Source organism: Acanthopagrus latus, chromosome 13 (assembly GCF_904848185.1).
Source record: "Acanthopagrus latus isolate v.2019 chromosome 13, fAcaLat1.1, whole genome shotgun sequence".
In the NCBI taxonomy this organism is placed as follows: domain Eukaryota; kingdom Metazoa; phylum Chordata; class Actinopteri; order Spariformes; family Sparidae; genus Acanthopagrus; species Acanthopagrus latus.
The window spans coordinates 4,414,022-4,702,379 of record NC_051051.1 but is presented as its reverse complement, the minus strand read 5'-3'; the positions used below and the strand labels follow the sequence as shown (position 1 = coordinate 4,702,379).

The 288,358-nt window shown below is 42.7% G+C and overlaps 10 protein-coding genes and 2 long non-coding RNA genes across 24 annotated transcripts; 5 read left to right on the top strand and 7 right to left on the bottom strand.

Moving 5' to 3' along the window:
• Nucleotides 1-13,129: 13,129 nt before the first annotated feature.
• On the top strand, nt 13,130-76,107 carry nlgn2b (neuroligin 2b). Of its 4 annotated transcripts, none has more exons than XM_037120609.1 (9): nt 13,130-14,398; nt 39,891-40,632; nt 47,699-47,752; nt 53,528-53,677; nt 65,760-65,945; nt 68,468-68,733; nt 68,880-69,033; nt 70,146-70,506; nt 71,088-76,107. In XM_037120609.1, exons 2-9 carry the CDS (start codon nt 40,116-40,118, stop codon nt 71,998-72,000), a joined length of 2,601 nt encoding a protein of 866 aa, XP_036976504.1. In that variant the 5' UTR covers nt 13,130-14,398; nt 39,891-40,115; the 3' UTR covers nt 72,001-76,107. The 4 variants fall into 4 exon arrangements, with proteins under 4 accessions (XP_036976504.1, XP_036976503.1, XP_036976506.1 ...); XM_037120608.1 differs by having other exon boundaries at nt 70,140-70,506; XM_037120611.1 differs by lacking the exons at nt 13,130-14,398; nt 39,891-40,632 and adding an exon at nt 45,314-45,332 and having other exon boundaries at nt 70,140-70,506.
• Nucleotides 22,510-24,776, bottom strand: LOC119031854. Its single transcript, XR_005078720.1, has 4 exons — nt 24,534-24,776; nt 24,179-24,342; nt 22,827-22,931; nt 22,510-22,748 (listed from the first exon to the last, which is right to left on the bottom strand). It is a non-coding gene; the product is annotated as an uncharacterized LOC119031854 (long non-coding RNA).
• A 5,075-nt stretch (nt 76,108-81,182) lies between the features above and the next one.
• LOC119031564 (endonuclease domain-containing 1 protein) lies at nt 81,183-111,283 on the bottom strand. Its single transcript, XM_037120126.1, has 5 exons — nt 111,132-111,283; nt 93,938-94,021; nt 84,506-84,576; nt 83,112-83,335; nt 81,183-82,034 (listed from the first exon to the last, which is right to left on the bottom strand). The coding sequence occupies exons 1-5, from the start codon at nt 111,281-111,283 to the stop codon at nt 81,426-81,428; spliced, it is 1,140 nt and encodes a 379-aa protein (XP_036976021.1). The 3' UTR covers nt 81,183-81,425.
• kdm6bb (lysine (K)-specific demethylase 6B, b) lies at nt 88,640-110,371 on the top strand. Of its 4 annotated transcripts, XM_037120399.1 has the most exons (23): nt 88,640-88,912; nt 91,314-91,452; nt 94,505-94,561; nt 95,447-95,570; nt 97,047-97,103; nt 97,432-97,651; nt 97,767-98,012; nt 98,115-98,270; nt 98,364-98,645; nt 99,321-101,616; nt 101,725-101,935; nt 102,076-102,202; nt 102,537-102,642; nt 103,137-103,342; nt 104,083-104,213; nt 104,295-104,363; nt 104,450-104,598; nt 104,695-104,809; nt 104,899-105,086; nt 105,547-105,688; nt 105,776-105,902; nt 105,982-106,152; nt 107,273-110,371. In XM_037120399.1, exons 4-23 carry the CDS (start codon nt 95,452-95,454, stop codon nt 107,294-107,296), a joined length of 5,142 nt encoding a protein of 1,713 aa, XP_036976294.1. In that variant the 5' UTR covers nt 88,640-88,912; nt 91,314-91,452; nt 94,505-94,561; nt 95,447-95,451; the 3' UTR covers nt 107,297-110,371. The 4 variants fall into 4 exon arrangements, 3 of the variants coding, with proteins under 3 accessions (XP_036976294.1, XP_036976293.1, XP_036976295.1); XM_037120398.1 differs by having other exon boundaries at nt 99,321-101,935; XR_005078684.1 differs by lacking the exons at nt 104,899-105,086; nt 105,547-105,688; nt 105,776-105,902; nt 105,982-106,152; nt 107,273-110,371 and having other exon boundaries at nt 99,321-101,935; nt 104,072-104,213; nt 104,695-104,808.
• A 2,567-nt stretch (nt 111,284-113,850) lies between the features above and the next one.
• tmem88a (transmembrane protein 88 a) lies at nt 113,851-117,418 on the top strand. Its single transcript, XM_037118438.1, has 3 exons — nt 113,851-114,347; nt 115,553-115,863; nt 116,262-117,418. Exons 2-3 carry the CDS (start codon nt 115,570-115,572, stop codon nt 116,547-116,549), a joined length of 582 nt encoding a protein of 193 aa, XP_036974333.1. The 5' UTR covers nt 113,851-114,347; nt 115,553-115,569; the 3' UTR covers nt 116,550-117,418.
• Nucleotides 117,419-118,577: 1,159 nt separating this feature from the next.
• pcolcea (procollagen C-endopeptidase enhancer a) lies at nt 118,578-124,159 on the bottom strand. Of its 2 annotated transcripts, none has more exons than XM_037120737.1 (9): nt 123,992-124,159; nt 122,216-122,324; nt 121,855-122,113; nt 120,131-120,255; nt 119,885-120,021; nt 119,478-119,779; nt 119,313-119,390; nt 119,054-119,224; nt 118,578-118,941 (listed from the first exon to the last, which is right to left on the bottom strand). In XM_037120737.1, exons 1-9 carry the CDS (start codon nt 124,078-124,080, stop codon nt 118,811-118,813), a joined length of 1,401 nt encoding a protein of 466 aa, XP_036976632.1. In that variant the 5' UTR covers nt 124,081-124,159; the 3' UTR covers nt 118,578-118,810. The 2 variants fall into 2 exon arrangements, with proteins under 2 accessions (XP_036976632.1, XP_036976633.1); XM_037120738.1 differs by lacking the exon at nt 123,992-124,159 and adding an exon at nt 123,104-123,148 and having other exon boundaries at nt 122,216-122,371.
• A 5,654-nt stretch (nt 124,160-129,813) lies between these two features.
• vamp2 (vesicle-associated membrane protein 2) lies at nt 129,814-140,654 on the bottom strand. Its single transcript, XM_037120525.1, has 5 exons — nt 140,209-140,654; nt 136,098-136,197; nt 135,773-135,931; nt 135,349-135,400; nt 129,814-135,094 (listed from the first exon to the last, which is right to left on the bottom strand). Coding segments are annotated over exons 1-5 (330 nt in total). The 5' UTR covers nt 140,211-140,654; the 3' UTR covers nt 129,814-135,077.
• A 3,024-nt stretch (nt 140,655-143,678) lies between these two features.
• mpp1 (membrane protein, palmitoylated 1) lies at nt 143,679-154,496 on the bottom strand. The gene is made up of 12 exons (XM_037118949.1): nt 154,233-154,496; nt 149,622-149,750; nt 149,424-149,502; nt 148,466-148,551; nt 148,282-148,350; nt 145,927-146,123; nt 145,678-145,781; nt 145,504-145,584; nt 145,269-145,349; nt 144,978-145,180; nt 144,634-144,708; nt 143,679-144,523 (listed from the first exon to the last, which is right to left on the bottom strand). The coding sequence occupies exons 1-12, from the start codon at nt 154,353-154,355 to the stop codon at nt 144,347-144,349; spliced, it is 1,404 nt and encodes a 467-aa protein (XP_036974844.1). The 5' UTR covers nt 154,356-154,496; the 3' UTR covers nt 143,679-144,346.
• A 176-nt stretch (nt 154,497-154,672) lies between these two features.
• tmlhe (trimethyllysine hydroxylase, epsilon) lies at nt 154,673-188,531 on the top strand. Of its 5 annotated transcripts, XR_005078477.1 has the most exons (11): nt 157,647-158,178; nt 158,268-158,392; nt 158,533-158,709; nt 161,406-161,685; nt 161,830-161,949; nt 162,077-162,313; nt 162,785-162,923; nt 163,118-163,263; nt 167,224-167,408; nt 183,096-183,157; nt 188,288-188,531. XR_005078477.1 is itself a non-coding variant. In XM_037118951.1 (9 exons), exons 1-8 carry the CDS (start codon nt 158,018-158,020, stop codon nt 163,247-163,249), a joined length of 1,371 nt encoding a protein of 456 aa, XP_036974846.1. In that variant the 5' UTR covers nt 157,647-158,017; the 3' UTR covers nt 163,250-163,263; nt 163,611-163,979. The 5 variants fall into 5 exon arrangements, 3 of the variants coding, with proteins under 3 accessions (XP_036974847.1, XP_036974846.1, XP_036974845.1); XR_005078476.1 differs by having other exon boundaries at nt 183,096-188,531; XM_037118951.1 differs by lacking the exons at nt 167,224-167,408; nt 183,096-183,157; nt 188,288-188,531 and adding an exon at nt 163,611-163,979.
• LOC119030954 (V-set and immunoglobulin domain-containing protein 1-like) lies at nt 164,142-173,570 on the bottom strand. The gene is made up of 7 exons (XM_037118953.1): nt 171,175-173,570; nt 170,905-171,065; nt 169,915-170,122; nt 167,214-167,369; nt 166,553-166,669; nt 166,011-166,155; nt 164,142-165,912 (listed from the first exon to the last, which is right to left on the bottom strand). The coding sequence occupies exons 1-7, from the start codon at nt 171,215-171,217 to the stop codon at nt 165,816-165,818; spliced, it is 927 nt and encodes a 308-aa protein (XP_036974848.1). The 5' UTR covers nt 171,218-173,570; the 3' UTR covers nt 164,142-165,815.
• Nucleotides 188,532-189,772: 1,241 nt separating the features above from the next.
• On the bottom strand, nt 189,773-239,793 carry gabrb4 (gamma-aminobutyric acid type A receptor subunit beta4). 2 transcript variants are annotated; one of them, XM_037118408.1, is made up of 10 exons: nt 238,418-239,793; nt 236,413-236,507; nt 207,949-208,016; nt 206,203-206,423; nt 197,286-197,368; nt 194,977-195,114; nt 193,180-193,332; nt 192,046-192,302; nt 191,311-191,400; nt 189,773-191,026 (listed from the first exon to the last, which is right to left on the bottom strand). In XM_037118408.1, exons 1-10 carry the CDS (start codon nt 238,495-238,497, stop codon nt 190,673-190,675), a joined length of 1,539 nt encoding a protein of 512 aa, XP_036974303.1. In that variant the 5' UTR covers nt 238,498-239,793; the 3' UTR covers nt 189,773-190,672. The 2 variants fall into 2 exon arrangements, with proteins under 2 accessions (XP_036974303.1, XP_036974304.1); XM_037118409.1 differs by lacking the exon at nt 191,311-191,400.
• A 17,749-nt stretch (nt 239,794-257,542) lies between these two features.
• LOC119031634 lies at nt 257,543-258,949 on the top strand. The gene is made up of 3 exons (XR_005078659.1): nt 257,543-258,055; nt 258,494-258,563; nt 258,768-258,949. It is a non-coding gene; the product is annotated as an uncharacterized LOC119031634 (long non-coding RNA).
• The last annotated feature ends 29,409 nt before the right edge of the window (nt 258,950-288,358 follow it).

Here is a 288,358-nt window from a genome sequence, read left to right as displayed (position 1 = left end):
GTCTACTCCTGCTGGTGCACTTTAGTTAATAATGTAGCGGGGCAGAAAATGTTGTACCATAGGCTGTGATGGGCTCCTGCTAGAGCTGCTCAAATAGCAATAATTCAGAAAAAAGGGAGCGGAAAAGTGGGAAGGATTGGTGAAGAAGCTAGGGCAGGGGGAAGAGAGATGACGCAAGCGGAGAGGAGAGTGGAAGTCTAACAAGAAGCTGGAGAGAGTGAAAGTTGATAGAGAAAGAAAAACTGATTACTTATTAGCCCCTTGACTCGTAATCCACCGGCTAAATCAACTTCTGAAGCAAGAGATGGGCCAGACGTTGGTAGCAGAGGATACTGTTTTACTTTTATCAGGAGCGACGGCGTGTGAATCTGCAGATGCATGCAGGTCGCTAAATGAGGCATTAAAATGGTAATTGGTTCATTTGTCCGTCCATCACATTATCATTTAGTTTTTATTCATTGGCGTTAAATTGAATATATTTGGTCCCGGTTATCAAAAGGTTACTCTGGATTTCAGTTTTAGTCTCATTTTCGTCGTGAATAATAGGTCTGCCATGAATATTCTTCGTTAACGTTTTCCGCCGATGAAATGAACACCTCTTTAATAGAAAGTAATTTGATGAATAAATAAATCTGTGGTCTTTGTGTGTCTTTGTCCACCACCAATATGCACATATGAGTATGGTTGGGCACTGGTTCTTATTTTGATATCGTTGTCTAGTGGTTACTTGGCGGAGTTATGACACGGCAGACTAGTGAAATACCAGCATTAACAACTTCACTTCTGCAAGCTTTCTGGTAGCTTACAGATACGGACCGATGAAGCAGTACCTCCGGTAGATGTGAGGGGCAGTGTGGCAGTGTAGCCGAAGTTTAAGAAATGGCGAAGAGGACAAACAGTTACTACGGAAGCAGCTGGAAGGAAACTTAGAGGTCCATGCAACCTTGGATACTTGGAAATATGTGAGCAGTGACCGCTATATCGTTTGAAATGGACGTGTTTAATTTTGCGTGGAGGCATAAATTAACCTTCAGACTTTAACAGCTTGTAAAACTTGTAATCGTGCACTTGGTGCGACATTATTGTTGTGCAATCTAACTTATGCATGACATCTACGTCCTCACTCTTCAGATTTCAGCGGTCACATGGGGTGTGAAACAGCCGTGATTACGTTAGTCTACTCAATACTCAATGAATGATGAAAAAAAGTACTCAAAGTTATTGAAAGAGCCAGAATCGTATCCGTAGCATTAACTTCTCATATGGGGCAAAGAGCAAAGTCTTTCCGAGCAGGCATCTGGAGAACGGAGACTCAGAGTGTCAGATTAATGATAAAGAGATGGCAAAGTTTTCAATTTAGGTGGTGAAATTTTAATAATAGACATTTCGGATTCATCTCTTGGTGCAAAGTGGGGCGCAGATTCTGGAGATTAGTTTTATAACATCTTAGTTTAGATGGATAGGAACAAATAATTGTTGGTCCTCCCTTCATTCGTCGATGTAGGATCAAAGAGCCGAGCCTAATACGTAATATATTTAGAACAAGGCAGGAGAAGGACAATCACAGTAAGACAAAATGTAAATCGGCCGTTCATTGACCACGGCAGCTCCTTTTCTTTTCATTTCCTCCCCAGAAACTATTAATTCTCTCACCGAGGTAATGGAGACGAATGGGTACGGGTGACAAACAGACGTGGCAGAGCAAAAGATTAACCGTTGCGAGTGCTGGTGGAATGGGGGTGCGGCGTGCTGCGAGTGGGTAGTAACAAGGACGTACCGAAAGATGGATAGATTTCATTAGGTGGAGAAAAAGGAAAACACCAAGTTCTGATGTGGAAAAAACACCTTTGTACGTGAACGCGAGGGCCGTCTCTCTGTAGAGCAAGGTGTTCTCCAAATAATTATTTACTGTCCCTTCTCGCTGTTAGAGGGTGATGGTCAGCGCCGTGCTCAAGAGAATTACAAAAAAGTCTCTTTTATTAGAGACAAAGAACAGAAGTAGCCAAAGGGTGAATCATTTCCTGGTATTGCATTGTTCACCGTTAACAAAAGCTGCTTGTTTGAGGCTGTTAAAGCGTCTCGGCGGTGTCAAATTGCTAAGATGCAACATGAGGCTAACTGACTGACAAACAGGCTCTCCTGCAGGCTGGGCGACGTCAGGCCGGTGAGGCAGCAGCGTTTGAGTGATGGGGGCCCGGAATGGTGTGCTCAGTGGGCAGCTTTGGGGACACAAGGCTTATATAACTGGAGCTGTGGAGGATCGGGGCATCCAAGCCTGAGTCCACACACACACAGACAAACCACAGATGAGACAGAGAGAGAGAGACAGACAGTGTTTTGGTGGGGGGGGGGGGATGGGCGGGAGTAGATGAGGGGGTACAGCGTAGAACATTCCAGGAAAACTCAGAGGCATAATCTTCTTATCCATGGCAGATTGGTTCAATGTGTGATGTGCGGCACGTGCACGTGCGCGTCCACGCGTGCAACTGTATGTTTGTGCATGAGAGGTTTGTTTGTCCTCCTTCAAATCACTCCTATGTCCTTCACTCCTTCACGCCCTTCCCTTTTTTTCTTTTTCTTTCCCCGTGTTTGACCCTAACCTTCCCCACACACACATACACGCTCTCTCCATTTCACCACGCACACCCAATCGAGATCCGCTCATCTGCTTTTCGTCCTCATTAGTGCCTCTTTTCCTCTGTGTCGGTTTGTTCTTTCCCCGCGATCAGAAGATGAAAGTGACCCCAACCGACGTACGAGGCTAGAACGAAAGGGAGGTTTCTTACTGAGAGTGCTGGTGTTCCTCTGCCCCTGGCCATGGTGGTGATTCGTGTGAGAAGCGGAGAGGAGGGAGGGTGAGGGAGGGGAGGGGGTGAGGGGAGGCGAGGGTGGCGGAAGGGCAAGAGGGGAGGGGTGCGGGGCGCTGTGGACCAGATTCTGCTGATTGCGGGAAATTATATCCTCTAATTTCACCTGCAACTCCAGGAGACAAAGGCCTTAGGGAGAGAATAGGATAAGGAAGTATTTCACAGGGTGATAAGGAGAAAACAGAGAGAGACAGAGGGGATGAAAGAGAGGAGGGGAGAATGGACGGAGGGGGCATGAGAGAGGATGTAACAGTAGAACGAGGTTTGGTCCGGAGCCAGTCAGGGGAAGACGGGGGAAAGAGGACAGAAAGAAGAGAGGCAGCCACTCAGAAGAAAAAAGTGGTTCTGCTAAACCAAACCATGTCCTCAAGGATCACTCATCCAGCTTGAGCACATCAGCACACTCATACACACACACACACACACACACACACAGCTCTCTCCCCCCCACTTTCCATCTTAACACCTTACTAAAGCACCATTTGCCTTGCCGGTGCCTGTGTATCCTCCCATCTTCCTCTTCGATCCCTGGTTTCCCCTCTCCTCCTTGATAGTCTTACTCACAGACCGTGACTATCTCCCACTGACAGAGCCGCTTCAGGATTAGAGGAGGGCGAGGAGAGCCGAGCGCAGTCAGCCAGCACCTCCTGCTGTACATCGCACGCAACTGACTTGCAGGTCTGCCGCATCCTTGAAAAACACAGCAAGGGCATTTCTCGATTCAGTTCGACCGTGGCTGTCGATCCAGCTCGTGCAGGCTTCAGACTGAGTCGCAGGAAAGGAGAAACACATCTTCATCGCCGTCCTATTTGGAGATATTCACTGTGCTTGACAAACAGTGTCGCTACTTATCATCTCATCTCTCTTATCGTGACAAACCCCAATAGGATTCTGTATCAGGAAGAGTTGACATCTGATTGTGGCCCCTGCAGGGGACACAAGCTCTGAACCGTCATCTTGATATCATATAAAGGTTATTTCTCATGTGATCATTTTCCAAGGCCAGCGACATCATTTTCTGAAGAATGTAACATCTCAAAGCTGCAGAGCAAAGTGTGTAATGAGATGTAGAGCTGACACGATTAGACAATTAGCTTATCACCACTACTGTTTTCCTAATGGAGTCACTGTTTGAGTCATTTTTCGAGCAAGAAAATGCCAAAACATGAAGAGCCTCCTCTTGCACCTCTTGAATCTTAGGATTTGCTTCTTTTTCTTTGTTCCATGTTCAGGTTTTTGGCTGCGGCTCACACAAATTGAGCTTCACGGGCTCCATGAAATGACAAATCAATAGTAATCGTTAGTTGCAGCTCAGAGACAAATAAAGGACAACCAGTGACCTAAACACAACTCCACTTATCTCCCTTTAACTGATGGAAGGAAAGCAAAACATTTCATTCAAAATATGCTATCTACTTTCCCCCCAAAAAATTAATGACTGACCCACATGCCCATCTGTTTTTTGTTTTTTTTTTACTTATACAACTATTAAACATAACACATTGCTCCGCTCAGAAACATCATATTGTAATGTGATTTCAGCATCCGCATTTTTAATCCAGCCAGAATGGATTTTCGGCTGATTTAAAAGGTCTTTGGCAAATTTGGATACAATGGAGGGGAAAAACTGGGACACAGCGGTACACACAGTACCCTCCATGTTTCACAATTCACATTCCAACAGCAGCCTCAAGTCGAGCTCCTCGAAACTAGACAGGCTGTTTTATTTTTTTTCCTTCCTTTATTTTTATCATCCAAAGACCGAGGCAGCAGAGGCTTCTCTGCTATATTTGATGCTCTCTGAGATCCTACAAGTGATCCAGCCACCAATCTCTCTCGCCCCATTGAACTTTTCCTTGTGCTGTACATCAAGTGTCGACGCAGACTAACACAGAGCAGTCAAACATTTACTGTCGCTCCTTCTACTTAGTGCAGTGTCCTTGTCGGACCCTCTGTTATTAGTCGGGAGTCTGTGGGAGTGAACAGTATGAGCGAGTGCTAAGTAATTCAGAGAGAGGAGAGTGGGGTTATTTTGTTGGGGGGGGGAGACAGAGAATGAGGGAGCTGAACGACAAGAGAGTGAGCTTGGCAGAGCTACAGCGTTTCACTGCAGAGGTTTTTAAATCCTTTAACATGATTTCCCTCATCCTATTAAAGACATAGCTATGGATAGGGAGACTGTAAAGTGTTACATACAGGAGGGAGGGGGATCGAGTGAGAGGGAGAGAAAGGAAAAGTGAGAGGGAGAGAGATTAAATGGGTGTTAAATATAGGGAACAAATCATCATCCCAGCCCCATTTCTATCTGCAATCAGCCTGCTAAATGTTCCCTCATCATCTCTTTGTAGATTTGGATGGATGACCTTTTGTTATATGCTCTCCCCAAATATCATTTCTTATATTTTCACATTCCCCCTTTTTGGTAAGGGTTTAGACATAAACATAAATTTGTATCTGTAGCACATTTTTGAAAAGCACCAGCGGGGTATTTCTTCACTAATGGGACGAGCAAGGTCACGAGCGAGACGGCTCTGCAGCGATCTATATTAGCACGTGTGTGTGGATGACAACATTTTGCTGTCAGTGCAGTAGCACAAAATAGTAGACGTGTCGAAGTGTTCGGAGGAGTTTGTTAAAATAAATGTCACTTTTTGGTGCCACCTGTTTGCATGTATCAAGAATATTCAGGCGTATTTATCATCGCATTTTCAGTGTGATATTTGCGTTTCACGAGTTGAAGAGACTTGTGGATAACTGCATATTAACAATGTACCCAATGACAAAAAATCATGCTACCATACAATACTGTCAGAGATTATTAGGAGTTGGTTCATCCTGATAAGCACCAATCCTCCAGTAAGAATAACAGCCTTGCAGAATAAGAGGTCGCAACAACAAATTGTAATTAAAAAAACACCATTTGAACCTAAAATGGTGAAAACAATGTAGGAAAACACAATGAAAATATGACGTGGTATGTGGAAGGTTACTCAAGAGACTCCTTAAACATGCTGCTATTTATTTTTTTATGTTCGTTCAGTGGAGCAGAAGCTTCAGTTGAAGCAGAAACAGCTGATCAGTCATGTGCGTTAAATGTTTGCTACATCAGAACTCATTCAGTAAAACAGTTTCCAAGTGCTTTAACTCTTTTCAGAAAAGCAAAAAACACACATAGAGTTTTTTTGGTTATTGGCAACATGGCTGATGTGTTAGTCGCTGCTTGTTGTGATGAACCGACAGAGAATTATCACCTGAACCTGCAGCTTCTGCTTTATGGGGATTTACAGTGAGTTATATCTCTCACACTGTCATCTTCATTGATAAAGAAAGCTCTAAAAACCCACTGTCCACTGCTTGCCCAGTCACCGAATGGCAGTCAGTCACAGTTAATGACTAGCTGCTGAACGTAGTGGAGCATTTAGCAGCTGATGAGCCAGATATTTCTCTCGGGAGCAGGTGGAGGAGACCAAAAACAGAGCTCCAAGAGGCTGGATACTGGACTTGAAGTCATCGGGTCTTCACTGGATGGGCAAATTAAAGCTACTCTTTGCTAACACCATGGTATCAACTTAAACGATATGTCAATCTTGTGTTCGCAGTTTGTTTCCACTGCCCCCAAGAGGTTAAAATTATTAGTCACTGCACGTGAAGTTGTAGAAATGATGGAGATGTCATGGTGGATGTCTGCATATGAAATAATGAGTTGAAAGTCTGAAGCATAAAGTTGCTTTTCCCAGGCCAGAAGCTGGCATCCTCACAACTGATGTAGAAGAAGTGTAAATAAATTGGCAAATGTAAATCGTACCTCGTAACATCTCTACAGAGCAGGACAGCGCAGCTAACTTTACCCTATTCTACTTTTTGGAACACCTTGTCGCGCACTACTGCCTGCCTAAACTACAAGTTATCTTTGTGTTTATTTGTGTACATTATATTTACAATCGAGACTAACATTCATGTTTATCTTTACACTATGACAGTGTGGCATATGGATTAATCACTTATTAATTGTTTGCTACAGGAATCAAATACTAAAGAGAAAAAAAGGAGATGGCATTCATACTCAAAATTAGATTCATTAAGGCACAGAAATGGTTGGGATTTAGGCAGAAAAAATAGCTTCAACTTTCCCTCTGTCACCACATTGTTATTCAGCAACATAAAGCTCTCAAGTCGTCCTCTGACCCGTCTGACTCAGACACAGCTAACAGTTTATATTTTTCTCAGGATGAGGTTCCTGCTTTATGGTGTCTTTCCCGAGGCTCTGCAGCTGTTAAGTTAATGGGCGTGGGCTCTAAGAATTAAAGAACTCATTAAATCTGTATTTTGCATTATGCAGTTTTAACAGTCCTTCAACTGCTTGTTGCTTCTTGATTTGTGACCTGATGATTTTATTATATATATCTTTTTTTTTTTACAACTTTTCCTGAGTTTTATAAACCGTATCTAGACCACTTCTGGAGTCTCACTGTCATCTTTCTCCTACTGATTATAGGCATTTAAAAAAAAAACTAAACTGCCCAGGGCGGCATGCAAGCTAGGACTGCCTCAGTCCCACATTTAGTGCAACTCCTCAGCTTGCTGCTGTAGATGGTACTCTCTCATATTTTTTAATCTATCTGGAAATCCTGTGTACCCCAGAGACCACCAGACTAAACATTGCTTGCAGGAGCAAGTGTGGCCTGTTAAACAGACTAGATTGGCTATAATCTGTCAAATATAACCACAAGGAGTGAAATCAAGTGAGTATGATGCAGACACAACCTTTCAGTCACAATTTATGAGCTCCAATCACTTTTTGGCTGGTGAAATACAGCCTTTTATGAGTTGTATTGGCCCTATAAAGGTATTTCAACAGGTAAAAATGAGTGAGGGGGTTATAATCTGTCAAATATGACCACCAAGAGTGAGATCAAGTCATTTTGATGCAAAAACAACCTTTCAGAGAGCATTTGAAATAACAACAACAAAATAAGCCCTGATTGTTCTATTTCTGATCAATACTACTAAATTACAATGACAAGTGCATCATGCTGAGTCATTGTAGTAATTCAATAACAATAACAATACAATAACAAACAATATTCCTCACATGGCAGTAGAAAGAGTTACCAGGTAAACATCACCCGGTGCAACATTTTTGTTATGCTGCCTTTCTGAAGCATGAGTAACATTATTTCTCTGAACCAATTCAACCACTTCAGAGCGTCCTGAACACAAACTAACGTTATTATAACTGCTCGGTCACTTGAAAGACACTTTTGTTAACCAGGAGCCATGAAGACAAAGCTAAACACCAGAGTTAGCATACAAGCTAACAAGCTAGATTTACCAACAAGCCACGTGGCTCGACTGCAACATAGAAGGGCTATATGTGCTATTGAGTATTATGTAACTGCTGCCATCTTAGCCTTGTAGTTAAAACATAGAATTAAACATATCATGCAGGAGTCCTTACCTGTCCAGCAGAAAAGCCGCTAACTCTGTGTCACTCGTTGAGTCCTTAAAAATCCCGCAGCTCCTCCACCTGTGACACTCTGGCTCGGTCCAGTTCTTCCTTTTTACACTGCTTTTCTTGGTCAGTCTTCTTATTTCTACTCTTTGACCTCTCCGCCATTGTTTAAAGTTTAAGTTTGGGCTTGAATGTCTCTGACCAGGTAAGGGCAGGTACTGCACCTGTGTGGGGGAGGGGCACTGTGGCACAGCAGAGCATGAGTGACACTTCTCAGATACGCCCCTTGACTCTGATTGGTTGTGTTGGTCCTGGAGCGGTGTAGGGGTGGAGCCACAGACAGCTGACCTGTAGTTTATTCTACTGGCAAATTGTAATTACAATTTTAAGCAAATATAACAAAAAATAGTTACAGACAACAACTTTGAGAAAGCATTTTAAATATTTTCAGTGACCTAAGCCCAGTTTTCATGTAGACAAGAAGCTGAAACACACAGGTCATTTTGCTAAAAAAAAAAAAAAAATCTTTTGGGCCCTCTAATGTACACTTTACAGGCCAATAAGATAAAAACATCCTATCATATTGTGCTTAGAATTACACTCAATGCTGTATTGTATTCAGTTATTCAAAGGTGATACTAATTAAAACTGTAAAAGCTGACTTGAACTGTGCCCTCTTTTAATACTTAGCAGGGAATCCACACAAACTCAAACACAAATGAACTGTGTTGCTTTGAATGCCCAGAAATGCAATATCAACGTGTCTCCAGCAGAGTGAGCTGTTCTCCAACAACTGAGCAGTGGAAATGCGTCATCTCTTCATGAACGCAGTCCAGCTCGGTCTCTCGTCTGTCACCCTGATGCACAGATTTGTTACAGCAGCGAGCTCGTCTCTCGGCTGTTTGTCATGTCTGTAGCTGTGCTGATGTGTGGGGGTGGGAGCCTGAGGTATACGGCACATGTCAACTCTTAGATTTCCGTGGCCTTCAGCTCTCCGCCTCCATTGTGTCTCCATGTCAGAGGCAGATTCAGATAGCTCAACTATAGGTATGATTAGAATTCCAGTTCAGATAAGTTGGTTGAATGATAATGCTCCCGTTTCAGGATGAATGGTTAAGGTTAATTACATTTCCCCCTCCACTATTTTCCTGGCCGGTCTGGTAAGAGTAGCAGCTGATCATCGGTATAAAGTCGACTTTTGATGTAGTTTAATTTAATGCATATCTAAAAAGCATTCAGCCGGTCCATGTCCATTCATCCAGCCACACACCACCTCCGCTGCATTTCAACTGTTACCATCCAAGGGCACGGGAGCAGCACGCTCAACCTTGATTTAGGAAACGAGGAGCTTACAGAATATCCTCCCACCCCCCCCCCTCCTCCCGCTGAATGTAAGCCAAAGCAGACAACAATTTAATTCAGCAGTGCAAACTTTCACTGCTCTCCCATCAAGTTGGATGGTGATGAAAAAGCTCAGTCTTGTGATGCAATAAAGAAACAAAACCTCAAAAAAAAAAACCTCCCACTCACACTCTCCTCTGATTCTACTTTTTTGCTGTTTTGTCAGTGAATAATATTACAGTAAGCAGATGATTCTCCTGCAGCTGTTGGCTCTTTAATCTCCTCCCTAACCTGTGATAAGTGGGCAGAGCCCCGAGGGGACATCAGCACCTACAGTATCCCCCCCCCCCCACTCTCATTTTAACATGATGATGGAGATTTGCCCTCGTCACAGGGACGACTGCTGTCCTCCATACTGACCCGTAATGAGAGGGTGTCTGAATTCTGGCTTTCTCTGTGTAACAACAAGGCTTTTCTGATCTTTTCAGATCCTGTCTGTTACTTTCCAAGTCCACACTTTGACTTGTAGCTTGTCTTTTTGAAATTAAAGAACATTTTGGACGGAATATTCTATATATCTCCAAACTTCTTACTCACATAGTTTTCTGAGAGTAAAGACTTTTTTTTCCAAAATGTTGGTTTAAAAATGTCTTCTGTCAAACAAACAGTTGTTCAATCTTCAATCAGTGCTCACTGATGAAGTCATTGCCCTGTCACGTTTAAATGCTTGATTGAAACAGATGGGAATTAACAGGAGTGACTAACAGGGTTGACGAAACAGAGGCAATTTATGATAATTAACATTTAAAGGGGTGTAAATCGCATGTTCACAAGATGGCGCTCATGGAGTAATTGAAGCTAAAATCGGAAGGGTCTGGGGGCTACGTGTGTGTGTGTGTGTGTGTGTGTGTGTGTGTTTAAGTATGTGTGGACATTTTAAAGCTACTCGACACTTTACGGGGGTAAAATAAACCTTTCTGAACATCATTACATCAAATAAAAAACTCTTAAAGCATTCAATCCAGAGGCAGTTTACGGTTCTGTTACATTAAACAGTTAAACACATAATAGTTATTTGAGGATTTTGTGTTCAGTTCTGAAATCTAAAGAATGTTTTGAACCCACGTGAGACTCAAATACATAATGAATATGTCTGCAAGCTAAATCAGATGAGTATGTATTTGCTCAGCTACTTTATTTTGACAGCTATTACAGGTTTTTACTTCCACTTCACTTGATGCAACATGCATCCTCACTGTACATTACATCGACTGCGTGATAATGCAAATATTATACAAATCTCAACGTGGCGAAGTGCGACTGAAGAAGCTGCATTTGCTCAGTAAAGGTGGAATATTATAATGAGATGCCTTGACCTACAGATGTCGTTCTCCAGATGTAAGAAATGTTTGGAACAGATTCCAACTGATGTCACATCATCACGAGTTTAACAGGTTTTCAAATGTACTGTTGTGTTTTTGTGAACGCAGAAACGATTGTTCCCACAGATCGTGAGTCATTTCACAATCTAGTACACATCGAAAAAATTAAATTTTGATTTGTGAGCATATTTGTGTATTTGAGACAATGCATGAGAAATTAGTTTTTAGTGTAGATGCTTTGTAGATCCAATCAGACTAACGGCGATGATAATCAAACCACACTCTGGTATCTATCCATTCATTTTTATTTGCTGCATAATGTGTTTTTTTTTTTTTTGTGGGAAGCTGGCAACGTAGTGCGGACATCCTCCTCTCTAAAGCATCATTCTCCACCTCCTGGGACAATCCCGAGGCACCCGCAGGCCAAATGGGATATTTCATCCCTCCTGTGTGTTTTGGGTCTTCCCCCGGATCACCTCCCAGCTGGACATCCTCCGGGTGGTGTACCGGAGGGCAGCCACATCAGATTGGCTGAACCATCTCAACTGGCTCAGCATACAGCAACATTGGTTTTGAGCTCTTCCCGCACATCCATGTGAGTCAGTCACCGAGCAAATGGAGGCCATTTGGGCCACTCGTGTCCTTTCAATCTCATCGTCTCACTCACAACAGTAGGTGAGAGTTGTGATGTAGGAACGTCGATCGATGACTGTTAAAGTGAGATTTGCACCATCACACTCGGCTCCCCCTTCACCTTCAGTAACACCCGTCTCACCACGGACGTCATCACACTGGTGTGGTATGTGGATCCCCCCACCCCCACCCCCACCCCCACCACCACCACCACCACGCTGTCCTCCCCGGTGAACGAGACACACAAGATGTGAAGGACATTTTCTGGGAAAAGACCTGATGGAATCCAAGATTGCATCTCCGGACAAGACCCTGCCCTCCCTGTAGAAAGCAACTAGTTAACTACTGTAATAATCCTTCAGATATTTTCACAGCATTGTAGCATCTTTCAGCCCATTGTTTTGGTTTTAGTGTCTTCATATACCTGGACTGTTGTACAGCATTTAACAGCTAAGTGCAAGATATTTCCCTCAGGAGCTTGTGAAGAGCAAAACAGAGCTAAAAACAGGATGAATATTGGACTGGACTGTTCGCCGGACATGACTCCAAATTATGCTAATGCTATTTTGCGTATGGTAGCACTCAGCCCTTATTTGGAAACGGTGCCTTTAAACAAGCAGTCAGGACTTCCTTGGCTGGGATAATAATAATAATAATAATAATAATAATAATAATAATAATGACAACATCAGTGCTCTCAGCCACACTCCCAGCATGCCCCTGGTTGCCAAAACACAGGCAGAGCTGCCAGAGGATAATGCCTGCTCGGGCCTGTCAGAGACGACCAATCAGAACACATTGTTGTTTTTTTTTCAGGAGGCGGGCTTTAAGGAGACAGGTAATCAAATGGAGGGTGAATAGAGGTGCTGCAGTGATGGACATGAATGGATTTTTAGCCATTGACGCATGTAACTGAATAAACAAGCTGAAATCCGAGAGGTGAGATGGGTGGCAGGGTCCGCCAAACATAAACATAAGTCCAACAGTATGACGCCGTGTTGTCCCTTAAGGTCAGTTTGATTCTCTAGCTTATTGAAAGCATAGTGAAGTTGTTTATTTGGTCCTTTTAGGCCAACTATAGTGTGGGAATAATATGTCGGTGTTGTGCTTACAGCTTGTTTTTGCTGCCCCCAGGTGGCCACATCAAATGATGCACGTTTAAGTGGAAGTGTCTTCTGTCCTGGAACTTAATTAAAGATCAGATAAAAATGTAATATCAGACACTTTAAGGGGAGATAAAAGAGCCTGGACCTGTAAAATAAAGTGTCACTTGATATAAACAGGTACAACACATAGACATGTTGAAGCAGCCTCTTCTTCTCTGCTTGTAGTAACTATTGGTCCTGTTTATATTCTGACGTTGCCTGGCGCCAAAAAGAAGAAGATGAAGAAGAATTCTGACGTCAGCCTGGTGCAGATCCTCATCAAAAAACAATCAAAGCAAATCCCTGCTCTGTGTCTTCACGTTTATTCTCTCTTTTTTTCTCTCTCTCTCTCCCCCTTCATCCTTCTCACATGACGATTTCAGCGCAGCAGCAGGCGCCTGGTCATTGAATTACGCGTCTCACCTCCTCGTCATGACAACTAGCTGCGAGATTGAAATATCGCATGTGGTGTCCTATAAGAGAGAGGGGGAGAGAGAGAGAGAGAGAGAGAGAGAGAGAGAGAGAGAGAGAGAGGCTGTAGAGGCTCGGGCAGTGGGATCCTCTTCAGTGCAGGCTGCGCCGCCTCCACACAGCACCGCCGCGTCCCGCGCATTTGAACGCATCTGCGGTTCCCTTCCACATGAAAAACCAAAAAAACCCTTAAAAGAAAAAGCATGAAGGCTAAACGGAAGATCCCCGCGCCGTTCCTCAGTCTGAGCCTCCACTTTCCGCTGAGAGCATCAGACGCCGAGTGAAGCCCAGAGGAGGAGAGGAGCACCACGCAAGCGCGCAAAGAAGAGATTTTTTTTTTCCCTTTTTTTTTTTTGGGACACCTGATTTTGTGTGTGTGTGTGTGTGTGTGTGTGTGTGTGTGTGCGGGGTGTCTTTCAGAGCTGACTGTTATAGAGTCAAACAGTCGGTGGTTGTTGTGTTTATTATTATTATTATTTTTTCCTTTTTTTGGTTTTCTTCATTTGAAGCTCCCCTCAGCGGGCACACACACACGCACACACACACCGTGGATTATTACCGGCATGGACAAATGGGGGAAAGAGGACAGATCACTGCGTTGACTTTTTTCGAAGCAGCGCGCAGAGTCTTGACGCTATAGCGTTACGCATTTATTTTACTGTGAGTGCTCCCCCCCCCCTCCACCAACCAACCAACCAACCAGCCCTCCTCCTCTACCTCCCCTTCTCCTGTTTGAATCATACTCCGCCGCTGCATCTCAACATTATTAAAGTCAAATATCTGTGGATAAGGAAAAGAGAGCAGAGGGTGTTGTCAGAAGAGAGGGATGAGAAGAGGAGGAGGAGGAGGGGGCAGTATGAGGTGTGCTTTTTTTGGAAAAGCCGGAGAAAGACAGACGCCGAGAAGGTGCACCGATGTGCGAGAGCCTGCGACGCGCTGCCCTCCTGAGAAATAATCGCGATCAAGGGGGAAGAAATGGCCTAGTTAGAACCTCATCGACACACCGACCAGGCAGAGGACGGAACCAGAAGAATCGTGTTCAGATGGACGGGCCATCATCATCGTCATCAACATAATTCCGGCTGCTCGCACCGAGTCTTTTTTTAGGTAAGCCATATGTCCGCCACCACCTCCCAAACGTGACTGGAGGTTTTCTCTCTCTCTCTCTCTCTCTCTCTCTCTCTCTCTCTCTCTCTCACTGTCTGTCTATCGTGGCTATTTATTTATTTTTTTAAATGTGTGTGCGCAATCTGTCCGCTTTGGTGACTTCGCACATTGCGCACGTTATCCATCTTGACGCACTGTCACAATTGGGGGGGTGGTTGTGGTGGTGGTGGGGAGACGAGATTTTTTTTTTTTTTTTCAATGTAAATCCTCGTGCCACTTTGTTGCTATAGCACATATTTCCTTCCCCCTCCGTTTTCCAAGTGGGGAAGCCTTTCGATTGGCCTCCTTGCCTGTTGATAAGCTGTCACATCTTGACGCGATCGGTCCCGGCCAGCATCAGTATTCTGTCGTTTCGAAGCGCGCCCGCTAACGAGATGATATACATGTGATTTAATTTGGGAATCAAACTCATCCTGTGGACTTGTCAAGAGAACTGGGGGCTGCAAGTGGTGTCCCCTTGGCTGTGAGGACTAATTTTATTTATTTATTTATTTATTTTTACTAATGCTTTTAATATTACACGTATTGATGGCTGTATTAGCGCTTAATTAGACACACATGCTGCTGTACTGCAATATAACTAATCTCAACCAGAGTGTGTGACAGGCCTTGAACTCCAAAGATGTCCTCTCTAATGAACAAACCCCCCCACACACACACAACAGCTCAGAGACACACACACACACACACACACAGGCAGAGCCAGTGCCCTAGAAGATGCAGATAGGATTGTGAATTAAATGCACACACTCTGATGAATCCAGGGGAAAGGCTCCATTAATATTCAGCGGTGGTTGGGCAGCGCTTCGGTTAATGGCAGACAACAGGACCTCTGTTCTGACAGGTCACGCGTGAGAAATGGTATATTTTCATTTTTAAGGGTTCGTTTTTTTTTTTTTCTCCTCTCCTCCACCACCATCACCACCATCACCACCACACACACACAGACAAACGTGGCGTCTGTAGCTAAGGAGTGAGGGAGGGGGGTGACATTTAAAATCCATCAGAAAACCAATAAAGTCATTTTTTTGGAGACTTTTGTAGGAATTCGGTATTGCTCCTGTCCGTTGTTCTGTCGGGATGGCTGTGATTGCTTTTTTTCTCAAGGCCGGCATCATGTCAAACCTGGTTACTGGCATTTTGGACACTTGCTTGGATAAAAAACAGAAAATGGCAGAGAGACTTGGAGGAGCCTCACATATATGTCATGCGTTTGACTGACTCGGTGCTATTTGAATCCAAATGTTGTCGTTATGTACAAGAGAAGAGCTCAGTGGAGACCTAGTTGGCAGAAGTGTGTCCAAAGCTTTAACTTTAGACGTCTTGTTTCAAGCTAATACGTTGACTGCCAATTCATGAAATCAATCAGTTTTGCCTCTGTTGCTCGTCAGCTGATGGGCCTGTTAGATTTGTTGGTACACTTCATGAAAGGACGAGCGAAGGATGAAGCACAGTGACATCACACCACACTGGAATCGAACGAACGACACTAAACACACGCGCTTTAAAACTTTCGAAAAACAGACGTCATTTGCTGTTTTCATCCCCGAGAAGAGGATTCCAACAAAGCTAATATTATGGTGAGCACACTGCTGTTCAGTTCCCAGAGAGAAAATAGAAAAAGATAAACGGAATAAAAAGAGGATGAAAAAAAAAAAGTCAGCTTAATGGATCGGATAACAACACAGAATGGAGACTTACAATCCAGAGCAAAGCGTTTTTTTTTTTTTTTTTTTAGTCTTAATGTTTAATGAAGTATGTTTGGGTGATTTGAGGACGAGCGAGGTGAGGTAGCATATTCCTTCTCGTCTGAGGCAGAGCTGTGTGAACAGGGTTGACGTCCAGCTGCGGAAGCTACATCGCTTTGGCTCAGTTTTTTTGGTTCAAGCTCAGTTTTGAATCGATTACCTCATCTTAAAGTCCAACACCTTCGATATGTGACATGCCAATTTCCATTTGCATCATTTTAGCTGACACAAGACAAAGCTCAGTGGATGGATGTGGGCCGAAGTGCTCAGTGTGCACATGTGTTAATATGTAGAACAGGAATTTGGCTTTTGGTGAAACGGCCCCTCTGGTCTTCTCTTTGATGCTGCAGTGCTGTATGTATGAATTTAACCATTTAAGAAGAAATGCTGTTCCACTGAGTCAACAAGCTTTTGTTATTAGAGAGAGCTAATAAAACCTACTGTATGTTAGCTGCCTGCCCCGCGGGCTGCTGCTGCTGCTGCTGTGTGCAGCTGGTTGCTTGCACTAAACCACCACAGTCATGGGACGTGCTTTCTAACACTGAGGCAGTGAGTGATGGTAAACTGAAGTCTCATTAGTTACTTCATTTACTTGTGGCAGTCATCAATCGATCAGTCGGTCAGTCCAAACATGTGAATTTGCAGTGATTTATCGGAGGCAGCTACATCTTCACTACCAGATGGTTACAACATGTTTTACTTGTTTACGTCTCCACTTACCTTAAAAAACCTTTGAAACTAGTTTAATTTTGCCAAAATGCCGGGTAGTGGATATGCTATCAGACGCACTAGCAGACAAGCTTTCATCCTGGCAGCAGTGTAATGTGAGGGATTCTCCACAAGGTGCATGTAAATGTCACCGAAGTCGGGTTCTGGCAGGGATCTGGTGTTTTTTTAACGTTTGAAATACCGCAACAGGTGCTGTATATGTCTGTCCATATTGTTCCTTTTCTGCTGTTGACAGTGATCTAAATAACTGTGTGAGAGGAAATTTACCAGTTTTTGTTGTGTCTCTATGGAAAGTCAGGTATGAGCCGCCAGCTCAGTCTACTGTTTTGCCCTCCAGGTCAGCACTGGGGGGAAGTGAGTGGTCAGGTTTTTGGTGCTGTCCATTTTGAAGGTTTGGTCATCGTACTGCAGATATCTGCCTCTCAGTCGTTGCTAATTATGAGCTACCAGATTTCTGCTGTAAAACAGGCTGTGTTCCAAGTATATGTTAAAAGTTCTCATACTTACAGCATTTCAAGCTTCATATTTTATTTAAGGTGTTAAAAGGATAGTTCATGTTTTTTTGAAGCGGGGTTATATAAAGTACATATCTATAGTCGGTCTGTTCCCTACCGTAATTGCAGATGAGCGCAGCCTCAGTTTGGAGAAGCAGAGCCGCTTGTGAGAGCCGGTGTGAATTTTCTCTGTACAACATACACTTGAACTGATATAGATTTTTTGTAGGTGAGCCTTGTTTTAGGTGGATAAAATTCGCTTTGCATCTGGACCCCGTTCACTGCAGTACAAAGCTGAGCGTCTGGGCTGGAGCGGCTCTCTGCTTCTCCAAACTGAGGCTGCGTTGATTGACAATTACAGTAGAGAACAGACCAACTATAGTTATGTACTTTATATGACCCCACTTCAAAACACTCAAACTATCCCTTTAAACATTTACAAACCCATATTGTTCTCAACTTGTCCATCACTGCAATGCCTTGGAGGAGGTGCTCGTCCTCTGTCTGAATGCTCCATTTCAGTGCCTGTCTCTTTAAGGCCCCCCCTCACCAAAAATAGCATAGTCTGCTCTGATTGGTCAGCTCTCACAGGCCTGTGCAGGCCCCACCTACCACATTCCCACATATGCTCTGCTGGTGTTTTTGCAACCTCATCCATGCTGGAGACATCATGGAGGACTTTGACTGTATCATTGTGACATCACAACTTACGGAAGCCCTGACGGCTCATTTTAAGCCACATTTTCATCAGTACTGTCCACATCGCTCTGTGGATTGAGCGTTTCAGTTGACTAATGACACAGATAGCATCTTTATAATACAAAATGTGACCTTTAGTAAACGAGTGGTCTCTTACAAATGTTCCATTTTCATTTCGAAATACTAATTTCTCCCATACTACATGTTCTAATACAATACAGTTTCAGTCAAAGAGCCTCTTTACACATTATTTTAATGTAAGAACGGCAGATCAAGGCCGTGCTCCAAAGAAGAAGTCAGAGAGAAAGTCAGTCTAGTATGTTAAGCCAGTATATGTTTGAATATACACTTACATGACATGAATACAAGAGAGTGCAATTGGAAATTTAAAGGATGAAGTGCGGGATAGCAGTCCATTACATCACAATATTAAGAAATGATTGTGCGCTGGTTGGAAGATAGTAATCCTGTTGTATTACAATGTAATCGTGTCTCCTTGCCAGCACCCTCCATGATTCGTGTCTTTGTTCTTTCTTTCTTTTTCTTTTTTTTTTCCTGAGGTTTCTGTGTCATTCCTGTTTTTCCCGTTATAACACAATGAATTGTGTGTCAGTCCCTTAAGGAGAGTCTGCAGGATTGTGCACTTACAAAAAGAGTGTTTCAAGGACTCAAAATTTCCACAGGAGTGCCCTTGTGCGCTTGCCAATTTTTGATTTATTTATTTATTCATGTTAGTGTTGGACTTTCCTGAGAGCATTCCACAAAATCTGAAAAATCCCTGTTGAGGTAAGAGGTCGAACTTTGAACTTTGGGACTGGATGTAACCTGTAGAGTCACGGTTGTCTTCTTTTCCAGAGAAGATGCACATTTATAGTACAAAGACGGACACGAACATGAGATCTTTGAGCCCTGCCATGTTGTCTCTTTTGAGTTTGTACAAGCTCGGCCTGGTATTTGAGCAGTTTGGCGTTTTGGCAGCTGTGGCGAGAGGCGCGAGCGTCTTTTGGCCATCAGCATCTAAAGCATCTTTAGATAAAAACATTCACTATATTCTGGGCTGATGCTGTGATTGCTGAAATGGAGGATTGGAGTTTGTTTTGTTTAAATTACTGAGTGAAGATGTCAAGTCAGTGGGAGGTTAAAAAGGGAGGTTAAAATGACCCAGCACTGAGCCACGTCATGACCGGGGAGGAGGAGGGAAAAAAACAAAAAAAAAAAAAACCAGGAGAATAGCTCGACCTGCCCCATTATCAGTGAGCAGAGTAAAGCTGGAGAGACGCCTTGTGCAAATGCCATGGTAACCATCTTGTGTAACCTCCTTTTGAGCAATATCACATAACAGTCATCCATGAGATAAGCCAGGATAAGTGTCGTCCTGTCTTGTGAAAGTCTGGGGGAAGAGTATCACACCGAACCCCATTAGAATATCTGGCAACTTAATGTGTCTTTTATTAGCGGCACGGACGCGAGCCCATTAAAAAAATGGGACACGTGACCTTTTCCTGAAAGTTCCACCCTTCCGTTTCATCAGACATGATCTATTAAGCAGCCGTGACATTTAATTCTCTGAGATGTTTTTGGACAGTGATACACAAGCAGGGAGCTGCCATATAAATATGTATTCTTTAAAGATAAAAAAAAAGAGTGTATCGTGGAAATACGCTGATCATAATTCACCTTGGTTGTGACACAGCACATGCATTAGGCAGCTGGTGCTCTTTAGAAAAGGTGTGGGCAGTGTTGATGTGAATTGCAAAAAATATGCATTATGAAATGTGGCCTATGTGATGAATTGGGACGGCGGCCCATTTATTATCAGATAAATGTCATAGTTTCTACCTTTTCAAACGGGAACGTGATGTCATGTTGCAGTATGACGTTAGCTATACTTTGTCGATCGTGAGAAAATTAATCACCGACTGTTTTGATAACCAATAAATCATTTCGGGCAAATTGTGTGCAACGTGAGCTGGTACTGGCTTCTTAAATGTAAAGACGGATTTACCGTCAGGATAGTAAATAAAGTGTCTCTTGGTTTTGGACTGTTGGTTCGACAAAAGAAGCTATTTGAAGACGTCTTTAGCAACCTGAAAAATCGATAATGAAAATAATTGTTAGTTGCCGCCCTATTTGGGATACAGATAGAAACTAATATGTTATTTGGTGCTGAAGGAAAACTGTTAAAGAAGACATATTATGCTCATTTTCAGGTCCATATTTTTATTTTGGGTTGCTCCTTGAATAGCTTTACGTGCCTTAATGCTGACAAAAAGACAATTCTTCTCATGCTGACCAGTGCTGCAGCTCTGTGTTCCCCCTCTGTCTTTGAGCTCCTGTCTCTTTAAGCCCCCACTTCCTGAATACCCAGTCTCCTCTGATTGGTCAGCTCACACACGCCTGACCTTCTTAGATCATTAACATGCAGAAGAATCCCTTTAATAGTAAACGTGTAACATTGGAGCGATAATAAGGAACCAAAGAAACTGAGCCAAGGTTGACGTGCATTGACCGAAAACACAAAAGACAGGGTGCGTGTAATGCAGTCACAGGCTGTGTGAGTTGTCTGAATCATTATCAAGACAAACAGAAAGGCACCGCGGCTGGAAGTTAGATGTTAGACAACGTAATCCGTAGACATTTGAAGACATAGCTATGATCTTAGGCAAAACACTGACAGGCACTGAAATGAGAAATACTCTGAATAATACCAGGGCCTGAAAAGGCTTTTCAAACGCTACCTGACATAAAAAATGCTGGGCATTTTGTCTTCAATGAACATTTAAAAAAAAAAAAAAAAAAAAAAGTTTGACATTATAGAATGATGGAAATGCACACTGTCATCCAAAGTAGAGAAATCCAGTGCAGACCCACAGCCAGCTCTTCATAGAACAGTTTTTTAGTGAAGGCTGTTCACCGGGAGGTCATTTGTTTTAATACCATAAACGTGATAATCGGCCTGTTCAAACATCGCTGAGGGGACCTGGGGTGGTTGTGGATAATCAGACACTGCAAATGGCAAACACCAGTAACCTTGAATTGAAAATTATAACCTCGATTTCTTTAAAAAAAAAAAAAAAAATCAAAATGTTTGGCATTCCAGAACTTGACCTTTAATTAACTTAACATTAAAATAACTGTTTGGATGAATCCTGCAGGGCTCGCCAGATTTTTTTTTTTCTTTTAATTGAAATACAAGATATATGACGTAAATGTTATGCAGCAGACATTTTACACATGTTGTCTACTGTTGGGACACTGCAGTGTGTTATATGACATCAGCTGGTTTTTAACTGTATGATTTCTCTTGATCCAGCTTTGGTTATTCTCACACACGCTGTGGATTCTGAGCAGCTGATTGGCAAGGTACACCACTTTTAGAAACACGTGCTTGTAAAAATGTCGGGAACGCTGTCAAAAGGTTGACCTGCAAGTTTCACACAGGGGTGCAGAATCAGTGGGCTGGTGCGAGTGGATGGGAAAAAGTGGAGCTAAATAAAATGTAGCCCAGCAGCACCATCACAGATTTAAATTGATTTACCAGACAAATATCTGGTTCCATAACATCTTTAAAACAAAGACATGATCCTCCCACACTAACCAGTCGGATTCAGAGCCGGCCAGTTTGGTAAAACCCGAGCAATGCTCGTGAAATTTGGACACCATGTCAATCATCATTGAGTCATTCAGGACATCGTTAGAGTTTACCCCAAACTATCTATTAGTCCGGCGGTTGTCCGATAAATTGGACCACTGTGTTTAATCTATCAGTAGTTACTGTAGGGGGCAAAGCTCTTCAAGCTGCGGCGCTTGCTTTCCCACTGCCACTGAACAAGCTAGCTCAGTTGCTAACAAGAAAATGTGGTCACAAAGTTCATCCAGAAAAAAAAAAACAAAACATTTGTTCCATTGGCTTCTGTCTCATAACTGTCTGCAAATAATTCCTCTGTGAGCAGTTTCTTCACTAAAATATGTGGTTAAATAAAAGCTAATTAGGTGTGATAGCTTCTTCCACTTTGGACTCACTAAGCTCTCTGTTCCCTCATGAAAAATTTGCCAAGATTGATGCCGACCTGGCGAGTGAATCCACCAGTTGTGGGGGATTCCTTTTGGAATGATCTTTGCTGTTTTAAACGCTGCTGTCACTCGGCCCGGGGAGCGTTCCTGTCTCATAAATAATAGCCGTTTGCTCGCTTGAATACAATTTGAAATCTTGATTGGATGTTTGTTGTGCCTGCTGTATATGTAAATTGTATAGCAGTAACTCAGTGCCCAGTGTAAATAAAAGCTCCATAGTGTTGTCAAGGATTTGGATTACAGCCAGCAAACCGTCAAATCACTTGAACTTGGCAAACATCAAGGTCATTTGTTGTGAAGTCTTTTATTACACAAAGCTGATTTGTAAGCGTGCTCGTATGAGCTCAGCCGAGGGTTGTATTTTGGACCGCTAAGATCACCACGCTTTGCACGCTTTGTCAGGCGGTCCAGTCAGACACTTACATCAAAAGGATTCAACACGATCATCGCGGATAGATGTCCAGATGCACTCTTTAGAAAAAGAAAAAAAAATGCTCTGCATTCGAAGGCACTCCAGGCAGAACGGGGGAATCTGTGCGCGCGACCCTGTAACACAAGCAGCGACATGAATAATCATGAGAGTGAAAGTGTTAGCTCGACAGATTATCAAGACCACCTAATTACCTTGTTTAAATCTGATAGGTGATAGTAGGAGCCGGCCGATACTGATCAGCTAACGACGTGCTGGAGCCCGGCGTCGTACCCGAGCCGACACGACGGTCCTCTTCACTAGATAAAAACAGGAATTTGTGTTTAAAGCCCCCTGAACACACAGTGTGGCAATTAACAGTCTGTCAATTTATTAACAATCCCTCTTTTTTGCCATTGTGATTTGGACTCCTTTTATATTCAGCTGTCAGGTGAAATGAGGCTGCACAATGTCTAATTTCTGTATCAAGATTTAAGCGTCAGTCAGCGCTGATAAAATATTGCTGTCTACGTAAGTTTTTTTATTGAGATATTTTACACAACATGTCATATTCGCCCCGTCAAATAGACCGATTTAAGGATAATTTAGTTAAAGACTGGAATTAAGGTGATGAACTACAACACAAACACTGCGTAGGAGAAATCCTGAATCTAATAAAAAATTCAGCGAGCTACAAGGCGTTGTATGTTTTGTAAGCTATGTCTATTTTGAATGATTTATCAGTTTTAAAAGTCAGTACTGCTCGCAGTGAAACCCACATTACACTCGACATCTTTTCTGCAGCTGACCTCAGAGCAGTACCTTCGGCGAACAGGAGACCTCGTAACAGTTTTGGACGTACGAATCGTTTCGGCAGAATACATCACACACACACGGCGCAGAGTCTCAGCGCTCCACTTAAGCTAACTTACACATCAACAATCGAGCCGGTCCATCTGTCAAGGTACACTCTCCGCTGAACGTGACAGTCCTCTTAAGGCAACATTTAAATTTCAGCAGCAGTTTTGTGTTGCGGCAGCTTGAATAGCAAATGGCAAAGTAAACAGTAAAAGTGTTTACTCAAATCAACGATGATCCCGAGTCAGAATCCCCCCCCCCAGCCGCCTCCTCCTCCTCCTCCCCAAGTGTGAGACAATAAAGCGAGGCTTATGTTCCAGGAGGTGTTGCTGAACTCTTCTGGCTCGAAAGTGAAGCCAGCCTGAGCAGATGATCAGTGTGTAGCTGTAGGAGAAGCTGCATGTATTAGCCATTGTTTTGTTTGTGTGTGGTCAAACACGGTGCACCTGCTATCTCCCACACATACGTGATTTTTCTAGTTCTATTTTTGATTTTATCCTGTACGTTCCCCTGTAGTGGTACGTTGAGATTCCTGAATAACAACGACCGTTTCCTTCCTTATTCCCGTACGTACAAATTCACATTGTATATCAGGTAAAAATGATCTTTTATTATGGCTGCAGACAAACTGTTATAGGACGGCTGTAGCTCAGCAGGTAGAGCAGGTCGGCTAGTGATCGGAAGGTCGCTGGTTCAAATCACGGCTCACCTGGGCTGAACTAGACTGCATGCTGAGGTGTCCTTGAGCAAGATACTGAACCCCAAATTGCTCCTGATGCCCAGGTGCCATCAGTAAAGTGTTCTGCGATGAGCTGGCGACTTGTCCAGGGTGTACCAGCTGGGATTGGCTCCAACAACAACCCCCGCGACCCCCTTGAAAAAGGGATAAAGTGGTTACAGACGATGACATGATGACAAACTGTTATAAAATGGATTTACCCTGTGTGTTCAATTATTTATACTCAAATGTAATAACACATGATCTACTGCTTCTCAAACACTATTACAGATTCCTCTGCCTGTTTTGCTGGCATATTTTCATAAATTATAGATGTTAAACATACCTTTTTTTTCCTGAAGATGTAGGAAAGCACATGGCAAACATGCACCAATCTGAATTTTTTCCTCTTACTAATTACACATTCATAGGGTGGTAAAGTCAATGCTGGACGATTATGCAAACCCCTCGATTACCTTTGACGATTTATTTTTGCTTGCCAGCGTTTTTCAACAAATCTTGTTTCCTACATGGAAACTACGCTGCGGTTAAGAACGAGGCGAGATAGTAATTAAGGCAGATAAACTGTGGTTACGGTGCAGCTAGGGTTAAGCAACTGAAACGTTGTTTTTCTTTAGATTTCATTGATTCATTTGGCAACACCTGTGGTTACCATGGTAACAGCAGGTGCAGTTTAATAATAGAGCAACACTCGCTTTGAAAAACAAGAGAAACTCAGTGCAAGAGGGAGCAGTTATCGTTTCAGACCGTATTCAGATGAAGGCCACACGCTCGTGGTGGGAAGCTCAAATGTTGTACTGCAGCGTTTCTCAGTGGGGGGGGTGCGACACCCACCCACATAGCAGTATGTTTGAAAGAGGGGGTGTCAACTTGTTCTTCGGGGGGCTTTCACCAGTTTTAACACCAGAAATTCACAACAAGACTAATTGAAAACTTGCACCTACTCGCAAGAACGTGTTTACACTGATACCACCAGATGAGACGGGACGCATCATTCTCTAGCTCTTTACTTCGGTGCGTCTTTCAGCTTCCCGCGGCACGGCTTCACGCCGCCTTCACGGGAAACGGGACGTCAGAGAAATCATTTAGAGAATTTCACTAACACTGTCAACTCTTCCTTGGAGGAAACTTTCCCCGCAGCAGATACACTGCGAGCGCTGTGTTTTCGCCTCGATTACACAGTTTGTTTTTTTTTTTACCTTTTGTTTCTGTTGGAACAATTTAATAAGGATGCTTCTTGCTCGGCGCTTTGGTTCGGCTGCTGTTTGTGGAAGCTAATTGAGGCTCTTGATGTTACATTTCTGCAACTTTTATATGCAGCGCAGCAGCGAGACTTGTAGAATCACAATACATAACGAATCGACATCTAAAGCGTTGTAGGTATCGAACAGTGGGGGAGCCGTACTAAATCGTCAATCCTCAATTTCTCGTTTTTTTCTGAAGGGTATCGAAATGTCAGGTGTGTTTTTTTTGTTTTGCCTGACCTGGCATTCACACTAAAGTGCAACAAGCCCAACAGCAAGAAAAGAGAAAACAACCACACAACAAAAACTTTGTTTGCTTTTCCCCTGTCGATACTGCAAGAAGTAACTGCATTTACACGTATAGAGCTCCTCTGGTTTTATACTCAGAGAAAAGGGGGCAAAAACACTATGCAGGTTATCCCAGCCTCTCAGAAAAACATCTCAATTATTCATTTGTTTGGATTAGTGACGAACTACAGCGCATCGCCACAGCAGTGAGGGAATCGGATGGCTGCCAGATACCTTTAAGAAAGGATATGCATTAAATCACAAAAGGGGGGGGGACTTTAACATGTCGGTGTAATCGTATCAGAAATAGCTACAAGCGCTGCAGTCCAGAGGCTAAAATTAAACACATTCAACTTTCCACATCCCCTCACGATTCTTTCAACCCAGTGGAGCTCGGTCGTTGTTCCTCTCAGCGCTCTCATGCATGATATCTTTTCTGTTGGACAATTAAACATTTAATTCATATTTTAAAAAAAATGCAGACTTTTGCATCGAGGGAGTTAATAGTCTGAGCTATTTTCGTGACGTGCTTCAATTTTCTTGGTGTGGACCAACGTCGCCGTTTCCAGACAGATGCGTCAGAAGATGAAACCTGGGGAGGTGATAGAAGTGTCACGTACTCTCAGATGGCCCCGCAAATCTTATTTTGAGAACCTTCAACTTTGAACAAAGTTGAGTCTACATGGGGAAGTCGCTTTATGAACATTAAATACATGAAGGCGACATGCATAAGTCACCTGGATATACGACGGAAATCATCCCGATGCGGATGTAATAATGTAATTTCATTCCTCCTCGTGCTGCTTGTGACTTTACATTTGGCTCGTAGTCACTCACCTTTGATTCTATATTCATAAACCGTATTATATATAAAACACGCTGCCTCCCACAGGGCTGTTCATCATCTGCACATTGCATTACGAGCATGATCCGTGATGCAAACGTCTTATTATTCGTCGCAATGTGAATTGAAGCACTTTATAGCGTAAACCTGCCTTGAATTATGAATGTCTTGTTGATAATAGGTCTGAGTAGGGGAAGCGCTCCTAGGAGAAGGTTCTCAGAGGAACCAGCGAGCTTGTTCCTGTTTCAAATTTGTACCTCTGTCAGTGAGGTCATAGTTTTCGCTCATGCCCATGTATTTAGTTTGTTTGTGGTGTGTGGGTTTGTCTGCAGGATTACACAGAACTTGCTGAGTGGATTTCAAGTGAACTTGGATGGAGGACAGGCCTTGGCTCATAATAGACCTCATTGTGATGTGAATCCAAGGGACAGATTTTCTTTTCTTTATTTAACATTGAGAGACAGACAGAACAATGTTTCCACTTTTTTATTTTTTTGGCTAATTTCTCATTTTAATAATCATCAAAAATCATCAGTATTAACAATTGATGGGTGATGAGGAAAAGCTCAGGGCTTTTTAGGTGTCTAGTATCCATGAATGATTATAATTTGATGAGGATCCTCGATCATTTGGAACCAACTTGGAATTCTGGCCATATCCCAAAAATTAAACCTTTGAGAATTAAAGATCGGCACTGTCAGTGTTGCCTTTACCAGCGCAAGGATTCTTTTCATATTAAACCTCCACTGGTCAACTGAATTTACACTTAAAAGAAGTTGGGATGTGTCTGAGAAAAGTTCCTGTCTTTAGTTTAGCTCCGTAGCTACACAGAAGCAGTTTCTTGAGCAGCTAATCGGTGGTTCTGTTGAATTTGCTAGTTTGGCATTAGCTTTTTGGATAACTGTCTCTCTCCACCTTTCGGATACAATTCACATCACTTGATCTTAAATCTCACGGCGCTTCTCCAGCACAGCCTTTATCTACCCACACCGGTGCAACATCCAGACTGCAGCTGCTCTTCCCCCCCCACACGATCCACCCCGCTGACTGCACACTTCTGCAGCAATGAGTGTCACCGTGTTAACGGGGCTGTGTGGTGTCAAACCATGTGCGCTCGTTCCTGCCTCGTATTTCTTTGTACTCACATGATCTTACGTAAGAGCGAGGCAGGTGTGGCTGACATGTGTCTCTCAGCCGCTCGTTCTCCTTGAAGCATATTGCACCTTCCGCTGGGGATCGGGAGGGAATAACAGGTAACAAAACACCGAGCTGCAACACGCTTTGACAGCATCCAAATGTAAGTGGATGCCAATGATTTATTTATGCAAGGAGATGAAAACAAAAAAAAACGAAAAATCACATTTTGGGATGGAATTTAACAGAACATTACAGGCCGGACTTGTTTTGATTACATGATGGGAACAATACATGGGTATGCCTGTTACTGTGACAACAGAGATTGCAGTAACAGTTCAATTAAACATACGCGCAGTTCAAATTAAAGTGATTTCGCCCAGCAGGGGTGCGTTTGATTGGACTGAGGGTCGTTTGCATCGAGTAGAATCTGGCAAGAGGAACGGAACTCTGAAATGCCGCTCGCTTTTTTAATGTACTTTTTTTTGTCGTCGTTTTTCTTTCGACTTCATCTGAACGTGTTGATAGAAGTGTCTTTATTAACAGTGTCAGCTGGAGGCATTCAAGCCAAACACGTGGACACATGTTGTGGTACCTTTTTGTCATCCTCAAACACAACCGCTGCAAATCTCTCAAGAACATGTGTAACAACAGAATATTATGAGCTGAAATCTGGTTATTGTCATGTTACTCCTGTTGACATGACAACTGCAACAGCTATTTTAATGTCTTCATTAGTATAGAGGCTATTAGTGCAGACATAAATATACATGCTAACCTGCAGGCCTGTCAATAGCTTAATTACGTAACACAACGCTGGCAGAAGACGGGATGGGATGAAATGGGTTTTATCATTTTTTCTACTGTAGTTTGATATTGATTTTGTTGCCTGGTAACTTAACAAACTAGTTCTCCTGACATCCCTCCAAGACATAGGTTGCTTATTAAATCCAATAACGTCCTGCAGTGAATTAGACAATATTAGAGTTATAACAAAAAGCAGGATAGAATACCGCACTTGTTCAGAGAAAGTCAGGATTATTGCTCCCTCGAAACAGATAATTTCTTTTTTTCTACAGTGGCTTATAAAAAAAAACCACAGTCAACAGCCAAGTTGCGTCTCTCTTTTTTTGCCGCTGCTGAAATTGAATTGGTTCGAAATGAGAATCGAGGGCAACGTGATTGCAGGAAGGCTGTTTACTTTGGGAAAAATGTACGGCACAGTCACAAATGATTGGGACAGAGATGCGCTTTGATTCCACAAAATGTGAAATGAAACAATGGCTGTGAGTTAAAGTGCTGACGTTCAGCTTCGGGGATGGGGGGGTTTTCCCGTCGCCTCCAATTGTAAAAAAAAAAAAAAAAAAAACAATGCAGCAGGACATTGATCCTAAACAGGGAGAAAAAGGAAACAGAGTGTTTTTCGGCCTAATAATCGGTGGCTCCAGAGTCCGACTGAGCACCTGCTTAATACCAGACTGAAGGTGAAAGACCCTGAAAAAAGGATGATGTGAAGGTGCTTCTGAAAGTGCCATTTTGTCAGAGAGATCTCAGAGAATTACAGTCTCATGCCATTGTTCCCACACAGTCGTACTGTGGAGGAGGTCACTAATGGAAAAGTCCTAAATATGTCTTTTTAACGGTACCATGTGTTTGAACACTTGCATGTACAGTCAGAAAACAGTTTAAACAAGCATTTAGTTTAACATAACCGAACCCGCTTTGGTCTACATACTGTGTGTAATAGATTTTATTGGATTTCACAGCAGGTTTCATCTTCAGCTGCCAGGTTATCTTCACAGATCAGTGTGGCGGAGCTTTAAGAAAGGATTACAGGATGAACTTGACTTTCAGCAGACCACTTAACCACACACGTCACCTCTGCTACCTGCACCTGCCCCTGACGCAGCCACGCCAGGCTTTCCCGCCACTGGTCTGTGCAGCTCCTCTCGTCCTTCCTCATTTTGACCTCACACTCTTTTCATAAAGAGTTAGCAGCTGTACACTTTGCCCTTTTGTGATTACAATTATCTTTTGTTTGAATAAAAAATATATTTTTCTGCTGGAAAGAACTTTTGATTTAGTGGGCAGTACTTTTCTTTCACCTGTGTCCATTTTTTTAATTTTCGTTTGTTGGCTGGTTGGTTGGTTGGTTAGTTGGTTGTCAGAGGGATTACACAAAAACTATTGAATGGATTTCCACAAAATTTCAATGGGTGATGAGCTTCAGTTGGCTTTTTGGTTTGTTGGCTGGCTGGTTGGGTTCCATTTATGTGACATAATAATGTTGTCTTGCACAATAGTAATTGTAAGTTTGTACGTTTTTTTCAAATTCGAACCGTTTTGAATTTAACCAAACCACAAATGGACACACAAAATGAGCATCACATTACTGACCCCTTATTTAATTATAAGTGAGTTGTATATAAACCTTCCCTCCCCCCCGTGGCTTTTATCCCACTGTTCTATCTTGACGTCCTCCAAATTAAGGGAGAGGGGTTTGCTTGTCACTTGGATGCGGGCTGTCACAGCCGGTGATGAATTAGTCATTCGTGCACATTGCCAGTGAAATATTCACAACGCATCCACATCAACAACACGAGACGTACATTGACAGAATATTAGTTGGGCGTCCTTGGGCGATTGGGTTACTTTTGGAACGAGCACTGAGCTGGGTATAGTTGTTCACCAATGCACCAGTGTTTCTCCTTCGTACTGGAGGCTACAGTATGATGTAAACTCGTGCGATATTGTGCAGCTCTGGCTTGGTGTCATCACTTTTCAATGCGCACATTTAAAAAGTAGGCTGCAGCAGCGTCTGGCCCGTGGCTACGTTCAGACTTTTGGAGTTTCCTGTCAGCTTTCGATCCTCTGGCTCTTTTGGCTCTTTCTCAGTCTACAGTCAAGAATAAAGCTGATTGCAGTTTGGCTGGAGGGAGCTTAGCGTTGAACGTGCCCGCCTGAGGAACGTACGTTCGTTAATTCAATGTTATCCTGTAAATCTCATTTTAGATTGCACCCCTCTAGACATGCTTTCATGTATTGTCTTCATCTTTGCAACCACCTTCTCTGCTTCCTCCATTTTAGTTTTTTTCTGGAATGTAGATTTGAAAAGGATTATAGTCAGCGTCATGATTATTGTATGATTTTATGAATTCGTTTGTTTTGTTTTTGTTGCATTTAACAGTGCATCAGTGAGACTGGGCAAATCATGTCAACATGGCTGAGCCGCCTCCTCTATTTAACTTAGTGGGCCATTTTATTCTTAAATTAGCTTAAAGCTCGAGGCAAAGCAGCTGTCAGACTGCTCCCTCAAACTGTGTGTATCGCCCACAGACACCTATACGCAGGCTCACACAGCTAGCGTTTCACCTAGATCATCGCTAATTAGTGTGTCACCAGATTGCGCACACTACTTGGCTTCATTATGACGCATTCCCCTACTCATAACTACCAAACACAGTTCAGCACGCAGCTAAAGGAGAAGTAACATCCCCCCTAGAGGCAGCGATGTTCATCTGTACCAAATTCTCAGTGTCCGGCCAGTAGCTGTCAAGATATCTCACTCTGTTTGTGTGCCGGTAAAGGAGAGTCCTAAGATAAAAAAAAGGGTTTCCCATGTGATCTACAGGTGTAAAGGAACAAGAACAGTGGCGACCAACAGCAACATATTGATTTTCTGGTCCGGCGGTGACAGAGGGCCTTTTCTGTCTAACATCTCCCGATCGGCTCCTGCTGCCTGCTGTTTTATGATCCCTGCTGCCGCCGCTGCTGCTTTAATAACCTGCATTGATGCCTCATTAAGGCCCCCTTTAATTGACTTCTACTTGATAATTTGTGAACTTTCTCTAATCCCAACTTGTGTTTTCGTGTTGTTAATTATGGGGGTGAATGCAGCGTAGTGAAGAAATATAATGACAATTAATTTGTTTTGACCTGTGTTTTGAATTGCGCTCAAGGCCCTCCGCCGCTGTCAGGATCTGCCCAGCGAGCCGTTATCCCTTTTCATTAAGATGTTTGGCAGTAATTTCTTGGGTTAATTGCAATTATGAGAAGTGTGTTAGCTTAAGTGACATTTTCTTTTGGGAAAAGTACCAAAAGTCTCTGTTTTTTTCTGGCTGTTGTGCGATGAGGATGGGGAAGCAGCATCGCATCTGATCGAGCTGCTCTTTGTGTTGGAGAGCTTGTGGTAAATAGAATAAATTGCGGGGATGAAGCTCGTGTCCTACGTCAGCAATAACAGCACAGTTTTCCTCTGCAATTATGGGGTCCCCATGACCTCAACCCTGTGACGAGTACTTACAACCTGAAATGTTTATTTCCACAGACAATTTAAAGGTAGGAGTGGGCGGTATGATGAAAAATTTCATCGCAGTTGTGACGGTATATCACAATATCACAAAAACTGATGGGATACTCCACTTGAAACATGATTCCACTCTCTTTACTCTAATAGCAATGTCATAAATGTATTTTTTCAGCCAAAAAAAAAAAAAATACATAAATGACAGCTCGCTACATAAGCCAGCATGTGAACAGAACAATTTATCATAACATGTGTCTTTGCTCTGGCTATCACATCGTGAATGGGTTGTTTTTGTTGGGTTGTTACACTGATCTACTCGTTTCTGTTGTGTTTGATGCAACCGTGGTTCTGATGCAACCTGCCGGGTCGCTAACGCTAGCTAGCCAGCTGTCTGACGAGTTCATAAATGTGAATGTCCTCGTTCTGTGTCTTACCAAATGAATAACATATGAATAACATAGAAACATGTTTGCATGGCGTCTCTACCCTCCCTGACTGCATTACCAATGAGTTGGGCTAAAGTTCCTTATCAACCTGCCTGATTAATATGTTACAGACATTCTTATCAGCTTTAATGACACTGTCATTAAATCACTGGAGTCAGCAGTGATTTTTCATCTTAACCACGACTTAAAAGAATCTATTGCAAGGAAAAAATGTAGGGTGTAAGGTTCAACAGTGATCCTATTACAATAATCCTAATATGGTTTAAAGCTCGATTGACATAAAGTCTGCCGAATCTCTGCCTATTACCCCCTGCAGCCCTCCCCTTGTCTTCAGGGGCTTCGCCCTTCATTTTATGACATGCCACATGGTTAACATGTCATATTACTTTTTTTTCTCTAATTAAAATACACTCTTTCAGTCAGTTGAAGAAGTTAGTGATGTAGTATTCACCAAAAATTGTGAAATGAACTGATGACTGCACACAATGGCTTTTATTCGTATTGACTAGTCAGGTTCTGTAGGATTCGGGTGTTTCCCCTCCGCCGGGTCGCCTCAGCATCCTCAATGCATCAAATAGTTGTTGCACATCACAAAGAAGTGGAGCTGAATTTTCTAGTGGTGGTGCTTTTGAATTCTGATATCATGTTGCACTCTCCTGGAGTGGCAGCCATTTCTTCCCTCATCTCCTATTCGCGTATCACCCGGTGCTCACTGGCAGTCTGTACATGGAGGCATTCTGGATAGCTTCAATGTCTAGTGTGAATAGAGGATGAGGCCCTTTGGCTGAGCCTACACATGCAGCCTGACGAATCTAATCTTAGCTCCGGCTCCTCTGTTAGCCTCACACTTCATCACCACCACGACTTCCTCATCTTGCCTATAGTACAATAAAGGTTTAATGGAACATAAAGGCATCTAAACATCTCTTTTAAAGAAACCTGCTAAAAGAAACATTCCCTTAATCTTCAATCACATCTTCCTACAGCAAGTGTGGTTACCCAGTTTTCATGGCATGATGCCTATGAGCAATCCCTTATGTTTACATCATGCTGAGTTGTCATGTTGCCATGTCTCCTGCTGCCCGAAAGTCAAACCTTCGAGTGGAATTGACCAAAACCACAGATTCAAACAGAAATGCACTGTATTAAACTGAAGTGCAAATTTTGCTATCCGTGCAGTTATTTTTTGACATGCGCTACTTACCAAATTACCAGTCCTATAGCTTTTGTTTAATATGAGCATGACTTCCTTTCTCTGAACCGACATCTGCAAGAGTGCGCAGTATGTTAAAAGTCTGTTTCTAAATTATTTATTAATTTTTCGTGGTTTTAGGGGAATAAATGAGATGGGATTCACACCTGAAAGGTACAGTTGTGCAGATCGGTACCACTGATGCCTGGTGAAGTAGAGATTAGTCTAGTTGGCATATTCTGAGTGCTGAATCGTAGGCAACTAGATGTGTTTATTTTTCTTGAAGATGTTTAACCTCTCATCCAAGAGGTTTCTTCAGTTCTAACTGACTGGAGGGGAGTTGCAGGCTTTTAAACTCTGTGCGGGAGTGTCCTCACAGAGTTGTTAAGGACATCTGTGAGCTCTGAGTTTCAGATTCGTTAGGGTCACTTGCGGGTCATTGATCCAACCAGCCTTCATGTGGTTTGCGAGAGCTAGGTGAGTGATTGCCATGACATGAAACTCAGAGCTCACACGTGTCCTTAAAGACTCTGTAAGGACACTCCCACACAGTCTGAAAAAAGGCCAGTTGCCTAAGATAGAGCACTTGGAATTACGAAGACCTGGATCACAGAGAAGCCTCAAAACTGTTAAGTTTTTTGTCAGCAACAAAATCAGTCAATCAGCCAAATAAGGAACTGTGTGTTTTGCAGGGTCTTCAGGTAGTTCTCCCAACCAAAACAGTAGAAGGCAATTGATTGATCAGATGATTCAGTTCCCACACCAGTTATTTCCCCCCAGGATCTCTTAGCAAAGGGAAGACACCTGTAGTGAACTGCACTCACAGAGACCGGTTCAATGAAAGAAATACACTATATTACCAAAAGTATTCACTCACCTGCCTTTACTCATTCTATGAACTGAAGTGCCATCCCATTCCTAACTCATAGAATTCAATATGATGTCGGTCCACCTTTTGCAGCTATTACAGCTTCAACTCTTCTGGGAAGACTGTCCACAAGGTTGAGGAGAGTGTTTATAGGAATTTTTGACCATTCTTCCAAAAGCGCATTGGTGAGGTCACACACTGATGTTGGTCGAGAAGGCCTGGCTCTCAGTCTCCGCTCTAATTCATCCCAAAGGTGTTCTATCGGGTTCAGGTCAGGACTCTGTGCAGGCCAGTCAAGTTCATCCACACCAGACTCTGTCATCCACGTCTTTATGGACCTTGCTTTGTGCACTGGTGCACAGTCATGTTGGAAGAGGAAGGGGCCCGCTCCAAACTGTTCCCACAAGGTTGGGAGCATGGAATTGTCCAAAATGTTTTGGTATCCTGAAGCATTCAATGTTCCTTTCACTGGAACTAAGGGGCCAAGCCCAGCTCCTGAAAAACAACCCCATACCATAATTCCTCCTCCACCAAATTTCACAGTTGGCACAATGCAATCTGAAATGTACCGTTCTCCTGGCAACCTCCAAACCCAGACTCGTCCATCAGATTGCCAGATGGAAAAGCGTGATTCATCACTCCAGAGAACGCGTCTCCACTGCTCTAGAGGCCAGTGACGGCGTGCTTTACACCATTGCATCCGACGCCTTGCATTGCACTTGGTGATGTGTGGCTTGGCTGCAGCTGCTCGGCCATGGAAACCCATTCCATGAAGCTCTCTGCGTACTGTACTTGGGCTAATCTGAAGGTCACATGAAGTTTGTAGCTCTCTAGCAATTGACTGTGCAGAAAGTCGGCGACCTCTTTGCACTATGCGCTTCAGCATCCGCTGACCCCTCTCCGTCACTTTACGTGGCCTACCACTTCGTGGCTGAGTTGCTGTTGTTCCCAAACGCTTCCATTTTGTTATAATAGAGCTGACAGTTGACTGTGGAATATTTAGGAGCGAAGAAATTTCACGACTGGATTTGTTGCACAAGTGGCATCCTATGACAGTTCCACGCTGGAATTCACTGAGCTCCTGAGAGCGGCCCATTCTTTCACAAATGTCTTGTTTCACAGTCTGCATGCCTGAGTGCTTGAATTTATACACCTGGGGCCAGGCCAAGTGATTAGAACACCTGATTCTGATCATTTGAATGGGTGAGCGAATACTTTTGGTAATATAGTGTATATAGAGGTCAAGTCCATAGTTTGTGCATGTTATCACGGAGCTAGCAATAATGGTGCACTTGCAGTCAGTGGTTACACACACATTCTCAATGCCACTATTGATGTCTCTCGCCAAAGGGAGTTATCTTCCCATCAGATATCAATGCATGGAGACAATGGATTATCTAGACACTGGTGGTTGCCGGAGAATACAGGATACTGCCAGCAGAGCTTTGTCTTATTTTATAATTGAAGGGTCCCTTTCTCTCCGCACAGCAACAGTAGATAGCAGATGCCCAAGTTTAGTCTATAAACTCAACACTATGTTTCTGGCTTGCTAAGCTGCTTGTCATCCACAGATGTTGACTTGCAGAGGAGAGCAGCTTGACAGCTGTAGAGGCCCATGTAGTTTTAACACTCTAAGTGGAAACAAAGCAATATACAATCCCAAGGCAAGCATTCCCCACAGCACCACCATCCCTGCGAAAGTTTCCCACAAACCACTCTGACCATTTAATTTTAAACAAAACCCATAAAAGTGTCCCGCTGGCAGGGCGGCATTACCGCCTCAAACAGCTCCAGCTTTGTGTGTCAATTTGTCCCGTTTTATGCGCGGAGATGCGAGCTCGGTGCCGTTTCAGCTCACGGATGGCTGACGTGAACAGATGTTGGGGATGTTAAGGTACCACCACTCGCAAGTCACATGTGAAAGGTTGAGAGCAGACCGATTTGTGAGTCTCACGTGCAACATCTGACGCCTCATTGGGTTTTTACGCTCGTGTGTGCACCATCGCTAGTGCATGCGAGGAAGCAAGCGGTACAATAAACAATCTGACAGACACTTAAACCACAGCTACGGTACGCTATATCAGCCAGTAAGGACATACAGGACTATTGTGCACATCCCTGGGATTACTGTGCAGGTTGAAGGCGCTCAGAACTCGACCTTGTGCTGCATGTTCAGTCAGATTTAACTGACAGGGGACAAGACCAGACAGCTGTGAAAATCAAAATTGTTATGTAACCATAGCAAGCATAAGCATCGGGCTATTCACTGTGTAAAGTATACTATATATTTATTGATGTGTTTGGTTGTGTTTGTATCATTTTCAGTCTTCCACTTCTTACCATCTTACTATCGATTACGTCTAATATGTAGCTAAAAGATCAATACCACTCTTTATCCATCTATTGAATGTGACGCCACAGCTAGCAGCCTCTCGGTTGAGCTTAACGACTCAAAACTGGGTAAAACAGTTAGCATGGCGCTCTGGATGTCTGAAGGCAAGAAAAATTGTACAGTTTTATTCAGGGACAAGTACTAATACTTGTACAGATTTAAAAAAGTGGGGATTGATAACCTTGAGAGGTGCTGGTGGCTGGATTTTGTCTTTAGCAAGATGTTTCCACTTGTTATGCTATATTAGGCTAACCAATAATAGCCCTAAATGTTATCACTATCTTACTGTGGCTCCAGTATAGCGTTAAGAAAAAAATAAGACAAACAATTTGCTTCATATTCCAAATAAGATAGTGGCTTCTCTAAATCACGTAAACTTACCCAACTCACAATGAGTCTTTTACCCATGTGTAGAGTCACATATTGTGTATAATTCACATTAATCTTTTCTCTAAGTTGGATTTCAGCCTCGGGCCGTGTGCGCATTAACTTTTTCGATGACAGTTCGGAGCGTCCTCACGCATCCCCCCTCCTCCTCCTCACAACGAGTAGAGGTGTCGTAAGATGGAGTCACACGGAGGACTTTAATGAACTAAATCATTTTCCAGGCATCTGATTCCTGTTTTGCCGCTCACATTACTTACTTTGAACATCCTGTAACATTGCACGGCATCTCTCCACTGTATTTTCCCGTCATCCCTTGTGTCTGCCGACTGGCAGTGGTGTGTGGATGTTGTCGGGCTGAGCGTGGAGGGGATGAGGCGGCATTCAACCAACAGTTAGCGCCACATAAAGCCTTTATCACACCTAAACGGCTCCGTCTCCCAAAGCCAGAGTCAGATAAGCACTGCCCATTCATCTGTAATGATGTGGAAGCGGGAACCAACTGAATTGAGTTGAGAGGGAAAGGCTAACTCCGGCACAGTGTAGATGGCTGAAAGGGTTGCGTTCACCAACGGGGTTTTGCTCGATGTCTGAACACGCTAGTATTTGTTTTGTGTTCTCTGAGGATTGAAGTCGATTATAAGTCAAGTGTTGTTTTACACTTCAAAATATTGTAATTATCTACAAGATGAAAATAAGAAGCAGGGGCCACATTACACCACGATCATCGATAAAGCTCCCCTCTGGACTGCAAATTAAGTTTTCGCAACCGGTCTGAATACTTTAGGGTAATAATCCGCCTTCACAAGCTCGCTGCATGCTTCTCCAAGTTCTTCCTAGTTGGTGACATGAGGCAGATTCAAATGTAACCTTTTGCTCTTGCCACAGTTTGCACCCCAGTGTGCCCCATGGTGATGTGATCACAAGTTTACAACTAAATACAGCTGTGTGTTTGCACCCAAAATCCATTAGGGAGGCATCACACAAGCTGCTCTTGCAGATGTGATGTACATGGCTGTTTGCCTGTTCAGCGAGGACGTGATGCATGACCAGAGTTGAATTTTAGAACTATTCCAGTTGTAAAATATGCTGATTTTAGACCAGAGCCGCAGGAAACCAAGAGTTTAACCAGACCGGCCACTTATCACGAGCGGTGGTGATAAAATGCAAGCCTAAAAGTGTCACTTAAATTGTGTGTTGAGATTGATAATGCGGTCAGATGGTATTACAATGGTACAATGAAGATTTGTACCTCTCATTTTAGACACCATGTCTGCTACTTTATCTGCAGAAGTGAAACCTGTGAAATGAAAAATGGTTAATTGAACTGTTAGAGGTGAGTCTCGGTTTCGACTGTTAGACAGCAGAACCCGTTTAATTGCAACAGTTAAATCTGGAGGAAGGCGACAAAGTTTTTTATTAAATTCAAATTGGACGAGGCTTCGAGAGGCTACAGCGACACTGGTGGCTCCGTGAAAGATGTACGAAGGCACAGTAAATGTCAGCAGGCTAGCATACTCATGTTGACTTGTTTACCACGTTCATGACTAAGATTAGTGCGTTAGCGTGCTAAAATGTGCTCCTGTGATCCTGTGGCCAATCAATAACACCCATGACGTCCTCAATATTTACCTTTACTTCGTCATCTGCCATGAAACAAGAACGCATTACATCATATGCACACTGGGGCTCAGTCCCTGCGTCAGATATTTTCAATAATTTACTTAATATTCACTCATTACAAGATTCACCTTTTTCACATGAACAAAACCATGTGGGTGAATTTGTTCGAGATTGTATCTCTAAATTAATTAATTCATGGCTCTGTGCATGAAGTTTGAATGGTCGGCTTATTGTAGATGCATCACTGGTTTTAGGTAGAGTTGGGCAATATATATAATTATTATGTTGTTATCATGATACAATCTTCTTTTCATGGTTTTAAAGGCTGCATTAGTGCACAGTGATGTCATTTTTCTGAACTTACCAGACTGTTCTACTTGTCTTTACCCACCAACTCCTTATATCCACTATTGCATGATGACTACTTATCAAAAATGCCAATTGTGTTAATGTTTTGTAAAAGTAACAATTGTCCTCAACACGGTTGTGATATTTAAATTGAGGTATTTGATTTTGTCACCCAGTCCTTATGTTAATTAAGTGCTTTTGAGGAGATCTCAGAAAATTGAGATCCAGTATATATTGTCATACACACTAAATTATTGCTATATTATATTATATTAAGGCCATTACTGCCTAGCCCGAGTTTTGTCATTTTGATCATTAGATTTTTGCGTCCCCTTCCCCGTCTTCAGGACCACTACATCACATGTCATTACAGCTATACTTGCCCCTGGAGTCTGTAGTAGCAGGAGAGTAGCAAACTTTAGCCATGGCTTAATAGAAAATGTTCCACAAAGGAGTCATCTGCAGTCAAGTGTCATTATTCCAGACATCTCATCTTAGGTTAAATCATCTCCTCCATGTTGTCCTCCTGTGCCTGTTTAAAGACACTGACAGGGCTTTAACACTACACTGATTCACACACACACACTGACTCGAATCTGTCCTTGTCTTCCAGGTGTAATTGGCTTCCTGACTGCAGCTCTGGACCCATCAGGAGTTCCGAGGCGGACGACGGATGAGACCACAGAGTCTACCTGAGAATGCTACCTGTCCCTCACCATGTCACCCTAGGAAAACAGTTAATCTGTCCCCGTCCACAGATCCTCTTTTTGCCTTTGTTATCTCCCATCACCCACTGAGTTTGTGATCCTCCTCTGCACCGAGCTGAAGTCCTACTCATATGACGAAAACAGCTTTTATTTTGGACATGTTGTTTTTTCCTCTCAATGCTGCCAGCCACCAAGGCTATGGTGGGAAGCGCCGTTATACTTCTCAGCAGGTTGCTGATCACTGTCTGCTGTGGCTCTTGGGACTAGCGCTACACCTGACCCTGTCCACATGTCAACGGGTCGACCTGAAACACCCCATAGTATCCACAGGCTATGGAAAGGTCCGTGGTATTAGGAGGGATCTCAACAATGAGATCTTGGGGCCCGTGGAACAGTACTTAGGCGTGCCGTATGCCACCGCACCTATCGGCGAGCGCCGCTTTCAGCCTCCCGAAGCTCCGGGCTCCTGGCAAGAGATCCGCAATGCCACCCAGTTTGCCCCAGTGTGTCCCCAGAACGTGCACGGGGTTCTGCCTGAGATCATGCTACCAGTGTGGTTCACAGACAACCTGGATGCTGCAGCGACGTATGTTCAGAACCAGAGCGAGGACTGCCTTTACCTCAACATCTATGTGCCCACTGAAGATGGTAAGTGAGACAAAACTCTCATGCTAGATTAAGGAGGAGATTAATTTAGTCTGGGTCTGTTAAAGGTCAGCGTTAGAGTCAAATCCCAGGTCTGCCTCTTGGCATCAAGCTGATGGAAATGATTTGTTTATGTCGCAACTGTTTGAGTATTTGTTGGGGAAATCATTCTGGTAGACAGGAGAGCCCTTAACTTGATCCGAAAGGCGCGGTAAAGATTACCAAAGAATATGTTCTCTGATGCACGTCCTGCGCAATGTCCTGGGGTCGTATCATTATCATTCTCAATTATTATCAATTATTAAGTCATATCGTTTTCGAGATTATCGTTCTTAATTATTATTGTTTTCCTAGATTACCAGTCTGTAGCATAGTCCCATAAAATATTCTAACTTTTATTCCTTATACTTTGATTAGTTTTAACATTTTATCATACATTCAAATTTCACATATGTAGAACATGTTCTTCTAACTAGCTACTTTCTATTCCAAGTAATGACATTAAGACATGCAACCTTTTAGCTGGTCTGACACTAATTTGTTCACAATGTTTTGTTAGCTTACTAACACTAACTTTTTGCTCAAGTAATGCGGAGGAAGTCTTGTGTGTGAAGTCTTGTGAAGTGTTTTGAGTGATATTCCCCTTTAAATGCCCTCATTGCTGTCTAGAAAGCCTCCATAACAACAACTTGTTTTATGGACATGGATGCTGTGCTACTGTGGTCAAGCTAGAGAAACTAATGTTGGAGTAGGTTAAAAGTAAGTAAAGGAAATATAATACATTTACCAAAGACGACACTGTTTCTTATTCTCTGTTCAGTCTAAATTCAACAAAAGTCTTACGGGTATGTCAGACAATGAAGACGAAAAATAGCAGAAAAAAGTTCAGTTCCTGCTAAAATCTATCAATTGTAATAAGATGAGTGTAGAATTGTGTAGTTTAGACCTGCACAGTAGGGCTTTTTTCAGCTGATACAATAAATGATTATTACCTGCTTCTCATGGCTGATATATCAGCAAGATAACCGATATTGTCACAGTTTGGTATTTTTTTTAAAACGTTCATACACAACTGATGGTAAGAAAGGCTAAAAGGTGTTGCGAGTAAAAGATGATGATGATGCAATGTTCCACAGCTCTAACTGAATTTGTCATGTTATGGTTTTGGGGTATTTTTGAAGGGATACACATGCAAGTTACAACTCTTCAGGTTACTGTGCTGTAATTACTGCGGTTTGACTGTGAATAACATCTTTGTGTAGCAGCTTGATTAGAAAAAGCAAATCAAAATCCAAATGCAACCTTGTTTCGGTGTCTTGGGGGTCAAAAACTAATAAAAAAAATCCAAATACAGCAAAGCCTCCACCCTTTCCTGGGCCAGCGTTCGAGAAAGCAGATGGGTAGGTAAAAGAACACAGCCTCAAAGAGAGGGAAAGCATATGCCACTGATGATAAAATGTTTAAAAAAAAGTCTATGATTAATGGGCTCACCTGAGAGTACTCAAGAAAAACATGTTTGTGCATCGCCGCTGCTGGTCGTATGGGAAGTCACTGTTGTATTTCTAGCAGTAAAGCTGAAACCATCTTCTATTTGTGTCAGAATTGTGGCTAATTTGTTTTTATCGATGGGTGCTCCACATGGTCCTGCAAAAAGATGGAAACAGATGCTTGTGTAAAATATAAAGTGTTACTGTAAGTATAAAGTTAGACGAAGCAGGGAATAAAAAAATATATTGTAATCTTGTTTTTTATCTACTCTAATATATGGGAACATTGAACGTTGAAAGAGCGCTCTGTGGTTGCAATATGTGAGCTTATCGTACATGTCACATACTCGCTGAGAGGATGATGTAGAGTGTCCCGTGATATTCCCAGCGGAGAAGGTGTGCAAATGAGTGAGACTGATTTTACATGTAGCCCCTATTTGCTTGTCAGAATCTGTCACTTATTGTCAGGGGTCACTGCTTACACGAGGCTGACGCCGTCCCCGAGGATGTGTTTTGCCTCGTGTGTGTGAGAGAGAGAGAATGAGAGACTGAAGGAGAGCTGAAGTGCCTCCTGAAATCAAACACAATACGTTTTTGCACGTAACTGCTGTCAAAAATCCAAATAGTTTACACGGTGTTAGACTGGCAAAAGAATTTCCAGCTTGATAGCCCCTGAAACCTCAAGGATTAGCTTTGCATTAATGTTTTTTTTGACACATCTAGGAATGGAAATGACAATCTCTGATACAACAACTGCCAGATGTATTGTCATGAAATTCTGTACAGATATTCATGGTCCCCAGTGGCTAAATCCTCCAGACTTTGATGATCCCCTGTCTTTTCCTGTAGCATCACCAGCTGGTTGAATTTGTTTCTTTTAGCGATTGAAATGAAATGTCTCAACTGTGTGATGTATTGCAATGAAATACTGTATGTTCATGGTCCCCAGTGGCTAAATCCTCCTGACTTTGGTGATCTTTTCCCATAGCGTCACCAGCTGGTTGAATTTTGTCTTTTGAAGTAAAACGTCTCAACTGTGGGATGTATTGTCAGGAATTTCTGTACAGACATTCATGGTCCTAAAGGGCTGAACCCCCCCTGACTTTGTGATCCTCTTGACTTTTTCCTCCAGCTTCACCAGCAGGTTGTCGTATTGTTTGTTGTGACACTCAACTACTGTCGGACGGATTGCCTTGAAATTCTCTACAGACATTCATGGCTCCCTGTTGATGTATCCTGTTAAGTTTGACTGCACAGCACTTGTATTGATGGAAGGAGAAGTGTCTTGTGTCCCACCTGTCTTCACATTGTCTGCATTGCAGCTTTGCATTATTTATTTTAGCCATGCTGGTGATGTATCTCGAGGGAAATATCTCAACAACTGCTAGATATTGCTGCTAGTATTGTCATGAAAACCTGTACAGACATTCATGGTTCCAAGCGGCTAAACCCCCCTGACTTTTGTGATCCCCTGTTTTTTTCCTGTAGCGTCCAACCAGCTGGTTGAATTTTTTTTCTTTTGAAGGGAAGCATCTCAACTGTGGGATGGAATTGCCATGAAATTCTGTCCAGACATTCATGGTTCCCTGATGATGTACCATTTTGAGTTTGATGATCCCCCTTACTTTACTTGAAAGGAGTTTTAGGGATTTGGAGTGAGATTTCTCTAAAACTATTGGACGGAAGGACAGATTTGGAGGTCTCTGACTGACATTCAAGCTATTCAGCTATTGTTAGCATGCTAAAATGCCTAATCTCTAGCGAGTGAGGTAGTTGGGCACAGATTGTGAGCCCATTGAGGCAGAACTTTGATTTGTGATATTGGGTGATATAAATAAAGCTGACTTGACTCTGACGAGGCAGGTTAGCTTGCTAAAATAGTATCAGTGAGTGTTGGTCGAGCGTGTTTAAAGGGGGGATGTCGGCGCTGTTGTGTGCTGTGTTTGGCAGCGAGCAGCTGCATTCCCACTCACGGCGGATGTAGTGGGCCAAAACGAATTGGCAGCACAGAATCATAGGCAGCCTGGATCAAAATGTTTTGGTGCCAAATCTGGCCTGCACAACTCGATTTTGACACATTTAATCTGCGGAGTACAACATTATGTACTATCCTCCCATTCTACCTTAAGTCCCCCCCCCACCTGATATATCTGTTTCAGAACCAGAAATACTCTCACCGTCTCTGCATTATTCTTCGGACCAAAGAAAATTCCCAGCTCTTTTTTTTTTCTTCTTCTTTCTGCATCTGCTCGACCGTCCCGCTCTCTCCTCCCTGAAATCATCCCTGCCTCTTCTCCTCTCTCCTCCATCTTTATGCAGATGGCGGTAGAAGGGGTCACTGTTCTGAATGCAAATAAGCTCCGTGCCCTTCCCAACCAGGCCACCATGTAGCCGGCTACGTCTTCAACTCGAATGGAAATCTTATAACCTTTTAGAATAACATAAATAACACAGGTGTTCTTGTGGGCTCGAGTGATATTTAGACTGTTAATTTATCGATCTTTCTTGCTCCCTAACTCCTTCCACAGTGTTCCACCCTAACTACACTGTGTGGCCAGGCTTCCAGGCAAAAGCACTGTCTCACTGCATTCCTATTTCCTCAAGACACTCCTCAGCCAAGGGCCTGAGATCCTTCATTTTTATTGCCGCTAGAGCAGCCATTTACCGTGCTCTTTATTAAAAACCATATTTCAGGAGGCAGGACAGTGGAGGCAAGGATGGCGCTGGAGGCTGGGGGCACTGTGGAAGAGTCGGAGAGCAGAAAGGATAGGACTGCATGTGCTGGGAGCTGCTGCCCGGATGCAGGGGGTTGAACCGAAGCTGTGTCTGACACCTTGTCAAGCAGACAGGCCACCATAGACATGACATACTGCAGCTTCATCCCGTTTACTGCGCTGAGGAAATGGAGAGGGACGGGAGACAGCTTGCGCTCCGGCCACTAGCTCACTGAACCGAACAGAAAACGCTGTTGACTGAGAGAGGGAGCTGCATCGGGTCAAACAGTACTGGGACAATCCGAGCTAAATGCTCCAGCGTAGGCCGGTGCATTTCAGTGACCAGTGGCCCTTCCCGTCATGTGACAGTACAACCTACTGGCAGGCTTCTCTACCGAGGCAGATGGTAGCGATGGGAGCACATTTCCATTTGGCTACATCCTACTTTTTGTCTCTTCTAATCCATTGTAGTCTTTCGTTTAGTCAAGACTGTGATAGGGCCGTGAGTATTCTTTTCAATTCAAATCTTTACTTGATTAACAGGATTTGTACTTATTGTCCCTCCTTTCATCCACACATAACTTATACATATATCTGTGTCTTTTCAAAAATACCTACCTATACCTGCAGGAACCTCCACGTCATCCCAGTGACCAACATTTAAAGGGATATTATCAAGTGTCTTGCTTGCGATTGGGATTGATTTAAAGTTTGTGGAGAAAAGTTGTGCGCGGAGAAACTTAGACATGAAGATATCTCTCTCTTTGCATAAAAAGCTTTTGTTTCAGTGACGTAGGTGTATATTAGAGGTCACTCGAGACACATGTCGAGGCGCGAGGCGTGAATTGATGAGCTCGAGGCGGCTCAGTTTGTGATCAGATCACTCGGGACAGATGGTGATGCCGAACATGAACGGTCTGTATGTTGGACTGCTGATCTGACAAAACAAAGATCGTGGGTTCTGGGTAACTGTGATGGGCCTTTACACTATTGTTTGACATTTAATAGACTCAGCAATTACAAATCAACAGATTATATGACAGGGAAAATAATCCTAAACACAACAGTCTTGCCATTCAAGACAGTGATACAACTTCAGTATAGGTGAGATGAGGCCTTAAGATGAAGTTCTGACGGTCTGTTACAAAGTGCGACTGTTTGAGCGGAGCGTATTCTCAGGTATAAGTTAGCACTTTATTAGGCATTAGGAAAAGAATGAAATCAGACTCTCCATTAACTGGCGAGGTGTGGTTTTAGAGTGGTGCTAAGTAGTCGGGAAGTGCTGACAAGACGGAGGACTAATGTGCCTTTTTATCCATTACCGGTCCATCTGACAATTTGCTCTGTTAGCCCAGGTCCAAATACTGTACCATCTCCCTCTATGGCAGGAAGTGCTCTCTGGATTCCGGCGCCTGCATGGTGATACTCGGGAGGATGCAGCAAATCCATTCAGCATTGATCCTTCTTTCCATTTAGGACGGAAGATAAACATTTTATATCAGGAAACCATTTTCATTTTCGAGAGATGGTTTGAAAATGCAGCATTGTGAGGGTGGAGTGCAGTGATCTGCTCTGTGTCCTCCTTTGTGTATACACCACATTTGTGCCACAAACTTCTCTGGGAGGTTTCCAGCAGAATGATAGAAACAGACATGTCAGCAGCACACTGGCTGAGTGATAAACCCCTTGGCAAGCCCAACGTAGAGTTTTCTATAAAATGAGAGACCGAAACGCCTCCCTCCCCCTCCTCCGCCGGAGAGCCGGGGTGTGTGCTGCTGGGTGGGAAACGAGGAGGACAGCAACAGATGATAAGGACACTGTTAGCATGCAACGCGTAGTGTGTGGGGCTGCACGTGTGTGTGAGTGCGTACGAACGTGAGAGTGCTTTAACGGCTCCCCTGAAGACTCGCGGACACTAGGAACGACACAAAACGCTGAGGTAATTGTGGGCTGATGGAGAGCTCCGCTGACAGAAACCAAGAAAAAAAACAAATTAATGGGATCCTTATCAGTTAAGACCTACAGAGGCTGACGTGCCGAGGCGTTGGTCGGTCCGTGATAAATGCTTGTTATTGCCTGTGCCCTATGGAGCATTTAACTGGCGTTACCATTAAAGCTTAATGTGGGGCTCCTCTTTGACCTTGGTGAGGGGGAATCCTGTCACATCCCTTCGCAGGCGGTGTAAATATCCCAAACAGCTCCCTCTTTGCTAATTTCCACAGAAAGACTCACATCTGAGGCCTTAATGGCGGCACACCTCCGTGCACAATGTGCGTATGAGGTCACATGGATCCAGGATGAGTATCTGTGCCCGCCCGTGTGAGCTTGTGTCTCCTCAGCGTTGTGTTTTGACAGTCTAGTCTCCCTGGATCAAGCAGGGACTTTCGCCCGAGGACTGCAACACCGTCCCTCCTGAGCCGGGGTCGGGACACAGACTCATCTTGGCATACCTTTGCTTTTTTTTTTTTTTTTCTTTCTTTCTGACTGAAAAGAGTGATGGCTTGATTCCACTCATTGATTTTTCTCCACAAAGCAGCCGTGTGTCAGGGCTGATTGGGAGAAGGGTTGAGGAGAAGTGGCCCCTGGGGTCATTTACCAGGCAGTCCGTGACTAGATCCTAAGCGGTTAAAACAGATGAGTTCGGGGTTATCTTTTCAGGAAACAGAGTGTAATCCTTGTAAACAGTTTGTCTTCAGTCGTACGCAGCCACCGAAACGTAACAGAGCCGACTGTCTCATCTTTCTCCATTTTAATTTTCCAATTGTTTATTTCTCCTCTGTTTTTATTTGCAAATGCAATCTTTTTGAATTTTGTCTGTTGTCTCTCCTCCTCCTCCCCCTCCTCTCTCTCTCTCTCTTTGAACCTCAGGTCCGCTCACGAAAAAACAAGATGAATCTACAATGAACAGACCAAGGGATGAAGGTATTTTAATTGCATGCTTTTTTCTTTTTTTCCAGCCCCCCTCCTCGTGCTCCATTTTCAAACTCTGTGGGGACTGTTGTGTTTGTATCTGTATTGATAATTGTCTTAGCCTCATCACTCTCCGAGCACATTACAGTGTCCATTGTTAGCCGCCCTTTATTAGTGCACAAATCTGTCACTCCCTCGCGGAGGCACGCTTTCAGCTAAACTGCATTAGGAGCTCCATACAAAATAGTTGTTCCTCACTCCCTCCCGTTACTAACGCTGCTCTTTGGGCCCCTGCCTGAGGAGCTAATTTACTTTCCTCCCTCTGTTGCTATGTGGCTGATCAACCACACGCTGATGTTCTGACTATCCTGCGTGATGCATCGCCGCAAAATCAATATTCAGTCCTTTTTCCACCTGCACTTTTTGTTCTCGTTGTAAAGTCCTCACGAAACGATCTGCTAAATTATTGTCCTTCATAATGTTACTGGGCTTCCTGCAATTCTTCATTTTTAAAGTGCGGTGGTGGTGGTGGTGGTTGGGGGGGTGGAAGGATTTCTGCACATCCCTGCTATCGCTGTACATTTTCAAGTTCACTGCAGTCAAATGGAGACACTCTCTTTACTGATGCAGCCAAAATGTGTGCAGACAGCATGTGCATCTGTTTCTGTACACGTGCCCAGATGTACTGTATATCACATAGCATTATGCACATGTCTGAGCATGCGCGTCTACTCGAGCACGCCGTATGTGCGAGTCTACGCCTGAGTGCATGTGCCCTAATTTGTGCCAATGTGTGTGGTTTTTTTTGTTGTTTTTTTTTATTTTTTTTTATTTTGAGCTCTGTGCTATTTGGGTATTGAATTCTCTCTCCCTTGCATCTCTAATTGCTATGGTTTAAAAAGAGACAGATGTAGCTAATCCAATTGTGTGGTTTCTTAACGGTGAAAACAGAAGGAAGGATTCATGCAGGATTGCCTGGGAGAGGAGCAGAATGATAGAATAGAGATGAAAGAAAAGGGAAAGCTGAGCGGTTGCGAGAGCACAGGGGAGAGCGATGAGGGGGAGAGGAGGGAAAAAAATAGTCATAATGAAGACAAGTGCATGATGAAATGACATTTATGGAGCTTTGAAAGTGAGAGAGATGTAGAGAAAGAGAGATTGAGAGGGTGGATGAGTAGGAGACTGGTGGAGCTTGACATTTATGCCGACACCTGATGGATCCTGACAGGATCGGGACGGCCCGGGTTATATAGGCCTGAATCCCTCGCTTAATTGCTCGGGTATGGATTGGAAACGGGTTCCCAAACATCGCCAGAGAACACAATTATTAGCGTCTTCCTTTTTTTTTTTTTTTCAAAAGTAATTTGCGACTAAAACTGCATAGTTCGGGTGTGGGTCTGGGTTGCAAACAGCATTCAAAGGCGCTGAGTCAGGCCGAAAACTTTTTTACACCCAAATCAATTCAGATTTCCATACCAGACTGAATGAGACAGAACCAGAATAATGAAAAAGTAGAAAATAGGCGGTTTCTATCAGGAGGTGAGACATTAAATTGAGAATAGATGTTAAGGAGGGGGGTGTTAGGGAGGATGGTGTCAGGTTAGGTTGAAGAGAGAGAGAGAGAAGTGAATAATGTGCCAGTGTTGTGGAGGCGCAGGAGAGACAGTGAGCTCCTTGTTGGTCTTGGATTTGGGGCTGAGTGAAACAGTTTCACCCTGCGACCCTGCACCCCCCGATCACCCTCCGTTTGTGCCGAGCCCCTCTCCATCATAACACCGTTTCTATCACTGCTGCTCACATCCGGCTCTGTTTCCATCCTTTTTTTTTTTTTTTTTATTTGGTGTTTTATTATATTATGTTGCAGGAAATGTTTACCTAATGCAATCAGGGTGATGTCTTCAGGTGTTTTTTAAATTCTTTTTATCTTCTGTTACCGACACTGTTTGTTCCAGATTTTAATATAATATAAAGTAGATAAATGTTGCTTTTAAGCTCAGCCGATGAAAGGTCTAAAGCCCTGAAATGTTGTCGGAATAAAAGGACGTACAAGCGTACCACTTGGACCCTTTTCCAATCCACCTTTCATTAAGGCATTGTAGGTATGCATGAGCTTTTTATCTTTTTTGCTCCAAAATGAATGGATTTTTATTTCCATTTGGGGTTTTTTTGTGGGCTCACTCTTAGCCTTTATTGGGCTTAGCAAATATTTCAGTTTAACTTGTTGTAATTTTTCCAAGGCTTTGGCGACTATATAGAAATCCATTTTTAGTCAGTTTGACAATTCACAGAAACGAAAGTGAAACAAAGAGTTAGTTTTGCAGTCAACAATTACAGTTAGAGCTCGGTCTTATAGATATGTACTATATTAACACTGACTGATACTATATTATTACTTTATAAACATAGTGTACCTCAGCAGAGTTATAGTTGTTGCTAAAATAATCAGTTGATCTATCACAGATAAGATTGCAAGCTGCTTACATTTTGCTGTCCAGTGCAGCAACAGATACCCGTTTAAGTGGGACAAAAACAAAACAAAAAAAACACTATCTTGTTTCAGCCTTTCGGGGGACAAAAGAATGAAAGAAAACCTCAGTGGGAGAAACCATTTTCTGGACCCAGGCAAGCGGAGCAGAGGCCAACTTGAAAAGGCATTAAAGACACAACCCTGCATCAAAAGTGTAAACAAAGGAACCGCCACACCTCCTGCAGAAGCTCCCCTGTCAGCTGATTCAAATTGCTTTAGAGCACACGAAGAGGAAAAACAAAAACTACCAAAGGTATTAACAGGACGAGAAATACCACAAGAATACATAGTTATATCAAATATGGACACAGTTTTTGGCTTAATCCGGCATTCTTTCTAATAGCCAGCAGGGGTCAACTCCACTGGTTTCAAAAAGAAGTCTGATTGCATATAAGCTTATGAGAAAAGGACCCTACTTCTGACTTGATTTACTGCCTCAGTAAACGGTGTCCCAGTGTGTTGGATGATGAATGGCTAGTGTCAAGTCTTCGTCCATACAGCGTGAAGTTCATTTTGTAAATTATGGTCCGATTTCCAGTAAAACAGACGATAAATCAGGTGTGAGCTTTAGGGCTACCTCGAGATAACGTAGGCACCAGGTTTTTTGACTCGATCGTGAGTCCAACGAAGTTAAAGGGGTGCGCTGTTAAATCGGGGCAGTGCTGTTTTAAAAATGTCCAGTGTGGACGGTAGCATCTAGTAGTGCGGTTGCAGGTGGCAATCTACTGAATTTCCCCTCGTGCCACCCTCCCCATCCAAGCATGTAGAGGAAAAAAAAAAAGAAAACATGAAAGGCCCTCTGTAGAGCAGGTGTTTGGTTTGTCCATTCTGGGCTTCTGTAGAAACATGGCAGTGCAATGTGACAGACTCTGTTGAAGAAGACCTGTACCATTTCACAATAGTTTCAGGTGTGTATACACATAATGAAAACATAATTATGAATACAACATTCTATTTCTGGAAAAAAAGATCCCTCTTAATCCTGCGCACTGGACCTTTAAGTTTTGCAGAGAGAAATGTGCATCAAATATATTCAATCATCAGTAAAAAACATCTATTTCAAAGTAAAAGAAATACTGGCTGCCTTTAAAATGGAAGCTATGTCATTGCCAAAGTTCCTTCTCCTCTCAGGATTTAATTTACGGTGCGAGTGTTACTCTGAGTGGCGCCGGTGACGTCCTGCTGATATGTCATTCCTCTATACTGTCCTGGTAATGCCGAGATAATTGAACTTGTTTACATATCCTCTGGGAAATCAGCCGAGGGTTCAGAATACACCAGAGGAGAGATGAAGAAGAGCAGTGCGTCAGGGTGTGCGACTGAACATTTTTTTTCTCCTTTTTTTTTATTTTTAGCCAGTCTGCTCGTGTTGTATGTATGTTTGAAGCCATACGTGCCATTTTTCCCCTCCCATTTTTTTTTTTTTTTTTCCCGCTCGTGTGTGCGCGACTGTGAGTGACGCACCCAAGTGCATGTGTAACCTGAGATTCAGGTGGTGATGCAGGCGGGTGTGCAAATACGTGAGTAGAATTTGTTACCAAGGCAACAGGCATTCAGTGAGTCGGTGCAGCTCTATTAGCGAGAAGCAGTTTCCATAGCGACTCGACATCGCAGCTGCCTATGCAAGAGTTTGTGTGTGTGTGTGTTCGTGTGTGCGTCTCTGTATGAATACGGCGTGAATTTGAGTGTTCATCAGCGTACCTCGCTATGTATGACTTGCTTTTTTAACATTTCATATATTTTCATCCTTGCTATCACATCTTTTTTTTGGGGGGGGGGTTTGAACCACCCATCCGTGTCTCTACCCCCGTCAGTTCCCTCACACTGCCCTATTTTCATCTCCTTCCTCCCTCCGTCTTACCCCCCCACCCTCCTTTATCTCCCTCTCTCTCTCTCTCTCCTCCTATCTCTCTGTCTCGCCCATCTCTGAGTGCTGAAGCTCATCAGGGTAAACAGATGCTGTGGCTGTTATTTATGTTTCCACTTGGTCTGGCTTTCATACAAATTATCCACAGGCCCTGCACAGTGCAGACGCTCAGCCTAAATGGGCTGCACTGGCAGCTCTCTCAGCCTTATCCACGCTCAGACACTCAGACCATACCACAGACGCCGCGAGAGGGGGAGCTTCGTAAAGGCCGGGGAGGAGAGGGGGGGGATGCACACGGGCCGACAGAGTGAACCATAGCAACACACTGATGGGCACAAAGACGCCAATAACAGAGAGGGCATCAGAACTGGCTGCACCATTCGCTCCACTCATGGAGGGGGGGGATAACAGTTTGGGAAGGTACCACCGCTGCGCAGGACGGGGGGGCAGACGTCACGGAATAAAATATAGAGGATAAGCCCAGTGGGGCAGACATGAAATACTTGCTGCCAACTTAAAGGCAGTGTGCTGAAAATTCTTCATGCTTAGTATCTGTATGTTCTCTTCGTAATGAATCACTGACTGCAGGAGGCTTGAGAAAGACGCATTTGGATCCTTTTGCCTAAAAGACTGCTGCACTTTTACAAATCTAGAGCTGTAAGTTCAAACTGGGTGGACTACCTGTGGCCTGTGGACACTTGAGCTCACCCGTTACCGATGTAAACCTGTAGGCCTCATTTCTGAGTGCCCTCTTGGTCCAGAGGGCAGAGTTACAAGGAGTCGGGATTAAAATCTCCCCCCAAGAAATGGACCAAGCCTTCAAGACCCTGATATATATATATAGTAGTCGTCGATGCCGATGGCGTTTATGGAAACAGATGCAACCGGACATTTACAATACGCCGTCTTTAGCTGTAGTGATTTCTCTTGTGTTACTGGTGTTATCTCGATGCCATTTGCCATTTATCTGACGGGGACAGAAAAGCACGGATGCTCTCAAATCTTTCTCAACCTCACACCATCATTCAAGTGTTAAAATGAAAACAGGACACTGCTTCATCACGCTCCTCATGTCAGAGGAGCTATGGTTACATTTCAGGTGTCATGTGCCGTCAAAGTGAGGGAACGCAACGTGGACATACATCAAAATGCAGATCCGTCATGCACGTAGCAGCAAGACTAGGTAATGTTGGCTTGCTAGCTAGTTAGCTACAGAGAAATCAAGATTCTCACGACTCTTAGTGTGAAGTGTTCCTCTTCGGACACCCAACCCGACACCCCTAGATGGAAGGGGGTGTATTGGGATTTGGCCCTAGTATGTGGAAAAAGAAAATCCTACGAATGAATGAAAATCGGACTAACGATTACCACTGTTTGTGTGTGTGTTGTGCAGATATTCGGGATCGTCGTAAGAAGCCGGTGATGCTGTTCATCCACGGGGGCTCCTACATGGAGGGCTCAGGGAACATGTTTGACGGCAGCATCCTTGCTGCCTACGGAAACGTCATCGTGGTCACCATGAACTATCGGCTCGGTGTGCTCGGTAAGTTGGGCTTCCTGTCGTCAAGGCAGCGCGGGGGGGGGGGATCAGTCCCCGTCTGTCAGAGAACTTATGTCTTTCAAAAAAAATGGGCATAAGAAAAGGTGATACAATGCACATATAACACTGGCTGTATGAAAAATAGCGCTCTGTAAAAAAGAAAAATAAGGCATTGTGATTTATGTCCCCTTCAAATCATAAATCACTGTTGAACACAGAAGGAATGAAAATGAAAGCTCTCCTCTTGCAGGCTCCCGTTAGCACAGGTTATTCTTACACTGGCTTCCTTCTTAAGCTAATATCACAAGGCATGTGATTGTCGGTTTACACCTGTAATGGCATCTACTGCGAAGATGCTGTTGTTGACATAAAGCAGCCACTCATCTCAAATTATTACAGCCGTGTCGACATGCTACTTCAGAGCGAACATGTCAGGGAAGTGAAGGTGGTGTTCACAAGAGGCAGGCGGGTATAAATGGTGAGTATCTCAAGGGAGCGGCTGCATAAGACAACGTCCCATTAAAGCAAAGGAAAAAAAAAACAAAACAAAGGGTGGTTTCTATACGGGTCCTCTACAACTGAATATTTTGATTATTTTCCAAGCGCTGAGGATGATTCTAAGCATGCGGTGCTTTAGGAAAATGATTACACAAGTCAAGTTGTAAATTAAAAATGCGTAAATCATACAAGGTAAAGTCAAAAAGATTTACCCGATGGTTTCTGTCACACGTGGACGTGAATGTCCACATCATCTGGCATCAGTTCTGTAAAAGAGCTGTCGAACATAAGCATGAGGCTAAACAATCATCTTCAGTTGACTCTTCAGTTCTTCCTGCAGGTTCTAGAGCTGCTTAAAGAAAGAGTTCAGCCAAAAATGTAAATTCAGTCGTTTTCTACTCACACCGAATTTTAAGTTTCGGGGCGAACTTTTCCTTTAAGCTCTGGGATCACGTGATAAATAACATCTGAGGTTTTGTGGAAAAAGTCGTCAAAAGCTTTGTGAGATAGATAAACTGGGCCGGTGTCACTTACTTTTCCCGAGACTTTCTGCTCTCCAGAGCAAGAAAACAACCACTATTGTAAGAAAAAACTAACAGAATGGGACCAGAAATAATAAATAGTGTAATAAAGTGACTGAATCCAGAATTTGTTTAACTCAAAAAAGTCGATCTACTGTTAAGTCACTACTTAATGTTCCCCTCTGACCTGAATCTGAATTTACCTGAAGTCTAGTGAACACCTGAAGGTATGACATGGGTGCCACTGGGGGGTCTCAAATCAATCAAAATGATATGATGACTTCGTTAAGTAATGTGGGACTGTGGGTGCTGTTGTCGACCATTGCTGATGAAAATCTATCTAAGCGTTTACAGACGAGGTAACGTTTTAAAGTTTTACTCTCTGTGTATTTTTGTCACGTTTGCTGACTTCCTTTCTCGCTTGCTGACGTATCGTTACCCAGACGTTGTAGCAATAGGTAATCCAAATAAAACGTTGCGTTATCTTGAGTAAAGTCACAGATTGTTTGAACATTCTTGTGATCTACACAAAAGTCATGTCAGTATTAGATATCTTTGATTATTTTGCCACCTTGTCCTGCGTCCGTTCACCGAGTGATATAACAGTGCAGCTGGTGTATTTACTGTTTTCACTTAGCCTTAAAATTATTTATTTTTGGATTAATTAATTGTTGTATTAATATGCACTTCTGCAGGAAAAAAAAAGTCAGCCAGGATGTGACTCATTATACCTCAGGGACACCGCAGAGCACTAAGTGCCTTTGGTGGACAATCAGTTATTGAAAACAGAATAGAAATGTGTGTGTGTGTGTGTGTGTGTGTGTGTGTGTTGCTTTTGGTGTATTTTTGGATTAAGCGGTATTCTATTTGTCCATTCTGTTGGAGATTTGCAGCGCTTGCTTGGCCTGTGAGTGTAGGCTGCTCTGTGTGTGTGTGTGTGTGTGTGTGTGTGTGTGTGTGTGTGTGTGTGTGTGTGTATACTCCAAGCCCTTGTGCTGCTGGATATCAGTGGAGTCAAGTATTTACATTCGCCGTCATCTTTTCGGAGGTGTTTGCACACAGACTATCTGTGACTGTCATTGCGGTTGCCAGGTTGGGTAATCAGATCTTGTTTATTGCATCACGCCTGTTTCAACATATCAGAATAATGATAAACAGAGAAATGGGAGTAGTTTAGGATGGCGTCCAAGAGTTGCTGTGAGTATTAACAGAGGGTAACATGATCCAGAGCGTTATTGACAGTGCCAATGGAGAGGCACCGGGACAAGGACAAACGGAGAGCCAGGGAAACGAGGAGCTGGACCTGCAGCTTTATGCTTTTTTTTCTGTTTTACAGCTGTCAGGCAAATCGTGACCATTAAGAAGCTGCAGACGATATTCAGCTTTAATAATCGGTTGTGTTGAACACGGTGTTGAATTACATGCCGATCGACGCCGCTCTTCACAGCAGCTATCTTTGTTTTTGCTTCGTCTCGACCTTGTTTTTTTTGTTTTTTTTTCTCCAAACCGTAACCCGGGCCGATTTACATCGACCTTGCTGCTCCGATTCGTGTTGGAGATGTTTGAAGTGCACTCATGCGTTGCACAATATGTTTATTACACTGAAATGTCCAAACACACACACACAAATGCATACAAAATGCAAACCCACAGAGGTGGAGAGCGATCCTGATCCTGCTGAGTGATTATGAGGGATGACGCAGTGTCCTCGATTCCTTGAACATTGTTGAAAATTTTGGTATGTGGGCGAATGTGTGCTCTCTCTCTCTCTTCTTCTCTCTCTCTCTCTCTCTCTCTCAGCTATCCTTTAAATGGGTTACTGTACTAAGGCAATAATCCTTGTGTGCGTTTGTATGTTTGTGTATCATAAGCATGCATGTTTTCCCCCCCGTGCATGCGGCTGTGTGTAAAAGTGTGTGTCTGCACCACTCGTTTTTTTATTTTTTTTTGCGTGCCGTGCGTAAAACATATACATGAATAATGCAACATCCATCTGAATTTTTAATAGCGCTCCTCTTTTTCGACACTCAATTTGTGGCAAAGTGAGGAAACGCGAGCCTATATTTTTTAATAGTTTTTTTTTTTTTTTACCTTTCTAATCTGCGGTATTATCCTGTACTTAGACACACGGGAGCTTACGCACACGCCAACCTCATTTTCCGTGTGACGCCTGCACCTTTAAGAGGGTGATAGGGAGTCAGGAAAAAGGGAAGAAGAGAGAGCAGGGAATAGAGACAGATGAGCGAGAGGGAGAAGCACAGAGAGACAGCGAGGGGAAAGGAAACAGAAGGGGGGAGATGGGAACAGGCTAAAAATAAACCGTCAGAAATGCTTTTTTAAATCTGCAGTGATGCAAAGTATTCGTTCGAATAAACGCTTCAGCAGTGTGACCACGGCGCCCTGCGCTTTAAGCCCATACGTTTTTTTTTACGCCGTTTGCTTTCACTCACTCTGACACAGACATATGTAATTCACCAGCAAATGATATACTTTCTGGATCCTTCTCATTAATTTGTAATACGCCCTGTCGTTGCGGAGCAAAATGGGTGAATGAGAAGAAAATGTCTGCTGCACACGGTGGTTCAGAGGTCTGGTGACAGTTCGAGATTCCAGATTGCTGCTCGGCTCACCTTCTCCTACCTTCCTCCTGCTCCGGGGCCCAGAGAGCCTTCTGATTTGTGTTGCATAGCCATCTGTTCAGACTAATTAACTAATTAACTAATTAATGAACTCTGGGGAAAGGCCCACCGTCGCGGGCGCGGAGAGTGAGAACATTTTTCACCTCAGGAAGAGAGATGAAACGCTTCTTCTGGAAACGTTTCTCTGCGCTTTCTATCCAATTTCAGCTTTTAACTCGTGAGTAAGAGCGAGCAGCCTCTTTAAAAGTAAATACCTGTACATTTAATAAGCTCTGCTTTTACACTGAAGACAGTGAACAGTGAAGCTATAATATTTTTGGTTATCTGCCAGAATGTACTTCTCATATTTACAGTTGTGATGGATGTTGCTGTGTGACTTAACCTTTAGCTTGTGCTGAGAACTTTTGAGTAATTTGGCTTAAGTTTTGCACCTGCAGCCAAACTGATCAATCCTATTGGTCTGTTGATTACATCTTTTGACCACTCAACTTATAAAGTTGTGTCATGGTGAATATGTAAGCTGCTTAGGCGGTGTCAAGATTCTCATGTCATGACTTTCAATCCACGAGTCAGCAGACTTTTGATTTAAACATTTATTTTTTCATGCCATTGTTAGACTGTCGCATCTGGATTTGTGTCTGGTTTTATGGCCGCGATGACTGTCTTTCATATATTCAAGTTGTCCTTCGAAAAGATCGTATTCAACAGCAGTATCTTGATTTTTTTTGTGCAGGTTAACATCAAGTTCAAATGATACTCACCAAAATAAAAGACTCCAGACTTCAACAAAAAATAGATCGTCCTTCAGGGGTTAGCAGGAGTTAGAGATTCAGTTTGAGACACAGTTTGTTTTCTTAAATCTATCCCGGGTATATTATATTCCCACTTAAAAAAAAAAAAAAAACAACTTACCTGTTTGTAGCACATGACTAAACACTATTTTATACGTTACTTGCTATAGATGTTATTCTAAAAGCCCCACGTGACAGTATTTTTAGCATAAGTCAGGTCAAATGGTAGCAGTGCATCCACAAATACTGCTCAGTAAGTCTCGGCATCAGTTCAAATCGTGCCGCCCGTTGTTCTCGAAAAACATCCCTTTAAATTTGACATAAATAGTATTTTTAGCCAGCACAGATTCTGCTGTCAATTAATTTCAGCCTGCTGCCTTTCTCACAACTCAGCTGTCCCTAAATACAAATGAAACACACCTCCCACTCCTCGCGCACAGCCACAATCTTCCCACTCTGGAAAGCAATCGTTAACACTTCTGTCCCTACATTTTGTTTTCAGCGCGCCGACGGGCTGCGATGACAGCACAAGACAAACATCATCTTTGTTTGTTTGTGTCATTCTTCATTGTGACTTTGTTTTCACGTACAAACCAGGATTTTTGGAACCTATAAATTATATTTAGAAATGAGTTCCTCTTTGCAGAAATAGCCTCAATACGCTACAGTACTTAATGGGCTATCTTTGCCGTATGAACTTTCTTCTATCATATAGGCAAAAAAGTTCACATTGAATGACGGATGACTTATAGGTATATTGACCGGAACTGATCCCAGTCTGCCTCCCAGGCTGGCAGCCAGTTGCACAGCTGGACCAGTCAAATACAAGGGAGATGATTAATGCAGTGAGTCGTACTTGATGCTCAACATCTTACGCACCACATCAAGCGTCAAAATCATATTTAGAAAATGGCAAGGTCTCCGGAGCACCTAAAATACCCACTGTACCAGCAGCATGTTGGCTCAGCGGTTAGCACGCTCGCCTCGCAGCAAGAACGATTTGATTCCCTCCCTTTGCATGTCCTCTGGAGCTCGTGTGGGTTCCCTAAACATATATATCAAACATATATAATCGGTAACTTCTCCTGCCAGTGCCCTTGACCGCGGCACTGGCCTGGAGCTAGAGTTGGTCCCTGGTTGCCATGCAGTAGATGCACACTGCTCTTTAGGGATGGGTTGAATGCAAAGAACAAGTTTCACCATGTTGTACAGAGTATGACTGTATAAATAATGCAATCACATAAAGATTTGATTTCTTCTTCTTCCTCTTCTTCTTCTGTACATATCCTGCATATTTCCCTCAGTTTATATAAAAGTATCTGTTGACAGCTACAACAAGATGCACTGGGGGTTAACAATCCCGCAAACCACAGTTACATTCAGATTTGTACGTGTCATAGGCTACGTAAGGCATTGACACTTGTACATTACCTGTCGTATCACGTTCATATTACCTGTGTACGACCTGACTTTCGGGTGGAGTAACAGGCTGGCAGGACTCCAGATCACAACATTTGCACCGCAAGCATTACATCAATGGATATTTGCAACCATGTTTGTGGCAACAAAAACAGATATTTTAAGCCAAACAATGATCTTCTCTCAACCCTAACCAAGAGGTTTTACAGCCGAAACCTAACCAGCCAATCAGCGCAGTGTTGTCACAACGTGAAATAGAAAAACTGAACCCAGAGACACTTACGTTGCTCCATGTTTTTGGTTTGCAGAATTGTACGTCGCCAACATTTATTCTGGCGACTGAGAGTAGCTTATACCTTACACCTCCTGAGGATATAATTAACTGAAAATACATCCAGAAATCTGATTAGAAATATAAATTTGATGCCCCTTAAAACTCCAGAACTTGCCTGAGAATCATCACCAGTAACTTCTCTAAATCTACAATTACATGACAAGCTGAATGTAGACATGTGAAGGCAAATACGTTGTTCATGAAAGCCGCTTTATTCCCGTATCATTAACTTTGTGATCAGAGGTTCGTTCTGTAAACAAGGCTCTTGTTTTACAGTCTGTTTCATTTCATTTTCATGTGCTTCTAATTCTCACTGACTGAGATTTTCATCAGTGATCAGTGGTTTTCTGAAATGAAAACTTTCTTTGAACTGATTTTTGAGATGTTCTTTGTGTCAGTGGGAAGTTTGAAGCTTTGCCTTTCAAAATGTGCTTGACAGCCCGGTTTTATTGCACAGCTTGGTACCGTTCAAACGGACGTACGAGAGCTAAGAAATTGAGTGAGATAAGTCAGCTAATAAATACAATGGCACTGGAAGCCTATGGGCGGTGTACTGAAATGGCATTAGTTCAGCAGGAGGAAGTGCAATTACAATATAATTTCATTTGTGGGTATACTTGACATACAGAGTGATACATAATTTAAGTGGATCTGCCAGCAGGTCGAAAGGTGAACTTCCTGTGCCAACAAGCAGACTTAAAGGGCAACGCCGCCAATTTTACAGCCCTGGCATGTGTTTAATGTCGTATTTGATAAAAGTTGTATAAAACGCATACGATGTGATAAATTGCCTCCGATGATGTTGCTCAGTGACTGTTGCATCCTGGGCAAATGTAGGCCCGATGTAGGCAATAGCTCTGGTTCTGCTGCATTGATTTTGGTTTTTAACTGTTCACAGTGTCACAATGCTACACAAATGGACTGCTTTTTTTACCCATAATGCAACAGCAACTGAGTGACATCACTGGAAACAATTTATCAGAATACAGGCAGGTTCCTCTGGAGCCACCAAACCGCCCACCTCATGACTTTTAAATAAACTGTAGCTCAGGAGGTAGAGCGGGTCGTCTAGTAATCAGAAGGTTGCTGGTTTGAATCCCATGTGTGTGGAAGTGTCCTTGACCAGGACACCCCAAGTTGCTGCTGATGAGCTGCTGGCACCTCGCATGGCAGGGCATGGGTGAATCTGACAAGTGTTGTAAAGAAGTGAAATGCAAGTATCCTTTAACAGATTTTGTAAAATGTTGATAATCCAACAAGAGGTGACATACAGCAGCAGATCTTTGAATCAAAGATATACATATATAAATATAGATAATGTAATGATGATTGAAAGTGCATGCTTGATCACAGAGACTCCTGTGAGAATGTGCCGGTACACTGCACATTTCATGAAAATTGAATAACACCAGAGTCAGCTCTTTTATTGACAGAGGAACTTTCAGTAATCTTTCAAAATAAGATATTAAATTATCAGTGGAGGCCGCATACAGTACGGAGAGAGGTGACATTCATCCGCATTCATACGCGGCAGTTAATCCCCAAGGTTGCCACACAGCACTGAATGATCAAAATCCACTTTATTCCAATCATCAGAACAGATTCTTTATTCCTCAGTGTGCAGGAGACGCTCACCATCTGCTGTTTTATTTCCATTTTTTGTAGCGCCGCGTCTACTTTTTCTTGATTAATTTAGCGCCTCATGTGTGCAGACGCGACGCCTTGTTTCCTCTGTGCAATCACCTTTTCTGTGTCTAGTAAAAAAAAAAAAAAAAAAAAAACATCTTTCCTCTGATTTTTGACAACTCTCGTCATCCCCTGCGTGACGTCAGGAAATTACATAATATGTCCTTCAGTGTGTTCCTTTCACCTCGCTGTCATTTGGGATCTGACTGTAGCTCTGGGCAATATTCACTTTAATACCTGTCTGATGTCTCTGGATTTTTTTTTTTTTTTTTTTTAGATCTTTGTGACTCTCGCCTCACCCCGCCGTCCCCTCCCCTTCCCCCTCTCCTCTTGTTCTTTCTTCTCTGTTCACAGAAATGTGCTCAGTGACCCACTGCAGTCGTTTCTCCTCAGTCCTAAAAATTACTCTGCAGATGCATGCTCCCATCCCGGTAGCCAAACAGCCAGACGACTGACCACACTTCAGTTCTGGGCTGTGAGTTTGTGAAACGGTGCAGGCGAGCTTTTACCGACTGAGATGGTTTGACAAAAGTGGGCGTACGGAATAAAGTTGTTCGGTGTAGTACTCTAAAAATACTGCACAAAACGCTGAAAACGTCCTCTTGATGTTGAGCTGCTGCCTTTTCTGCCAAATGAAGAAAGTCCTCCCGATAAGTTTCCTCTACATTAACACGTACATCCTCCCCCATCACGGAGGACATCATGCAGAAATACATCATCACGTCGATGCAATGCTATATCAATAAGGAATAATGGCTTTTACCATGACTCATCTCATCAGCGTAGAGAAACACTAAGTGCACTGACCATTTCATGCATTGAGTGGCATTAAGCTCTCTAGATTTCATAAAATGTGCCTTTTTGGAAGATTTTCTGAACATGAACAGGAAGAAGATATGTGAGAGGAAGCAGCGCTTGTTATCAGACGTTCTCCGGAGACTTCTTCACGGGACGCTCGCGCATAGAAATGCGCTGTAGATGTTTCAGATTTCCCTCATTGTTTTTCTGTCAACCATTCATTTCACTGTCTTCAGCCTGTATCTTTACTCAGAGGTTGATGACTCTCCTCACAGTTCCTTGGCCGTTACCTAAAGCAAGTGTTGAATATGCATGAGTTCAGCCTCATAAACTGCTGCTCTCAGCGCTAAAGTCAGTAGGAAGCCCAGCTCAGCAGATGGAGGGGGGGGGGGATCAGAAAGAAAACTTAGTGAAAGAGAAAGAGAGGAGAACTTGTTTGACTTATCTTCAATGGTGGGAGATAAACCACGTTTGCCTCTCTTCATGTTGCCCTTGCAACGAGAGCGACAGGAGGCGCTAGCTCGGGCTGCCATGCTAGTTCATACACTGCGCGCATGCATGCACCTGATTGTGTGTGCTTGAATGTGGAAGTGCTCGGATGTGTGTATGCAAGTGCTTTTGTGAGTGTCTGTCCATATCATTTTGCCTGAAGCTCTGGACAGTTGCCAGGCAACTGTGGCGGGCAGCTCGGCACTCGGCCCGGCGGAGCAGACGCTTCAACATGCCTATGGTTTTGATAAGCGGCGCAGGTCAGCGCGATACGTTTACCAGGTCAGAGTCACGCCAGGCTAAGAGCCGGTCAATTGCCGGGATGATCTAACGATAGCGCCATCACACAGTAACATGCAAACTATATCCTGACTACCACGAGTAATCCTTTTTCGAGATAGTGTTTCTGCTACAACAGTGATATTAAAGCAACAAGATGTTTTTAATAACCCGTTCCACACTAAACACTGCCCTATGGACGCTGAGAGCAGCTGTGGTTTCTTATAATTTAGGCAATCCTATTATCTCTAGATCACAGTTTAATCGAGCAGTGGGTTCTCATGATCATTATCTCATTATCATTAGGTAAGAAAAAAAAAAGAGATTATTGTTTTCTCAAGGCCGGGTCGCTGTTTGCGGTTGCAGGTTGTGCAACTATCAGACTTTTTACTAACGCATTAATTTGGTCTCTCGAGATGAAAAGATAATCTAGTCGTGATTCGGAGATAATGTAAAAGAATGTGAGCGAGCCGGGTAAAACAACATCTAGGTCGCTGCGGGAAAACGTGGTGTTCTCCTCCTGATGTGGACGTTCAGACGGAGGCACCAGGCACATTCGGATGGAGCTGTACGGTAATGATCTGATTCTTACTGTACAGTATGATGACGGCGTAGCACAGAAGCACAGAGCAATAATGTTACGTGCAGGTGAAGTCGGTTTTTTTTTTCATTCCCTTCTATTTCTGGGCAGTTTATTTTTGGCAGTCAAAAATGTGTGGGGTTTTTTTTATTCCTTTTTTATCCTTAATGTGTTTTGTTTTTTTTTTTTATCTCATATTCTTTGTTCTTAACTGAATGAGTGAAGGCTGAACTTTTTTCAGAGAATGCATATTGGTAAAACGGAGGACCGGATGTGAAAAGGCCACCGGCCACTATAAAGGTGGTGCTCTTTGTCTGTTTGAACCCCTGATGAAGATCTGATGGTCGAAACGTGTTGGCTTTTTTTAAAATGATTGCCCTTTTAATGATTTCTGACTACATTACAGGTATTTTCCAGCCTCATCTCGAGTGCCTGGATTGCTTTTGAAATCAGCTATTCTCACATTTCTGTCCGAGTAACCTATGACGTAAGAAATATTATTCCTTAAATAATTTCGTACGCCGCTGTGTAATATGAATCATTATGCCGTCACGTGAACCCCCCCACCCAAAAACACTCCAGGCTCAAAGAGTTGCTAACCGCGCAGTGAGGAGTGTGGGGTGAGACGTGTGTGTGTGTGTGTGTGTCGCACCGACTGTTGTCGAAAAGGTCAATTTGGCAGGTTATCATCACCGCCGCCATCATCATCACCATCACTTACATTATTATCATCGACAATAAAACTTAATTTGCTGTTGAGCACACTTGAGTGCGCGCTGACTGTCCTCTTTCACCATCTGTCTCTGTGCACTCCCTATACTGTCCCCATTCACTCTACCTGCCCTTTACAATATAAAGGCCTTACCTCAGTTACCTATATGTGTCTTCATCAGTGAGCGCACAAGAAGACTTACTGAGTTATGCTCACTTCATGGTATTCACACAATGTGCGCTCATGCTATAGAGAAGACAGTGTATAGTGGTATACCTCGTGAGTTATACTGTACATATCCATGCGCAGTTAACATTTATTATCCAACCAATATGCTGATTTAGGTGACGTATAGACATAGTTCCACTGTGTAAAGCCTTAGGTGGTGTTGTCAATAGCCATTCAGCTCAGACCCCACCGACTGAATCACCGTATAAATGCAGCTAAACGACAAACAAGTCGGTGGATGGAGGTTGTTGGTTTATAAAGAGTTGTTGTGTACCAGCTGTCTAATATGCGCTCTTCTCCACTCGCACAAATCAACGTTAGAGACAAGAAGAAAAAAAAACAGGTTCGGTGTCCTTAAAGCTTCTGTCGCCAGTGTTTTTAATGTTTTGTTTAATCACGCGGCTCTGAAGAGGTCTTTAGTGTTTATAAGCTCATTGTTTTGGTTTCGAGAGACTTGATGTCTGTAACAGCGCAGGGCGTCAGTCGATGGCGGTCTCCTCGGCTGGGCTGTAAGGTTTTGCTAGCTTAGTTAGCAACGGTTTGTGATTTAGATGCACACTTCCTTCAGCAGATCAGGTTTCAGTTGTGGGGAAATACTCACAACAAGGTCGGGATTATCTTCAGTAATCGGGCCACGATTTCTGAAAAGAGACATTGTTGCTGGAGTGCCATCTGGTTCCGTTAAAATCAAGAGATGGCAGAAATCTCTACGACTGATATCTCAAAAAAAAAACCTTGCTCGTTTTGTTCGGTTTATTTCATCTTGCTGTGGGTGTGCACCCACTGTGTAAATGGAACTAGGTGAAACATGCCTTTTGTAGCTCTCCTCCTCTCTCTGCTGACAAGTTAGTGCTCTTAACTGTGTTGCATTTCCAGCGTGGGTATAAAAAAAAAAAAGTAATTTGGCAAAAGCTTTCTGAGTGAAATCTCTGAGGAGTTCCTGACAATGACAGGATGCCATCTTCGGGTTTTGCAGGATAACAAAGTAAATGCACGTGACTGTGTTTCCCCCTCGCCCCTGAATATGCGCCCTGCTCCTCTCTCCTCACATAATCTGTGTTTCTTTTCTCTTTTTTTTTCCTCTCTGTGTTTGTTCTAATTTGCCCTGCAGGGTTTCTGAGCACAGGGGACCAGTCTGCTAAGGGGAACTATGGCTTGTTGGACCAGATCCAGGCCCTGCGCTGGCTCAATGAAAACATTGGCCACTTTGGAGGGGACCCAGAGAGAATCACCATCTTTGGCTCGGGAGCTGGCGCCGCCTGTGTGAACCTCCTCATCCTCTCCCACCACTCTGAGGGTAAAGTTCCTTCCCTATCATTGTCACATTTGTAGATGTTTACCCTGCTCGAATTGGATTAACATTTCAGGGACAGTGTGGGAAGTGTATATCTTTAAAGACCAAGTTAGTGATTTTTAATCATCAGCCTTAACCAGATAGAAACATACGTCAGTATTATTTCCCCAAGTGAAAGGAGTCAAAAACTGTTTGAAGCAAATTAGTATTTTTGAATTTGCTCGAAAAACTGCAAAGACGGTTATTTGGAAGAAAAAGGTTGTCAGTCTGCACGGTGCTGGAGGAGACAGATGGATGGAAACTGTGGGTCATTCGCCAAAGAAACATTACTCACCTTGGGACACGAGTCCTGTGATAATCCCAAATAACATCACTGCACGAGGGACGAACATCACCGGACTGCACTCACAGGACTGTCCAATAAAACTAAGCCTTGAATAGATAGTCTGTCTGTCTATCTATCTATCTATCTATTACTAAAAGGTGCAATATGTAAGAATTAGCTATTGGTCAAAACCTTACGTATTGCACCTTTAACGTATAGCCTTTGGTCTGGCCACTATTTTTATTTCCACCTTTGTTACAGATGGGCAGTTTACTGTTCCTCTAGTTATCTTGCCAGTTGGCTTTCTAAGAGCTAAATAACTCATGTGATTGATTTCAGATGTCTGAGGTTATCGCTGTGGGCAGATGCCACTGCTGCAAAATTAAACGTAATTCCCTCCTTTTAATATAAATACAAAAGCACTCTCCAGCCCTGTGGTTTCTTGTTAAACGGCAGAAACTCAGAAGAACATTTATTAAGACCCATTGTCTCTCTCACTGCCTCACTCTTTCACTCTCTGAGGCTTTCAATGAAATAAACACACACACACGACATCACTGCAGATGAAGTATTGATGTGTGGGACAGCCAGCTTCCTCAACCACAATCCGCCGCACGTTTAGTTTTTGTGACTGACTGCGCTGTGTCACTATGTCACTCGGCAACTCTGAGATGCCCTAACCTGCTGTATTATACACAATCTGATTATTTAATGGGGTTTTTTTTTATCTCTTGCTTTAGATATTTATACCTCGTTTTTGAGGAAAGTTCCTGCAAAGGTTTGTGTGAAAATGTACCGTTAAATCTTGCATCACCCCTCAGTATGTCCTCGAGGCACCACCTCTGGATCTACTATGGCGTACTACTTAATAAGGATGCTTCTTTCCTCCTTTTGTTTGTCTTTGAATGGCAGATGTCTAAAATACCCACCAGATGTTTTGATGACTAATCCTCTGATCTGGGTTGGCAGGTAGAGCTCAGGATGTGAACAGCACTTTGTATTTTACCAAGAATTCAGATTATGTTTTTACCGATGATCTGTTCACCTTCACACTGACGAGCTGAGCTCGGACAGATAAAATTTTAAAAAATGTTTCATATCTGTGTCTGCTTTGGGAACAGACATCTTTTTGTCGATCAAGATGTTGGAAAACCTTTGGGAGGACATGGAAAAGCATTTTCGATAATTGGGTGGTATTGGCCAAGTCGTTAGTTGTTGACAGGTTGCCAGCTAACGTCTGCTGTCTGCTGTCCAGAGACGAACACTCACACGGCTCGTGTTAAAATAACATTCTGGGTTTCCTTCTCTCGCAGACTTTGTTTAGAGCATCAATGCTTCGATAACTTTTCTGTGCGCGTTCAATAGCAATCGAAAGCACCGAAGCTGCAGAGCGATTGGTGCAATGTCACAGAACAAGAGTTGAACATCCACATTAGCATTAAGGGTTGTTACGCATAGTTCTGTGGCAAGAAAATCCTCCTCTACTCCATTTTGAAGTCAGGCTGTAAAACCACAAAGCTCAGAAAAAGTCGGAGGGTGAAGCGATTTTTAAAGGTACTCTGCACGCTCGTGTGTGTGTGTGTGTGTGTGTGTGTGTGTGTGTGTGTGTGTGTGTGTGTGCAGAGGAGAGATGAGATGAGCGGTGGAGCTGGAGCTGCAGCTGAGAGGCTTCTTAATTGATTTCACAGGGAGAGGAGCGGGGGTGGGGCACATGCAGAATATGGGGGGGCTTAATTATTAATGACAGAATCTGCAGATAAAACAGAGGGACAGCAAGCCACTTTACATAACAGTGCAGCGGTGCAACAGTGCGAGCAGTTTTCTTTCTCCCTCTGTCTTTCTCGTTTCCTCCGGAGCGGCCGTCAGCCTCGCCGCTCACCGTAGAGCTGTCACCATTTTTCTTGCCGCCGTCCCTCGTTGTATGCACGTAACGGAAGCGCTTCACTTTCCTTCCCTGATCCTAATAAAGATTTTCTGCGGCTGTGAAAAGCAGCAGAATATCTGCTTCATCTCGCATCGTATGTAATACTTGGAGTTGCTCCTCCTCCAGCACATGCATTATTGAGCTCACACTGCGAGGCCTTGAAGGCCCCATCAGCTGCGAGCAAAAGTGTGTCAGAGGGGGGGAAAAAAAAGACAGTGCTGCACTAAGTGATATGAAGCTATAACTGCTATATACGTATTGTCCTGTTTTGTGCAGGCTTGTTCCAGAGGGCCATCGCTCAGAGTGGCTCGGCCATCTCCAGCTGGGCGGTCAACTACCGACCCGTGATGTACACCAAGATCCTGGCAAGGAAGGTCGGCTGCTCTCTGGGAGACATGGCCGAGTTGGTGGACTGCCTGAGGAGGAAGAGTTTCCGAGAGCTAGTGGACCAGGACATCCAGCCTGCGCGCTACCACATCGCTTTCGGACCTGTGGTAGACGGGGACGTGGTGCCCGATGACCCCGAGATCCTCATGCAGCAGGTCCGAGCCGATTCCGCTGGATACCGTCCTGTGAATAACCGCATTGTATCTGATGATTAATCACTTTGTTTTTGCTGTGTGAACACTGCCCCGTGCTGTCGTGTCATGCTGTGTGTGTGTGTGTGTGTGTTTGGTTGCGACACCAGGGCGAGTTCCTGAACTACGACATCTTGCTGGGTGTCAACCAGGGAGAGGGCCTGAAGTTTGTGGACGACAATGAAGGAGAGGACGGGATCTCAGCCGCCTCGTTCGACTACACCATCTCTAACTTTGTGGACAATCTGTATGGATATCCTGACGGTCAGATTCGATTCTATTTTACCTTAATTATGACACGTTTTAACACTCCAATCTTTAACTGTCCACAGGTTGTTGGCTTCTGCAGCGCTGATAAGTACCTTAAATAATGTTCAGACTGGCTGGGCAAAGCCAGAAGTGCTTAGATACTTTATTTAAGCAAAGACATTATTTTATTAGCGAGATGTACTAAATATATGAATATAAAGTAAAACCCAACTGGATGAATTATGAAGTTATTGGATGAATTTTTACCGACACATTAATATGAAAGTCGCATTTGACTGTTTGACTCGGTTTGAGTGGAGCGAGTTGTAAATGTTTTAAATGCACAGAATCTCATAATCTCTTCGAATGAAGGACATTTTTATTACTTTGTCATGCGTACTGCTACTCCCAGTCTGCATGGGTTTATTGTAGATTTACATATGTTTTATTTCTTATTTGTTAAGTAACAGTATAAATACATAACCATCGAGAAGTATCCAGTACAGTACTTCCCTTTCAATTCTGGTGAAGCAGATGTAAAATGGAACTACTCCAGTGAATTACAGGTACCTTAAAAATTTGCTCTTAAGTGAGTAAAAGTTAAAGTAATTAGTTACTTTCCAACACAGCTGCAGAGTAAGTTTGTCTAAAAATATTGTTTTGTTTTTTTTTCTGCAGCTTCTAAACGATACAACATCCAACTCGATACCTTAATATCAAAAGTTCCAGAGCTATAGAATAAAAAAAGAACTGCAGTTAGATTTTCAGCCCAAAACTGCATAAATACTGACATTGTTACAAATGTTGGTGTGTGTTAAGTGAAAACAATAATTCCTTTATTTGTGTGCAGCAGGTTGATCGACAAGCATCCTAGTAGATTCTTTTTGCAGGGACAGGTTGAGTTGTGCACTAGACTGAAAAAAAAAACCCCAGAATAGATAGATACAGAATGCAAACGTGGCGCCTCTTAAGTCCAATGAGAATTTCCCGCCTGGCAGTAGAGCCCAGCAAGTAGTAACGGTTTTGCCAGATATGAGCCTTGAATTCTTCCACCTGGTGTTGCCGGTAACCACTCCCTTTATCCCTGCTTACATACTAATTTAAATTTTGCTTCTTCCAAGGTAAAGATATCCTCAGAGAGACCATAAAGTTCATGTACACAGACTGGGCCGACAGGGACAACAGCGACATGCGTAGGAAGACCCTCCTGGCTCTGTTCACCGACCATCAGTGGGTGGCCCCGGCTGTCGCCACTGCCAAGCTGCACGCCGAGTTCCAATCGCCAGTCTTTTTCTATACCTTCCACCACCACTGTCAGACCGAGGCCAGGCCGGAGTGGGCGGACGCGGCCCACGGAGACGAGATCCCCTACGTGTTCGGGATTCCCATGGTGGGAGCCACCGACCTGTTTCCCTGTAACTTCTCCAAGAATGATGTCATGCTCAGTGCTGTAGTCATGACGTACTGGACCAACTTTGCAAAGACAGGGTTGGTATAATCATGCGTTCACAGTATGCAGTGTTAAGATGCTCGTATGTAACATAGCGGTGTGCCTTTAGCCTCTCTATATTACAAGTGTTGGTTTGTTGAAGGGTTTAAGCAGATGGAAGAGGGTTTACTTGTAACAGATTTAAGAAACTAAAGGAAGATGGATGTTATTTTTTGTTGAACCTTCCGTATCTTTATTTTTGGTGAAAGTCACATGGAAGTGTAATTTGCAGACTAGGATAAAGTTGAGCTGTCGTTGTAAAATACCCCTGTCTTCTTTAAAGAGTCATTTAAACATGTGAGTTAAAGGTGCAACAGGTTAGAAGTCTAGTTGGAGACAGTGAAAAATTAAATATATGATCAACAAATTGTGGGAAAATAACTTTATTTTTTTAGACTATGATGTCTATTCATTGCAGAGATATCTACTAAAGTTAGCATGCTAAAAGCTAGCACTGCCCCATCCAGATCCAAAGCTCCATGATAGCGATGCCACTAAATCTTACACGCTGAACCTCTAATAACTAATAATTAATAGTAATTAACCTAAAAAATCTGATTCTGTTATTTCTCTCCCCCAGGGATCCAAACCTGCCAGTTCCTCAGGACACCACCTTCATCCACACCAAGCCCAACCGCTTTGAGGAGGTCATCTGGACCAAGTTCAGCTCCAAAGACAAGCAGTACCTGCATATCGGCCTGAAGCCTCGCGTCAGAGACAACTACCGGGCCAACAAGGTGGCCTTCTGGCTGGAGCTCGTGCCGCATCTTCACAGCCTCCACAAGTTAATGCCAATACCCATCACGACTCCACTGCCACCCGGAGGCTCCAAACCCCGCCCTAACACCTCCACGCGCCCTGTGATCTCCACCTACCCGCCCGAGTCTGACCCCGATAGTTCAGAGAGACCCCGCTACTCTCCCTTCCCCGACGAGACTAGGGACTACTCCACCGAGCTGAGCGTGACAGTAGCTGTGGGCGCCTCGCTTCTTTTCCTCAACGTGCTGGCCTTTGCCGCGCTTTACTACAAACGGGATAAGCGCCACGAACTCATGCAGAGACGCCACCGCCGACTGTCCCCGCAGCGTGGCACAACAATGGGAATGGGCGTCGGCATGGGAGTGGTAGGGGCCCCGCCGCACAACGACCTGGCGCTGAGTCAGGAGGAGGAGCTGATGTCGCTGCAGATGAAGCAGCAGAGGGTGGAGCTGGAGCACGGCACGCCTCTCCCGTCCCGCGGCATCCACGGCGACCTGGAACCCCTGCGGCCTCCCGTGTGCCCGCCCGACTACACGCTGGCCCTGCGGCGAGCGCCGGAGGACGTGCCGCTGATGACGGCCAACACCATCACCATGATCCCCAGCACCATCAGCAGCATGCAGCCCCTCCACCCCTTCAACACTTACCCCCCTGTCCCGGCCCCCTCCACCACACCCGTCCCCAGCCACAGCAACAATGCCCTGCCACACCAACACTCCACCACCCGTGTATAGGACCAGGCACAACCCCACTCTGGGCTTACAGAGACGCACCACACAAACTGCTCCATACAAAACTCCACCCTCACCGCCCTCTCTTCTTCTTCTTCTTCTTCTTCTTCTTCTTCTTCTACTCCTTCTTCTTCTTCTTTACTGTATCTGTGTCTTTTTTTCTCATCAAGCCCTCGAATAAAGCTGCAGTTTGTAAGATTTTAAGCAGTGAAATACCTCTAAAAACGTAATCACAAATCAAGGAGGAGTTGATTAAAAAAGCTCCCTTGCCAAAAGCCTGTCATCGTAGGTACATACCGCTTCGCCCCGTCACAGCTCGCTCAATATCCCTCGCTTAGGTGAGCCACCAGACGCAGCTTCCAGCCTGCAGCTCTCTCTGTCTCTCTCTGTATTTCCCAGAGCTTACAGAGCTAATCACAATCAGTCAGGCATCTTATGTGTAGCTTGGTTGTTTTTTTTTTTTGGTTTGTTTGTTTTTTAACGCATGTGTTGTCGTGTCAGTGTAAAAACTATGTTTGACATAGAACACATCCACTCATTTTTTTTTTTTTATTCACTTAGTGAAAAAAGATAAGGCGGTAGCAAGCAGCTTTTTTTTTTTTCTTTTTTTTTTTTTTTTTTGGCGAGGCGACATATGCCCCGACAAGCTGTCTGCCGTAAAGATTTCTTGAAACTTACAAATTGCAGCTTTAAAGGCCCAATCTGGAAGTGAAACTTGGCACCCTGTGTTGAGCGCCGCGTCCCAACAGCCGCGTCTGTGTTCTGACTTCGGAGACGTTTGTTAGTGTGAAGCGTATTCACAGCACTGCAGGTATAAAGGGTGAACTATCCGACAGCGGAGCACGAGTTTTTTTTTTCAGTGATTTTAAAACTTTAATTTCCGCTGCTTACAAATTTATCTGTTTTTCATCTACAATGCGACCTAAATACCACCGAAGAAGTCCTGTGCTTTTTTTTTTTGCTTTATCTGTACACACACACAAATGTTGCTTTCCAAACATTTCCAGATTGGGGCTTCAGGTGTCGGGCGATACAGGAAATAACTGAATCACACTCAGTCTGTCTGTGGGATGCAACCTGGAATCCAGGCTGCCCATTAGAACTCGCTGCGTCTCCGCTCCGGTCACGTCCATCAATTTATTTGTCACTCTTTGTCTCTCCGTCTCGTCTCCCCCCCTCCACCTAAACCCGCTTCTCTCTTTCTCCACTTCTCTTCTGCATCTTGCCCTTGTAGCTCTTTTTATTGGAAAAAAAAAACCCCATCAACCATCTTCACTTCTCTCTCCTCTCTTTCCTCGCAATCACTTCTAGACTCTCTTTTCCTTTTGGAGTCTTTTATACAAAAAAAAAAAAAACACAAATGTAAATGATGTATTATTAATAAATTGTAAGGATATGAATGAAAAAAAAAAAGATATTCTGATATCTCGTTTTTACCAGCATTCTTGGTGCCAAGTACTGTGATAAAGTTCCTCTCTCGCTGGCGTCCAGTGGACCGCCCGGAGAGGTCCGTCCTGACTGTATCTTACAAAAAGGAAATACCATCGTAAAAAAAAAAAGTGCCAACCCCTTCATCTTTCTTTCTTTTTTGATCCATGCACTTTTTTTTTGTTATTTGTTTGTTTTGTTTTTAACTACACTCAATGTTGCACTGTGGCTGGTCCCTTCTTTAAAAGGGAGATCAGATTCAATATATCCTTGTTTAAAGAAAAGAGAGAAAAAAAAGAATATGAAGTTTTATTAACTACTTTGGGATGTTTGCATGTTTTTTGTTTTTTTTCTTTTATAAAGTATGTGGACAGAGACGTTTGTTTGTCATTTTAATGATTTGCCTTGTTCTTCATTGATTTTTCTTTTTTTTTTTTGCTTTCTTTTCATTTCGAGAATCAGTTTTCTATTTTAATATCAGCTGCACTTTGTGGTACTTTCAGAAAAAAAGGTATTAAAGTATTAAGAGATGAATATTGTGTAAAACTATGATTATAACAAAGAGAGTAAATATTTCCTCTTTATTTTTTTCATTTCCTAACACTGAGGCTGTGCCGCAAAAACTACCAGAGACTGACGAAAAGCCTTTTTTTCTTCTCTCCTCCCTCTTTTTTTGCTCTGTTTCTCTTTATCTTTTGCAACTGTCAAGTTCGCAGTCACTGTATCTCAATCTCACCTGAAGATAGCACTTTTTTGAGTTACATAAAAAAAAAGAAAAACTACTTTACATGAATACGTCTAAATAAGGTTTTTGTCTGTGACTGACATTAACCACATGCTTCAAGTGTTTGAAGACTGCCTGACAGTTATCTTTTCGTCTGCTCTTTTCTTGTTTCATGACTCTCCTCCTCCTCCTCCTCCTCCCCCCACCTCTCTCTGCAAGGCGGGAGGAAAAAGGGATAAGATATATATTTATGACGACGGTCAAAAAAAAGGTGAGAAAGCCTTTGTACGCCTTTCACATCTTTTTCGCACAACTGAACACAGAGACGGGTCACACTCTGGACAAAATCTGAAAAATAAAAACAAAACAAAACAAAAAAAGCCCCAGTGACATCAGGACAAACACTGGACAAACAGCGACAGTGAATCCACCGGCGAACCATCCGTCGGTGCGCAAGAGGATACATTCTACAAAAAAAAAAACCTGATTTTAAAAAAAAAAGAAAAAAAAAATCTTTAATGACAGACATTACTCATTACACCATATATCACAAAAGCAAAAGGCGAGCGGGTTTCATTCCGCCTGCATCCTGTCTGCTTAGGATAACGACACTCTGGAGCCAGACTGCCACCCTCCCCCCCCCCCGTCACACTGGACTTGGAGCGAGGACAAAAAGAACAAAAACCAACACATGAAAAACAAACTGTACATTTTTTAAGTGTAGGAGAAACAAAACTGGAATTTGTAAATATTATGTTTGTCGTTTGGTTTGAGTGACTGGCCGGATCTTTTCTTTGTCGACAACAGGTGCAAGTTTAGATGAACCTAACATGATTTTTAGCGCTCATGTTTCGATTCTCCTTTCCTTTCCCCAGATCTCAAGGGTAAAAATTCCAATTGGTTACGGGCACATGAGTACATCTCTTAACATACATGAATTATTAAGAAAAGAGAGGGGAAAAAAAAATCACAGCATGGTTGAGGTCAGCATAAACATGAAAAGGAATGCTTACGGCTCAGGTTAGCCTTGATATCGGTGGGGTGATAGAAAAACTGCATAGAGGGCTTTCGAAGGCGTTACGTACACACCTGGCACTGTCCCATCAGTCATGAAGGCAGCTTCTGAGTGAAATAAGTCCTTTCATTGGTTAAAAAAAAGCCAAAGAACAGCTGCAGGGAACAGATGAAGGAGTTTAAGAAATGAGGCAAAGAAGAAAAAAACGAGATAGCGAGGATGTTTCGAATGTGCTCAAAACAAACCAGAAATCAAGGAATTTTACTTGTGATGCTGTCGGATTTTAATTGTTAGTGTCTCACGTTGTCTTGAGCATTGTCATACAGTATAACCCCGTAATTGGGAGGTTGTGAAATCCTTTGTACTCTTTTGGTCTTGTTTCAGACTCTTAATCACGGCCGTTGTTTTGCAACCTTTTTGCAGTTTCGTCGGCACATTCTGTTCATGGGAGTATTGACCCAGCTGTTTGTTGTGAGTTTTGAGTTGCCCACGCTTCAAAAAAGAAACAGCATTACTGAGACAGTATTTTTATTTTATTTTTTTTTGGATTTTTGTTTTTTGTTTTTTGGAAACGAGGGTTTGGACAGCCAACGGATAATGGAAGCACACTCACCAAGTTTACATGTTTACACTTACAGTTTTGATGTTGGCTTAAGGTAAGGGGGGAAAAATAAGAGAAATTAAGTAAAAAAAGCATTATAAGGATCCAAATATCTTCTTATTACAACATTTATTGCCAGAATGGTAAAGCGAAGGCTTGCACCTGTTTGTCTGTTTCATTTAGTCTGATTCAGTAACCTGCTTGAAGCTCAAGATACTGTGAGAGAGCATAATGACCAGAAGGGGTGGAAAGAATTAAAGTTAATATTTCTATTTCAAATAGAGGCTATTACACACTGTATGTTGTGTATCTGAACTGGAAAACATTAAAAAGACATTCTTAAACAAATGTTTTGCCATCATTGTCACATTGTCAGAGATGCACAGGAGAGCTCAACAATTGGTGTGTCTGATATCATCTAATGGTGAAAATTAATGTTGTTCCAGGACCATCGTTGAACTATTAAACTGACCAACCATGTTGTTCTGATGTCATAGCTTTGCAAATCATAAATAACGTTGCTCCAGGAGACTCTAAATACACTTAATATGTTTTTTTATATAGTTTTTCTCAGGTTTTTGGTGCTGTTCGGTTATTTTTAGGTCACAGATATTCTTGGTTAGGTTTAGGCAACAAAAATTCCTGGTTAGGTTTAGGTCAAAAAATACTTGGTTAAGTTTAGGTGCAACAAATATTTGCGAAGGTTTACGTCACAGAAATACTTGTTAGGTTTAAGCAACAAAAACACTTCATAAGGTTTAGGTAACAAAATACTTGGTTAGGTTTAGGTTCCCAAAAATACTTGGCAAGGTTTAAGAAAACATGGTTTGGGTTAAAATTGACACAACGGTTAACGTTTATTTTGAAAGGATAACTTCTCCCATGCCCCTGTTTTGTTTTGTTTTCTCCTGGTTTGCAAAAGCTATTAAGACATTTCAAAACTTTGATTGTTGAGGTTCAATGATGGCTCTGGAGCAATACTAATTATGATGTTCCGGGAACAACACCAACATAGCAGCATCCAGTTGTGCCCCAACAATGAGGTTCCAGAAGTGAAATTGTGATTTATACTCTGAACTGAGGATGTTGATTATTAGACATAATGTTGTTACCATCCAAGATTGACTTCCCACGAGCTATGAGAGTGTGAAACGATGATATATTCTCCTTTGGAAGCCACATGTACAAGTGATATTAACCTTGTTTTCAGAATGTCATGGTGCTCATCTTACCCACAACAGGATGTAAATGTTTACCGCACCCGTGAATGTTGGGGAGCAAGTTACTGCTACCACTTTCATGTTAAATTTACCACATAATGACTTTTGATTTTTCTTTCTGACATGCTGGGTTTTTTTCAGAAATGAGGAAAAAGTGTCAAAAGGGGTGAAAAGTCAGACCATGTACCTGTGTTTGTGAGTCAAAAGTTGCAGGAAAGTTGGAAAGGAATCATTCACGATTGTTTATGAGATGAGTAGTCCTTCAGTCTTATATGTCATTATGTACACAGTCTTGTATCTTTGCCTTTGTGTTCCATTGTCTTTTGTTCTTTTTTCTGCTCTGAATGTTTGATGGTCACAATTGATCTTTTAGTTGGTTGGTTTAGTTCCAGGCTTAAACATAATACTGTTACTGTGGTACTGTTGACTCGATTAAGTTGCTGGCCTTGATCTTCATGAGTCAATGATGCTCCGTACCAGTTGCTCCAAGGAAGAAAGAGGATTAGCTTCCTCTTGGTGATTTTGTTGAAGTGACCGGATGCGCTGGAAATCATTTACACAAGGTATCACAGGAAGGAAGGAATAAGGTGGATAAAACCCCACAATTAGTAGGTAGAATACAACCAAGAGCGACTTTTATCATTATTACCAGCCAAACTCATAACTTCTACCACTTACATCTACCGGATCATAAGGTCATAAATCAAGTCAACTTCGGAAGTGACAACTACATGAAATTTTCCCAGGAGCGATTCCCGCGGGGGTGGACGCCAAAAGTAGTGCTTCAACTCTGATAACAAACACTCCTCCACGCGCTAATGAAAAACACATATGCATATTGCTTCATTTTGCTACTGTGGGGAAACCCTGTGGCTTGCTAGCAAAAAATCAGCTAGCAACAAGCTAACGTAAAGCGTAAGCTGTAATTCAGGGCAGAGAGACTGAAGACTGTTGACATTTATAAATGTGTTTTTATTGCTTGACGTGTACTTTGTTTTACTGTTTACTGGAGGTCAGCCATCAACAAGAGACCTCCCACACACACACTGTGGGCTAGTGACAGGCTCAGGATGTTTGAGGGGCGGGGACAGCAAATAAATGATCAGGGCACAAACAAAGATAGATCATTTCAATAAAGCTCCCATGTTTTAACTAAAGGGGGCCTGAACCCACCCTGAGTCCATCGGTGCTGTAGGCCATCGGCATCGTGTGCCACTGCTGACTGCAAAGTGCTTTTTATTGCACGTTATTAATATTATTCAAAGTCATATTTTTCCCAGGATGGGGAGGTTGTGTGATGATGATTCAGAGAGATTATACTCATATTGTTCCTTTCGGAAAATCCTGCATAATGTAGTTTTAAAAAGGCATTTAAGAGGCTGAAAAGCTCCACAGAGTTGGTTAGTTGAGATGAAATGACAGTAAATATGTGACGTTTTTTCCAACTTTAAAAGGAAGAAAATAATAACGTGGCTGCTCAGAGAGAATGAGCACAGAGTAAGACTGACAGCTTTCCTTTATTACTATCGTCAGGGTCACTATCTGTGCTGGTTATTGTCCCAGGATTGGTGGTTAAGGCCTCGCAAACAGTTTTTTTTTTTTTTTTTTTTTTCCCGCCTGTTCCGTTTGGTTGTTGCTTTAGCTTGTAGCTAGCATTCCAATTCGATGTTTGACTCCTAAAGCTCAGCTTCTTTAAGGATTTCCTTTTTCTTCGCCAACACAATCCAAATTCTGACTTTCACTCCACGGAGGTCTTCAAGTTTATCTAAAGGGCTGGAAAATGTCACAGCCTGGAATAACTCGGCAGCAACAGTTATGTGAGGGGAGCCGTCCTCTCATCTCTGTTTGTTCAGCTGTCGGACACAATAAATCAATATCACAGCGAGTACGCTGGAACAGACTGATGCACTGGTCCTGTTGGATAAAGCATTTGTGTTAATGCGCGGCTTTCCACTCGTTCGAAGGCCCGAGGTGGAAATAATTGAAAACCATTTTGGTCACAGATGCATTTATTTCTGTAGAGGCGAACGCGCTATTTTTAGACCACCTTGCTGCCCCTCTTTACCTCTCCAAAGTCAACATTTTGCACTCTGATGAATTGTTTGGTTGTTTTTTGTTTATTTCCCCGATTACATATTTGGCATAATAAATATCAGGTAGACCACAAGCAAAACAGCAGAGATAAATAATTTCAACGAACGACCTCCGCCTGCAGCTGTGTTGCGAGTAGTTTTATGGGATTAATGTAGGAAAGGAGGGAGGGAGAAGCCAAATGTGACCTTGCACTAGTGTACAGCGTTTTTAAATCAGGCTGCTATACGTCCATTTCTCAAAAACTTTTCAATAGTTTCCAAACACCAGATTTGTAGTTTTGAATTAGAATAACTGGCTTGAGTTATTGCTGCAATAAAAAACAAGTTATTAAAACCCCCATTGGGTCTAATAACTCTTCTGGTTAATGTGCACTGTATTAATACAAATCATCAGCGTTAGAACTTCACCACATTCATATTAAATAGATTGCACGAGCGTTGAGATGACTGATGCAAACGGTAATGTCACTGCGTTTTCTCTTTCGTGCTCAACCTGATTACCTCTGCAGGTAACGGCACGCTGCAGGTTTCCATGTGGGCAGTGAGGACAGAACATACGTCTCCCCTCTCACTAGATGGCAGTGTGCAGCTGCAACATGTAGAGAGGAAGACGGGATGCTGACAGCTCGGAGAGCGTCTCCCTGTTTAGAATTGCAAATGAAAGCAGTCAGTCTGAAAACTTTAAAGACGTCAGCGTCGCATGAATAATGAAAAGTGAAGCACGCTGTTGTGATGTTGTATTCACAGAGGTAAGACTTGAACATTTTTATTTCTATTTTTTTATCGCATACCCAAATATAATTCTGTCTCAGATGTTTTATTACATTCAAACGCCTTTTATTACTAGAAGATTAACTAAATGATTAAAGACAGTGAAAACCCGTCAGACAGCCATAAAAGTCAAACCCGATTTGTATAACTGCACCAAACATTCAAACTCACATTTGCTCAAGAGTACGATGAAAGGTGGCTGTTTGTGAGCTTATCACAGCTTTACATCCAGGCTTCACAGGAACCCTGAAGTGAATGACTGTAGGTGAGCTATAAAAAGGAAGAGGACTGGTTGCTTTACATTTGCAGGGTTACAAAAAAAGAAGTAATCTGAAGCCCTTTAAAGTGTAGCTTCAGTAGATTACAATTAAGAAGTCTCTTTTGGTTGTCTATACAAGGCTGCGGTTGATTTGTTTGAATTGTCTGATGCTGATGGACTGTGGATTTCTTTGCTAAGGACTCGGGTCAGACAGTCTTTTCGTGTCAGTCTGAAGGATGTAAATTTAGGTACGTTCCCAAATGGCGTCTCTCTGCACCACCAGCAGAGAACAACAGTGGCTAACTATAGATCGATATAGAAATGGCGTCCGTTAACATGAACCTGAGCCAAATATACCGACATTATCTGCAGAATGTGAAGAAGTAACAGTTTTGAACTTACGGCATCTCTATGTTTTGCTACAGAGATATCTACGGAATTTCGCACGCTCACCTCCCTGTCTGAACACCAACACTTCCTGGTGCTTCAGGCTCTCAGCCCAAACCGCTAGATGCACGGCTAACCTAGCTAACGGTAGCTTTAGTGTGACCGAGCATCTTTGGGATGAAGAGACGTAGTGACCAGCTACAGCTTCTGTTTTGTTCTTCTCTCACACATGTGAACAACAGCGGGGACTCTCCGTGGAAGTCATACGGAAACTCCTATGGGACACACTTCATCAAATATATAAACACATGACAGTCTGTTACACTTGTTAGCAGCAGTTAGCGGCTACTCCAGTGATATGCTGCCCAGTATTTGATTTGACAAGGTTTCGTCAGGACGCCAAAGAGAAAAAATAATACTTGTGAAGCTAAACATTTTTGTTGTTGTGTCCATTTTTTGTATTTGGCACAAATATTCTCAAGTAATCCAAAAATATTCAGATTAGATTACATTCATTTGGAGTCCAATGGATCATGTCATGTTATTGTTATCCAGTAATAGATATTCTAATGTAATCGGAACCAACACTGCACATTTGTGGCGGTTCACTTGCAAACAGTGTCCCAACCCCCTAGAAAAGTCCAGTAACACACATGTAAATGTGAAGAAACACGATGACAGCACAGAGCAGTAAATTAATTATTTTTATTAATCGAGTTTCATGACCTCCCAACAGAGTAGCTCTCCTGTGAAATGTGTGCATTGTTTGTCAGGAGACAACAGGAAAGATCTTATTGAACAATGACGTTTTAAGAGATTTGACAGGAATTTAACTTTCACAGTTTAGAGGATTATGACATTATCTTATTCTTCACCCCTGACATTATCCAAGTGAACCTGAAAGTAGAAACCCAGAGAGAGAGAGAGCTCTCAGATAGTGTGCTGGAGATACATGGGGAGAGGTGAGGGAGAGATGCAGTTGTCGTAGAAGATCTGGAGGTTCTGGTCCACATCCATGCTGTTCTTCAGGAGGATCTCCAGCTCCTGCACTGGCATCTCGTGCACGCTGTTGCCCTCTTTGGCGTTCTTGGCCATGGCCGCGTGCGACGGGAAGCGGATGCGGACATCGTGCGGGGCGTTGCGGTCGTAGTCGGTGCAGCAGTAGGCGGACCACAGGTCCTCGGGGATGGCCACGCGGTCCTGGTTGTTCCTGCGGATCATGTTACCTCTGGTGGTGACCCCGGTGACGATGAAGGCCACGCCGCGGCAGAAGTTGTTGAGGCGGACCCGGATCCGCTCCTCGTACTCCCGCCAGGGCCCGATGTTGAACTCCCGGATCTGCGGGACCACATTGGTCAGAGTGTAGGTGGCGGCGCGGTCGTGTGGGGTGGACTGGTGCTGGTCTGGGTTCAGGTGACCTCGCTCATACAGGACCACATCAGAGTAGTCATCCAGGACCGCTTGGCTGTCCTCAAACTTCATGTGCAGGTAGCCTGTGGGGAAGGGCAGCATGTTGCCATTTCCATCGACCTCTGCCAACTGGAGACACACAGAGCATTAACGACTGTTTGTTTTCTCACAGGACTCTAGACAACACAGTTTCCTCCTGACTCTGGAGGTTTCAACAGTGTGAGGTTTGCACGGCACAGCGGTCATCACAAAATACCTGGATTCACATTGTTAAACAAAATTATACATATTTTTCCATCACAATGACACTTGAAGGGATAAAAACACAAAAACACTTAATTATCATTTCACAAAATTTAAATATATAGAAGTATAGCCTGTTTTGAATGACACCTGTAAGGTAGAATTCAATACCGTGGATAAGCAAATGTACGTATGGTACGATAACCGTTGATTTCCATACACCCGTATTCTTTGAAACCGGTGACAGAGTGTTATGAGGCAGATTTACTTAAAGGGGAACTCTATGTTACATGATTTAAAGTGTTTTTACAGGTCGCGGTTTGTTCTAAAGCATACGTGAAAAAAGTTGTAAAAAAAAAAAAAAAAAGACGTATGTGACTCCAGAGGAGGCTGCACGCAAATCTGATAACCTGCCTCCAGTGATGTCACTCAATGGCATCAATTTGCATTGTGGGTAATGTAGATGCAGGGTTTTGAAAAGCTTCCCCGTCTATTGAACTGTGGGATCCATTGCAATTACTTATTATGGATAGTTTAATTCCACACATTCTTCTTCCTTTTCAAATCCTGGTGCCTACAGTTTAACAATCTGAGTGTAAAGTTGAATCTTTAATATCTTTAAGAAAATAGTTCTAAATTCGAAATAAATGCAAAATAGAAGTTTTTCTCTCCGACCTTACCCTATATATATATAATTTACTTTTACTTGTACTTGATACTTAACTACATCTACTGCCAGAATGTTACTTGTGACAGTTAAGTGCATTTAATATCAAATACTTTAACTCAAGCACTTCTGCTCATGTACCATTCAAGTGGTAAGTTACTTACACTTAAGCATTATTTTATCACAGTATCTTTACTTTACTTACTCTCCACTGTTGCAACCCTACTCTGGAATAGACCTACTGCAAACTCCATCTTTTTTTATTTTCTAATATGAGTTAAAGAGAAGTCTCTGACCTGTGGCTCGTACATCCAGGGGTAGTCCACACGTCTGTCTCCCTCTGTTTTCTTGAAGGTATAAGCTGAGTAAACCGGAATCCTCTTGCGCGAGTCGTACAGGGTCACAAAACGAGGTTTGTCAGCGTAGCGTTGGCAGATCTTCTTCAGGCCGGTCTCGATGATCCCCCGCGGCGGCGTGCCCATGTACAGGGAGTCCTTGCATCTCTCTATGTGATTAAAATCTAAGACGACCGTCGCTGACATTAGAGGCAGAAAACATACGATCAAAAGAGCAAAATCTAAAGGCGCAAACATGGTCACGGTCAAAAAAAACGTCTGCTCTGTGTGTCCTGCTGTGGCCTCGGCATTGACAGCGAATGAAAGTGTTTGCAGTTATGATTCAAATGTCACAGAGCAGATATGCAAAGTGAGTAGTGTGACTCAAAGACAGGCCCCTTAAAACATGTGGGAGTGGATGCGCAGGTCATTGCATCACTCTAACCGACAATCAAAGATCATATCCAATTAAAGCCACATTTCTCATGAGTCTTATCATCAGTCATTATGTTTAAAAGCTTGTATTGCTCTTTTTATAGTATGACTACTGGAAGAAACTCATGGATCTCTTGTGGTGAGGTTTAGTGACACATCTTGATGAGGTTATGGTTTGTTGGAGTCAAACTGTGAAGATGCTGGATCATTGACTCCTCCAGGTTTGCGGTGCTGTACATCAAGTCAGAATATAAAACCCTAAACTACCTGCCAAAATAACTTCCACTTATTATTTTGACCTTGCAAGATCATTTTTTCCTGCTGTGACATAAGCATACCCCTGCTTTAGGGGAGTTTAGCTAGAAGTTAAATTCTCTCCAATTCTGCTGAGTTTGACGATAGCGATGAGACACTGTAATGAGGCATTTAGAGCCACGTTATCAAACCTGATGGTAAAATGCAAAACTGTCTAATCAGTCCCGGTGATGAACAAAAGGCCTAAAGATGACCGGCGTGGCTCAGAGGCACCGTGTGGTGTGAATGGTGCGAGATAACGCACGAAAGTTTAACTACAACCTAGCGACAAGAGTCCACATGCGCTTAAAACACAGTCGAGATCTGCACCGTGAATGCCTGCTCATGTTTGCCTTCACATACCCAAAGACAGAGCAGACACTTGCCAATGATCAGAAATTATGTACATTTCAGGTTGTGGATATTTTATAATATCTGAGATCCAACTGAAACTGTAAGGATGATGAGGAATATGAAGAAGCAAAATAAGAAAATAACCCAGGACTCAATAGAAAGTGGAGAAACTTAATTTGTGATGAAGTAGAATATGTTTTTTTTGTTTGTTTGTTTGTTTTTAAATATAGCAAAATGCCAAAATGGGTGCTTGACCTCTTCTGGCAGCTCACTGCATGAAACTCCTTCCCTGTTTCCAAAGTTATTTCTGTCCGTACTCCTTCGTAACAGCCTGGACCTGGTCCTGAGAGAGAAAACCAGAACCGCTAGAATCAGCATTTGATGACTGTGGCTCTCGCTCCAGTCCAGACACTTGCATGTTTTCTTTAATTTTGCATGTTTCATTTGACAAGAGCATTGCGAGGTGGGCTGGTGGTTTCATTGACTGATCAACTATTCAACCACATGTCATGTCAGCGTCTCTGATCTCATTAAACCGTGAGGGAGATGCTGCGCTGTGTCACCAGACTACAGAGCAGCTTCTTTCCCCTCAGGCTGTCAGACCCATCAGAACATCCTCAGCACTTCCACCATAAAGAACAGTTCTCACTTTATGACTCGTTCAAGCCGGATAATTCAGAATCCGACCCGGCGACAGGACAGGCATAAATAAGAACTGCAAGAACTTTGTAGAAGTAGCCAATCATCCTGCTGACGGCCTTTTGTTGGAGAACATCTTCATCAGGGGGCTGGACAGGTTCAGGTTCTCCCCTCATAAAATACAAAACTCAGTGATGTGTGAAAAAGAGTAAAGAAGTTTAGCCCAAAAACAGGATATGATGCAATAATGTCAATGATTCACCTCCAAGTATGAAGTTCCCGTATTTACTGATAGTCACTGGTTGTGACTTGCTTCTCTGACAGCTTAAGGAGGTCGTCTTCCAGGAACTAATTTTCTTCTGAACAGCAAGAGCATGATATAGCATGACAATTGGAAAGTCTAAACTTTCCAAATGTCAGACATTTTCTCACTTCCCTTTAACTGATAAAAAAAAACCTCCCGTCTATGTGTGGTCAATTCTTACTAATGCATTTCTTCACCGTAACGACTTTTACGTATCATCCCATCACTGTTATCTCTGCAACACAATACATCCTAGTCTCTGTGTGGCAACTGATGCTGGGAGCCCCAGTTCGCACAAGATGGTGATTTCTTTACAGAGGCGATTGCTTTCAGATACTTAAAAAAGGTGCAAAGCTGCTGACTGTAACGTGCCGGAGTGCATGAAAACCAGTACAAGAGAGTGAGCAGAGAAACTCTTAGGTTGACTAAAAGTCACGCATGAACAATAATTACAATCATAATTACAAAAGCATCATATCAATATCCACTTAATTAAGTATTACAGTGAGTTAAATCCAATTTGAATGAAGACAATTGGAGAGTGACTGATGGTTGGTCAATGAAAGGCCTCAGCTGCTCATTCTGCAGGGCTGTGGGAGCGCTCTGACTCAAGCCACTGATTTAAGTGTCTGAAATAAAAGGAAATAAAAATGCGCGGCTGTCCCACACTCCCCCCTCTTCTTAAGTCTCTTGCATGCAAATGGAAAAAAGTGTTTGTCAGATTAGCCGGAGCCACAATCCTTCACCGCCCTAATAAGTCAATTTGAGTGACTGAGTGTTGTTATTCATCGAGGGACCAGCTTGCCTCTCTGATCTAATCTTGAGTTATGACAATCATAACTTATGTAGCTGAGGCCCGATGATGCGGTTATGTGAACAGACATTTCTCAGCTGTCAGCATTTTTACCAATTAAAATTATAAATTCAGACCAAGTGCTGGCCCGGCTCAGCTGCCCTCTGCTGCCTCATCTCCAGCAGCAGAGCGTTTTTACTGCCGCTGAGTTTTAATGTTGTCAGGAGCAGGAAATGTGACTTCTGGTCATGACCGTCCACGCTACAGATTTTAATTTACATGTTTGTTTCTTGGGGGTGAATTAAAGATGTAAATCTCAGATTCTCAGGATAATTATAATCAATCTTTATAGCTGAGTGTTGCTCGGACCGGCTGTGTAATGTGATCAGATGTTAAATTTAAAGACACGTCAGCTGAGAGACATGTCCGGCTGACCTGGAATCAGTTGAGTGCGTTGAGAGATTTAACAAAACATTAAAGAAATCGATGTGTGATTCTAATACTGGATCAAGCCAAACATGTGTAGTATATGAATGAGTATTCGAATGAATATTAGTTCTATTTTACTTGACAGAAAACAAATGAATGCTCTTTATGTCCTCCACCTTCCGGTTAGTCCAGCATGATGCAATAATCTAGATTGACCACTGGGTGGCAGTGTAGGCTTGTTTGTTACTTGTTCCCAGTTCTCCCTCCATGAGCATAAAAACATTACAAGTTTCTATTTTAAAGCCCAGCAGCATGCCTGTATTGTTGGGCTAACACTGTCATTTTTATTTTACAAATAGATGTGTTAATTGTTCAGTGTTTCAATACAAAGTGAGAGAAGTTATTTACGTTGCCAGAGAGTTGTTGGGCTGTAGAGTTGAGTAAATCCCAGGTCAAGTCAGGTTAAGTCCTCCGTCAAGATAAAGTTAAGTCCCAAGACAAGTCAATTTTTCCCTACCTAAGAAACTCGGAGTAAGGCTAGTCTTATAAACAGAACTGTACTTATCTGTCTAATTACGAAATCAAACATCAAACAAAGAAAATGTTAAAAAAGCTTTATCTTTTTTCCTCGACTTATAAAAGATGTAATCATCGTTTTGAAAGAGTGAAACACTGACCGCCAGACTACAAAAAACCTAAACCGACAACACAAAATGATGAATCATTAGAGCTGTAACGTCTCAGGACAAGAAGAAGTGTTAATATGGGAGGACGACTGCTCATGTGGTACGACGTCCTCATAAGAAAATCACATCAGTATTGTGCAGCAACTTCCGTCCTTGAAATCAGTCAATTTGGAGGTAATGGAGGAAAAACTTCTTATTAATAGCCCAGCAGTTGTAGGATACTGTCAATGCATTAATTTGCTACTAATATGTGTGTTGATCAGACTCTAGTTAATGGTTAACAGGCTTGGGAACGGCATTTAAACTCAATTTTTAACAGGTAATTAGTAACTTTGTTAGCATCCATTTTGAAAGCAACCTCCCAGCCCTGATGTTAATGTGTGCTCCTGGGTGTAAAGTGTTGCTGTTCTTGTAAAAACAGTTATTGTATGGTTTCATCCCAAGCGTGACGCCTTTTGTCACTCCTCATCCAGACAGAGCAGATGTTCCCCCTCACTTCTGAAACTCCAGGAAGACAGGTTTCTGAGCCTCCACCGAGCCACCAGGGGGCTCAATTTATCAGATATATTCTCCAGCTCTGAAGCTGTCCCCACTTAGTTCTGCACCAAAGGCTTCTGATTGGTCCAAATACTCACATGGGGGCTGAGCGTTGACCAATAGAGTTTGGGCTGATCGGGGGGCTGTTGCTAAGGCACTTCAGAGGTAAAGTAGAGAGAGGGAAAAAAAAATCTGTCAGCAGTCTGCTTCCACCATTTCACTCTCCGTCTGCCTCCTCCTGATCGACTCTCCCTCCGTCTCTTGCCTCCTCGCCGTGCAGAGCTCTGAACGCCTGCTTTTTTATTGGCCGGCCGATGGGGTCGAAGTGAGCGAAGAGGAGAAGAGAGTGGTGGTTTTGCACTGTGAGCCACAAAGAGTAGACCCTCCCTCCATGAACCCAGAGCCGTAGCCCCACCTCCCCCCTGGTTCTCCTGTCACTTGACATTTGAGCTCAGCCAACACTCGCAGCCCTTCTGTCACCATTTCACTCCCCCAAAATTTGTGCAGAAAAAGATACCTGGGAGCACACGAAACGGAAAGAAACCCGTGATGCCGTTTAAGCGATTCACCCCCTTTAAGTCATTTATTGTCTTATTTTGGAAAATATCAGCAGTGTGATGTGTGTGTTTTCTATCATTTTTGCTCAAATAAGTGCAAAAAAAAAAAAAAAAAGCCAAAGAGTGTTGCATTCAAGTGTCAAACCAAGCTGCAGTATTGTTGGGTAGAAAAAAAAGGGAAAAAAAAAACACATTGAGGAGCTTCTTTTACAGCTGTGGAGGGATTTACAATATCTCTTCTACTGTACTGGCCAGGTTCCAACTCTCACTTACTCTCTCACACACACACACACATTGTATAAACACACATACACACACAGAGGAAGAGAGAAATAAAGAGTACCCCCCCCCCCCCCCCCCCCCCCCCACCATGCCTCTGTCTGCTGCTTCTCCCCTCCTCCTGCCTCCTCTACTTCACTGCAAACTGTGATCGAGGTAGAGATCCTCCCTTTCTCATTGGCTCTCCTCCGGTGACTGACAGCTGGCTAGGGGCCCGCCTCGCCGGTCTCCTTGCATGGATCGGTCGGCTGCGAGAGCCCGAGCATCAGAGAGTGGAGTGGAAACAGGAAGAAGGAGGAAGAGGGGGAAGAAAGGAGACAGAGAGGAGAGAGAGAGAGAGAGAGAGAGAGAGGATCGGGTGAGAGACAAGGTGGCGAAGGAGTGAAAGAGAGGAAAAGGGGAGCAGAGAGGGGCGTGTGGACCAAAGAGGACAAAGAGGAAAAAAAAAGAAAGAGGTAAAAAGAGAGAGAGAGAGAGAGAGGAGGAGGAGGAGAAGCTTGACGTGCTATTTGCTTGTGGCTGGATGTAAATGTGTGTGAAAGAAGTGTGTGTGTGTGTGTGTGTGTGTGTGTGTGTGTATGCCTCCTCTGTTCTGTGTGTGTCTACAGCTTGTTTGATTTTGTGTGTGTCATTGTTCTGTAACGATCTGTCTTGGCTGAAACATACTGCAGTGTGTGCGTCTGCAGACTGTGCTGCACGTTCATGCATGAAGCCCACACACATACACACACACACACAGGCATGCACACACACACACACACACACACACACACACACACACACACACACACACACACACACACACACACACACATGCAGTGCTCACATGCAGAGACACAGTGCAGGAGCAAGAGATGTGAAAATGGTTGAATGTAGTGGAGGGGGAGTTGCTGTGGTTTGCACTTGTGTTGTGGTTGCTTTTTTTGCTATGTGGAGCGTTTATAACTGTTGAATATCAGCCTGTGTGTGTGTATATATATGTATGTGTGTGTGTTGGTGGGTAGGTGTACAGTAGTAAGTTGCTACAGTGTGGCCAAGTGTGATGATTTAATCTCCATTTGAGAGTGGCTGTCCAAACTGTGTCACCTGAGAGCACTTCGCTCTGCTGAAAGTTCAGCGCCGTCCTCTCGCGCGGGGGGTCCTTCTCTGCTTTGTTGTGTTTTTAATAAAACAATCGGCGCAAACGTCCATCTGAAGCCGCTCGTGTTTGAGTTAAAAAAACAAAAAACAAAAGCCATCTGCGGTCAGTATCGCTCACACTCAGCGTGCACCCGGTGTAGGCTTTTCAGTCGATATGATTGTCACCACCTGGATGTGAGATTCTAGGTTACAGTTCCTCGCACAACCCAGTTGCCTGACGCACACACATGCAGACACACACACACACACACACACTCATTCGCCCACACGTGCCGCCACTGTCTCCTTCGAACCTGTTAACCCGCTTCATTGTCTCCTGTTGGCAAAAAAAAAAAAAAAAAACTCTACATATTGCATTGTTTTGCAAAAGACACCCCTCTTTTCTGGCTCTTGACCTTGCCTTGGTACATTCCAGTACCCCTCAGAGGGCTGTGCTTTATGGAGCATACACCGGGAGAAGCTGCTATTACAGTGAGAGGGAGAAGGGGGGATAGAGCAGGGAGAGAGGGAAGCAAGGGGCTGCAGGGATGTTATTTTTAGAAATGTGATTGATATTCGCCTCATACTGTACGTTCTTTCTCTGTGATCGCGCCGCTATTTCAGGCCCCGGTCCAATAAAAAAGAAAGAAAGAAAAAAAAAAAATCACGCGTGTTCATGCGTCCAGGATGTGTCTGTACACTGTCGCTTCTCGCCTCCCCCTCCATCTGTTCTCTTCATGTTAGCTAGCCATAGGGAGCCACCAGAGACAGGGCCCCGGTCTGGTGCAGCCCACCTTTCCTTTTATGGTATAGGATCAGTATCCTTACTACTTCCAACCACACACACACGCATGGACATGCACACATAGGCACACACAAGGCTTTCAGCAAGACATGCACATCTGCAGTGTCTCTCTGCAGCTAGAAAGCAGTGTGAGATATGCGAGAATGTGACAGACTGTTGATGTGAGGACACGGGCATTGGAGAGTGTCTGCAGCTCTCCTCTCAGTGTTGAGCGTTTTTTTATTCAAATGTGGAAGTGTAGATCAAATCTTATAGACCCTCTACATTCCTCCCCCCCCACCCTTTCCCTCTGACATCCATGTCAAAATCACACGCACACACATCCCCTCCTTGCTTGAGGCCTTGCTCCCAGCTCTGGGCTAAATGATATCATCGGTTGCCAGGGATACAAGGACACAGCGTGCAGAGAAAAAAGGGAGGGTGAGGCATAGGCAGAGCCATACACATAGCCCTGGAAGAGAAAGGAAAAGAGAGGAAGAGAGGCAGGGATATTGGGTATCAGGAAAGAAAAGGAGCCTTGTTGAAACAAGTCGCAAAAGATAGCGGAGGTAACGGAGCAGGGCCACGGAGAGGAAAGAGCGGAGAAAAGAGAGCTCATCGGCCTGTCAAAGGTTACGGGGCCCATCCTTCCTCTCCTCTCTCTTGCTTTCATCTCGGTTCATCTCTCTTTTCTTTGTCCGGGGAGGCTCAGGTTTGCAACAGTGTACATGTGAGTGAAAGCATGTGTTGTAAGAAACGAGAGAGGGGAAGAGAATGGCAGCGACACCTGAGGTAGAGGAGAGATGCCCCCACCCCCCCGATTTGAAAACAATAAAAACCTTCCTGTCCGCTACATCTGTGCACCAACTGACTGTGGTATTTCCTCACTCCCTCTACCATGTGTGTGTGTGTGTGTGTGTGTGTGTGTGTGTGTGTGTGTGTGTGTGTGCCAGCGAGCGGAGGATGAGTGCGTCTATTTAAAGGGATCCGAGACTGCACGGGTCTGCCGTCTTGCTATTCCTGACTGGCGAGCATCATCAAATTTAGACCAGAGTCTGTCTCCCCCCTCTCCTCTCGGCTCTCCGCTGTAAGGTAAGACCGGTGACAAGGATGCACGTGCACACACACACAAACACACTCGAATAAAAATTATTGTCTCGAATTTAACACCCGGCTAGCTAGACTGGTGTGGTGAAGCTGTCAGATGTTAGACAGCCTAATGGGGGCTTCAGCAGAGACATGAATGGATGCATGGCTATCGCTCTTAGTATTGTTTCTTTCCAGATGTGTCACCACATGAGTGAGGAACAGAATTGTAATGACTTAGCAGTAACAACTACATTTAACTAGTGGTGAGGAAAGTACTCAGAGCCTTTTAGTAGTAAAAGTACTCCATGTACAAAGTGTTAAATACTTAATAGTATTCTGCTTTAAGTGCTACATATACAGTAAGAGCCTTTTAAATATATAATATGGAACATTTCAGCATAACAATGTTTAAAAAACACTGTGTGCTTGAAAGTGCAATATGTAGGACTTGTAGTTTCACCCAAAAATTCAATATAATGATCAGCAGAATATAAATAACAGTTCTGACATTATGATCACAGTGTAGTTAGTATGCTAACCAGCTAGCCCCAACACTCCAAAGCTCTGTTGATAGGCTAACTGAGATAACTAGCTAACTATCTACAGCTAGTGGGGTAGTCTAGCCATCAATTTGTTTTGAGTATGAATCCGACAGGTGATTGAAATGCGATTCTTACATATCGCCCCTTTAACTTTAAGGCTTAAGCTGGAGACGGTTAGCTCAGCTCAGCACAAAGGCTGAAAACGTTGATACTGCCAAAGGTAACATAATGTTCCAGCGTCCCTAATGACCCCTAGTTAACCTTTTATAACTTGTCTGATAGTACGTTACGTTAAGCCCAATGTTTCCAACAATGATCCAGCATTTCATCTGGTTGTATGTGTTCCTTTAACCTCTGGAAGAGAGTCAGAGCGTGAGGATGGACACTAAACACAGTATAGATGAAGCTTTAAAACATCACCTTATCTGTGAACACTTCTGACAGACTGGTTGGTGTTGTTTAGACTGAAAGATAGATGCTGTTTGTCTGCCTGTCAGTGTTGCATCATTTTATAAAAAGCATGATATATGTAGCAATCAAATAAATGTACTGAAATAAAAGTACAATATTTCCCTCTGAAATGCAGTGGAGGAGACTTATTAAGTAACATTAAACAGACCTGAGTGAAGTACAAGTGTGTCAAAATGGTACTTAAGCACATTCAGGGCACATTCCTGCACTGCAGTGTTTGCTTTCCTTTAAGTTACCTCAGCGTTCACCCCAGCAGCAACTTAACCCCTTTATGCACATGACATCATTTGGCCCTGCAGCTGAATTCCAGATGTATGGAGCTAACCCGGCACAGATGGGTTTAATATTGGAAGCACAGAGCCATTGTTGTGCAGAGTCAAATTTAAGCTGCTGTTGACTGACGGCTCCCCCAACAACACTGTAGTGGGCAGCAGGGAAGGGCCTACAGCAGATGGCATATCTGCAGCCTCTGTAACGTTGCGCAAATACTCCGAAACTGAGGGTTAGAAAGTACGGGTGAGGTGTCATGTGAAATAAAAAGGGAAACAGTGCGTCTATACTGTTGTAGCACAATGCAAACTGTGAAACACAGTTTACACATTGTTGGCATGAATTAAACACACAGTGAAGTGTTGTGATGTTGATCTAAGATGGAACACAAAACGCACATTAGACAGTAAGGTGAAACAACCAAGATCCCAAGCAGAGAGCGCTTTAAATCGGACAATGAAGAGGTGAGTCCAGCTGCAGCGGAGAGAAGCTGCTGGCTCAAAAAGAAGCAGATTTTAGTGGAACAGGAGGTGATATGAGGATTAGAGTGGATGTAATCAGACATGCTGCGACTATTGTACATGATGGAGTACGGCGCTGCATGTTAGCATAAAGGCATGCATTCTTCCTTTACTGTATGCTTGCAGTGTAGTAACATCGTGCGCTCATGGAGGTCTTTTGTGTCCTCTTCCTACTCTAAAAATAAATCTGAATGCCGTTGACTGTAAAAAAGCCTGAAGCCACAGCAGTAGGAGCCGTCTGGCTTCAGTTGCTCTAGCAACTGGTTGGAAATGAACTCTTGAATAAGTGGCTCACTTAGCTCATTCAGCACTCGCAGAAAGGTTATTACAGCACAGCTGCAACAGTCTCACCACAAACTAACCTGTATGGAACAAACATGCAGCACGAGGGAAGTGGCGAGGTGTTGCACAGCGGATCTTATTCTATTTATAAATGGCTGGAGGAAATGAATGCATCTACAGGTGCAACTTATCTCCAGGAGGGCAATGCAGGTTCAGCATGCAAACCAGATCTTTACAAGGACTTCAATATACTGAAACAGAAGTGTTTGGCTGCAGCAATAAAGACAGAGGTGATTATTATGATGAAAGAGATGACTGTATGCAGTCTTCCTCAAAGGGAAATAAACCAATAAAAGATGAAGGTGTGCAGAAGAGGTTAAATACTGTAAACACTGAGCTCACGTTGTCTGTAGTTGACTGCACTCGCAGCTGATGGACTGGATGGAAGATGGCTGCTGGTGATCTGAGACGAATTCCCCACCAGTTCTGTCAGAGGAACAAAGAATCAGAGTTAATACTAAACAGTGACAAAAGTCTGACAGAAGCCCACCCTGTTTTATTCTCCGCTTTTCTTTCTTCTTAAAGCGAGGTTGCCATGGTCCTTCGTCATGGTCCCATGTTCTTTTTTTTTTTTTTCTTTTTGAATGGCCACTGGCTGTGGTGACTGCTGGGTAGCAGTGATTAGAGAGGGGCTGAATGCACAATGCAGCTCTGGCTGACTGATGATATGACCGCTCAATAGATACAGTGCAGCAGAAAAATACAGCACAAGACAATAAAATCTACTAGAGATACACAGAATGCAGCTTTGGTCTGGATGCAAATGACAGATCCACATGGATTAAAGGCGTAATTGGTATTCAGCCAGAACGGAAGCAGTTTACTGTGCAGACAGGCGATAGAAATACATGTCTCTCTCGCTATAATCATGTATGGACTGCAAATATCATCCATGTGTTTGGTCCACAGGCTGTTTCTTGCTCCCAGGTGTGAAGTGGAGGGCCTCCCAAACACAGACCAAGACTGGTAACCACAGCATTTCTTTCTATGCATATGTTTGTGTTTGTGTGTGTGTGTGTGTGTGTGTGTGTGTTTGCACATATGTGTTATCTTTAAACTGGACTACATGCAGAAATGTAGAATGTGCACCCCACTGTAGCACTTTCCGGTACTTTTTTAATAAATACAAGTTTTGCAGTGCAATACTGCAAAGACTGAGTGTCCAGTCAAGCAGCTCTGTGAAGGTATAAATCATTATCATCAATATAGTGTGTGAAAAAACACTAAAGTTCAGCAGTTATTGCAAATGTCACAGGTCGTAGAATGATGAGACCTTCTTCACCTGATACTGTGACTCCCCTCCCGTGCAGTCCTCCGAGCATTACGCTGAGTAATCATCAAGGGACTAAAGCTTCCGTTAATGTATGTTATTCTTTGTGAAAATTAAGAATCACTCACGGAATAAAGATGCAGTAAGAATTGGACACCAGTCAAAGTTCACTCCAAACAAGCAGGAGGCAGCATATCCCCAGATAAACTGCTAAGTGTTGCTAATTGTAGGTGCCATTAGCTGGTTAGCGCAGGTTAGCCATGCAGCTGGTGGTACAGACTGAGTGCATGGAGTGGTATTACAAGATGTATCAGGCCAGGGCTAGTTGGTTAGCATGCTAACATCAGAAAATATCTCTGCAGAACAGAACATGACTTCTCTGATATAATGGCAACAATGTTATTTCTGCCGATTATCTTAGTTTGTAGGTATTATCATTGCATAAGCTAAGATCTGAAGGGATAATAGTGGCAGCACTTCCATATTGAATTTCATGTAATCTGATTTATATTCATTTATTTTGTTCATGCATTTATTCACCATCTGTACGTCATGCACATTAAACAACATCTGTGTTTCAGGCTGCATGTATCACCCAGCAGAGCTGTACTCTGGCCGTAACACATGGGACTCCTATCCAGCTGGAGGACCTAACAGAGGACAATGGGCTCCTGTAAACAGTCGCCCCTGGAGCCACACACAAAGGTCAGCAGCACCCTCATACACACTTACACTTTCAACGGTGTGTTGTCTATTATCTGTAAAGGGTCGGAGGTAAATTCACAGATGCACACACATCATTTCAGATGCAGTGGACATAGCTCCTTTCTTAAGTAATCATGACATGCAGTATGATGTTTTGTCATGAACACCAAGATACAAGCAGATAACAACAAAAAATGTGTCTTGCACACCTAGAGACATGTCTGAAGTCTCCCTGAAAAGAGTTTAAACTCAGTGGGAGTGGAAATTGCAACAACTTCAGGCTTGAACTTCCTCCAAAAGGTCACTCCAGCAGGTGGGGCTCCAGCCTTTGTTGTCTGGGTTGATTCAAGATAAGCACCACTTTAAGGGACTGGCTGATTAACTGAAACTGTGATGAGCATATTCATGAAAAGCTCTTACTTCAGCTGCAGCTGTGAGCATGAGCCCATCTGCAGCTTACACAAGCAGGACTCAAATGAATGAAACTGCATGTTCCTCAGCTGCAGCTGAGAGAAGCCTCAGTCGAACTATTCAGCTGCAGAAGTTGAGGTTGGCCCTAATGAAAATGATTCTATCTTTAGCTGTCAGGTTGGGGGCGTTGCAGGAGTGACACTTGTGATTAAGAAGTGTGACTCCCAAAGAGACACAACACTAAACGATAAACAATTGACACACCCTGCAACTGATATAGCCTGCAGTGCTGATAAGATACAGTAACCTAGGTTGTAATGTGAAGATGCAATCCAATTCTTCTTGTAAAGTCAAATGAATGACTTAAATGTAAATGTTTATCAAATAAAGGGTTCAATAGGGTCACAATGATAGCATAACCCTCTACATTGGGTCGTGGCCCTTTAACCAGAAGTGCTTGATGAACAAGATATGCACATTTGCTTTATAGTTAGTCAGGTCAAATAAGTTCATTGCTTTAAAACTGGATGTTTTTTCCTTATGAGATATAAAAAAAGAAGTCACTTAAAGTTGCTAAAACTGAATGTGTCCCAGAAGTAACATCTCATTTTCGGTTGATGCAAAACAATTAGCAATCATTAACAAAGAACATCTCTTTAACATTCAAAGAAAAAGCACACATACAATGCAAACAAAGCGAAAGAAAGAGAATCTACTGGCTTATTAAGTCAGCAGTTATGGAAAACACGAACGTTTAGCTTCAAGTGAGATATGCTTAGATGGTAGATTACACCTACATAGCACATTCGCCCATTCACACATAGACTGATGGCAGAAGCTGTGATGCCAGGTGCCGAACTGCTCGACAGTGGTGTCTATACAAAGCTAACCCACTCACACAGTTACTGTACAGCAATTTTTGGTGAGCCTGGGGACTGAACCACCAACCCTGTAATAACTGAGAGCCAAAGCTGCCCCCAGCACACATGAGCTGCATAGTTTCAACCCTCACACCTGTAACTTTGAGCTGCTGCAAATCGTCTGTATGTTTCTTCTTTACTACAGATGCCAAGAAGGGCGCAATCAATCGCATCATCCACCATCTAGTCGTCTTTATAATAGGTGGGTAAATCAGGACACATGTCATTCAAACATAACATTGTAAATATGTATTTTGCAGCTTATTGCAGAGGTAATCCTTCTTAAATAAGAAAAAATGGTTTTGTTACTGGAACCAGTTGAAAGCATGGCTTTTTTTTAAAAAGTTGGCGAGCCAGCTCTACTTGTACTTGCCACTGAAGCAGCAGATCAGTACAAGACTTGATGCTACCATGGATATGAATATTCACTTGGCATATAAAGTCCCATTTGTGTCATGCTGTGGCATCATTGTTTTGAGTCGATCTACATTATGATACGTGTTCCTTAGTTCAGTGGGTCTTTTCCTCAGGGGAGAGAGAGCAGTGAACCATGTCCAGGACAAGAGTATCTCTAAGGGGCACAGACAGCCGCTACGTCTTTGGGATGGCAAAGAACGGCCGTTTGAGGCCCAGAACTGGCATCACAACTCCACACGCTCATTCCACAACAGAGCTGGCACCAACAACAGTTATCTAACAGGGCCAGGAGACCGCTACGCAAACTGGGACAACAATGTCAGCAACTCTGTGGTATGCCCAGGAGATCTGAAACAACATTACTTTCAAAGAAGTCTGAATTTTTTATTACAACTAGAAGTGTGTCATCATTAAGATTTAAGACTTTTTTTCTCTTTGTGGCCGACAGCATGGGGGTCCTCGCCTGCATCGCAACAACAGAGAACTCCAGTCCCCACCAGAGAGATGGGCCCCCTCAGACTGCCGCAGGAGCTTTCCAGACAGGATGATAAACAACAGACCAGGACCCTGGAAGCGGCCAGTCCTCCACCAACGGCGAGACCAACTGCACCAGCACAGTCCACCTCCACAGCACCCTTTATCCCCGAGGGAAGAGTGTCCAGCTAAGAGGAGACGGGACTCTGGCCCTGATCAGGTAATGGTAGTTGGCTTTTCTGTGCACTGCCTTTCATTTCTGTGCTTTAGCACCACCCGTTGGTAAAACAGTATGACAGAATATTTATGCTCCTCTGTGTAGTCATCTCATCCTGGATCAAGGCACATACCATTACTTGCCCATGCCCCATCACCACCTCGCCACCACCGGTCTAACCAAGATGACTGGAAGCCTCTGAATGATAGGGGGGGTCCTTGTCACTACTCTGACCACAGGACCCCAACAACACAGCAACAGGTAAGCTTGTATCATGAGTAAATGATTAATGAAATTTGAGCAAACATGTCGATCATTGCTGAGTTCTGTTATTGGTTTGGTTAAAATTTTCAGGAAACCTCGAAACTGCGAGTGGGAGGACATAGCTTCCTTAACAATAATCCAGCAGCTCTTAACCAGAGTTGTGGCAGCAGACCACCACAACATGGAAGCAGAGGGAAGGTCGACCGGAAAATCTCGTCTTCACCAGCAGACCACACACGTGTGCCTTACAGCCACCAAAACCATCATTACCACTATCAGCGGCACACAGGCCACCCCAGAGCTCCGCAGCACAACCAATCGCTACACCTTGAGGAAAAGGACTCACGGAGCTATCACCACAAACAAAGCACAGTAAGAATTACGCGTTTAAATAGCATGAAAAAAAAATCTCTATTTTTCGGTACATCCATGTTTACCATGTTTTCATCAGTACAAAGCACCCAACCAAAAAGAGTCCAGGAATGGACCGAATCTGATCGAGCATCTGTGAGTAATGCAGAATAAGTCATCTTCCATGGAGACCTCGTCTCACAGCCCTTTTCACTCAAAGCCGCCAACACCCTGGTACCACAGTACACCCCCAGAGGTCCTGTTTCCATGCATCAGTGAGTCAGAGCAAAGTCTGATCCACAGTGGGGGTTTCATGGATCAGACCTGTTCTGGAACATCCCACAGATGCTCGAATGGATTGGGATCTTGGGAATTTCAATTCCTTGAGTCTTTTCTCAGGTTCCTAGGACCATTCCTGAGCAGCTTCTGCTATTTTGCCATCGGGTAGTGTTGATGTCATTAAGGGGGTGAACTTGGTCTGCAATAGTGTTTGGGTGGGTCGCGCATGTCAGGTGGCATCTGCATGAAGACTAAGACTAAAGGTTTCCCAGTGGAACATTGCATTGTAATGAGACGATCAATGATTTTTCTTTAACTTCACTTCCTGTCAGTCGTTTTAATGTTGTGATCGATCAGTGTGTCTGGTTTTGAGTGTTCTGAGCAAAAGTATAAACTCATGTAATATTTGCTCTGCAGGAACCTCAGCGCACTCATCAAAGGGTCATTATAAGGGATCCAGCCACCTCTAAGTCTTCTGGTGCAGACTCACCTCCCTACTCATCCCTCCTTTGCAGTACTAAAGATGGAGATTCTACTGCCAGCAGTCCCCGTTCTCCTTCCAGTCCCTCTTCCTACACGTCGGCTATTGGTAGAAAAGATCCATCGAACATTCATCAGCCTAGTCCTGGCCTAACTGGACAGCAGAAACTCCAGGGAAGTCCAAATCACACCCTGCGAGCTAACCAGACATCTACCACATCTCACGCTGGTCAAAAATCCAGGTTTTCAGATGTCAAATACAGAAAGACCTCACAGCCCCTCTGCTCACGACAGTCCCCCCACAGCAGATCAAGAGCAAACAAGCCAGATAAGGAGTTGGAAGAACACAAAAAATCTGATAAGGTGGTGAAAAGGGAGAGAAAGGGTGATGTTCAAAAGACAAACAGAAAAGGCGAAGAAAGAAAAAGGCGTAAGAAAAAAGATGAAAAAAGGATGGCTGAAAGAAAAAAGAAGAGGGATAAATCAGCAAAGAGGGAAAGAAAGGTAGGCTTGAAAAGTAAAGCCACAGAAAAAGAATTGTTTACTTCCATCTCTACTTCCAATTCCTCAGGAGATGCCAAAATGAGTAAAATGGAGACTACAACTCTGTCTCCCGAGAATCAAGGCCAGTCACCATCCAAACACAAGCACAGGGTGAGGAGTGAACGAGGAGAGAGGACACACAGGCCGTCCACAAATACTCCTCATCCCAGCTGCACTTCACCACAGCCATCCTCAAAATCTGAAAATCACAAAATACCCAAGAAGAACAGCAGTCTCCCAAAACCTTCTCTCAAGAAACAGCTAATACAATCTCTTCCCAGTAACACCAGTCCCAAGCAGAAAAGCAAGAAGTCCACCGTTGTCTCATCCCATTCGGAAAAAGGACGAAAAGCAAAGCCTGATGACACACTCCCCTCCCTTTTATTTAAAGCCTTAGAACCACTCACTACAGCCTGTTCTATTAGCTTAGAGCAGCCTAGGCAGGGCAAATATGGTGGGCGGGGAGGGATTCTTAATGCCCCGGACCTACAGCCTGTGGCGGTGATGGGAAACTTTCAGGAAATGGGAGACAACCTTGCAAATACTCCACCCGTTCTCAGTTGGCAGGGCTCTCCAGTCTCAGTTCTGGGAGAAGACGAGGAGGAGCTAGAAAAGGGAGTGATAAGTAGACCTGTCCTCCAGCCAAGCCCCACCCAGTGCTTATCTCCTCCTCCTGTTGACAGTGAAAGCTTTGATGATTTGAGTGACGAGCCTTGTGAAGGTAAACTTGCCAATTTTTCCCCCAATGGTACATCTGAACTATGTGATCTCTCCTGTGCAACCAAACAAGATTCTGAAGAGGACAAGAAAGAAGAGGAGGACAGCTTTGGCAAAAATTCCGGCTCTCTTCTTTCTGAGCTTCGCCACCATAAAACTGGTTTGGACGACGTCTTCAAGAGCCTGGCCACCTTTCTTGGAGGCCAGAGGGTCACATGCCGAGGTGGTCCATTTGGGGGGACTCCTGCTGGCACTGCCAGAGGAGTGAAGTACTCTTCTTCTCTTGAATTGGGGCCTGAGATCCAAGAGCATCAGGATTTCTCCCCTGAGTCAGATCCCACACCTTCATCAAAACCTGATAATCAGTCACCATCTCGCACTACCTCAGACACACTTTCAAAATCCCACAGTCCGGCAGATCTGAGGGAGCCTGTAAAGGACACACCACTGAAAGAGCAGCAGGAAGAAATTGGGCATGATGTAAAAGAGAAACCAGAGGGTAAGGATACAGAGATCCTCACTGCGAGAGAAGAGTCATCGCTTATGGATGGGTCACTGAGTGCACAGCTGAGGCTGACCACAACACATACAGCCTCCTTCACCAGCCTCATTACTGTCTCTACCAAGGAAGAGAGAGTGAATACCGAAGAGACACAACACATAGGTACAGACAGAAAAAGAAAACAAAAGGCTGAGGATGGAGGAAGAGAAGGTGAGATCAGGATTAAGATAAAGACAGAAGAAAGCAGCATAATCTGTCCTAAAAACAAAGCAAATGAAATAAGTGGCATGGAAGAAAAGGATGTTTCATCCTCAGTAATCTCCAGAAACTCTCCAAGACCTCTGAAAGATAGTACGAAGGGCCAGTTTCCTCAGGAAAATCAAACTTCGCATGGCAAAGACATCCAGAGAAAAAAAGCAGACTCTGGGAACACTGAGGGAAAGATACTAACGGAAAAGAAGGAGGACAGCGGTGAGTTAGAAAATATTTCCTCGGCAGCCGCAAACACAAATACCAAGACATCTAGCTCAGCGTCAACAGTAACAATCAACACATCCCAATTATGTGTGTCCACACCAGCAAGTAAACCTCCCAGCTCATTAGCTCCAGTCGACCCACTGAAACTGAAAGCATTGTCCATGGGCTTGTCTAAGGAGCTAAAGATCCTCTTGATTAAAGTGGAGAGTGGTGGAAGACAAACATTCAACATATCCGAGGTTGAGGAGCCGAGAATTCCACTTTCCAAGATTAGCATTGAAAACAAGGCAGCTGAAGTGGTCAGAGCGTGCAAGTGAGTACTCTGACGAAGATGCTCTGAATCATGGGCCTCTCATTAATTCATAGCATTTCTAAAATTTCTAGAGTAGGTTTTACAGACGTTGTTCCACTTGATGCATTTTGTCCTTTGGTGCTCTTTTGTCTTTTTTCTAGGGGGACAAGGGTGAAGGGGAAATTCAAGGAGTCCTTCCTGCTTCCTGCCTTCTCTGTTAAACCTAGAATTTCCATTGACATCCCAATTCCTCGAGAGAAGCTCAACCCTCCGACACCAAGCATCTATGTGAGTCCATACAGATTAGCATCTTCATCCCATCAAGTATTGCCATCAAGTTTGAATCCTTAAAAAACGTCACGGTTCTACAGACGGTAGTGTTAGTCTGGAGGCTGATCGGTCCATTAATTTCAGGTGTACTAAGAGGGTGAACATTGTAATCATGCATAGTATATTGCATCAGCATGCGAGCAGGGTCATTAGCATGCTCAAGGCACTTCTGTGCTCCAGTAAGGACCTAGCATTGCTGTAGACCCCTTCATATTTTTCTCATGTCAAGTTTCAAAACATGCTCCTCTGCTGCGTTCAAAGTGTTCATGGTAACATTGTTTTTCCTCGGCAGTTGGAGAGCAAGAGGGATGCCTTCTCTCCAGTTCTGCTCCAATTCTGCACTGATCCCAAAAACGCTGTCACTGTCATCAGAGGCCTTGCTGGCTCCCTCCGCCTTAGTAAGTTTATACACCAATACTCATCACAGCTCATTTATCCCCACTCCATTTGCTTTATTTAGCACAGCAGAATTTATCAAATTCCATTCACTCTAAATTAGGTTTTGGTGATTAGTAACTCATTGCCATCACTTAGGGCTCTTTGCTTTGGGAAAATTGAAAGAAGAAAAAGAGAAAGAGGCACTGATGATTCAGATATAAATGAAGAATATCAGACATTTCACTCATGATGTTTTAGAGATTTGATACTTTTTAGTTATTATTATAATTCAAATATGGAAAGGCCTTTGGGCTCTCCATATTTGAATCAAGACTATTTATTCCCATCCATGATGTGATGCTGTGCCAGTGAAAGATTATACTATGATTGCGCGCTGTTATTTTGAATGCATTTGAACATTTCATCAAAGTCATACTTTTTGTGTTTTGTGTTTGGATATTTGTGTTTATCTGATAATTATCTCTGTTATCTACTTTGTTTTCCCCTATGTGAGACCTTGGTTTGTTTTCCACCAAATCCCTGGTTGAGGCCAATGCGGAGCACGCAGTTGAAGTGAGGACTCAGGTTCAGCAGCCCGCTGATGAGAACTGGGATTCCAGCGGTTCATCGCAGACGTGGCCATGTGAAAGCAGCCGCTCCCACACCACCATCGCCAAATACGCCCAGTACCAAGCCTCCAGCTTCCAGGAGAGCCTGCAGGTAGACATTTCCCCTCATGGCAAACACATTCACACGTGTACACAAATGATTCAATGTATAGTGAATAGTGGTAGCCTTGTCCCGTCCTGTCTCCTCAAACCACTTTGTACTGTCAGAGGTGATAGTCTGATAGCCCCCCTGTAGCCTCAGAGAAAGAGTTTACTACTCAGTCAAGTACGTAAACAAAATAATCATACAAAATGCCAAGAAACGGCTTAAAAAAGCTCACCAAAAACGTCTTGGTTTGTCTTTCTGTGATCACTTCTGGTTTGGTGAAAGTAAGGTAACTAGCTAGCTACAGCCAAAGAAAGCTACAGCAAAGAGTATCTATAGCGAGCAACATTTGCTTGTTACTCTGTCGATATGCTGTGAATTCTGGCTGTATCTAACACGTTGTACCTTTAAATCAACTCAACTCAATTTTATAATTATAATAATATAATAATATAATTTGCACCATCACCAATCACAAATCTCTCGTATTTAGAGTAGTCTCTGGGCTATGAATGAACTTCATCAGTGGCTCAAACCTGTTTAAAGAGTCATGTGCCGCTAGCTAAGTTCCAAGTACCATCTGTAAGCAGCTGATATGTGATACTGGAAAGTTACAAAAATGTAAATAAATTCTATTTTGTCTTCGTTTTTGTCCAGGACTAACCTTGAGAGTGAACTGTGTAATGATGCATACCGTTTTAGCAGTTGGCCAACCTGTCAGCTAAGCTCATGCAGATGTGTTATAGGAGGAGAAGGAGAGTGAGAATGAAGAGGAAGGAGAGGAGAGCAGCATGTCTTCTGACCCATCAGCCGCCTCCAAAGCCCACAGTAAAGCCGCCGCCATCTTCAGCAAAGTCCAACCTGTTAACACAAACAGGTCAGCGCCAAACTGATTTTGAGGAATTCATGTTTATATGATGTTAACAACACTCAACTCAGACTTTGTTCTCCTGTACAGCTCAGAGCAGAAAACAGCGGGAAAGGTCATTAAATTTGGGACCAATATTGATCTCTCCGACCCTAAAAGGTGTGATTTTATTTAGAAACCTCTGCCCATCTTTAAAATGTGCTCTCTGAGGATGCTTCTCATTACCAGTCTTGTTTGTTTATAAGGTGGAAGCCTCAGCTGCAGGAGCTGCTGAAGCTGCCAGCTTTCATGCGCGTGGAATCCAGCAACAACATGCTCAGTCACGTCGGTCACACCATCCTGGGCATGAACACCGTGCAGCTCTACATGAAGGTGCCAGGCAGCCGCACACCAGGTCAGTCCGTCTGACAGCACAGTGAGTGAACCTATGACCTTAGTAGCTGGTGGGGTGACGTTTCAAATGAAGGGAATCGTGACTGTTTCTCATCAGGTCATCAAGAGAACAACAACTTCTGCTCAGTCAACATCAACATCGGGCCTGGGGACTGTGAGTGGTTCGCTGTTCACGAGCACTACTGGGAGGCCATCAACAAATTCTGTGAGAAGTGAGTGACGAGGCTGTTGATGTCGATGTTGCAAGCCGCTGCAATATCTGTGCATTAATGAGATGCTTTTTTCTTTTTAATACCCTCAGGCATGGAGTGGACTACCTGACAGGGTCCTGGTGGCCGGTCCTAGAAGACCTCTACAGCTCCAACATCCCTGTTTACCGCTTCATTCAGAGGCCGGGAGACCTGGTGTGGATCAATGCGGGGACCGTACACTGGGTCCAGGCAGTGGGCTGGTGCAACAACATCGCCTGGAACGTGGGGCCACTCAACTGTAAGTTAGAATGAACCAAAAACTAGAGAGAAACAGGAGCTTAAAGGTCCAAATATTGTAGACATTCCCATGTCTTCATTTTATGTGAAAAAGCAAGTCAAGGTGATTCATTGATACTGTGAAAGTATTAAAATGCACAATCCACAGAGACTGTATTCAGAAACAGTGCCATCAACACTCCCAGAAGGTTAGGGTGTCATAGAACTGACCAATCAGAGCAGACTAGGCTTTTTGGGAAGGGATGGATAGAGGTGCTACAGCCACAGACAGTATTAAAGCATGTGAACATTTTGTTGAGGACGCCCAGCTCATAAAAGTATGAACCTGAAACTGAGCAAGATAAGGGACCTTTTAAAGCTTCATAGCCAGGTGTTGTTCTCAAATCACAAATGAAATATGCTGTTTGATATGCCGCCTACTTGCAGCCTCACTGTTGTTTGTGTGGTTTTTGCTCCCCCAGCGTACCAATATCAACTCGCCCTGGAGCGCTTCGAGTGGAACGAGGTGAAGAAGGTGAAGTCGATCGTCCCCATGATTCATGTCTCCTGGAATGTGGCTCGCACCATCAAGATCAGCGACCAGGACACCTACAAGATGATCAAGTAAGATGTCTCTTTGTGCGTGCGTACATATCTGTGGGTGTGTGAGTGTGAGCGACTTCACATCTCTCACTGTCTGCTTCCCGTCAGACACTGCCTGATGCAGTCCATCAAGCACATCCAGATTCTGAGGGAGCAGCTGGTGGCTGCAGGGAAGAAGATCTGTTACCAGAGTCGCGTGAAGGACGAGCCGGCCTACTACTGTAACGAGTGTGATGTGAGTCGAAGTAAAATTGTGTGTGTGGTGTGGATGCATTACAAACATAAAATGAACCCTAGTAATGGTATCTGTGCAGGTGGAGGTGTTTAACCTGCTGTTTGTGACCAGCGAGAACAGCACTAAGAAGAGCTACGTGGTGCACTGTGAGGACTGTGCCCGAGCTAAGAGCCCGTTGCTGGCAGGAGTAGTGGTGCTAGAACAGTATCGGACGGAGGAGCTTATGAAAACCTACGACAGCTTCATTCTGGTCAGTCTCACCCTCTAATCTTACATATGCTAACCGTGATGTGCGAGAGGTTCTGACTCTGAGAAAGGTCCTGAGGTCTAGATCAGTTTCTCGCTTCCTGATGAGTTTGAGAAGAAACGATTTTGCATGTTTTTAGTCCCTTGTGTTCACTTTACATGACATAATATTTTAGATTAACTTCCTCTTTCATTGAACTTCTCCTTTCATTTCATTTCAGTTCCTCACAATGGTTTTTAAAGACATTTCAAAAGCCTTTCGCTCGCAGTCACGCTGTCAAAACTCGTACTCGTGACCTGACTTTCAAACAGCAGTAATGCAAGCTAACATTTATTTAGCTTAATCGGTTTAATTTAGTATAATGATCCAGAGATAATTTTCCCCTTCAGACACTGTGTTCTTACCTCTTTTACTGATGGTTGTAATAACATTTATTAAATATATATGGAATCTCAATAATACATCATCCATTTTAACACTTTTATTATTTGGAGGAATATGGGGAAAACTTGTTTTTTTGTTGACACATTACGCTTGTAATTCTGGCAAAAAATAATAAGATAGGTAACAATACAGTTTGAATGAGGAAGATGCCATTTATGTTTACATCCCAATATCCATGAGTAGATGCAGGTTTCCTTCTGTGTGGTGATACGGAAAGAAAGTAGTTCTGAAAGTAGCTTCCCAGCAGACTCTTCACAACAAGGTCTGTGGAGTATATCGTGAGAAACCGGGATGTGATTTCTAGAACGAGACACGAGAACGAGATGAGCTGAACGCCATCTAGTTCCATCAGACGTCTCTGCTGATACGCCCACAACTTGGCAACTCAAACAAAAACAATGTAGATGGTGAAATAGAACGACAGGTAAGAGGAAAAACATGCATTTTAATTTCCATTCTCCTCATAATCAGAAGTCAGAGTCTGTTTTTTGTGCATATCAGATATTTGGTGGATGAGTCGCTCATGTTGTATCTAACCGGTTCTTCGTTGTTTTCCAAAATCAGAACTTCATGTGCAGACTCAGACACAATACACACAAACAGCTTTGTCAAGCTGCCAGCTGAGCCCTCTCTCCCTCTCTGTCTCTCTGTCTCTCTGTCTCTCTGTCTCCCCCTTCAGGCTCCGTCACCCTTTTCAAAGTGAGGACTCCTCCCGCGGCGTCTTTCAGCCATAAACCAAAACTCTAATGGCAGCAGCACAAATGTTGCCTTCAAGGGGCAATCTATTCCCGAGACACCACTCTCCGAAGAATCAGCCAATCACGTTTACTCACTATTGTTTACATCACACAATAAGGTATGGATACTACAGCAACTGTCCAACTCTAGCTCACTGTCTTCCCCATACCAGCTGCTGATTGGACGTGTGTTTTGAAAAATAGAATGACTAGACTGGTACTTCTCATGAAAAGCATTTCAGACATGTACAAAAAAAAAAAAAAAAAAACAGGAAAAGGGAAAAAAAAATGTGAGCACTGCTAGCACTGAAAATCAGGTTATATGTTCAACGGACACTGCTGTGATTCAAAAAGAGCGTCAAGTAGCCGGTTCTGTGTATTGATTCAGGTACTTTTATGCAAATTCAGTAGAACTTTTTTACACCAATCTAGTTATTCTATATGTCCATGAATTTGCTGTGATTCTGTTGTACCAGCAGGGGAATGGCTTCACAGGAGAAGTAGCTGATTGTCACATTTGGTATCGTATTTGGTTCCTTGTTTTTTCGTTTGGTATTCAGGTAAAAACTCTGACATTTGTAATTCCTGTCTGTATACTCGCGGAGGTGCTATTCCAATTTATTCTCGTTAGATACTTAAGGAAGAAAAAAAAAAGTTTTACCAGCCTAGAAGTACACCACATTGGCCTTGCGAACTGTATTTAGAGGAGAGCTTAATTCGAGGATTAAACACCCAACAAATAGGTTTTATGTAAGTAAAAAGAGAAGAAAAAAAATCAAAAGCTTTTATCAGTTTCTCTAAAATACGGGTTTACCAGAGGACTAATATGGTTTCATTCTTTGTTGGAAATCAAGTATGTAAATGGAAACTTCAGCTCGATAGTTGTTTGTGTGGTTCCTTTGAATCGCCCTCAGAACAGACACAGTGTCGTTTTATTTTTTAATTTTTGGAAACGGGAGAACAATCCCAGTTTTTATACCTCTTTTTTTTTGTTGCTATGTTCTCGTTTCTAGATGACGGATGAGAAAATTAAATAACTGTACATTGTGAATGAATTTATGGGATACACAAGTGGTGTGCATCGATGGGCTATACGGAGGGGGAGGTGGGGGAAGGGGAAGAGGAAGTTGGTCGCCATTGATGTTTGTGTCAATGAAGTGTCTGTTAACAGTCTGAAAGAAGACCAAAGAGACACACAATCATAATCTTATGATGCAAAAACCAATGAGGCCGAACAGATGAGCGGACTGAACAGAGTTCTCATGGTGCCCCCGAACATCTGTTTTGACGGGCCTCAGCTCCGTGCACTGCCAGGGGAGGGGAGGGGAGGGGCTTCATTTACTGCATTTACCGGTATTAAAATGTCGCGGAGCACATGATTTCAGACGTGACAGGAAAAGGCTCAGTCATCATTCTTCCTCTCTTCAAAATAAAACCTCTCATTTTGTTGACGTTTGGCTTTTAAATGCTGTGTTAAATCAACGGCAATATAATTTATACTTCTTCAAAGCAGAGCCCGGCCGATACTAGATTTTCGAGGATGGTGCTGTTATTGTAATTTGAGATTTTTTTGAAAGAAATCGGATAACCATACATCAATCTACAAGTTTTTTTTGTTTTGTTTTCAATAAAGATCATAGGCTGCATCTGCAGTCTTGATGCAGAACCCCTAATGTAAAGGTGCCATATGTAAGAATTCATACTCAATACAACTAGGGTGCGGCGTATCGCTAGAATAACTGCCAACTGCTGCAGACTGTAGCTGCTGTTAGCCAGTTAGCTCAGTTAGCTGTGCAGCTAGCAAGTCCAAACTGGGAGCTTTTGAGCCCCGCATTAAATACAATCATCACTCACTTCGCCAGATTGTATTCACATGCAATGATTCGGTTGCATGTCCGAGGCCTATTTTTATTTTATTGTTTTGTTCATTTAAATGAATGTTCAGCTAAACTATAAGCATTCTGATAAATAACGACTTCCAGATCCTGCTCCTGCCCCCCATCAGTCCGTGCACACCATTCACTGTACATACTGTATCTGTTTTTTCAGGTTTACTAGAAGACTTATGTAGTTTTGTTCTCAATCAAGAATCTAATTTGTATATGGTCAAATTTGTCCACCTCAGTCACTTGTTTTTGTTGTTGCTATATTATAATACACCCTAAAAAAATATTCCTGTTTCACTCTAGTTTAAATTACTGCAATGGGAATGTGATTCCCACTTTTATACCTCTTTTTGTTGTCAGTTTCTGTTTTTTGGATTACAGAGAAAAATGGAAAAATTGTAAATTGTGACATTATTTATACTGTACATGGTTGTTTTTTTTTCTTATATATTTATTGCATATCAAATGGTACTTCACTTGATAAGGGGCTACAAGGTATTTTAAAAAATGTAGTAAGGTCATAATGTGCGGATAGGGGAAGTGCAATCAGAGGGCGGTTTAATTATCATGGTGCTAGACCCCTCCTTGCCTCAATGCCCCCTCATTAACAACATAATGATGTATGAGCAGAAAGTCAGTGACACAACTCAAACCGACCGGTTGGTGCTTCGAAAAAACCATTTCAACACAGTTGCTTGTAACAGAAATGGAATGATGTCTTTGTACTGTATCTATCAGATGAATACAAGATCTTTTAAAAAATGTTCTTTTCCATTGTATGAAATTCATAATCTCGTGAGGCATTAGTGGTTTTATGATGAGCATTAGCAGTAGTTGTAATTCTTGACACTTTTGCAGAGAATTTTAGGGATGTGACTTTTGATGACGTCGAGGTTTTCGGGGTTTTTTTTTTTTTTTTTGGTTTTTTTTTGGTGTGTCTTCTTGTCCTCATTATTCGTATTATTTGGCGGATGTAATAATGCTCTTTTTTTTTTCTTCTTCCTCTTGACTTGTTTTTGATTTATGCTGCACTTATTGTTTCAAAAAGAACTCACATAGAAGAAAACCTGAGCCAGACCTGTCTTAAATCCCTCTGTGATTTTTCTGTGACATATTGTATTGTTGTTCAAGAAAATAAAATGTTTTGATAAATTATTCAACAATGAGTCGCCGCCTTTGATTTTTTTTGATACTAGCCGTCACTTTTTTCCTTCTGCTGTATGTTACTGCTCCTCACTATGAGAAACAACAAACCTCCAAGCTACCTGTAAAAAGGCAACAACACTAACCTGGTTGCTAATAGTATGAAGCTAAACAAGCTAGCAGTTCTTACGTTTTCTGTTGTGGGAATTTAACAATTATAATGCTGTGGATCGCCTCCCAACATGCAAAATAATTTCCACTAACATAATTTTGCATTGCTACAACCATTATCACAATTAAAGGTTAAAGGTTAAAACGTATACAGACAAACTACAGAGTGAATCCTTGTGATTGTGGTGATCCAGTGGCAAATGTTTGCATGCTAACAAACTACACTAACAAAAACAGCAAAGACCAGCACAAAAACACAACATATGCTGGTCCTGCTGGTGAAAAGTCACTGGAAAGACCAGCATATGTTGTGTTTTGGTGCTGGTCTATGCTGTTTTATTCCCAGCAGGGTAATTATCCTTAGCCTTAGCTAACTAGCGCTTAGCACTAGCTTACTGTCAGGGTTGCTAACCTGACTATAGACTGTTCTCATGTTTGAAAGTGTGTTAGCTTGCTATAGTGAACCTGAAGATCAGACATATGTCTTTAATTTAAAATCATGTCTTCATCCTCGGCTCTACTGTGTATCAGGACTGCATGCAACAGTCATGAATTTGCTTTCTGTTACAAATATATCTGTTCACATCTGCTGATAACTCACCGGCTGTTTGCTCTTTTGTGGTCACAGTTCAGACATGAACACACCACAGCTGCTCTGTCAGTCGCACCCTGGTGGCCACTGGGTGGCTCCACTGGTTCCAGTTTGGGTGAAGGCCGCTGCAGAGTGGATGTTGATGCAGGAACAGAGAACATTTTACTTTTCCCTCCAACATGTTCCTGATAACACCTTGTCAAAGCAGGATGCAGCCGCTCCATGTAGTGAATAGTAATCTCAAAGCAACAGAAAGTAATCTGAATACAATATCTCATTACTCATGATACCTCTTTTTTTCTTTTTTCAGGCAAACCGTGACACCTTGATAGTTTAAAGTCATACTGTGCCTACAGGTTTTATACTGTCATGATACAAACCAGCTAATAAACTAAAAGATTATAACAACCGCAGACAAACATTACACTATTTAAAAAAAAAAAAAAAAGGCTGCCTCACTGTCGGACTGACTCATTACCTTTTCTACGAGTAACAAAAGCTTTGTTCTCTCTTGCTGCTATTTTTGCCACTTCTCACTGTCTTAATCTCCTGGGTTAGAGGACATGAGATTACTAAACTGCAGATGCAGGGGACATGTCATCTTGAACGTGGACACGGCAGCGGATATCCTGGTTCCAAGGACAGGAAGGCCGCTCTTCCTCTACCAGCCCCCTCAGACATTGACATACGCTTATAAACAGCACACTGTGGCATTGTTAATAGCAAAACCACCCATCGCTCCCGCTTGTTTTCTCTCGGAGCACTAATGCCACAGAGTCTTTGATCATCTCTCCGCGTAACGACGCTGTAAAATCGCCCGTATTCTCACCAGGGAGCGGTGTATATCTGAGAAACAAATAAACAAAGGTGTCCGGAGTGGGATGCAAAAATGAGCTTTCATATCGAAAATACTAATTTCACCCTTTGAACTGAGCCCCTCTGGTTTCTTATCAGTCCCATGATAGCCTCTGTTCCCCCCACCAAATTAGTCAGCGTCCCCCTCCTCCTCCCGGTCCTCATTTCCTTATGTTTTCTGAAAGCGGAGCTCTGTTTTCCATCAAAAGGTCAAGGGCCAATCCTCCGTCATTCCTGCTTCTCAGACTGAAGAAACTCTGGCGTGCCCTTTACCTTCTTATTTAAGAGCTCTGTGCTTTCAGAGTCGTGCTGTCTCATCGTCCACAGCCTCGTCACTGACAGGAGTGATGTACAGTACAGTGTGAGTATGAGACTGAAGCAGGACTTGGATCATGACTGAGGCCTATCAAAAACTTTTTTTTTGTATCTTTTGGTAATGAAATAAACCAAAATAAAACTGTGAGATGCAATCAGACTCTGCACTCAAGCGTTCCTCCCCTGTGATCCTGGAAGTTTGAGAGTTTCTCAACTTGATGCCTCCAACGTGATGCAGCTCTGGCTCAGGCGTAGAGTCAGATTCTTGTTATCTGAAGGTCGCTGGTTTGGTTCCCCTGGTCTGTATGTCAAAGCATCCATGGGCAAGATACTGAACCCCAAACTGCTCCTGATGTGCTGGTCGGCACCTTGCATGGCAGCCACCGCCATCAGTGTATGAACTATGCGCTCATTTGGAATTGCTGGTCAAATAAACAAGCTCTTGCCCCGGTCCAGGCCGGGTTAAACTCATCGGTTTTCACTGTCAACTTTACGCCTCAGGGTCAAGAAAAGTACAGAGCCCTTTACTACTTGTGGTTTTCAAAAGCTACCAAGCGAAGTCGAAATTGCGTCACATGAGAAAGTGTTGATTTGGGAAAAATACCTGAGTCATACATATCCTGCCTGACCAGAATACAGATAAGGATGGAGCAAGATGGTTTTACCGGTAAGGAAACACCGACGGACATTTTTCACCATATTCTAATGTTGTATTGAGCAAACGACCAAATGATTGAAGGGACAGTTCTGCCCACCCTCCGTCCTCCATCATAATAAAAACATTTCTGGAGCTTCACAGCATTCTCCTTAACAACAGATGTAGACGTAGGAACCTGCAACAAAACAACCTAAAAAAAACATAAAACGTCTTCATACACTCAATCTCCGGAAGCCCCCAGATCCCAGGTTGGTCTTAAAAGATGTTATTTAAACTCCAGATGTGCACTGGAGCTCGTGCACCCTCTTCAGATGGCAGCTACAGGGAAGGTATCTGCTTTAAAAGGGTGTAAATAATGTGTTTTCATATCAGTCTGGGTTGCCGGGAGGCTTCAGGATTAAGCTGAACGAGCTGTGAGGAGCCACAAATACTTCAGCCGTTTAGAAAGATGCTGCAGGACTTCTTTTGCTGTGAAGCTCCATAAATGTTTTGTGGAGCTTCACCAGACTTTCCATGAGGTGAGTAGATAATGGCTGAACCTTCATTTTTTTTGGGTGAGCTCATCCTTTCATGGAGAAAATAATCAGCGGTTTAATCGAGAATGAAAGTTGCAGCCCCGACGTGAGCGTTATCTGTAGTTTACATCATTTGTTATAAATGAGATTTTTGTGCTTCAGTATGATCATTAATATAAAACCAGCTCAGCTGTTTTGGATACTGAAACACACTTTATCAGAGTCTGACAGCGGAGTAGAGAAAGTCCTCAGTGAGGGTGTAAAGTGCCGTGGATTGGCCGGCATACCCTGATTCCTCTAATCTGTCCAAATAAACACTCGGCCTCCCTCCCCCAGGTTCCAGGGGTTATCTCAGAAACCCTCCACTGCTCCCCCCCTGCCCAGACTCCTGCAGCAGCCTTTAACATAGCCCAGCCTGCATTTGCATCACAGGCAACACAGGATACACACTCACACACACAGGCACACACTGGTATCCACTCAATCATATCGCAAAACTGGAGTCGGAGTGAGGAAACAGAATGTCAGGGAAGGAAGCGCCGAAGCCAGTGGGAAAGCAGAATTCGCCTCGAGTCTGCAGAGCTCCTTTCTGAGCCTGTTCCACCAGAGGTCTGAGGGAGACGTTCGGACTCAGAACAGGAGAAAATATCTGATGATAGTTTTGGAAATCGGCCAGGAAAACGAAAGGAGAAGGTATTAGATTTATTTGAGTAGCAGAGAAACCTCAACCTACATTTGGATACCACCCTCGAGGATCTGGATTTTCACGGAGAGAAGACGTCCATCAGGAGGAAATTCTTCACATTCTCTTTGTCTCTGACCGCTCACCGCTCCACAGGTCTCTCAGAGTCCCATCCTCTGCTGCCTCTGACACATCAGACCGTGAGTACAGCAAACTTTCACATTTCTTATTTCAATCGAACCATCTTAAAGATCGAGAATAAAACTTTACCTGACCCTGAAGAAAGTTTACCTCAAGAACATTTTTGAAGAAACGAGTTTGGAAGTAGTTTTGAATTTCTGACGTTAATCAATCAACTAACGGGAAGTGTTTGATAATGACATCATCGAAAGGGAAGCTGCTCGCTGATTGAATGAAAGAAAGACTCAAACAGAACCGCTTCAAAATGACAGAAGTCTTTTAAAAAGATGGTTTGTCGGCGTCGGGACTGTTGGAGAACCGATCTATGAGAATGTCTTGAAGAAAAATAAGAATAGTTTGACTTACAAACTAGAAGTATCTGCATTCCAAACAATAAAAAGTTCTCTGATGGGTTCATACATCCTCTCTGTGACACTGTTCACGCTTAAAGGTTGAATATAATATCATGCAATGTCCATGAACACTGTCTGAGAGCAGACTTTTCTATTTATGGAGCATAACAAGTGAGCTAATGATGGACGGGAGGGGTGGTGCAAATTTAGTGACCTGTGATTTACTTAAAATGACGCTGACAGGCGGAAACTCAATGAAAGATTGCTTGTAAAACACGTGTTCACATGATGCTCTGCAGAACAACAGTAGCCGCGGACACAAAAGGGGGAAACGGTGGAAATGAATCATTTTCTCGTCACTTTAAATGTTGCTCTGTAACAAATGTTGCTTTTAAAAAAAAAAAATCAGCATTCTGACATTGTTCTGATTCTCGTATCAGCGCTAAGTGGAATTTTTTTGTTCCTTCAGTTTTCCAGTTGATCCTGACTCATTGTTCTGGGTGGTGGTGGTGCTGGAGTCTGGAGGTGGGGCCAGCGGGAGCCCATTTCCTCACACTTAGCGCCATGAAGTTATCTTTGTTGACTTTCCACACCTTTCACCACATTATTTAAGACGCTCTGCCCTTAATGGATTAACATACTTGGAGCTTTTTCCGTGTTTTTTGGTGGTTGGACTGGAGAAATCAGGGGCATTTCAGCGCAACAGCAAATAGAGTAGATCATTTTGTGGATGTGGTTTTTCAACATCAGATACTTAAAATACTTGGCACAGTCAGATAAATATACATCATCTCACTGTGCAGACTTCCCCCGGTCCTAACTGCTGGGTTAGAATAATAGATTCTGACAGATTGTGTTTTCCTCCCCTGCAGCATAAACCGCAAAGAACATGAGTCTGTCACGGAACGGCACGCTGGAGAAGACAATCTCCGAGCGGGGCTCCCCGTCCAGAGCGGGGTCAGGGGTCGTGGTGCCGCCGCCGTACTCTCTCGGGAGCAGCGAGGCCGCCGACAGCCCCCTGGAGCTGAGGGGCTCTCTGGACTGCTGGGCCTGCTCCGTCCTGGTCACTGCACAGAACATGATCATCGCGCTGATCAACGCCACGCTGGCCAGCATCGTGTTCGGCGTCATACTCACCCCTGCCCTCGTCATGATCATATTCGGCTTCCTCTGCCACTCCACGGTAAGATCTCCACTGGAAACATCTCCTGGTTTTTTTTCTTCTTTTTCTGAATGACACGAGTGTGGAGAGAAGTAGCTGGTCAGACTGAGTCCTGTGCCCCACTTCCCTTTTGCACTAACAGGAAATGATGTCGACTGTCAATCAAACTGGGAATTCGGGGTGGGGGGTGAAAAAGCCACAGTTATGTTATTCCAGAGATCTGATACTGTTTTCCAAGATCTTAGCAGATCTTTCTGGAGCTGAATTTTAATTTTTTGCAGCTGTGACAAAGCTTCTTTGGTTCTTTTGTGCAATGGATTGTGGGGGAGATAGTGTACAGCAACTGCATATAGTAAAAAGGCCAGACAACATTTAATACATGCTAACTTTTAAGTTGAACTCCCCCTCTTCCTCTCCAGGTGCAGCCCCACGGAACCTCCCTGTACTGCTCAGACCTGCTGGATGACACCGGCTGCGTGGCTCTGCTGGTCGTGGGCTTCCTGCTGCTCACCCCCCTGCTGGTCCTGGCCCTCGCCGCCTTCTGCCGCCTGGCCCGACACCTCCAGCTGGGCATGTGTTTCATCCCCTACAGCCGGGCCGTCTACAAGAACCTGCCCGCCTCGCGCCAGCGGCGGGGCGGCTCAGGAGGCTGCTGCGGCCAGCAGGGAGGCTCAGAGAGGGAGGGGAAGGGAAGCGTGTGGGTGTAGGAGAGGAGGGGAGGATTTTTTTTTATTATTATTATTATTTTAAAGCAAATTTCCACTGTATTTCTTTTTTCTAAAGCCATTGTAAAAATCCATCACATTTCATCATCTATAGTCATCATCATGTCTAGGAGTCAATATTGCATTTTTTTTGTGTACAATTTCAATGTTTTGAATGTGTTTTTTAACTTTTTTTTTTTTTTTTTTACAATTAAGTGTCACTGTATCTGTTAAAACGTTGTGTGTTACACCTGTAAGAGAAAAAGGTGACATAAATAGAGTGAATGGGTAACATGCCAAGTTACAGTAAGTTTGTGGATATAGACTGTATGCATGTAAAGGTGCAACATTTATGGAACCACCGTTTCCTCAGCGTTTCTTCGTGGTGCTTATCGATAATCTCACGTCCAAACTAGTCACAGCTATCAGTTTTCATGCCAACATCTAAATGACTGTTCACATGGAGCTGCACATGCGCTGTCTGGTTCATGAGTTCTCTCGCCTCTTTATTCACACCAGCTGTATGAGTCCTACTCAGGAGCAGCATGCAGAGATGACAGCTTCACGGTAACAGTTTCATCATCACTTCCACACATCAGAGATAAATTATAATAAAGTACTTGATGTATTATTCATATAACTTTTTTTTTTTTTTTTCCGAGAATGTGTTCTTTTAACCTAAACTTAGAGGAGTTTGGATACATACATTGCCCTCTGGTGGTGACTTGTAGGAATTGCATATATATATTTTATATTCCAAATTACACAATGCAGTTTAGCAAATCCACAGGTCTTGATGTTGAATGTACTTAAATAAAGATGTCAGTCTTTTTTAACGTATTTTGAAATGATAAATACATGAATAGATCTCGTTTGTGATGAATGTTTTTATTCCGCCGCTCCAGAGCAGTAAAGCTGAGATAAAAGACGGTTTGAGGATCTTCAGGCTTAATGACAAAAACTCTAAAAACTGACACACTCCTAGATTCATATTCATTTTACTGGTCTGTCTTAGAACATTCATTTGTTTACCATCATTATTCAACATCCATAGCTCATAAGGAGCAGGTTTTACTGCAGTACTGTTCATTTTAACCACACTCAGCTACATTAAATTCACTAGAGGTACATTAAGGAAGAATAGATGAGATTTGATTTATTTTGATATCATCCCCTGGTGTGTCTCTTCTCTCTCAGTTGCTCCTGTGTGTTCCTCCCTCTCTGGGTTTTCCTCACCTGTCCTTTTCCCCTCCTCACTCACCTCACCTGATCCTGATCCCCTCGTTAGTGTGTCTGCGTATTCAGTCTGCGTTCTCCCTGCAGTCGTCTGTTGATAAGTACTTTGTTTTTGTCTGTATTTTGTTCAGCTCTGGCATTTAACTGCTGCCAGGGTGAATCTCAGGTTAATGAGCCACACTTATGTTAATTAAAACTTTAAATTGATAGGTGGGCTAATTTGGAGGCCTTTTAAAGGTGCACTATGTAATTTTGGAGAGGAAATTTACATCTTCGAACGGACTAAATAAACAAACTATCTTAGCTTTCATCATTGAATAAACTGAATAAACAAACTGACCTTGACAGACAACATAGTTTCATACTGTTTTACTTTGTTTATATGTGGCGGACCCTGCCACCTTTCTAGCTTCACACAGGGACCATATTTTCCTCTGAAAGCTTCTTTATTCCGTCATGGAGAAAACAAAAAAAAAAAACTTTTGTGTTTGTATTATTACCTCATGAATGTTGTAAATACCAAAATTCTGAGTTTGACTTTCTTCTCCAGAACTATTTAGTGCTTCTTTAAAGCGTAAACGTATTGTTCTCGTTTTCCTCAATTAAATTTAAGAGCAAACATTCCGGGATTTAAGACTTGAAATCTCAACGTTGGACCTCATTGGTGGTGGTCGACTCACGTCACAGGATTTTAAATCTTGACCATCACTCTCCACATCCACCAGGTGGCATCAGAGACAGAGATGAGACGGAAGTGAGCGCTGACAAGTCATAAATAAATATACTGTCAAACCATTTGAAAGAGATATAAAACCTTTATTCATATATAAATTACAAACAAAAAGGTTGGCATGTGCTTGAATAACTTCCTTTAAAATGGTGGGTTAAAACGTTTACTGATATATTTTCTTTTTTAACTGTAATATTGTGCTTTTTTAGTAGATCTGTATTTTCACATTGTAACGTCCGGATTCATGTGTGTTTTGATATGTGATCTGAATGTCCTGGTCGGCTCGGGAACCTGGAAGTTAACAGGGCTGGTTGCTGATATTCGTTAATAGTCTGTGATGTGGGGCTTTGTATGGAGCTGTGAATGCACCGGGCTGCAGGGTGCCACGTCCTTCTTCATCCACTTGGCCCATGATGATGTAGTTGATGCCTATTGGAACAGAAACATGAGCACAAAGATTGATCAGTGTTATAAAGAGTATCTGAAAAAAAAATGGAAATGCTAACACTGTGGGGTACGCGTGTGTCCAAGGTGGTCGTACCTCTACGGAACAGCGGGCACTTCTTGCACTGCGACACCAGCTTGACCGACATGGTCTCTCCGACTTGCGTGATCGTGAGTCGGCCGGCTTTGTAAGCCTTAATGAGGGAGACGTTTACATTAAGGGTGCCTCGGGGCCCCGGGGAGAGGGAGGTCACCTTGCCAGTTAGCACTTGAAAACAAAAAAAAGGAAGAAGGGTTCAATCAAAAAGACACAACTTTGGATTACTTGTTCTGAAAGTGATCGTCAGGAGACTCACCGAATTCACTGGCGCAGTAAGCGCTCTTGATGGTTCCTTCTCTTTTACAGGCTTTGGCGCACAGAGGATTTTGAGCCACTAGAAACATAAAAAAAAAAAATGCACATTAGTTCTACAGCTTCTGCTTTAAAACACTGGGAACAGTGTGAATATAGCTGCACCCACCGGGCCTCTTTCCATTCGTGACAGGCGGCCTTCTGTCCTGGCCTGTGGTGCCCTGTCCGCGGTTTCTCGTGGGCTTCATGGGTTTGGGTCTCGCAGTGGGAACGTATTTGGTGGTGGTGGGTGGCTTCGTGGTGGTGGCGACCGGTTTGACTGCAGGCCTTGGGGGGATGTACCTCGTGCCGGATGACGGTATCTGAGAGCCACGTGGGACGCCGACGTAGCTGGCGAGGAAGCCGTCGGATGTCACGCTCAGGTCAGACACAAACTGGACCAGCAGCACATTGCCGGTGGTTAGAATGGGCCTGGACAGGAGACGGGTAGAGGTGTGAAGTTAATGGTAGGACAAAACTACACATTGTCCCTTTTTAAAAGACCGACAAACATCTTTAGAGACACCTGCCACTCACTCTGGAGCCTGATCGCCACAGTATTTTCCAATCAGGCGCGAGTCGTCTCTCTCGCCTCCATTAAAGAACGCCACGTAGTCAAAGCGGCAGTAGACGTCGGCCTCCAGGACGAACTTATCAAACGTCACCTGGATTACCTGGTGCACCAATCAGAAAAAATATGACACGAAATGATCACTTGCTGTGTGTAAAAAGGCTTTGGAGAACATTATATTTTCCTTCTAAGAGAGAGAGTGTGTCGCCAACCATATCAGGCTCCACCATGATGAGCCAGGAGCAGCTGATGCCCGGTGGGTATTTCTTGTCGGGCCAGTTGGGCGTCTTGATCTCTCCCTGTTCCTTGGTTATCTTCCCCCCGCAGATCTGATTGGCTGAGACAAGTCAAACAATGAATGAAGATAAACAGCACAAGTATGCAAAGAAACTGATTTGTCCTACAACTCCAGGATACTTGAGTTGACTCATGTTGGGTCAAAAGATCACACAAAGAGAAATGCATTAATGAGCAAAATGAATAAACAAGATCTGGCCCAGATTTGGTTCTGATTTAATTCAGTTGGCTCTTAGCTGACATGTAGCCTGTTGTGGGTCGGATCTGGCAAACGAGAGTGGACCGCCCACATGGATCACATTAATGTGTCTGGTACAATTTTGCTATCTGGAGCACAACATCAGTTATTATGTCTTGTTGTTTGTTCTTTCTCATTTTCATGCATTTCATTCTTCTGTTGTAGCAGAAAGTTGAGATTTGACAGGAAATGTCAGGAGAAAGAACAAAGTTTCCCAGCTGAATTCATAGCAGGGACGTCATGATTCATCGTTGGCACGTTAAAGGGAAATTCCAGTATTTTTTAAACCTTTTTTAGACCCTATATTTAGATGTTTTGGTGTGAAATTGAATCAGTCTGGTAGATTGCTCAGCTGTCATGGCTGCAGTGTTATTCTTTGTTATCCATTAAAAGCTTGTTTGTTTTTTTTCCGCTGACAACATCGCTGCTAACTGAGGCGATATGTTGGACCAGTTCTACAACATTTGTACAGGAGAATACACCATTTAAACAACAAAACATACAAATACATGGCTCAGGATTAAAAATACCAGAATCCCCCCTTTAACCTACAGGTCAACAGGGTGCTCCCATGTATAAATTACTTAAAAAGCAAAGTCATTATCAGCAAAGAATATATCTGTGATATTTCCTTAAAGGTTGCTTAGTACTTTAATATACTGTAAACATAAGAAAAGGTAGGAAGAAAACTGTGTTTCATTAACTGAACAAGATATCAAGATGGAGTCTTATGTTTGATGCAGATCCCCTCTCAGCAGAAACTGCTCCATGTGGTTTGCTTGATGCATTTTTGAGTATCAACTGTACGGGCTCATTAACATTCAAAGATTAAGGGAGAGAAATGCCGCAAAATGTATCAGCGAGGTTGCGAGCTGAGCTGCTGGGGAGCAAGATTCAATCGACTTTTGTAAAAACAGCGGCTGGCGAGTTGAGGGAAAGCAAAGCTGTTTCCCCTCAAATGACTTCCTTGTTCTCTCCTTGTTGTTTCTCGTTTGGCAGCCTGCCTTTTGGTTTCTTGAAAAGCATGAAGGTTTTTGGAAGCGTCAGTGCAAGTTATCACGTTGGTATTCAACCTTACTGCAGGATTGGAATAAACCATGCAGTCTTGAAAGTCATCAGCATATGTTTAGTAAAACAAACACGGGGAGGTGCAGGTTATGTGAAGTTTGCTTATAAACACTGCAGTGACGTAAAGAGCGCCAATTGTTTACAAGATGGCCTGAAATAACCGGCACCACTTTCAAATAAAACATCATTTATAAGGGTTAAAAAATAATTTAATTCAGTTGAGGAAACTCCCGTTGGTTACTACACTTCATGGTGGTGGTGTAATTTGTATATTTGTACACATGATAAAACATAAATAAAGCAAAGAAACCCTCGTAACTGTGACCACATTACCATCCACATATGGTTCCGCTCCACTGTAGTGGGCCACAAAGCCTCTGCCCTGCGTCTCCCCGTCAGTCACCATCTCCAGCATCATGGTATTTGTGGTGGAGATGAGAGAGCCGGGCCGGAATGTTCCACAAAATCGACCTAGTTTCTGCACCAAGTTGGAGTGGCCGTTGTAAACATCCAGATAGTCGTAGCGGCACTGTGAATCGGCCTCCAGGTCAAAAATGCGGAAGGAGAGCGTGATCACCTTTCCTTCTGGGACCTGGGTGGAAAAAAACCAGAGGGATTGTACGTGAGTCAGCCATGAGAGGATGAGCGAGGACAGAGTCAGCATCCAGACATGCTGCTGGGGTGAGTGACTCACGGTGATCCGCCAGGTGCATTTGCTGTTGGGTTTGTAGAAGCTCGGGAATCCTTCACTGCCAACAAAGTCTGAGTCTGCCACCAGGTCCCCTCCACAGTGGAACACCGGCCTGTGGGAGACAACGGGGAGAGACTGGTGGGAGTGGACACTGTAGCTCTGTGAGACAATACAACTGAGTTAGTCCACCGAGACGCTCTCGAGTATTTCGCCCGGCTTCCTTTTCTTGGCCACTGGTGTATTATATGATCTACTGGAGGAAGTGAGCGTGCTGTAAATAATTTTTCATTGGTCAGACCACAAGTTATTAACCGCCTTCAACTGGGTGTCGATACAAATTCTTTGCCTGCGTTTGATTTCCCCAATTAAAAATCTGTAATTGGATCTACAATGAAAGCAATTAAGTAACACTCAAACCAGCCATCTAGTTATTTGTGGTAATTCAGCTCTGCAGCAAGCACATACGTTTATATGAAGATCTATCCAGCTATCATTTCACAATTTGTTGGTTCATTTATGTGTTTTACTTATTTGCATGGTTATCAACTCATAAATGTTTTTAGATCTATTGGATATTGGACACTTTGGGCTTCTGTAGACAAGAAGTGGCTTTACGGTAGTTATATATTTTCTTCTCTTACTCAAATATCAGCAGTGAACTTTCAGAGATTGATCGTCAAAAGCCTTTAACTTTTTGTTGACACCTCTGACAGAATATTATGAGGAGTTCAGTGATGTCACCAGGGACCTGACATGAGCTCGGACTGGGTTCTGGTGTTGTAATCCTAATCCACTCCAGATCCTGAAAGCACTGATGGGCAAGATTTCCTTTAGTGATTTCACATCTTACTAACTGCTCATTGTTAGATATTACAGTAAGAAACAGCTCACAGCAGAAGAATGTGTCTGGACGGGTGCCATGGTTGAAAAGTGTCCGCCACTGCTTGGTCATAAAAAAATGAAAAAAGATTTTTAGTTCCATTTTTTCAGTCATAGCTGGGGAATACATTTTACAGCTGGGAAAAAAAATATGCTGACCTCGTAGTTATTCTGCTACTGACTGTAATAAATTATATTGCTCCAGACACACAGAGAATTTGCTGAAGGTCTCATTTCACGAAGGGGGAAAATTTCCTATTTCAGACTCTTTTTTTTGCCAGCAGTGATGCAAAAGACTAACTTTCATCCTCTGGAACAAACAGGAAGATGCCTGAACTTAAATCACATTTTATTGTCATCGTCTGTTTGTGGTGTCCAGGGAGAGACGTGTATGTTTTTGTTATTTTCTATATTTCACGATAAAGAAAGAAACGCTTTTTTTCCCCCCTCCAATGTGAGGACGTAAACAGAACGAAAAACGGTTCCTGACAAACAAACAACAGACTCAGACAGCAGAACCCCAGCGAAGTCAGACGCCCGCCGATCAGAGCCAAGATGTCCGGAGTCGGAGCCAAGTCGCTGTGATCCGACCCCACAGGCAGAACCAAAAGCAGCAACATCTGGCTGAGCCGGTGACTGCAGACTCAGCACGCCTCACATCATGAGCCAAGAAAAAGCAACGGGACAACTCTGTGCCCAATCAAACAGCGAGGTGGAAAGAATTTACTTACAGAGGCAGGAAAGTATTCAACGTTTTCTCGCCCTAAAGTCACAGGCTCTTGTGAAATAAGGCGGATTTTTGTTAAAACTCATGACTCCTGACCTCTACAAAGTCAGTCATTTCAGTAGGACACATTTCTCAAACACACACACACACACACACATTCTCCTCACACTCACCTGGTGTAATTGGTCTGTTGAGCCTTGGTCCATCCTAAACTCAGGGACAGGAACAAGGAGAGACCCCAGATGGAGCCCACATGCATCATGTTGCAGCTTGCACACAAAGCAGACTGTTGCAGGAAAAAGGGGGGACTGGTAGCAGGAGGCGAGAGGTGTATGACTGGTGGGGGGGAGGCGGAGGGTGGGCGGAGAGACTGGATGAGCGGGGAGGAATCAGACGGACGAGAGAGTTCTAGAACGGATCAGGAGACGGACGGAGATGCTGAGAGGACAGCGGTGATGACAAAGAGCGATGGGGGGGATGACGTGAGCTGGGAGGGAAAGAGGGAGGAGAAGGGGTTGTTTTTTTTCTAATTAGAGCCAGATGTTGCTCCATAATAACCCCCGTTTCAGTACAGCAGAGGGGGCATCGAGGAAAAGAGGGCAGGAGGGAGCAGCGACACGGGTTGTGGCAGAGAGGAGTGCATCCTTTCTACAGATGTTTGTGGTTCTTTCACGTGGTCGAAAGTTACGGGAAAAAGAGGCTTGAATTTGGGGGGTTGTTTAAAATCCGTTAACATCCATCCTGGAGTGTCTGGTGGGTCATTATGGAGAGTGCACAGGTGGGGCCAGAGCCTCAGGGTCTGTGGGCGGCAACTGGTCGGACCATAAATCCTTACATTCCACAACATGTGAGACCTTTAATTTAGACCAAACCTGCAAAATGTGAGAATTGGCTAGCTGTCTTAGTTAGTTGGATCCATTATCTGTGCAGCTGGTGGTTCAGACGAGGAGCTCAGGGTCCAGGAGATGTGGACTCGGACTTACTTGGGGCTTGTACTCGGAAGTCAAAGACCAGGTTTGCGTGCTTTAATGCTCAAAAAACACACCACACACTGCCCCCCCATCTCTGTTGCAGCTCCTGTCTCTTTAAGGCCTGCCCCTCCCATATACCAAGTCTCCTCTGATTGGTCAGCTCGCACATGTCTGACCCTGCACTGCTAACAACAACAGAGCAGCTGTGCTAAACCAATTCTTGAGTGCCAAACTAGCCACGAGGGATAAATCACACAAATGTTTCACCGCTTTTAACTTTGACGACTTCTAACATGCACAAGAAGCTATTTATGTAAACCATACCAGGTCTCCTTTTAATGAATTGACTCGGAGCCATCTTGTCTAAACACAACAGGATCCAGAATGAGTTCCAGCAGGACCAGGAAAGAAGAAGGATCACATAACAAATGATCTCTGTCCTCTTACCGTGTTGCCACAAGCCCCAGGGGCTCCTTGGGCTCCACAAGATCTGAGCCAGAGAGCATCTATCGCCCCCACTGTCCACCAGTGCAAGAATAACACTGTGTGTGTGTGCGTGGGGGGAAGAGTATTCGCTCTCTGTTAAGATCCACAAATGAGCCAACCCTCTGGCCCACATTACTGAGGCCTGTGGAGGGAATGCCGTTGCAATAACACTACAGCATCAGCCACTTTTACAGACTGCGGAGCCGCGACACCTCGATCAAAGTCTGGGCCGAGGCAGGACGGACGGCTCGTGAAATTGTTTCCACAGAGAGACGGTGTCTCCGGTTACATGTGCCGTGTGACCTCAGCTGCTTTTTTAACACTTTGAAATTGACTTTGGTTCCTCAAAGCGAGCGGGGGAGAGGTGAGCATTCCCTGGTCCTGCTGTGCCGTGTTTGTGTTAACCTAAAGTCCTGATAACAGGCAGCAGAAGCAGGAATGCGATGACGTGCTGGGGAGTCTGCTGGGGGGCGGACAGCGCCTGAGGCTTGCACAACTGTGCAGCCACTGCCATTATGTGTGGGAGTAACAGTGACCTTTTACACTGAGCAGAAATCCAAGTCGAGGGTGGAGGGTTTTTTTGTGTGTGCAATAACTCCTTCTGACGAATCCTCGAGTCGAGGCTGGATGTGCATTCCTTCTGGAGTCAGAGGGGGGGGAGTGTGTGACTGTCGGGGGAAAAAGAAAAAAATCGGGAAAAATGGAAAACAAAGTTAAAACGGTCTGACAGAGAGGCAGTTTAACAAAGTGAGAAGTTGTTTTTGAATCAACCCCTGCAGTTAGGTCATGTTCCCGCCTCCCTGAACTCCTCTCACTCCCTCTGTAAATTACTCCCTTATTATGTCCAAGATTTAAAAAAAAAAAAAAGTGACACTGCGCTGGAGAGGTGGAAAACAGAGTCATGTGAGCAATCCACCCGAGAAGGTGACAGACCGAAAATGATGATTCCCTAACACTCACAGACTCGTGTGCGCTCTCTGTAATTGTGGCTCACTCTCTCCGCAGTTTTAAGAGGAGGATCTGTCTTCCAATTATGCAGCGCAGGAGGCCAAAATTTAATGCGACCTCAGCAATAAATAGAAACACCCACGCAGAGATTAAGACTGAGCTATCCTGCTTTTAATTCAGAAGAAATCCTCCAAGAGCATTTTGCAGACGGAGCCAGGCACCAGAAGACACACGTCATCACTCTCTGAAAAAAAAAAAAAAAGAAAGCATCCGAGTCGGCTGAAAAGGGCAAATCTGCTCCTCTCACATTTTAGAGAGGGAAAGTCAGTGAGGCGTAATGGCTTTTACTCCCAGCAGATGGACGACGTGCTGGGAAAAAAAGGGCTCGCAGCACCTCATTTGGCATTAACAGGATGTTGTGTTGAGGCGAAGCAGACTTAAACTCACTGTGGATACGTGTGTTTACGTAACTGTGGAAATGAAGCGTGCAGTGTCACACCTAATGCCGTGCAATCACTTCTCATGGAAGCTGCTCAGGAGACACATTGGTTAGTATTCTGCCAGTGAGTCCAGGGGTTATAACAACAATATCGTGACCTGGTGAAGAAAAAAAGCAGCAATAAAAGCAGCTCCTCCTCCTCAAGCAGGAGGTGAAAATATGCTGTTTTGGTTCAAAAAAGTGAAAGCGCAGAGAAATCAGAGACATCTGCAAAGTCATCGCTTGCTTTGTTCACCGTATAGATGATGTTATGATCCCAGTTTTAATACGTTCTCTTGTTTCCTGTTTTATTTTGAAATCGTGCCCTCATGTGTCACGTCTTGCTTTTCATTTCCTCCTTCCCGTGTTTTTCCGTTCCTTCCCCTCACCTGTCCTTTTCACTCCACCTGTTCCTGATCCCCTCGTTAGTGTCTGTATATAGTCTTTGTTCTCCCTCATGTCTTTGTCAGGTCACTTGGTATGTTCATTGATGTGTACTTTGCTCTCTGTTTAAGCTTACCTTTTTTTTTTTTTTTTTTGCCAAAATACAACAGATGACTCACTGTCCAAAGATTTGTGGTCAAAGAAGAGGAACTGTTGTTTCAGTGGTTGTGAAATCATAAGATGGTAGAGAAGTCTCTCTCCACTGCAGGCCTGGAGACTGACCGTACACTCTCTGTAGTTTTCTACAGATATAATTGCAATTAAACTACCATCGTAATAGTAAACATAGAGGCTGCAGCACTTTCTGTTCAGTTATGGTCTTTCGCCCACAAACCTACAGTCCTAAAAACAGTTAATTCATATGTATTTCTCCTTGGAAATGTATTCTTAACACACCTCTCTTCCCCGAATCAAGAATGACGTGATTCTTCGTAAGACTGTACAAGTACTACACCTCAGGACACATTTGAGGTACTTTTTACCTGAGTATTTTTCACTTGTCAGATCACCATGTATCTCCAAACACGGAGACATGAATATGAATGTTCGGGATAAACTGGAGGATGACGTGTTTACTTTATGGGTTGAGAAAAAAACTCTCCCACTTGTTTAAATAAACTTCTTGAATTCTTCATGTTGGCTTGGCTGGAAAACTCATTGTCACAGGCTGTTTATCTTGACTCATGAAACACGTTTTTAGAGATACATGATTCACATGGAGCAAACATACGATTCTCTTAAAGGATGTGACGCACTGCTGTTGTTGGGTACAAGCCAAAAGTCATATTTGAGTAAAAGTAAAGATATCGTGTTATTAGTTCATTTATTTTGAAGTGAACGTCACCCACAGGAATGGTACTTCAGTGAAAGTATCAAAATCATGCATAAAATATCGATACATGTAAGTCAATACTGTATTCTACGGGTCAACCTGTCTGGACGATTACCGGATCCAATATTCAGCATGTTTCTGATGATCAAAATAATGAATGCACGTTTGTTGTTTGTCTTTTTTTAAAATGGAAATACTCAAGTAAAGTAGAAGTACTTCAGTTCTGGAGTAACATTTTTTTAAGCTACATTCCATCACTGCAACTATAAAGTAGCCTATTTAAAATTAGCTCAAACTTTAACATCTATAGCAGTAAAATCGAAAACAAACATATTATATTTATCATAATAGTAAAAACACTAACAGGAAGCATTTTACTCTGTGATAAGTAACCTAAGTAAGGTTTTGAATGCAGGACTTTAACTGTAGTAGAACTTATGTGATACATATTTGATGAACATGATGAACTGTCTGCATGAATAAATGAATGACTTTATATTGAGCCAAAAATAAAAACGTCATAAAAAGACAAACAAAACAAAAGCAACAGTGTCTGAAAAGCAGCAGGTAGAAGTCAAACTATCCCTTTCTCACTTTTCTTCTTTTAACTATGTGATTGTGGTTTTGTAAATAAAGCACATTGTCGTTTTCCTTCCTTGTGTTTTTTTCAAAATGTTATTTCTTGCTTTAAACATGATGAATGCAGTTTCCATGAGAACTCTGACAGATCACATGTGTCACTGAGGCCAAAATATGATGAATACAAAATCCCTCCTGGAGCTCGCTGCTGATTTGGTGACACCTGGTGGAGAAAATTCGAAACTACAACTTGTGTTTGACTACAACTGCTGTGTGAGAGGTGGGTTCAGTTTCCACACCACAGTGTTCAGCTACAGTGTAGTTTCATTATTATATAATATATATTTCACCTGGTGGCGACGTGATTCAACCGGAACCAGACACCGTCAGCCTCAAAGCGACGACAGCTTATTAAAATCTTCGGTTAACACCTTAAATTTAATCTAGTTTTATTTTGTTGTGCTGTCGAATGTGTGTATATAATTCATAATGTAGTGTACAATGTGTGTATGAAGCGTGTTTAATTGTAGAATCAAATGAAACCGTAAGAAGCACATGGAGGTAATTATCAGATTTACGCGCAATTAAGCCGCTTTAAGTTGGCTCCTTCAAAATAAAAGCAGCCGGAAGTGACTCTCACTTGTGGCTTCCTTTTAAAAACAAGCTGTAGCTTTGTGGCCTACAGGTTTTTTTTGAGTGTGTGTGTGTGTGTGTGTGTGTGTGTGTGTGTGTGTGTGTGTGTGTGTGTGTGTGTGTGTGTGTGTGTGTGTGTGTTTGTTTCTTTTGCTGGCAATGGAGTGAATCATTTATGCATGACCGTGAGGCCATGAAATGTTCGGATATGACCTTTTAATACCCTTTGAATGCTTTTAACCTTAGAAGTCCTGCATGAGCCATGATGGAGGTTTTTTTAAAAAAATAATTTCTGCACACACACGTTGACATACACCATTAAACTTGACCACTTTATAGATTCTAAACCATATTGTCACTTAAAGTTTCATCGTTTCTGTGACCTCCAGCACATTCAAGCATTTTTGAAAGGGGGGATTAAAGTTTGTAATAGCAGATAAAAAAAAAATGGGACTAAGTGCAAAATAGCATTTGTGTGCATGGATGTGTAGACTCGGGTGGTGTCGGTCTGTGTGTGAGGCTGGATGTGTATGACTCTGGATGGATGCAGGAGTGTCCGTTTATGTGTATTTTATTTTTTTAGGAACACATGTCATCCGGACGAATTAAAGAAAGACATGTATCTTTCAGTATTGATAATAAATTTATGCTTATTCATACAGGTCAGATAAGGTCCCAGAATTGCAGTCAAAATTGCATCTGCCCATTGTTGCACACCCACAAAGCACATGAAGCACACACAAAAGTACAAGTTGTCATAGGTACTGTTTTTTCCAATATACATATATTTCATGATGTTCATCAATATAATAAGACATTGATAGATTTACACTACAATTATTTTATGTACTTTTTAGTTTTTCATTCAGTCTCCTCTCCTTTTCACGTTGAGTCAACTTTTGCTTAGTTTTTTCTAATCCCATACCAAATGACAGCACAATAAATCTATCAATAAATAAAAAGCAGAAGGAAAAGGAAAAAAAATAAATAAATAAAAGGTTAAATTAAAACCGAGCACATCGCCCGTGATCCTCCAGTCCTGTCCCTCCAGTAAGGCCGGACGACCCGGGGCGATATTGGCCTTCATCCCAGAGAAAAAAGAAAAAAAAAACACAATCCCGAAGAGAAATCAAAATCTTTTCCTCAAAAATAAAACAGATTTGAAACAAAAAATATATCTCGTAAGATAGAAACGGCAATCTGATGTAAACTGTAGAATCATTCTAAGCATTCTGGACGATTTGAAGGTAAAAATACTTTCATTTTCTTTTTTTCTTCCCCCCTCATTTTCTTTTACCTTTTACCCATCAGTGCTTGCACACAAACAATTTCAGTGACATCTGGAGTTACTAAAATCGATGCAAAAGAAGAAAAAAAAACCCCACCACATTTGGTTAAAAAAAATAAAAACATGTTGACATATAAGAAGCAGAATATTGTATGTTCATAGCCATCCACTGAACATTCAGAGACTCAGGTTCCCTCCTATCGCTGCATTCAAGCCATCTGGGGGGGTGACAGCTCCTCGCTCTGTACATATTTCACACTCTGATGAAGAATCGGATCTTCTCTTTTTGTTTCCTTCCAAGTTTGAATCACAAGTTCACGAGTTATCCTTCAAATCTGGAAGGAAGGGGTGGGCTTTTAGACACCGCATTGGCCGTGTCCGACCCTCCCAAATGACCCCTGAACGCAGCGTTAAGTTGAGATCGCTGAACAGTTCTCAAGGTTGACACATTAAGACAATATTCCCCCGCTGAGTCATGTTTCCCATCCCGCTGGGAGGAAAAAAATAAAATTAAAAATGAACGAAAAACCCACGACAGAGAAAAAAGTGCCACGGTGTTAAAAACGTACGCGCACTTTCTTTTTCACACAGACAGTAAAGCAACCAGGAAAGTAAAAGAGAGATCACTCGCGTCAGTTTCACCTTTTGTGTTCAGATTGGTTGAGCACTCACGACAGCTGGATTATTTTTTTTTTTTGTATTTTTTAATTTTTTTTTTTCCCATGGATAACACAGAAGTCCTACCCCAATCAGTAGTGTTACGGTCCACTGTGTGGTTAAACTCCTGCAGAGGATGGCTGAGAATAAGGAACAACATTTGGAACCCTATCGTGTTTTTGTTTTTTTTGTCCTATTGCCAAAAACCCAATTTTACAGTTTTATAATATAGTTTTTTTTGTCCTCATATAGATATATATATTTTGGTAAATTGCTAATACCTTAAACCTGAGGATATAGGACCCCCTACTCCCCAAAACACCCCCATATTACAACACCAAACAATGCAGATTTTTTTTTTTTTTTTTTTTTAATATATATAACTTTTTTTCTCGGTTTATGTCTAACAGCTATTTTATGACTTATTTCATTTTTCAAAACTTGGCAGCACTAATGGAGACACGAGAAAGAAACAAAAAAAAAAAGAAGAGTTGTGCTATTATCAGTTACAGGATCGTGTGTCTAAAAAAACTTGTTACTGATTTTAGAGAAGCTCTTCAGACCTGGGCGAGGGCGAGGGGGGAGGGGGCAGTCTGTATTTGAGATTTGAAGCATGCGGTCCTTTTTTATGTTTTGGTTTTTTAATTATTTTTTTGCATATGTTAGAATGGCACACTCACAAGCCAAACTGACACTTTAAAAAAAACCAACAACAAAAAAAACCCCAAAAGGTCCGGTACTGGTGGATCAATAGAGGGTAATTCAGTTAAACAGACCCGGATTCGTTTGGACAACCTGTTTTTTTTTTTTCCTCTCCACTTGTTTTTGATGGCAATTGGCAGCATAAGCATGGAAAAAAATCTGGTCTTTGGTAGTCTTCTGCAGTTTACTTTTGCTCTGTTTTGGAGGGGGGGGGGACACCTGTAAGGGGAACGGAGCCGAGGTTCTCGCTAAGGTCGGGCTCCTTTTTTCCTAAGTAGAACTCAGCCGACAGATCTGCAGCCTCGCTCGCTTGTGTACTTCAGTGGTTCAAGGAAACGACGTGCCCTCACTCTGAGATTTAAGCGGCCTAATCTGTCGGGATAAACTGGGGATATTCCCAAGACAGAGCTATTCTAACACTCTCACACACACACACACTGCACACACACACTCACACACATGCACACGGTAGGATTCAGAATCAGTGAGTTGAGCGAAAGGGGGGGCAGGTTGGTCTTCTCAGCTGGTGGGAAAGTTAAAAAGTTGTTGAAAAGAGACAAGGCTGCTAAGGCTTTGCACACTCGTCTGGACGCACAGGTTTTTTTTCCCGATGACTCAATTTTACACACTTCAGGATTGTTAATTACAGCATTAGTTGGCAGCGCGAGCCGAGCTGCGACCTGTTAAACCTTGAAAATGTTCAACTGCCTGATTTCAGAGCTTCGATTTACCACGACCGCGAGTTAAGTTGGAGATAAAACTCCCCCCTCCAAAAGACGCCGTCGGCAGTTTTTGAAGGGAATTTCGGAGTTTACGTCGTCTCACGTCATCTCGCGTGTGCAAGGCCTCAGTCTGACAGGGTGTTAGAAAACAAGTGCATCACATTTGCCCCCTGCTCGCCGAAGTAGCCAAAAAAGTTTTAGCACGCACCGAAAAAAACAAAGGTAAAAGGAACAGTTTTTTAAGACCGAACCAGCGAGGGCACCAATGAAAGAAAGAACAATAGAAGCCTCTCCCTTGATGCTTGGCAGTGTATAACGCACGGAGCTGAATTACAAAAAACACACCAGACGGAGGTAAAGAGGAGCTTTTCGCCGACTGTCGGCGGCAAACAGCACTGATTGCACACTTCCTCTTCACCTGTCTGTTTCACACAAAAATATACTATAATAAAAAATATAATCTATTATTCTTAAAAAAGAAAAAAAAAGGCCTTAACTATTAGGGAGAAACACTAAGAGACAGAACCACTGCGCGAGCAAAACACTCTGCTTCCGGTCTTTTTATTATTTTTTTTAGAATAATTGCTTCTGGCGTCTCTCGTCGCTAAACCTTCTGACTGTGTATCTCCGAGCCTTCCCCCTGAACTAAAAACTCAACTGTGAATTTGACTTCTCTGTTTTTTTTTTGTTTTTTTTCGTCTTCATTTCATTTAGCCTCGTCGTCTCTGGTCCTGGATTTTGCAAAATAAGGCTTTTTAGTTTTTGTTGTCTCTTAAATGTGCTCTTCATGAGGAGAGGTTTTGCTGCACGAGGATCTCCTTCGGGCCAGGCTACTGACCAGCCAGACAGCGCCATCAAAAACAAGGTTTGTTTGTGCATTTTAAACAGATTTCTCTCTTTTTTTTTTTTATTTTCTTGGCAGTCAGCCGCTCCCTCGACGCTAAATGTTTACAGCGCGAGGATGCGTTTGACTGCAGATCTTCGACAGTGACTGAAGACTAAGGCTTTTCAGTGTGAACTCGTCAATTGTTTTGCATCGGCCCTATCTCATCGCCTGGAATTAGAAATCTTTTTTGTAAGCCCGTGTCCACAGTTTGACATTAATGACATCTCCATAGTATAGTGTAAGTGTAATGTCAGGATAACATAGTTTTTTGTATATATAAAAGAAAATCTTCTGGACAGATTGACGGTCTAATCCTGTCCATCCAAATCTTACCCTTACAGCTATTAGCTAGAACTATTTTTTTTTTCTCCTATGGTTTGTATGACCGACGATTTTCGACACAAGTTTCATCGCGTGTGTTGTTGTAGTATTATTATTTTTAAAGATACTTACACTTACATGTGCTACGGTAAGACCATTTGCACTAGACTGCAATGAAGGAATGTTTTCGAAATAAGACACTACGTAATATTGAAATAAAAAAAGAAAAATAAACATCTACAGACATTGGTCCGACTATGGCAGTTTCGAAGAAATCATCAGAAGAAGAAAGTCGAGGTGATCGAGCATGCTGAGAGACGGAGGTCACAGATGGAAGGTGTTGACGGGGGGGTTGGGAGGTGAGATGAAGGAAGAGGAATGACACTCAGATGGAGAGGACCAGGGGATTAGTTTGACAATTCATGCATTGTTTTGTGTGTTTTGATCAAGATCAGTGAGCATGAATTCTCTCAGAATAAAACCGAGCAAAGAGTCTCAAACTTCACGGCATCGAGTTCTAGAAATCCGGAGCTGACGTGAGAGTAATTTTCAAGGGCAGTTTGAGCTCAGATTCCTGCAACTCAACGACTGAAGTTTTTCGGTCTCTTTCGGGCTCATTTTGGGATCGTCTTGGCGGACACGAGCGACACAGATGGACTCGAGAGAAGTAGTTGAATGGAGACGGACTCCACTGTGCAGAGATACACCAAAAAAGAGAGAGTCAGCAGGAGGAAGAGGAGGGGGACGGACGGATGATGATAACATGCAAAGATACACACTTTGATTAATAGGCAGTATTTAACGCTGAAGCATACGTAAAATTAATACAAAAACTTAAAAAATACAAAATGCACACACACGCACACGCACACACACCTACAAAACAGTATATATCAGAATAAAACTCTACAAAGAACTATATATATATATATCAGTTATGTAACAATTAAATCGCCAAATCGTTGTTTCCTTTTCTGTTGTTGCATCGTCACAAGTGTTTTGGTTCTCAGTATGGCAAGTTAGAAAAGCCAAGAGGACCCAGAAAGGAGACGGTGGGGGGACGAGGGGGGCCACACACTCACAGGACAAATATTGACAGGGGGGTCCAGAGGCGAGGTGGTGGAAGTGGGGGAGCCATGGGGCCCTGAAAAGGGGTTTAGTGGGTGTTATATCGAGGCTAACCAGGGGTAAGACAGATATAATAAACTATTTTTTTCTCATGGTTAATTTTGGAATCAATTTGAGGGTTTGTTTGTTTTTTCTTTTCTGTAGCAAGGAAGTTGCGATCAGACTGGGGTAGGAGCGACTCTTCTTAGGTGCTGAAGTACACTGTGGAGAGAGAGACAGAGAGGAGAGAGGCGATGAAGCAGAACAACTTCCTCAGATTTGTTCAAATTAAAGGCCACGTTTTAATGTAGACAAACTATTTTTTTTTTTACTAATAATACTACATCTGCAAAGCTTATAGGAACATGTTTCATCAGCGATATGCAGTTGTTGCCAGTTTGTGGAAAAACGTGAAAAATGACATTTCCTGAAATAATGATGGCGAATGTATGCGAAATTAAAAAAAAGATTCTTACCAATAATGACGATGAGGACAATCACGCATATCACACCCAGGATAATCATCATCTGTAGAAAAAGTTGTTAAAAAAAAAAACAAAAACGTGTCATTTTCACAAAACACACCAAACACGTAGCTTCTACCTGCCCTGCCTGTTATTATTCATGATCACTTATTATGAATTTCCCAGTTAGATTGACCTCAAATTCCAGCAGCCTCCCATTTTTTTGACATGGGAGGCTCAATAATTCTCCTGGCAACATGTCGCTGTAATCACATGATATGTAGACAGTATATATCTTGAATTTCGACCCCACAACAACCAATGAGAGTCATATTATTGTACCAGAAAAAGGAATTCTCCAGTAGAAACTGCTCTCATCTAACCTTTTCATACAAACGGATTTGCTATTCAGATAAGCGCGTCTGCTCGTCCTCACCTTGGCATTCTTCCACCAGTATTTATTCTTCAGTTTTGCAGCGCTGGTCTCGAACTGAGAGGCTCCAGCCTGCAGGGCGTCAGCCCTGTCGTCCAGTTCTGACAGCTTCTGATCACGCTCCAGAACCTTATCCACATTTACACGCATGATATCCACCACCTGAGGGAAGACACACAGAAAGCCATGTAGTGCAACCAGCCGTCCAGACAGAACGACCCGTGTGACGGGATGGAGCTGAACTGTGAACTGTGACTAGAGACGAACACATCCCTCACAAACGATCACTAGAACCTTAAATGTCTGCGGCTGAGCAGCAGGTACTCACCTCGTCCACCTGCGCCTGCGTCTGCTGCAGACGGCGGTTGCTGGTGAGGTTGGGAGGCTGAGTCGCTCCATCTGCAGGGGCTCCAGCGGCTGGGGCAGACCTGGGTATAAAAAAAAAAAACATTCAAATATTCAGTTATTAGATAAAACTTTAATAAAACACAATAAAACAGGAAGAGGCATCTATAAGAGTTTGCAGATGTTCATGTTTAGGTATTTTCTGAATGTTCTACTGGTCACAGGCAGGTTTTTTTTTTATTCTCACCGATATATTCTCTGTTGGGAGCGGTCTGCGTCGAAGCTATAAAATAACGGCGAAGGACACAATGGACACACTCCTGGTTATCAGCTGTTGTGACATGTAAATCCACATGCTGGGTCGCTCTGGGTTGGTACTGGGTCCAGAGTCCTTATAAAAAGAACCATCGACTGCAGGCCTTGCTAAAGTTAAGCTGATGTGTCATTGTGACCTACATAGACCTTTTCTTTTGGAGGCACTACGCACAAATAACGACCTCGGCGAGAGACAGGCGATGTAAGCTCCATGAGAAGCGCGTCGTCTTCATGCTAACATGAACTCACAGGAACAAATAAAACCAGAAATACATACAAATGTGCAGCTACTGTTTGATTCCTCGCGAGCTGAATGCTAACCCTCGCTCCTTCTAGCTCTTCTTTGTCGTTGTCGTTGAGTAAACCACACATGAATGATGAGCAATAAAAGACTGAGCGACGGCTTCAGGGTACGAACTACAGAGCGACTGTATGTCTCATGCAGGGAACAATTATTAGTGATGCAAGACTCATCAACAACGAGGAGGACGACGTCGTGTAGCAGCTGAGAAACAACCCACCTACAAAAAAAAAAACACAATATCCAAATTTGATCCGATTCACCAAATAGGCGTTATTCTCTTAATCCTCTGACGGCATCTACTTTTTAATTTAAACAGAGATTAACTCAATAAATTAGAACATAAGCTTCATAAAAGAGATTAAATGGCTGAAAAGATAAGTTGAGATCATCAGGACACAAGAAATCTATTCATGGCCTTCCTGAACCGACTGGGACCGTTTCTTATTAAATGAAGTTCTTCAGGACATTTTTCAATTAACATGTGTTAAACTAAAATAAAGGCGAGTAAAGAGCAAAAACTGTTCGCTGATGCTGTTCTTCTCATTGGATATGATTAATACAACCCACTCAAATCATTTCACCTTCATAAGAACATGTTCCCAAATCAAATAAAAGTCTTAACATTGAAACTTAAACTTTCTCCGATGTAATGTAGCATCACATACGTTAAAAATCTCATTTTAAAGGCTCAGAAAATCTAAATTTTGAGTATTTTATGGAGTTAAATGCTTTATTTTCAAACTATAATCCAGATTTATCAACAAAATTATGAAGTGAACTTGTAATCTTGTCTGATAAAGACAAGATCGTGGTATCTTCTGCTGAATTAGCTGTAATTATAACGGAGCGACGGCGCTGGTGCGAGGCAGAACTCTGTATAAAGGTCACCTTTACACGCTCACACATCGCTAATCCTCTAACAACAACAAATCCTTCTGAATCGCCTCGTGGTTGCCGGTGGTCCCTGTCAGCTGCCAGCCGGCCTTAATACAAACTGGCAGTGTTGAAGCCTCGAACCTGTGATATCTATTTTAATACGACGTGTCTGAAACAAACAAACAAACAAAAAACGGTCCGTGAAGTTAATGTGGGCTTCTTCTTCACTTGACAGCAAAAGGTGTAATGAATCCAAACCAGCCAGGAAGCATCGCGAGTGCGGCGACAAAGATTTTCTCGCCGGCTTCCATCGTTCCTGTGAATAATCCCCACTGACGGAGCGACACGCCGGCAGCTCCACACCCAGGTGGGGCAGCCGGTTCTGATCCGTGCAGCTTTGGTAGTTCATGATAGCTGAATGTTACATTCAGTCAACAGGTATCTGTGGTTCTCCAGGTAACCTGGTGAACCTTATTTGGCTTCCAGCAGGCGGCGGGGCCCCATTAAAAAGACGACGATGATTTGTTGTTTTCCGAGGTCGAGTTTCACCAGAGCACGTTATGGGAAAACAACAGAACAATGCAACAATAAAGAAAAAAATAAAAACCACAAAAAGGGCTCTGATCTGAAAAAGGCAGCTGCCTGAAACACGACGTCAGGTGTCACATTTCCTCTCTCAGCAGCCTGCTGCCGACAAGTGTTTGAATTGTTGCTTATTTTCTGTCGTTCGGCTGTTTCCCAAAGCCCCAGATGGCAATTTTATTTCGTCCACAAGCCTCGATGGAGAGCGAGGAGTCAAAGAAACCGGACGATATTTCACATTTAAGACACAGCCTGATGAATCAATGATCGGCTGACAAACAATAAATTGATCTCAGTGGCTCCTCCAAGTCAGACTGGGTGAAAGCTAATTATATATTATATTCAGGCCTTGTTTTTTCAAGACAGAGCTTATAAATAAATGCAGATAGATAGATAGATAGATAGATAGATAGATAGATAGATAGATAGATAGATAGATAGATAGATAGATAGATAGATCACATGTTCAGCCCCTGTCATGTGAGCAGCATGCTGTCTGACTCTGAGCACTGGAGAGCGACATTTCAGCACCGGACAGCGCCTCAGACTCAGCCTCAGCTTCAGCCTCAGCCTCAGCTTCAGCCTCAGCCTCAGACTCAGCCTTTCTGTCCCATTCTGTCCGATGTTACCTAACCAGAATCTAAAAACCCAACAACACTCCTACAGCAGCACCAGCAGCCCCACCGGGGGGGTTTACATCCATGTCCTGCAACACATCACGTTTCACGGCCTGTAAACACACCGACAGCCTGCCAGCGTCGAGGGGCGGGGAGGATCCAATAGAACCACGGTGGCTCTGGTGACGAACGTGACTTGTAGCCCCACAAAAACGCGCTGGCACGGCTCGGTTCCGATGTCGCTGTGTTGGCACCGTCCAAAAACAACCCGACAGGCTGTCTCCTCTTAGCCTTTGTGTTTTATTTATTTAATTTATGTTGTGGTTAAATACGCGCTGGGAGATGGATGAGGACAAATAAGGAAATGGAGGATTTCGGGCAGGACCGGTTGGATGTTTTTGAAGACGCGCACGGTGGTGAGACATGTGAAGCTGTCCGCCCTCCGCACGACGATCGACGACATTACAAGCAGGAGGCTAAGGCTATCCCCACCCCCCGCTGCTGCCCGGGTGCAAATATCACGTAAACTAGGCCTAAGCCTGCCTCACAGCTAATAATACCCCCTGTCAGCCTGCCTGTCTGCCTGCCTGCCTGTCTGCCTGCCTGCCTGTCTGCCTGCCTGCCTGCCTGCTCGTCGAATAATGTCGACGCTGCCTCCAACATTGTGTCCTTGCTGTGTCGTTTTTTCCCCCCTTCCTTTCTTTCTAGAAGTACTGAATGTCACCTGCGGATCAGCAAAGCGCACCAAAAATAAAATGACAAACCCTAAAAAAATAAAAATAAATAAAAATCGAATCTCTACATGTGTTGTTATCGTGTGAGATGTTTTCCTCCACCTCCCTTATTTCATTTGATTTTATTTTTTTTTTTAATTAGCCTGTGGGGTAATCGAGCTAGACGGTGGTCAAACCAGTCCAAACTGGAAGATAAATAAATAAATATATAAATATATAAATAAAGAAATGCGTGGAAAGCGTCAAACGACTGAAGTATATAAGAGGCGCGGTGTGAACATCGTGTAAACGTGAGCAGAAAAACACCCAGAGAGGCTAATTATGTTGTTTTAATGCGAGATAAACCCGGAGAGCGCTGCGTCCGCTCCAAGGTTAGGCCGGCGAGGTTAGCCGTTTTTTTTTCTCACTCTGAACGTATCGTCAAAGAGAAGGAGAAGGACAAGAAGGAGGTGTGGGATTAAATCCAACAAGATTAGAAAAACGATGTGATTAAAAAAAAAAAAAGAAAGAAAGAAAGAAAAGGCTGAGGGTTTGATGGCGGAGGCGCGCAGAGGAAACCATCGCCGCTCCAGTCGTGAGGACGGAGCAGGAGCGATAAACAGATCCGGGTTTTTATTTCATTGTATATGACAAAAACATAAATAAATAAAAAGGTGCGGTACTTACATGTTTCCTGGTTGTGTTGGCTGGGCGGCTGTGCTGAAATCCGCGGCTGGGAGCGTGTGAGGCGCGTTCAGTGGCTGGCGGATGGATGTGGATGTGCCTCTCTTCTCTCCCCTCTGGCAGCCTTCGCTTTTGGTTCTTGTGGCGTGTCCCTGCCTATATAGCTCCTGGAGTGGGAACACTGGCTCGTACCTGCTCGCTGAGACGCGTCTCCTCCTCACTTATTCGCTACCACAACGTAAAAATAATAATAATAATTTTTTAAAAAAAACGCTCCACTTCTCGTCTTCTCGTTCTATTTCTAAACGGCGATGTGCGGCACCTGCAGGCTATTACCAGTGCCTGGCGCTGTCAGGGTCCGTGCGGTAATGACGGTGTAATAAACAGCCGCCTGGATTAGGTGGACAAAGATGGCTCGGTGACGTCAATCGCGCCGAGTTTCATGTTGGAGATGGGAGACCTCCAGACAGGCCGAGGTGGTTTTTACGCGCGGGGACGTTTTTATTTTTTTATTTTAGGGGTGGGAAGCTCATGGAGGGGCGACATGTGTCACGGTGGTGCTTCTGTGGGGGGTTTGACGCGTATTTTTATTTTTCCTTTCTTTTTTTTTTTTTTTTAAAAAAAAGGAGATCATTTGACAAGCAAAGCCTTGTGTGTCAACAAAATGGCGTTCCTCGAAAGGGGGTGTGGCGAGCCTCGCATGTAGGCGCCTGGTTATCATTCATAGTAAATATGGAGAAGGAGGATGGAGGTGGAGAGGACACCACCTGAGAGAGAGAGAGAGAGAGAGAGGCAGCAGCCTGAGTGTGTTCAGTACGCTGGATTGTCTGACATAAGCTAATTAATGTGAGCACAGGTGCATTTTGGCCCTCGGGGGCACCCGTCCTGCTCCCTGACGGGAGGCTGTCAGAGTTTCCCAAGAAAAGGAAAATCTTTAAATCATTAGAAAATAACAAAACAATGAATTTATATATTTTGTTAATTAGAGGATTAATTCTGACATTTTTATTTAGATAATCTAATATAATAAGATATGATAAGAAAGACATACATACATACATTTGCCAGGCTAATTAATGATCTGTTTATTTATTTATTGGTCTGAATTTAAGTTGCGTTTCACTCCTCAGTGCTCTTCTCGACATGTCTTGGATCTATAATCTTCACAGATTACTGGTCCGTAAATCCAAAGAAAGTGAAAAACCACCTGATGCCTAATCAACAGTCTGTGCATCAATTAGGCCTCAGAGGTTTTGTGTTTTGCAGTTTTGCAGCTTTCTTTCATTAAAATGTTTCTAATCGTACCAGTGTTTGGAGAGAACGCACTTTACTGTGTCAGTTTTTTTCTTTTTAAATGTTGTGCCGGTGACTAACACTGAGCATTTCCCTGGACAAGATAAATCCAGTTACATATCGAACCCACTAAACCCGCTGACCTGACCTCACCTGACACATGGACTGGCTTCAGGCTGAAGGTCTCACGCGAGTTTGCAAATCCCACCTCTCAGTTTCACCCGCTGGAACCAAAATACACTCGAGATGTTTTCTAGAAAAGCTTCATTTCATCTTGGTTAGTTACAAAGAAACAAACGTGTTCAGGCGAGTTTGCCTGACACTTATCTATTTGATAATAGAATATATATATTCATTGTCAGCACTTCTCACCAGACTGTGGAAGCACTGAGCAGCTCTTTCAGCAGCATATTTTCTGTTTAACTTTTTGCCTTTTGCCTCTTTTTCCTGTATTTGTTGCATCTGGAGCTGCTGTAACAAGTGACTTTCCCTGTTGTGGGATAACTACAGTCCATGCAATGTAACCTAACCTGATGTGATTCTTCATACAGCTCCTTTAAAACAAACTGACATGCTGCAAAACATGCTGGTGAAATGAAGATACAAACACTCAGAATGTGAGTGTGATGAGAAGCTAAATGAAACCCTTCTAACGACACACGGTAGCTTCAGTGCATTTGAATGATTTAACTGCTCGATTGTCAAATTATCATCTGAACATTGTGTTCGAGCACATGATGTGGCTTCCTCAAGGATAAAATGTTCTGTCTCGTAGGAGGGCGATACTCTCAGATCCCACACGGTGGCGCCGTAGGACAGCGTTGCATCATTTTCCAGCATCCTTGGTGGTGGAAGTAGAAAGTGCAGACAGAGGTAGCTGCCTCCCTCCACTCATGGTCGTGACCTCAATCTGCTGGGAGGATGCACACAGCTGGCATGACTCGGCACTGTTGTCGGTCATCATTCTTGAGTTAGTCTGTCGGGTCGTGATCCTGTTTTCTCCAACGCTGGTGTGGTTTACTTGTGAAACTGCATAACCTAACGCAAAATAAACACCCTTTAAATGTGTTTTTATTGATTCTGCAAACGTCTTTTAAAACAAACCTTAAGATTTTAGGCCATGGTGATATTGTTCCCCATTTTTTTTAAAACATCTATATATATTTCATCACCCCTGTTTTTCCAGGGTAGGAAATAAAAGATATTCTAATAATTCTGTGGAATTTGTGTCGTGCCAGAGGCCGGTCGTTAGTTCATGTTAAACAGACTCCATTTACATTTTTATTTCTCTGTTAGCGGAGAAGAGGGAGGCGTCGAGATGAAATAAAAGTCATAAAGTCGGATCCTTTTTGGACTGTACGTGGAGTCTTTGCACAGAGAAGTTACAAAATCAAGCAGCGGACAGTCTCATTTTTTAATGTCAGGTGATTAATACATGTCAGTTGCCTTAAATGTGCCATAGAGCCCCTTTAGTTAGTTAGCTTCAGATGTCATTAGATTGATCACAATGCCTCGTTATTAAAGATCTGTCCAAGCCTTCAACAGGCAACACCAAGTAAAAGTAAAATCACGCTTGTTTTATTTGTACTTCCATGTTAAATCTTGCTACTCATTTTGCTTTTATTCATGCAGCAGCTTCAGATTTCTTTCCGACTGACCCATTTGTGTACTAATTAACACTATTTTTCAGACATTATATTTCTGAAAGCGAGACGCGGGGAAGCTGTTCGACAGTCGTGGACGGAGGCTGCGAACAGATTCATTGCCATGTATCACCTGTAACTGCTTCTCCCACACTGCGGATGAAGGGAGAGAATACAGATAACGGGGTGCTACGGATCCAAACACGCAAGTCTTCATCTATAATTGATCAAACCGCGAGGCCGTGACTTCTTCTAAGTAAGTGAGGCAGACGTGACCTCGATAGTCTGCTTCTAAAAAATCTAAGTGGAGAGACTCGGGAGCGTGTCGTCATTCTGCTCATGATGAAACACACAGAGAGCAAACTTAAAAAGAAAGATATTAAATAGTCCAACCAGCCTTTCTACTTCAGTTCAGTCACGTGGATTTGTTCTTCTAGACGCGGCCACGTGCTGTCCTGTCTTTAGCTGACATGTTCTTCCTTCAGGGCTCTGGAGTGAGAACAGGTCTCCACACGAAAAGGTGAAAGAAACGGTTGCAACAGAGTTGGGAAATTTTATTTTTCTGGTTAAAAGTGCCTTTACAGTACCCCATGAGGTATACAGTTTCTTGATGAGATGAGACGTGAGGTTATTTAATGACTGACTTCAAACGTTTGGTGTTCAAGACATTATCGCTGTACGGGGGGAGGGGGAAGGGTTGCACAAACAGTTGCAGAATCTCAATTTCATGGCACAATCTAGCGAGAACAGGAAAAAAATAATAAAAGAAGGACATAATGCTTCACATGATAAAACCCTGTTGTTTTGTTTTTTTTTCTAAAAGTGAGGATTTCATTCACAGTTGTGGTCCTATTTTGCATTTTCGCTCACGTTCCAACAATCACAGCACCAAAACTATCCCGTCACCCGTCCAACAAGCCTGAAGCACAAACCGTCTAAAACAACCAAAGAAAAAAAAAAAAAGAAAAGAAAACATCCTCGGTGAGGTTTTCAAATTTCTACCAAAAAAAGTCAACCATTCTACATATTGCTTATTTTATGGATGAAATCTGTGCAAAAAATCTCAGTGACAGTTAACCAAAAGTAAACCCACACACACACACACACACACACACCTGGGACATCACTAACTGGGTTTGTGTAAGGAGTGATATTGCACTGCTTCTCAACAAACAGGTGTTATACCGGTGGGGCCGGACCAGCGGTCAGTACACCCATGATACAGGCACCCACTGCGGGGTGGAGGTGGCGCGCTCCATGGCCTCCTCCACGCCTTTCACGCTTTCGTCCACGTCGTTGTTGACCAGGACCACATCGAAGAAGTGTCTATACGTGGTCGAGATGGTGTCCGACTCTTTCTGGATCATCTGCAGGTTTTCCGTCTAGGAGACAAAGACAGGCAGAGAGGGAGGGGGGGGTTAACGGTCGATGGCTGACGGGATCAAGGTGCTTCGAAGTACCGGAGTGAATTCGAGATAAAGAATTTTAGTACCTGAGCAGCTGTGTTGGTGGGAGCGATGAACACCACGAGAGGTGCGAAGTCGGCGGTCCGCAAGACCTTCAAGGTCTGGTTTAAAGAAATGTAAAAGAAAAGATAAGCAACTTGCAAAAAAAAGTGGAAGTGGGCAATTCAATCAGTGAAGTCTGGTGAAGTCAAGCAGACTCTGTAAATCTGAAGACAAGTCTGCTCGAGGGCCCGAGTGGACTGGAGGAGCCACAGCGCACCCGTAAAATCATTTATAATTGGAGGCTTATCTTTTTAAATTGTGGTCAATCTCACCATTTTGAATACTTTCAAAACAGCTCAAATAGGCATGAACGGTAATGTTGGCTCACCTGTGGCTCTACATCCAGCAAGGCGATTTTGCCCTGCTCGTGGATCTTCTGGATGGTCTCGATTTTGGTACCGAACATGTTGCCCTGGAAGCTGCCGTACTCCAGCAGCTCGTTCCCGGAGATGGACTTGGTCATGGCTTCGTTGGAGATGAAATAGTACTCCTGTCCGTTGTCCTCGTCCTTGCGCTGGGGTCTGGTGGTGTCTGCGGGAGAGAGAGTCAAAGACTTTAGCTGAAGAAAAAACGAAACAAATGCATCTTTAAAAGGAAAAAAAACAAAACGTCGACTCACGCGGTGCAGGATAGGAGAATTTATCAGGGTATTTGGTCAGGAGTGCACTTTTGATGTGTCTCCTTCCTACACCGGGCGCACCTGAAATGAGCCATGACATTTTCCATCAAACATTAACTTTCATCTCTGAGATCTTCAGTTACATAATCAAACTATCTTTTAATTGTTTGGACACTAAAACAAATGGACTTTGGGATATAAGTGGTTCCCTTATTATACTTTTTAAGGCTCTTACCGATAAGCACCAGAGTTTTTCTGTTAAAAGCCGGAAGCTGAACGACCTCCTCGTAGGAAATCACATCCAGCTGGTCAAAAACTGCGAGAGGAAGGATTTTGTTTGAGTCACACAGTAACACTGAGATACAGAAATCGCCCAGGAAACGAAACATGACTCCAGCGCTTCACTCACTCGAGCTGTGCTTGGCCAGGTACTTGTCTTTGCACTTCTTCTTCTTCCCGAACGGGCTGCAGGACTGGCTGCCCTCTCTGGCCTTGCTTTTACTCGCCACCCTCCTGAAGGCAAAAAAAAACAGAGATCTAGGTCAAGCTGGGAACATTTCGGGCTCAGTGCTGCGGTCCGTTGCTGATGCGGCACATCGTGTCAAATGTGACATGGCGGCGCGGGGATCGCTCATCGGACATGACGGAGCGTGTTTACCATTCCTGCAGCTCCGGGGAGGGAATCAGCCCGGCGAAGTCGGCGGCGCTGCTCTCCACTCGGCCTTGCCACCAGTTGGGATCCTGCTTGTTGATGATCTGGATGATGTCACCGGTTTGGAACTTCAGGCCCGCCTCTTTGCACGGGATGAGGTCATCCTTGGCGGGGTCATAGTCGAACTGAGCCCTCATGTACATCTATAGATTAACAGAACGTGATGCATTTACTTTTTGGAAGGAAAAAAAAAAAAAAAAAAAGAGCCCAGAAAAACATTTGCAGCGTCACAGCTTATTTGAACAGAACCAACGGGATCAATACTCTCCCACGACCTACAGTGTGTCAGCTGAGACAACACTATCTGATACCTGCGTGCTTATTTGATTTTGAAACCAAAACAGAAATATTCTACAGCTTGTCTCTGTCTGACAGTAAATACTCACAGGAAGATTTTCTAACACAGTCGTTTGTTTTTCTGCAAATGTTAATTCGCCCTTAAACAGAATTTACAAAGTTGGTGTTGTGATCTCGGACAGCTCACTCACTCACTCACTCGGCCTGAGGTTTAATTTATTCAATCATCGCTTCGCTTCCTGCAGCGACAGAACCAATATCCATCACACTCCAGATCAGAATAATGTGTGTGTGTGAGTGTGAAGCACCAATTAAGGCAATCATTTCCTGAAAATGTAATAAATTTTGCACTTGATCGAAAAACTTAATTAAACCCAGTAATGTAATAAAATGTTCAGACCGAAGACACTTTTACTTCCAACTTATTTTTCAAAACTATAAAATATCTTCGAAATGTAAAGTCTGTAATTATACAAACGTTTTAACACTGTTAGCGTCATTTTAGCCTCCTGAAAACACTGAAACTTGACACCAGTTCATTGTCTGGAAAGTTTATACATTCATTTTAAGGTTTATCGGAGACAGGAAGTGTTTTGTTGTTAAACGATCCCTGATTGGTCGATGTGGAAGGATCGTCCATTGAAGCAGTCACCGTCAGAAGATGGCCGACGTTAGACAAGTGAGCAACGAAGGAAATGTTCTTTTCCATCTGGTGACCGTACTGAACTACATTTAGTTTATTTAATTGCAGCCCCACTGATTATGATGAGGGAATACAATCATTTTCCAGATTACATTGTCTGTAAAATGCTATTATAATACAAATCAGGACATTTTATTTCATTACTGGTCAAGTTATGACATTATAGAGCCCTACTGATGTATCAGCCTATCAGAGATATACATCAGTATTGTTGTATATGTTGTCTCATGGTGATGAAAACTGTCATTTCTGATTAGAAAACTTTAAGTGAAGGTTGTTGTTTCAGTGCACTGGAAATATAGATTTATTGTGTTGAATACATTTAATGGGGTCACTGAAAAAAAATGTGTGTATCAGCTGATGTCTGATTTTGGCATCAACCCCAAAAAGCACAAATTTCATTACATTTCAAAGAAAATTCTCACATTATTGGGTGCTACATGACTCTTTTTCTTTATCAAACGATCAGTTTAATGTACGCATCTTAACTAAGCTGTCAAATATCACAACATGAACTCGTGTAAATCCCCCTCAGGATGAATTATCACTGATTGTTAGTAGAGTTCATGAACACTTGTGGTTTCCCCCCACCGAGTCGTTCCAGCGGTAGTCGGGTACACCGGAGCGGTCGGGGTCACCAAACATGATGTTCATTGAGCGTTAAAAGAATGAAAGGCGTATCAACTAAATCTACATATTAATGAACTACAAGCTTTGAAAGTAGACTGCCATCACTGACCACAGCAAAAACAAGAAGATAAAGCAGTGATAAAGTGTATAAAGATGAATGGTTGTTAAATTAAAGCTGTTTTAAATTCATATATGTTGTTAAAAGTCAGTAACAGCAGCCACTCGGACGCCTCAGGAGGCCCACGAATGACTGCCGGAGGTGATGACGTGTTGTGGCCAGTAGATGAGCAGCAGTGAAACACACTACTGACAGTGTTTCAAGTCAAAAACTAGCCAAAACTAAAGCGAGCGATGTGCTTTAGATTTTGAACCAATGTTATATAGTCACCTGGGCGGTTCACTGACTAACAGAGGAATTCCCCTAATAAAGAACAAAATAAATTGAAACACGGGAAAAGAAATGAAATCAAACCAGTGTTTGTAGATCGCACCACTACAAGTTACCATTGGATCTGAATGGTAAAAAAAAATAAAAAATACATATTTCTCAGTTTACTCATGCGAATTTGGGAAACACAAATACAAAAACAACACAAAACTCCAAACAAGAACAGGCGTCACAAGACTGAAGACAGGTGTGTGTGTGTGTGTGTTACTGCTGCTCACGTTACCTCGCAGGCTTGGGATCGACTCTGCGGGTTGGGAATGATCTTCATCGTGACGACTCCGTTGGTTTCTTTCTGTATGGAACACAAACGACACAGTTTTTACTCATACTCAGCTTTACAAACCGTAACAATTAAAGAGTCTCGTTGACTTTAGTGCCAAAGTCTAATCAGAAGGCATCAGACTCACCAGGATCTTCTGCAGCTGGTCGACAGATTGGTTCGTCACGCTTCTCCCGTTGATTTCGGCGATTTCATCCCCTTCATGTAAGGACCCTGCAGAGTAAAAAAACAAAGAAGCCAGGAGAAGTCGTTGTAACTCCAAATATTTCACACCTTAACAGGCTCAGCCGGCTTTATGATCAGCGATCTTGACACATCTTAAGGACTGAACAGTCTTTCTTTCCCTCCCACACTTTCTCTCGTTTAGTGAGACACTCGGTGGGTTTTTTACGGCGCTGTAGGAGCTCATCGGTGAGCCCGGAGCTTTTAATAACCTGCCTTTATTAAATTCGTTTGAGTTTGCTTTGTGCATCATCTCATAGTCTCAGATCATATGAGATGGTTTTTGAACTGCTTGCGGGAAGAAAACAAGCACCGTAGAGTCCATCTGTTCTCGATTAAAGGCTCTGTTTTTTGTTGCCTACTAGTCTCGGAGCTTCGGTTGGGTTTAGGGCAGGAGGTGCAGGAAAGGTAGGAGTTGGGTAGGAACGCCAGGGTAAGCCAATCAGAGGCAGAGTAAGAGAAGGAAAGAGCGAGTGGGTGGAGCTTGAAAAAAAGTGATCCAGACATGATTTGAGTGATTTCACAACGTGAGGAAGGGGATTTGATTTTTTTTCTTTTTTACTACTTGTGATTTCTTTCTCTGCAGATGAGTTTGCCATCAGTTATTTACTCATGACTAACATCACTCTTTGAGGAAATCTCTATGAAAAACGATGTGCTTTGTGGTTTGACCAACAGAAATGCAGAGCAGGTGGAGCGAAGTGAGCGACACAACGCTAAGCCTGTTCCCCGTTTTGCCCTGTTTATTCAAGTTAGGATAAAACACTGCGACAAACTACAGTCCCTAAACTGTCAGACACACACACACACACACACACACACTAGGTCAGAACTAACACCCGGATCAATGCATGATTAATTACCTTGTCTATGGATCATGCCCCCGTGCAGTATTCTGGCCACGGTACACTTTTGTTTGTCGTTGAGCTTCAGAGTGACTCCCTGCAGACAGAAAGAACACGTTCAACGAGGAAGAACCAGCAACATAAATGTGAACAAATATCAAGTGTGTGTGTGTGTGTGTGTGTGTGTGTGTGTTTGTGTGGAGGCAGATGGCGTACCATCGGCTCGGAGGGATTCTTCTCAAACGCCACTTCTTTCATCCTGGTCAGCTCTGCGCCGTTCATGTGTCCGGCACTCCCGTTGGTGTATACGTCAGCGCCTTTATTCTCATATGTCTGCATAGCCGCCTGTTAAAAAATAAAAAGACGCTACATTAATGTTTTATATCAGGAAAAAAAAAAAGACATTTAAACCTTCCTTTATGCAAAGAGTCAGATCACTCGGACAGTTGAGATGATTATGACACCGGTATCTTCAATAACCCTGCAGCGAAAGCCTTTCTGCCGACAGCTACGTTTCATCTGTAGTTTCAACATATGTTCCAAGGTTGAAAATTAACCAGGTGGTTATAACACCTCATTAACCGCCGTCCAGTGATATGCTCCGCCAGGCTCATGTGGTCATGGATACCAGCAGTGTCATCAGGCGATCACGTCAAAAGACAAAAAAAGCATTGAATGAAAAATAAGATGATTCTTTTAGACGATCTGTGACGAAGTGTAGTGTCCCAATTAATATTTTAAGTTTGCTACAGAGATGGAAGACAGAGCACAGCGGCTGGCTTTGTGGATCCTCGCAGTGCTTTTACACTCCAATGAACCCAAAAGCAGGAAATCCCCGTTCTCACACGGTTTCCAGGCCACTTCCAGAGATGGTCTCTCGTTCAGATCCTCTGATGAATAAAGACAATGCGAGAGATACAAGATAAACTTCCTGACAATGTTCCCTCGAGAGAGACGTCATTCATTGAATGCACATTATGAAAAAGTCCATAAAATGGCCTCTGAACTGTCATCGGAGACGTGATGAGCTGCGTCAGCAAAAGAAAAAAAGAACCTGCGTGAAAATGACACATCAGCACTGCTTCAGCAGAAAAATATATTATCTATCTTCCAGAATCAGCACGACAATAAACCAATAAATATTACTATCGCCTTCCTCCTCCTCCTCCTCCTCCTCCTCCTCCTCCCGACCTTTCACCTCAGCTTTGACACACAGTGCAGAGAAGCAGCTTGGTGTGTAACACAGAAAGGAATCTATACTGCATGTTTTCTTATGTCCTCCTAACTAAAACTATATATTCTCAGTTGACTAAATAACATGAGAATACAATTTCCCAACACATAACGATGTTTTACCCCGAAACCCCACCACTCTGATTTCAATCTCTGAAATCCAAAAAAGGTGTCGTATTAATGTTTCTAATCCTAGATCAGAACATCTCCTTCTGGAGCTGCTCCGAAAAACTAAACTAACTAAAAAAAAAACAAGACAGCAAATGTAATTTAGTCGAACCACATGACCAGCGTAGATAAACCAGATGAAATTCTACCTGCTGGAGGATCATATAATGACATTTATATTGTTCTTTCCCCTCCAGTTTTAAGAGGAAAAACTACCAGATAAGAATTAAATAGATACAAGATGTAAATTCAGTCATTTCTGGAGCTTCACAGCAAAACAGCATTACAGTATTTCCCTTTAACGACTGTAGTAGATGGAGACTTGCTTTAAAACAAATGGATCCATACAGCTCGTCCACTGTAATCCACGTCTCTGGAAGCTCCAGGATCCCAAATTGATTTGAGAAGACATTAACTGCACCTTTGTTATAGCTGCATCTTCACTGTAGCTGCTACCATAAACCCATATCAAGTGGGTGCAGAAGCTTGAAAAATTTGGGACCCTGAAGCGTCTGGAGACTTGGGTTAGGATGCAGGATAAGCTGAAAAGAATTTGCGATTATGTTTTTTTTTTTTTTGCTGTGAAGCTCCAGAAATGTTTTTGGTGAACTATGAAATGTACCCGACGTCCCCTCAGCATGTGGGTGAGCAGATAATGACTGAACTTATCCTTTAACTTTTAGAGCTACATTCACGCATATTTTTGCAGTTTTCTTCTCGAGCCACAGAGCAGGAGGCTTTTTGAGTGCCGACCCTCGGGACTGACCAGGAAGGGTAAAGGTTCCATCTAAAGGTCGAGCGTTATCGCCGTGATAACCTGCCTGAAGATATCTGAGGAATACTGACGGATCTCTCACAAACAGCAGGATACAGAGGACGTGTGTTTTTATGCTTGATTAGATTATCACAAGAAGGCATTTTTAATTAAGTGTCTCTCGTCATCGTCAGCTCTTATCACTCGGCGTAGAGATAAACACGGGCATTCATGTGGCTTTTTTTTTCCCTTTCTTTTTTTTGGCATTAATGCGTTTCCAATCACTGTGAACAGTCACGAAGCCCCGTCGCAAACTTGAATGCCAGCTGTGGGTGTGGAGACGCAACAGGATAAACAAAGAGCCAAAGGGTGGGAGGCAGGAAAACAAAAAAAACAAAAACAAAAAAAGCAGAGTGCTTCCTGTTCTGGACGTTCGCCCGTCTTAAATCTAAAGAAGACGCCCGGGTTGTGTTGGAAGCAGAGTGTGTGAGGTGCATCAGGATAACACAATGCACATCTAACGGTATCCTGACTACATGAGTGATTACATTATCGTGTCTCAGCTGCTCTTTCTCTTTCGGATGATTTGCCTTTCAATCAGGAGACATTCATTATTAACAGTTTCCCCCCCCCCCCATCCCTGTAGGATTTAGGGGCGGATCTCCTGCCAACAGGCGAAGAGATATTGATCTGGTGAAGGAACACAGTGGGACGTCAATACTCGACCTAGATGAAACTAAAAAGAAACACAGGGTGCGGGTAATGAGCCACTCAGAAATCTTTAACAACTACTCTGAACACAAACTGGGAGAATTTTGAGAGATTATCCACCGACAGCTGAAACATGACGCGTTAGCTCTCCTCTGGCTCACCTGAAGCTTCATTCATTTCAAGCTTTAAGTGTAACTCGGAGGTTCAATTTATACTTAAAAGGGGCACTGTGTAGTTTATTAATGAGATTATGTCTATATCTATCATTTATATTTATAATATCAATGAGAGATATGTTTTTTTTTTCCAGAATAAATCAGCTGTTCTCAGAGGAAAATAAGCTCCCGAGAAGACAGTTTGAAGCTAGAAAAGTGGCAGGGTCCGCCACATATAAACACACAAGTAAAACAGGATGAAACGATTAATAACGATCTCTCTCCTCTGACTAAGATGTCTTCCCTAACACTACATACTGCTCCTTTAACCTCCTCAGAAGGATTTATTATGTTTAACGGCACAAATTTAGACGTGAAGGAGTCGGTGTGCTCGGTTAAATGTGCAGGAGCGTCTGGGAGAGTTTGAGTGAGTCATTTTACGTTACATTTCAGCGTTTTTAAACTTATCTGTGCGCTGACAGAAGAGTCAGTAGCGGCAGTGAGCTGTGAAAGTGTGGCTTACACGACCAGTAGAGTAGCTGCCCTTGTGTTGAAATGCATGACTGGCTGTCTATGCAGGGCTGCAGCACAGTTAAGTCTGAAGTATGTGGGGGAGTCTGGAGAGCAGCTGGAACAAGCCGGCCTACTTCAGTCATCACCACCAAACTCCACATAAAGAAATCATAGGATGCAGTCAAATCAGCCCGATGTGGTTTAAAACCAACATTACTCTGCAACTGTGGGATGATGAGTCATGTGACCTCGCTTGAAGGACGCTGATTTCACAAATCAGCACTGAGCGAGATTGTTGCTCAGGGCTATTGAACTGCAGACTGCTGATGTCAGGAAAAGGAGTTTCCTCCCTTCAACGTTTCCCCCAGTAGCTCCACTGCTGACTTTTCAATATTTTTCAGAGAACAAGTTTAGAGCAGAGAGTTCCCTCGATGGTACCGGCTGTCAAACTGAGGCCTGGGGGGCCTGATGAGGAGGAGGGAGGAGGGAGGAGGGAGGAGGGAGGGGGGTCAGTGAGGATTTAAGTTGGAACTGTTCTGACTACTTTGTGGGTCAAACGCTGAAAGTGCTGCTGGGGGTTTTAAAAGGTGAAGTCAGAGGTTTCGTAACATAATCGGGTGTTGATGTGAACTTTATAGCTAAAAGAACAGCCTGGTGCTGTGTGTTGAGGTAAACAGCCTCAGCTTACTGCTGACACTAATGCCTCAGCAGCAGTAACAGCCGGAGGGGCCACATCAGGCTGGAGTAACTGTAACTTCTTATTTCCCTCCTATCTGACCTGCACATTGTGCTTCACTGCCACATCTGAAGATGACAATCACATATGACGGATTCTGTTCCGTTAACAGGCAGAATGCTTCATGATCTCAGCTGGAAAATACAGAAAAAAAAGAAAAGAAAAAAAAACCTCTTGACGTGTGAAAAATCCTCGTTTCCCCAATGTGTCCCAATTTTGAGAGGAAATGCAGAAGTGAAAATAGCAAATGCACAGTCTGCTGGGTCCCAGCTGAGGCTGAGTGAGCATTTACTGATCACAGACCAGCTGACAGGACCTACACGTACACTTCTTTGTTAAATGGATCCACACATTCAGCTGCTGCAAGTTGAATCATGTAAACACATCTAGGTCTATTCTTAGAAGGTCTTGTCGAGGGGGGGGATCAAAACCCCACAGTCATGTGGCCCCCTTCTCTGCTTCCCGGAAGCAAAAATGTAGTCCACTAACCACCAAAAGCTATGAAAAAAAAGAAAGGTAAAAAAAAACAACCCAAACAATAAAAAACGACAGCTTACCTTGTCAGACTTTGGTTTGTTTTGGAGGAGCTGCTCCAGGTACAGATCGGAGAGGGCTGTCCGGACGCTGCTCACAGACTCCAGTATGACGGCAGGTTCGTTTTTATTGGATTTTAACGTCATCTTTCCGTGTGAGCTCGTGGAAAGAAAAAAAAAAAAAACGAAAGAAAAAAAAAAGAAAAAGAAAAACCACCCTGTGAACCCGATGTGCCCCCGCTCAAGGTCCGCAAAGAGGAGCGTCCTCGGAGAGGAAACAGCTGATAAGGGAAGAGATAAAAAAAAAAAAAAAAACTCTACGTGAGATTAGAAAAAAAAAAAAAAGAGTCCAAGGTTTTTGTGATCAGCAGCAGGTGAGCTTCATGAGACGTGTGCTGCGGGAACACCGCTGACAAAGCAAGTAAACATGTATCTGACTGCTGCTGCTGCTCAGAGGGGCAGGCTCGTGCTGCCTTCACGCGCCCCCCAAGGGCTCGGAAATCCCATGCACTCCAGTTGTTTACGCGAGCAACGCATATGAAGTGTGGACCACACGGAGACGTTAAAACAAAAACAAAAAAACCAACAACAACAAAAAAAACGCAGTGTGGGGAAAAAGCCTGTGTTGGAGGTATGTGTTTTCGTAACGTTTAGGCTGCATTATGTAGGCTAGGCTAACGTTAGTTACAGCCTAGTGAAAGTATGCTGTTGTGTTTTTAGCCTAGCATGTGTTCATCTTAATATGTATCCATGACTAACGTAATTAAGATTGTTGTCTTGCTCCATAATAATATTTAATTAGCCTTTACTGTCTTATTTTACATTTTCACGTTGCTATCTTTAGCATAAACTCCTTTGCCCAAAGTTACCAAACTTTCCGCATATCTAATTTTCATGACAGACAGTAACAACCTAATTATAGATACGAATCGCCGCACATCAGCTTTGCCTTGAATTATAAGTGGCACCAGGTTAGCTTTGTTAGCTCTTAACTTCCCCAAAAAGACGTTTTGTGCTCGCTCAACGTAAACAATGGTATTTTCCGACGGTACGTGAACGCAGCGTTACCGCAGCGCTCTCAGCAGGGCTGCGCTAACAAGGAAGCAGAACATAACGGAGTCCTGCTGACGCTGCCTCCAGCGGATCACTGGGAGAAGATGTCCAGAACCGAACCGAACAGAACAGAACACCGAGCTGCACATCTTTCATGAATACAAATACCTAAAATATTGATATTAGCCCAGGGGCCCATCTGGGCTAATATTAATATTTTAGGTATTTGGAATCTTAGAATAAGTAGACTGCTCTTTTATTTAGGTACTTAAGTATAAATGCTAAGTGCCTGTAATTAGCCCAGTTATTGTCTTCTCATGCTCCTTTCTACTTCCACTGCATCTCTTTATCTTTTGTACATTTCCTATAAAGAACTTATAAAAAATGTGATGTTTCTGAAAGTGCATCTGGAATGGTGTTTGACTGAAAAGTTGATTAATCAGTTAATCAGCTGACAGCAAAGACGTTGTCATCGAATTCAATACCTGATTGAATCATTTAATCACATTAAAAAAAACTAAACAGCTTCACCACTGATTTCTCTTCAAACTATTTTCATAATGAATGTTTAGCAATGATGGAATGTAACTAAGTACATTTACTCAGGTACTGTAGTTAAAGGTGCAGTATGCAACAGTGACTAGGGTGCAGTAAATTGTCAGAGAAGCCGCTAACTGCCGCTAACTATAGTTGCCGCTAGCTAGTTAGCTTTGTCAGCTGTGCAGTTAGCAGTAGTTACTAGGACTACAGAGAACAGGGTCAGGGCTGTCTGGGTTAGCATGCTAACCTTGGTAGATATCTCTGCAACAATTTCTTAATATGACAGCTATTTATATGCAATGAGTACATATGTTCGGTGATTTAATTACATTTTCTTATTTACACATACACACGTGAAATTAAGTAACATTTGCGTACCGTACAGTGTGTCATTACTTCTAAAATAATGGATGAATACTTCCTCCAACACTGCTTCGTATATTCCAGTGTACAGTACAAATACTAATGTCGGCAGATGCAACAATAAGAAACACATATGCACTTTATTTTGATGAAAATCCCACAAAAGTGTAAAAGTACATGGATATATATATATATATATATATATATATATATATATATATATATATATATATATATATATATATATATATATATATATATATCCGGCATCTGTTCATCTTCTCTAATGGATCTGCTCCAGTTTCTTGCAGCTTATATGTCAGATAAAAAAAAAAATGCATTTACACAACCAGCACTTTAGTCTCCTGAAACAACACAAAAAGCCTCATCATCCCATATTGTACACATGATTTACATGCAAAAAAGGCATTTTTTTACATTGACTGTATGTGCAAATGTATCTGTAAAACCAACTGCATAACAAAATCAAGCTGACTCAGAGTGTTGAAAATAATGGCTGATGGATGTCACTTCCTGGATCAAAACATTAAATCTGCTCAGATGTTCTGTTATGTTCCATGTGTAATGAATGTTCTTGTGATGAAATGTATTAATTCATTTATTCTGACAGCAGTAGGGTCGAGGATATGACATGAAACAGCCAGGTATTCAGCCAGGTGAGCAGGTATGAGCTTCCGGAGGGGAACTCCAGAGGGAGCCAGCATACAGGTTTCCCTCTGCCATCAAACACTAACGTCACACTAAAGCAGAATCCATGAGGATGGTTACCTGTGAACATGCAGGTCATTTACTTTACATATCAGAAAAAAAGGCCTTTCAGACTGTTGATTGATCATCAAACACTCCTTCTGTCACAGCTGATTACTCTCTAGTTGCTCTGTTTTATCAGTGCCTGATTACATCGCTAACGTCTCCTGTCATGTATTGGTATTCCAAAAAGGCACCACCGTATATTTTTATTTTTAGATCTTAATGTGTTGCTGACTGTCGGCTTGAGTTTGCACCAAGTAAATATTATTATTATTATTATTATTACTGAAGTAGTGCTTTGTCTGCTGGATCTAATCTGACCCCAACTTGGTAACACTGTACAATAGCGTAAACAAAACTGTGAGTAGTTACAAAGAAACTAGTAAGAAATTAAGCAGGAAAGACTTGGTAATTAATGAAATCAGTAGAAAGTAACTTCTGAATAACTGAATCGATGACTATATATTGAATTATGATGAATTACTCATAAATGGAAGATACTATATAAATGAATCATTACTGAACTGTTCATTAATATCTGTGAATCGTCATACTGATCATTTTCTTCATGAGATGTTCCTGATTAACTCATTAATTACTAATAACTTATTCATTAGTTACTGTTCCTTTGTACCTCATGTGAAACAATACTAAGTAGCTACCAAACATGCTCATTAATTACTATTATTATTTGCATGTTAGTTAATTAATGTTTGTGTAACCAAGCAAGTAAAGTGTAGTTATCAATAAGAGTCATTAATTATTAATTACTTAATCATTAGCTACTTTTTTGTGCCACCTTGTGTAAAATCATATATTATACTGAGTAGTTGTTAAGTAGTCATTAAATACTATTAATTATCTCTCAATTGTCATCCATCATATTGAGTAGTTACCAAGTGTAATCACTAATTACTCATTAGTTACTATGTTGTGCCCCCTCAAGTACACATTTGTTTAAAGTACCTAAAAAAAGTGCCAACATAAAGAAGTAACGTCAGATAAATGTCAAGGTGTCCGGGCCTTAAACGCACCTCCGAGGTGCGCTATACATCCGGGCACTGCAGTAAAGCCAACCACGCATGCGCCAAAGCGCCCCCCCGCCCAGCCGCCATCCTGGACCCTGGGTGTCATGGCTACAACACTTCACCACAATAACGGGAACTACCATGCTGCGTTTAATCATTAACATCGTCCCGTGTCGGCGTCTTGAAACATTTTATGGAGCCCAGTCTCACTTCAGGTGTCACTTCGTGGACTCGGACTACGACAGGGAAAGTTTCAGGGGTTAATCAATTAGTTTAAGTTTAATAAGATTGTGTTTACGTACAGGATGTTGGGCTCGTTGATAAGGAAACTGCAGCCTGCGCTGAAACGGACTCAGGTGATGTGGAGCCACAAGAAGCAGATCCGTGCGGCATCGTCGGCGTCTTTTCAATTACTCGAGGACAGTCTCGGTGAGTTTATCACGTTTCAACCCCGATGTATGTGTGAATGTACGAGGCAAACCACTTGTTAACTCCTGTGTGTGTGTGTGTGTGTGTGTGTGTGTGTGTGTGTGTGTGTGTGTGTGTGTGTGTGTGTGTGAACTCACCAGAGCTTCACTATGGAGGGACACCGATGCGTTTTAACTACGTGTGGCTGCGGGACCACTGCCGCTCCGCCGCCTCCTACAACCCGCAGACCAACCAGAGGAACGTGGACACCGGGAGCATCGACCTCAGCATCCGGCCGGACAGCACCAGTGTGCGGGATGGTCACCTCGTCCTCACATGTAAGTTATAAAAGCAGGAAACACAACAAGAGTGAGTGGCAGAGGTGAGTGTCACTGTGATACACCTTCACCACAAAGTAATAAGTCTTTATACAGAGTTGGATTTCCAACCCACAGGGGCCCCAGAGTCCCCTCACGTCACTGCATGCAACATGATGGAAATTCATTGCAAATTATTAAATGGAAAATAATACAAAATCACCTCATTGTGGTCCTGCAGAGTTGCATAATCCTGCAGCCTTAAACTACAACAACCTGAGTCACATGCAGAAAACTGGCTGGGTTGTCGGGGTGTGACAGCACATCGATCCAGATCGATATATCGACTCGATGATTGACAATCCAAGGACATGGATGCAAAGTGAAAACATCGATTCATATAGGCCCTTTATTTTGGATTTCCCATGGCACATCTGCAGCCAAGAAAAATATGGTGAGGATCTTATTAAGTCAGCAGCAATGATAGACCTTCATGGTTCACGTTCATATTTCAAAGGCCAACATCTTTAAGTTAACGGAGATATTTGCATTTAGAGTCAAATCTGATGTATTTGACAGAGCAATTCAATTTTCCCTCTTTGATATCAGGTCATGACATTAACTGCACCGTTAACACACTGCCACAACATACATTTGTCTTTAAAGATGTAATATGTTGGAACTCTGCATTAAAATGTCTGAAAACAACAATGTTTTATGTTTAGTTGAGTTTTGTGATCACATCATTACAAACGTTTCCAGCAATCCTCAAACTAAGACGAATCCACGATGTACTTAAAGTAACTCTCGCTGTCGCTGCTGACAGGGTAGAGGAGTCAGCTCAAAAGGCTACGAATTTAAAACGCCACCTTATTCGTTAAGATCTGTGCAGGAGTCAAGTCGAGTTTAATCACAGGCTTGTTTGTCTTCATGCAGTCAGATTACTTTACCGTCACTAGCCATAAACACAAGGGAGGTCTCTGTGGATCGCTGCTGCAGACGGGTTGTTGGTGAAGAGAAATCTAAAAGTTAAAAAGTAATTTCTTAGCTCTGTAAACGGCTTCGGATCAGTTGCACCGGTGCACCTGAAATTAAGCAGGTATGATGAGTGAATTTGGCAGTGACTCGTTGGTGGAAAGAAGAAAACTAATCCTGATTTTTGGGTACGATCAGTGATATTTTTTTAGAAATTAAATTAAATTGCATCGGGTTCACCTGAATTATGTGCTGGTTGAGGTGTTAGGAGCACCAGTGCAACCAGCCCTGCATATCAGTAGTTGGTCGTGGTGAAAAAGAAATGTAAAAGTCATGGTTTAAGGCTGTTGCTCATGCAGTTGTGTCCCATAAAGCTCAACTTCCAATTCATCACCCACTGCTGTTCCCTCCAGAGGCCCCAGCAGGCTGAGTGGAAGCAGTTTATCAGGCCCAGCCACCGACTAGATGGAGCTATCCCTCAATCTGTCTCCGATGGCTGCCTGCACACACAAAGGGGAAAAAAGTCATGTGGGATTTAATTTCCTTCTTTCTGTCCCTCAGCAGCCAGGTGTGGAAAAGGAAAACAGGTGTTACAGCGTCCCTTTGCCAGCTGCTCATGTGCACCCTCGCGTTCTCCCCACCCTTGTGACCCCACAACATAGCTGGGGTCAGGTCTGACATGAGCAGGAAGGTAATCATAGCGCTGGAGCTATTTCATTTTAAAAATGGATTAGGCTGCATGATGTGGGGAGGTAGATACCATCACTGCAAGCTTTTAATACCACAGCAGTGCAGGCAGCGTCCTGCAGCTTGGAGAGGCCGGTGCTTTCTGTCTGTCTGGCTTGTGCGACACACTGATGCCTCCCTGTGTGCTGCTGGACTCCAGCGTTTTTTGTGGATGCCGGGCTGTGATGTGTCCGCCAGAGTGGCACTGAACCTTACCTAAACTGACAAACTGGGAGCCGTCAGCCCCGAGACAGTTTATGATGCACACACTGCTGTGGGTGTGCTGCCACGTGTGCCTCTCCCTGTCAGTGGTGCACATTCAAGGTCAGCTGAGTCTGGTGTGTGCACAGTCTCTCCACGAACACATCCCTCACTGACTCGCTTTTTTCTCAATGCTCGTTCTCAAAGGTTCAGTTTTTATGAGCTGCACTATAATCCCTTCATAACCTGCATGAAATGTACTCCTTTTTATATTCATGCATTTCAAACAGTTAAGATAAAGAGCCATAAAATGGTCACCAACAGTGACCTCAAGCATTGTTATACTTCAGACAAATTGGCTGTGCAGAGTATTGAGTCTTAACTTCCCTAACAGGGCTGGATTAACCCACCAGGAGGTAAATTGAATTCGTTCTGTGGGCCCCATAATGACCCCCAACCCAGTTACCTTGTGCTCTTTTTGCAAACTGTGTGTATCCTGCTTACTTTGAGAACTCATCACGAACCGAACACATTTCCTCACATATTCTGCCTCGAGTTTTCTGTGCATCAGATTGTTTCTTTTGCAGTTTAGATAAATATACATTAACTTTGTATAATAAAGGCAGATTTTGACACGGGGCCCTTGAGAGGACGAGGCTTTCAGCAGTTGCACTTTGTACAGCCGTGCATTGCTTGTACCTAACAATACATACGCTTTTTCTTTCTTCTGTTCCCAATTATGCTTTAACCCTCCTTAAACAACGTTCTCCAGTAATTAATTGCACCTAATAATAGTTTACGTTTCTGTGTCCCAGGGCCGGATGGTCACGTGTCAGAGTACAGCCTGAGCTGGCTCGCCGACCACAGCTATGAAACAAAGAAGCAGAGCGCCGTCCAGCCTCGCATCCTCTGGAACTCGGACATCTATAAAAACCCAAACATACCTTCTGCAAAATGGGACACGTTCATGAACAGTGATGACGAACTGAAGAAGTTCCTTCAAGACTACGTCCTGTACGGGATCGCGTTTGTAGATGGCGTCCCAGCTACAGTGGAGGCCACAGAGGCCGTCACCCAGAGGGTCAGTCTCATCAGGTACCAAGACCGGACTTTATCGGTCCGTGTGAACCTCCTGTAAATTACATTGTCAAGCCACTAATCCCTAATTGGCCATTTGCAGTCAGCGGGCAACATTCATTTATGTTTTTTTTTTATTTTTTTTTTATACTTATCCACAAGGGAGACTACATATGGAAGAATGTGGTCTTTCACTTCAGATTTTTCCAGAGGAGACACTGCGTACAGCCAGCTGGCTCTGGACCGTCACACTGACACCACATACTTTCAGGAGCCATGTGGGTAGGTGCAGGAGACGTGGACTGTGGGATTCGAAAGCAGCCCAGAGTTTTGATGATGAATTGCAATTGAAACCCAAGAAAATGTGCATTTGAATAGTAGAGTTTGTAAAAACAATTTATTGTTGCAGAATCCAGGTTTTCCACTGCCTCAAGCACGAGGGAACAGGCGGCAGGACACTACTTGTCGATGGCTTCTATGCGGCCGAAAAGGTTCGCCAGCGGTCTCCTGAAAACTTTGAGCTGCTCGCCAATATTCCCATCAGGCACGAGTACGTGGAAAACACAGGCAACCACCAAAACCACATGACGGGGATCGGCCCGGTGCTCAATGTGTATCCTTGGAACAACGAACTTTACCTTATCCGGTACGTTTGATTTCATCTACCAGCGTACTACTTGATGTTAGCTACAGTTAGCAGCACGTAGCCGTTACTGTGTGACATGCTGCCCCCTGTTGTCTTGGAATATGAATTCAACAGGTATCTTACATATTGCACCTGTAATGTAGCGCTTGAAAAACCTTTGCTTTGTAGCACTCACTATATCATTAAAGGAGCATGTGGTGGCCTGATTAGCAGTCTGTACCTGGGCTGGGAGCCTCAGAGGCTCAGAGGCTAGCTAGAGGATAGACACCTGTTATTTATTTATATGATTTAAACAAAGATTCGTACTTGTGCAATAAGTCTTAACATAATGGCAGACTTTTCCCAGTAGCTGGTTCGTGGTACGCTTTTTGCTGTTTTACGTCATCTGAAAGGGATATTATGTACTTTTAAAAGTGTGATGAAATGTTTTAATCTTAAAATCAACAACAATGCTGTTTCTTTTTCCCCCAGATACAACAACTTTGACCGCTCAGTGATAAACACAGTCCCCCATGACGTTGTTCAGCGGTGGTACGTGGCACATCGAGAGTTAACGACAGAATTAAGGCGGCCAGAGAACGAGCTGTGGGTGAAACTCAGTCCAGGCAAAGTAAGCTTCACTTCACTTTTTTTTTTTTTTTTAAATCTTTGCATTTACAAAAGATCAAGCCAGAAAACAAATGTATAAATGCCTCTCCAAAGGTCAGTTTGAACTGATCGATTTACAGCTTTAGTGTGATTGAAAAGCAAACAGAGAGATTTAAGTGTTATCTAAGGATTTCACCCTCTCTTGTCTTCCATGAGGTGATTTTCATAGATAACTGGCGTGTCCTGCACGGGAGGGAGTCGTTCACCGGCCTGAGGCAGCTCTGCGGATGCTATCTGACCAGAGACGACATCCTGAGCACCGCACGCTGCTTCGGCCTGCAGGCCTGATCCTGGGCGTGAAGGTCCCTCCACTTTCTGTGACTTGGCCTACAGTGTATTAAGAAAGCATTCAAACACCTTCACTTTTTTTATGCATACTACATTATGTGGAAGCATTACAGCCTTGAGTCCTCTTGAGTATGATGCAACAAGTTGTGCCACTCCTGCTAAATGATTCATGCTAACTAAGAGGTTTGGAATCAGTCCAGGAGATGAGATTACCTCCTATGACTGCATGGCTGCAACACGGCTGCGAGTTATGTCGACCTTAAACAAATGTAATCATATTTAAAATTACATGTAAATATAGGTGCCTAGATGAAAAGAAGAAACACTAAATTCCCCTCCGTTTATCTCTCCTTCAACCCAGTCCAGTCACGCGGCTGAAAACAAAGCCTACAGTGTGATGCTGCCAGCACCACGCTTCATCACAGAGTGCATGTCCGGTTTCCTCAAGACACAACGCCCAGAACTGAGGCCCAACAGTTCAGTCTTGGTGTCTGTGACTGAGGAGAGGCTTCAGTCAAAGACACAACGGCTGCACTGATTGTTGTCTTTAGAGGATCTCTGGGGCTCAACTAGAGTGATCATCTGATTCTTACTTAGAGAGATTTTAGACAAGTTTGATAATGATTTTTAAGGCTGCAATATAACAAGCGATGGAAGAGTACAACAGGACTGAATACTTTCCGAATGCACTGTACAACAGAGATTTAATTAAAATTACACTGAAAGCACAGCTCAGTGCCATCGATCATGTCTCACTCTTTGCACATATTGATTGTTTTAGATTGTAGTTGGATCTACAATCAAGGCTGTATGAATGTAATCCTGAACTCCACTTGAAACAACAAAACGTGTACGTTTTCAAATCGGTTTGTTGTTTCTGAGCTCATAAAAATCATGTAAGCTCGTGAAAAATGCATAACAGTTACAGCTAATTACACCGAAGCCATTACAGCTCATCCTCCGGGAGTCGTTAAACGTCTGTGCAACATTTCATGCTGTTCCTTCCAAATGTTGAGATATAAACTCGACAGCCTCTCTTCAAAGGACCAAATGTAAGGAATTAGATCTGGCAGTGACTAATCAAATTTACATATTTGCACAATATGTTAATTAAGTTTATTTTTGACCTATTATCTGAAATGTATACCTTATATACCTTATAAAACCATCAGAGAAATCTGGGACAAAAATATTGTGCCTTCAGTGGATAAAGATAGTGAATCTGTCCCAAATTTCTGCCACACATAACCATCACCAACCTGTATTTGAGCATGATAATGGACAAAACAATATGTGGGACATTATGGCTGTGCAGACTCTTTGCATTATACATGCAAATAAGAATGCGAAAAGCTAGTTTTAGCCAAGTTATGTTGGTGCTAGTCGATTCCCCATCTGGCTCCATAAAGATGTCAACCAGCTTTCCTACAGGAAACATATTGAAGGTGTTGAATAATCATACAACTGTGGTATTGGCAGAGAGACAGCAGGGTTGTTTTGTATTACGTTTATATATTTAGCTGTGTCAAGCTGTTAACATTCTTATTTATTTATGGTGAAATACAAAAATGATGAGTAATCCATCCACAGCAGTGATTCCTGGCTTTTTTACTCATCCCCCTGCAAGCTGTCACCACAGTTTCCCTCTTAATCTTTTATAAAGTAATACAAAAATTGGTGAATTATATGAAGACTACACATGTGCACTGGCCAAGATATTGAAAAGTGAACTCTTATTTTGAAGGAGAGTCTGCAGGAAAAGAGTATCTGACACTTCAGTCTTCTCTTTAACGGAGGGATTTCCTGTTGAACGGACAAGACGGGGACGACAGTCGGGCTCATGTCACAGTGCTCGATAGGACAGTTTGATTTCACGTCACTCAGCCTTTGAAAAGATTTGATATCACCAAAGAAACACACACAATGAAATCTCCATGGAGATCTCAGGGCCTCGAACCTGAATGAGAGCTGCAGCATCACAGTGTGAGGCTTCACTGTGTGTTTTGCTGCCACCTAGATGACACTTGATATCTACAGTTATGGTCCAGACAGGAAAGAGCTCCATGACTCAGCGACTGGAAAACATGCTCTTTTATTCAATCAGGTTTTTACATAAAATAATTACACGTCAAACACGTTTGTATTGACCCGATAGCCAATTGTAATATTTTTACTTCAGGTGTTTTATCACTGTGAAGACTTAAAATTGAGTGTTTTAAACACAATAATGTCTTTCTTTATTTAAAAAAAAAGTCATTGTACATGACAAAAAAATGGAATATCACATTTACATAAATGTCCTGTAGAAGCTCTAAAAAGCACTAAAACATTATGTCTACATTTAAGCCAATGTTAAGCAGAAATAAAAAGTCACATGAAAAAAAAAAGGTGTTAAAGATTCGATCAGTGATAAGAACAGAAACCCTCCAGATTCAGAAAACACTTCAATCTTCAAACATTAGCTCCGTCCCACTGATTCCCTTTGAGGATGACGCATGTTGAAGCCTGAACATCGCGGACTTCCTGTTGCTCTGACGTCGCTCCAGCTGTTTTTTATTTTTTTCCTTTAGGCTCCCGGCTCATCCTCCTCAGCGTGGAGGCTGCCGGCTGTGGTTGCCACGGCAACGCCGTCAGAGGCTCCCTGGGCCCGCGGAGCGCTCCGCCTGGTGGACGGAGAGAGAGTTGAAAGTCACAAAACTCAAAAAAATCAGAGACGACATGATGATGAGACAAAACAACGTCCAGGAGGCCTCAGTCTCACTTCATCTCGTTGCCCTCGGCCGCTTTCACCGCTCTGTACTTGTGTTTCTTGACGGAGTGAGCGATGAACCACACAGCCAGGAGGATCAGGACGAAGCCGAGCAACGCGCCGATCACAGCGCCAGCAATCACTCCATCTGACACATCTGCACAAAACAAGACATTTTCACATCCATTAAAGGAGCATTTTATATGTGTTTGGGTTTGTTTTTCTTTATAATAACCATCATTAATAAATAGTAAATGTAGAGTTTGTTATTAAACTGTTAACAAACAATTAAATGCTGTGTAAACCATGTATTAAGCAACTGTTTATTGTAAAGTTGCATTTGCACTACTTTGTAAATGATTGATAAATACTGTAATCTATAAACATTATTAGGGTTGCCATTATACATTTGCAACTGCTGAATGAATTGTTTATGAAGGATTTCATTGTTTAACAGTGAGATATTTACTATGAAAACTATATCTACCAATGATGGCCGTGATAAAGTACTTTTTGTTGTACATATTCTCAATAACAAGAAGCTCCAAACACACCGGGGTTCAGCTCTACGGCGCAAACTGCAAATCCCACAGCGTTTGAAGCGTTGCACTGGTACTCCCCGAACTCAAACTGGGAGATGTTTCGGATTTCCAGGATTCCGGTCGTGGTCACTGCAGAAACAAAGTACACACACAATGTTATGAGAGGATGTTTGCATACGTGTTAACAGTAAATATCAAGTGTAAGCCAAAAGTCGTACTTGAGTAAAAGTAAAGATATTATTCAAAATATCATAAAAAGTTACCCAGACGAAGAGCACTTGAGTAAAAGTGTGTGATATTGTGTGTGGCTACTTCACCATCAATACTATTTTTTGCCAATAAATGTAGCTACTTGTACCAAAAGGATGAGTAAAAGTAAATGATACATATATTAACATCTATGTAGGTACATACTGAATACTAACAATAGTCATGTCATCCGTTTCCTGGTTCTCACAATCAGTGTTTTTGTTTTTTTTTGTTTTTTCTGATTGTCAGTAAAATAAATTAGTTTAAAAAAGCTCTACTTTGGCTCTGACACAGCTACAGTAGTCGTATGAATGGAGCGTAGTGAGTAAAATAATATAGTGTCGTGGAAGTATTCAAAAAAAACCTTACCAAAGTAAATGTACTCGCAGAGTAAATCACAACAACACTGACATGCAGCCCTCACCTTTTCCCAGGATGGGCCTCCTCGTCTTGGTCTGATCCAGTCTGGTCCAGGTGTACTTGGGCTGAGGGCTCCCACGCTCGCTGTGGCAGGTCAGAGTGACCAGGTGACCCGACTCCACATCCCCGTGGACGGAGCAGTACGGAGAAGAGGGCCTCTCTGAAAAAAACACCACAACAGGAAGAAGGTGTCAGTTCGGTAGGCGACTTTATGTTCTCGGAGTGAATTGATCGGCTTTCCTGAGAGGTCGGGTTACAGAATTTGAAGTTTGAGGTCTGTGAGATATGTTCATGTTTACTGGGTCATTCAAATATATGGAATATATGATGTAGTACACACTGTCCATCGCTCTGTCAGTCACTGCCAGTTTAATCCAGCCAGTGTGAACATACTGACAGACAGTGGTGGAAGAAATACTTAAATCTAAAGTCCCACTTAAGTAAAAATATAAAAGTATAATCACCTACATGTTGTCAGAGTTCTGCAACAGTGGGTCACATAATGAAGCACGGGTCCAACAGCTCCACCTTGTGGCCATTAACAAAATGCTGCCACATCTATTATTTGCATGATTAATTATGATGCTGGCTGGTTTCAAGTGATGTTTCATTCCTCAGATTTAACTGGCTGAAGAGCAAAATGATCCTTATTAACAGGACTTTGATTATCTTACACATCACTCGACGCGAGTAATGGCAGCAGACGCAGCAGTAACAACTGAGACTAAATCAGTGTGTTCGTTAAAGGTGAAAACTAATAGTAATCTGCACAGTATTGTGCCTAAATCACAGCCGTTACTTTAGAAAACACACTTGGATTAAACTGCAATCACAACTTCAGAATTGTTGCTATTATGAGAGATGGGAGTCGTAATGTGTATTTCTTGGACCGTTATTTAAACCACACTTTGCTTATTTTGAAATAAGTCGCATCAAGATTGAGGTTTATAACTCTTTATAACAGCCATCGTCAATAAAAGGTCAATTTATAACCAGTTCAACTTAAGTTAATAGTTATTAAACAATGAAATACTCTATAATTAATCAGAACTACACAGTCCTCACTACCCATTTACAAAATATCATCAACATCAGTTGCAACTTTACACTAAACATTTTGTTTTATAAATGGGTTTATAAAGCATTTCATTGTTAAAATTAAGTTTAATCATTCATTAATGATGGCTGTTACCAAGCAGGGGAGAAGATAACGTGTGCATCTTGTTTAAGAGTTAAAATGGCGGATTGTTTGCTTATTGTTAATCAAACAGGAGGTCACATGTCTTTCCATTAGTCATCGTGAGGCAGGACTCACAGCTCTCTGCTCCTGAGTTGTGACTGAATCCTTTCTGAGCCTCTCCACTAATCGTTGGGCTTTTCAGATCAGATATACATATTTTTTTTTTTTTTATATCTACCGTGTTTTCCTGACAGTTGTAATTTTACCATCGACTGCTCACTCTCCTGTAATGTAACCGCAACTCTGCGTAACAGTCGGTGATGATAAAACAAATCTTTCATCCGTGGATAATCAGCGTGAGAACAGCCGTACATATTCATACGGCATGTATGCAAACATTCTTCATGAAGTGTGTGCTCGGCGTGCAGCAGATGCTGATGTATACTCTGTATGCAGCACAAGGATGCAGTCACAGTCCTACTCTAATTTCCAACACTGACAATGAGGAGACTGCTGCAGTAACCATGGAAACTGGTGAGGAGGATACCGAGGCCTGCGTGGTCGTCCCCCTGCATGGTAACTCGGTGAATGGAGCGGATTCAAACTGAATTTGATTCCCCTTAATCGCAGCGTTCAGGGCCACTGTTTTAATAGATGTGTTAGTGTTGCAGCACTGATGACACGTACAGTGATCTCAGATGGCGCTTTGAAAAGCAAAGCACCGTTGCTCTGGTTACAGTTTTTACATACGGGCAGTAATCCACAGAGGCTGATTTTGAACTGCGTACTCTGGCTCTCCCTTTTCAGGTGGCCACACCTGTACGAGCAGGAGAATAATGGCTGAGCACGCAGCGCCAGGTTTCACAATTAATGGTTAGTTTAAAAGCGGAACATCAGAGCACAACGCTGATACAGTCACAATCCACAACTTCTGCTTTTCTACCCTAAGTCCAAATATTCAGCCGATACTGCTGATGGGTGTGTCCCACTATACACTCTCACAGTGGTACTGATTATCTTGCCTGATTAAATCGAGACTGATGTTTACAGATTATATTCGTTCACACTCAACTCTCTTGACTTTTAAAGTAGCCTGAATATTTCTCAAGTTTGCATTTGCAAAATATTCAAAGCTCCTGCATCCGTGAACTTTCCTTTAATGATTGACATGGCAAATGTTTTTTGAAAATGTCTCAAAAAAAACAGCTGGTTTTTGTTCTATATTTTATCGCCAAATGTTGCCAACAGTCAGTCAAACGCGGAGAAATCCTTAATTCTGAAGGTAATGGAGTGTTTCATTGGGTCGCCTGTTGTTATCATTTCCACCCGGAGAGAAAAGGAAGCAGGTCGGTGAACGTGACTGAACACAATGTCACCTCGCCCATGAACGCTTCTCCCTGAGTCACGTAGTCATGCAATGGATTTGAACACCTCCCATGATCCCACACTGCCTGATTCTTTTGTTTTGACTGAGAGTGTTTCATGTTGTGTATTTAACATGTTTATTAGAGTTAACAAAACTTACCCAGGACATTCACCATGATGTTGACCTGAGTCTGCCCGTCCACGTCAGGGATGTTGTGAACATCGCAGGTGTAGACTCCGGCGTCTGATGTCTGCATGTTGCTGATTATTATTGAGGCGTTCCTGGTCGTGGCGGGAGACGGCGGCGGCTGCAGCCTGCTCTTGTATTCATCTCCGATAATTTCTTTTCCTGACTGATAGTAATACACCTGGAGGCACATGGCAACAGGTTAAACACAATGAAGACACTTGATATTGTTCACACCAATATCAGAGAGGCTGGGGCTAGTTTCTAAAAAAGAAACATTTGGCATTTATCATTTAAAGTTAAAGCTGTCCTCAGTTGCCCTACACTAGAATGACTTCTACATTATTGTTCCTGTTGAATTCATTTAAAAACCCTGAATAATAATCGCGCTCATCATTCAGGAGGGTGTTTTATGCTAAATTAGCTTTTATCTGACTCATCAATCACAGCCTTTGTTGACTCAGTGAGGTGTGACCCAAACAGTCCGGCGCCACAATGGACAAAAGAGGAGGGAACCCGTGTGTGAGCGCGCACCAGATGCAACTTTAAAAAAAAAACAAGTGATTTTTTTTTTAATATCTTTGAAAAAATGTTGAGCTCCTTCATGAGATATCACACCACCCGGTGTGAGTCCAACTGGCCTGCTGCTTTTTTAATAATCAGGTTCAAACAGCGACATGCCTCTCCTGTATTTGCAAACTTGAAAGAAGCACTGAAATGACTGAAGTCTTTACAGTACCACTCAAAGCCTTGTGCAGTCATTGAACAAACACGGTGAGCTGCTGGACTTCAACCAACTCTAGAGACAAAGGAGCCGCTTTGTCCTCTAGGAAATATTATGTTCGATCTCACTTTCTAACAACAAAGGAAGTCACTACATCCTGATCCACCTGGTAATTTTCATTTTAAATCGAAATCTGAGCACATCAGAAGTGCCTCTGAGGTCCGAGCGTGCGTGTCTACCTGCTGTGGCGTCATGTCGGACCTTGAAACGAAGTCCCACTGGATGAGGAGGCCGGAGGTCTGCTGAATGGTGTCAAACGTACACTGGAGCAGGACGCTGCCACCCGTCGTCACGTTGACATATTTATGCGGAGTGCTGACTGTGATCAGCTCCACACATCCTGCAAAACAACATCACATTACAAGAAAAATTTGATCCGAAGCTCATAGCTCTTGACTTGAAGCACCATGAAACACAAGATAAAACAAGTCATTAAGAGAAGTAGTTACCTATTGTGCTTATAAGCACCAACAATGGCAGCGTGGAGAACATCTTCACTGGACTGAACTCACAGAGCTTCTGAGCTCTCTGCTGTACAGCGCCGACTGTTACAAGCGGCCCCGGAAGAGAGTCGAGAGTATCGCAGGCAAGGTTACAGTCAGCCTGGTTAATGGACTGGCTGATAACTGTGCATGTTGATAACACGGTGTTTGCATATCCATGTTTGCCAGACTGGGTGTGTAGATTCTGTTGTTTTTCAAAAAAAACAAACCAAAAAAAAAAAAAAACCCAACCGTTAATAGTTTTGGGTGGGAGCAGATGAAAAAATGAAAGATGACGGAAAACATTCAGCTACGATACGATGCAGAGGGTTTATTTTAAATAAACCCCAGATTACCACAATAATTACACCAAAATTGATCTAAATCTACCCCAATATTATTTATTGATAACATTCTGCTATTTTCCAGTAAATTTACGGTAAAGTCTTTCATACATTTCCAGGAAACTTCCAACTGGTTTCTGCTTAATGTCGGCTAATCGGGCGATTTTAAGTTCCCAACTAGTTTCTGTCACTTCTACAGGTCAGTTAAATTCTCACCAATTCAACAACCAACAGTCTGAAATGCATTGTTATCCCAGAATATAAACACAACAGCGTTTAGCTTGAGTTGTGTGAGGGCAGGCCTCCACAGGCAGGGAAGACAGTCACTTGGTTTCTTGATTACGAAGTCGTATCTGTTGGTATTTAGCGACTCATGGTAGCTAAAGAAAACTGACTAATAATTTTAAGTTATTACTGTGCTGTGGAAAGTCCTTATTTCAAGATGTAAACATTATCTAGCTATCAGAAGCTTTCACCAGTATTAAATCATTCTCTCCTCAGATTGTTTCTTGTGTTTCGCCTCTCCCCCCCTTTTTTTTTGCCTCGTGTTAAAGGTTGTTGACTTTACACGGCAGGTTAGGGACCACAGTGTGCTGCGACACCGATGGTTAATTCATTTTTCAGTGCTTTGGCAGTAGTTTCACCACAGCTCATCACTCCATCCTCCTTGTCTTGTAAGTCATTCTGGGTCAGGGCTTTTGGCGACGGAATTAATGTAATTTAATCTCCACCTGGCCTTTATCGCTCGCCTCAAGGAAGTGTAAGCCAGAGCACTGCAACATGCAGCTTATCATTGGGGAGTTCACTCTCTGCTGCTGCTTGCTTAATAAAGGCAGTTTCACCTCTGTCGTTCTCGCTCACACGGCGTAGAGCACAATGCTGCTGGAGAGTCAGAGAGAGAGAGAGAGAGAGAGAGACAGTGAATCACACATGATTAATTGTCTATAATTACCAGAAGCTGACATAAGTGATTAACAATGTGAAAACTGTTGATCAGGGGTGACTGGAGGGGTGAGGGAGGGAGGCAGCGGGCGATGTGGGGAGTGGAGGGGAGGCGTGTAGAGCTCATTATCCAGAGGACACTTCCGTGATAGGTTGGGAAGCGAGACGATGTCAAGACTTTCGCCTGAACGGAACAACATGTGTCGGCAGCTCGGGCAGAACAGCGTGCTGCAGCAACGAGAGGCAGTCTTTGAATAAATGAAATCAACAGCGTGACTCATGAACAACTCATCAGAAACCAAGACCGAGAAAGATTTATGAAGAATCGAGTTGCCAGCATGAGTAAATAAGTGATAAAGAAGGGGGTGAATGAATGTTGCATTTTGTTCTGATTCCACGAAGTCAAGTTGGAAAAATCAAAACCAGACTGTTGTTGGAAATGTTGCTTATACATTCAGACTTGTTCATCGCACCAGGAAACTTTCTTAGTCTGACATGTCAAACACATGATGTTGTTTAAAACCTGCAAGTCAGTTTTCTTTTTGTGAATGACTGTGAAGCTTTTTACGAAAATATTTTTTGTCATTTGGTGTGCAAAGTTTCGATTTAGGTTTTACTATCTACATTTATGGTTTACACAATTTTTACCAAAACAGAGAAATATCATCTCTAAAATTCACTGTATGAGGACAGTAGACATCATGTTCTGTCATTATAATGTGAATTAAACTTCTAACAAACAGCTGTGTAAAAATATCTTCTTGCTGACTTTCTCTTTTGCTTTAATTCAATGTATAATATGTCCCAAATGTTTCCAACAATGTTCATACCTGGAGGAATCCACAAGTTTATCCAAGGTAACGTGTTTCAATAGGTGGGTCAGTTAAGGTCGTTAAAACTTAGCTAGCTGTGGAGTTAAAAATAAAAACTTAGCATTTCTCGTCTCAAAGTCAATGAGGTTTTTGAAAGGGTTGTTGGTTGAATGCCTGAAATAAGGTCTGTGGTTACCACCAGCTAAAAGATATTTAAACTTTTTCTTCTACTAGTCAATCAGTTTACAGAGATGTGTACGGTAATTGTGCGGTGAGACACTTGTTGACTACAATAATAGAAAATCTAATTAAAAGTCCCACAAGGTTTTTTGTCGAGGGATCCAAGGTGATGCTAACTTTCCGGGTTATCCTCCAAAAATCCGTACAGCACTTCTATCATGTTTTAAGATTAGCTTGCTAGCATGCTAATATTTGCTAATGAGTGCTAAACACAAGTAAAAGTTGAGGCTCTATCTATCTATCTATCTATCTATCTATCTATCTATCTATCTATCTATCTATCTATCTATCTATCTATCTATATTGTTAGTATCAACACTTCGGGGATCAATCCGCCCACGTCTGATAGACTGTAGTCATTATCTGATTAATTCACCCTCTTAGCACTTGCCCTCCATCATATCACCATCACATTAATGACTCCTCAGTTACTACTTTGAGAGCGAGTTTGGAGGGCCGATGACGAATCCGCCCCCCAGCGAGCACAAACGTGGAGGGAGCTGTCTCGCACAGTGAGCTGAAGTTTGCCGGGCCTGGAACTGTGTCCTACTCAAACCTCCAGCAGGCTTCAGTGTAATACCTCCACACAGACTTATTCATCCGCCCACTACAACCAGTGTTTCCCTGTCAACAGACTGTGAGGAGGTGTGAGTCAGAGCTTTGGCTCAGAGACAGCGAGTACACATTTGAGGTGTGGTGTTTTTCCTTTCCTGTTTGACGGACCTGTCTGAGGGGATCTTCTAGGTTATAACAACAGCATTTAATCATGTATGCGTCAGTCGATTAATGCAGTGATCTATGCATTTATGTTATCTGTGTTTTGGTCGTGATGCTGTAAATGCCATGAGGAAGACAGAGATGCAGCTCAGAAGTCGGCCACCAGATGGCAGGCCAGGCTGTTAGATTTGGAGTGTGTGTGTGTGTGTGTGTGTGTGTGTGTTGATGGGGTGAGGGGAGCGCCAGGCAGCCGTTGGCAACAGAGCCGAGAGCGCCCCACTCCGGCCTCGCTCCTCCTCCTCCTCCTCCTCCTCTCCTGCTCTCAACTGCAAAAATATACAGGCCAGACATTTAGCACGACTTTATACTATATTGTCCCTACATGCACCAAGCAACCGCTTTTTAAAATAACATAAGGACGGTACAAAAATCAAATTCTAATGCAAGAACAACAACACACGACAACAAACGGAGGTGTGAATACATCATCCGACACGCTTGGGAGTGAAAGGTCTCCTTTGCGTTGCGTCCTCTCTTTTCTTGGCATTAAAAGCCGGACGCAGTGACACTGAACTATCAGCTCACATCGGCATCAAATGCACACATGAAACAGCGCTTTGACAGAGAATGACACAATTGTGCAAATAAACCTGAAAAAAAGAGAGACGCTGATAGTCAGAGGCAACATCTCCTGATATGTTTGTCATCTTTGGAAGTACAGAGAAGGTGACCTATCACGAACTGTCGAAGGATAAGAGCATGAAACAAGGGCCAGAGGAAGGGAGAGGGTTTATATCAGCAAACCGTCTAATTGACAGCCTGTCGGTGCTGCATTTAGGATATAACTTTCATAAAGCTCCTGCTGTAAAAATAGATAAATAAATAAATACAGGAGCAAGCACATAGCTGACCCTTATTGGCTAAGAGAAACATTAAGCCTCCCTGAGACACATTATGTTCCCATATCCACTTTGTCTAATGGCATTTTTGATCATCTAAAATCTGTCCTTCACTGACTGACTTCAATCCAGGGAAAATGCCAAAACAAATTGAGAAGCCGGCTGTTGAGATTCGCCAGAAAAGTCTGATTTTATGCGTTTGACTTGTGATCCCGATAAAGATTTAACTGAAGGATTTCACTTGGCTGGAGGAAGTTTGTGTTTTCAAGTGATACTCGTGGTGCCTTTCTGTATGTCTAATTAAAAAATACCAGAGAGACATTTTGATGGCCCAACCCCAACACAGCCCTCGCCTCTACCACTGAGCTCTAACTCTCCATTTTGTGCATCCACGTCAAGAGGTAGAGAGACTTAATTCTCGTCTGGATAGTGAAGTGTCCCGGTTATGAGGACTGTCTGACTTTTCAATGTCGAATGTTTCTCTTCTTTATAGGCTACTAGTCTGCTGATGTCTTGGTAGCAAACTAGCTAACACAACATTGTTATTCCACCACTTTGATTGCAAATGATGACATGGCAGCCATTTCCTACTAATATTAAACTTAATGTGGGAACCTCAATTGTTGTACTGCGGCGTTCCCAGGTGCAGGTTTTATAAACATAGTCAACAGGTTTGATAACCGATTACCTTCCATTAGACAACAGCTAGCATTAGCATTCAATGGCTTTCTAGATAAAATTACGATAAGGAAAAGGCGTTAACACCACGACTGCCGGTGACGTATCACGTACCAATACTCCTTGATACTCTGTCGCTGAGGGGCTTGATGGGGCCACATGGAAATGGGATTAAGCCAATATTGTCTTGAAATGAGATTATGTGTGCTGATGATATTCATGAGATCATGCAAATGTTGAAGGGCAGTGACGATCTCAAACACATCCAGTGTTAGCCACAGTTAATTGTGGAATTTGCCTTTGACAAAGACGCCATGTGTGGATTCATCATTCATTATGCAGTGTCTATATTTTCTCTTTTTGCACGTATGTATATAAGTATAATCTCACCTTTGACTACTCCACCACCACCAGACTTTTCTGCCTCTTGTGCTATACCCTCAGATTCTCTACATGATGCCCCTCGGGGGGGGTTGGGTTGGGTTTAGTGGTTTCAGCCTTGGCCACGTTGCATAAAAGAGATGTGTCTTAATATTTTATTAGACACATTATGTTTCCACTCGTCTTCATCCCTTCACTCTCTTTTCTCAACCCCCAAACAAGAACTCCATGGCAACACATAGACGAACATCCTGTAAAAAGGGAAAAAGAGATGGGCGCACACCGCGCTGATGCTGCTGCTGCTTGACATTTTTATCATGTCAAAGACGCTGAGAGAATTTGTGATTCTTGTTTGGGGGGTAAACAGATTTAACCGTTTGCTGAGTGAATAATTGATGATTTTAGCGGACATTATCTAGCCAGACGATCCGGGAAGAAATCAGCTACGGTAAATCTCTTGAACACTGCACATCTTTTCCCTGAATCAGGAACTCTGTGTTGTCAAGTCTACAGTCATATGCCTTTGTTTATGTAATTTATTTTATCTTTGCATTAGGATTAATGTTTCATGCTCCATGAAGGCTGCAGGTCACCTTTAATGCATCGGTTGGAATCATTTAAGAACAATTTATTAAAAACACGTCAATGGCAGAAAAGCACAAGCAGCCAATCTGGGCCACAAAGCCAAAGCATTCATTGCGTTTTTGACCACTTTCAGTTTTTTTTTCCCCCCACAGAGCAACAACCATCAATTCCTGACCCATGTTAATGGACCCTTTCAATATTTTATGTTTTTATATGGAGTGCTGACAATAGAACGCAGAAATGGAAGGCGCATTTTGCCTCAACGGAGCTGCTATGCACTCCGATGTGGAAAAAGCCAATCCACGGGAAGACGGATGAGAATACAAATAAAAGACATCCCGCCAAAACCGTTGTGCATTGAGAGGCAAACGCAGTATTTAGTAGTAGTTGCATTTCGTAGTATACATCCTTGTTTTGAAATTGTTTTCCAACTGCTGATTACTGTGTTGAGTTGTAAAAGGTATAATTTGATCGTGACTTGATATAGGTTGATCTCTTTGCATCCTTGCACGGATTATTTATATACCTTAGCTCCTCTCAAGGTGAACTCTCTTAGCGGCGTAATCAACTGTCGAAAGTGCTCGGCAGAGGCGACAGAGAGTAAATTAAAAGAAATCAATTAGGTGAGACAAACCTGTGCATTAAATCTGCCTTGTATCTGAAGGCTGAACGCGCCGCGAGAGGATCATTACGCAGGTCACACAACCGGAGGAGGATAACCACGATGAAATATATCAAACACACGACAACAACGACGACGACAACAAAAGAGCTTAGACGACCAGCGAAATGTGACCGGCGACAAACCTATCGACCGCTTACAGTAAGAAAACGTCGATCTGGTGCATCTTAACTTCGACTCGAATCTGTTTTAAAGAGTTAAAGCATGATGATCAGATCAGATCATTAATCTAAAGCTCCATTACTGTGTCTCTATTGGTGATGCTGTCACAGTAAACTCCAGACAAACCTGAGCTTTTTTAATGACCCGCACGCATATTAGTGCCATCGATTCTGTCCCGAGTATTTGAAGGTCGCCCTGGTTATCTATTTGACGTTTCTCATTCTTTGGAATCAATATTTGACGTCTTACTTCAAATCAGTCTTGTTAATACGTGTAAATACTGTTCTCGTGAGAATCTTAAGAAGAAGGGTGATTGTACAAGGAGTGTAAGAGCATACTGTCGTTCAGTATCATACTTAAATACTTCATTTCACCTCACTAAATGTGCTGTTGTCTCCATCCTAGTGTAACAATTTAATCCTAACTACCATCTAACAATCAATCTCTGATGCGAAAGTTTTCATTCTAACATAAAGAAGCAAATCACAAATCAGCGTCGGCTTTACTTGTGGCATTATTCATTTATTCTGTTACGTTAAAATATTTGTTCACATGTAAGGATTAGCCAATCGCGTTTAAAAGTCTGTTAAAAAAATGTGGAAATCACATGTGAACAAGCCACGTTTTGTTACAGCCTGTTATTTTTTTTTCTAATCTACATCCGATTAGCAATTCAATGTTAATGCAGACTAACGTGAAAAACTGTCATTTTCTAATGTGGAAAAATATCACTGCAAACATTTTTTTTGTCACAATTCTAGTTCACATGTGACATTTTCATAGGATATATAATTGTGGGTTTTTTTTTTTAAGTTCTGTTTTTGAGGGGGCACTTTTTATGGCTTTATTGATGCAGCTTCAGAGATGACATGCGGCAAAGGGCCCCATGCTGGGACTCGAACCCACGACCACTGCCGAGAGGACAAAGCCTCTGTAAATGGGACATCCACTCTAACCAGCTGTGCTAATAGACCCCATATTGAGAAACAGCTCTAAAACACTTCATCATCCTCAGTTTGGCTACACAATGCTACATCTACACTGTCATTTTGTGCCGTAATATTAGTATTAATAGTATATACAGTATGTACTATATACTGTACATACTGAGAACTTAAAGAATGACCCTCTCTGCTTTAACTACGCTGCTGCGTCTCCCTTTCTTGGCCCTGTGCATTATTTATAGTAAAATAGCTATGTCTCTAAAAAGGAGTGATATAGAGCAGAAAAAGGCAGAAGTGGGTGAAAAAAACAAGAGCAAGGTTTCCTGTGTGGCTATCATTTTAATGGTTTCCTCCTGTAGGTGGCTGTTCTGCATGTTGGAGGTCAGACATACAGCTGCTATCCAGCTGCGAGCTACCACAAATAAGCTGAACAACTTTTAGAAACTCTTTTTTTTAATATTCTTAAACCAAGATCTGAATATTTGGCATTTCAGGTTGAACGTCATTAACACATCTTTTCTTTTTTTTGGCCCACGGATGGTTGTTCAGTTGTTTGGTGTCCGGTCCTTGTCTTCCTTTAATGTAACAGATAAAATATAATCATTGTGCTTCAGCGATAGACATTTTGTCACAGCAGGAAAGGGACAGGCGTGATTAACAACATGAATAATGGCCAGATTCCATTCGGCTGTGCGTCCTGGCTCACTGTCACACTGTCATGAGCTACTGGGACACTTGAATGGAACACTGCAGTTGCTACTGTTGTGATTAACACCTGTGTGTGTTTCCTACTGGCCAGCATCGAGCGAAATCACGTCCCTTGACAAGCACGAGAAGCTTATCCGGTGATCGGTATCTGTTTTTGGCTTGCTAGGATGTGGCTATTTCATCATACAGAAACATGTGAAACTAGTTTTGACAGCAAAACCACAAAAAACGACAACATTTTGCAGTTTGTGTCTGAAACACAATTTAAGTCAATTTGCTAAACTTTGCGTTGTCACAATATCATTTAACATCAACATACATCCTGAGTGACTGGATCACAGGTGGACAGCTCTAAGTACAGGTGTGAGTACACACCAAAGACGCACCGAAGACACATTCGGTAAATCTGATCGCTCAGCTCACATTCAGAGGTGGTCTCGGCCGTTTGCTGCCACATTCTTGTTGGCGCTGCATGCAGACATGTGTCCTGGGCCACATTGCAGAGCCGCCTACTCAACTGATGTCCTCTGCGAAACCAAGAAGAAAAAGAAGAAGAAGAAGAAGAACAGGCAGAATAAATTACGTACTGTCTGATTTCCATTTGGTTCATTGGAATGTATATTACCCTTTTTTATGCACTCTTAACTGCGACGGCAACAGCAGATTTGAAATCATTGACGGCTTTGGTGCTCAAAAGTTAAATTCTTCCCACAAAACTTTGGTTTGTGATAGAATACCTGCAAAACTACTTTGTGTTTGGTGGTAATTATCAAATGTCGGCATGCTAACATGCTTAACCTGTCAAACATCAGCATGCTAGCATTGTCATCGATGTTAGCGCTTAGCTGCAAACACCACAGAGCTGCGAGCAGGGCTGTAGATTCTTCTCCTGTGCTACTAATATGATTATACTGAATCAACAGGGTCGGTTATATAACACAGTATTATCTTTAATTTGTGCACACCATATTGATACATATACATGTCATACAGTATATGTTCAAACCAGAGATCAGTGGTCAAGACAGTGTTTCGGCATTTGTAGCCTGAAACCACTGGATTAAACCACCCGAAGATGTCAGGGGACACGTAACCAGACCACGAGCTCGGCGCTGTCGCAACATTAAATTGAAAAGTGAACCTAAAGAAGCGTTAAGTTGCCTCACAAAGAAATTCAACATATCTGTGGTTTGCTCAAAAATGTAAATGCCCAACATTTACTCTGTATAATGGGTTATAAATGTTGCCCGCCGACCTGCGCGTGTCATTTGTATGCATGTGCACCGTCCACACGTGGCCCCGGGTCCAGCTCCTGACGACACTGAAGCATGAGTGTCTGGGGATGTCACTGCTCAAAAATCATTAACGAATCCTGGAACTGATGACTATTTAAAGCCATCAATTTCCGATTAACAACACACTCTGGTATGCATTGAATTTGACGCGCGGAGTCCGACCAGCCATCCATTTTCTGCACCACTTATACCGCTGAGGGGGTTGCTGAGGGGCTGGAATCCATCCCAGCATGCAGCGGACGTGAGGCATGGACATGTTGCCAGTCTATCACGTAGTTAACACACATGTAGAGAGACACATTCACACTCAGGTTCACACCTGCAGGCAATTTAGAGTCTCCAGTGGGCCCAAGCTCCATGTCTTTGGAATGTGGGAGGAACCTGGAGGACCCAGTGGACATCCAGGTGAACATGTTAACTCCCCTGCCCTCCATTTGTATAGTGAGCTCAACTGTTGGTATATTCATGAGTGTAGATTGTGCTTTTAATCAGGTTGTTGCTTCATGCGAAAAACTAAAAAGTTGGTGCAGAGGTCGTTTCCAAAAGCCCCTCCAACACCACCACCTCTGCTCTGAATCTATACATACATCAGGGAGCAGCTTCGGACAGCAATACGTTGTTTCCCTTAATGCTCAGAGGCAAACGAGCGACACAATACTTCAAAATGTCTCCCTGGATCATTACTGTTCTCTGCGCTCAGGGTGCGGTCACATTCAGAGGCCGTTCTCTTCACCTTCACTGCCGAAACATTTGCAGTGGTTCAAGCCAAGAGTGCATCCAAAACAGGATAAAAAAATAAATGAAATAAAAATGAGCCACCAAAAATAGCATTGTGTCCTTCATCAGAGGACAAAAGAGGTTCAACAGCAATCGTCCCCTGGACTACAACAGATGAATTATTAGTCCTTTGTAGACCCAGAAGGGCCACAGAGTAACTTTATCCAACCTGAACTACAGTATGTAATTTTCACTCAGGTATATATTTGCCAATGATGTAAAATAAGTTATGTTTTTCCCTTACGGAACAAGCATGTATTGACACATGAATTACAATGTAAGCAATCAAAATTAAGAGTTCAGATCTATTTGACCATCATGTTCTTACTCCCCAATCCTCGGATACGGCAGCTTGGCCAGTGTGGTGTTGTAGCGCTCGAGACTGGCTCAGGTTTCAAGAAGGTCTCGGTCTCGTCCCATCATCATCGTCATCGAACGCAATTTACTCTTTTTTTTACTCAGTTGCAGGGATTTCGCTAAATCTACTGATGGTGGACAAGAGTCACACAGGAAACTTTGCAAAATATGCTCGCACAGGAAGTCATATTTTGTGTTAATTGGATGTTAAAAACACAGAAAAGGAGAGTTGAATTAAGATGTTTATGTTGGTTTCAGCTCCTTTGTGTTTGTATTAGTTTGCTCTCGGACAAAGTTAAATAATCTAATCCCTGCGATGGTTGTGATTATTTTATCACGACATTTCTCACATTGCACTCATACATACACACACATACAGTATATATGTATATGGCAATAAAAGAGGAGTTTCAATTTGTCTTCTGTGGGTGTTTGTATGCAAATGTGGCGTAGATCAGTTTGATTGTGCGTTGATCCTGCCTCAGTTGGTCTTGTTGGTTATTAGTCTTGTCTCGGTCTGGATACACTTTTGGTCTTGACTACAACCACAAGCCAGTGGCCTAAATCACGACGCTCCACCTGCTCCTCCAGCATCAGTTTTGCACGTGAATGGACTCCACAGTCAAACTAGCACGATACGTTTATGTGAGATATGTGACTTTCAGCGGTCCTGGTTTGGTTGGGATTAGGCCCAAACTTAGGCTACCAGTTACTACTTGAAAGTTCACTGTATGACCCACTCAACCATCCTCCATCTTGGACTTTTCTTGCTCTTTACCATACTGCACCAGAGGAGATGCTTTAAGAAGTGATGCTAGAGAGACACCAGACTTAGAATCATACTGTAGGGCCACTGACCAGGCTGCCATATTTGTTGGGAGCACACATGCAAATATATTATCATTTTTTCTACCGCTTTAATTATATTTTACATACATTAGTCGATAATAAGAAACTGTTTGGTGTTTTTTTTTTACTTGTGAATACATCATTTGATATATTCAGTAATTCACTGCAAGTTCATAATTAATATATTAATATTTCAATGCATATGAAGATAACACTAATTTGAACATTACCCCATGTCAGCTCCTATATCAGTGTAATTACAAGGTGACACAAACAGTGAATAAAGAACCTAGCATGTTAATATTAGATTTACATATGTGGAGAATATATTTTTACGTTGCATTAGTGTTAATAGTTCCTGAATTCAAAACGGGAGTGCAAATATTACACGTGTCAGCAGGGGTCACTTTGCGTCTTTATTCAGGAAATAAGGTGAGGAGGTATATTCTCATAAAAGTGCAATATTTTTGTAACCAAATTAAAAGAAGATGCTCGTCTTAATTTTTTTGTTTTCAGACCGTCAGTCCTTTACACCAACTACAAGGCGAGAGCTCTGACAACAACCTGCAAAAGTGACGGTGAGTACCTGATTTTTTTTTCCTGCAACATCGTGCGCTATTTACCTTTTGGGGACTAATAGCATAAAAATAAATTGGCGGAGAAAGTCAAATTAAACGACGTTGAATTAGTCCTCAAAGGGCAAATGAAAAGACATTACGTTTTTCTTTACTGTATAAGCCTTTATTTGTAAAAAGTCTGTTGTTTGAATGATAACCCTTTTGATACCACATACTTGAACACCTTGTATTTGTAAAAAACACATTTTGTTCAAACACCTAAAAAAGCTGATTGACACTATAACATTAATTTTGCACTGACAAAAAAAATACAACTTCATACTACACAAATGTTGATTCCATGAGTCCTCGTACTCCGAATGAAACCAAACACCTTATTAAACAACTGAATCGAATAAGCGCCCAATGTGAACAAAACAATTACAGTACAAAAAACCAAATGCATTTTTTCTTCCAGTGCCAGTATATCAGATGAAATACATTTTCCTTCGTATGATAAAACAACAACAACAGTAAGAATAACAATCCATAACAAATGCAACAGATACAGTAAATCAGAAAATGAACACAGAAATGAATAAAATCAGTTACTAATTCATACTGAAAAATAAACGGGCTGTTGGGTTTTTTTTTTTAAGTGGGTTTTCTTTCTTTTTAGTTGCCAATTTTTTTGTTTACGTTATTTTTTTTTTTAATAAAGTGTTGGAAAATCTTTCTTACCTACTGGTTAAACATGAGAAAGTCTCCCTGGTATGCTTCGTTCCAAAGAGGGAGGTATACTGATGTGTGTAACTGGGAATCAGCACAGCTTCTTGCAAGGATCATCATACAGTAATCGACAACAGACCATAACCAGAGGCAACTTATTAAAGAGAAAAATACAGGGAACACCCACTCAGTGTGCAATCACATGGCTTACGTTCAGATGCTACTGGTGAGCATCCTTTACATCCTTTTGTAGTTGAAGGGCGACTGATGTCAATGCTTATGCTGAACCTGATAAAACTACAGCATGCACTTGGTGCATCTATTCCAAATTGCGTGATTTACAGTAAATACATTGTATAGAAGGACATATCCGTGACTCGCGCGAATCACACGATGCACACGTCCTTGACATTTTCCTTCCAGTTTTTTTTTTTTTTTTTTTTTTTTTTATGAACAGTTTGTTTCACAAAGATTTTTATAGAGCTGGCTGTAAAACAAGTGCAATTTGAGCATGTAAACAACTGGATCTTTCTTTTTCCTGGCCGTGGAGATGAATCAGATGGCGTGGAGTTCAAAATAGATGAAAATAAAAACCTTCCAAAACTCAGGTCATGCAAAACAAAACCTACAAGGTGCATACAAAATAATGAACGCACCCAGCGAAAGTTCGTCCAACAGTGAGGAGTCTGTCAGCCTTGTTCTGGTGTTTCGTGGATGAGATCGTCTTGCACGGTCGTGATCCACTCTTTTTTTTTTTTTTTCCGTCGGAGGTCGGCCTCCGTGCTATTTTCTCAAGTCGCACTACAGTTTTGTGTTCACAGGTTCAGCCCATCGCTTGATGAAACACTCCGACATTTGGAGCCCGGAGTCAACAAAAAAGTGTCATAATACTATAATTACTGGGTGTAACTGACTTGTGCAGGACCGCGGGCCATTAGTGGAGCTGTTTTTCTATCTTTACATTTATCCCGGGAACACATTTTCAGAGAATTCCCCTCAACGTAGCTAAAGATATTTACTTCTGGGAGCTAGCCTGCACAGACTTCTATTGTTAGCGAGTGAGCAGCTGCACTAGGGCAATTGGCTAAGTACCTTGCTCAAGGGCACACATGACTGTCTTATTGAGGAGCAGGAAAGAACATCCCTCTCGCCTTCTTAAGGCTATCCCGCTCCTCTAGCCTCTATAAGCCAGCTAGCCGATCATGCCCTTCTTTTTTTTTTTTCTAGCAGATTCATGAACTATGACTGAGGTAAACACTGCAGCTATAACTGTGCTGAAATCTCCCGTAAATACTAAGCTAGGATATGGTAAATGGGGCCACCATCCCATCCCATCCCCGCTGACAGTGAACCAAGGCATACTGTAATATTTGTTGTTTTTTTTTTGTTTTTTTTTTAAGGAATCTTCAACAGCATTAGCGTTAGCCTTAAAAAAAAAAAAAAAAGGAAAAAAAAAGGTGAACCAATACAAGCTCAGAGCCACCAGGAAACTCCGTCACTGCGAGAGGACTTTGCATCGATTTCTCCATTATTTTGTCCACACCGTGTATTTCTTGTGTTTCATTTTTTAGGTTTCGTTTGCAGAAGTATGCCAATGCTAGAGAAGCTGTCCATGCCATTAGCAGTGAGGCTAGCTGGTATTACGAACTGCCATGTTTTTTGTTCATGCATTAAGAACTATTAAGTGAAAGATATCATATTTACAGTACAATTCACATGTAATTACACATATACACTAGAGGCAAGAAAATTCACATTGAAATCAGTTCAACACTTTTTTTCTCCTCCTCCTCTACTCCTTGAACATATGTGTCAAAAAAAAAAGAAAATCTATTTTTCTCTCTTAAAGAAGCAAATATCCTAAAAGGAAAATCAAAAAAAAAAAAAGCATAGAACAGAAGATCCTCACAGCTTTTGGGATGAATGTGCTGATTTCATGTCCAGAAAAAGCAGGTAATACATGTTACTGAGTGAGATGAGTGATGTTTACCGCGAGCATGCAAGGGCTGCTAATGTTTTTTTTTTTTTTACTTGGAGTTCATTAAAGATCAACTAATCTCAAAAGAATTGACACCTGAATAGGCATGTTCGTATTCATTTCTGGGAGCTGAAGATTGACCTGAACAAAATTTTTTGCGTTACAAAATTTAAGTGCATTTCATTGAAACCACAGAGTAGATGGATTAGTCTTCTTTTCCGGTCAAACACGATCCATTGATTTGGTTAAAAATAACACTTAAAGTTGCCTTAAGTCCCACATGTTTTTCTTCTTTTTTTTTGTTTTTTACAAACAGTATGTGCTCGTCTCGCACCGGAACAAAACAGTATCCTCTGGCGTCACAGTCTGACTCAGCTCTTAGTAGAGATCCATCATATTGCCTTGTAACAGTTTGACAAGCTGTTAGTGTGCAAACTGGGATGAAATGATGCAAAACAAAAGAAACAAACTAAATCAATAGAACAGATACACTCTGGAAAGCGTAACACTTCGATGAACTCGCATTCATTATCCACCAACTTCTACCACCTTCCTTTATGCTTTCAAAAAAGGACAAGGTTAGCTGACACATGAATGTGATGCCACCTCAAAAGTGCCTGAATACCCCCTGAAATCCAACATGTGACGCATCAAATGTAAAACAGTTTTCATGTTAGAATTGCAGGGACGAATTAAAGTGGACTCCACCGATTTCACACACCAAAATTCTGTCTACAGGTCGCGAGGAGAGCTACTGGACATGCTAAAAACATTGTTTAAAAGCCTGAATTCATGCTTCATCAGGTCTGTCGGCCAGAAGACAAGCAACAGAGATCAGATCGATGTGAGCTATACTGTGCTGTGCTGAGGCATATTTCCAAAACTTACCAGGTAGTCATACTTTCTACCTCCACAGTGGCAACTTATTTTGTCCTGTCTTGGACAACATGTGTTATCTGGGTGTCCGCAAACGGCCATGATTACTGGTTACTATCCTCGCCTCCATTGCTGTTCATGAATGTCCGGACATCAGCGACGGGAACGTCAATGACGGTAGGCTTTCGCGACACAGCGTCATCTCGTTTGGTCTGCACACAGCTTAACGAACCCCCGATTTAGGTGAATACGTGGACTAACAAAGACAAAGGGTGTGTTCGTACGTAGCCACTCGCTAAATGTACCAACTGCGGACTGAGTGGTACACCGACCGAAACAATAAATAAGAGAACGTTGGGCTGTTTGTGTGTTTAGCTAATGCTAACAGCAAGCTAGTAGCCTGCATTTCTAAAACTTATTTTCAAAAGGCATATCGTTGCACAAGAGGCGCTACATTTGTATTATAGTACACGTATCAACAGGCGAGTTTTTTCCCGTCGCCCATTATTATCACAGTTTATCCGTTACGTCATTTTCAGTATCGAGCATCAGATTGGTTTTATGAACACGCCCAATATTTTCTGGCTCTGCTGCATCAATTTGGACCCTTTTCACAAGTGCAACAACTTTTTAGGAGTCCAATATAATCGGTGGAGAACGCTTTAAAAACTGGTATTGGGCTTTTTTAACCGAGGTGTGGCGACTGCATGTTGAAACAACTGATGCTACTGTTTTCAGTCTCAACTCACATCCATTTGGCAACTTTTGAAAGAACTCCGTATTTGTGCACGATAACATATACCACCTTTTTTTTTTTTTAAATTTTAGCCATTACTCTTACCAGTCACAGTATAATACTGAATATGTATTCTCTAAATAACACAACAGAACCTGCTCCCAAAGGCCATTTTCTCACGATATTCACTGCTACTTTAAGTTCATTTTGGCACTTGTTGACTCTCTCATAAATAACAACAGCTTAACCTCCCTTTTCACATTTAAGAGTAAAATCACTATGTTTTGGTCGAGAAATCCTTTGGACCTCACAGTTGACTGAGAGACAAACGACAGATTGTTCAGCTGCAGACGGAAACATTAAACCTCCGCTCGGTACGTCTTCCTGCTCCTCTCGCCCACCTTAGACAACTTCCCGTAAATCTTTGTGGACAACCGGATGTATTTTTTTCCTCTCTTTTTATCTTCTACAGGACAATGACGACGATGATGCATAAGATTTAAAACGAAAAGAAAATACTCAACTCTGATCACAGCTCGGGTCACGTCACTGTACAAACTTCACGATGACTTACAGAGACAAATTGGTTTCTCGTCGGCGTTCCTTTTTTTGAAGACATCCGGTGCGCGCTACACCTTTCCAGAGGGGACGTTTCTGATGATAAACTGAAAGCTCCTGCAGCCCTGCCATCTTCCTCTTGTCCCCACGGATCTGTGAATGACAATTTCCCCCCTTTTTTTGTGCATTTGTATGTTTCTCGGGGACCACACTGCGCCGCGTCGTCTAATGAGCCAATCACTTTTCTTCTTTTTTTCTTTTTTTTTTGCTACAGGGCACGATGGTAGATTTGCTCCGTGCCTTGTGAGCGCCTGAAGGGAAGACAACACAGAGGAGGATGCTGATCTACACCACGGCTGGAGCTAAAAAACAGGCAGTCAAGGTTTTTTTTTTGTTTTTTTTGCTCTCTCTCGTGTCTTCCTCACAAAGTCCACCGTCCATCTGGATCTAACTTTGTTTCTTTAAAGGTGCTTTATGTGAGAATTTTAGTTTAACGTTCTCAAAAAAAAAAAAAAAAACTAAAATTATCAAAGAATGTCAGAATGTCATGTCAGAGATGTTCTTGTGTTACAGAGATATATACCGAAGCTAGCGTGCTAACCGGTTAGCACCAGCTCCGGTGGTCCAGACTGCTAACTGAGCTAACCAGCTAACAGCAGCTGTAGCTAGCAGTTACTCTGCTGCTGTTTGGAATACGAATTCAAGAGGTGGCCAATTCTTACATACTGCACCTTTAACTTTTATTTGGAGGATTTCAAGACCTAAAAAAAGGTTTGATTATCCAGTCTGATATATATATATATATATATATAGATAGATTTATTATTTTTTTTAAAGTACTTTTAACTACTTTTATCCTTTGTGCATTAACCTGAGCACTGGAGATGCAGTGTATGTGAGTGCTATAGGAAAAGTAAACGATAACTCTGATGAATTATAGGCCTTTTTTGGTTGTTAATTCAATTAATGGCTATTTGTTGCACATTTTCTCCCCTAAAGAATCACCGCGTCACAACTGATTAGACGGATGTTTTGGGGTATCGAAGTCTTTATGTGTAACGGCGCCAATTGAGTTTGTGAAACCGTCTCTGCCCTGTGTCTTCTTCTTCTTCTTCTTCTTCTTCTTCTTCTTCTTCTTCTTCCCCCCCGGCTGCCCCCGTCAACTATCCCGATCAAATAAATCCTTCCCCTCAGAAAAAACTCCCAGCGCTGAAGAAATGCTCGACAAACAAAGAAAACACTTGTATACCGAATGACAACTGGTCAAACTGTGGGCTGATATGTTGACTCTTTTTGAATATACACGTCCTCACATTTTTCACTGTGGAATAATTTCAAACGAATCACGAAAGCGACGCCCCTCCCCACCCCCGCACCCACACCCTCCCGCCCCCAACCACCAATTTCCGTTAGCAAACACAAAGCAGGATATGACGTCAATGAGCATCTAAAGAGCATGTGAATCGATCAATAGGAGGAAATAAAGAGTACAAGTATACTTTCATGAGCATCTGAATGATAAAATGTATAGAATATGTCTTTTTTTTTTTTTGTCACACAATCAAAATGAGTAATGCATACCTTTGACTCTTTTTATCTCGTAATGCCCTAAGCTCTAGAACATGTTCTGACACTCTCTGAAATCACAGTATTTTTCAAGACAAAATCATATCTACAATAATCAGCACTTTGTTTGTAACCATAATGAAAAAGACCCCTCCTCCCTCCCTCCCTCCCTCCCCTCCCCTCCCCGAAAAAAAGGACATGTTTTCTAAAAATAACATGAGAAGAGAAAAAAGGAATACAAGTTTTGCGTTGACTCTGCGGCGGCGGCGGTCAAACATCCCATCCACGCGGCCCCCCCCCCCCCAACCCCTTCTCACGTGGAGACCACCGGGGGAGGGGGGGCCCAGAGCTGATGTCTGATAAAGAGAACGATATCACTTCAAAAAACCCAAGGAACAACACATAATCCAAACAAGGTTGCTGTACATAGTAGAACCGGAGATTTCCGTGCGTGTTATCCATGGGCGAATGAGGGGTTTCGGGGGGAGGGGATTGGGGGATTTGGGGGTGGAGGAGGGGGGATTGGAGGGGTGGGTGGGTGTCAAGGATCTCACTCAGCTGATGCCTGAACAGACGAGCCACCACTGATTTCATGAGCTGCAGAAGAGGATTTTTTTTTTTTTCTTTTTTGATCACGATAAGTATCAATAAAAAGTTCGATGGGACTCTGAGACATCTTTTCTCTCCCAGGAGCTTTTCACCTCTCTCTTTTTTCTCGTTTTCTTTTTTAGCAAAAATATCATGCAGTCTTTAGTTCCAAAAACCCCAGGCGGGATCTCGTGTTTGTTTGTCTGTTTGTTTGTTTGTTTGTTTGTTTGTTGTTTTGTTTCTTTCAGGAGGAAAAAAAAAAAGAAACTCAAAGCCTTGAAATTCTTCGCTCACAATTATTTCTTAAACATTCAAGTCATCCTATTAATACTTTGTACAGCAGAAAGGTCCTTCGGATTTCACATGTGTATATATAAATATAATATATAGAAATATGCATATACATATGTTCAACTTGTATATGTGTATACATATTTTGGAACTGTATCAAAGCCAATTTAATGTGCTCTCAAAATATGGCCCATGATTCCTAGTGGGATGCACATCAATTCACATAGTACAACCAGTAGATTAGGTTGAAAAATCCAAAGGTGATGGGGAAAATGACCCGGGACCACTTGTCAATGGTGCTAACATCTGACAGGTTTGGGATTTTCAACTTGAGCTTGGAGGAGCGTCGCCGTAGCCGACAGTTGGCCCGGCTCCGCATGGCGCTCCGGTCCAGCGAGTGGTGGCTGAAGCCGTCTCGGGGCGCCATGGGCTTCCTGAATTGGACCCCGGAGCTGTCGAAGGACATGACTGAATTCCGAGAGTCACTGACGCTGCTCCCCACGTCAGAAGGCATCACTTCGTTGTTCATCTCCAGCGTGGTGAGGAGGATGTTTCCGTACGCATCCACCTGCGAGGAGAAGGAGGAAAAGACACCGGAGTCAGTGAACGCGAACGTGTCGAGGAGTAGCCCCCAAATTCCCTTAAATAGTGAAACTTATATTAACCCCCCTCCCGTCTCCCAAAGCTGTCAAGCTAAAGCAAAATGTAGGGATGATATGGAACGTCATTTCTTACATGCAACAGAAATAGTTAACAAAGAGTTTCTTTAAACAGACATCTATTAGCAACTTAATCATCTGGCTATACTGTGAAGGCTGGCCTACAGCTGATATGATTTCTAAATACATGTACCCCAACTTTTCTTTGTTCCTCGAGATACAGATTTCTTCGCTGTGTAAATGACCTGAAGGTGTTGGTTTGAAACGGCGCGGAAATGGAGTCCTTGCAATGTGAAAGAAAAAATGAAGAGAACATTAAAATGGCTATAAAGATTCCGGCAAATAAGCACATTTTCCTCAAAAATTACAACAATGCATTAAGACATCGGGTTAACAGGAACAACTTTTGAATTAGCATTTAGTACTTCACACACACACAAAAACGAGGAAGGAGGAGGGGGGCTTCATTCAGTCTGAATCAATCTGCCAGGGCCAAATCGTCAAAACCGTCAACGACTTCCCTTTTATCCATTTTCATGTCGTGTCCACTTGTGTTATAACACAGAGGTAGCAGAGTGAGAATGAATGAAGCCTACAGCATAAACATAGACAACAACCTAAATAAGAAATGAGAATGTTTAACACCACTGTTGAGCTAGATGAATCGCTATCTCGATGAAAGAGGGCTATGCTCGATAAAAAGCCGCCGGTGGCTTGAGGGGGAAGCGATGGATGATGGTAGGTGAATGCATAGTGGGCCGTGGTGGCATTAGTATGCTCCTGGAAGATTACTTCAGGGAATACCGCATGTGTGTCTTTGGATTAAAACAGGCTATAGCTAGAAATGTGCAGAACATGTTGCTGCTTTTGTGCGTGAACTCTGACTGACACGGGGACTGCTGGAGAGATAGCAGATGAGGATGCAAACCTGTTCCCTCAGGCGCTTCTCTTCGTATCTCGTGCGCTCGTTGTTGACTTTGTTCAGCCGCTCGTTGATTTTCTTCTGCTGCGCAGGGCCCCGGCCAAAGAACACGTAATTTACAAAGGCATATTCGAGCAGGGCCAGGAACACAAACACAAAACAGCCCATGAGGTAGACGTCGATGGCTTTCACATACGGAATCTTTGGGAGAGTCTCCCTAAGGTGGGTGTTAATTGTTGTCATGGTAAGCACCGTAGTCACACCTGAGCACAGCAGCACACACAGGAAACAAAGAGTTCATCGTCAGGAAGAGGAAGTGTCATTTTTAAACAACATGACTGCAGTTCAGTGATGGAAGAAGAGTTCAGGTCAATAACTTCAGTACAAGTTACAATACTGCACTGTAAAAAGTGTTGCTATACTTTTGGGTTGTATGTCAAAACAGTATATATCTTGATATTTTAAAATCTACTCAAAAGCACCTTATAAATCAATTATCAAGATATTTTTGACCAAATACATCAATATCAATACTTTGACATGAGTTAAGGGATGACTGTCGATACCTTCACAAATATTAAAAGGAGCTCTGTGTAAGAATTTGTAGCAAATACATGTTTTGATCATATTTTTACGGCCATATGTGACTGGAATGCAGTCTTTAAAACCAGGAACAAACAACAAGTATGCCCGATGAAGATGACGTAAAAGTTTGACGAAGTTCAAGCTGCCGTTTCATTGCGGTAAATGTGAATTTGTCAGACTTCATCAGCGTCACAAACATAATGATGTTCTAACTAAGTCCTGTTGGATACTGTGACATTCTGCGCGCTACTTTAAGGTAACTGGGACACATTTATCATATTATGAGTAAGCATGTCTCCCAGCCTTACTCATCGTACATGTAAGTACGACTCATCCCTCCACATTATCAGCATGTACATCAGTGTTTCTGAGTCTGCACATCCCAGTGACAGAACAGATTCTATATATGAACACAGGAAACTGGGATACTATCTGCCTGTAAGTGCAGGCGATGTACACAGCGACATTAAACCTGCTGTTAGTTCCTGTGATAATCACTGGATTTTAATGGAGACAGGTAGAAGTTTAATAATGCAGCGGGGGCTGTGTTCTTACCCAGGGCCACCCGAGCTGCAGAGGCATCGTAATTGATCCAGAAGGAGACCCAGGAGAGGATGGTGATCAAGATGGAGGGCATGTATGTCTGCAGGATGAAATATCCAATGTTCCTCTTAATCCTGAAACTCAGCGAAAGCCTTGGATATGAACCTGAGAGGAGAAAAGGGACGGAGCGATAGTTTGGAAAAAAGAGCAGGACAGAGTGCAAAAAAAGAAAAACATCAGTGGTGAGGGGAAAAAAAAAAAAAAAAAAAAAAAAAAGGAGAGAAAACGTTGGCACAACTTAAGAGTTCCAAAGTCTGCACTTTGACAACGCGCGGGGTAGTCATTTCTCCATTTGTTCGGATGGAGCACTTAATTTCCCCAAAGCGATGGATTCCTTTCCAGGGACGAGTTCGATTCCAATTAAACATGGCAGAAAGTCGCAAACACGGCAGATTTTTCTGCAACCCCCTATCTCAGCAGGCAGCTCCAGCATCCCTCTGAGAATTGTCACAGCGAGCCGCTCTGCTTTTCTTTCGCACTTTTCTCTGTCCTCTAAACATTAGCAAAAAGGGCATTTTAGAGGTGCATAATTGCAACTCATGCCTTTACACTAAAAGAGGAAGGGGGAGATATACAGCGTGTGGATGCGAGGCGGCGAGTCATTCTATTGCACATTTTGCAGGAAAATATCAGCCGGCTGTGCCAAGACATTAATTGGTCTTTTGACTGCACTTTAATTTAAACAGCCACAACAATACAATGCTGATGCAGAGGGGAATATAAACATCAAGTGCTTCAGCTAGAGCTTTATATTTACAAGGCTGGAGACAATACAAATTCCTCTAAATATAGTTAAAGCCCATTCTGTGAATCCGAGCTACAGTTTTATTTTCGACATGTCACCAGGGAAAGAAGGCCTCAGATAAGCGTGATGGTTTTAATCTACAAAGGCCATTTGCCATGGAGAACACACAATGATGAATGACCTCATCATCTCCAGGTTCCTCTAAATCTTTTAATGAATCAATACCTGAGAATACATACTTCATCAAGTCGAAAGGCAAACGCCCGAGAACTCCCAAGCTCGCTCTAGATTAATGAAGGCGACAAAGTGTTCGTAGATTTGATTAGACCCGAACGTGAGAATTACCCGTAAATATCTCCTTTGTTTTCCTTTTTAACAATAGGAAGGTTGTTTACAGAGGAGGAACTGGGTTCACCTGAAACAAGATTATTCATTTCTGTTGATTCACACGTCACTTTTGGTTGTTTTTATAAGTCTTTTTTTTCCTGTCAACTTGTTTTCAGTCATCTTTATACAGTCGGTCAGGACTTAGCGTTAATCAATGTTCATCTACTTGTCCAAACTGCAAAATAAACACTGTTCAGATTCATATAGTCCAGTTGTTTGGAATAAGGCAGCAACCCTCGGGGTAAATCCTGAGCTCCATCAGAGCTGTCTCAAAGTTACATTTAAGAAGCTGAAAGTTTGATTCTGTTTCCTCTGGAGAGTTTCCTCTGTCCTGTCAAGTTTATAACTGCAGTTTTTCCTTTCAAATTTGCCATGATATTCGCTGCTGTGATGATACTGCGTGAATGGAAACGTCTAAAATAACTGAAAGCAGCCTCTCTGATCATTAAAACAGGGTGTACATGTGTTGCCAACCTGTCTATGTAGGTTCATGTTAATATCTGAATGATGCACCCTTTAAAAAAAGCAGAAAAAATACTGTGCCATTGACTCGTGACCAATAAGTCCACCCAGCAGCAGACACTCATTATATTGCATTATTTTATTAACAGTCTCACCTGTAGTAAACCTGACCTCCCTGGACACCAAGCGGAGCTCCACAATTGAGAACTGAGGTAACTCTAGCTTATCAACGCCCGTCACAGCGTTGTCCCCTCCTTGCCAGAAGAATACGATGTCGTCTGTGGTGTATCCGTCTGTGTCGAGGTCAGGACGCATTCAGAAGGAGAGAGAGGACAAATTCACATCAAACAATTCAGAGCCATTCAGAGTTAAGCCTCCCTAAAAATATATATATTTGCAATTCTGATTGCCTTCTGGTCATGAACAACTACATTTTTTTTCTCTTATTTATTCAACATATTCTATTTTTACCTGACCACTCTTCAGCTGTTTAATTGTGAGCCCCCCTGCAAAGAAGGCACAGATGTCCGTCCCCAGTAAAAGTGCACTTTCTATAATTTGCATGTTTATTTCTCTATTAAAGTCTGTGAGGGAAATTCTCAAACGTCCCTTATTATTTTGAAAGTATTATAACAATCGTAGACGTAACATTTTTATCTATGTGAAGTGAAAACTTGTGTCTGCATCTGTTGCAGAGTATGAATGGATGATTTTTTTGTATTGTATGTGGTATAATGTGCTGTGAAAAGTTAACATAAAGCAACTTAGGAGTTCATCCTGAAGGTGATTTAGTGAAGCCGCTCCTGTGTGCGAGTGTTATGACCTCAGGTTGACGTAAGAACACAACAATGATTGAAGGGCACAAGAACATTTATATGTATCATGAGACGGATGGAGTGGAATAGCGTCTTGATATATATCATACGTAATCATGTGACGATGCTACAGTTGTGTGTTGTTTTCTATTATCATAGCGGATGAGGAGCGACTCCCTCTCTTCAGCCATCGTCTACACGCTGCTGATGTGCGACTCTTGCTTGCAAACAATAAAGAACTTCCAGAAAAAGAGATATTGCGTCAAACTTGGTGTTTTGACCGACTCTCATCTGCACTAGACAAGCGGCTGATTTTCAGTTGCCATGACAATATATGGATGAGAGCAATGTGTAACACCAGGGAAATAATACATTTTACATACAACAAACATTTAAATGAAACTGTCTGTGTGGTGAGCATCAACATTGCCGACTTGTTTAACCATCACACACACACACACACACACACACACACACACACACTTATATATATAAGACATACAAAGACCATGCAGCAAAAAAAGACAGCACTAAAACAAAAAACCTCACCAGCTAAGATTTAAATCTGTTGTTTTCCCGACCTGCAATCACACGAGGCACCGTCCAGACTTCCATGGCGTTATATCACTGCATGCATTACTACCTTCATGAATATTTATTAACATGTGTCACTTGGTATGGCTGCTCCCACACATTCCCAACTGGCAGTCCAATTGAAAGTGACCACAGCAGTAGATTTATGTCAATAGGCCAGCATGCATTCACTGCAGAGCAATTTCTCAGTCCGGGAAGTGTAACCACATTTCACATTCTGCTACCCGACGTCCAGACCTGGATGGCATTGCACTCACTAAGGGACCAGGATTCATTACCATTAAATCTCTCTCTGGGGTTATAGGGTAAGGAAATGTGACATTGTCCATGAAATTGAAACAACTGCCTGCCTAATCAATCAAACTGATGGTTAATGTGCATGACTCCCATGAGCGCGGAGCATTCCATGAGCATGAACAGCAGATATTCCTGCGACTTTTTAATTCACGGCGTATCCATATTTCATTGCACGCTGATGTCCCCGAGGGGAAACACTTTGCACTTTTATCTTGAACAGCGAGAACCACAAATATGCAGGTTTATTGAACAGGTGGGTTGACTGATGGAGTGGTCAATGAAAATGATCAAGCAAATACAATTTTTAATTACACCACCCGCACATTTTTTTCCTCCTGGATATTGATTCATCTAAATTAAAGCATTTGACTGTGGATTTCTTTTCTCCACGACAGTCCAGAGGATGTGACTTTTTGCACGTTCTCGAGCGCCTCGTCTCTGGATGTGGCGAGGAGAAGCATATTCCAAAGCCGGGATCCAAAAAAATGTAAAAAATGCAATAAAACGCAGACCAAGCACGGATCAGATGCAGACGAATGACACCATGAAGAAAACAGTACGAGCGAACAGAGGAGAAAAACATCAGACTGACGTGAAGACAAAAACAGATGAACTGACAGAGAAATAGACACAGACTTAAATACACAAGGGAGGGAAGACTAATGAGAGAGAGGTGAAAGTAATCATGAAATATCATTTTGATGAAGGTCTTTGTTGGGAGAGACAGAAAAATAATTATTTTTGTTTGCGTTACTTACAGCTTTCAATCTCCAGGGTGCAGTTCTGTTCATCCAGAGGGTACCTCCTCAAGTCCATCATGCAAGCAGCTGTGGTGGTTATTCTACGGAGAAAAGACACGAACAGAACAGAGACTCAGGTGATTATGGCAAATCTTTCCCCACAAATGAAGGACAATGTTAAGTTCACACACAAATGAGAATTCAGTCATTGTTTTTTCCTCGCCCTTTTGCAAGTGAAAAGTTGGGCGTAGTTTTGTAGTCCACAAAAGATTCCTGGAGCTTCACAGCAAAACAGCGTTGCGACAGCTGGGATAACTTCTGCAGCCTGCGACGCCGTTTTGCTGTGAAGCTCCAGGAATGATTAGTGGACTCTGAAACTTCACCAGACTTCCCGTCGCCATGAGGGTGAGTAGATAATGACTGACACGCTGTACATGTGATGAATCATCACTTACTCACGCTGCACTTTCAAAGTCAGATTTTCAAAGTCAAGTTCACCTTTTATCTGCGTACTATTGTGAGAATACTGCATGCATCCTGATGGGTTTCAATCTGTGTATATTTGTAGCACATCTCTGTTCCTTAACTTCAGGAACATGAAGTTAACGGTAACCTTTCAAGGCTCATCGGAGCTCGAGACGCTGCCCGAGTGCACGTGGCACAGGACAGCAGGAGGGAGCATGTTGAAGTTTTTATTTGACTATTTTTCAGGATTTCCAGAGACTCTCGAAGTGTTCTGTGGTCTGGAGACATATTTCCTTTTACGTGGATCACCGACTGCTCAGCATCTGCAACTTTGTCAATGCACGTTATTTATTGCTCGTTTCCCAGATATGCATTTCTGCCAGCCAGCTTCAGCTGAGATGTATGCATAGCAGTTTATTAAAGTCAATAAATCCAGTAGCCCAGGAAAACAGCTTTGGCTACAAATTACACATGTAGGGGTTGGTGGCATTTAACTGAGATATTTACCGGTGCAGCACATTTTAGTAATTACATTTCTGCTGTTCATACCAGCTGCTATGTGTTCATCATACCAGCGTTCATTCGCTTACTGCCCTCCTGTGTGAATGGAAGAGAAAAATTAATTTTCAGCTCATCATCTGTGTCAGAAGCCACCGGCACGTTCACGGGGGGAAAGTTTGATACGCAGCATGTACGTCCCTGTGTGTATGTTCCAGCCTGATGACAGTAATGTGTAGCGCTGCCCTTTAAAGCACATTTGGATACATTATTAATCATGTTAAAGTCAACGCCGCCGCCGCTGCTACAGTCTGTAGTTTTTACACTGATGCGGTGAGCAAATGTGCACAACCAACTGCACACAGAACAAGACAGAACCCAGAATTAGCAATACAGTAGATAATAAGCTGTATGCATTGGAAATATATTGCTCGAGCTCAGTGTTTTGTAAATTGGTCATGGTGGGGTGAACAGCGTGCTGTCGGCAGGTAATTGGAAAACAAAATATGTTCCGCTCAAGCCGATTGGGGCCAGATTAAAACACATGTGGGGGGCCTCTGCGTTCCGTGATAGCAGGAGGCACCAGAAGGGTAAAGAAAATAACACACATAAACAAAATGTGTGACAGCTATGTATTTATTATTCACAATGACACTGAGCTGAATTCTGCTGCACAAGCATAAAGCTGCTCAAACTGAATTCTGCTCCGCTCCGCTGTTACGGCTCCTCCCCGCTGCCTCGCAGGGCTCCGCCGCTCTGAGCGGACAGCGGGGCTGCCGCCGGTGCACACTGTGAGGAGATAACATCATGCCTAATTACATTAATAGGAAAGGTCACTTGGCAATCCTGATTTCTCAGGCAAATCACTGAAGAGAAGCGTTGTTTTTCCCTTCAATGTTGTTTTTCACGTCCGCGCAGTGGCTGATACGAATAAACAGGTATGATTTGGGTACCGTAGGGGGATTTCCTGCAACTCTCAGCCGACTACGCATCCTTTAATGTGTTTGTAATCCCAAACAGACAACATGAGGAATGATTTAATTGTTTGGAGATGCATTTGGCCAGTTTACAGACATGGAATAAATAATCTTGCTCATATTTTTCATGAAGAAATTGGCAAAAAAAAAAAAAATACATATATACATTGAGAAATGTCTTCACACAGTTGGACTCTTTACAGACTTTACTTAACCACAAAGAAACGACACTTCTTGAAGAAGCTGGCAGTGTCTCAATATTGTAATCTTTATCAATAAATCTGCTCTGGATTTACCGGCATGTGATGTGGGACTGCCCGACTAAATATTTGCAGGAGCAGGTTTTGTAAAAGTGATTGGATCATATTTTACCTGCAATTAAATGAGACTCTTTAACTTAAACATGTCTCGGAGAAAATGATGGGGCAGCTGTGGCAAAATGAAAAGCTTTTTTAACCTTAAAAATGCAAAAAAAAAAGGAGAAAGATAGCTGATGGTTAAGTCTTATTTCCCAGGTTGTCAAATACCGATCGGTATCTGCATTTGACAGCTATCACACATATTGCTCTTTTTAGTATTTCTCCTATTTAGATTAAACACTGATGACTAAAAAAGGCGACAAACTCAGAAACTCTGTCTGATTCCTCCAAATGTTATTAGATTTGAAGCCAAATCCTGATCCTGATCCAACTAAGCTGCTGCCGCTTCAAACTAGTACCGACAGCAAAGAGAAAAGAAGGAAAACAGAAATTTGAAATGTGAAATTATTCACACCGTTCCAACTTTTTCTTCCATTAGATAACATCTTAATTTAGGATCTTACTATTCATAGAAAGAGGCTGTTGGTATCCATCAACACGTGTTAACTGCAGCCATTTATAGATCTACTGAGCCACTTTGAGCCCAAAAAGTGAAATAGTGTTAAAAAAAAAACATCAGCAGAAGAAAAATGTATGCCATAGTCGTATCCTACTGCATGCAGAGGAAAGTAGAACAGACTAAAAATGTGGAGAGAGAGCTGCCTGAAACCTGAGGCTGCAGCAAGGTCCTGAGTCCTCTGTGATCACGAACAGGAAGACATACCCTGTCAAGACACAGTTAGAGTTCTTAAAAGACAATACCCCCGGTAGTATAGTGAAGCAGTGAAACCATGGCAGCAGCAGCTCGGAGTATTGGACAGATATGAATTCTTTACCCCTCGGCAGAGAGGAGGGGACAAAAAAACACTACGAATAAAATAGACTTCATGTGTGTCAGTTAAACAAGTGAGGAGAGAATCATCATCGAGCAGGCACGAGTCGGGACGGCTCACAGCGAGGGGCCCGGATATGGAAATGTCAGCAGATGTAGGTCAGCAACTTAGGATTCCCACCAGAGACGGTCAGCAGACCTGAGCCGGCGCCGCAGTCTGACACTCAGCAGTCTGTTTGCTCTGTCGAGATCAAGACGATATGCGATATCGGTTGGTTTGCATATTTTTGAGGAGACAACGTTGGCAAATTCTAAAGAAGTAAAGGTCAAAGTATATCTGACATCAACGTGTTGCTGGTGTTCCTGCAGCATCGACGTCAACATGAAGCGCCACCAAACTAAGAGCCTACTGGAAGGCTAACAGTGAGGCCTCAGGGAGTAGGAACTTTTAATGCACAACTAAAAGTGTATTCCAACCTTTTTTATTTTTCACAGGCCATTCTCATTTTTCCAGACCAGACATGGTGCCAGCATCACGTGACAACTACAAGCGATCTGGAGGTGGATCCAAGAGGCTCCGAGCGAGAGGCTTTCAGATATGTGAGCAATAGTTTTGACACCTACACAAGTCTACTCTTGTATCTGTCTCTCCGTGAGGTAGCTGGGAGATCATAGTACTACATGGTGGTTTAATAAACACAGGAACACAAGAGAGCGGATTCACAGGCATGGGAAGAGAGAAAACACCATCTGGCGAAAGCTTAGCTCAACAAAGCCCTCAATGCTCTCAGGACTCCCGTGCGCCACCAAACCCGGATTGCGAGTTCACTAACGATGATTCAGCCCCTCGACTCACTGGCGAGTTAGACAAACGTGCTCTGCTGGACACTTTCTCCCGACACTGACTTCTTTTATTGATGTTTGGAATGACTTTGTTTGTTTGCAACACCACAAATGTTTTCCCTGTGAGATTAAAACTCAAATGCACCATCATTCCTCCAATGATTCTCATAATCCATGAACAACTGGACGCTCTTGCATACGTTTGGACAATAAGTCTCCAATCTACTTCATCTACATGTCACTGGCAGTAGGACTTAGACTTTTTACTTGAGCAAAAGTATCAGGACACCTATGCTGAAAAAGCTTTTAAAATCCTATTTGCATAAAAGTACAAAAGCATTTTCCTCAAAGTCTTCAGCTGTGAAAAGTTAAAAGAGCTTCGTCTGCACAGAAAATAGCCTAGTCAGAGATAGATTACGTCATCAAATGATAAGCGTGCAGTATTTTAGTGGTGTAGTTTGTGGAACTAGGCTGTGGCGAAATAGTCAAAAAAATGACATCCCTAAAAAGTTTCCCTGACCTCGACAGGAAATGTCACGAGGTAAAAGAAAGGACGTAAAGTAGAATTATGGACGGCACCGGTGCTAATAGAATCAGACTGCACTTCCACTAAAGCTGCCATGAATTGTGGGATGACATCACTTCCCTTTCCCTTCACAAAGGACGGTCCGGTGTGTCCTGTCTCAGAAGAAGCACCGAAGCACCTTTTTATTTAAAGAATTCAACCAGCTCTCATTGCGGCTACCACTTAAATGCTTCCAGGTCATTTCAGTCAATTAGGAACTTTCCCAAGCAACAAAAATGACTGTTCTCATTCCCAACATGTCAAATACAGCAGCCTGGTCAGTAGCCCGACGCTGAGTTTGGTGCTGTAGTTACACGGAGAGTAAAAAATAAAAATACTGAGTCGACTGGTACTGTTGGAGGAGTCAGACGGTGGAAACCAGGGTTTGTGTCCAGAGTCTTTGAGAACCAAAGTATGATCTTCTAAACCTAACCAAGTAGTTTCTGTGTGCCTTAACCTGACCAAAGCCACCACTTCACATTAATAACAATATTATGGAACCTGTTCGTCAGCCAACATTATTTTGAAAGTCTAACCTTAGATATTATTGCAAAACTGACACTAGAAGGGAAGTTAGAGCATCATCACCAGAAGTTTAAGACCACAGACCAAATTTAAAGGGGATAGTGGATCTGCAGTATAAAGTAGAATGCAATAAACACACTCAAGTAATGTAAATTAAAACTGTATTAGTACAGTAATTTTTTATGTAATGCCTTTGACTAAGCTGTCCTGATTTCCTTTGAAATACCTATAAATGCATCAAAAACCCTAACCCTTATTTATGGAATGACAAATTATCCACAGTTGTGTCACATTAAATCATCGTGTGTGTACATTTCAAATATGCGTGTGGCGTCTTTCATACGTGTACGTTTTGGTTGCAGAAAAAATAACATGTCTGCTAAGTTGACGCAGTCTGCTGGTTCAGCCACAGAACAGAGACTGCCGGCACAGAGAACGCACCGCTCGACGCTCAACACGAGATCAGTGGGCGAGTAAATGAGGACGGAGTTGTGCGGTAGAAAGAAAGTCAGCCTGTTCTTAAAACGAACACAGAAATAGAAATGGTTGATCAACTCGGATCGGATTAAAATCACTGTAAACACCCGGAATCAAGGTAAATAAAGGCGAGAAGAAAGAACAAACACCGGTATCAGCACATTTCACAGTGAGTGGATAGGTGAGAGCGCAGCACCAGGTGCAGCAGTGTGTGTAATGTGATTGTCCACAGTTTGCATTTTACTGTGCTCGGGAGTAGCGCGGGGAGCGGATTCAAACAGGCGGTCTTTACGAGGAAACGCATTTAAGACAACAACAAAAACTTCAAGTGGTCAGACTTAAGAGGTGAACCGAACTGAGAATACGACATCTATTCTTCTGGTAAACAAAATGTCCACACAACCCTCGAGCAAAGTTTTAACAAAGCCATTTAATTGCGTGCTTACAGGGGACTTTGTAAAGGTCCTGAAATCATCATCGGCATGTAGATTATTGCTTCTGTCTTCCGTGCACTGCTGAAAAAGTGGTCTGGAGGACAGATCCAAGGGACGCCATCTGCCATTTTACCATTACTGCAGCGGGTGATGATAACAGTAAACCCCTGTGCACTGTGCTTGAAGACGAGATGCTGGAGGACTGGCTGACGCTCGTGTCCCCAGCAACAGTCTTAACGTTGTGATTCATGCAGGCACAAAGCCAGTGGAGGTGCAAATGCAGGTGTAATGCCATTTTCTTCTGGCGCAAGTCCATTTTACTATGCTTGTGCCTGCTCGGTGCTTTTTGAGGGAACCTGGATGTGCTGAGGTACACAGGCTGAGCAGAGCAGCTGGGAATGTTTATTCAGATCAGGTGGTGCAGTGTAATGTTGGTGCCATTTTGGCATGAAACTAATCACGTTTCCACCTGCCTCTGTCGAGTGGGGGCACACAATTTTTAATCTACAGTGAAAGAACAGTGAAACCATCACAGTTATACGTTACTTATTGATTAATGCCAATTTATCCTTTACACAAATGGGTAATTCTTACACATAGTGTTGTTTACAACTGGATGGATGAGGGCCTTTTAATTCATTTCAGTATTTTCCTGTACTCAATTTTTTTGCAGTTTGGTCAGGTTTCGGCACCATAACAACTACTTAGTCAGGTTTAGGAACTAAATCTACTGCTGGGTTAGGTTAAGGGGAAAAAAAACACTACTTGTTTAAGTTAAGCAACCAAACCTACAACTTGCTTAGGTTCAGGGACCAAAAACTACTTGGTTAGGTTTAGAATTAGATCAAGCTTTGGGTTAAAATAAGAGCGTGGTAACTACAGCAGTGATTAACTAACCATAGGGCCGCTGACCAGGCTGCTGTATTTGACACACTGAGGACTGTTCAGAGACAGGATGTATAGAGTTGCTGCAGCAACCGACAGTATAAGAAAAACACAGTGTTTTGAATATCAAAGCATGTAAACTTATTCTTGTTGCACAAGTATGGAGCTGAAATTGGAGCTGAGAAGCTGCAGCATACAGGGGGGGGAGGACATAAAGTGATTCGATTAGCCTTCATTGAAAAACGCCCCTGTGATACCTGCTGATAACTTATTCCCCTGGCAAATAATATATTCATCCTGCTCTGGACCCTTCTCAGAGTGGCACCATGCTGCTCCAAGATTACATTTCTACATTGCCAGGTCCATGTGTGATTGTCACTGAGGGTAAAAAACACAAACCCAAAAGATTCATCTTCAGTAGGCATTTGCATTGTTTGGTCTCCAGCAGCAGTGAGATTGCATTTCTGCCATGTTGATACCTCGTGAACAGTCATAAAAAGGAAAGAAGAAAAACTTTTGCCATCACATCTTCCTTTGTTTCAGTACAAGTTCAGTAATTCAGAGTTTCTGAATACTGATTATTGCATTAATAATTCATCACTTCATATGATCGACACCTTGTCTTCTTTTATTCACGGGACAAAACGCGTTTCCAGCTTCTTTGCCTCCATCAAACTGCTTTATTTTAATGACTTGTGTTAAGAAAAGCAGCAATTCATTCCCAGTTTGAACAAACCTCAGGACACGCTCCTACTTTTAGACGTCCCTGAGGGATTTTAGATGGGTCCCTCTGTGCACATTTACTGTTGACTGAATTGTCTAGTTTGTCACAGCGATGTGGGACATTAAGGTGGTGAGCATTTTGAACCTTTTTTTAGCCTTTTTGGGTCAATGAATTTTGGATTTAATGAACCTGTCTGCTTCTAAAGTATTCTTATTATTTGTCCTGAGTCATACTTAGAACTCTGTAGACTATTTACTTTATAAATAAACCCTAAAAGTTTATTTGTTGTTGCCAAAAATAAATCACTCATATCTCATCCTGCCAGAGGACAGAAAACTTGCGTTGATCTTGTTTTTTCTCGCTCCATGAGAACATCAACATTTCCAAATGATGAAAGCAGCATCCTACTGTTGGCAAAAACAAAAACGTCAATTAAGGGCTCCTGTTTTTTTTTTCTGGTCTAATACTTAATCAAGTGTTTGCTCTAGATTTCTAAATATTGGTGATGCCATTCATCTATTTTCTTCATGTACTCTTCCTGTTTAGGATAAAGGGGAAAAGTCTATGACAGCATGGATGAACCGTTTTTACTGTATATCTGTATTTTTTCTGTGGCTTAATCATCTCGCATTAATAAATCTTTCCAAAAGTAGAAACAGAGGTAGGAAAAAACACTACAGGGGCAATTCAGAGTGTTCAATTCACCCGATCTCTTTTAGTCTTTGGACATATCAACACAACATGATGCAATTTTTGATGACCAACATCCACATCAGAGATTCATAAAGTCAGTAAACTGTTCTATCTACCAAAGTTTGCTAACATTTACCACCAGAACATACGGTCCATGTAAGTCCAGTAAGGCTGCAGCAGCAAAGCCCCCGAGTGTATCATAGTGAGATTGAGCCCTTTATTGTTTATGAAGAGTTCGTTTTAGTGGTAACTAGAAGAACTGGAGAGCTCGTCTTTATAAAGTCACACATTCCCACATTATTTTAGTACAAACCAGCTGTAAGCACTTGAAATGATCACCGATCATCCGTTACTGAAAGAGTTTGTGTCAATTCAAAAGCACTTCTTTCTCCGACGGCCTGACGTTCTTTTTCCTTTTTATCTTCTCTTTAAGTTGCAACGTGTATACAAAAATAGTTCAGGTTCACCCAGGAGACACATATTGAACTGGAAACTGAAGAAAATGAATCCAAACGACCAAAAATGTACAGCGTATCTATTAGCCGCACAGTGGGGGGAAGAAACTCTGATGCAAACCAACAGACGAGCCACACAGAGAGAGTAAAATCAGTGCACATGGTAAGAAACGCATGAGACACGAAGCAGAGACGGTTCATACCTCAGCCCGTATAAGACCGTGCCGTCAGGGTGCAGACGGATCATACGGTTTTTTACTGTCACACCATGAAGAAAGGACTTCTTGTCATTAAGGAAGTAGGTGTCAGGGAGCCAAAGCTGGTCTGCTACACGGTTGTCCAGAGTCAGGTTCAGCTTCAGCTCACCGTAGGCCAAACGCTTATCTCGCCAGCTCTGCTGGAAATACATTGTGATGGTGTAGTCCTGCGGAGAAGAAAGCCACAGACAAACAAAACTGTTCAGTCGTGCATAAGGTGAAGAGCGACGATGACTATTTCCTTCTCGCTTTTTGTGTTGATCCTGTTATTTCCTGCCAGTAGCAGATGAATGCAAACGTAGTTTTAGAAACAGTAGGAATGGTTAATCAAATTAGGGTTATGGGGTTGGGGTTAGCAGACAATCTCTGAGTTATGCATCAACATAGATTTTCTATCTACATTAGATTTAATGTTGAGAACACAAGCTCTAACAGACACGAAGATAAATTCCCTCCATGCAGTGCTTTACCATGATGTAATTCAATGAAGGGCAAAAAGAGGAATAAGCAAGTTTGATACAGCTAAAACAGCAATAAAATGCATCTGCTAGGACGGCAGAACGACACTATTTTATGCCCTCGGATCATGAAAATTGTTTAGCTTTTAATACAATAAGAAAAAAAAAACGAACTGCTCAGCAAAAATAGGACATGGGCAGCAAACCAATAAATACAGCTGTGCTAGTCCTCCTGTGTAGTACTGTATCTAACTGGAAAAGCGCTCAAGTGGAGATATACGCTCTGACAGCTAATGCATCATTGGCCCTCTGGTCAAAGTACTGTAGTCTACAGTCAGACTCATGAGACATGTGACACATGGCGGCACATCGGCACACACAGCTATTTCAAATTGCAGATTTGGGGAAAAGGAGTCTAAATTTGGCTTCCCAAAAGCAGAAACCCTTATTCTGACATGTGTCTGTCAACAAAAACATCAAGTAGCTGCAAACATCAACTGATTGTGTGTGATTTTTGAGGGTTTTATTTTGAGAAGCGTTTATCTCGCCACTTAATCGAATTTCAAATTCAGACAATATCTGTTGTCGTAATTAAGAGTTCATATGTTCTCGCTCTTAAGATGTTCAAGATCGGTGAAATCTGAACCAAAGAGGAGAGAAAGAACACGAAAATACACAAATCAGACGAGCTTTTCTTTTCCAGCTCACCATATCTGAGGAGTGAGCTGCACTGTGAGTGACGATGTCAAGCCGAGTGAAAGACGGAGTGCTAAGGGACACAATGACGTCATCACTCAGACATCGGCCATATTGCCTTCTTCACTCCTCAGCCTGCATTCCCGACTGCTCTCATGTCTTTGCCAGGGCAAAAGAATATGTGCCGTCTTGCGGCGTACCGTGTGGATTACAGCGAACAATACGTAACATTCCACATTCACAACGAGCAGCATTCGTCGGTGGGAAGCCAGTGAGGGATCGTGTCCTTTTTTTGACACACTGGTACCTCCCTCTTGTTAGCTGGGTGCTTGCCTGGAGATGTGTGGGGAACTGGGGAGATTAGCATGAACCCCTTTGTGTGTTCCACCCTCGCTGTGAAGTACCCTGTTGGCAGCAAGACAGCGGCTCCTCAACGAGTAGTTAGCGGCGATAAGGACCGCGCTGTGAGGAGGAACCGGGCACATTTTGGCAAGCGAGTAAAACAAAAGACACGGGACAAGAGACGTGCGCGACTTACCATGTTTACTTCTGAGATGGAGTCGATGCTTGCTATGTTGATGCTCATTCCTACGATGACTGGAGGACCTGAGGGGGACAGAGAAAAAGTGCTGTCACTAAATGAGAACATAAAGAATAACATGCAACTGCTGCACTTTGAACGCACCATCAGCTGCACCGAGCAAAGTAAACTGACGGAGTAATGATGATGTTAAAGTTCCTTAAAATGCATATTTCAATTTTATATTGATGTTCTAAAAAAACAGGACATTTTTGTATCTCAGAATCTAATACTCTTGTAGAGTACAGTACGGCAGTAAGCAACAAGACAGCGGGCTTATATGTGCTTTGTTGCCGCTTACAGAGTGTATGTAAAACAGAATGTATAGATCAGCCGCCCTCGGAGGCTTATGAAACGACACGGAGAAAATGCACTCGCCCATACTAATTTCTAAGCTGGCGGTTCATATAGAGGAACAGGAAGAGCAAACTGTGCCTCATTTACATGATTACAGTACATGCTGTAGACATGTAAACAGCCAAGTGCATCAGCTCCCTTACATGTACAGTCAACACTTAGCCCACTTCAGTATTCACACAACTTTAGCTTTACAAGGATTATCCATTCACGGCCACAGTCGCTGTGAGCAACACTAGGCGACTTCAGACAAACTCTGGCTAGATTATTTATAATCAAACAGAGACGTCTATATACAGCACCGTCCTCACTTTAGGGACATTGTGTGCATTTAATTTATATTCAGATAACTGCAATGATTAATTACCATCTACCACATGCTACAGTAGCCTCAGCATTTCCTTTTAAAGATAAACGCATCTTTTGTACTCCAGTGGCAGTGACAGAATGTCGTTTGGCCGCTAACTGAGTAGCACAAAGCACACAGTCCCTGAACTAAAGAATAGTGCTGCAGCAGCAGCAACATACTAGCTCAGCGGCTAATGTTAGCACAAAGCACACAGCCACAGCAGTAAGGACTCACTGGCTGGGCTGGGTAACCTTTTCATTCTGAGCTAGGCTGAGGTTTTGCTTGTGTATATATGATTGTAAAATTTAACAGAGCTGTTTATTTATATATTTATTAGACTAAAAGGAGAGCAAACTAGCCGTTAACACATCTCGCCAGTGAGCAGCTGAAGGGAGGGCTTGCTCTGGTTAGTTTCTACCTCAAGTTCATTTATTTGTAGTTTTACTGAAACAAAATCTGGAATATTCCAGATATTCCTGCATCACAGTACAGCCACACATCTGTGGTCATACATAGACAGTAACGCTGAAGAAGCTTGACACAGGACTGCAGAGAGGACTGAAGTCTAGAGTCTATTTAATGTTGCTTGTTTTCTATTTTTTCTGTGTTCTTAACCTTTTCTAGTAAGCATAAAAATAGAAAACTGTCACCCAGCACTTGAGAAGCTGCTACCCCAGGCATTGGATTTTGGGAGGGAAGAGATTTGTCGACAGTGATTCTCAGCATCTTTTTTTTTTTATATATATATTTTACAAATTCTTTCTCTTTTTATAGATTCATAGTGGTAATGTTTTTCTCAGCACCCTCTCCCCCGACCCTTCCCCACCTCCTTCGAGCCTTGTCAGCCTCACATTGCGCTGCCGAGAATGATCCGGCCACAAAATATGAATTGCTGACACGAAAAAAAAAACAGAAAAACAGCAGAAACAGTCCAGTGATTGGTTCGTGTGGCAGCTGCTGAATCAGTACATCCAGATAATGCCCCATGGTATCATAGTGGAAATGACATTAGCATACGGATCATAAACAACACAGAAAGCAGATGTACTACAATATGTACTCTATCACGTGTATCATTATCATACAGTGTTCACACACCCCTTCTCTCTGTGCCACTCTGTTTGTCCTCTCGCTGCACTAATAAAGACCAGAACTGATGACGCCAGTGACGAGGAAACGTATGGAACAGTTTTCAAACCATCCTGCTCAGGAGTGTCAGGAAGTTCGTTGTCTCGTCTCTGCCGGATTTGTCCTTGCACATCTGTTTGAATCAGCTGTGTTCACATGTCGTCTCATGAAGCATTAAACACACAGTTGAAGTTTAAGTAAAATAGTAGCATTTACTCTCCTTTTTTTTAAATAATGTGATAAAAGTAGCATGTAATATGTAAAGACTCTGGGATTAGATGCAGGCAGTAATGACTCACAAAAGACTGAATGATTCAGTTCTACACTCAGTTGATGGATGACCTGTTCACAAGTTCACAAAACAGACTCAGATTATTAAAAAAACAAAAAAAAAACAATCATGACTTTTGTGCATTGTCTCTCTTTGACTAGAATCCTCTCAAAATATAATGCTTTGAAACCACAGAGATGGATAACAGATCCTGACAGTTACGGCAGACAGCCGGTGTCACGGGGATGTTTATGGGTTGCCGACTTGCACAGTTCAGAGCCCATAAAGATTTTTTGACAATGTATTAAAATTGCTAATATAACCCTCATCTGTCCAAATAGCTTCACGACACTGAAATAAAGACTCCGGGGGCATGAGAAGGCTAGACGCCTATACTTCTTTTTTATTGGCAATGGCTAAAAATACAGTTCAATCAAAGCTGTCAGTCTGCACTTTACCCTCTCTAACTATAGTGTTTGTCACTCTAATAACAGCACAGACTCACAGATTGTCTGTCGGGCTTCAATTACATAGAGTATGGATCTTATTGTACCAATCTATTATATGACATAAGAACGGGATGAGCACTTCTGACTAAAACTATTAATGAAAATAATTGCCATTAAATTTGATTACCAATAAATCTGCTGAAATTCTTGTATTGATGGATAAAAACTTTCATTAGTCATGCTTCAATCACATGGAAGTTTGCTTTGTTGAAACAACTGAAAATCATCTGTGAATTTTTTAATATACTTGTAAGACTCTCTATCCACGAGGTTTCTGAGGAGGTTATTGGCGAAACAAATGTGGTCGATATTTACAGTGCTTGGTTAAGAGACTAGAAGAGCCAGAAGTCATGCCCATGTTACGCATAAGGTATCATGAGGGATGGGAATAAGGTGCATGATGGACATCTGTGTAGGAATGCCGAGTCTGTGGGCAAGAGACACATTTAATGTCCAACAGTCATATTGACCAAACAGCGTTGAGCAGGATTTGGTTGTTTGCAGGTAAGCCGTCCATCTTGAGAGCAATAGAGGCGGAACGCACTGACGAAAGGACCCAGGACCCATCCTCTATCTTCCAACAATGATTTTTTTTTTTACTAGCTTTAATTAGTTGTATCTAAACGTCAGGTCCAATTTTCATGTCTCTGGGTATCAGTCAGACTCTAAACACTGACCACCACATGAAAGGCAAAGTCGAGGCATTGGCTGTTGCCTCCAGAGGCTAATTTGTCTAATTTGTCTAATCTCAAGGGTTCTGAGATTGGACTTCACCAAAAGCGTTGTCCACTTTAATAAGAAATTCACTGAACACTGCACATAAGAAAAGCTTCAGTGTATCCAGACACTTGAACCAGAAATGCATTAGATTAAAATGGGGTCCAAACTATAGGAGCTATCGTGAAGCCAAAACCAACATCGAATAAGTCTTAAACAGGTGATTTCAGTAAAGTTTAATCCTGCAGGGCACGTTGCCAGAATCCGATCCACAAGGACCAAAACCTGTTTTTCAGTAAATCATTTTGTGTCTCACTCTCGAGTGGTCGTGTGTCACTCACCCGAAACCCAATGAACATACATTACCATCCCTAACCACACTTAATTAACACATTTCAATGCATGAATCCATCAGAACTATAAGCGATCATTGTGGTGCAGCTTGGAAGTATGATTGCATTGGCACACGTACATGTGCTGAACACCACCTGGGCGTAAATCATTGCTAAATGCTCGGGAAACCACGTAGCAGCTGTGTAGCGGGCGATCTATGCAAACGTTAGCAAGTCAACACAGCACCAGTTACTGGTGTTCTCCAGTCGCCTCGGTCAACCAGAGGAAAACACTGGAACCAGGAGACTGGACGGAGTAGATGGACAGAATAGTCTGGTGATACCCATTGATTTGATTCAGGTGAATGTACCATTTAGTCAAAGCTTTGGTCAAACTTCAAATTAGAAAGTATCTTCATAATTAGGCCTTTGCCAAACAAAACTATGCTCTATCCTGTACAGTCCTGAGGTGTTACGGTCAGGAAACAGTCCTCTGAAGCCTGAATGGAGGCGATCATGACTGAGTCCGAACAGTTTCCAACGTAAAACTCTCAGGTGTTTCTGTTTGAGGGGACATTAACCACAGTATGTCCATCAGATAACAACCCAAACTAAACTCTGATGGTATGAAATCTCTGTTGAGATTTACTCTGATCCATCTAAATGGCTTAAAGATCCTTCCTTTGGGCCCCGTCCTGCAGATATTGGTTAATTACCATGTTTCTCTTCAAATGCTGGTACTAAAATATTAACCAGCAAACCACTTGGCTGTAAAGGGCCCATCTATCCTCTCTCTTACATCCTGTAATCCTATTTCCTCCCCTCCCACCTCTCCTCCCACTGCACTAAATGCCCCGAAGCTTTGTCATATTCCCTGACCCATCTCTTTCGACAAAAAGGGGGGGAAAGCAGGACCATTTCCATCGCACTTTGTGAAGGCAACCAGTAACAGTTTTCCCCAGAGATGTCAAAGTACATTCATTCGCTAGATGAAAACAGAGAGCGCCAATCTCTCTCTCACTCCTCCCTCCCACTCGCTCTCTGCATATTTGACCCTGCTTTAGTGGAACAGAAACACTCACTTTGTCACCACAGCGCTCCCAAAATAAAACCGCTACCTGCTCTTGCACTTCACAAGTTGGGAGAGCGAACCTTTTTATCTTTAAATAAGCATTTCTCCATCAGTTGTCTATCAACATTGTCTATGAAATGCTTGAATTTTTTCTTTACTCCCTCCAATGAATTCTTGGAAATTGTTGTTAAAAATAATACTACTAACTTTTGAACAAAGTGCTCACGACATTCGTCTTTTAGTCGAGTCGTGAGGAAGAGATCGTGCCGTCCATGGCGCCATATTGTCTCCAAACAATGAACATATGAGCGTGTCAAACTGTTCCTGCTCTCTAGTTTGACACTAACGTCCGCCAATAATCCCAGTAGAAACAGCTTTCAGTGTCTGACGATGGGGCTGAAATAAGATCTGTTTTGCAGTTTTGCCTCGCGAACCAACGGCACTTCAGTTATGGCCCTTGGCGTCTCACACAGACACACAATGTACACTCAGCGATCAATGTGGAAAAAAGCTTTTGTGCCAGAGAGCCTCTCTGGGCCTTATGGGGGAAACATGCGGGCGCCATTTCTTGGCAAAGGAGCGGTGACAGAAATCTTGTCCTCACTGGGAGGTCGGGTTGTGCAAACCCTCTCGATTCCATCTCTCGACAGATGACACCCAGTTTTACTTCTATGATAGCACTATTTATACTATAATTACTTCTGCTATAATACAATAAATTACTGACATCAAGTAGAAAGACTGAATCTCATAGCTGCCACCCTGCTTTCCTCTCAAGACCACTGTTCTTTCATTTACAACCAACTGTAGAAATAAAGTCAAAGAAAACTATTTAAGTCATCTACGTGGTGGCTTTTTCTTTGTTTTGTGAATATTACCATGGTAGCAAACCATCGATCTAATTTGCTATCCAGTTGCTGTGTAGGACAGGTACCATTTCTGCAAAAGAAAAGGACTTTTCTTGAATCATTTCTCACATTTAGACAGGCAAACAGGAGACTCTCCATATGGCATCTTTGCACTGTTCTACTACATTCAGCAAATGTATGAAAAAAGACTTTACAAGCTTCAGCGATCAACCCAAAAGATATTCCAACATTCTTCCTAATGGCAGAATTTACTACAGCACAGCAGCACCGGGGGCTTCTCGAGATGGGCAATCGAGGCAGGAGGTACAACTTATTATCCTCCAGCTTTCACCAGGGCAACAGAGGTCATTATTATGAAATCAAAGTGTGAGAATTAACACTGTGAGCAAATCAATCAAGTCACGAAGAACATTCCTGTAGAGCGGAGCAACAATCTCATTAAAAGCGCTGACCACCGAGCTCACACCTCGTTTCCTTGCCAGCGTGATATTGTTAATTGAGCACCATATAGCTAGTTTAAAGAAGAGATATTCTCCGACTGTCTTGAGCAGTGGCAATACTACGTGTTTGGAAAATATGCTCGTTATGCTTTCTTGGCTGGAGTTAGATTAGAAAGGGTAACAATATCTGCCTAGCAACATCTCTGAAGCTCACTAATTAGTGATCATTAGCAAGAAAAAAATCCAAGTGTGAAGACGACTTGAGATTTCCTGGTTTCCAGCCTGTGTCTCCATATTCACTGTACAGCCGTAACAGTGGCATCTATCTTCTCATCTTACTCTTACCAAAACATCCAATTAACAAAACCCTATTGACGATCGATCACTGACTAGTTGGCAGTATTTCTGGCCTTCATGGATATCACTACCTCATCAGACATCCTCACATTTACAGCATAAATCATGCACTCATGATTGTGATAAACCAAAGAGTAATCCACAAGTCATAAACCTTATCATGACTAAATAAGGTTCAATTGAATCCTTTATAATCGTAAGCTTATTCATATCACGTATTTGAAAGACCACAGCTTTCTGTGAGTCCTTACAGTGTTAGAATAAGTAAATCTGTAAACCTTGAGTCTTTGCTTATTTAAATACATTAAATAAAGCAGGTTGAGGTGCATGGGATTAGGGTGTGGGTAGGAAATTATTGGTTTAAGAGACATTTTTGAGGTTTGTGGCAAACATTTGCTCATCATTCTCCTCCCGTTTCTCTCCTTCAACCAACACGTAAGGGCCGTAAATAATAAATAACCAGAAAAAGAACCGGAATGGTGTTGATGTGGACGACGTTACCGCTGGTTTGTGTGGTGTGAGCGCGACTCTGGGTTGTCTAAACTAACACTGAGCCCTCTGGGATATCATGGGCCTCCTTGGAAATATGCACGACTTGAAACTAAAGTGGTAACATTTACGTTACATTGTTACCAAACGGTGATGTCTGCGTCGTGTCTCGGTATCGGATGATTGACCTGGATCATGACTGAGGGAGTTATTAGCGGGGCTGGGAACTTTGCGATGACGACAGCTGCTGCGTCGACGAGATTTCCCTCGACGGTTCAAAATAAATAAATAAAAAAAAACAGCCAGTCATGCATCTCACTGTGCTCATCGTGTTTTCCCAGCTTGTTGACAGTTGCCTCCTCTTTTTTTTTTTCTCTTGTTGAGAATTTGCTTAGGTTTCCTCTCCTTTGCTTATTATGTATGTGTGGTACGCCGTCCCCCCTCAACTCCAACAATGTGTCGCCACATTCAGCTTCCAGTCTGACAGTCTTATCTACCCGCGGGGCAGATGAGCTACAGTGATGTAGTGGGCAGTGAGGCTGCCCTATTTAATGTTTATTCCTTGGCAATAGCAGCTCATATCATAACAATATATGTTTTATGTTATAAGATTAGGAGATATATCCTAACTTTAACTGAAGGCAGTGCAGAACGTCTCTTTACGCAGCCAAGTTGCTCCTGTTTCTTCAAACGTAAAGCAACATATCTGTGGTTTTTACTAGTTCACATATTTTCAGGCATTTGGGTGGAAATCTGAAAAAAAAAGCTGAAGAAATCATTCTTGCAATTGCACAGAATCTCAGACTGAATTTTGCTGGTCCATGTCACTCTAACACCAGCTACACCTGGGCTGTAAAGAGTGCTGTAAAGGTTCGTCACAGGTTTTAATCAATGCGGTTTTCCCTTCGTGTGTCAGAGAGTAACCGGCTGGGTGCTTGCCAAATTAGCAAAAAATAAAAACTGCCTCCATTTTGGACTGTCAATGTCAGCCAAAGCTTTTACTGGAGCTCCACACAGATAAAATATGTACTGTCTTCATCAGCAGAGGCTGATTTTGGTTTCTATAAACGTAACAAGATGTTTTCAATAAACAATCAAACACAGACGGTTCACACTCTTGCCACTGGTCCTCGTATATTCCTGTCATTAAATTGTGGCGTTTTTAAATGCAGTTTGGCATAGCACTCTCCATGAGGTGAAAGTACAGGGCGCATTAGGGCCATTTGCTTACTCTGGCGTGTGTTCATGCTAATTTTAGACATTAATACAAGATGCTGGTATGTCTGCCATTTGAATAATTGCAGGCTTTATCAGACGTCGGGTGAGAGGGGGTCCAGAGATGAACACGTGTTTAAATAAATCCTTCAGCAGGCTGATGTTAAGACTACATGGACAAAGAAATCATGTGTGCATGTTGTCAGAGGCAGAGACTGAGTCAGACCTCCCTGCTGAATTCAGCAAACCTTCAAAAAGGTATTACATGAGTCTGGGACTGTAAGATTTAACGACGTCTGCTTTGGATTTGAGGTGGTCTTCAACCTCACGACAGGTCTTAAAACAAAGGAAAGATGCACTGTGAGGGCAACAACTGGGGGGGAAAAAAAAAAAGAGATGGATTACTTCCTGCACTAATAAAAGGGCTTACGCAGTCTGATATCTTAGTGCAACCACAAGAGGGCAACATAATGATATTCCCTCACTATATCCACTGCTTATAAACTGGATATTTTTGAGAAATGGAGCAGCATAAATTACAGACAAACAGGTGCTGAGATTAGGGGCCGAGTTAAGTCTTTTGGCATATCTGGGTTGATTCTGCACTCGTGCCAAGACGGCAGAGTTTTCAGCAGTCGAGTCGACGTCTCGTTGCACCTCATTCGGCTTTAGAACATGATGAAATCTGATTAAAGGAGCTCAAGGAAGAAGCCCGATGTGGTTTTGTATGGTACGTATAGGGAAGGAGGGAGGGAGGGAGGCACTGCTCCCCCCACAGTGTAACCTTCCACGATGCCTACATTTTCATTTAAACATGCAGTGCTCCAACATTCAGAGTATAAACATATCAAACTGGATTAAATTACACATTCAAATCGAGGATGTCGTTGTCATGTTATTCCACAGATCCTGTCAGTTCTGAAAACAAATTTGCTGGACGGCAAAGAAAACACCGCTCTGCCTCTTATATAAAAAAAAAAAAAAAAAAACTCTGATAATCAACCCATTGCCTAGCAACAGAGGGCTCCATAGCAACTGTGCAGCATTTTCCCTACAGTGTTGCAAGAGGAGCATGATGATGATTTAGCCAGTCAAGTCTGTGTTTGCTTTTTTGTTTTCAATGGCTTCTGCTTTCACGAAGCTCCTCTTTCTCGAAGAAAAATCGACGGATAGAACAATACGTTACAAATTCTTCCCCTGCGTTACACACGGCCGCCTCATCAGCGATGTCCGTTTGGCAGGAAGTGACTAATGCACCGAAAATGCGACGTCGCTTACAAAGCAAAGGGCGTCTTTGACTGGCGCCGACTGTGAGCGAATGCACAAGATCTAAAAATCTGACAATGATACCTTCAAATTCACTCATGTAACATGGTGCTTATGGCCACCATTTTTTTTTTTTTCATGTTATTCTGTGCATTTTCCAAAAGTGACGACTGTGAACACTCAGGGAAACACATCAGCTCTGGGCTGTGATGAAGTTCAGAGGTTTAAATCCTTCCAACTGAGCTCAGCATGACAATGAAAGCATTCAACAAAACAACTGTTATCCACAGATCTAGTCCATACATATATTAAAGGCATACATAAAAATTATCTTGTATTTGTCCAACATGATATTTGCTGAGGAAAAAAGCTAAATTCCCACGTTAACACCCTTAAAATGAGGCCTCCTCCTCTTCCTCCTCTTCCTCCTCCTTCTCCGTCATCAAAAACGAGCATGAAAATCAAAATATTCGTCATTTCACAAGTTCAGCTGATGGACACAAGATATCTCCTACTTCACTTTTAAGTGAACTTCCGTTCTCAGTGTTCGTGCACTGGAGACTTCAAGTTTCAGCATCACAGCCCGGGATTGGCTCCTAAATTAGTTGTGATGTCACAAATCATGCTCGTTGTCCCCGCCTCTTAGAATCACAGAGGACATTCACACTTCCAGCAAAAACAGCCTTCTATTATCAAACACTGCACATACATCATCCTACAGAGCGAAGCTAAAAAAAAAACACACACACACACACACACAACAAGAAAAACATATTATTGCCTGGAGGGAGACTTTAAAGTCCATCCTTACCATTATCCCTGGGCCGTGTACATGAGCTTTAAGTCAGGTCAAGTTTACTTCTAGAGCACATTTGCAAACAGCAAACTTGACCAAAGATAACTTAATGATGGTTGTGCAATTATAGCAACTATATATATATATATATATATGCATAGTTATATATAAAACATCCTCCTGCACCCACATAACATCTAAAAAGAACATTTTGTTGATGCTTGTTATCTAAAGCTTGTCATATCTACATCAGTGAAAAGTGTACACGTGGATGGAAAGGTGGTTTTCCAGTTTTATACGTTGGACCACGAGGCTGTGAATGCAGATGTCTTTATGAATGGAGCTATTTAGGTCACCACGGGGAGCTCCTGTAGCTGCCTGTGCTGGCCGGATTCATTCATCCTGCACCCTCAAGACCTTAAATATCCCCCACAAGTTCACAAAATGTGAATATTTGAGCGTGCGGTGTTTAATTCAGCGCTCCAAAAACCATCAGCATCTCGAAATGAATCTCACATCTGAAATATAAAACAGTTTAAGCCGTAATTTTAAGGTACACCAGCCTTTTTAACCTCGTATTTTTTTTTATAACCGCACTTTAAAACTGATGATTGGAGTTGATATGCTTTCTGCAAGGAGCCCTGTAGTATATCCCTGCATGAACTGGGCGAGAGAGTACATCCAGTCACCAGTCTATCACAGAGCTAACACACACATATAGACTGACAAACACATTCACTCCTACGGGCAATGTAGAGTTTCCAGTTGACCTAACCTGCTTGTCTTTGGACTGTGGGAGGAAAAGAAAAAACTGGAGCACCCCGGAGGAGAGCCACTCAGACATGGAGTGAACATGTGAGCGCCACACTGAAAGATCACAGCTTCCAACAGATTGGCAGATCCGAACCCAGGACCTTTTTTTCCGCTGTGAGGCTGCGGTCTTACTCACCCAGGCAGCATGTGGCCTTGATAAATATTGAAAAACCATTTTAAAATAACATTTCTTTGGGGCTTACATACCGAGGGGCCGAGCACGACATGTCTGTGTAATATTGCCACGTGACTATTCGATCAAATTTCAAAATAAAATGCTTCTCTTCTGAATATACCATAGCTGCTTGTTCACAGTATGTAAAACTGCTTGTGTGTTTCTCATTTATGGACATTCATTGTTTTCACAAAGCTAATAGACAGAACGAGCCAGAGAAGAAAAAATATTTTTTGCTCCAGTTTTAAACGACTGACATACTTTTTTTGCCTTCGACGCGTGCGCAAGAGGTTTTTTTGCCTCTAACTTGATGCAATTTAACAGGCAGCTATCGAGGCCACATAATCTAAATTTTGATATTTTAATCATAGAGGAGGTCTGTCTTCACTTACACAAGACTCAGATTAGCCTCAAAATTCACACCACATTAAGGTTTTGTACGACTGATGAGGCTGAGGAGTGGTGGTGGTGGGGTTTACACAAGGATGCCAAAGAGCAGGCTGACGAAGTGGAAAGTTTATTTTGGGGACAAGTTCGACGGCGGTCAGAATCTGATGGAAAAGGAACAAAGAAACGTTATACGAGATGTTTCAGCACAACTGTACGAACATCCCCCGGTGTGATTTGTTCCCAGCCACGCTGTTCAAGGTTTTTATTGCCCGACAGGAAACCCACTGACTTGACACCGCAATTCATTCTGCAGTTCTGCTTATTGTTTTTTTTCTTTTTTCTTCAGGCCTAATGTATAATCGTGTCATACATTTCCAACTGCGGTCATTTAACCTGGAATTTAAACCTGGAATCAGAGACAATAAAGCCTTCCTTTAAAAAGAATCAAGTCACTTTTTATTTGTCTTTTTCAGCCAGTTAGATATTAGATTATTGCTCCACCTGTTTTTATTTTTTTCACTGCTATTGTTCCCTTCCTTGAACACTCATCATAATGTATCAGCTTTCCTCAAACTCTGCACTGGACTTCTCTATATAATCTCACTGATGGTACAGGCCTGATGGATATGATTTGTTCTCAGGATCACATGCATGAAACATAATGACTGTCCATGTTCAGTACAGCTGCCAGGATAAAATATTTGCATTATACACAATACACTGTATTGTCCCCCCGCGACCCTGCAGAGGATTAAGCGGCGTACATATAATGTGTACAGATGATGGATGGATGGATGGACACTGTATTGTTTTTTTTTTGTTTGTTTTGTTTTTTTACATGTACTCATGTTTCACTGAAAATGACAGCTCAATCTCAAAGGCACGTTCCTGATCAAATCAAAGTTCCATGGCGCCATTGCAGCATTCGCCCATCATCTGAGGATATAATCTAACTGTAAAAGCTAGCTCCCAGCACTAACGCTGAACAGCTATGAATATGAAGTAGGCTGTTACGGCAACTACGGATAAAGAAACAGGCAGGTAAGATTAGCGATAGCTGGTGAATAAAGGGGAAATCATTAGAGCCGCCCTGGCACGAGGAGCGAGACAGGACAGGAAAGAAAATGATGAGGGAGAGCAGGAGAGCAGAGGCAGTACATCACGGGAAGCCGGAGAGACGGAGGATAAGTAAAGGTGGCCTCATCTTATCGTCCTATCCTGTCACAAACCTCGCTCCTGATATATGAAACCTACTTAGATTCCACACTGAAAAAGCTGCACGTGAACAATGCTTCCTTACTTACATACACAAATTTTGTCAGTGAATTATGAAACGCTGTGCACATTACTGGCTGGCTCTCCCGCTCATAAATTACCATCCCATGAGGAGCATTATTAAAGTAGGTCCGAAGGGATAACAAGTGAATTACAGTGGAAGGGTTAGCTTCATTTAGTTCAGTAGATTTTAGCGTAATCAGGAACTCGTCAAGTGAAATATTGTTAAAGTAAATGTTAAGTGTTCAAGTCCAAACATGGAGGTAAATCAAAAGTGTATGCCCAGTTTTATACATTTAGGTCAAACACCATGATTTAACCCATAATGTATTTGCTGGAGGCGGCAAAATGATTTAATAGAAGCAAATTAATCAGACATTACATGAACGATATGGTAAAAAGAGATGCAGAGCTGGATTTGACGGTACCGCATCAGTCCAGCTGCTAAGACAAAACCACAGATATGATCACATTTGAACGTGTTGGAAGCTACGTACCATACTGACAGTTCTACAATGTCACCTTCATATTGCATATTTATGACCTGACTTTTAAATGGGGAGGCGGAGTCACAGGCGAGAGGGATGCCGAGCCAGCGACCGCAGTTCAAGACTGCGTTTAAACATCTATAAGTGCGAAACTACGGGATAGTTTTACATAGACACTGGGACAATTTCCAGCCACATTTGCGAGGACAAGAAATAGATATTTTTGACATGAAGTCGGAGTTTGTGGCTACGAAAACGAGCATTTGAATCCCAAATATGGTCTTTTCCTAAATCTAACCAAGTGTTGGCTTTTCTGCCTAAACCCAACCAGGGCAGGACACACGTTTTAAACTCAGCCTTCTGACACGTAAACCTGCAACGTATCACAGAATCGTGACCTGGCAACGTTTATTCTGGTGATTAATATGGTAGTTTGCAGGCAGCGGATGACACACAAGATGAGGTGGGAGTCATGATTCTGGTAAAAGAAAATCTCCAAAGAAGAGAAATAAAGACTCTTGAAGGTTAACTTCTTGATCAGGAGTGAGGCAGAAAGGCACTTGAGGACAGAGTGTGCCTACTGCAAGGATTTATCCTGAAGCCATGAGGAAACTTATTGGCTAAAGAAGTATATCATTCATTTAATAGTCCTTTATGGTCCAACTTATCATTTATTTACTTATCGGCCTAATTTTTTCAGCGAGCAGCACATTGACAGATTTAATCAATGCCATTAGTTCCATGTCGCTTTATGAATTTGAGGTGAACATTTATGGACAGGTGAAGCTATTTGCTATGTTTTTTTTTCTGAAACAGCAACAGTCTTTGTGTGTTTCAACTTTGATGTCATGTTTCAAGGTTCGTCTCCTACATGTGCAGCAAATCCAAGTTTCATCAGTGGTGTGCGGTGCATCGGTCGGTCCTGCCGAAGCTGCGTGCATGATTATATTAACTCGTGGTAATTACGTGCAAGATCCTCCTCAACGATCCGGGCTAATATGTCCCAAGAGGGCTGGATTCATGAATTAATTCTTTATTAATACATTAATTTGTGACCATTACACTAACTCTGGTGTGCATGCAGGGGAATAAGGGATCATGTTGTTGGCTGGCTTTTTTTACTCTTTTGTTCAAGCTGTTACGGCAAATTACAGAGACTGAGGAATGAAGCCGAATCAGACCTTATTGTGAGAAACAATCGGGTGTCAAAAACATAACGCATGGCCCGTAAATGTGAGAGTTATTAGGAAGTCGTGTGTGGAAACATGTGCTTGATGATCTCCGCTTCTCCTGCACTGCCATCTAGAGTGTAGAGTTCATTTGAATGCACATGAAAAAAAAAAAAAAAACGACGTCTCACCTCAAAGAAAAACAAAGGAAAAAAAACAAAAAAGTGACAAACAGGAGTCAACGGAGCCGGATAACAGACTCTAAATGACAATGTCTATTAAAAGAATGAATGTAAAGTTAGGAAAACAAAATAAACTCAGGTGGACCAAATAAAAATCTGGAAGTCAAAAAAACAAAAGTGACAGTTTGATCAAAGACTCAGTGGACGAATGAAGGAAATGGAGACGTCAGGTGATACGGTACGTACGACTATAATTGAACTATAGAGGCATGTGACCTCAGATCTATTCTGCTTTTAATGGAGACCAGACAATATGAATTATAAACTCAATGAGCACTTTGCAGGTAGTAAATGAAGATCGTCCAGTCGATGTCTCAGGTTATAAATAAACATACAGCTGACACATACATTCCTGCTGTTGAGATCATATACAGTATACGGCCGTCACCGGGTCGGGACTGCCACAACAACACATGTCTGAATTATTCCTAAAGGTTTTGCATCTTTGATTGAAACCGATGACTCGATAAGAGCAGCCACAGTGTACCCGCAACACGAGTGTACCCAGCCAAGAAAGAAGAAAAAAAAAAAAAAAAAAGAAAGGAAAAGAAATCTTGAATAATGGATCGTCTTCTGAAAGCATGCACTTAAAAAACAGTGCCAACAAACAGCCAGCTACTCCTCGACTTCTTTACTTCTCGTGATGACAAAGCTCGATATTTTGTGCTCCGGCCCTTGTTTCTAAATTAATGTGAACGAGTGCGACGCAGCTGTTGTTGTCGGGTGGTGGTGGGTGGTGGTGGGTGGTGGTGGGGGGGCCTAGATCATATAACAGGAAGGTGCTGTACGGATCTTTGCTAAATCAACATGACAGCCCCAGAAGTGTCTCAATATATTAACTTTAAAGTGTCTGTTACATGTTAGAGTGAGAAGTGTTAAAGTAAAGGGTTCCGTTACTTCCTGCATTGACACTGAAGGTTCGTCAGAGTGCGTTATCATGATTATACCACGGTCAACAAAGCACGACGCGTCAAACCTCCAGTTAAACTTAATTTGACAGTAGATTTTGCAAGGATCTTTTTTGTGTGTGAAAGTTTTAGTATACATTACTAGTCAAGGTGAGTATATTTTGCATTTATTGACAGTTTAATACTTTTTTTTTGTTTTAATACAAATGGTAATAAACAGTTTCAATGTCCATGAACTTCTAAAAGAATATCTTAGTGTTTCCGCCCTCTTAATTTAATGGCAGCATGCACTTGAGCTGGACTCCACAAAGCTTTTTTCAAAGCTTTGAGATGTGTTTGGGGTCATTATCCTGCTGCAGTATCCACAAAACATCACTGTTAAATCATGCTGGCATAACATGAGTCATCAGGTTTTTCACAAACTTGTGGAGTCCATGCCAGCTCGAATGCTGTCAGTAAAGCAGAATATATCAAACAATATATCTGGTACTTTTTAAAAAATTTGAAGGACTCAACTTTTCACTTGAACGGTTGATGATTTTATAATTTGTATGGAAAATAATACTGTATTACTACATCCAAAACAAATTCAAAATAGCATTTTTGACGAGTGGTGTCAGATTTTTTTACCCTCACTGTATGAAAAATCAGTTTTTGATACCTATTGAGCCCGTCTTCATTGGGTTTAAATTTGCCAGTCATGGCTCGGTTTGTGGAAAACTAGATGATTTCATCTTCTTCCATGTGGCTGGAAGAAAATGTTAATCTTAATTCCTCATCTCAATAAACATTTATGACTTAACAATGTCGAGCTTCTCTTGAATAGCCGACACTGTAGATCTAGTATCTGCCTACGCAGACGACACAGTTGGCCAAACATCAGAAAGGATGTAACCAAGGCCAATTATCATTAAGATCGCTGACCTTAAAAATATTACTGGATCATGAGCCGACCATAAAGCTTTTATATTTGTATGGATATTTGTTGTGGACTTATATATCTACATTCTCTCATCTTGTTTCCTTTTTTTTTATATATATGTGGAAACCTGTTTTACAAGGCCAGCCGTCGGAGTTCAATAATGAGATGTGCTTTTAAAGCGGATGACTGCATCTATCTCCAGATGCTGTAAATGACATTTCTTTCCTTGTTTATCTATGTGAAACAATTGCATCTTGCCCTTGGCCATCCAATCCTGGTCCTGTCAAGGGCACAACGCCCATCAATCACCGCAGGTTCAAAATGTGAGTCACTGGGGACCTGAAGAGCAGCGTCGAAACGGGGGAGGGAAAAAAAAGAACAAAAAAAAAAGATAAAAAATGCCCGGCATGCAGCACGCCTCACCAATGTCTGACCCAGGCTTTCTGTACTTTGCAGTCCACTGCGATACATTCTGGTGCAATTCTATCAGCATTTTTCTCCTTCATTTCAAAGTTGCTGAAAACAACACTTTGAATAGGAAGATGAAGTATGTCCTTTCTCCTGCATGCTATCTCTCACCACCCTTGCCCCCCTCCGCCTGCCTACATACACACCTCATTTAATTCAAATAGAAAATCTAAGTGAAGGGAGAAGGGGAAAAAGCGCCCAGCTTGAGCATTTTTCCCGTGTTTCCTCGGGAAATAAATCACTGGGCGTTCTCTCTTCATCAGGATAGATATCACTTGTACATGGCCCAACATCCATCCCGGGATTCTGACAACACACTGCTGTTTTGCGCTGAATAGGCATTACTTTGAGGCTGAGTTACGATGGCCCCGTGCTATCGGCCCCTATGCAAAGCAGCCCACCATTTGACATGTGGCAGGCAGGCAGACTAAGAGATTGTCCTCAGTATTGCAAAAGTGTCCACTGGTCTTGACAGAACAGCTGCAGTATATCACTTAATAGCTGCAGCTGCCAAAATGCAGGTTTGCAGCTGAAGTCACGCACGCATCAATCAGCGGCCGTGCTTACAGAGGGCAGATCCAGAGTGTTGGATGGGATTTCTGTAAGTAGCCGCGCACGTATGTTAGAAAAGTATTTAGTCTGTTATCTCCTGATACTCAAAACGATAGCCTAAGATCAATTACACTTAGATTACGCACAGTGTTGTGCATTAGAAAGTGAATGCAAAGTGCTGTGGCTCATGCTTTTACTCATACGCCTGCGCGCTCTCCCTTTCATATTCGGTCAATTAAGTATCTATTCCACTCACCGGTCTTACTGCAACTGATCTGCAGTTTCATGGCTACATTTACTGCTTTTCCATTACAAACAAGATCAAGCTGCAGCTGGGACTCATTTAGGTCAATGGGAAATGAGATCAGTAAAACCCAGGCTGCGTATATATACGGCAGACAGGCGACAGGTGACCATACTTTGATGACACAGCTGCTTCAGACCGGTGAAAACGAAAGCCGCCCATAGTCAGAGATCAGGTGCTTACAGTCATGGCCGCGAGCTGATGAGAGCCAGACTCTCCCATCCCCGCGGTCCTGGCACCTATCGATGCCTTTTAATGTTTCGAGATCGTTAAGCTGCAAAATGTACGCTAATGCTCCTTCAGTTGGAACCATTAAAAGGCTCCCGTCAAATTCCTTTACAATACATTGTGATGGATGCTCGGCCCAGTCGTAGCGGAGCCGTGAGAGACAGCTGTTCTGTGGTGAAGTATGAAAATTGTATTATGAGAAGTTATGGAAGCAACCTGACCTTCAATAAACTGTGCATTAGTGGTATCTGATCGTCAGCTGAGGTTGCCAGTTACAGTCAGGATGTAAATGGACAATTCAGTGTGTATGTACAATCTGAGCGACGGCAAATCTAAGCTAATAATATTCTATTTTCTCTCCGTATCATCATATTGTGCACATTAAAAAGGTGTATAAAGCTCTTTGTGGCTCCAGAGGAAGCTGCGTGTAATCTGATGAATTGCTTCCAGTGATGTCACTCAGTGGCTAGGTTGCATTGTGGGTAATGCCTATTTTTTTGAAAGGGAAGAAAAAAGGGACATCTCTTGTTCTGCTGTATTGACTTTGATTTATTGTTTTTAAACTGTCCATAATAGTCCAATAGTCCAACAGTGTTATAAGAGGGCAACGCTAGACCAGTGGATTGCTTTTCAAAACAAGGTGCCTTCATTACCCACAATGCAACTGGAAACAATTACAGAAATACAGCTGGGGCAACTTTACAGTATTATGTATGTATGTAATTCAATAGCTTGGCTACATAGGTAAAGTATATTTTGTTGTTCTATTGTGTTTCAGAGGTGTTTCTGCTCCATGTTTTTTTGTAAGGCTGTAGCGTGTTGTGTTATGATGTCATGTTTTCCAGTTTCTTGAATGAAGAAGAAGAACAAGAAGAAGAAGAACAAGAAGAAGAAGAAGCAGACGAGCGTGTTTGGCTACAACAGCTACTGTTTGTACTGTTGGCCCAACTCCAGCCTACAAAAAGCTCCTTCAGAAAGCAGTAGCTGACACCGTATTCACCTTTTTATACAGTGTGGGATGCTGCAGCAGTCAATACGAAAGTAGAAATCAATACAGTCTGGTTCATTCTGGACTGTGAATTGAAAGATCGGCACATACTTTATATGTACTGCATGTATCAGTATTTTAAAAGTTGATTAACAAAATAACAACTTAAAAGTACTGAGGGCAAAATGGCCAATGAAACCAAACCTCATGTCGGCCGTCCAACTGCATAAGACGGCTCGACAAAAGTCATTTTATTGTGTTGAATTGATATCTAGGGTGGTCACGATACAGATCCCAGTGTAGGAAATGCCTCCGATGCTGCCTAGAAAAGGCTGCATCGGTAATCAGCAAGTCAACAAGTCAACAAGTGTATCTGCAGATCAGACACTGAATCATTTATTCATTAGAAACAGTACGCTGCATCCACATGTTCATTTTCAGTTAAGAGTGACTGTCAAACTACATGATAAAAGAAAGTATGTTCATCTGTGTGTATTTGTTCATGTTTCACAAAAGGGTTTAACCTGAGTCAGGTCATAAAACAGTCATAGTTCAGGTATCACAATCAAAAAAAACAGTTGGATCATCTCTACTGATTCCCTCACAACACCCCAGAGAACGCCCTGAGGGACGCTTCACCTCCATCACCTCTTTCACCTTTCCTGTACTTTACTCTCGGTGGAGCTATACGTTGCTCTGACATCACGCTTCCTCGGACAGGACGTACTCTCGTCTGTCCTTTCTGCAAGTGATTAACGTGCAAGTTGCATTAATACTTGTTGTACAGAAACTTTTTTTTTTTCCATGCTGAAGCTCTTTATTCAAAAGTTATCCAGAATAATCGCACCACACATTATCACTTGCAATTTTTCAGCAGTCACGCGGACTTTCCAAAATCTGCAAGGCCATCTCCGCCATTTGACAACACTTCATAAATTACCCCAGTCCAGCACCTTCTGTTAGACATTTACAGGCTCTCCAGTTTCTTTGTCATCCTGTTTATGCACGTCTACAATATGCTCTGGGAAATTCATTTTCTCTCTGCTGCACAACTGACAGAGTGCTATTTAATACACAGTAAGCCAGTTTCACTGTTTATTACACCAGACAAGGACAAAGTAAGGAAGGAGAGTAGCTTAGGAAAGCACCAGAGAACTGTATTTGTGCTGATAATCTGAATTGTTTTCCATGTTCAGTATAGGGAAAAAGAGAAAGACGCTGTAAATGCTGACATAACCAACTACAACTGCAAAGAGGCTGAATAGTACGAAGTGGCCCAATACATTACATAAACTACAAATAGGACATTGTGAGGAAATATAAACAGTATCTAATGCATTTATCACTGTGTTTTCTGTTTTTTTAGAATGAGTCCACCATGGAGCCTTAGGAGGATAACAAGAGGATAAACAACTTCAGTTGTTTAGTTGTCCAAAAATGTTCTGTGGACCATGAAACTTTTACCAGATTTTAAGATTTTCTGTGAGGAGACAAGGACCGAATCTTCATTTTTGGGTGAAGTTATCCTTTAAGAGCGTAAATGGAATTACTTTTGTTATTCTAATGTTGAGAGAGAAGCCGAACAGCCTTCTCACTCGACCCTTTGCTGAGTCATCCTCCCTATGAGGTTGCATCTAGTGCAAGTTGAACTCTTCTGTAGGCACATTAAACACACTGAGCATCGATCAGAGAAGAGGAGAAGAGAAGAAATCTTCAGTGTATCATCTCCCATTCAGTGATGTAACTAATGATTTTAATTTGCAGTGTTTTAATATATATTTTTAAATCAAATTCAGGTGGCTTCTTCCTGTCAGAGATATAGTATTTTTTTTTTTTCTGTGCGCATTAATGTTCTATCAAAATGACTAAAGCGCAGCCCATATTGAGTTGGCAGATTTTAAATACATTCTGTCTGTGACTACGAGCTCATCCTCAAGTCACCATCTCAAAAGTGCTTGCCTCAGACTACCCCCTGGACATTTGTCAACTATATTCAGAGGAAGGAGGGGGTTCAGCTTCACTCTATGCTTTTCATGATCAGCTCTTGTATCTGAACACATATTTTGCCATGCATTGTATGCTCCAACGCACATATAACTACGTATGTATCCGTAAACGCTGTGGTGCATTTTAATCATTCGGTGGTCAAAGCTCAGCAGGAAGAATGGCGTGTTCGCAGTATTTGTGATATGTCACCCTTCATGCTTTGTAACTTGTGGAAGCTGAGATCATAAAAACCCCCCCGTTCCCATGCTGATGACAGCTTGGTTAAACCCGTTCCCGTGATGATGACAGCTTGGTTTGAAATATGTCCTCCAGAAGGACGAATGCGTGATTGAGGTGAGAACTGAGCTGTTATCTCTTCCAACTGACCGGACATCACATGTGTCATTTGGATTTTTTTTCTTTAATATCGAGATCAAAACTGCAAAGAGATCTGCACACTGATCCAGTACTCTATATGAGTCTGGTTCCCATGCAACAAATCAGTAATGGCAAAAGAATATTTGTCAGATTACCCTGCCCTTTATTTCTTGGACAGCAGGACAAACCGTACTCAACACAGCCCGACATCACTCCTGATGGCAGAAGTACGCAGACAAACAAAATATAATCTAACTGGATCACATGCAGTAGGAAGTAAAAGTCATGCATGGGGACAAACGTCGCTCAAGAACAGACGTCACTGCTGTTGCTGACAAACAAACAATACAGCGAGAGCTTCATGGCCATGGGAAGTATTTCTTAATTCTGGAAAATAACTGTACATTCAGAGAGAAGCCGAGACGATCATAGCTGCGTACAGCGGACAGGAAACGCACATCTGTATCTGTCCGAAGAAGAACTTCAAATATCACATTACAGGTTACACTATGCTTCTAGAAAACTGGTCATTAGGCGTATTTAAGTGCTCAAAGCTGCATGCTCGTCTGCCGCAGTCTGAAATAAACATCCATAAATCATTAATTCTGTTGCTTGTTTAGAATTATTCAAATAATCATCTACTACAAGGTAACAGCATATTTGTAAATGTACTGAAAGGCTGGTTAATAATTAAATGGGCCTCTTATAAAACGGATTTTAGCTAGGTCATGTATTTCGTTACTCTACTTTATTAATTTATTCAGATACATGTTACGGGTCATCGCTTTTATGAAAACCACTTCATCACACAGCAGAACATCCCGCAACTGCTAACAAGTACGTGTCGAGGCCGTGTGTCAGTGTGTTTCAGAGGGCGTGTGTGAAGGTGGGCTGAGTTTTGCAGGAGAGGCCGTTTTTTGTCGTATATAGGCAGACAACTCGATAATCATTGGATGCAAGGTCTCCATCGCTCTTGAATCAAATCTGTTTGCTTACAACAAAAATAAAGTTGCAGTCAAATATTGTAAAGAAGTACAGTGATTATCTAAACTGCAATTAACTTGTGATGAATGAAAAATATTTGCATATTTGTTCACGCACCCTGGACAGACAATACATATTTAACTTCTATAGTTTGTGACAGAACTAACTTCTGGTCTCCGGTCCAGGTCCAGGTCCAGGTCCACTAGTGCCGACCGTGTTGTGTGACTGGTGCTGCCACTGGAAGCTCTGATAAAAATGATAGAAGATGGCCTAGATGTTCCCAGGCAAGCTGTACCCATATAACAAATACCATTCTGTTTCATGAATTTACTACAAAGGTCACAGGTTAATGTTGTCTGCTTGCCTGTAACTGCAGTATGAAGCAGGCCATGGGTGGCAAACACATTGCTATGATGGGGTCATCAATCCGCACTGAGGGAGCATCCACAATTCAAGGGACAGATAAGGAACATCTGCCTTTTGAATGATGTTCAAAGTCAGGCCACTCTTAGGTACATAAGGAGTTGGTGGAACCATTCTGTGTTTTGGCCAAACACAAGGTGATTTCACTTTGTTCTCTACCTTTCTGTTAATGTTGGTAACGATTGAGAACCTGATGGTTTCAACCCGGTTTTGTCCACGATCAGTCACAGGGAGGAACAACCATTCCCCAAAGGATGCATCGCCACAAACCCTGTTGGTGCCAACACTGGACATATAGGACAGGATTGTGTCCTCTTCTATCCAGTGTCTAAACAGCTGTGCTGTTTAAGCTCATGTGACAGTTTTCAACAAAAAACAAGGTCTCAGGGGCATACGCATTGTAGCAGGTGCATATAGCAGAAGTAAGCGGCTCAGTGCATCTGTCTTTGCAATCCCTTTACTGGCTCTGTACATACAGCTGTACTGGTATGCCTGCTCTATTCCATCAGAGGTTGTGGACAGGATGCAAAGACTCTCACTGAACAAGCTCATCACACATTTACAGTCTGTACTTATCATAAGGGTCCATAGAGATGGTGACCAGTGGGTTTCCATTGCATTGACACCATAGAGGGAGGCAATGCAGGACAAGACTATCTCATTATCTGCATCGTAATATGCAGGTAGCTGAGCTGAACAGAAGACCATCAGACCCTTAAAAGCTTCCAGATCTTGGCCCAGTTTACAAGATGCATCACTCTGAGGATGGTGGTACAGAAGTCAGAACTGTCAAGAAGGCATCTGATAACTTGCTAAAGGAGTTTTCCAAGACCAGAGCTCAAAAAGGGCCACAGGCTTAGAGGTCTCTGTTTTTGTTTCTCAATGACACACTACAGTAGGTGCCTGGGACTCATGCTTGTTTCTTTTCATGCACAGCCCAGTTTCTAAAAGACTCTTCCTCACAAGATCCAGATCCGCTATTGTGGCCCTTGGATGAAATTACCATCAAGATCTTTCGGCCGACTGTCTATTGTTCACAGGAAAATGGTGTGGCAGGATACCACTAACACTAACCCAATGGTCGCCAACCATTTGCTATGAAGGGCCAACAGTCTGACTATCCCAACAGGTGATTTTGATGATGACTTTTTTCCTTGTGAAGAGCAGAAATCAGTGCAAGGATTCTTTGGCTGGCTGGAAAAAAGGCAGTCTGTGCACTGGGCAGCTGTACCCAAAATAAATCCATGTGCCTATTATTGTTGGGCTCATACAATGGGTGCTGTGATCCACAGTCTGTGGGACTACCCCATTTCTTCCTTTTCAATTTATGGCATAAATATCAATCTCGGCTTGTGAAAGTATGAGGTAGCCTCTGAATGTATGTGCATCCTCAGTAAGACCACTGATGGTGCCCAGCTCCTCCTTAAAATCTTCTAAGCCAATTCAGTTGGATCTAACACCGGCAGTTATCACCTGGCAAAGAAATGTGTCTCACATGCATCTAGAATGACCACTTTTGATTGGTTCTTACTTTCTACTCTATATACAAATAAACATCTATATAATTTCCATATAGAGAGACAAATGCACTTTTTTAGTTGCTTTCACAGAGGAGCAAAGGAGAAAGTATTCTGCCTGGGAACCGCCCATAGCATCACTGCATCTCTACAACACCAACCTCAGCTTTAGCTTGTTCACCCTGCTGCTGTTGGACAAGCGATACAGGAGTACCCAGGGTCATACCAATAAACTCCCTCAGGTAACAAGATTCCTTAATTTTTCGTCCCACCACAAATACTAAACAAAGTGCCTGCTAAATACCCTAAAATATAACTGTAAATAATAAAACAAGTCTGGTATGTTCAGAAAATTACACTGTCATGCAATAATGCAATTAAAGCCTGTTGGTGGGTGAATGGGAAAGTGTAACTAGGAGAATCTAGAAGTAAAGTGTGTATCAACTTAATTCCATTGGGGTTGAACATTAAATAAAGTAACATACGTGTGTCGGCTAAAATGCCACTGACTGAAGTGACACGATCAACGAGCCAAGACTTAAGTCTATTTTTTCCTGTAAATGGGTTTCCACCCTCAACACAGGTCAACATACATCCCAAAAGTGAAACAAAAGGACAGAGAGGTCATGTTGATGACAAAGGTAGTGTGTGATATTTTTCATTTCAGGTATCTGACTAAGTAGAAGTGCATCAGCAGTAACAATAGTGTGCATCAATTTGATTATTCCAAAACAATTTAAGTACAGATAAACCCAATTTAAAATAGAAGTGTAATAATTCAAAAAGAGCAAATGTGTCTAAAGAGAAAATTTAAAAAAAAAAAACAACAAACATTTGTGCTATCCTTAAAAAAATAAAAATAAAAAACATACTTTCTTATCTGGGTTCTGCAATGCTCTGGTAACCTCGCTGAATCAAAATCTAAGTAATGCATCATTCAGGTTAAATGGGGGTTGCGGTCCATGACTCAGCTCTCTATGACCATGGGCAATTTGTTTGGAAGTTACATCCAACAGCTGTAATCCAAGTAAAAAGATAACGAGAAGAAGAAATACATAAACCTTTCATAAATGATGCATTAGTCCTGACAAAGAAATTCAAGAATAATACAATTGCTGCTTTGGGTCTTTGTAGGCTTTTCATCTGGTGGCGAGGCCACAATGCATCAGTAAAATCGTTCAGCATCACTCTCTGCAACCTCTTTCTAACAATTCAGACCACAGTCTTTTTTTTTCCCAGCTTTCAGCTAGTTTTCATTTTCAAATATGGGTGTTGGCCCGACAGTTAGGAGCCACGCTAAGTGTCCAGCATCGAGCCAAATTAAAACCCTCTTTGTTGAATCTGGAGAGCTGAAGGTCGTCAGCAGTTGTGTCACGACAGAAGTAGCTGACTGATGTTGGAAATATCAAGACATGATGGACTGCAGCTCCCTGGCCTGAGGGTGAAGCACAGCTACTCTCTGCCTGGAATGCTCACTCTGTAAAACTTGCCCTACCCACTCCAGCACATTTACAAGCTGCTAGACAATAGGGGGCCATAACCAACCAATATCTAAGCATCCATCATCGCATCCATTAACAAACATTCCCAAGTAGAGACGTGCTGTTGAAATCTTTGAAGATAAAAGGGTAATTAAGGCAGTTTGTCTCTTTGTCTACACAGAAACATACAGCATACGGTCTATTTTTTATCCAATCTCATGCTAATAATTAAAGCAAAAATATGAAAATATGAAAATACATCAAGAACCTGCTAGCTACATTAACGGGGCAGAGTAAAGGCTGATTTATGGTTGCATGTAGGCTTTACACAGAGCCTGCAACACAACCTCTGCTTGAAGAGACACGGAGAACAGGTACAACCCAACAAGAGCAGCAGCCGGCCAATCAGGTTGGTTGGTGTGTTTACTGGGGAGACTACATGTCACAAACATGATACTACCAAGAGGACAATTACAGTCGTTGCAGTCTGCGTGCAGTTACGTTTATTGCGAGGTTCAGGTTACGGCATAAAGCATGCATCTATGCAGGTTTTTTGGTTGTTTCTTAATGTTTTAAAACAAATCCCCAGCTACTGCAGTTCTTTATGTGAATGCTGCAGCGCTGTTTGTGTGAAGCTCGAGAAAAAGTGTTGTGGATGTCAGAACCTTCATTTCTGGGTGGTTCGTCAGCTCGTATCGGCTGCAAATTGAAAATTCTTGAATGTGAAACATTCATATCTGTCAGAAACAAAGACATTCAGCTTCCTCTGAATCAATGATATGTCTCTGGAATGGCAGCGCTCCAGAACGACGAAGGACAGCGTAATCTCAGCTATAACATATGTATTTTTTACAATGGCTAACATCAGGCTAACACATTTTGGCATATAAACCTTCATGGAAGCATCTGCTTTTGGCAGTGCACCCCACCAGTGGAAGGTTATATGAGGAGCCGCACCTGCTATACGTTTCTCACTGCTTGCTCTCACTCCCATCAAGTGTGGTGTAGTCTCAGGACTGACAAGCTGCTGCCTGCAGCCTATTTATACACAGACTGGAGAATCATATATACTCAAAACTTAAAATATATTGCATCCTCTGCATCTACTTAACAGCCAAAATTATGTGTACAAAATATAAATGTGTGTGTGTCTACATCTAGCATTAAATTGAAACTCTATTCTAAACACAGTATATCATTCAGCAATACAGACAAAAGCCAAACTGCCACAGTGAATTAGGCGATGTAACGTTCTTGAGGCGATGGCCATCAACATGTATCATGTAATCACTACGTGATTTCGTTTAACGCGGTCTCGCTTTTGTTACACATAAACTGGCCACATAGCATTATTCAGATATGTTTTGAGGTGAGTCATGCCACATTGTCTCCGCCGTCCATTCATTTAAAGTTTATGTTTCTCAACGAGTTAAATGTCACGTCTGTGCACGTGTTTCAGCAAAAAAAAACACATTTTACCATTTTAGATTTTAGCATTTGAAGATGTGCTAGATTTTTTTTTTGTGGCCGACACAACTGGAGCGGGAGCAGATTTAAGTGGCGACATACACACACACGCACACACACACACAAAGACATTCTACTGTGCTCCTCGCTCTCATTAAAATAACATCACACATGCCCTGGAAGTAAAAAAAGCCTCTTTTGTTCTTTGTTTTTCAGACGGCGACTGTAGTAAGTGGCCATAAGCTTTTTGGGAATACAAACTTTTTGAATACATGTGTGCAGCAGGCATAATAAAGCCGGTGCTGTAATGAATACGCTGCACTGAATCAGAGCCGTCACAATGGCTGTCAGTCGGCGTTGAGTTATGGCGTCATCAGCGAGTGGCCTTGCACCGACCAGGCCCGAGATGCTATTGTGAAAACACTGAAAACAAGAAACACCATCTCCAAACTGAGCTTCTACATCGTACGTTCAGCTGCGATAACACATGTTGTAGCATAAATACATCTATTTCTTTATTTTGACTGTAATAAAGTAGACCTATCCTTTGCAAAACCTTTAGCAACAGGATGATATGCTCGTCAGAAATCGAACAGTTTTAAATCTATTGTGGTTTAACAGTTTCAGTAAAACAATCAACCCAAATGACACACGCGAACGACCGTCCCCCGCGCCTTCTATTTTCAGCAATTATCAAAATAACCAATCAAAGTTAATGGGGCGGAGGGGGCTTTTTCCCGATCCGCAAATCAAATCCTCGGAAACACTTCTATGCTTTACAAAGAGGCCATAAAACGTATCTCATCAGAAAAAGCACTGCTTTTTACAAAACAGTGTTTGACTGCTCTTCTACATGTGTGCCCTACTTCCTCGAGGAGCAGCCATCTTCGATATGTGAATAGATGCATAGTAATGACATGGTAGCAGTCACATCAAAGCTGTTCCTGATATGTTGCCACGAGGCCAACTCTATGACGGATTCTGTGGGGGGAGGGGGGGAAGTGACTGATCATTGTGTGCACACCTTGACTTGACAACAGAGCCCAAGAGCTCCCCGCCCCCCCCTCAAAAAAACCAAGCGCAGCCACAGCCCGTACCTCCAAAATCAGGCCTTAGTCGGATGTCATATCCCTTCAGCAACTTGTCCACGGTAGTCTTGGCCACAGACATTCCGGAGCTTCCAGTGGAGGAGCTGAGGGGCAGAAACCAGAAGTGTGAGAGGAGGAAGAAGGACAACAACCACACATTGTCTTTTTTTTCTCGATATTTATAACATGAATGGAACATTTGGAGAGGAGTTAGGATGCGTTAATCAACACCCAACGCAGGAATACGCAGATGAATCCCAGATTTTAAAGCACCGAACAGCACAATTTAAATGAAAACGTAATGTTCACGATGAGAATAACAGTTAATAGATGTCGTTATTTGTACGTTATGATGTATTCATGTGACATTAACAGACTCTTGTGTTGTCATGCCTCGTGTGCGCACTGTCCCGCTTTTTGCCCCACCTACAGTACATCCATCTGCTCGACCGAGTAGACGTAACGATGATACACCTTGTCAAGCTTTTTTATCGATGCCGGTCCCTCAGAACAGTGTCCGTGAGCCCAGTCTTATTCATGTTTTATGTTATAACACAGCCTCCCATCACGCAGTTAGGAGGCAGACCATCCCCAGGAGCGGAATATAGTCTGCTCCAGTTCTGACTGACACCTATAACATCGGTGCCATGACCTGCATCACCTGACCGAGCCGGGGGGCCAGCTCTCCAGCTGAGGTTTCCTTATTACGAACAGGGTGTGAGAATGAGTGTGTGTGTGTGTGTGTGTGGGGGGGGGGGGGGGGGGGGGGGGGGGGGGGGGGGTTACACGAGGGGAGGGAAGTGGGTTAAAACGTCTCCCTCGATAGGAGCACGAGCCCCCCTCGGCTCAGCCAGGGAAAGCACCGTTCAATTAGCTCATAGGTGCTGCAGCTGTTCGTCAAGCTGGCCGCTTCCAGGACTTGTGGGTTCGACACCTGAGAGCATCACGGCGAGGGACGACATCGGTGACACCTGGAACGCGTTCAGGATTACGCCCCTCTTCTTCTCTCTCTCGCACTGCAATTCCAGGTTATTCTAATGGGATCAAAATGTCACAAAAAGTGCGACCCAGTTCTGTGCGAGCACCTAAATCTCATAAGTGAGGCTGTAGGTTACTGCAGACAAGGGGAGAGGAGGAGGAGGAGGGGGAGGAGGAGGAAAAGGAGGAAGAGGAGGAGGTGGAGGAGGAGGCCACAGGGGATATGTGTGAGTGCCTTTCACAATAAAACAATAAAGGGATTGATCAGGAGATTGTGACTCTGCTGTAATTCATACTGTAAACATCAGGAGAGCAGATTATTGAAACTGTAAATCTCACAGCACCCTGACTGATCCAGCATGATGATGATGATGATGATGATGATGATGATGATGATGACGACCAGCTGGGATTATTTATTCTTCGATTTCTGATTGATTAGCAATCAGAGATGCTGATATGTGTTGGACTATTTCTTTGCTGCGCCTATAGAATTTTTTTTTTTTTTTTTTTTTTTTAAAGCAGGCTTGAGAGGGGGCCGAGCGTCTCCAGCGGTGTGGACTCATCATCATACATCTGGCTGCTTACCACATCATTGCAATCAATCGATCTGTGGCTGATTGATTCCATCCGTCCAATCAGCAGCTGAGCGTGCGGTAAGGCTGGAGGAGGGGGGGGGGGGGGCTGGCTGTCATTTAGGGGGTTAGGCTCACACTGACAGCAGCCCCATAATAGTATCCCCATTTTCATATCGGGAGTAGGTTACGTTTCACAAAAGGCTTGATCCGGTGCACGCGCATGTTTTTACGCTCGCGCGCGCCACAGCTCCGTCTATTAGAGCATTATATCGGCAGCGATGCCCCTAATAAGTAGGCCCGGGTACCCCCTTTAATGCGATTTGCCACATCTCAAGCTTTTCACACTGAGCTGTGATCACATCTGTTGGGTGTGAAAGGTTTTTTTTTTTTACTATTATTATGTAATTTTGTTTCTTTCTTTTTTTCCAAAGCCACGTTTTTTTTTTGCCCCCTCTTACCTTTGAACAAAGCAGAAGAAGGACAAAGCCGCCAGAGCAGAGAAAATTCCACATAATTTATCTTCTTGACGACCCAACATCTCCACAAAATCCTCAAGATATAGTTTCTATAATCCAACCAGTCCAGTGGTCCTCCAGAGAAAAAAAAAACCGCACAAAGTAAAAAAAAAACAAAAAACAAAAAAAGGCAATTAAAAAATATATATATTGCCTTTAAAAAAAAAAAGAAAATGCCGAATAAACTGGGCTACATCTACATATGCGATGTCTTCATTAAAATAAGCTTCTCGCTGTTGAAAAAAAAAAAAAAAAAAGAAAAAAAAAGAAGAATCTTGTAATTGGCCCCCCGCTGATTTCTGTTTTTTCCTTTTTCTTTCTTTAATTTCTTTTTGGGGGGGAGGGGGGGATTCCTTTTTTTTTTTTTCTTCTTGTTTTGTTTCTTCTTCCCCGGCTATGGAAATCCGTGCAGGTCACAGAGCCCCTCGACCAACACCAGGAGATCAGACATCTTGCTCAAAAAACGGCATACACAATACTTTTAAAAGTGATGACAAGTGTTCTCCCCCTTAAAAAAACAAACACTGGCATGAATGACTGAGCAGCAGCCTCCCGGTGATCAAATCGGCGGATGAAATTTCCCAGTCCAAACCTGCAGAAGAGGCATGGTTCCAGCGAGGCTCCGGCGCCAGACTATTCCACAAACGTGATGTTGTTAAAAGATATTTGTTTGAGCTGGGAACGCTGGTCGGCTGGAGGGGAGCGGTGGGCGCAGAGGGAAAAAGAAAAATGAAATCTTCATTCCCTCTCTCTCTCTCTCTCTCTCTCTCTCTCTCTCTCTCTCGCTCTCTCTTTTCTTTCTTTCTTTTTCTTTTTTCCCTCCCGTTGCTGCTGCTGCTGCTGCTGCTGCTTCTGCTGCTGCTGCCGCCGCTGATGATGATGATGTAGATCAGCGCAAAGTCACTGAGGGGAAAATGCACATTGGAATAAAAAAAAAAAAAAAAAAAAGCACTGGGTAATATCTGATGCAGACGTCAGAGCAGGCTATATCACTCCTCTGCTGGAGAGAGAAGAGGAGAAGAAGAAGAACAAGAAGAAGAAGAAGAAGAAATGATGCCGAGAAATATGGATGGCAACTAATACGCCAGTACGTGTATCATCACAACGCCGGGGTTCATATCGGAGGATGCTGTTTGGGAATTAAGAAAAAAAAAAAAGAAAAAAAAAAAGTCCACTTGCCTCCGCTGTCCGAGTTTAAATGGCGTTTTTTGGGGGGGAGGAGGGGGGAGTTAATGTGGTCCGCTCGTCTCCTCCTGGAAACAATCAACACATGACTGAGGATCAACAGTCCGGAGAGACATGATGGAGCAGAACCTCCCTTTTTTGACTTCTTGAGTTTTTGAAATTAAAATAATGTCCTACTGGGGGGGGGGGGAGAGAGAGAGAGAGAGAGAGAGAGAGAGAGAGAGAAGGGGGGGGACACCTGAGGTGAATTCCTTAGCGACAGCCTGTTCATGCGCTGAATTGTCTGTCTATTCTCTCTGAAAGCCATTAGGATGCTGCGAGTGTGTGCCGATGCGTCCTCGTGCGTTTCTTCCACTTTTTTTTTTTTTTTTTTTGGAAACTCACACACACACACACACAGAGAGAGAGAGAGAGACACGCACCCACACACAGTCATACAGACATGGCATGGCACACGTGCGCGCACACCACATGAACACGCGCAATCTCTCTCTTCCTCTCTCTCTCTTTTTTTTTCTTTCTTATTTATTGAATCACGAGTCTCTTCTGTGCTTTGAAAACACAAACATCCTTTGCTTGGAAATCGCAAAAAAAAACAAAAAAAAAAAAACGCGCAACATCACAATTCAAGAATCACACAAGCTTGTGTTTTATACAGAGGAGGAGGAGGAGGAGGTTTTCTTCAGGGATCTCTGTGCTGTCCAGTTGCTAAGCAACCCAGCCAGCACTGATGCAGTTGTGGTGAAGGCTATGCGCAAAGGCTCATTTAAAGGAGTAGACCCAATGCTGTCACCACTGTGGTGTCAGTGGGACAAAAAGCAGACAGCAGCAGAGCCATGGATCCCGTTTCTCCTGGTAGACATGTAGAGGGAAACGCCATTTATAATCATACATGTGGCAGGGATGTGGCCTGTCGGGGTGGGGGGGGGGTCACACTTCACTTCTGCTTCATCGTCATCATCATCATCACCATCACCAAGTTGTCAGGGCCACAAGTGCCGTGATGTCCACGATGTTTCTCACGCATTGTTCACGCTCAGCAGGCGTTTGTTGCTCCTGAATATTCTCAGCTGTCCATCATATCGGGAGGAAAAACGATTAAAATTCAGTTGGTCCCTCCCACAGGTGATGTCACAGCACTCCACACAGAATATGGATTGGCAAAGAATGAGAAAAGAAGAAGAAGGAAAAAAAAAAAAAGACAGCTCTGTTTGATTTTCCGGTGATGCTGGTTTGGATCTGAACGTCAATTGTCGAGCTGAAAACTGCATGTTTGTATTTGGGCTTCCTTGAAGAGGCAACGGCACAATTAACAGCGTTGTCTTCACGAGACTGACGTACAGTGCAGACATTTCAGATAGAATGACATTGCAATTACATACTGTAACATCAAAGGGCGACGCCATGACTGACCATGACCTGGCACCCAGGGGTGAGTAATCAGCTCACCATCAGCTGCAAGACACAGACCGGTCTTACACAGTTCAGACTCGATCCGTCACTGGAGTGAACAGAACCCTCTTCTGAACTTTCATCGTCTCCGTCGTAATCTGAACCACAGAGGATGTCATTTCAAGTAGCCCCAATTTAGAATTATGTTAAACTACATTATTGTATGTATGTATATGTTTCTGCACTTACATTAACAGATGTATGATTTCTAAATTCAAGATTAGATGAATCAAATTATCTGACATCGCAAACAGTCTTTTGTGCGGCAACCACGGCTCATAAAGGTGCATTTTGACGTACGCAGAGGAAAACTATCCTGTTTCTGTTCGACGGCTCTGTTCAAAGCTGCTCGTCAAGTTTATAGAAACAGTGTGTGGATTAGTAGGGATTAAACATTATGCTATTGGATACATGGACAGCTGGGACGATAACAAACAGCACTCACATCTGCACAAATTAGTTCAAGTACAAAATAAGAAGCCCTGCTCGCCCCTTCGCAATCCCAAAAATGATCCTTTTACCTAACTAGTTGAGACAAGTTGAGAATAAACTAGCTTGACGTACTCTGGTCTCGTATTCAGACACAGAAACCAAGGCAAAATATAGATAAATTATATCCATATATCCGCTCATTGATGGCAGTTCATCTCCCGTAGGTTATGCTGGTGAGCGTCAGAGTAGTGATGTACAGTAACATGGAGTTGGAACCTGTGTGATCCTGCTAGTGTCTGGGCATGCTCAGTCTGTGCTTCCCTTCATAGTTGGTCGCTCTTGCAGCAGCGCACCGTTAACAGCGTTCTCTGATTACCTCAATAAACTCTAATTGGTGTCTATGACAAGGAGATCCAGGCCCCTGAGATGTGCATGCACCATACTCTCTTTTTTTTTTTTTTTTTTTGCTTCATTCATATGTTGCATAACACATGTGAGTTACTGGGTCACCCCTTGCTCCTCTGATATAAATAGTATCACATGGTTAATGCATTGGTGCCTTCCAGTCACTCCCTGTTTCTCTCGCTGTTCATATCTGTCAAACACCCCGATCGACTCTAAGTAAGCGGCGATATAACTAACCGATGTGTTTAAACGTTTCGCCCCTTCTCTTCACGCAACGTCACCGTCAGCGTGTGACAGAAGCGAATGTATGTTTTATAAAAGGGAGTGTCTTAATGAGAGTTCACTTAATGTTAATGTGTTGTGGGATTTAACGCGCTCCCCTTGATTAGAGAACGCAATCAAGGCTCCTCACGAAGACGTTTCATTTACGGCAACAATGGAGTCCTTTAACGGCTCGAGTTCATGTTTGGTCAACCCAACTGCGGAAGCCGTCTCTGCAAGCTGGTATATAGCTGCGGTCTCACCTTGGTTTGGAAAAGCAGACCAGGGACATTGTTTATAGAAATGCTCTCATACTTGAAGTTAAAGTCTGTTTCCAGCAGTGGGTTATATATATATATATAGCTCTGGTGGAGTTACTTTTTAACTTTTGGGCTTTATCTTCAGTCCTGTTAATCAACCTGACTGCAGCAGTGATCTGCGGCGGTCACCTCCACTGTCGGTTACTTCTGTACAGAGAACATTTATTTTACTACACAAACGAGTGAGACTTGACCTGATCTTAAACACCTGCCCTCGATGTGCGCTGTTGCACAGGCTAGCGTACAGTAAAGTAATCCAGCTGTTTAGGGGCCAGTAAACACCTGCACAAGTAACATGCATAAACATTAAAGATCCCACAGTCAAAATCCCGTAACTGGTGGTGAACACCATCAACAAAATTGATCTGATGTGACTAAGAGATCAAGTTTTATTCATGTTAAGTTCAGTTGTTGTTTGCTTCCTTCCCTATTACAGATGTAACTTGAACATTGTTGGAATCATCAGGATTATTGTATGTACACAGCTCAACAAAATGTAGAACACAGATCTGGTTGTTTTACACATTTTAATACTGATTTTTTACATGTATCTTTAAGTCAAGTCTACAGTTTGCTTAGATGTTAGATCATTTCCACAGCACAGAAATGTTTCCTTAAATAACTACTTACACATGGTTTCTGCTTGGGTCATACTCCAGATGTAAATTCAACATTTGTCTGCTATGTGACTATGATTAATCTGAACTTAACTACTGAATTCCTTGCCCAGACTTAAGTTACGTGGACTAGATGACGGAGTGGACGATGTCACTTCCCAAGGACAGTGCAGGCTTTCCTGGGTAACTGGCATGCTGCTTCCATGGCGAGGTCAGATGAAAGACTGTCCCAACCCCTGAGCGTTCAGTGCTCAATGACAATGACAACAAAACCAAGACAAAATACCAGTGGAAACCCAAACATACGTGGCCAAGATTCACAGTCTGCCAGCAGAGTTATAATCTCTCACAAGCCCTTACAGAGTCAAGTTAAATCATATGATCTGCAGCCGCTGTGTCTGTATATGTAAACAGGAGTTTGATGGTGGGTGAATCAGCTTTAATCTATATATGCGTGCTGTGTATATGTCCCGTATGACTCCATGATTATCCCCTGCTCATCGTTGTGTCTGATCACACTGGCAGGTCAAAGCAGCACTGCGGGGGCTCACTTCCTCCCTGCGTAACAGTGCACCTGACAGGCTTTCACAAAATGAGGGTTCAACTTCAATGTACATCACGCCATTCATTGACCGCTGAGATGAGATTGGGGGCTTTGAAAACACACGGCACACGGCTCTGAAGCACCACCTCGAAGCAGGCTACCAGGCAATTGTTGCTATGCTACCGTAGAAAGCCCAATCAAAGTGCAGTGTGTTGCTCGTTGAGGCTGAACTGCACCACAATGTTCCAGATACTTGTGAGGAGCGCTGTTTACGCTCAAACATAGACAGCACACAAGAAAGCAGGAAAATGCATGCTAATGCTTCCGCTTTGTCCACCTCTGGTTTCTGCAGAGAGAGAAAAAAAACAAAAAAAAAGATTGTAAACAAGCCAGAATGATGCATCACATTGAGATCCACCTTTGATCATTATACTGCATGCGGTGTAATATATATATCCAATATATATTGGATCCAGGATGGCAGATGTCTGTGATTTACGACCTCATTGCGACATGAATGGCATCCGTTCATGATTATTAAACATGGCCATAAAAACGGATGACATCCAGCTTCGACGTTTACTACCTGGATTCATGTTCGACCGTTCCAATGTTAGATTACTCAGAGTGATGTACCAATGTCACAACGTAATTAGAAATTGATTAACATTTCCTTATTGACCGTTAACAAGAAAGTCTTTGGGGAAAATGTAACACATATTTTAAAAACAACACATCTTTGTACCAGGTCACTTGACAAAATACATACATCAGGGCTCCCATATCAACATGACCATTGCAGCATAAAATTGACAGGCATAGCTGACCTTTGTTGCACAGTTTCAGTCTGATTGAACGGTTTTGGTGCCTAAACCTTTTAGGCAATAAAACTACACAGTTGGGTTTAGGAACTGAAACTAATTAGTTATGTTTAGGCATTAAAACTACCTGGTTTGTTTTAGGAACTGAAATTAATTAGCGACATTTAGGCATTAAAACTACTTGGTTGGGTTTAGGAACTGAAAATAATTAGTGACGTTTAGGCATTAAAACTAGTTGGTTAAGTTCAGGCACTGAAACTACTTGGTTGGGTTTAGGAAAAGACTAGTGTTTGTGTAACTTCATTTCCGTACATACACAACGTTGTGTGCGTGACATAACATTACAAGGTTAGTTAGGCTGTTATTATAACTATTACAGGCTGCCTAACAAAAAAACATAATAAGCAGCTTGCAAAGTCGCCCTATATGATCGTTTTTCAGATGAGGAGGCCATTTAAAAACATCAATAATGATGACATGGGGGGCTCGTCCTCTGACAGTACTAATCGGACTAAGCAAAGGTTAGACGTGTCAAACTGCCCTCTATAAGATAATTCTCATTTTGCATTTTTGTGCACTTACATGTCATAGGGAGTCCACACACAGCATGACTACCTGTTCATCCTTCAAAAGTATGGCTGACACACACAACAAGCTGACCCGAAACACTCGTCTGTCCTCCACACAGGAGGAGTGCACGTCTCAAACGGTCACATGGTTCACCGGCTCCAGAATTAGCATGGGTGAGGCGCAACACTCGATGCTAAATAGCTATTGATGGAGGACAAACACTAATACGAATCTGTGATTCTGTTCCTTACCTCACCCGTGTCCCTCCTTGCAACTCCCAGTGCATTTCATTTATAGAACACTTGGGGTGGTGCATATTTAACCAGACCCTCGTGGCCTTTTATTGATACAATCAAAATAATTAATTAAGTGTTTGTAAAGGTCTGGCATGAGGTTAATCTTCTCAATGGTTTATCAATATCAAAAGCGGCATGCGTGTGACACATACGTCGTCCGGCTAACTCTGTAGTCAGTAGCGGCATTATCTCTCTCTGCCCCCTCTTGAGAGTGAGTGTATACTGTAAGTGTGCTTGTTTGTCTTTGCATGTGTGAGTAGGTACATGCTGCCTGCATATGTATCGTGTCATATGATCCTCTAGGTTTTTTTTTTCTTCTAAACTCCATGTATCTTTTATACCATGCTTGTCTTTCAGCCGGATGGATTTCAGCGTGCCACTGATTTATCTTTTATCAAACGCAGCCTCACCGTTTCTCCCGGTGAGCGCGGCTCAAAGCCGCGAGGTAAAAAGGCTTTCGTTTGGCCATTCTTCTCATCCCTCTGGCGAAAGGGTAACTCATGTAATGCCCCTTATTTGCATTCAAAGTGTCCTCATTTCAGTTTTCCTTGAAATTCAAATGTCAAAGCGTGGCGCAACAGACTTTCAGTTGTCTGGGAAACAATGGAAGCAAACAGGGATTCACCACTATGCACCAGAAATATGTAGCATCTCATAAATAGTAGCATTTTGTCAAAAATAGCAGTGTAGCAGCCCTTCCTCTTTTTTTTTTCCTATCTGTATTCTACGTGGGATTTCTACACGGAACTCCTACGAGAAAGGGTTAATGAATTCCTCACACAGATAGATATTGCCATGGAAACAGCTGCGTGACTGCTTGCAGCTTGTATACACACAGGAGGAAAAAAAACAATGGTGCCAAAGGTATTTTAAAATTCAGCGAGCAGAGGCTTTCCAGTGCACATAGCTGCAGTTAAGATTTTTTTTTTTTTTTTTTTTTTTTAACAAGCAGAGACACAAAGAGTGAGGAGTAGCCACCTTGCAACCTCACCCCAGGTCCTCCCCCTCCTCTCTCTCTCTCTGTCTCTCTCACTCTCACTCCATCTTTGCAATTCAAAGGAATGTGATTGACATTGGAGATGCTTTTGCAATAGCCATGGAGTTAATGCATTCAGGAATATGAGGTCTGGATGTGGTAGATGGGAAATAATACCCTGCTCTGTCATTTCCTTCGCAATAACAAAGTGCACACAAACACACACACACACACAGTCACTAAAAAACACACACACACACACACACACACACACACACACAGTCACTAAAAAACACACACACACACACACACACACACACACTCTAACACAATTCCAGCGGAGAATAATTAATTCACAATATGAAACAGACCTTAGGCAACGTGCCTCGCGGTCGAGCTGAAAAAGAAGGAATGGATGGAGGGCCGTTGAGCTTCTTACGCTCTCAAATACATTAAAAAAAAAGTACAACTACACTAAAACCACGCACGGCTGCATGCACGCACACACACACACATCACGCACATGTACATGCAATAATTATTTGTCCCTTAAGATTTTCAAAAAAGGTGCCACAGTACGCTGTGTGCTGGTTTAGAGCCATTAGCCGTCCTCCCAATAGCGAGTCAATAGTCTCCCGCGCTGCCCAAATGGACTTTTATGCTCGAGTCTGCAAATGTGACTCTATAGGTTGGTTTTCTGCAGCATTCACTGCTGGCACTCAGTTGCTGAAGCAAAATAACTGTGTTTGGATTCATAAATATTTTGAGATGCATTGAAAAGCTTTTAAGTCCATAGAGAGGAGCCGGCACGGTGATGCAAGGAGCTGTAGGTGCAGCGGGCGGCGAGCGCCGAGTGTTCGGTAAACAAACAAACAAACAGAAAAAATAGATAAACAGGGACGAGCGGAAACATTAACACACAGATAAGCCTCTCAGAAATCTGTGTGTCTGTCTTTTCTTTCAATTTTTGGACTTAAAGGTTCTCATTCACTTGAGGTTGTTTGTTTTGTTTTGTTTTTTTCCTTTCCTCCTCCAATCAGAAAACAAGAGCAAAGGAATTCTCCCAGGAACTGAACCACATTCCATCAGCATGTGTCCTGTCCATTAAGCTGGATGTTGAGTGTGTAGCATGCTCCATTTTTCCGGTTACATACGCTATCTTGTGCGGCAACAACAGCATCCTTCGTGCTTTGCGTTAAAAGCAACACGGAGATTAAATGCAGCGCGGGAGAAAAATTCAGTTTGAGTCTTCAATAATTTGTGAAAGTTAATTTTTCTTGTTTTTGAGTTTGTATTCTGTCGTGTTTGTTGTGGTTTGTTTTTAGATGCTCTGAAGCGAAGGAAGTCAAATCGTGTTGCGTTTAAAAATGCTGCAAAAACTGAATACAGTCACATCCAGCGTTCAAAGTCACTTGACAAAAATGGATGAAAGCTGTTTTTTTTGTTTGTTTTTTTTTTTCCCCCAGAAAATCAACAATCAACAGCTATAATTAGTCAGGAGCTGTCACAGGTTGCGGCTCACAGGGGATCAGTCCAGGCGTCCATTTTGGAGTCACATTCATCGAGGTTAATTAAAAAGGAGACGGACTTCAGCGACCCCCCTCGTCACACGGCGGGACGAAATGTGGTCAAGTATAATTACACAGCTGTAAGCAGATCATAATTGGATAATAATTTTTTAGTAATTCCTTTTGGGATCCAGTCTTCCTCTGGGAATTTCTTTTTTTTTTTTAATTGATGAGATAGCTCACAGCTGCCAGAAGTTACAAGATTAGGTGACTATCATAGCTTATCACGGAGGCGCGGAGAAGTAAGTCATAAAGCAAATTAGTAGGAGGCTCTGTGACTTTGTCAGGCAGGTACGTGAAGAGATATTATCTTATTTGCTAAATGAGCCATGGACGGACGCTATCATTTTTTATGGCTGCACATTACACGCCAGGCTTATACACTGACGCACAGGCTCGGCATTAAAGGTGCAGTTCTTAGGCCTCTTCGGTCTGAAAATCTTAATGTTGCTAATTACAGCCAAGTTCGGACCAGAATGTCTTTATTATATATTGTACATATATTAAACTCTTTATTATATGATTACATATATGATTGCTACAAAATTAGCCACAACTAGGAGGCACATATTAGATGGTCTAATGGTACAAACCTAATTAAAGGGAATAAAATGTAGGGAGGGAAGGCATAATGAAGGAGAGGTTTGACATTTTGGGAAACGTTCTTGTTTGTTTTCTTGCTGAGACTTGGACGATACATCAACAGCATGATATATCTCATGCTGGTACAGTAATAGGAATCCTCAGCCAGCTGCTGGTTAGCTTAGCTTAGCATAAAGACTGGAACTGGAGGTAACAGCTAGCCCGATTCTGTCCAAATCCACCCAACAGCACCTTTAAACCTCACTAAATAATAGGTTATATCTACGACCGCAAGGGTGAAGACACAACAATTTCTTAACAAAACTTTGTACAAAATGCAATTTCACAAAACACAATCAGTGTATGTCTAACCTATGAGTAAACACATTTCACAGGAACAGAAATATACTTAAGAATACACAGCATTTTACAAAACTGACACGGCAAATAATATTTTGTTTTCTGAAATGTTCTTACATCTTGAACCTCCGGGCCTCCGTATATACTTGTCACATTCAATCCATCCAAAAAGTGTGAAAACTGCATGTTTGGGTTTGAACGAAGGTTATGGGTCAGACTATTTCTTGGGCAGGCACAGTGAATGCTCAGAGTCCTGCTGTCACTGCGATGTTACACATTAATATGTAAAACAACAAAATGTGTTATTCCTCACACGTGTTTTCTGATCCGACGCCGTCGTTTGTCCCTGGCCTCTAGAACAAAGACTTCTTGGCTGCCCGACAATTCCACCTGACTGAGCCGCTAGAGGGCTTTTGTCACTTGAACGTAAACATATGTCGTTTTGGGGCATTCGCTTGAATTAAGCGTTGCTGTCGTTCCTCTCTGGAGGACAGTCTCTGAGGTTAACAGGTAACCAGCTGGGAGTCCACAAAGTCACCGCTCCTGGCACAAGAAACACCACAACATGTCACTCTTCGTTTAGTCTTTGGGGTAAGCTAAGCTAACCGGCTACTTGTGACAGGCACGAGAGTGGCATCAAGCTTTTAAAACTAAAACCTCGAGAAGAAAAAAAAAACGAATGAGCATATTTTCAGAGCTGTCAAACGATTGCATTAATTAAGCACACACACAAGTGATTTGAAGGAAATGATTTCTAATCTGCCAGAAAAATTTTGCTCCATATCCCTGCTGGGCTCAGCAACTCGCAGACTTCTCGCAAGTTTTATCTTTCAATATGTTTTTAAATCCTCGAACTGAGCACGCATGTCTCCTTCCAGATGGATCTGTATGGGCGTTATGGACGTTGCTCTTCCAGAAAATTGTCCTCAAAAGGAAAGTTGCACTAATGAAACTGCACATGATAGAATAACAGATACTCTGTTAATTTTCACCACACATCAAACTCATCATTCTTGAAACGTCGGCTGTGTTTAAGCATTAATTGCCTTCGATGTCAGAATGACACAGACGAACCTTTCCTTGATTTCATTAGGAAATCATGCTGTGGGTTTACACGGCTTGTTTTTGCCGAGACTTGTCTCACCATCAGGTTCTCACCGATGTCATCATGTCACCGTCACCTACACCTCCAGAGTAACGACTTCCAGCTGCTGTGAACGACACGGAGTCACATTTCCAGGATCCCTAATTATTTCTGAGACACTTGAGCCACCTGGTAGTGGAGCTGCGAAAAGAAAAGTATCACGATCAGGTAATGTAACATAAAGCATGAATACGTGGCACTATTTTTTTGAGGGGTTTGTGAACAAATTTGGGGGTTGCCTGTCGGTCTTCCTGCACCGCTGGAAATGGAAATAAGGAGTAACGCGCTTCACGTCCAAAATAGAGAGGAGATCTCAGCACCTTGTGAGTTGTGTTGATTCACTTGTGTTGATCAATAATCCCATCAACCCGCTGCAGATATATTATGGTCATTTTGTGCGATGGGGCAGTAAAATCTTACTTATTACCCCTTTACAGTAATGTGGAGACGTTATTTATCGCGGACATTATTTTGCCTGATACTCACTTTTGAATCAGCTCCGGCTGCATGCTGACCTTGAGCCTCTGACTTCGTCATTATAAATATCTGGACATGCGGCACACAATCCTGGAATTTATATATACGTTTGTCATGGAAATGTATGGGTGATATTTCAGAGGGGATCAAATCTATTTCTCTTCCTTTTTAATGTACCTGGTCTGTAGCATCTGGATGAACAGGTGCAGATTTGTTTTTCTTGTTTTTTTGCTTTACTAAAGCAGTCAGCATATTTATTCTATGTAAAACACATTTTGTCATTTTACATTCAGTTACAACAACGATACGGTTTAAATGTTTCACGGAGACACAACGTTTCCCATGTCCCTCAACATAAATCATCCGAATAGCACGTGCCAGGGTTCAGGGCATGTCTTCGGACACAGCTGCACGCTGACCTTCAAGCCCTTAAAACCCAAACGGCCAATCGCAGCCAATCTGTCAACACGTCCACGTCTGTTGACACACCTTACAGTTTTCTGTCAAAATGCGAGTGTTTCAGGGCTGCGGCTAGATGGACTGAGGAGAACACAGCTGCTGTGGAGCACGGAAAGGTTCTGCAGTAATGTCACTCTCACGCCAAAATCTAAAAATACATATTTTCCCTCTTACCTGTAGATCTACGTATGCGTACATCTAGACTGTTTTGGTGTGGTGTTTGCAGAGTTTTGGATATTAGCTGTAGCCGTGTATGTCTTGTTTTAAGAATAATGAAACAAAATGGCACTTCAGGTTGTTGTTGTTTTTGGCACAAACCATCTAGTTCTATGATATTCAAGAGACATGTATATGATTCATATCTCCAAATCCCCGACACCTCACACCAAAACGATGATCTACTGTATAGTACAACCTCAGTGCACATGCCTCCATGTAGCCTTGCTGGCCGCTCCATCGATGCCTCCCAACAGATGGCTGGAAGACGCCAACATTTTCCTCCTCAATTACAAACATTCCTGTTTTCCCCGAGTTTGCCAGCAAGCTAAAACCGTCCTTGTTTACTCCCAAGGATGCAGTTAAGCCTTCCTTGGCTGAGATTTTTGATGAGATGGAGACTCTGGAGCCTCCTACAAAAACCATGCAGGCTAACTATTTGGCCCCCCCAAGGCCGACCGTCTGGTAGCAGGCGAGCCCACGCTTCAGAGGAAGGCCTTTGTGACTCCTCAGCCACTCAGCTGGACGGATAAATTACTGTGCCCACACACTCACGGCCAGAACAATAGGCATAGCCGCTGCACTCCAGACTCGCAATCGTACATTATGTTACCGGCTGACCCGTAGCGGAGGTCGGTCACAAGAGAGGGACACCCAGCCCTGGATAGCCATTGTAATCAGGGACCTGTTTAGTGTAATAATTTTTAATGTGTGAGGGAGTAGCAGGGGCAGCGGTGTGCCGCTGTTGCAGATGGCTTATGTATAATGACCCACAATAACCACCACCATCATGTCTTGTGGAGTGCATCAGAGTCAGAGGGACTATTCAGCCGGGCCGTGGACAAGGTCCAAAACTAAATATGACAGCCCAGGGGCCGCCATTCTGGTTCACTGTTAATCGCTTTTCACGACCAACAGTCGCTGACTACCTGCAGCCGTCCCAGTGCTCACAGTCACTGGGTTTATCCCTCACTTCAGAAGCCAGAAGCAAACATGAATTGTCTACACCAACAAAACAAAATTAACTGTTGGAAAAATTCAAATGTAAGCCCAGCCGACCATATTAATTTATTTTGCTCATCATCTTGTTACCAAAAACTGTATCAAATATGGACGTAGTCAGTGGACACAAGGAGTAAAACCATTTCTTTACTTTATTTCTGCTGTACATGGTGTCTTATGGGGACTGACTCACCTTTGGAGGCAATCTGCACAGCAACTGCAGTTTTTGACACCTCTGCACTGGCTTCATTTTGCCAGAGGTTGCCGCTCGGTTAATACTTGACACAGGCCAATATATCCAGCGTTGATTGGATTTCCTTTGACTCACACCTGCTGCCAAACCTTCTCCTCTTACGGGGTGACTGGTCACCAAAAGGCTACTAATCAATAAGTCCTCCAATCATTAATCGCCAATCAATAAGTTGTATAACCAGGCAATTAGCCTGAATGAAATCCTCAGGAAAATGTCTCGGACTAAGCATCACTTGACATTTCTGGAGAGTCAAATGTCCTTCTGAAAAAAAACATCTTCATATTGAAGGCCACACAACATAGACGCCATCGTGACACCATCACGATCACGCACAGGACAGACGGGCCTTTTAGTCATGTGCATCCGGGCGCGTCGCCTCATAATCTATCTACGGGTGTAAATTGCACCATTCATCATCAAGTGCCTTGCTGACGTCCTGGACTCCGCTATCTTAAATCACACAGGTAGCAGACTGCTGTGATGTACTACAATATTCTGCATCTCTTTCATATTTCAGCCGTGTGATCCCATCAGCAGCAGGAAACGGCGCAGGTGTCGCTTTCAAAGAGTAAATCCCCCCTGCTGGAGAAACGGGAGATGAGAATAGCATTCCTGGCAGAAAATACAGCACCGATTTTTACATCTAATGTTGAATCAAACACAAACACACACACACACACACACACAAAAACAGATTTAAAGGGACTCCATTATTTTTGGCGTGAGGCGCAGTGGGGACAGCAGATGCCTCCTTCACACACTGAGGTCACTCTGCCTATAGGACGGGTCGAGAGTGGCCTTGGCCAGCGGACTGCAGATGAATTATTTGGAAGGGTCTCACTTGCTTTAACACATCTTCCCAAGGAGAGGTCTTTTACCTGGCCACGACACTGACTCATGTGCCGGTAATAGATGCAGCAAATTAACAAACATGCAAGGACACGATCTCCCCCGTCATACAAGCTATTGACTTAGTCATGGCCACTCATATCCCAGGAGTGATGAATTTACAACCAGGTGCTCGCTGTAGCTGAGATTCTAGCAGCGAGGCGACTGCAGCCAGGAGCTGACTCACAGTCGTGCAAAGTATTGAAACTGCAGTGTCTGTTTGTCTACTTCAAAAAGTGTCACTGTTGTTTTCACATAAGCTGTCAGGTGGTATTTCCGTGAGGCTCACTCCCACCATGGGCTTTTTCCCCAGGCTGGCCTCTTCAAGATGGGACTACTGCATCTCTATCATGCTGCACCAGTCTGTATATAAGTCACAAGGCAGACTGGGGAGGTCGGGGGGGGGTCGCTGTTGTTCGGCCCCCGAGCTGGCAGCAGAGGGAGTAACAGCGCCTAATCGGTGCCAATGGAAAAAGCGTGAAGCCAGCAGTACAAGACGACGTGCGCCATTTTGAAGGCGTGCTGTGTGTATGTGTGTGACCGACGACTCCGATATATAAAAAGCGGTCAGCAGCCAGTTCAAAGAAGAAGAAGAAGAAGAGCAACTGAAAATATCATCACGTATCTTTTTGCTTGTGGAACGCTGGCATGCTATCCAAAATCGAATACCGGGGCGACACAAGTCCGTGTAAAGACGGGTTTATATTCACTGTTATTGTGTAAGCTTTGTGCAAAAAAAGGCTGATAACTGTTCAATCCCCTCGCCGAGATTTTTCTTGAAATGAAGTAAAATGACTACCGACTCCTCACTGATAGTAGTCCTGAGAGTTAAGGGTTCACCTCTCAGAGCAGATGTGTGGAGATGATGTATAAAACAGAGGGAAATGATGATGATCACAGATGTCAGTGTTTAAAGATGCAAATCAAAAAGATATGTGTTATGAAGCTACGTTTTGGTACTTTGAGCTAAATGCTAACACTAGCATGTCAGCATGCTCACAAAGGCTATGATAAGAGGTTCCTGTTTAGCAAATTTAATGTTTACGTCACCATCTCAGTATAATGTGTTAGAATGCTAACATTAGCTAACTAGCGATAAACAAATTGAAGCTGAGGTTGACGAGAATGTCGTCAGTTTAGCAGGAATTGGCTACACGGTGGCAAGAGAAGTCAGGCACCACCAGTCATTAGAATTTTTAAATCCTGTCACAAGAATTTGAAATGACTGTGAAAATGTCAAAACGTCAACTCATACAGTGATTGAGATATTTCAGCTGACCAACAGACCAACTTCTCCAGTGATACGGTGCCATGCTAATAATGAAGGGCTAAATTGCTTTAACCTATACAGTGCCCCAATCTCTTGCCATTTATTTTACATTCCTCATAAAACCCGTTTGACTGGCATCCATACAGTTCAGATCACTATGCAAGCCCGGCCGCCAAAGCACATCATCTTGCTCATCAAATCACAATCCAAGTATCCCGATTCGCCACTTAATCTATCCTGGGATAATTGGATGATAGAAATTACAGTGAAACAACTGAAGCCAGCACTGTCTGAACATTTGATACTACGCTAATTATGCCAAGAGCTCTCATGGTCGACACCAACATATGCATAGTCGCAGTGGCACATTGCCACTTTCAATTCAGTTGTTGACACTTTCATATAGATTTTTTTGCCGTCTTCCCCCCTTTGTTCGTCGGCATTGATAATGAATGGGATGTTGTCACTTTGCAGCTATTGCCCTTGCTAATAGAATGAAGTTCTGTAAGACAGAAAGGCGTCGTGTGTGGCTGTAGAGTTTTCCTTTTCAGCGGAACAAGCTCGGATAATTAAAAAGACTTTCCCTTCACACGTGAATCTGCTTCCCCACAGGAAAAATAACGTCAAAATCAGGACTCATTTTACATTTGAATTAGTGAAACATTGTATGTTCTTTACAATATGTGACAGAAGTACAAATTGACCTGAGGTCGATGTCATTTGAGTCATAAGCAATCAGCAGCCACTGTGCTGTTCACGCCTCATTGGCCTCACTGATTGTGATTAGATCAATATATGGCTACAGTAGTGGTGGAAGGGGCTGGATGTTAAACGTGTCCCTTCTTTTCTGTAAAAAAAAATGCACTTTTTGATTCAGTAATACTACCAATGACAAAAATGCATCCATATCTATCCTGCATACTAATTATATACAGGATTTACGCCATATTAATTGTCATATTATGCTGTTTTGCGGTCGGTACTTATATAAAAACAATGCGCATACCTCCACAGCTCTTCTAGTTTCTTTGTACATTGTGTGAGAATGTCGTTGTGTGTCATTGACAAGACACTCAAAAATCAACCCTTGTTTAGTATGAATTTTCATAGCGATCAAACAATGTAATGAAAATCTGCTTGGAATTAGCCATGTCGTGTAGAACTGGGACATGCAGTTTGTCTTTGAGGCATGCTAACTTTAGCTTTCATTCCCAGTTTGAGCAGTGTGGCCTCACTTCAGCAAAGTCAGTTAATGAAGAGAAGGAGAGATACATGCAAGATGCTTTCACAGTTTGTCAGTTACTGAATGAGCCATAAGCCAAACAACAGTATTCTGGGATGGACACTGAAATAATACAGGGATTTTTACCAGATAACTTTAATTCATCTATTTGGAAAGAGTTAATTATTTCAGATTGATGGGAATAATTTTTTGGGTTGTGTAAGCAGAGCCTGCTTTGATTGTGATACCTGATTGATACATTTACTGTGAAAATAACAAACCAAATAAAAATCAGCTGGACCTTTTGTAGATTAGTCATGAAAAAAGAGAACTGTGCAAATATTCCTTTGGTATCGAGCAACAAAGAAGTTTTAGCATTGTGCTGATTTGCCTTCCCTGACATTGCACATCCTGTGATGTGACTATTGTGCAGCCTAACCAAAAACATCACGAGTTCAGTGCAAATGTAGAACTTCTTCAAATACATAAAACACATCAGAAAACAAATATATATTTATTAGCAAAAAGAAAAGACTGATATGAAATTGTCTGCGGTTGAAAGAAGCTAGAAGAGTGGAGAGAGAACATGCAGTATTACAGCACATACAACAACAGCACAAGACAAATTCATGTTCAGTTTCGCATGACCTTGAGACAATGGATAATATTGTGAAGCAAACTTTGTCAGATAGTACCCTCAGTTTACTGGACCCTTTCAGAGAGATACAGCAGAGTATTATCTGCGTATAGAAAGGAAGCGCGATTGCACACTATTAAAGGAATAATAGCTTGTTTCTGAATGAACTTTGATTAAGCTCTGTGTTGGACGAGCTACTAATGGATGTGAATCCCTGCCTACCTACCAAATGCTGGTTGTGATGATTGATCCCCAACCACAATACTCTAAAGCCGATCCAAAGACCCAGCACAGAATCCTCCCCAGTTCCTGGAAATAAGTAGACTCAGTACTGCAGCGTCAACAAAACTACAAACATTTGTTTTGTAAAAAAAAGAGATTTAATTGAAATAGCAACTGTTTTTGTTATGTTATATATTTCTACATACAAAACACAAAATAATACAAAACACAAAATAGCACATAACTCTCTACCTTTTTTTTCTTTTATACATTAACTCACTCAGGCCTCAGATTTCCTTTAGAAATGGCCAGAAACACGCAGTCACATACAGAAAGCACCCAATAACAGCCAGAATCCAATGCACTGGCCACCAGGGATCTCCACTGGAGCAACACGGGGTTAAATGCCTTGCTTAAGGGCACCTGATTGGGTAATTTGCAAGACATATCCAGAAGCACCACCACAGAAGTAAGAGATGCGCGAGAATGATCCTCTATGTCCGGAAATATCTTCTGTTAATTATCATTTGTTTTCATACTAATCTTCCTTGAGGCACCTATTTTTCTGACAATCGTGTAGATTTTGTTCTGGCCCTGGTGATCCAAATCACGTAGACTCCCAACAGGAACAGCTGCGTAGTCCACTCTAGGGGAATGAAGGTGTGTGTGTGTGTGTGTGTGTGTGTGTGTGTGTGTGTGTGTGTTTCTGTGTGCATGTGTTGGTTCATGTGGTGGGGTTCAGCCGAGGGACCTGAGCCATCTCAAAGCAGCTGCGCTACTCATTCAGAGTGGTGGGCTCACAGAGATGGGTACGAATCAATCAGGTATAAGGAGCACAGTCTGTATTTGTCTGATATGTCTGTTCGTCATCGGCTGAGCATTTTTTTAAAATGAGACATTTAAAGATCGGGTAAGTCATTCTGTTGAGAAGAATCATATTTGTACAACATTTCTTAACATCCAGACAGAAATCAAAATATTAAATGACTGGGGGGAAGAAATCCATGGTCTCTGGCAGCAACAAGGTTGTAACAGCTTCATCCAATCAATGGACAGACTTCCTGTCAATCAGTCTGCCCTCACCCCATCCCCATAACGTGTGACTGGGTTATAATGGACACACTGCTGGAACTATAGCGGACCGTTTACGACAAGAATGGCAGAGAAACTACAGCAGCGCTTCTCATCACCGGCAGTACCTACAGCAGCCGACACAGCTGAACAAAGAAAGAGAAGAAAGACTGAACTCGACAAGGCTACCAAAAAAAAGAAAAGAAGAAGAAGTCAGACAAGCACAAGAAGTAAAACAAGTAACAACATCAGAGGGGCTGTTCAGCGATGGCAGCAACTGATGGCCTGAACACGGACGCCATGTTAGCTACTGTTTCTGTTGGATAATTTGGTAATTAGCTGGTTTGTTTTTGTTGTGGAAATGTTATATTAATCTGCATTATGTTGTCAGCGTAGCTAACGTAACTTCCTTACGTCGCTGTCGTATGATTTAGCCCATCGCTAGCATCGGCAGCTTGTGGCTATCGTTACCCAACTAGCTATATTAGACTACTGCTGTATAAAACATATTTACATGTAACGTTACAGTTTACAGGCAGCTCAGAGTTTACACATACTGTAGATCTAATCCATATAGCAGTTTTTACTTATGCACCCTGGGCTGTATGTGAAAGCGAGCTAATTCTTGTGTGCTACAGGCGTGAAAGGGTCAAGCCCGCTGTTCTGAGGTCATGGGAAGATGAAATATTTCTGCTTTGTGAGCCGTTCATTCACATCACCTTTGAACTATTACGAACGTGCTGGTGTTGCCTGTTTCTGTGTCCCACAGTTAAGAGAGGGAAGCATTAACTTCCAGCCTTCGGAGCGTCACCATGTCCCTGAAGTCTGCTCTCCGACAGGTGAGAGTAACTTGATGCTGATAGCAACTTGGATCAGTCGACTGTTACTCATGTAATGTGTCTTTCACAGAAAACATTTTGTATATACATTTTAGATCCAAACAACAAGAATCCAACTCAATTATTTATGCCATGATTAAGCTTACAATGTATATTCTACAGTCTAGTCTATGTTAAAAATAATGACGTGTGTGTGTGCATTAGTTTGTTCGTGTGGCGGGGTTCAGCCGAGGGACCGGAGCCATCTCGAAGCAGCTGCGCTACTCTTTAAGAGAGGTGGCCTCACATAGATGGGTACGAATCAATCAGCTATAAGGAGCACCGTCTGTGTTATCAGTCTGATATGTCAAAAATGAAAAACAAATAAATGACTGACCTCATTTAAACCTAGCTCTAACTGCATCAAATTATTAAAATGATGTCGTGTAGATTAAAATAACAAGCATTCGACTCAATTATTTATGCCATAATCAAGCTAGCAATGCATATTCTACCATCACAGTCAATATAACAAATAAGCACATGAGTGACTGGCTTGTTTTCCATCCCTCCCCCTGTGTGTGTGTCTCCTCTCTGAGATGGTCAGTGTTGAATTAAGCGCACTTGAAGCCTGATTATGCATTCTTCCGTAACGCAGCCTTCAGTGGCCACTAATTTAGAAACAGAATCTTCCCCAGGGCTTCTTTCTGCTTTGCTTGGTATATATGGATTCCCATATAGATGATTCACCTCATGCTCCAAAGGCGGGGGGGGCGGGGCGGGGGGGTTCTGTGAACTCATGGTCAGGTCCTACTGGGTCATGGTTTGGGCCTCCAACATTTCTCCTAGCAGGCGATGCCTTCACACTAAAACCGACCCAGAACGCAGCGGTTGTTACTGCGGGCGAGCCAAGCCCTTCTCTTGTGGCGTCAAACCAAATGTAAACTAATCTGTCAACCTAAATGTGCACGGCTCAGTATTCTGCATGTCTAAGAGACCCGAGGGAAGAAACTCATATACTGTACAGAATCAAGCCAAGACAAGACCACAGCCAGCTAAAGGGGCCTGGAAAGCAAGTAGATCATGCAGCATGGGAGAGATGTGGGGAAGATTTTGGGTAATGTGTATTAATCCACAGCTGCTCTGTGTTTACATCGTATTAATCACGATAATAACAATGTGAAGATGATGTTACAATTGAATGCTTGCGCCCTGACACTTATTTTATTCTTTTTATTATTTAAAATATTTTTTCGAGATCTGCAAAGTACGGCCGGCGTCACCAGTCCCTCGGGTTTCCTCTGGTTGTTTGTGTGTGAAGATCCGGCGTAGGTGTGTAAAATGTGGCACATTTGTGCCTTCTGATCTCATCTGACAGAGCTGAGAAAAAATGGTGGTGACAAAACAGCGCTGATTTGTGCAGATGTGGACTGTCCTGAGGGAGCCCTTTTGCGCACGCGCTTCATTGATTTCCCAACTGAGGGTAACTGTGGAACCAGAGGTCACACCCCAGTGCCCTTGCACAGATATTCACCCTTTTAAGGGAATAGGATGTACACAGCGAGCAGCCAACAGAGTGTAATGTCACGTAGTCCACACATGTCAACACTCATGTCTAACGGCCTCCTGTACCAGCCAATGAACGGCCTCTACGAAGGACGTTTCGCAAACCAGATGGCTAGATAGACAGATAGATAGATGTGATCCCGATAAGTAACCCTTGACGTCCTGTGGCGAGTCTAGCAGCGGTCCGGTAAAGCCATTGGTTCTTTCCCGGTAAAGCGCATTAGAAGCCACTACATCATTCGTCCCACACTGTCAGCCCAGAAGTGGCGTGCGATTCTTCCCCCCCTGCACATTTATCATGTCATTACCGCTGGGATAGCAAGCAAGGCCGAGGAATGAAAAGGAAGAAAACATATATTTTTAATGCCGTTTGGAATTGATTCTAGCTGCCATTGCCAAAACTGCACGAGTACTGTTCATTGGACCAGTAGTTTAATATCATGGCGTGTTCCATCATTGTCATTCCTCCGTTCGAAATCATCAATCTGTTTGTCAAGTTGCGTAAAAAAAAAAAAAAAGGGCTTACAGTGTGATGTTGTATTTCCTGCGTTCAGCATATTGCTCTCATTCCTGAAATTACCGTACATCCAAAAAGAGAGAATTACATAATCTATTTAAAACAGATCTGCTACATTATAATGCAGCAGTTAATAAATGAAGCAGCTCCATAAACTTTTATCATTTCTGCCCAGAAGAACTGTTTTTGTTTGGATGAAACAGTAAACTGCTGACACGCCCTCTTGTCATTCCATTGTAAGTGCTCTTGTACAATCAGAAGCCCAAAGACAGGATTGATTTATGAATCCACCTCCTTCTGCCCGGACGTATTGATAGACCGCTCGTCACACCGCATCTCATTGCCAGCAGTGATTGCGCTGTATTTCAGGGTTGGGGGGCTGTGACCTTAGACACTGTCGTGGATTGCCTGACCGTCACTCACTTTACATCAAGAGGTCACGCGTAGCCCTCATACACTCTGTTTGATTATCAACGTTCATTGGACCTCAGATATGGACAAATACGAGTGTGTATGAGGGCTGCACAATTAATCAAACAATTAATCAAAACTTTATCAAAATTGCAATAAGGCCAAGTGCAAAGATCATATAATTATGTACTGTAGCTCTGCAGAAATATCCTGGCCTATAAATCTTGTTCTCAAGATGTTTGTCTAGTACAAACCCCAACAAATGTCACATTTTAGTGACTTTAGTTGTTTTTTTACCTGCAAAAAATTATAATTGTGTTGTTAAAAAAAAATCACTGCAACATGTTGGTAACCATAATGCTCGTGCAATATCTGTCAGATTAATCACAATACAATTCTTTGACTGTATCATAAAGTCCCAAAGTGTACACATTCATTTACTTGAGCTGCAACGATTAATCGATAACTTGTCAGCTATTAAATTAACACACAAGTATTAATTGTTGTTGGTAATCAATTAAGTAATTCTCTTTTTTTTTCTTCTTTTAAAAACCTGCTTCATATACATGAATATTTTCTGATTTCTTCCATGACAGTGAACCAAATATCTTTGGGTTGTGGACTTTTTATTTGTGTCTTTGTTATTTTTTAATTAATTTCTGACCTTTATAAACCAAACTGCTAATCGATTAATAGAGAAAATAATCATACATATTAATTGTGCTATATCTAAGAGCTGGCAACTTGAATTGAATTCAAAATCCAAACAATTAAGGTGCAGCAAATCACCAGGGTAACCACAAACCGCTGCCAACTGTAGCTGCTGTTAGCAAGTTAGCTTAGTTAGCCACGCAGTTAGCAGTCCAGGCTGGGAGCTCTGAGCACCACAGGAGTGTTGGTGTTTAACGTCATATTAATCATTATGGATGATTTCAACCAACAATTACAAACAATTATTCCGCATTAACCCGTAATGAGCAGGACAAAACTAAGAACACTTGCTAATAAATAGCTGTTGTTATGATGATGATGATGATGATGATGATGATGATGATGATGGAGAATAAGAACGTTTTCTTCCTGCAGCTCTCACGACAGGCCGCGACTGATTCACAGAGTGAATGGAAAATCTCAGCCCCTATAGTGCGCGTTATATATTCTAATCACATGTAAATGTACCTATTTATACATGCCTGTGTGTTTACATGTGTCGATCCGTGTGCAGCAGGCTCCATGTGTTTTACATAATGAGAACCTGCTTGAAATATCGCCTGTTTGGACTTATTTGTGCCTCCGATTGCATTTGTGTTGGCCAGCTCTGGATGTGTGACAGGTGAGGCCTCCACCTGGCCCCGCTGGGTCCACCTGCTCCCCTCGCTGGCAGGTGATGCTGAGGGGGCCGACTGTTGCCATAGGGAACGGGCGGACTGGTGCGAAGGATTTCTTTTTAGGGGCAATCTGGAAGACCATGGGAGAGCACTTAGTTCCTCAGGGCTACTGGCATCTGTCGGCGCCCGTGCACTGGCACAAAAGGCAACACGTAATTAACTTCATTATCTCACCTGGCATTGTTGGTCTGGGCGCGAGCATATTCTTTTTATCCCTTAATAGTGTGCAGGCTGGATTAAATAGGAGGGTGTGCATCAGTCTGCCGCTCGCCTCCTCTGTGGTATATTTCTGTCTTCTGCTTATGTTTCATTGGAGCGCCTCCCCAGAAGCCCCCACCCCCCTTCATGTTGGTACCATTATAGCTCCTATGACTGTCTGTACTTCTCTCTCTCTCTCTCTCTCTATGTGTGTTTTTTTGTGCATCTAATGCAGCGAACACAGGAGCTCCCACTGACAGCATATGTTTGCGATGCCTGGCCACGTGACGAGAAGAAGGAATCCCGCATGTGGAATTGAAACGCACGACCTGTTTCTCAAAAAAAAAAAAAAAAAAGACAGCGAGCATCAAACGGTCGAAAAACTATTTTGATGAAGCGATGACTAATGGCTGGGGAAAAAAATAAATCTGTGGTGGAATAACGTGGATGCTGGTTTATTGGGAGGGGATTTCAAAAAGGGGATTGTTAATTTGACTAGATTACGTCAGAAAATACACCTCTGATTAGAAAACATCTTGGAAACTCCTGCAGCGTGTGCTGTCAAAATATTATTTATACTTCCAGGTGTGTACGGTGTATTAAAAGCATAGTCAACTTTAGTGTGATGAACATCGCCTTCTAATCAAATCACATACAAGTCCAGTAGTACAGCATGTGTTTCAAAATAGGGTGCCATACTGCAGTTATTGACTGGGGAAGATGCCAGTAAATTTGCATTTCTCAGCAGGATCCAGTAAAAAAAAAAAAAAAAGGGGGGGGGGAATGGGGAAACCCCCTTGAACCGAACAAAGCCCACAGAGAATTTTTTTTTCAGTCTCATGGAAGTGGGCCTCACAGTGGCGGCGAAACGAACGGCATCCCAAACTGTGTCTCATGAGCGAGGCGTGGGTTTGTACAGAATTACTCTACAACAGCACGCCCATTGGTTCAGAGAGGAAAAGACAGCTCAATCCGCTCCTGGAAGAAGGGTGGGGGGGCTGCCGAGGGGTGGACGGCGTGGAGAGATCCAGGAGAGGAAGCGTGCATGGGAAGGAAAAAAAGAGGGAGCTCCACAGAGCGTGTGGAGAGAGGAGAAGCGGTGAAATACGGAGCCTGAACAAATGTGGTAATAAGATAAGGGCGACAAAAGGTGTATAACGCGGAAGCATAAGCTACATCAGACAATGAGGGCTTTTTTGCAATATATAGTTGCCATGGAGATGAGCAAGTCTCCCCAAGCCTCGTCATTTCTCTGACTCCTCCCGTGGAACGCTGGGATAAAAATAGACATGGGAAGAGAACAAAGAGCTATTTAAAAAAAAAAAAAAAAGGAGGAAGAAGACAAGATGAGTGAAGAAGAAAGGTTGTGGAAAAATTGGGACATGTGTATAGATGTGTATGTATATGTGTGTGTGTGTTTAAAGCAATCATGCAGCCACGCTTTCTCCATCAAATGGTGCAGCAGGTTGAGTGACAGACACAGGCAGCAGCTCGTCTGGGCGAGGAAATCCCATCATTACCATTTATCGTTATTAAAGCAACACAGGAACAATGTGTCTTTACAAGCCACAACGACCACACACTGTGCACATCATCCTTTCTGCTTCCCTCTGTTGTTTCCTGACTCTTATTATTATTATTATTATTATTACCGTTTTTATTATGGGTGTTTTTTGTAATTATAGAGGTTGTAACGTCGTGCACATCTTCTGTATTGTGTGAGAAAACATACATTTGTGATATCTAAACTTATCCATTCGTGTTTTATTAATCGGTTAAGTTAAACAGGTGAGGGCAGGCAACATTTTTACTCCCCTGCCTCGGAGCCCACGCGTTGTATTCGATGTGACGTGCTCTCGTCCGTCACTTCGCCCCACTTTCATACTCCGTACGGACTCTTAGCAGGTTTAGACTGCGAAGCGTGTTCTCCGGAGAGACGTGACAAAATAAAGTGAACTCAAAGTGTACGTACTGTACATCGGATTTGGACGATTCTGGCCCGTGCTGTTGATGCATGCACAGGTGAAATGGGTATATTTATTGATCTAATTGGAAGCAGTTTTCAGTTAAATCAGTTTTCAGTTAATAAAGAAAAGCATGTTGATATTTTCACAAACTACGACACTTAGCATGTATTATATTCTGTCTTGTTGTTGCTTAAAGAGTCACTGAAAGAAGCACAATGTAGTTTGTCTTTTAAAGAAATTCAAAATCAGGAAGGTGACATTTACAATGTTTATAAGGAAATTCAGACACATGTTGATTTTAGTTCCACAACTAAATAAAAACAGAGTTCAACTCGATAAAGTCAGCTATTTAAAGCAACATTATGTAGAAATGTACACCTACGCTTCACCTGAGCACAACACCACTGTCATGAATACAACATCTGACCATCAGAATGATTATGAAACTGTTAATTTAATGACAAAGAGTTAAGTGTCGTTGCTTTTCAAGAGACCTGCAAATATACATATAAGTTGAATACAGTGGTGCACAGGTGTGGTGGGGTTACAGGTGCAACAGAGCCCAACATCTGACCACACTGAGGTGAAACTGGCTTGACACGTTCATTACAAGAACGCAGGCCGGTGATTCTTCAAAAAATGTAACACACGCTGATATTTTGTCTTCGTTTCATGCCCGCTGCTGAAGTGACGCTCCCACGCAGAGTGCTGCCCTGTCTACTCGGTATACGCAGCTTCATGTGTGCAAGTTTCAGTGCCATCAAAACAACAACCCCCCAAAAATGAAAATAGGTTCATTCTGTTGACTCAGGGGAGAAGCCGGGCCCAGAGAGAGGCCCAGAGAGTGGCAGCTGGCCCGAGCTAACAGGACAACTGCTAATGGGACGCCCCATCTGCTGCTCCTGTTTTCCTGCCCACCGCCCATCCTAGTGCCAACCTCTGCTTCTGGAAAATGTCCTGAGCTCCCCTGCTGCCTGGCATCCATCATCTCATAACATCATCTACATAAACTTCTAGTGCATGAAATCAAATGTTAAAGAATCAGGTTTGTGGGAAGCAGCAGTGGATAATACATTAAGGTGTTGCGCTGAAGTCTATTATATAATTTACCTGACTGTTTTATTATTTTGAGACATTTTACCTTCTGTTCTCTCTGAACACCTTCACAATGGACCTTATACTTTACAGTCTACATGCTAATAATCTACACTGAAGACTTTATAAGCAAGCCAGCAAACAGTTTAAGCCAAATGTTTGATGCATTTCTGTGTTTAAAGGAGCACTACGCAGTTTTGGGGAAGAAAGAGAAAGATCTTCTTTGACTGACTTCATGCAAAACAGTGTTCTGGGAAACTTATTTTCCTCTGAGAACATCTTGTTTATTCAAAAACACTTTATGAGTTTGTACTATTACCTCATCAATGTTGTAAATGTTACAACTCTGAGTTTAAGCTTCTTCTCAAAAAGCTACATACTGCCCCTTTAAACTTTGTGATGGCACACACAGCACAAAACTGCTGCTGCCATTTATTTTCAGGAACATATCACCTATCCAGTTTAATCTACATCTATTTCTATATTTCATATATTCTTATATGGAATTTTACTCCAGTTTTTTCATGTTGTTGCCTCTTCACTTGCCTTGAAATTCTGTATTACTGAGAGTATTCTGATTATTTCATTTTCTGTCTATCTCGTTAACTGTCTTTAGCTTTATTTCGAGAGCCTCAATAAAAAGGAGGACCTTCGTGACATTGGAGAAAGAAAAATTGGAGTCCTGATAAACATTTATCTATCTGACAAGCGGCTCCAGTAACAGACCACCCGTCTTCTGCCACACAACAGCGTCCATTCATTTAGCTGCTCGAAGCTGACGAGTATACCAAGAGTAGCGTGGAGTGATGATACGGCTTTTCCATTAAGAAGTGAGGAGCATTGTCCCCCCCCGGACCTCTAATTTGTAAAGTGCAAAGCATCACTCTCCACCGCAGCATATATAATCGCCCCTTTTCTCTCGTGTCGGATTTATAGCCGCCGTTAGTCACTTGTCTGCACACCAGACACCAGAGTTATGATGATTATCTTGATGCGAGTGGCCCTCCACTTCCTCATTCCTTCATCCTCCTGCCTGAACCAGCAGCACATGGATCAAACCTGCCTTTGCAGCACCATCTGGTGACCACTGCTGTGATTCAGGAAGCCTTCTCGCAGATGAATGAGGGGAAAGAAAATTCAAGCCCCACTCCAAGTCTTTGCTCCCTGCCTGTAATACCGATCTGGTCCTCTGGATGGTGTCTCAATCCTGTCTCCTTCCTTCCTCAATGGTGGTCTGGGGGATTTCATAACCTGCACACAGAAAAACCAACATGAGAAGAGTTCCCTGCTTCATTACTGGAACAGATCCCCTAAAGCTATTGGTCTTTGCTGCATGTCGATAACCCCCCTCGTCCCTGAAGCATTTGTCTTGGACCCTCACATGGCAGTAATCCGCCCTCAGCTCTGATTACAGCTGCTGATAAGGTTCATTTGCCACAACCAGAGACACAAATGTGTTCAGCTCTCAGCCACATGTAAAAGAAAATAGGAGGATTTTAAATATTGTCTTAGTTAGATGAGATATCAAAGATTGCATTTAAAACATTTTCCCTTTGTGGTTTATTCTTGAATTATGACCCAATAAATGCTGTAATCAAAAGGAATGAATAAACTATTTTGTGAATTAAGCGTTTATTAAGTGGATAAAGAATAAAGAAAAGCAGCTCTTTAAATTAAAGCATATTACTGCTGTTTCAAGCTGCTTCCAGAAAGTCTCTGTGCTGGGAGCTTATAGCCGACCGTGACCTCCGACCTCTCTGAGAGGGGGAGGTGAGAACAGGCTTCATTCAAACAATAAGTGAATCGCTGTGATATCATTACATAGCTGATACGAGTGCTCGCTGAACCGTGGTGCTGATTATACAATATATGGAAAGTTCCTAATTAGTCTTATTTTCAAGGCCAATCACATTTTCTCGAGCAGCTTCTTTACTACGACTGACATGAACCCATTCCTTCTGGAACATTCGAGGCTGGAACATTTTAATCATAAAGAGTTTTTTCTGTTTGTGTGTTTTTTCATCTATGCCTTGCTCACTGGTTTAAAGTGGGCGGGGCTTAGTAGGAACAAGGTGACATCATATACTTCTGTGCACCTATTTGATGACAGATGTGCGGCGTTTCCTACAGTCGCCACAGAGTCCTGATGAAGCAGGTTAGCTGACGCTCTTGAAGAATAAACTCTTAATATATAAACGATAAGAGCAAATAGTTATCTTTCATCTCCTACACACCTGGATGGATCCACAGATGGATGGACAATTAAGCAAATGGCAAAGAAAATACTAGATCTCAAAACCACATTTTGCCATCATCAAACACACTCCTTCTGTCTCGTACTACCACTGGACCTCCAGAGGCGACAGTCTGACAGCGTAGCATAGTTCCAGCTTTTGTTTTTGTCGTTAATAAACAAAACAAACTCACAACATGTCAGGAAAGGTTATGTTCTTACATCTGTTCACCTTGTTGAACAGAAAGATACAACCGTGCAACTTTCTGAATTCGACCGTCTCTCCTTTATCAAACTAAAACAAGCTTAGCTGCCTCGCTAACTCACTGTGAAACAAAATCAAACTCCCCAAACGCACATCTTGGTTTGTCTTCTTCCAGCAGTCACAACTACTTGGTCTGGGCAGAATTAATAGATCCACTGGCTGCACAGGTTACAACTAGCTGCAGCCACAGATAGTTACAGTACAAGAGTATAGTGAGCAGCAGTTAGCGGTTCCTCTAATGAGATGCTGCTTTTCAATGGGGTGCCACTTCCTACATATTGCAACTTAAAGACACAGCGTCTCATCATCACCTCATTGGTTACGTTTGTCTGTTACTTATATGTTCATTCTCGCATTTAATTTAAAAAACAAATTATTTTCATTTGTGGTTAAACTTAAGTCAGAGGGACGCAGAATGAGCTGCTGACGACTGAAGTTGGAAATGTTTTTTAAAAAAGATGTCGTCTGCGTCACTCGGAGATCATCCGCGATTGATGTTTGAAAGTGAAGAGTGTAAGAGGAGCATTTTAATTATAGAGCACTTCATGTTATTATTAGATTACACAGAGTCAGGTGCAGCACTTTGACCCACAGCAAGGCACGTTGTGATCGTCAGCATGTGAAGGTTCTGGCCCGTCCCGTCGGGATATCAGAGATGGAGGCGGCTCCCGTCGCAGCGTGATCTCTTTCATTCTTTATTCTTTCCAGCGAGATAAAATTAGAACTGCTTGACCTTCAGTACCGGCACAAAGACGCCTAAAAATAAACAGAAGGTTAAGGCTTTTACTTTTTGATCCTGTTCTCAGAAATTTCACCAGAAAAAAAAAAAAAAAACCTTCTGTCCCGTTCCAAAGGCCACGTCATTGATGGACATATCAAAGAAAAAGCTGTAAATCAAGTTTTGGATCTTGGACCATTTGCAAATGATGAACTTTTAAGAAAGCACAAACCTGCATTTCATGTCCTACTATTAAAAGTTAACCAAGTAACTTTACCATATTATTATATATTGCATTATTAGATACGTACGTGTCAGGCGAGGGCAAAGGTCAGCTTATTCTGTGAGCTCTCTGCCTCAGCAAGCCAGCAAAAGAGCACGAGGCTGAAAAACTGCAACTACTAAACAGACTTCACAAAACACTCTCAGCCGTTCACAAGCACATTCACCGAACCACCGACTGGCTCGTCGAGAGCGAGGCAGTGCTGTCCAAAGTGCTCCATTATATTTCAGAGCCTAGTTGTCCACTCACACACACCGATGGAACCGCCACTGGAAGCAATTTTGGGTTCAGGACACTTCGACATGTGAACCACCGACCCACCGATCAGTGGACGACCCGCTTTTCCTCCTGAACAGTGTTCAAATCCATCGTCTCAAGTGAAAGGCTGTATTTAAGATCTCAAACTGGCAACAGACAGTGTTTGCTTTAACACATCATCATGAATTAAAATGTTGATTGCACGATGTAATGGTGATTGAATAACAGGATTGGTTCTCTTTCACCGCACTGTGTCGTCTGCCACCGGGCACGAGATCTCCCCGGAGAACAGAGCGATCCAGTCCGGCTGGCAGCCTGGTATCTTTCTATCTGCCTTCGAAATCTCCATTAAAAACTAAAATGAATGAATAAACTCACATTTTGTCCTGCACTTGTTGGCAGTCGCTGCTACTATGAGTGTTCGCCTGTTTTCCAGGCACTCATTATCAGACTTGGGTGGAGAACTGAGTACTGAGCACATGTAACGGGATTATGACAGAAAGAAGAAAAGAGACATGTAATTAGATTACAGATACATTTAGTAAATAAAAAAAGGGGGATTACTAACAGGATAACAAATCTGTAACCGTGCACATGCATCACGAGTCTCACACAAACATCATCAGGTCCGGAGGGGAAACCAAACACATTCTCGTTATTCAGATTAAATAAAAGTCATCTTAGAGATATTTCTTCTCTCTTGTCTTTATTTGCATGTTTGTCATCGAGGTTCAATCAATCTAGTTACATTACTTCAACACTGTGATACTTGGATTACATTCAGGTAAAGCACATTTTTAAAAATAACGCTGCTCATTGTGCAGAATGTTCAGAATAATGTGCATTAAAAATCCCTGGATTACAGTAAGTGATTCATTAATGTGTTCAGTGTAGGTGGAGCTATTTTTAACTACTTTATTACTGCTGGAGAGCTTAATCCATAACGATGCACTGTGATTCATCAGGTGATTTATATTTTTGAATTAATCTGCGGAGTGAAACCGAAGCTGTCACAGCATAAGGAGTACAATATATACGTATATGAGCGTATTCATGTCATTTTTATTGGTATCGGGACAAATATGTTTATACTACATATATATATATATATATATATATATATATATATATATATATATATATATATATATATATATATATACAACATAATACAGACAGAAGAACAAACTGTAAGGTGATACAACACAGACTGATCCCTCTTCAGTTTGTGTTCAGCAGGCAAAGAATCCGACATGTTGATGCCCCGAACAGAAAAAAAGCTGTTTGTCAAAATGTGGATTTGTGTAAAGGCACTTCACAGTTGATGAACCTGAATGCCAACTAGGCCCTACACCTTAGCTGCATACCTGTGTTGTCCCTTTCCTGACTGTGCTCCTCTTTTCAGGTACTTCCTGATTGTCTGGCCCCGCCCACCTCGTTCAGGGATTGGTGTCACCTGTTGAGAGCGTTTATAAGCCAGGTGATACCAAGATGGCTCTCTCTCGCTGTTGCAAGGCTGGTGTTTGGTGTTGTTTGGGTTGTGATTAGTTATCTTTAATAAAAGATTTGACCTACAACGCAACTCAAACCCACATTTTTTTGGTTTGAAACAGAGAAATTATCTAACGCACAACAACAACAACAACAACAAACACACCACGCTGTTCGAGAGAAACCCTTTGTGTAAGATCAGATTTCCTCTAGAAACGTGTTTTGTGCAGCGACTGGAGCGAGAAACAGCTCTGATTTGAATGGTGATTGTGATTCATGAGTGGCTTCAGGGGAAATAAACACGAGTTTGTAAACTATTCTTCATTTTTTTGGAGGAGACCACGCGGGGTCACGGTTAAAGAGGCCCGGCGGTCGGGACGTCTCTCGTGTAAACTGTGGCTCCTCAGCCGGAGGCACAAAGCAATACACATATTGGTTTCTAGTCTCGAGCTTACTGTCTCTACAATTGATCATGAATGCAGTAAAAAAAAAAAAAAAAAAACTGCCTCATTACCGCTCGCTGAATTACATTTCATGGTGAAGAGTTCGACTAAATAACCGCCTCAATGCAGCCAGATTCACGACAGCCTCCATTCACACAACATCTCCCACAGCTTACACTGCAAAAAAAGGCACCTCATCGCTTCTCTCATCACTCTAATTTCCCCGGGGCCTTTATGTATACGAGGAAGTTTTCAGAGATGGGTACAAGTGCCACACACACACACACACACACACACACACATCCAAACACTCCCACTGCCTGCCACTGTTTTGCCTCCTCACATTCCTGCGGTATGTCTCCGATAAAAGCTGTCCCTTTCTGCCATTTGGTATTCCCAGCTGCAGCCTCAGTCGGCCTGTCGTATCGGTGATGATGGCGAGTCGCTCGGAGTGCACTCTCCTGCACGAAGGACGTGCGCCATTTAAAATCAGCGCATAAAGCTGTCATTCTCTCTTGAGACCTGCTCTTACGTAGGCAGATGCATTATTTGTGGCACTTTTTGCACCCCAGGACTCGGTCGGTCCTCCATATTTTGTGCTGTTTGCCTGCATATGGCACTCTAATCAGCTAAAGGGCTACATGATTTACATTCACTGTCAGCTTCCGCCCCCCCCTTCCTGTATCACCGTCCCAGACGCAGCCAAGGTCACTTTGCGCCCGAATCCGACAAATAGTCTGTCCAGACGTTCTTATGAAGCATTGGCTGTTATCATTGAGGGCTCCTCTGTTTGGCCCTTTTGTCCCCGAAGAAGAAGGAAAGTCTCCTTGTCGTCTATGCACATAAAATATCTACCCACATGTCATACGATGCCGTCAAGCTGCATGTGTAAGCAGCTACTTATCCCACTTTTTTTCATTCCTTACATTTTTCTGGCTTTCTGACTATATATTTTATGACATGTAACACTGTAATATTTAACAAGCCACGCCATGAGTAGGACACTCTGACGTATAGATTAAGTGTCACGGATGCACAGATCAGAGATTTCTCCACCGTGAGAGCTCTCTGCAGCGCGCCAGCTCGGCTCAACGCTTCAGGCGGCTCCGCGTTGAGGCCCAGACACAACAAATCTACATCAGAGAAACGAGCGGTGACAAAGGCCGACCGCAGCGTCTCGTGCGTTTCACAACCGGCTCTTTCATGTTTAGCACCCGCGTGAGGGGAAATAACTAATGACGAGGGATTATAAAATGTGTCATATCGAGTAATCAAAGCACTCGAGCTCAAGTTTATTGCAATTCGTTCCAAAATCCAGCGGTGGGCGATATCGCACAGCGCAGTGGAGGCGATCCATCAGAAGCTCAGGCTCTGATTGGTCGACACACGCAGCCCGAGGCATTGTGGGTCAGCCAACGGATGGCAAAATGATCATGCTAACTAGGACAACGCTTTCAACACAGATAATGTATAAATAACCACAGCAGATATTCAGCGTAGATCCATTTTACAAAGTCTCAAAAAAGATGCTGAAAGGGACGCGATCACATCCAGAGGCCTCGTTAGCTAAACAGGCTAATCATGCAGCTTTTCAGAGAAAGCATGTCATCGTGACAACGAGGACGGGTGATAACACGTTTCCAGAAAAATAAATATTATGACTTCTCAGAAATCTTTTGCATGCAACGTGTTAAAGGTGCTATTTGCAAGAAAAGTTGAAAAAGTAATGACGCTTTTATCAGAATCTGAGGTTTCAGGCCTGCCGACAGGTCGGCCGCCATCCCAAAGCGTCAAAATTTATGACACGTTGGGAATGAGACTCAAAAACAACCCGTCACTCATTGTGCTCACCTACAGTTGTACCTCAGTCAGTGATATGCTCCATCAACAGGATGTAGATTTGACTGCAACTAATTGTGTTCAACATAGATTATTTTTCTTTTATTGATGAAACGATATTCTGTGGGACGTCAGAGAATAGTGGGAAAATCAACAGTTCCCATCCCACAGACAAAAGTGACGTCAGTAAGTCGTCTTTCATTTTTAATAGTTTAAACCTTTTCTTGCTGTGACAAGTCCTCTGTTTTTAGTTGTTTTTTCAGTGTTGCTGGATGTATCGTAGCACCGCACAGGGCATATGAATATCCATCATCCTGCTGTCTCAAAAAACTGTGAGAAAGACAGAACATAAAAAAAAAAAAAAACAGCCTCTGTCACGTCAGCTGTCCAAACAAAGAGAGGGAGCAGGCTACACAAAAGCTGTTTCCCTAATTCATTTTGGATGTTTGGTGCTGATAGCGAAAAACAATTACTGTAGCTATAGGCGGTGATTTCACCGAGTGCTCTGGTGTTACGAGAGCACAAATAAGGAGGCGACAGACCCAGAATGTCGGCACGCATTAAAAGTGTACCGAGCGACAAAGTCCCTGAGTGGACGGGACAGGCCAATCAACCTGAGTGGACACGGTGCGATGATGAGTGAGAGCCTCACGCTCAGCGGAAGGAAAACTCACATCACCCTCGCACACCGTGTTCAAAAGCAGAAACACAGCAGGTCCGGTGATCATGAACACAACGCTGGAGGAACTGTAGTGGTGAAAGAAGGGCCGCGCACAAACACTGAAATACCTTCAGCTTTGCCGCTTTGCAGCGCTCCCCATCACGGCTTAGTATTAAAGCCGCACCAGCACACGATTAAATTATCATGTGTGTTGCTCTCCTGCAAGAACACTGAGGGCTGCGATAGCGTAATAAAAAGGGAAACAGGATGAGGAAGGGGAAAAAGGGAGACGTACGAAGAAGTGGAGGAGCTTCTGTTCTGTAGTGTGAGAAGGGAAAAATAGGCCAAGGCTAATCCCAAACATTACAGCTCAGCATATGATTAGAGGGCTGCTGGAGTAATTGCGTAACCAAGTACGCCATTAAGTCATGAAAATAATATTATTTTCCCATTTTTAACCTTTCTCTTTTCTATATTTCGTACATCTACAGACCTGTAAATCTTTAAAAAGCGCTAAATCTCGAGCTTACGTGAGCCGGGGGAGACTAATTCTTTGAGCACTTGCGGCTGAATATTCATGTTATGGCTGGAAAATAAAAGTGAATCATATCAAACATTGTGTGACATGTTGACTTTTGTTAAAGTTTGCTATTAAAAAGAAAAAAAAACATGTACAAAACTTCAAACATGGATGGCACAGCAGCCTCCCGGTGAGCACTGCTGGATACCAGATGGGGACTGGACACGGCCGCTGAGACTAATGGAGGCCGGTTTGAAGACGGGCGATACAAACCAATCAGGACTTGGCGGACGGGGGGACTGAGGACAGGCAGGGACAGGAGAGGCTTGAAGCTGGAGAGAGTTGGGGATCAGCAGCGGATGAAAACAACGATGGAGAGCCAGAACGTTTTTTTTGTTTGTTTTTTTTACTTTTCACTGTGAACTGAGGTTTTCTTTCAACCAAACCAGATGTGATGATTAAAAGAAAGAAGACTGTTTCAGTGTGTGTGTGTTGATTCATTTATGTCACTTAGAATATAATGAAGCTCGTCTTAGTTCAGGAAAAGGAGAGAAACTTGAATTCACAGGGAGTCGGGTTGTATTTTTCTGTTTAGGAAGGAAGATAGAAGGTATTAATTTTGTGCCAGATCTGGACGTAACAGGATCCAGTTCCTTCCAGATCCGACATCTCCTTTACATTTTTTGGAGGCTCATATTTAATGTTATCTATTCTTTTCCTCGTGTTTCCCTCTGAAGTTACTTACAATTTGCATGTTTTCCTTTTTTGAATTCATTTTAAATCTGACTCAAAAAAGAGGGAGAACGAACAGTTGGGTCAAACAGTGAAGCCTGAGGTGTAAATTTAAAGCTGTGAGTTCTGTGTTGGTGGTTTAATGCTTCCTGGTATCTAAATATTTTGGCAAACGACGAGCAAGAGGACGTTTAACTGCAGATGTGTATTTGCAGGTGCGACCCTGTCCGGAGCACAGAAACAGAGCGGAGGAGATCTACCTCAGGAGACTCAGCTCGGCTACTTAGCGGGCCAATTTTCGTGGTTGTAAATAGAACTTTTGGCCCTGATTCCCTCTCTCGCTCTCCATTGTTTAAAACAAGTCAGCAGGGAACTGACGGGACAGAGAGAGAAAGAGAGGAATCAGCTGTTTGGACATGCCTCTCCCTGCTGACTGAGACACTGTTGTCAATGCTTTAATAACTGGTATAACACAATGCTCACTTTTTTTAATGGCAGTTTTATTCTTGTCCAGTGTGCTCCAGGAGCTTCTGGACCCCCGACCCGACAGAACAGCCCCCTCGCTGCGCTCTGCCAACCTTCTCTCTACAAATAAAGCGCTGGATGTGAGCGCGCTTCCTTTCCTTTCCTTCATTTTGAGTTGTTTATTTATATTAAAGATAAAGCTAACTATGGGGGGACTATCACGTCTTAGGAAGCAGAGTCAGGGGACAGCAGAAGTCAGGGCTCGCTGGCTAGCATGCTAACTGTTTCAACACGGTTCATCATAGACATCGACAACATAACATCAGCTCTGTTTCCTGATCTCCGGGCTTTTCGTCCGGCTGGAGCTGCTGCCTTTAACTGACATGAGTCGTATTAGCATTTCTTTTACTAGAATGTACTGAATGCAGGCTTTGCTGCCATGTTTGTTGGACCTCTTTTCACCATGTGAGAGACATCTTCGCTGTCAGAAAATCTCCGCCTCAGAAATACAACTCAGAGGATGATGTGAGTGTTTTTTCTCCCGCTCTCCGCTCCTCATAAATAGTCTGAATGACATGATGTGGACACAGCACAGCGAGGCCGGCACGTTCTGTAGAGTCTTCTTCTTCTCGTTAAAAAGTGCACATGTGACTTCAGAGACTGTCAAATCTCATCACTGGCACATAAAAATGCAATTTCCAGTACCGTATTCTCACGCTGTCGCTTCTTTTTTCCTGCCATCGTCATTAAATGTCTAGTTGATGTGTTTTTTTGTTTTTTTTTTGATGCTTCAGATGGAAACTCTTCACAGCATCACTGTTTGTTTTCGGCAAAAACAAGCCCCTCTCCTGAGTTCAGCTGTTGGCAAGCTGAGGGGTTGTTCCAGTTAGATAAAAAGAGAAATGCCCAACATGTATTCTTACAATCAGCTGTGATTAAACATTTGGCAGGTGCCGCCGTAATGCTGCTGGGAGAGTCAAGCATGCACAGCTGGTCCTAATCCAGGCCTGTGATGTAAACTCTGGGAGGTTTTTACTTCTTTTTTTTTAATGGAAGCACACTTTACGTGATCATGTTGCAGATAAAAACGTACGTGTCAGAATCAGATTCCGAGTCTGCCTCTTCCTGACATGTCAAGCTGTGCTCGCTGTTCCCGGGAAGACATCAGACCGCGGCGCGACTCCAGATGAGAACGTCAAGGCTCAACAGCTCCACAGTGCTTACCAGGAAGTCGAAGCTGAGAGGTAAATATTTTAGTGGGATGAGTTCATACACTGGGTTATCAACCATTTCCTTAAAAGTATCCTGCGTTTCCGTAATTGTTATGTGTGCTTTTGGTTTCACTGAACCTCTGAAATGTAGCTGCTGTTACAGAGTTCATACAGCATCTGATCATTTTCACCAAACGAGCTCTTTTACCGTGACCAGATGTCCCAGTTTGACCAGGATTGTCCTGGTTTCTACCTGAAGAATGTTTGCAAAACACACTAAACTAAAATGTCCCACTTCTCGACATTAACTAGCAGAATGTCCCAGTTTCTAATGTATTATACTTGTTTTTAGCCCTTACAGAGATGTTCATCATTATCACCTAATCCAGAGGAAAAAACATAAACGGGGCAACGTGCATGTGAATTCAACTGATTTGTCCTTATGTGTGAAAATCAATCGAGGCTGTCATTGTCTTTAGAGCTCCGGGAGGCATAATACTCCCTTCCTAATGTATGGCACAACAAAAACTGCTGCCTGATTAATCACATCGTATGCTCTTGCATGAATGTGGTACCTTTCAGTGTCTTTCAGGATGGTTTTTGGAAAACGTGGTCACCAGATCTTAGACGGACTTTAGCGTCCAAACCTTTTATCCATGTCGTACATATGTGTGCCGTCTGTAGCGAGTGTGTGGTCGAGTAAGAGAGAGAGAGAGCGTAGTTTTGTGCTAATGTCTTTTTGCGCAGTAATGTAGGTCTAGGTCACAGACATTGTTTTATATTAGCATCTCAAGAGTTAAGACCAAGAAAGAAAAGTCTCCTTTTTATTCCCCAATGGTTGGAAATGGGAAAGAGGTTACCCCACGAAGCCCTGCGGGAAAAAAACACAGCCCACATTTAGAGTAACTGTCGGTGGTGGAAATGGGGTTCGAAGGACACTCGACTGAAAATACAGCGATGGAAATGCAGCTTGTGTGCACACAGGAGCCTGATTGACTGGAGAGACAATTTGTTACTTACAGATTGTGTCAGACCGTCTATACGGGGAGCCGAGCCGGCCTGCTGATGCAGAGGCAGTATACCTCAGACAGCTTCATTTCCCAAATCAGCAGCACTGACCATCAGTCATAATTTGCTGACAGCCGTTCCCACACAACAACCTTAAGAGTCTGCACCTGCAAAGTCGACGCAGCCTGCAACAAAAACAAAACAATAAAATCACTGATTATCAAAGTGACTTTGAGGAGAAGAGCTGAAACTTAACACCGCATCAACACTGCAGATTTAAAGTTGCACACTGGCTCACGAGGAATTAAAAGCAATCTGGAAACTAGTGCAGCGAGGCTTACACGGCCACGATATGATCTTGATGTACTCGGTTGGTTACGAGCACCTCTGGTTTCATGTTGTGCTAATTGCAGATGTTGGATTGAATTCCGGCTGCGAGGGGAGCAGAGGGTAAACTCATCGACTAATCTAGCCGAGAAGAGATGAAAGCAAAGGATAGCCTTCTTCAGGTCAGCGAGAGATAATAAAGGAGGGAAGACTTGAACCGCTCGGTTCACTTGATCATTAAAACAGAGTTTGGAATGGGCGTCCTGGTGGCTCAGCTCACTAAAGCGAGCGCCATGAAAGCAGCATCCCTGGGTCAAATCCAGCCTGAGACCACTGTTGCATGCCAGCCCTCCTTATTCTCTCTCTCTCAATCCATCCTGTCAGTCGCTTTAAGCTGCAAAAACAAAGCCAAATAATGTCCAAAGAAGAAGAAATTACAGTGTAAGATTTGCCGTCTAAGTGTATTTAGTAATTACAATAGTTATATCAACACGTGCATCCAAAATAAAGTCCAGAATTACAGACAGCTTCCCTCCTTCGCCTGCAGGTGTGAGCGCTCCCAGCCAACGGTAATAAGCACTCGCAGCTAACAATCCGAGCACACCATCACATTTTATATGTTGCTACACTAACCGAGCTGCTGTTTGTGGCAAGATCCCTGACAAGCTCTCACAATTTATGCTCCTGTTCCACCATCTGCACTGCTGGTGGAGAGCATCACTGACAGGACGAGTGCACTTAGCCTGTCAAATGAAATGCACTGCAACATGTCAGCTCTTACTTCGAGCAAGGGAAAGATTATGTTAAGAATATACTCTGAGACTGGTACTGTGGTTCTGTTGTATCTATCGAGAGCAGTTATTATGTACCAAGACTGACCCACGTCCGATATAAAAGGGAGGGTTGGACCGACCATTTGTTTAGGGAACAGAGTCTCTCTACGCTCGTCTGCATAACGACGCACGCCAGACAAGCAAAGCGTTCGATAAAAAAGGTTCATTCTCAACTTGTAGAATGCTATTGTTAGCCTCTTAAGTACAACAGCTCTTTTGCACCGGTTGCCAAGCCGGCGCTGTGCGCCCCAGCTATGTCAGCAGCTTTGGAAAATTGATATAGATGATCCGTTACTGCTGTGCGGTGAGCAGAGAAACAAACAGGAAAAACACAGAAGGGTGTGGGATCACGGATTTCTTAAGAGGTACGAGGAATTAGAGGATGGACGAGAGGACATCAATGAATTTCAGAGACTCCATCGTGTCTTTATATTTGTTACGTGTGCTTGGCTTTTAAAACATCGTCTTTCCGTAGTTATTGTTATAGTTATCGGTCAATCATGTGATCCACTTGTAGTTGGCAGATGTCTGGTTCTTGTGATGATTGTGGACTTTGGTGGTCTTGTGTTTTGTGTCTGTGTGGTGTTTTTCTCGTTGGTTGGAGCTTCTGCCTCTCACCCACCTGTAGTCCATCTACTAACAGCTTCAGTTTAAGTACTCCGGTCGGCTCTCCACTCACTGCTCGATCGTTTCCGCTCGACACTCTGTGGTATCTACGGCAAAACAGCGCTACATATGTCTCTCCTCATTGTTCTCAGAGCCAGTGTCACTTCTGAGCTCCAGAGCCATGCTGCCGCCCTTCACTCCTGCCTCGAGACAAACATCTCTGTGGATCCACCTGCGTCTCCGCTCACCTGTGCCTCCACCTCAGCCTCTTCCTCTCAGTACCATGAGCCCCAGCTGCACCACCTGCTGAGCCACTCGCCTGAGCGTGAGCCTCTAGCAGCGATCCTTTTAACCTTTGCACCCTGTCTTGGTGTCAGCTTTTGGGTCCAGAAACCAGCTGCCAAACCGAAACAGTTTTCCTTCAGCCTAGCTTGTAACTAACTTTTTCACAGTCTGGACCGACACTCCTGTGAAGACTGCAGGAAGAGGCTGCAGTAAAGTTTCATGAGCAGGGATTTGAATTCGAGAGGTGGTGAGTTAAGGCCAAATCCAAACAGAAAGCGTGTTTTTTGATATTCCCTTCACCTGCCTGTCACTCAGAGCAGACACACTTCCATTTTAATAAGTGTATAAAATCTACACCGACTCAAAGACACGTACGTGAGGCTCGTCCCACTGCAGGACCCCCTGTGTTTTTTTTTTTTAAAGCTTCACATCCTTTTTCCCCCTCTGGCGTGCCTACTGAAGCGTTATCTCCACAGATAGCTGTTTAATTTCACATAAGCCTCCCGCTGTTTCATGTTCTGAACTTATTTAATAGTAGCTCTAATGATTGATCAACGCTCCCACAGTCACACTGAGCTTCTGGTGTCACTGCAGGCAAAGTCAATGAATCACAACCATAAAAACATTAGTTGCTGTTTACAGCAGTAGTATGAGCTAAGTGCTAACATGCGAGCAGTGTTAACATGCAGGTGTTTAGCATGTATAACATTTAACATGTCACCATCTTTTCTTAGCAGGAAAGTCATTAGGTTTAGAAGTATTTTGTCCTAAAAGTGCCGTAGGGATAACGTATTTTTGTAGGCTAACCCGGAAGTTAGCATTGAAAAAAAGCCTACAGGATTTTTTTTTAATAAAAAAAACTAAAAATGATAAGACATTTATGATAACATCTACATGTTTTGTCCAGAAAGATAATCAAAATAAAGATGAACAGCACTTTTGTGATTCTCAGAGTGCAAATGAAAGCGCTAGAAGCAAAAAAGCGAACACTTGCTACTCAATTACCACACATGTTGTCTATAAATTGATACGTTTACAAGTCATAAAGTTAGCGTGAGAATAGTTTGAAGATCAACCTGTAAAGATGGACTAGTGAGTAGATGAGTCTTTGTGTTCATTGTGGTTACGTTTAATATCCTAGAAAACTTCTGTAGTCTCATGTAGCCACTTGTTAGCAACCGCCACTTTCAAGACGTGAACGATGGCGCTAGATGACCTGCAGAGGTCCACCAAAGTTATTACAATTCACCGTGAGTCTGGACTATTCATGAGGCTGAAAACTCTGATCTGAAACTAAGAGCGTGGTAACCAACACCACCTGATTATAATTACAATAATTACAGCCTGTCAATCGCAACTTGTTATTATGAAACAAAACTGTGGTCTAATTATCTTCTTTTTTTTTGTGGCGCTCCTACACCAACAATAGAAGCAATCTGTAAACAGGATTTTCAATTGACAGCGTCGTTCCCACCCAAAAGTGTCTGAATGTGGGTGGTGTCAGCGGCAAACTCGGTGGAGCGACCGCCCCGTATTCATTTTTTTTTCACAGTATGGGAATCAGAAATACACCCTCGCCATGACCGGGTAATGAGCGTGAGGATCAGCCAGTCCTCCGTTTCTGTTCTTTGTTCAGAAAATTATGCTGTTTTCCAGTGTGGGTTAATAAGACCGGTCTGAGCTGCATGACTGCATGCCACTGGAAGAAGTCCCCACTGTGATACCTCTAGGGGAGACCATTATTCATCCCCTCCTCCACACATATTCTCAGGAAATTCTGATCATTAGTAGCGGATGTCTTCGAGGTTCCAGTCTGCATCTCTCACCTTGACATTACAGCTTCACAGCCTCGGTGGTAGGGGATTGAATTTATGGCAAACTAGCTGGATCCGGTACTCTCTCATTTCATGCCCCGAGCAAACAGGGGGGTTATTTTGTTCAATTTGAAGTGTTATTCAAAAATAGTGTCCCGCAGTGTTGACGGCACGGCCGCCTCATTATCAGAATATTCATTTATCAAATTCAGAGGACAGCGAGTCCTTAAATGTCGGTCCATGTGCTCGGCATCAACGCAGTTACTGTGAAAACCTGACATTGTTTTTCTGGTAATTGTCCCTTGTGGGAGCGTATAAAGAGAAATAATGGCTCCAGTGTGCTTTGTTGGAATCAGACACTTTTATTAACTACCAGCTCTCGACTTAGTAAACACATTGTCTCCATGCTATGAGCAGCAATAATCAGAGAAATTAAAACATTGTGATCCACCGAACTGAAAGAAGCTCTCAGATCAGACAGCTACGTCTGAAATTCCAGCAGCAATGTGAGGCGGATGTACTGAACAGTGGAGGAGATGTTGAAGAACCAATTGAAGGAATAGCTGGACCATTTTTGGAACTAATGCTTATTTGCTTTCCTGCCAAAAGAAGATTGATATCACTCTCGTGGGAAGCTACAACCAGCCAGCTAACCGAAGCTCAGTGCAAATACTGGAAACAGGAGGAAATAGCCGGTCCAGCTCTGTCCAAGAGTATCAGAATCTGCCTGCTGGCACCTCCAAGAGATCACTGGTGGTAGCTTCATATGTACTGTACAGACGTGTGTGTGTGTGTGTGTGTGTGTGTGTGTGTGTGTGTGTGTGTGTGTGTGTGTGTGTGGTATCAGTCTTATCATCTAGCTCTCGGAAATACTGCAGCCAGTTTTGGTGGCCAAGCACTAAAGTCTTATATCAGAGTAACAGCGTCTAAATCCGGCACATCCGTTGGTCTTCTGTCATTCCAGTCAAATTAAAAGCAGATGATTGTATCTCAGTCATTACTTTTAATGGCCTAATTATATATTTTGTTGACTACATTTTACTTTAATGATTAAATCGTTGCTCTACTTTCTCCTTACCTCTTTGACGAGTGTCTTGGCCATCATTGTAACTAATGTTGCCTGGCAAAATAACTGGCAACAGACAACTGAACTGCTCTCACTAATTATTCTGAAGAAAGTACATTGTGCCGTGTAATGGTTATAGGAGAGTTATGCCACTAGTTCCCAATAAATCTTGCTTTTGCTCAGCTACTCAATCTACCGCTGGACACTGAGCAACCAAAACAAGAAGAGGCATTGATTTCACTCACCCCAGGTAACAGTGGGAAAAACTGGAGTAACTGCAAAACTTCTACACTGCTTCTTCTTCTATACTGTACCCAACTGATGAAGGAGGCACAGAGGGTGAGGAGGGAGAGTGATAGAAAACAACAGTGAACAGATGGGCACTCACTCAATGGAGAGCACCGGTGTTGTATCAAAGTTTGTTCCCCCACTGATTCGTGTTCCCCTTACCACTGGGAACGAAACCTGCCGACATATTAATCCAGCCAGGTGTTTAACTACATACAATCTGGATCCTTACAGTTGCTTTTTAGCTTTGGACAGTAGCCAGGCTGCTAAAAAAAAAAAGATGTCTATTTTTTGCTGTATAAGGTGCTAATTGAGTCTCGTTCCCAGCTCGTCAAATAATGACGCTCTGGGTCCCCCGACTCGTCAAAAACTGACACTTTGGATTGTACGGCCAAACCCGTCCTGCGATCCCAGAGCGTCATTATTCGATGAGTTCGGACTCAGACTCAAAAATTTAAGAAACCGAATACTGTACGCACATTTCCCAGGATTCCCCACGATGTCCTGTTTATCCAGCACACCTGTACTATTTAAGACATCCATTGCATTAAATCTTGATTTGGTGACGCTTCTTCTTTCTGCTCGAACATTAATAGTAAATAGTTTTAATAAAATGTGCAAAACTGCCAAATATTCAATGATTGGAGCTTTATAAATGTTAAGATTTGCTTCTGTTCTTTGTTTTATATCAGTTGCACGTGCACAAAAAGTTCCTTGGAGTGACAATGTTGACAAGCGCAGCTCCGCCCTCTGTTCTGATAGAAACCACAGGATGACTCACCACAGAGGTAGCTTTCGTTGATTTAATATGCCTCGCTGGAAGCCTCGCTGCTGTCTTGACTGCACATGGACGCACTATCTGCTCTGTCAAACCCACGCCTACCTCTGTGGCGAGCACGCACACACACACCTCACACCAGCACTTGTTTATGATCTCTTGTGTGTGTGTGTGTGGGAAGGAAAAAGTCAGCTGCAGGAAATTGTGGCCGGTGCTACACAGAGCCTGTCCTTTAGGATGTACTGGAGTTGTGCTGATGTGCTTTGAGCTGTGACATTTGAATCTGGGCTTAGAGTCACACAAGCTCGTCGGTGTTGATTATTGCACTTTGACAGGTCCGGCACACCGGGGGGGGGGGTGGAGGCGACTGACGACTTAAGGTGACGGCGGACGTGAGGCCATATTGGTCCATTGATCACTCGGAGAATCCCTGGGCTGACGAGATAATTGCTTCGGAGCCTTTCATTACCATAGCTCCTCGGGGTGACTGTAAAAGGTCGTGACCCTTATTGTCAGCCTCCTCCTGCCACCATGTTGATCAATTCCAGGCCTTCAGACCGGCTTTATTGATCGTCAGACAAAAGGGGGTGCAATCAATCTTTTTTTTTTTTTTTTTTAAATTTCTGAGGAATCACAGATCCAGTGGTGATTTATGTAACACCTTATCAACTCAGAATCAGCTCCAGCCACGCCTATAAAAGTGTGGTGGAGTGGATCGGATTAAAACGGCCGGCTCTGACTTCCATTAGGTGTTTTTTTTTTTTTTTTTTTTTTTTTTTATCAACCACCACCTGCCGTTACAGTCTATGATAAAGGACCGTCAGGCACCAGTGTTTTGAGATGAATTTTGCATCTTTTCTCGGCTACATTGAAGTCGTCTGCCTCCCACCACAGCCTCTCGCTGATCTCTTTTTATCTGCCTTTGGCTGTTGATGAAAGCCTCGGCCACATTTCTATAAGCTTTAAACTCCTCACTGTTCAGCCTTGGCTGCAGGCTCGTGGTGTCTCCGCTCCCTTTCCTTGCGTATGCCTAATGTAAAGCATTTACTGCATCTTCCCTCCGTGGCACAGCGAGCTCTCCAGAATAAACATACAGCTGAATGATGGACCCATGCAGAAGTTCAGGTCTTACAGGACGATGTTTGTGTTTCTTTGGCACGCCAGCAAGTTTTTTTGTACGCTTGCATTTCCCGCTCCCTGGTGTACCCGGGCTGAACCAACTTGTGTCTACTCAATGATTCTTTCTTATTTTTGTTTCCACCTAAAACGCCATAATGATGTATGGTTGTCTCTCATAACACATCAATAATTAATTTTCCGTTGGTTTACTTTGAATTACTGCTCCCATGCACTGCAGCAAATGGCTATGTGGCGGGTGCCAGCTGTATCTAAGGGAAACACTAACTCTGCATCCTCAGAGGAGAAATATAAGCGCCGCTGTCTTTCTCCTCTTTCCAGATAAGCTCGTTTCCCCTCCCTTCTTTTTATGAACTCATCGCAATTTCCTGCTTCCTACTGTCGACAACGAGGCGTTTATGAAAACTTTAATCGAGAGCAAGTGAAACAGGACTGAAGGTTGTTTCGTGTAAAGTTTGCACTTCAACAGTTGCGACATCCAAGGCTGCATTAGTCTCCTAAAAAAAAACGTGGGGGGTTTGAAAACATAAAATAGCTCAGTACAACTCGTCCAGTGTCATCCGTTTCTCCGAAAGCCCTGAGATTCCAAATTGATTTGAAAAGATATTGTTCGCTCCATTTTTTTATTTTTTTTTTTTAAAGCTCACATCTTCACTGTAGCTGCTCAGCTGAGACCGCGAGCACGCCTCCCATCCGACGTGGGCGCACCAGCTCGACCACGCGTTGAGGGTGTAAATGACGTCTTTTCAAATAAATTCAAGGCTTCTGGAGATTTTGATTATGACAAACGAGCAGTGTGGAGCCGTTTTATGGGTTTTGCTGTTTATTTAGCTGAATGCTGCGACACCGTTGTGCTGCAAACCTTCAGAAATGTCACCAAACTCCGTTAAGCGTAATAAGATTTTTGTCTTAAAATTAGACGGATAAACTCGGTAGGAGTTCAAGATTTTGCTGTGTCGGGTTTCCTCAAGTCTCTTTTACCGCTACGGGAAATGTTCTCTGGCCAAACTCTTTCTCCCCCCCCAAAAAAAATGTTGAAAGAATAGTTTCTGCTTCATAAAACCCACATCACAACTGCAAACTCTTTGAAGCCTACAGAGCTGACAGACAGCCAGGTTCTCTGCAGTGATGCTGCATGTAGCTGAAACCACCAGGGCCTGTCTGAAGATGCACATCTGAGAAAATGGACACTGTGTGAACTTCTTTCTTTCTTTCTTTTTTTTCTACCTTATGAAAGATAAAATGTTATGATAAAGGAAGATATGAATAACACATTACATTATCCCTGTACGAAAGTTACATGATGTGCAGCCTCGGCCTTTGTTGTCAGAAAAGATGATGTCGCAACAAGAGCAGGAAATAGGTTCTGACATGCCGGAGGCCTCGTGTAAGTGGCCGTTCAGCCGACATGTGGACGGCCATCATGTTATAATGTGATGGACTTGCACGAACGTTGCTGCGCGCCGTCCTGATTATCTTTCATACTCCGATAATGTGTGAATGTGTGTGTGTGTGTACGAGACAAAAACAGCCATTTAACAACAAACAATAAGCGTGAATTTAAAACCTTTTCCATCACTCTGCTACTCCCTGATCACATTACCAGAATTGGAGAAAATACGCCTCGGAATTTCTCTCTGGGGTTAAAAGAGGCTTTTCAAATGTAGTTCTTCTTCAGCCAGCATTAGAATTTTATGAGCACCGTCAATAGCGTTGTATTACTACAACCACTGCATTTGCACAGAGCCAAGCTTTAGCTGAATGTCTTCTTTTCTTTAATACAAACGTTAATTGTGAATAATTCATCACGTCTTTATTATTCTATTTAACTTCGGCAGCTTGGATGCAGCGGAGATTGATGGAAGTTCACAGAAGGATTTCTGGGTTAAAACTACAGCGTTATGCAGTTTCACACCCCAGGGGTCCTATTCCCGAGTTTCCTCGCACTAACAGTTTGTGCTTAGTGACACATTAAGAAAGTCCTTTGAATGAATATTTAAAATACAAGATTAAGTATTGTTATTGCGAGCTTTCTCACACAGTTTAATCCACTCATGACAGTCACATAGTTTGAATTATAGCCGCTGGCACGTGTTGCTACCCCCAATCACGTCTTTTTGACCGTCTCCAAAAGTTCCGTCTTTATAGGACTCACCGGCCGAGACGTCAGGGTGGAAAGATGAACTTATGGTGCCATTGATCAAGCTGAGTTTTGATTGGTTCATCAAGGGCACGGGGTGGTACTTCAGAGTGATAGAGTCAAAGTGATGTCATCTTAAAATGTTGGCAATGTACAGTGAATTTTCTGCAAACCGATGATATGTTGAAACTTCCCATTTCTTTATGTCTCAACTCTTCGTGTCTTTAGGTCCAATTTTCAATATTACCTTGTGAGCCGGGTGTGCTTATGGTCTGGGTTCGGTGGAGTCACTAAAACTACTCAGTCATGGTTCAGAAAACATCATTATTTGACTTAAAATACCTGTTCTGGTCATAACAAACATGGCTGGAGATGTCCTGACTCCCAATAAAAATGTATTTCCACTGCCAAATATCTCGAGCTGTCGTCATTGACTCCTCAGGCCTCTCGCTTGTAACTCCACCACCATCCCCCTCCACATCCCGCCAACAAAACTGAGGTCATGACCATGAAATGTTTATGACATGACACGTTTTGTAGAAATGCAAACAAGGTACGTAACCTATGACATGTACATTAACGGCCAGTCCTTGCAACTGGGCTGAACTGTGGACAGTAGGGATGTCAGACAGATCCAAGCACTGATGATGAGGATGAGGATGATGATGTGGATTAGTGATCACACTGATGTTGGTTATCTACAATGGCTTTAACAGGCTGCGCCAGGTTAAATGACAGTATGTAAAACATGATGTTTTTTAATGAATACGCCTTTATTTTAACAGACAGGTCTGGAAGAAGTATTATCACATCAAACGGTATAAAAATATGTGTTTGCATGTGTGTCATTAGTAGCATAAAGGGCTCCTAATTGGCAGCCAACATCCAGAGCCCTCTCCACAGGCAACTGTATTGTTATCATTAATTACTGCTTGATATAAAACCACATTATTCGTGTATTTATTTATGCATGTAGATGTGAGACGTCATCTTCATGCCAGCTCTCAGTTTATGTCGATCCTCTTTTTTTTTCTTCTTTTATTTGCTTGCCAAAACAGATGTGTACATTGTGTAGTTTGTATTTTGTCATACTAATAATGATGCTTTAGTGGTTATTAAATTGTGTGTGTGGTTATAGTAATGAGAGAAACTACATTGTTTTTTTTTGTTTGTTTTTTTTTAAGAATTACTAACACATAGCAGTCATCCCTTTGGATATAAATAATTCAGAATACTTCCAGTTCACCAAGTATACTGCTGTTAAAATGGACTG

What these genes read in the sequence shown, in the direction of transcription:
- tmlhe (XM_037118950.1), top strand. Translation starts at nt 158,018, where the DNA reads ATGCGCCAAAGCGCCCCCCCGCCCAGCCGCCATCCTGGACCCTGGGTG. An exon ending in TACTTTCAGGAGCCATGTGG is followed by an intron (nt 161,950 to 162,076) that starts GTAGGTGCAGGA and finishes TTATTGTTGCAG; the next exon opens with AATCCAGGTTTTCCACTGCC. An exon ending in AACGAACTTTACCTTATCCG is followed by an intron (nt 162,314 to 162,784) that starts GTACGTTTGATT and finishes TTTTTCCCCCAG; the next exon opens with ATACAACAACTTTGACCGCT.
- mpp1 (XM_037118949.1), bottom strand. Translation starts at nt 154,355, where the DNA reads ATGACGTTAAAATCCAATAAAAACGAACCTGCCGTCATACTGGAGTCT. An exon ending in CCTGGCCAAGCACAGCTCGA is followed by an intron (nt 145,585 to 145,677) that starts GTGAGTGAAGCG and finishes TTCCTCTCGCAG; the next exon opens with TTTTTGACCAGCTGGATGTG. An exon ending in ATTCTCCTATCCTGCACCGC is followed by an intron (nt 145,181 to 145,268) that starts GTGAGTCGACGT and finishes TCTCTCCCGCAG; the next exon opens with ACACCACCAGACCCCAGCGC.
- nlgn2b (XM_037120608.1), top strand. Translation starts at nt 40,116, where the DNA reads ATGACGAAAACAGCTTTTATTTTGGACATGTTGTTTTTTCCTCTCAAT. An exon ending in CCTCTCCCACCACTCTGAGG is followed by an intron (nt 65,946 to 68,467) that starts GTAAAGTTCCTT and finishes TGTTTTGTGCAG; the next exon opens with GCTTGTTCCAGAGGGCCATC. An exon ending in CCGAGATCCTCATGCAGCAG is followed by an intron (nt 68,734 to 68,879) that starts GTCCGAGCCGAT and finishes TTGCGACACCAG; the next exon opens with GGCGAGTTCCTGAACTACGA.
- kdm6bb (XM_037120398.1), top strand. Translation starts at nt 95,452, where the DNA reads ATGTATCACCCAGCAGAGCTGTACTCTGGCCGTAACACATGGGACTCC. An exon ending in CTCCGACACCAAGCATCTAT is followed by an intron (nt 102,203 to 102,536) that starts GTGAGTCCATAC and finishes TTTCCTCGGCAG; the next exon opens with TTGGAGAGCAAGAGGGATGC. An exon ending in GCCAGGCAGCCGCACACCAG is followed by an intron (nt 104,599 to 104,694) that starts GTCAGTCCGTCT and finishes GTTTCTCATCAG; the next exon opens with GTCATCAAGAGAACAACAAC.
- LOC119030954 (XM_037118953.1), bottom strand. Translation starts at nt 171,217, where the DNA reads ATGTTCTCCACGCTGCCATTGTTGGTGCTTATAAGCACAATAG. An exon ending in GGTGCTTATAAGCACAATAG is followed by an intron (nt 171,066 to 171,174) that starts GTAACTACTTCT and finishes GTTGTTTTGCAG; the next exon opens with GATGTGTGGAGCTGATCACA. An exon ending in GCCGAGGGCAACGAGATGAA is followed by an intron (nt 165,913 to 166,010) that starts GTGAGACTGAGG and finishes TCCGTCCACCAG; the next exon opens with GCGGAGCGCTCCGCGGGCCC.
- gabrb4 (XM_037118408.1), bottom strand. Translation starts at nt 238,497, where the DNA reads ATGTTGGGTCGTCAAGAAGATAAATTATGTGGAATTTTCTCTGCTCTG. An exon ending in TTCTTCTGCTTTGTTCAAAG is followed by an intron (nt 236,508 to 238,417) that starts GTAAGAGGGGGC and finishes TCTGCCCCTCAG; the next exon opens with CTCCTCCACTGGAAGCTCCG. An exon ending in GGAGGTCAGGTTTACTACAG is followed by an intron (nt 193,333 to 194,976) that starts GTGAGACTGTTA and finishes TTCTCCTCTCAG; the next exon opens with GTTCATATCCAAGGCTTTCG.
- LOC119031564 (XM_037120126.1), bottom strand. Translation starts at nt 111,283, where the DNA reads ATGTTCTCTGTTCCTGCATCAACATCCACTCTGCAGCGGCCTTCACCC. An exon ending in CAGGGAAGGAGTTTCATGCA is followed by an intron (nt 83,336 to 84,505) that starts GTGAGCTGCCAG and finishes CGGTCGTCTTAG; the next exon opens with ATTTTAATCACATAGAGAGA. An exon ending in CCTGGATGTACGAGCCACAG is followed by an intron (nt 82,035 to 83,111) that starts GTCAGAGACTTC and finishes GTGTGTCTCCAG; the next exon opens with TTGGCAGAGGTCGATGGAAA.
- pcolcea (XM_037120737.1), bottom strand. Translation starts at nt 124,080, where the DNA reads ATGATGCATGTGGGCTCCATCTGGGGTCTCTCCTTGTTCCTGTCCCTG. An exon ending in TCATGGTGGAGCCTGATATG is followed by an intron (nt 120,022 to 120,130) that starts GTTGGCGACACA and finishes TTGGTGCACCAG; the next exon opens with GTAATCCAGGTGACGTTTGA. An exon ending in CACGAATGGAAAGAGGCCCG is followed by an intron (nt 119,391 to 119,477) that starts GTGGGTGCAGCT and finishes TTATGTTTCTAG; the next exon opens with TGGCTCAAAATCCTCTGTGC.
- vamp2 (XM_037120525.1), bottom strand. An exon ending in CGCAGGCGCAGGTGGACGAG is followed by an intron (nt 135,932 to 136,097) that starts GTGAGTACCTGC and finishes GTCTTCCCTCAG; the next exon opens with GTGGTGGATATCATGCGTGT. An exon ending in ACTGGTGGAAGAATGCCAAG is followed by an intron (nt 135,401 to 135,772) that starts GTGAGGACGAGC and finishes CTTTTTCTACAG; the next exon opens with ATGATGATTATCCTGGGTGT.
- tmem88a (XM_037118438.1), top strand. Translation starts at nt 115,570, where the DNA reads ATGAGTCTGTCACGGAACGGCACGCTGGAGAAGACAATCTCCGAGCGG. An exon ending in GCTTCCTCTGCCACTCCACG is followed by an intron (nt 115,864 to 116,261) that starts GTAAGATCTCCA and finishes CTTCCTCTCCAG; the next exon opens with GTGCAGCCCCACGGAACCTC.